Source organism: Chelonia mydas, chromosome 1 (genome assembly GCF_015237465.2).
Source record: "Chelonia mydas isolate rCheMyd1 chromosome 1, rCheMyd1.pri.v2, whole genome shotgun sequence".
In the NCBI taxonomy this organism is placed as follows: Eukaryota; Metazoa; Chordata; order Testudines; family Cheloniidae; genus Chelonia; species Chelonia mydas.
Window position 1 is genome coordinate 312,293,623 of NC_057849.1, and position 288,358 is coordinate 312,581,980.

At 42.1% G+C, this 288,358-nt stretch overlaps 4 protein-coding genes and 1 long non-coding RNA gene across 31 annotated transcripts; 3 read left to right on the top strand and 2 right to left on the bottom strand.

The window, feature by feature from the left end:
- Window positions 1-984: 984 nt before the first annotated feature.
- On the bottom strand, window positions 985-16,130 carry CRELD2 (cysteine rich with EGF like domains 2). Of its 4 annotated transcripts, XR_006292132.1 has the most exons (11): window positions 15,789-16,111; window positions 14,871-14,953; window positions 13,661-13,771; window positions 11,708-11,799; window positions 10,224-10,400; window positions 8,780-8,878; window positions 6,547-6,630; window positions 5,350-5,445; window positions 5,053-5,125; window positions 4,311-4,462; window positions 3,883-4,023 (listed from the first exon to the last, which is right to left on the bottom strand). XR_006292132.1 is itself a non-coding variant. In XM_037889061.2 (10 exons), the coding sequence occupies exons 1-10, from the start codon at window positions 15,936-15,938 to the stop codon at window positions 1,526-1,528; spliced, it is 1,092 nt and encodes a 363-aa protein (XP_037744989.1). In that variant the 5' UTR covers window positions 15,939-16,130; the 3' UTR covers window positions 985-1,525. The 4 variants fall into 4 exon arrangements, 3 of the variants coding, with proteins under 3 accessions (XP_037744989.1, XP_043406830.1, XP_043406824.1); XM_037889061.2 differs by lacking the exons at window positions 4,311-4,462; window positions 5,053-5,125 and adding an exon at window positions 985-1,584 and having other exon boundaries at window positions 15,789-16,130; XM_043550895.1 differs by lacking the exons at window positions 3,883-4,023; window positions 4,311-4,462; window positions 5,053-5,125 and adding an exon at window positions 4,543-4,718.
- A 148-nt stretch (window positions 16,131-16,278) lies between these two features.
- ALG12 (ALG12 alpha-1,6-mannosyltransferase) lies at window positions 16,279-41,445 on the top strand. 8 transcript variants are annotated; one of them, XM_037889057.1, is made up of 11 exons: window positions 16,279-16,489; window positions 23,084-23,154; window positions 28,532-28,737; window positions 28,918-29,050; window positions 30,003-30,176; window positions 31,559-31,753; window positions 32,911-33,014; window positions 34,667-34,890; window positions 36,387-36,556; window positions 36,759-36,834; window positions 40,659-41,445. In XM_037889057.1, exons 3-11 carry the CDS (start codon window positions 28,567-28,569, stop codon window positions 40,888-40,890), a joined length of 1,479 nt encoding a protein of 492 aa, XP_037744985.1. In that variant the 5' UTR covers window positions 16,279-16,489; window positions 23,084-23,154; window positions 28,532-28,566; the 3' UTR covers window positions 40,891-41,445. The 8 variants fall into 8 exon arrangements, with proteins under 8 accessions (XP_037744985.1, XP_043406813.1, XP_037744983.1 ...); XM_043550878.1 differs by lacking the exon at window positions 32,911-33,014 and having other exon boundaries at window positions 34,824-34,890; XM_037889055.2 differs by lacking the exon at window positions 23,084-23,154 and having other exon boundaries at window positions 16,280-16,489.
- Window positions 41,446-45,259: 3,814 nt separating this feature from the next.
- ZBED4 (zinc finger BED-type containing 4) lies at window positions 45,260-73,978 on the bottom strand. Of its 2 annotated transcripts, none has more exons than XM_037889050.2 (3): window positions 73,841-73,978; window positions 67,370-67,446; window positions 45,260-51,138 (listed from the first exon to the last, which is right to left on the bottom strand). In XM_037889050.2, exon 3 carries the CDS (start codon window positions 50,740-50,742, stop codon window positions 47,224-47,226), a length of 3,519 nt encoding a protein of 1,172 aa, XP_037744978.1. In that variant the 5' UTR covers window positions 50,743-51,138; window positions 67,370-67,446; window positions 73,841-73,978; the 3' UTR covers window positions 45,260-47,223. The 2 variants fall into 2 exon arrangements, with proteins under 2 accessions (XP_037744978.1, XP_037744979.1); XM_037889051.2 differs by having other exon boundaries at window positions 67,370-67,442; window positions 73,841-73,977.
- A 51,374-nt stretch (window positions 73,979-125,352) lies between these two features.
- On the top strand, window positions 125,353-236,038 carry BRD1 (bromodomain containing 1). Of its 16 annotated transcripts, XM_043550906.1 has the most exons (15): window positions 125,483-125,815; window positions 130,322-130,393; window positions 131,041-132,421; window positions 155,893-155,931; window positions 156,845-157,001; window positions 172,756-172,887; window positions 174,405-174,533; window positions 175,452-175,764; window positions 176,771-177,031; window positions 188,259-188,747; window positions 214,802-214,937; window positions 217,006-217,133; window positions 227,110-227,219; window positions 228,769-228,923; window positions 234,135-236,038. In XM_043550906.1, exons 3-15 carry the CDS (start codon window positions 131,055-131,057, stop codon window positions 234,316-234,318), a joined length of 3,600 nt encoding a protein of 1,199 aa, XP_043406841.1. In that variant the 5' UTR covers window positions 125,483-125,815; window positions 130,322-130,393; window positions 131,041-131,054; the 3' UTR covers window positions 234,319-236,038. The 16 variants fall into 16 exon arrangements, with proteins under 16 accessions (XP_037744991.1, XP_037744994.1, XP_037744993.1 ...); XM_043550920.1 differs by lacking the exon at window positions 130,322-130,393 and having other exon boundaries at window positions 125,482-125,815; window positions 188,643-188,747; XM_043550903.1 differs by lacking the exon at window positions 130,322-130,393 and having other exon boundaries at window positions 125,484-125,815.
- LOC122466536 lies at window positions 188,755-202,966 on the top strand. Its single transcript, XR_006292146.1, has 2 exons — window positions 188,755-189,582; window positions 189,657-202,966. It is a non-coding gene; the product is annotated as an uncharacterized LOC122466536 (long non-coding RNA).
- Window positions 236,039-288,358: the final 52,320 nt, after the last annotated feature.

Genomic DNA, 288,358 nt, shown 5'->3' on the forward strand with positions numbered 1-288,358 from the left:
CCTTGCTTCTCAGACTGACCTAAACATGACCTTGCTTCTCAGATTGCGTGAGAGTATAGCTCCTAAGGTTATCTTCCTTGGTCATTGCTCTAATCATTCTTCTTGCTTTTGTCCAATTTATCAAGTTTTGCAAGGTGGCAGTTTCTGGGGCATGTTGCAAACATAAGGTGAGCTCAAAATCTAAGTCTAGTTTATGGTCCAGTTCTACCTTTACTTTTTCCAATCAATTTTTCCCCACTGCTCCCTCCTAAGAATGCAACTTATTTTATTTTGTCAAGAGGAAGAGACAGTCATTGACGCTTTTCTAGGACTCAGGGGAAAAGGGGTTCTGATACTCTAGAAATCCAGTAGTTGAACTGTTTTTTCCCCCCCCAAGAGCAGTCAAGGGTATGTACTACCTCATTTAAAAAACTTCACTGAAGTGTAACCTCCCCTCTCCCCAACCAAAATGTAAAGTAACATGAGTTTACTTTTCAACACTTGAGCTACTAAGTGCTGAGTGTTCGCATATAAACTCATACCACTATTTTTGAAGATGCTAGCACTGTCAAGCTCATTGTTAAAGATAGTTTTTACATCAATTGGCACATGGAAAAGGTCAGATACTTACATACTAAAACTGTACCTGGTACAATTCACTAAAGACAAGAGTGCCACAGGAAGAATTAATACAAATAGTAATATTAGTTTCAATATGACCCATTGCTTTGTCATTGGCAAGATACTAATATACTGTGCCTTGGGTAGATACAACACCTAGTATAATGCAAACATTTAAATGTAACCGCTTTATTTAGGAAAAATTTGAACTCATCTAGTTTTGTAGATAACTTTCTGAAGAAACATGCCACTAAGTTTGCTCAGATAGTGAGAGCACTTTTCTCCTATTACTGAAAGCAGAGATTCCTTTGCAGTTTCATCTACTTTCCCCTGTAACTTACATTTAAGGCAGAGCGTGGAGATAGTCTGCAACTTGAGACACACACCAGTCAAAATAAATCTTTATTGAATGCAATATTAGGCATTCAGCTTTCATTTAAGACAAGAGTTTTCCAAAAAGACTCCCTTTTACAGTTTCTAAAAGCCAAATTCTACTATAGAAAAAATATTCACGTCAGAAGTCCCCAGATGGTCAGTCCATTTTGTTTGAATTATGAAGTTCAGGATAAACTTAAGCCCCTCAAAAAGGATTATCAGTCCTAACAGATGCTAGAATGAGAAATAGGCAGTTTGCTTAAGAATAAACTGTTTTTAAATCAAATATACCAATTCAAACAAATTCTATACTTCATCCATCTAGAGTGAGGTTCGTAGTTTGAGGGTTTTATTAAACCTGTATAAAAGTGGCATTTATTTAAGTGAATGAAGAAATGCAGCTGGGAGGGCAATTAATCACTATCAGTTTCCAAAATAATCATACTGGCAACCTGCATATTCAACACCATTTCCACAGTACATCAGGTAAACAGCACTTTAGTCCAATAATTTAAAGTGTAGATATTAATGTCTTCCTTTGGAATGCAGATCATAAATCCTCATGTCCAGCAGATGGAGGTGCAGTTGCCAATGTCTCTACTTCTTCTCCTGTAAAAAGTGTCTCAGTTAGAATAAAGCCTCTAATTATATTTTAGAATAAGTACCACCATATTTGTCACCTTTTGACTCTGGGAACTTACTGTGTTAAGAGAAACTACTCAAGAGTATCCATCAAGAAAGAACCAGCAACATGTGTCAAGTCATACTGAGGAGATGCCTGCTTGCATTAGTCTCCTGTCTTAGCTTTATAAATTGGTTCCAGTCTACAGAGCCTGTGCTTACTTGAGCCAGTGTTTCTATATCATAAGTTCCAGAGGACTTAATTAGAATACACTTATAGCAGAAGCAATCACAATACCAGCAGCAAAAAGAAAAGGAGTATTTGTGGCACCTTAGAGACTAACAAATTTATTTGAGCATAAGCTTTCGTGAGCTATAGCTCACGCTGTATGCATCCGATGAAGTGAGCTGTAGCTCCCGAAAGCTTATGCTCAAATAAATTGGTTAGTCTCTAAGGTGCCACAAGTCCTCCTGTTCTTTTTGCAGATACAGACTAACTCGGCTGCTACTCTAATACCAGCAGCATAGCTTTTTCCATTTTAAGCCTTTGTTTTCACTGTATTATAATTTTGACTTAAGTTTAAGAACAAACAATTTAGGCATTTTGATAACAAGGAGAGACACCCTCTTCCAATTAAAATAAAAGACTCTTAACGTACCTATATCCCAAACAGCTGTAGGAGACTAACACTTAGCAGGGAAATAAGGAGAAGTGCCTTTTGAACATTCTGGTGACATTCAGAGTTATAACCCCATTAATTCACATTCTGAACATGCAATACATCTCTATTCTGTGTTAGACTCAAAATGCCTGATCCAAAGCCCACTAAAGTAAATGGGAATATTTATACTGATTTTAGTGGGCTGTGGGTTGGACCCATAGAACACAGCTAAGGAAGACTGCACACGTGTGGCTAACTTAGCTATTTAGTGAAAATTATACTGAAGGCAAGCATAGCTCAATCCTTCATGACCTTAGGAAGGGTGAAGGAGGGCTTCAGCACAGTATGGCTCACCTGGACTAACGGATTAAAAATCAAAAGGGACCATCACCACCTACTGTGACTGTCAGCTCCCCCATATCACTGGTCATAGATTTCCAACCAGTAATGCAGGCATCAAGCTCAATAACTCGGTCAGATTAAAGCATCTTTTCAATGGCTCTCAACCTTTCCAGACTACTGTACCCCTTTCAGGAGTCTGATTTCTTGCGTACCCCAAGTTTCACCTCAATTAAAAACTACTTGCTTATAAAAATCAGACAAAAAATACAAAAAAGTGCCACAGCACACTATTACTGAAAAATTACTTACTGTCTCATTTTTACCATATTATAAATAAATCAATTGGAAGAAAATATTGTACTTATATTTCAGTGTATCATATATACAGCAGTATAAATGACTCGTATGAAATTTCAATTTGTACCGATTTCACTAGTGCTTTTTATGTAGCCTGTGGTAAAACTAGACAAAAATATCGAGATGAGTTGATGTACCCACTAGAAGACCTCTGTGTACCCCCAGGGGTACAGGTAACCCTTGTTGAGAACCACTATTTCAAGTGACAGAAAATCTGTCACATCCATTAGTGATCTGTTACAATGGTTAATTTCCCTGACCTAAAAATGCGCATCCTATTTCAAATTTGCATTTTCTAGCTTCAACTTCCAACCACTGGATCTATTTATGCCTTTGTCTGCCAAAATAAAGAGCTCTCAGATATCAGAGATCTTCTCCTTGTGTAGGTATTTCCAGACTCTGATTAAGTTCCCCCAGAGCCTTCTCTTTGAACTTCATGGCTTGATCTCCTTAAGTCTCTCATTATAAGGTGTTTTCTCCAGACCACAAATTCTTGTAGCTCTTTTCTGAATCCCCTCCAGTTTAACAATAAGATAGACCCTGGTTTGGATTTTTTTGACCCCTTACACAAGAGGGGCTCTCTCCCAAGGGGAGGACAAAAATAAAAAGCAGTAGAAGGAAAGATACTATCAAATAGAAAGCGGACCAGTAGGACAATAAGATTAAATACTGATACTTCCTATCTGGGAATGCCTTCTCTACCCACAAACAATTTAATATTAAAGACAGTAAAACAGGAGGCCCAGATTAAGGGCTGATGGATGTGTATTACATGCACCCACAGATGAGAAAATGGAAGTGACTGGATACTCTCAGAACAAATATAATGTCAAAGCTGTAGAGTATTCACACCTTGTAAGCCTGATATGTTAGGCATGCTGTACTAAAGTACATTTAGTTTCAGGGCCTTTTTTAAGTCACTCACCTGCTTTTACAGTCTGAACACAAATACCATCTTTTTCTTCAAAGCTTTCTGAACAGACACACGTGTAACTGCCTGGGGTATTAATACAGTCTTCATTTTCTCTTACACACACTTTTTCAGCAAGGTTACACTCATCAATATCTAAAAAAAAAAGTTAACTGCTTTAAAACAAACAACTGTTTAATTTATAGTGAAAACTGCTAGCACCCAGTTCTACGAAAGTGTCCAACAATCAGATACATAGGGGGTTTGCAAAGAACTTTCAAGACACATTTAATTTCAAAAAGGGAAGACAAACATTGCTCTCTTCCTCTGTGGATGTCAAGGCACTTCTAGTATATTCATTTACTGCTCTCCTCAGCACTGAAGAAGGCAGAAATCCTGCCCATAGTTTTGAATTCTGTCTCAAGAATGAGCTTGATTCTGACCTGTCTTGATTCTGCTGACTTCAGACAGATGTCAAACTCATTGGGAGGCGTGTGCTGATTCCATGTTTGATTGTAGATCATGGGGTGGGATAAGTTCAGGACTTTGTACTCATCTCAATATACAGCAAATCTCACAGATGTCAGCGGAAGATTTGCACAGACATCAAGGGGAGATCAGAGGCTTTGCGTAGTAAACTATTTTTTCAGTACCATATGGTCACATTCAATAAGAAAATGCTCCTCTTTAGGCCATCGATACGTCTGCCTGTTTTAATCTTCCCTCCCCGTCTTCCCTTCACTGTTTTGCTCCTTCTTTGTATGTCCTCTGTTCTTCTCTCCAAATTTCCTTCTCCACAGCAACTCCCATTTCCACCCCTTGAGGGGTTCACTCCACCTCTTTTCCCAATGCTAAAGTAACAACCAATGAAATAATTAATATAGACACCGAAGTATCATCCTGGGGCTCCAGAGTTGCCACTCTGATGAGATTAACAGGAGAGAGAGTACCCGTCTGCTGCATTGTTTCAGGCTGCCTGCTAACTCTGGCAGACATGACAAACTACACTGTTCACATTTGCAAGTTTGCTTTTAATAAAAATTAAAGCTTAGAGTCTGCATAACATGAGCATGTATAGTAATTCAGGTCAGAAATCATGAGGCCATATGTTTGACTCTCCTGAATGAGTTATCTTGTCACTATATAGGATATACCAGGAAAAACTTTAAGTGTTAAACGCAATACCTTTTTCCCCTGTGTAGCAGTGTCTAGTCTTTTTAGGCCTTGCTGTAGATCAGTTTAGCCATATGCAGAGTGCCTGAATATTAGAAGGGATCTTTATTTTTACATAAAACCAGTGGACTGCTGAGCTTTTTATTTTATCAAACATTTTGAGCATTTACAAGAGCTGAAGCCCTAACAGACTAACATTTAAAGAGAGACACTCAGCAATAAACCATCTTGTATTCCAGCTTTTGGAACATATGTTGATCCAGCAAGTGCACTACAGTACATTAAGAGTAACTCAAAAATCCAGCTAACCTGTACACTTTTCATCTTCTATTGTGTATCCAGACAAGCAGTTTTTACATTTGCCAGAACCTTCTCCTGTGCAGCCTACACAGCTAGCATCGCATGCTAAAACAAAAACACCATTAATGAATACTGGAATGCAGATGAGATGTAAACAGAAAAGATTGTATCTTGAACTTAAGCTCACAAACTTTACATAAGAGGGGGAAAAATGTGAAAGAAATTATAGTTCCCAAAATACTAACTTGTTCACATGTTCAACATGGAACCACCTATAGGCCTCTCCCCATCTCCCCCTAGTCAGGACTGGGCACTATTATAAGGATGTTTAACTGAACAATAGGACAGCCCCTGATGAGCTCCAAATTAGTTTCTTCACTGTTGTGCATTTAATTTTGTAATCTTTACTTTGGATTTTGGGGAGGAGGGTAATTCAGCTTCCTTGATTTGAAAACGAAACAAAGAACATGAAAAGAAACTGCCTGTGCTGGTTAATATTAACATTTAAACATTCCTTGTGGGCAGTGGAGGGTACCCATTATTAAGCTGAATAGTTTCTACTATTTAGCCAGACAGTTTTCTGCAGTGAGGGTTTAACATGGCAACAATACATTAGTTTACATTGTGAGGACTTTGTGAAATGGAAAAAAATATATATATATTTAGTTTTCTTCAAGTATTCCAGAAAAGTCCACTTTAAGTTGAAACCAAGCACAGAAAGTTTGGTCAATAAAGAAAGTTTCAGAAAGCTAAGAGCAAGGAAAAGCTGAAAATAATTAATGGTATTCTAGGTGTAACTATACCATCATTTAGTGCTGCAAATAGTATAAGAGGCTTTAAGTGTTTTATAAACAAAGTTGATTTATAATGGTGACATACACAAGGTTGTAAAAAAATTGCAGTATGCGTCATTACTAATACATTCAGATTCTGAACACCAGCAACAAACTTCAGGACACTCTACAGATGATGTCAATTATACAAACATCCCTCAAATGAAATATGAAAAAAGGAAGAGGGCACAAACAGCAAATTCTCTTATTCTAACTTTTGGTTAGGACAGAAAAAAATTATAGTTAAATTAAAAAAGGGTATTTTTGAAGCAACAGTATTAGTCACGCTTGTCTAGCGGAAGAAAGTAACAGAATTTGTTCCATTCTATATAGATCAAATATTATTCTAAATGTTAAGGTATTGAAAGGAAACCTTTGCATATAAAAGATCCATTTGTGTTTAGACAGTACTGATCATCTTTGCAAGGAGAAGCTTCTACAGCACATTCATCCACATCTGAAACATAAGAAATGACACAGGTTATCTACAACTGTGGAATGTGGTTAAGTTAGCATAATGTTTAAGTGTTAATCTTCAACATCCTGTAAGAACTACTTTATACAGGTCATGATCCAAGTCCTCTGAAGTCAATAGAAAGACTCCCATCCGATAGGTTTGCATCAGGCCCACAATGTCCTGAAAGCAGAAAGTAGTCAGTGCCCAGTATTAATTTGCCCAACTTGAAAAAAGTATATTTGACACTCAAATACTAATGAAGTTTCATAGTACATAGTAAAGTTTCAAAGCTGTATTAAGTCAATGCGTTCAGTAGTAAACTTTTGAAAGGAGAACCATAATATTTTGTTCAGAGTTACAAACATTAAGTTTTGAACAACCTCCATTCCTGAGGTTCTACTGTATGTAACTTGCAATATTCAGACTTGCAATATTCAGACAGTCACTTCTACCTCACTCGAACACTTCTGCTTTTGCTGCTCCCATGTTACTAAGCCAGCAAAGTGCTCTAGGTGTTGTTAAAGATACAAGATTGAAGAGGAAAGTACAACACAGGATTGGAAAAGAAATTAAGTTTGATTAACAAGCCATGTTGAACATTAATGCCACTTTAGGAAGCCAAGTACACGCTCATTTTGGTTGTAAATTCAAGGAAAGGGTGCAAATCCACTCAACTAAAAATCAGACAGAGTAAGGCTACTTGGGTCATCCTTGCTGCCCACTTCTTCCTGCTGCTGCTTACACCATAACTATTATTTCCTTGATGTAACTTGTACAGATTCTTTTCCTACAGTGTTCTACACTTACCTACACAACTATAGGCAATAGCTGTAATTCTGTTGATTGTATACTAGTTTTCATGCCAGTGACTTCTAAAGGGGCCATGTCTACACAAGTTTTCTTTGTTTTTTTGTCCAAAGGCTTGTGGTAATTGTATCTGATCCACTTACTACTGCTAAACCTTGGTACTGATAAAGTGTAAATATGTAGATTTAATTCTGTAGTACTGAGAATTAAGAGACCATCCAGAATGTCTTGATACCACCTACTTCGGGCAGCTACAAGTAGTACTGAAAGACTTGCTCTATACCAGTGGATCGCAAAAAAATTTTTGCGGACCACTTGAAAATTTCTGAGGGTCTCGGTGGACCACTTAATGATCTTTCCAATTGTCATTTGTACTGTTAGCTAACTATTGTAAAGCAATTTGGATAAAAGCGCTATTAAAAATAAAAAAACAATTTTTTTGTTCTATAAATAAAAGCACACTCATATTTTTAATATCAGTAGTCTTACCTTTTTAATGCAACGGATGTGCCCTCTCTCCCCTGCCATGGCAGCTCCTGAGCTGTGGCTGGGAAGGAGAGGGTCTTTCCCCGGCAGCCACAGCCCTGGAGCTGGGGAAAGTCACCTCTTTCTCTGGCTGCCACAGCCTTCACATCCCAAATTCCCCCCCTCCCCCACACACCTCTTCTCACCCCACTTCCCCCTCCCACCTACCCTCTATTCCCCCCCCAGGGCGACCACCTTACCTTACATGTGCGTCTTTTCCAGGGTCCAGGCACCTAAGTAGCGAAGCCACGCCTGCGTGGCTCCACTAATTAGGTGGGTGGCCCTTCATTCTCTCATGTCCGGCCACCCAGGTGCACACCTTAGAGGGAACTATCTGTGGACCTGCATAACTTTTCTATAAGTTCTCTTAGGCAATCCCACAATACATAGTATGATGCCATTCAAGGTATTCCTAAAGCACTAATTAAAAATATTTAGTATTCAAATGTACCCACGTTTATCAGCAACGCGATATTTGATATATCTGCATTTGTGGTTCAGTGGATTACAGATGCAAGCTTTCAGTTCAGATTACTTGGTATATCTCAGACTGAACATTTGTTATGCTGTTGAAAAGCATTTTATTGAGAAAAAGGAAGATATCCTTCCGGTATTGCCATGCATTATGTTACAAGTCAGGAATCAAGAGACCACCATAAATCACAGAACACATTGAGCTAGTTTTCAGAAGGATACCATAAATGCTCTTATAGTGGAATGGTTTCAGATTGATGTGGTCTAAGCTTATTGATGTTCACTTCAACTATTTTTTAAAATGTGTTTAACTTTGTGTTAGCATGGACAAGACCTTGCTTACCCACACAGGTTTCTTCCTCATTTTTGATCCAGCCCTCTTTACAATCTTTGCAGTCTTTGTCAGTTGAGCCAGTGCAAGTTTTACAAGCATCATGGCAAGCTAGAAAAAGATTTTGAGCGGTTAGAGCTACATTAACTTATGCTTTAAACAAATTAGATTTTCTTTCAAACTGTAAGTCTTCAGGCAACCAAATACTAGGATTGACCAGAAATTACCTGATCACATTAACGTATAAATATGATTCTTTATAAAAAAACTCAGATTTATTCTGATCATATATATTATTTTAGTTTTAACCACACACACTACCAAAATCTGACCACCTACAGAGTAGAAGAGAGCAAGCATTTTAACTAGCAACACTATACAACTAGCTGGGTTTTTTGTTTTTGTATTTTGCATAAGTATAATGAAGAGGTGGGACAGAATGTAGTTACCCACATTAGAACTTAGTAAGTACAGAGAGGTTGGCACCCTTGTGTTGAGAGGAGAGCCATGAGATTATTTGATCATTAGAAGTGGTTAGAACCAAATTTCACCTCATCAGAAATATAGCAACTCCTGCAACCCTTTGTTCACTAGCACAGTGTTGGGGCACTAGTTTAGTACTAACCCAGAGCAGTGCTACCTACTGAATCAGCAAACTTCACTTTTTTTAGCACATAATATTGCTTTAGGTTCCAACAACCTGAGATGGTACTGGCCTCAAAAGGCTTGGTGAAACATGCTATGCATCCAGCATTAGGATTTGATACTACTGGATAACATTTCTTTAGATCATAATATGAAGCAAGTCAGATGGAAAAAAAGTGCTTAATAACTGCGTTATAACACTGCCAAATTGTGCTACTAATAGTTCAGTTAATGTTAAGTAACATTTTTAGTTAAATCCTACAATCATGTTTTTTAAGCTACTAAATTAGTCTGCTCTGTACTGAATTGCAAAATTAGACTGTGAGGTTTTTTATGTTTTAGATGGAACTTGAAAGTATTTTTAGCCAAAATCCATTTAAGTGACCAGGACAGGCTATTACACAGGCTATAATATAGACCATTATATGGTAACCTACGGTCAAAATTTCATAGGATATTTGCTACATATTTTAATGTATTATCTTCTGCCATTAAAATCAATAGTTACATTTAATAATTGAATTCTGCTACAAAGTTACTTAAAGATTATTGTCAGAAGAGATTAACAAAAAACAAAGACCGTTCAGAAGAACGATTTGCCAGATCCTCCACCACCATGGAACATGTGCATGACTGATACGTCTCACTGTTAAGACACAGTAATTTAACCATTCTGATATTTTCCCCCCTCTCATTTCTTGTCAGCTCATATCCTCTACTTGCACGATTTTCTAAGATATTTTATTTAATATATTAGAATTCTTAACTACTAACAAAGGGTTATACAAAGATGAAAGCAAATGCTAGTTACCTGCACAAACTGAATGTGTATCATTTTTCAGGATGCTGTAATAACCATCAGCGCAGTCTAGACAAAACTCTCCTGTGTACTCCCTGTTACAACTGCATGATCCATCCCCACCTCTAGTGCCATCTCCATCACAGTGACCATTTCCATGACAAGGCCTTTCTGATCCACCACGACATGCTACAAAGAGAGTTAAAACATTATAACTTAGAACTTTTCATTACTATGGGGTAAAAAAACCTTGACATTCTAAACAGGAATATTTTCTATCTTCTTCCAGACCTACCCATCTCCTTCCACCCATTCCCAAATTAGCCAATAAAAAGTGAGGGGGGAATTTATTTTTCACACTAGAAGATCACATCATGTGCAGAACCTCCTCATAAGTTGTGGTCTACTCTTGAAACCAAAAAAAAGTCCCATGACAGGGTCTTACTTGTGTACGTCAGTATACAAGTCAATGCCAATAATCAATGTCTCAGGGACATCTGACATTAAAATAATGTGTTTCAGATAAAGACTGGTTTTCATAAATATTTTGGAGTTATCTGGAGTTTACCTGTTGTGCTGAATTTCTTTTTAGATCATTTCTTGAAAAATAGATGTAAGAAAATAGATTTGCTGAAAAAAGGTAGCAAAGAGGCTTAGATTGAGGAATGACCCTACCCTTTGCTCACTTGCACATACACATCCAAATGTTCTAACTCCAACCAGCGCCAGTATGAAATAGCTATGTCTGTGCTATCTGCTTACTGGAGTTTTGACTAAGTTAATTCCACGTCTTAAATGAATGTGTGTTTCAGGAAGACAAATTTCATGTACTTTGGAATTCATTTAGTTAGGCTTCATCTATTTAGCAATTAACAAAAAGATAGTCGGATTGCGAGGAGTGATCAGATTGAAACTGCAGACAGGTATTAATGGCGCTACTTATAGGAGAGGTCAATTTTTGATCTAATCCACTCCTCTTCCCACCCACTTCTCCTACTCTTTTCCCAGAATCACCTAGCAACTGTGCTTCCTCTGCTGCTGCTCCTAAACCTCTCCAGCTGCCTCCCTCCCATTTCTCCTATCTCCATTCCACCTGATCCTCAACTGTGGATTTGCCTGTGTCTTCCCCAGCAGCCTCCAGGATACTTCGCTGTCTCTGGCCTCTCAACTGCTGTTCCATCTTCAGCTACACTAGCTACTGCCATATGTGCACACGCTTCCTGCTACTTACTATACTACTATTGTATATAGATCACCATGGTATCTGGACACTAACCCTCATTGTTATGATTCTGCCTGCTCAGCCCCACTTCAAGATACCACTTCCCTCTCACCTCTTTTGATCTGGACCCCCATTAAGTCAGATGGAGTCTCCAGCAAAGTTCTATTTTTACAAAGCGGTTCAGGATAGACAAGCATTAGACGACTGGATAAAACAGAGCCAGCATACTCATGGGTTTAAAATGACTGTAATATTTTTTAATTTAAAGAAATACCAAGGCAGTCTGGTCCATATGTTCCAGCAGGGCAGCAAACTTCAGTAGTTTCTATACAAAACCATTTAAACAAGTCAGGATACTTCTTCTTTCTGTAGAATAGACATTAAATTTCTTAAAAGGAGTAAAGATTCCTGTATCTAGCACATCACACAACTCAACAAAACTCTACTGTTTGAAATATACATGTTTAAAACAATTCTCAAGAGTAGTGCATGGGCAAACGTCTCACCTTGGCTGACACTATTATAAAAAAAGTGAAGGGTAGTTTTGGAGGACAGAACAAAAATAAATCAAAACATATGGATTAAATAATTTTAAAATGTATCACAATTTTTTTCTGTCAACAATGGAAAGAGCTATCTTAATTCAGTGACGCCTTCCAGAAAGAGCTATCTTAATAGGATTCCTAAATGGGAAGATTTCAGAGTAGCAGCCGTGTTAGTCTATATTCTGCATCCGATGAAGGGAGCTGTAGCTCACGAAAGCTTATGCTCTAATAAATTGGTTAGTCTCTAAGGTGCCACAAGTACTCCTTTTCTAAATGGAAAGAGGTATCTTAATTCAGTGACGCCTTAATTCTGGAAGCCTTCCAGAATCTGATGGTATTCCAAAACCAAATTACTTTAAACCTTTTCTGTTTATTACACACCTTTCATTATTTAAAGAGTTTTTGTAGCTCTCATTTCATATCCCGACTTTAAAAAATACAGGGAAAGGTAAACAGTGAGGCAACAGTCCAACCAGCTAATTTTTTTCTTAAGGTATGGAATATAGCATAAACCTGGGCAACCTGCGGCACATCAGGGTAAGCTGATTGTGGGCCACGAGACATTTTGCCAATATTGACCTTCTGCAGGCACAGCCCCCTGCAGCTCCCAGTGGCTGCGGTGCACCGTTCCCAGCCAATGGGAGCTGCAGGAAGTGGCAGGCTGTAGGGACGTGCTGGAGTACATGATGAAGTAATACAAGCATAATTGGCCCTACTAATCCCAGGTTAATTTGGCAGAACTGGCAGTTAGAGGGGCTACTTTTTTACCTGTAAACTGAGAAAATATCTGGAATTATGGAAGAGATATGGAATCCTACAAAGCCATCCTCACTGAGTATGATCTTTATTTATTTATATTACAGTAGTACGTAGAAGTCTTAACCATTGATCAGGATGGGAACAGTAACAAACCGTGGGATTGCACCAAAGGCTATTAGAAAAATGCTACAAATTCACAAGGGATCAAATCCCTGGACTCACATTAGCATCAACCTTCTATACAGTGAGTTAGTAAGCCAGGAAAACAACCAAAAAGAGGCAGTATGTACACACTGCCTGTGTCTTTAAGGTAATGTTCATATAGGACAAACAACAAGAAACTCCACAGGCTCATAGATCTAGCAATTGATCCATACAAAGGTAAATAGAACAATATGCCATTTATTGTGAATAATCTTTCAAAATTTAAGAAGAGCTAGGTCTTTTTGCTCAAGGTACTTGAACAGAGATCTCAAGATACTTTTAATAAGAAAAAAGGTTTGCCAGGGTGTCTTAGCTAAATGTCTACCTTTCCTCATTGCTGTACTGCATGCCAACTGGGTACTACCGTTCAGTCCAGAGATTGCTGCATTTCATAATACTTTGTGTATAGAGGTAATAAAGTGCTTTTAGAGCCTTTGGAATGAGAGGTGCAGTATAAATATAAAATAACCTCAGAATAATTTCATAGCTACACTATGCACTTTCTCCACAGTTTACCCTGATTCCATAATCCTAATTGATCAATGACCACACAGAGAAAGAAACAGTAGCTTCTTACTGAGTTATTGTAGCGTGAAGGGGGAAAAAAAAAGTGAGGCTGAGCTGTTCTTATTGATCAAACAGAGGATTTGGTAAAGATGGACGGTCCTCTTAGATATTTATCCACAAATAAAGACCTCACTAGAGATTTTGTTACCTACAGTTTGAACCACCAGTTCTCTATATGTTCTTCATGCTCTTCTACCATGTTGTTGCATTCAAAGTTACTGCTGTCACACAGGTTCTCTATGATCTCTACAAGACGGATTTCGCTAGAAGGGAAAAAGTTACAAGTTTAAAATTAATTTAAGAATGGTATGTGATCACTGAGTATCTAGACTCCAACCTCTTAATTTTTATTACATGATCACTTTGTGGTGTGATATGGGCCACTTCCCAAATATAGCAACAAAACAACTCTTGCAGAAGCATTAAGAGTTAGCTAATATTGCATCATCAACTAAGCAGCCAGCACCAGTGAAGAACAAAATCACAAGAACCACTAATTTTACCAGTTATATTTATAGATGATAGTGGGTTGCAAAGGAAAAAAGAAATAATTTTCAACCACAATATTTTTAAAAATTATCAGATACTTATATTTATCAGTAAAATCAGATACGGGCAAGCAATATAAATCCACAGCTTTGGTAGTTACTCAAATCTAGAAGTTTCACGCTAGCATCTTATTACTCAGAGACCAAAATTCAATACTGAATTTGCAGATTGGGAGAAGAATGCAATTCAAACTGGCAGGTTTTTTTATCCTGCATATGCAAGAAATGGGAAGGTAAAGCATAAACTGTTCTAGCATTGAAACAGGGAGAAAGTCTGGACCTTTGGATTGCTGTCTCTCAAAGTTGGTCCAATAAACGGTATTACCTCACCCTCTTTATCTCTCCAGTATCCGGGGACCAACACTGCTAAAACACCACCACATTCTACAATAGTGCAGGCATTTAGGGACCGATTATTTAACAAACTCTAATGCAACAAATATGACCACATCTTGGGATTAAGATCAAGCCTATGATAGCTCTGACAGAGAAAAAAAACAAACAAACTACTCAATAAATGGCTAAATAACCTCACAAGATTTTCAACAGCGTGAGATAATGGAGCCTAGTTTTTGGTAAAAATCAGATAGAGGGTTAAAACACTGGACTGTAGTCTTCACCAAAAACTGCTAATATCCCTGGAAGTATCAAATTGGTTGTATTTGATCAGAAATCATTAAGAACACATAGCTTTATTTTATTATTCTACAAAAAATACGTTCAATATTTATGCTTTTGTACAGACTGCTATAACATTATGGCAGATGAGAAGCATGGCTTGGTCATGAAGTAAAAGTTCATAGATATACTGTACCTGGATTCATACTTGGATAGTGTTTTCTCTTCCCAAGCAGTGTTCCCACCACCAAAATTCTTTTTTGCTGTATCCGCCAATCCCTACAGAAAACAAAATACTTTTTAAAAATAAGTTTTATTGAAATAATTATCCATGTAGACCTTTACTATTAAAAAGGTAATCACATTTTAAGTGTAATGGGGAAAAAAGCAATATTTATAACTTTCACAACATGCAAAGTTGTGATAGGTGCCTAACAAACAAGATTTTGAAGCTTACCATCAAATGTTATATGAGACAATGCGATGAAAGGCAATGGGGGCAGGGAGGGGGGTTAGAAGAGAGATGGAAAAAAAAAAAGATAAGTTACAATAGTACCTGGTGCCTAGATTGTCATTTGCATAATAAGGTTCTGGAATAGTCTTTATTAAGATTGGTTTCCTGGCTGCCCTATGGGAATGTGAGTGAAGTCCCAGCCTCACTGAAGTCACTGGAAGTTTTGCCATGGAGTTCAATGGGGCCGGAATTTTACCCCAATACTCGGATGAACGTTCCCACAGGTAGCGTCTCACACACACACGCATCCGTAGAACAGAAGAGCCAAGGTGACAACAAAGAGCCGGAGCAGAGTCGCTCCCGCAGCCGGCGCATCAAACCGGGCGGAGAATGAACCACTGCCCGATGTGCTGAAGTCTCAAACCCCATTAGCTCAGCAGCCCCAAGAAGAGATGCGAAGGGAGCCTCTCGCCCCAGCACAGCGTGAGGCACGGACCGCCCCTGCCCCGCCAGCAGCCCCGGACCCCTGGAGCGAGGCTCCGCTCTAGGAGGGCGCACCAGGCTGGGCGCCTGCCCCGCTCTCGGGGCCCCGGACGCCTGGGTTCCATCTCCGTGGGCCCCCGTGTCCCTGTGACGCGCGGCTCCCCCGGCCGCGCCCACCTGGTTGAAGCGGTCCGCGATGCCCCGGCAGGTGGCGCAGGCCTGGCGGGGCCGCGGCCCGGCGCCCCGGGCGGGGGGCAGCAGCAGGGCAGCGCACAGCACCAGCGCCGCGGCCACCGGCGCACAGCCGCGAGGCGGGCCGTGTTTCATGGCGCGGGGTCAGGGGGAAGCGGGCCACAGCCGCCCCTCGCTCAGGAGCCGGCCACCGGCGGCGCCCCACAAGCTACCCTCACAAGCCGCGAACCGAGCCGAGCCACGCCGGCCGGCCGGGCCCAGCCGCTGCCCCCATTCGGATTTCCGCGTCAGCCCCACGCATACTCCAACCCCCGGCGCCCATTGGAGCAGACAGCGAGCCCGTGGGAACGTGGCCCAATCAGAGCTCGCCACGCTCGGGGCCAATGAGAACGGACGTGTAGGCCCGGGGCGGAGATGGGCAGGAAGCCGCAGGAGAAAGAGCAAGGGGCGGGGCCGGCTGCACGCTCAGCGGCCATTTTGAGTCCGGGCAGCCGGGAGCCAGGCAGCGACCTCGTACCTGGCGCCCATTTCTGTTAGAAGCTGCGCGTCCAGGGGCCCGTATGCCTGCAGTGGGTGCTTTGCCCGAATCCAACATGGTCGCCTGGAGCCTCTTGTACGGTCAGGTGATCTGAGGCGGTCACCTGCGCCCTGTGGGAGGCGGCCACGTGGCTGACGGGCTGTAGCTGGTGAGTTCAGGCGGCTGCGGAGGCAGGTTGGCTCCTGGCTGCTAGGGGTGGAGTGTGAGGGGCGGCTGGCCAGCCTGCAACCCCTTCCACACCTCAGTCTTCTCCCCCGGGGGCGCCCCGTCGCGCGGGACGCCCGCGCCTCCAGGGGAGGCGGGAGGGGACTCAGGGAGGATGAGGGGGATTCGTTTGACTTGTCCTATCCACGCGTGACCGGCCCTCGCGTGACCGTGTGGCAGGCACGTCGCTGTGGGACACTGCGCGAGCCCCGCCGACTCCCCTACCCACAGCGCTGTGCAGTGGACTGAGCGGAGCTGCCCGGCTCGCGAGGCGCCCACGGGGACAGCTGGGGCTGCCCAGTGGAAGCAGGGTGAGGTTTTCACTAATGCGTGGAAGAGGCCAGGGCTCCCGTACGACAGCACTGGTTGCTGGAGGAATGCACACACCGGAATAATAATGTGCAGGGAGGGGGGCCCATCTGGACATGTCTCACTCCTGCCAGCTGGGAGAGCGACTGAACTGGGTCATTGAGGAAGCTGGGCGGAGAGTGTAGGGAATCTAAGCTAAAGGCAGGGCTGGTGCAAGGATATTTTGCGCCCTAGGTGAAACTGCCACCTTTGCCCCCCCCCCCCCCCCGGCTTCCCACCACCGCACATTGGTTCATTGAGGGGCAAATCCCAATGAGCCTTTACAGACCCTAGGGGCCAGCCGTGCCCAGGGGCTGCTCCCCAGACCAGGTTTCTCCCTCCTCACTCCCTGAACTCCCCATCCCCTGCATAGCCCCCCCACGAGCCCTCCCCACCCCACCCCGGCGGCCCCAGCCCCGAGTCCACTCACTGGCTTTGCCGGGCTTGGGCTGCTGCAGCAGCTCGGCAGGGAGGAGCCGCCTTCCGGAGGCACTGGAGAGCCAGAGCATCCCGCTTGTGGCGGCGGCGAGCCCTAGCGATGGAGGAGCCGGCGCAGCCAGTGGTGAGCTGGAGCCGGTTCGCTGCAACCAGTTGTTAAATTTAGAAGCCCTTTTAGAACTGGTTGTTCTGTGAGGGAGGGCGTCTAAATTTAACAACTGGCCAAAAGTGGCGCCTTAGGCTCCAACTCCATGGGTGCTCCAGGGCTGGAGCACCCAAGGGGAAAATTTGGTGGGTGCAGAGCACCCACTGGCAGCTCCCCGCCCCCAGCCCCATTTTACCTCCGCTCCACCTCCTCCCCTGAACGCACCGCCCTATTCTGGTTCTTCCCTAGGCTTTCCGCGAATTAGCTGTTTGCATGGGAAGCTGGGGCGGGCTGAGAAGCAAGTGGCGGTTTCGCACTCAGGCCCAGGGAGGCGGAGGTGAGCTGGGGCGGGGGGAACGGACATGAGGAGGGCCGCCCACGCCGCAGCAGGTAACCCGGGGAGCGCTGAGGGAACCACTCCCCGCCCCAGCTCATCTCCGCCACCCTGGCTCTGAGCGTGAAGCCGCCACTTGCTTCTCAGCCCTCCCAGGCTTGCTGCTGAACAGCTGATTCACAGGAAGCCAGGGGCGGAGGGGGAGAAACAGAGTGGGGCGGCGCGTTCAGGGGAGGAGGTGGAGCGGAGGTGAGGTGAGGTTAGCTGGGGCCGGGTGTGGGGTGGGGAGCTGCCAGTGGGTGCTCTGCACCCACCAAATTTTCCCAATGAGTGCTTCAGCCCCAGAGCACCCACGGAGTCGGCGCCTAAGGCGCCACTTTTGATGTGATCAGTGGGGGGAGTGGCCGCTCCCCCTGCTTCCCCCCTAGCTAGGCTACCCTGCCCCAAGAGCCAGAGGGACCTGCCGGATGCTTCCTGGGAGCTGCCCCAGGTAAGCACCGCCGGAACTCCCTACCTCGCCCACCGGCAGGTCCCTCTGGCTCTTAGGGGTGGAGTGGGCATCCGCTTCGGTGGCCCACGAGACCCTCCTGCCCGGTTCTGGGGGCAGTCAGGGGAGGGGGGTGGATGGGATAGGGGTCCCGGAAGGCGGGGGTGGGCAACGACCCCCTCATGGGGTGAGGAGGGAACCGATTGTTAAGATTTTGGCAGCTCATCACTGGACGCGGCACGGGGGTGCAGCAGCCCTGCAAAGGCGGCGGCGCAGCTGCCCCCCCGCTCCTCCTGCCCAGGCTGCGGCCCGGCACCCCACTCCTCCGGGGGGCTCCTGCAGGCTGCAGCGGATGCATGAGGGCACCAGCCCCCATGCACCCCCGGTTCCCCTCTCACCTAGGGTTACCATATTTCAACAACCAAAAAAGAGGACGGGGGGGAGAGCCCTGCCCTAGCCCCACCCCCATCCACTCCCTCCCACTTCCTACCCCCTGACTACCCCCCTCAGAACCGCCAACACCCCTCCACTTCTCCTTGTCCCCTGACTGCCCCCTCCTGGGATCCCTGCCCCTAACTGCTCCCCAGAACCCCACCCCCTACCTAAGCCTCCCTGTTCCTTGTCCCCTGACTGCCCCCTCCTGATACCCCCGCCCACCCTAACTGCCCCCCCTAGGACTCTACCCCCTACCTGTCCCCTGACTGCCCCAACCCTTATCCACAGCCCCGTACCCAGACAGACCCCTGGAACTCCCATGCCACATCCAACCACTTCCCGCCCCCTGACATGCCCCCAGAACTCCCGACCCATCTAACCCCCCCCTACTCCCTGTCTCCTGTCTGCTCCGAGCCCCTCTCCCCCCCCCCCCCGAACTCCCGACTCATCCAACCTTCCCCCTGCTCCCTGACTGCCCCCCGGCTGGGACTCCCCTTACCATGCCCATGCCGGTCAGACACTGGCTCCACGTGGAGGCAGAACACGCTGCCGCGCGCACAGCCCCTCCCCCACAGAGTGCTGAGGCGGTGGGAGGGGCAGTGGCTCACACTCCCGGGCGCCACAGAGCCCGAGTGTGGTGACGGGGGATGCCCAGGGGCTACCACCCGTAAGCATCTGCTATAGCCTGCAGGTGCCCCCTGAGGAAGAGGGGGTGCTGGGCCGCAGCCTGGGCAGGAGGGGTGGGGGACGCGGATACTCCCCGCTAGTGGCGCCACCGCGTTTGCAGGGCTGCTGCCCCCCTGCGGCGCGCCGGCTCCTCCATGGCTGGGGTTCGCAGCCCCCACAAGCCAACGCTCTGGCTCTCCAGTGCCTCCGGAAGGCAGCTCCTCCCTGCTGAGCCAGGGCACCGCTTTTTGGCACCCCTAACCATTTGGCACCCTAGGCAACTGCCTAGTTCGCCTAGTGGTTGCACCAGCCCTGGCTACAGGCCATGCGTTTAAAATTAAACCAGGGTAAAAATTTGACAAAAGTTTGTCTTTTGACAACGTAGGTATAAATATTCACGTCACGCATCTCACAGCGTTAAACTATAAACAGTATATTTGTAATCATATCTCTGAAGCCATTCATTCTGTCAGATACCCTTCCTTTAAAGGAAAACTGCACTGATTGGCTCTAACACCTTCTGGAAGGCATTCCCAAAAGGTTATGAAATGACATAATAATCGTGGATTGTGTTAACATTTATTAGAAATAACAAAATATTTCAGGATATTTTTTAGGGCTGTCAAGCGATTAAAAAAATTAATCATGCAATGAATCATGCTGTTAAACAATAACATGATACCGTTTATTTAAATTTTTTGATGTTTCCTACATTTAAAATAAATTGATTTCTATTACAACACAGAATGCAAAATGTACAGTCTCACTTTATATTTATTTTGGTTGCAAATATTTGCAGTGTAAAAAACAAAAGAAATAGTATTTTTCAGTTCACCTAATACAAGTACTGTAGTGCAGTCTCTTTATCGGGAAAGTTGAACTTACAAATGTCGAATTATGTACAAAATATAAACTGCATTAAAAAACAAAACAATGTAAAACTTTAGAGCCTACAAGTCCACTCAGTCCTAATTCTTTTTCAGCCAATTGCTCAGACAAACAAGTCTGGTTACAATTTGCAGGAGATAATGCTGCCCGCTTCTTGTTTACGTCACCTGACAGTGAGAATAGGTGTTCTCATGGCACTGTTGTAGCTGGTGTCACAAGATATTTACGTGGCAGCTGCAAATGAAGATTCATATGTCCCTTCATGCTTCAACCACCGTTCCAGAGGACATGCGTCCATGCTGATGTCGGGTTCTGCTCGATAATTATCCAAAGCAGAGTGGACCAACGCATGTTAATTTTCATCATCTGAGTCAGATGCTGAAGGACATAAATCCACACCGTGTAGAAGTCAAGCACAGGAGTTTATTACTTACAGCACTGATGGAGTGTCACCTTGCTTATTAGGCTCAGAGACACTGTCAATCAATTGATTACAATGGAATAAATGGATTTTCCATGGGCAGGGGAAAGTGACAGGGTAGGCAGTCCCACACCCCCAGATAGGTCTAGCAGCAAGACATAATAGCACAGTAACCAATGGTCAAAGGTTACATAATGGTCTGCCCATGGTCTTAAATTGACAAATTAACATTTAACATTTAATTAGTACTTTAATAAATGTATTAGTATAAAATATATATATTGAATTCTGATTTGGGGTCTGTAGGAATGAAGTAGCTTCTTTGATTGTCCAACGGATACATATCCAAGGGTAAAAGCAAAGAAACAGTGAAAGTATGTGGCAATAAAGATTGTCTTTCAAGTTGTTCATTTGTGTTTTAAGGCAGGCATTGGTCCCTGGGAAAGGGAGATGGGAGGAGGCCATATCTTATACTGAAATGCTTGAACCTTTCATAAACTCAAGGTTGGATGTGTGGGAAGAACATCTTTCTACAGAAGAAACTAACACAACAGAAACAGGGCTTTGTTCTATTTGCAACTTTGAATAAGGCACAATTATTGCCCCCAACCTCTGGCGTTTTGCTGACCAGGCATATCTTAGCAAAAGCGAAGTTATCTTTGGTTATTCTACTTTCTCTTAGCTAATCGCTATTTGCTAGGCCTCTGACCTCTTGACCAAACTCTGGACTTTGGGCCTGTACACAAATCCATATACCAGGTTATTACATCAGCAAAGGATTTTAACCCTTCAGTCCCTCCTTTTGACCCTAGGGGTTCCCTAACCCGCCAGGTCAAATATACCAATTTTAATTTACCCAGTCTATTTCGGAGTCGCTGGTAAAGCACCAATACCATCAGGAATGTCAGGTTAGACACTCCCCACATAACTTGACAAAATAGCACCCAGATCCATCCCCAGGGGACCTTATTACCTGAAAGCAAGCTCCACAACTCGTCCCTCTCAGACTTTGGATTGCACTTCATATTCTTAAACCTTGGGTTGAGTCCTGTAGCTATTTTTAGAAATCTCACATTGATACCTTCTTTGCATTTTGTCAAATCTACTGATAAAGTGTTCTAAAAAAGAACATGCTGAGTCATCATCTGAGACTGCTATAACATGAAATATATGGCAGAATGCGGGTAAAACAGAACAGGAGTCATACAATTCTCCCCCAAGGAGTTCAGTCACATATTTAATTGACACATCATTTTTTTAATGAGCATCATCGGCATGGAAGCATGTCCTCTGGAATGGTGGCAGAAGCATGAAGGGGCATATGAACGGTTAGCATAGCTGGCATATAAATATCTTGCAACGCTGGCTACAAAAGTGCCATGCGAATGGCTGTTCTCACTTTCATGTGAGATTGTTAATAAAAAGCCAGCAACAGTATCTCCTGTAAATGTAAACAAGCTTGTTTGTCTTAGCGACTGGCTGAACAAGAAGTAGGACTGAGTGGACTTGTAGGCTCTAAAGTTATACATTGTTTTGTTTTTGAGTGAAGTTATGTAACAAAAAAACCTGCATTTGTAAGTTACACTTTCACGATAAGGAGATTGCACTACAGTACTTGTATGAGGTGAATTGAAAAATACTATTTCTTTTATCATTTTTTACAGTGCAAATATTTGTAATAAAAGATAATATAAAGTGAGAACTGTACACCTTGTATTCTGTGTTGTAATAGAAATCAATATATTTAAAAATATTTAATAAATTTCAATTGGTATTCTGTTGTTTAACAGTGCAGTTAATCGTGATTAAATTTTTGAGTTAATCGCGTGAGTTAACTGCGATTAATCAACAGCCCTAATATTTTGATAACCTGGTTACCACCATTGTCTATAGAAATCTTAACAAGTTTTCTCCTCAGATTTGCAGTCCAGAATTACAGCCTTCTTCCTTTGATTGCCCCGAACTCAAGAGATGTTAAAACCTAGAAAGACTACTATGATGTGTACTACATCACCTCACTTTGTAATGAAGCCATCCCCTCCCTGAAGGAAAAAAAAAAGCCTGGTATAGGCCTTCTAAGTTTAAAAATACTTTTAAGGCCACCTTCAAAACACATTGTCAAAGCAGCTGACACAGCTCAAGGAATTAAGGATTTGCCTTATTGTGGCAAATCCCAAAGGGATGTACCTTCCTTGCAGCCTCCTAATTCTGAACGCACTTAGAGTCAAATAAAAAAAAAAGAAAATCTTTTTGTTAAAATTTTAATGTTGCAAAACCAAGCACTCAAAAGTTAAGATTGTATAGGCAATCCTAACTCAGGTCACTGATGGGTATGCAGTCTTTAATTACATGATCACTGTCTATTTTTTTCTACAGGACCTCTGCTCCCATCCAGTGCATTGTGGACAGTGCTTTGAGTAGAAATCAAGGTTACGTAGTGAATGAAGGTCTGTAGGACCACTGACTCATTTGTTTTAGAAGTTGGAAGGCTTGTAGTGAATAAGGCAGGAGACTGCAGGAAGAGAAAGGATGGTCTCGTGGTTAAGGCAGTTGAACGGAACCCTGGATAATTTGATTCTCTCCCTGCCTCTGCCACAGAGCTCCTATGTGATGCCAGGCAGGTCACTTAAAGCAAACTTTTCAAAGGTAGTCACTAATTGTGTGTTCCTCATTGTTTTTGGTGTCCTGTGGGGAAAAAAAAGTAGTGTATGATCAGTAATTAAAGGCTGTATTATAATGCACATGCATCCGGGGGGGAGGGGGCAAATTTAGGATTCATAAGCAACCTTAATACTGGCATTTCCTAACTTTTAAGTGCTTAAGTTTGCAACTTTTGACACAACTATGGTAAAAGAATGTAAATTTCTTAAGTTTTAAACAAACCTTACCTTAGTTCCTCCTGTGCCTATGACACATCAGGCTGTCCAGTTCCTCCATTCATTACAGTCACTCACTAGCTGTGGTACTTCTCAAGTGATGCCAGCGCATTCAGTATCCTCTGTTACTGTCTTCTGCCAGTTCTTCCTTGGTCTTCCTTGCTTTCTCTTTCCTCCCTCGGGTACTCTTGGTTAGCTTGTCTCCTGTCTTTCAGAGCTGTGTCTGTCTGGTTCTTCCTGAGATGTCTTTCACTATTCTATAGAGCTACTTGAAATCTCCCCTCTGTGCTGCTATTGCTGCCTTATAGTCTTCTCCTGAACCCAGGCAATTCTATCTTGTCTGCATCTGTTCTTTAAATTTTTTAATTTTTTTTTTATCCTTTTCTCTGTATCTTGCATCCACCTCTAAGAGTTCTGCCTGTGTCTTGCACTGTTCCTTTTTGGCCTTCAGAGCTTTTAGCTCATCAGTTGCTTCCCATGTTCCAGGTGTAATCCAGCCATCTTTCTTCTGCCCCCTTCGCTGGCCTGCTACTTTCTCTGTTGTCTCAACTACCATCTTCTTCCAGTTTGGCCATGTGTCTTCCAGACTTTCATCAGTCTGGTCCTGAAACAGTAGAACAGTTAAGTGCAATCTGGAAATTGATCTTTGTTTTTTTGTCCTGGAACTTCTTTATTGCTATAACATTCTTGTTTCCATTTTTGTGGGGTTTTTGAGTCTAAGTTGTAATGTGGCCATTCAAAGATAATGATCTGAGCCAACATCTGCTTCTCTGCTGACTTTGACATCCCTCCAGGAAGATGCCCATCTCTTAGATATACACACATGGTCTGTCTGTTTGATAGTTGCATTCTCTGATGATCTGAGTGTGAGCTTTTGAATCCTCTTCTGCTGGAAGAGATTTTTATCGTTTTTGTGCCACAGAGATTCAAGAGCCATTCACCATTATCAGTTTGGATGCCTGCCGCTGCTGTGCCCATTATTTCTTTCCATCCAGTACAGGTGTTGCTGATTTGTGCATTGAAGTTGCCTGTCATTAGCTTGATGTCATGAATAGGCATGTCATCCGATACTTGGTGCAGCTTGCAGATGGTGGGAGACCCTGGTGATGCCCAGTTATCTATGCTGCGTGGCTTATACACAGGTTCCAGTTTCCTAATCCTTGCAAAGGGGGACCCTACCCTTTGTGGGCTTTCTTAAATTTCTTCTGATGGGGGATCAAAATGAAAATTAAATGTCTCAGCAGTACACCCGAGAATATCTTCTTCACTGACCCAACTCACAGGGAAAAAGGCAGACAATACCATCTTATTGCAGGACAGTCTGTTTAGCAGTTTTTGACAAGTCCGTCTGGCTGGGCTACTGAAATCAGGATCACTCTGTCAGGCTTACCCTGAGAGTTCACTGTACTCCCCTTAGAACTGGGGGTGGATATCTCCAGGATGGGAGTTCCCCTTGTGTCTTCAGGAATTGCTCCAGCAGTTTTCTGTTCAGGATGATCTTACCTCCATAGCTGCTTGCAGTTTTCTCCTTTTTATTGGCCTCCTCCTTATCATTCAGGATTGACAGGGGTGGCGTGGGAGGGTTAATCCTGCACATAGGGTGTGCCTTCCTTATCAGTGTGGGGCAGAGGTGGGAAAACTATGGCCCGCAGGCCACATCCGGCCTACGGGACTGTCCTGCCTGGCCCCTGAGCTCCTGGCATGGGAGGCTCGTCCCCGGCCCCTCCCCCACTGTTCCCCTCCCCCGCAGCCTCAGCTCACTGCGCCGCCACCGGTGCAATGCTCTGGGCGACGGGGCTGTGAGCTCCTGGGGCAGCGCAGCTGTAGAGCCCAGCCTGACCCAGTGCTTTGTGCTGCCTGGCGTGGCTGCCTGTCTTGGTGCAGCCGCGCCACCAGCCGGCGGTGCTCCAGGCAACGCGGTAAGGGGGCAGGGAGCAGGGGGGTTGGATAGAGGGCAGGAGAGTTCGGGGGGTGGTCAGAGATGTGGTCAGGGATGTGGATAGGGGTCGGTGCAGTCAGAGGGCAGGGAACAGGGGGGTTGAATGAGGGCAGGGGTCCCAGGGGGCAGTCAGGAAGGAGAGGAGGGGTTGGATGGGGTGGCGGGGGGCAGTCAGGGGACAGGGAGCAGGGGTGGGGGATGGGGCAGGAGTCCCGGGGGGGGGGGAGTCTGGAAGGAGAGTGGGGGTTGGATGGGGCGGCAGAGGGCAGTTAGGGGCGGGGGGGGTCTAGGGGCGATCAGGGAGAAGGGGTGGTTGGATGGGTCAGGCGGGTTCTGGGGGGGGGGCAGTCAGGAAGGAGCCGGGGGGTTGGATGGGGCACGGGGGCAGTTGGGGCAGGAGTCTGGGGGCTGTCAGGGAGAAGGGGTGGTTGGATGGGGCAGGGGTCCCTGGGGGGCAGTCAGGAAGGGGCGGGGGTTGGATGGGGCGGCAGGGGGCAGTTAGGGGTGGGGGGTCTGGGGGCGTTAAGGGGACAGAGAGCAGGGGGGGCCGTCAGAGAGCAGGGGTCCCTGGGGGGCCATCAGGGAACAGAGTGGGTTGGATGGGGCAGGAGTCCTGGGAGGGCCGTCAGGGGGCGAGAAGCATAGGATAGGGGGCGGGGGCCGGGCCATACCTGGCTGTTCGGGGAGGCACAGCCTCCCCTAACTGGCCCACCGTACAATTTCAGAAACCCAATGAGGCCCTCAGGCCAAAAAGTTTGCCCGTCCCTGGTGTGGGGTCTATACAGCCCACCACACACCTGCTCATAGAATGGGTCCTTTTCACTGCCACCTGCTGTGTTTGTTGGTGCATACTTCGATTGTTGTACATTTGCTATGTTTTATTTATAGTCTAGCTTTTGTTAATCTGTTGTTCACTGGCTCACAAACCAGAGGGTCTTCACTGTGATGTTATTCAGCATAATTTATACACCTCTTTTGTGCATTCATCTTCCTGAATATAACATTGTAGCTCCAAACACTATCTTGCCACTCCCTGCCCATCTTGTCTCACTGACACTGTGTTCACATGGTACCTTTTCATTTCTTGTGTGACCTGTGCCAACTTTCCTGTACTATATAAAGTATATACATGCCTATTCAGGTTACAGATTTGGTTATCAGGATTCAATATCTTGAGATCTCAGCTTTCTTTTGGCTTTCACTGATAACTCTCATACGTGGGTTTTGACCTCCATCTCTACTTACTCAAATTTCTGTTGGACTGAATTGTTTCAGTTGCATTAAGGTTTTACCGAATGGGTAGCAAACCTAACTGCAGAACCCTCCTTTTTTACCCAGGCTTCAGACTGGCATTGTTGCTAATATGTGGCAGTGCCAAAAGTTACAAACCAAGAAAAATGGAAAAAAATTCCTTTTTGTAAAACCAAACTGACGTCTGGATGTATTATCAACGGTGTTGGAACCTTTAGTTTTCCAGTACAGACCTCTGGGGGTAACACAGTAATTGGTAGTAGGTTGTCATTCTCTCCATGGGCCAAACAGTAGAGGTAGATGAGACACATACTTTGCCAGTGGGTTTCACAGGTATTTGCTGACAGCAGGGGAATGGTGAGACTCAAGAATCCTGGGATCAACTCTAGGTTCTCAAGGTGTACATATTCTAGTAGTTACAGACCATTATACCTCTGATCCCTTCTATTTCTGCCCTTCGTTCTGTCTGGTCCCTGTCCCAGTCTTCCTTTTGGCTCCTGTGTTGGTCTCCCCTCTGCTCTTCACCCTTCTACATTCCAGTTAAGTTACCTCCTTCTCTATACTGCCTGGGTGCTATCGGGGTGGGAGGGGGGCATTGAGAGCACATAATAGAGAGACTCCTTGCTCACAGTTCCAGTGTATGGCACCACAGTGGCCCATGGCAAGCAGGGGGAGCAATTACAAAGAAAGTTGTGCTCAGCACTCACATTCCGAGTGTCATCACCAACGGTGTAGTCCTAAACTGCCGTGTCTCCGCACCAGCCTGATCCTTTAACCCCGCCTCATGCTGCTCTAACTCTGCCCCCACTCTGTAAGGGGTGGTGCACTGAGCCAGAACACCATGCTGGTGCATTCCAGCTCCACTACGCCACTGTTCCTGAGTTGCGCTGTGGGGATGGAACATATGCAGCCTAGCCAGCACGTAGGATGTGTTTGGGGGGAGGAACATGATGTCTGCCGACAGAATTTGCAGAGAATTTAACTACCACCCTCTAACATCTCCCTACTGAGCATGGGTGAATTATGATTTTTAGAGCTGCATAACTTGGGTAAATTTGGGTGGATTTTCATGAGAACAGCAAAAGGCACATTCCTGGCACCAGGATGAGCTTCAGTTGTAAGAATTTTTTAAACATGGGGAAAATATATTGTTTTGCCCAAAGTTTGTTCTTGTAAACATCTGGACTGTTTTTACTGAAACTGCCTCAGAAATCAGTTTGTCTCTGTCACCAACAGAAGTTGGTCCAATAAAAGATATGACCTCACCCACCTTGTCTCTCTAATATCCTTGGACCGACATGGCTACAGCAACACTGCATACAATTATTAAAGTCAGGCTATTTCACACCACAGGGAGGGGCAAGTTACAAAGATATGGGACCCGCACAGAAAACACTGTGCCACTAGCTCCTTCTCTTTTATGTTTGTGGTGGCAGTATGCTATGTGGAGAGATGTTGTCTTTTACGGTAAAGCATAAGACATTAAGACTTTATAGAGTAAAGACAAAACCTTAAACTTCAGGCAGTCAGTGCAAATCATGGAACACTGGCTGAGTATGCTCTTGGCAAGATACTTCACTTTGTTAGTATATATGAAAACCTGATTGATTACTTGATCTGTTAGTCATGCAGTAGGCTACATGTACAGTAGCATTGTCTTTCCCTTCATATTTTATTGAAATGCATTAGTCTCTCCTTTTCCCTTTGTAGGCACATTGTCATGATGTTAATATAATTTCATTTTTTCCCCTCTGTCAGTTTTGATCTCTGATAATAGACGATATGTGGATTTCATGTCCAGCATGGCTGAGAAGAGGAGCTCAAGTGGACAATCACTCCTGCTGTTGCTGATCATTGCTGTGGCCTTTGCATATTTAACTGTCTGTCCATTTACAAAAGTGGAGGAGAGCTTCAACCTCCAAGCCATCCATGACATTGTGTACCACAGACTGGACTTGGAGAAGGTGAATAGGAAAGAGGACATTATTATTTATGGTCTGTCCAAGATAACCCATCTCTCTCTTGACCAGCACAAATGCAACATGAAGCATAAGAGCATTATTTGTCTAGTTCTGCTACATTCATCTGTTCTTAGACATTATTTCTAGCTTGCCTGTCATACTGAGCCTTTCTTTTCTTTGCAGTACGACCATCATGAGTTTCCTGGAGTTGTCCCAAGAACGTTTCTTGGACCAGTCTTTATTGCTGCGCTTTCCAGCCCAGCTATATTCGTGCTGTCTAGGTTGCAAATGTCCAAGTTTTACTCACAACTGATAGGTATGAACTTTAAATCAGGTCTGAAAGGAGATCTTGAATAGTGATGTATTCTGCAGTACTGGTCTGTAACACTGTTCTAAGGTATAGTGTTTTGGATCAATGCTGGAGAATATGGTAGTATGTTTATTTTACAAGTGAACTTGCAAGACTTGAGTTATTTAACTTAATGCTAACTTAAAAGTTCCACCATCCTTTTTTTACCAGGTAACCAACACAAAGAAAGTTATACTAAAGTAACAGAGTTCTAACAGAAAACTGAGGGGATGGTGGAAGGGAATTCAGAATTCACATCCAAGTTTTTATGGACACAATGTGTTCTATTTAGACATACTAGTATCTACCAGTAGTCTGGTGGGTCTGTCCAACTGCTTGGGGACAAAACAGTCAGCCACACATACACACACACACACCCTGGGGGCTGGGGACCAGGGAAGTGTTTGTCTCTCCTGGCTCTCCTTCTCTGACAGAGCTGGCTCCTCACTTATATCTTCCTGCTGGGAATCAGCGCCAATCATTGGCTGCTTCTTAGCTGGATTTGGTCATTCTCAGCACCTGTCTTCTGGGCTTCTCCTTTGGCCAGGGCTTGCTGCTCCTTGGCTCCGCAGGCCCTTAAAGGGGCAGACCACCCTGCTACACCACCCCACGTAACATCATTCAGAGAACTCAGCCCCTGCGATACTGAGTCACAACCAAACAAGGATGGATTGCACTGAAAACACTACCTTGGCTACTTTATTCTTTTAAGTCTGATCTAAAATATTGTATTGTAACATAATTTGCCTGTTTCTTTATACACTCCTTACCCCATCTTTTAAATATTGCACTACTTAATATTTTCTTCGTATTTGTGCAATAGTAATTTAATATTTCTTAACATTCCTCTTTGTTGTTGCCTACATCAATAAGCAACCTGACATTGCTTTCTTATCTTAATTTTTTTTCTTCACAAAAGTCCGAGGAAGTCTGGGGCTTAGTGTGATTTATGCACTATGGAAGTTAAAGAAAGAAGTCAGAAAGCAGTTTGGATCAACTGTATCGACGATCTTCTGTCTAATAACTGTTACTCAGTTTCATCTAATGTTTTATTGCACTCGAACACTTCCCAATATGTTTGCACTTCCTGTTGGTAAGCATTTATTTTGAGGATGTCATATACATTTTGAAATTATTTCTAACGTTATTGATAGTGAGTGCACATGGACAAATAAATGTAGTCAGACCAAGTTAATGTATATATGCTTGATGACTGGACTGTGTGGCAAGGAGTCTGGAGAACTGTGGTTCTATGTTTTATATCATACGTGTTAAAATAATTCGCTAAACTGAAGTTGTATTTAAGCTGAATATATAGGGAGTTTACCTAGTAGTGACTTTGATTAAGTAGAGATTTGACTACATTTATTTTATTTCTAAAACACGTGGCCATTGCACAGCCTCTGGACATTCTTGCGATTTAAAAATCTGTAGTAAAGGTAAAGCTAGTCTGTGCAGGAGACAGAGCTACCTCAGAGGACAGTCTGAGACTATGCAATGAACTCCCTTCCGAAATAAGGACCATCAGAAACCTCACCACCTCCCTCTCTAAGTGCAATATGCTCTTCTTTGACCTGATCTAAATGCATCTGAAAAATAAAAAATCCCCCAAACCAGAAGATTCCACTGCACATACAGTTCTCCCCCTGGAGAGAGGATGGGAGAAACAACCAGTCACATGTGGCAGATATTACTTGTGTCCCTTAATGCACTACTGGAAGGTACTCAGATGAGGGCAGTATAAGAACCTATATAGAACAGAATAAAAACACATTGAATCATCAAGTGACTGTTGCACAGCGATAACCTTTTCAAAGCACTGTACAAGGTATTGAGACTACTAAAATACTTTTCTACTATTACTCTTTCATATAAGCAATTGCTGTAATTTCCACATGGATGCTTTGTGATCGCAACTGGTGCTCAATATGATCTTTGTTAGGATGTGGCCTACACTATGAAAAAAAGTAGAGAACCAATAGTATATAGAGATGTGACACATGTGCAACTAGCCACCCAAATGTGTTCATATTTCCTTGTTCTTAGGAGACGCAGGGTACATTTTCTTGATGCTTGGATCTGAGTGCCATTAGCATTAATGCAAGGTACACACAGGTCATGAGAATAACAAGCACACTGGCTGTCACAGAATAAATTATAATAGTAATAACCATACCACTTAGATTCAGAAAAGCTTTCAGTACCCTGTCACAAGTAGAGTTGTTCATGTCACTCATTAAATATACTCCCGGGGGAGGGATTCCAGACTCTTTCCTTTGTGATACACCCGTTCCTAGTTAGCTAGTGCATCAAACTAGAGTACTTTACAAAGGGCCCTATTCTGCATACCTTTCTCTGGCAAAGCTTTGCTGCAGTAGGAATACTGAATAGGGCCCAAAATAGAGGAGATACTTGAATTAAAAAAACCTTAAAGATGTCCGGTGGTTAATACAGTGTCTTTATATCTTTTTACAGTTCTCTTGGCACTTACATCTTGGATACAGCAAAAGCACGGACCATTTATTTGGTTCTCAGCACTGGCAATTATTGTCTTCAGATCAGAGCTCTGTATCTTCTTGGGCCTCATGCTTCTGGTGACATTATTAAGTAAAAGAATCTCCATTTTAAAGATGCTTTCCCATGCTGTTGCTGCTGGCGTTGTTTGGTTGGGTAAATGCTCCTTTTTTTCATTGAATTTAATATCTACTATTTCCTCTTTTTCTAAGGTCTTCTTTTATTTAAAAATATGCCTGCAGTAAAACTTACTGAATAAAAAGTGAAAATTAAGAGTAAATTTCCTCTGTTTTCACCACAAGAAAGCTAATGTATTCATTAAATTGGTGAAATTTTACTCTGGGAGAAATGCAGGATATTTAGCAAAAACCTTAGGACCATATCGTCTTCTACACAGAAGGAACTTGTGTGGGGGCTAGAAAATGCTGCATGTTTCAACTTGCAACGTTTCCTAGAGTGCACTATTATGGTAAGATGAGATGGAGTTTCCCACTCACAACGTTCAGGGGGGTTGGCCATCATTACCATCAAATGGCCTGAGATCTGCCACCGTGAGTAGTGAACTCAGACCAGGAATGAGATGTAATGTGATGTGACACAAGATGATATTGAGGAAGATGGAAGGAGGGAGGTTTACACAAATCAGGTTCTAGGGATACTTGAATTGCCTGGTACATGCTATGTTCCCATCTTTTATTATTTCATTTCTTTAACTTTAATAGATTAGGTGTTGGTCACTGCAGACAAACTGTGAAATCTCCTGGGTCTCAAGCCATCTGTGGAGGCCTGGAGCATATGTAGACCCACTGAGCCTCCTCATGGACAACACGACTCCCTTAAAAAGCATGCTCTCAGAGTCTGCCTGATGGTGGTTGCATCAATACATTTGCTTTTTAGGGGCGGGGGGAGGGTGTTAAAGCATTGAGAGGAGAAGCAGTGGAAGATAATTCTGAGCACATCAGCATTCACTTACTCCGGCACTGTGAGGTGGAGGATGCTAACAGAGAGAAGCCACTCCCTGCTTCACATCCTTCCTGATCAACAGTCCAGACTATTGTTCACACTGGACATAGAGGAAGACCACAGTATGAGTCTCTCTCTAATTGTGCCTGTGATTTCTACAATGAAATGCAAACTGTGCAATCACCTGTCACATTTCTATGTCAGCACGAGACCCAGAGCCTGATCTGGCTCCCATTGGTTTAACTGGCATTAGATCAGGCTCATAGGGTGTCCCAGTCTATGTTCATCTCTTAGGCAAATGTTCAGCTTGGATGAGCTCCTCAGTCTTAGATATTTTTTTTTTCTTCTAGGACTAACAGTTGCTGTGGACTCCGTATTTTGGAGGCAGCTTCTATGGCCGGAGGGGAAAGTCCTTTGGTATAATACAGTTTTAAATAAAAGTTCAAACTGGGGAGTATCCTTTAAATATATATAGGAAAATAAAGACATGGCCTTATGTCAGCTAAGCCAAATATTTGTACTGATTTATTCATGGGACTCAGCTGTGACATGATTGAAATGTTTGGCATCAATGACAGAATTCAGTTGAAATTTACCTTGTGGGGTCCAGTTCCAAGACATACCTCTCTCCTGTCTTCCTCTTGGTGCCTGCTCCTGCCCCCATTAAAGTCAAAGGAAGCTTTTCCATTGACTTCCAGGGGCACAGGATCAAGCTCCTTGTGCAATCCTGCATTGTCCTTCAGTCTCTTCACTGCCTTATCGTTCACTCTTCTCTCCCTCTTGGTTGTGAATTCCACTGTCCTCCCTGTCACCAGGGCCTTGGTGCTGCATCTACACTGGCAAAAACAGAATTCATCGTTCCCCATTAGTGCAGTGGTGGCAACAGCGGTTGCAGCTGTAATACAGGCAGTGGCTAAGAGTAGGGTTAGATGATCCAGTTGCAAAAATGTCTGAATCCCATCTACGCTGTAGCTTCTGCTGCTGGTGGCACCAGTGGAACAACCCGGATATATATATATTTTAAGGGTACAACTTTTCCTATGTAGTCACAGCCTTGGTGCTATATTCAACTCACCACCACCCCTGGCAGTTATTCCTTTACAAAACCTCTACAATTTGCCCTTTCCTTTTTGTATTTACTGCTAAGGGCCCGATTTCAAAATCACCCCTTGACTCCTCCTCTCTTACCTCATTGCCTCTAACCTTGAAAAGAGAAGAGGGCTTTTCATGAGAGTGCATTTTATCTCTCTGTCCCCTTGAATCCAGCTCCCTTTTTCGGCAACAGTTTGACTTGCTACCCACTTCTTAATTCTCTTTGTCTTTCTGTTTAACATTCCCAGCATAGTGTTTGCAATAGGAAGAGAGTGGGAAAAGACCAGTGGGTCACCGACTGCAATTGCAAGGGCAGTTGACCACAAAGGGTGAGGGAGAAGGGAAGCTGTAAAGTCCAGGAAACTTTAAAAAAAAGAAAAAAGATGTTTTCAAATTACCAAATTAATGTTTTTCCCAGTACCCTTCCTTTCTTCTTTTATTTTTCTTATAATCCTTAAAAAAAGACTTTAAATTCAGGATCCCTGTTGTAATTGCATTTAGCTGTGTATTTGTAGACAGTGGTTCATTAATATATGCCTATATGCTGCTTTATAGGTTTTTGTACCATGTTCATTGTCTTGGTACCTGAATGCTTGAGGGGAATGAAGGCCCATAGCATTTCCAAGGATATATTAATGGACCACTGAAACATGCCTTCATTTGCTTATTTCTTTACATGGAAGCTGGTAAAAAAAAAAAAAATCAAGTTCCTCAAAATTCTGGGAAAAAACGTTTCTACAAAATTTTTCATTACCCTTTTTTTTCCTATTTTTCAACCAGCTCTGTAGATGACTGCAAAACTTAAGTGAAGAAAACAAAATTTTCAGAAATGACTAAACTGTCTTATTTAGAAGTTCAGTATATGAGTAATTTGGAACAATGTGATAGCTGTAAACTAAATAAATTTATTGCATACTTAAAAAAGTTTTGCAGAACATCTGAAAGGATAAAGTTACTTTAACCCAAATATTTGCTGATAACAATAACATCCTTAACTCCCTTTTCATCTTAAAGACTTCTCCCTTCTTGTGGTATTTCTATTCAGCCCTGCCTCGTGCTTTGGGATGCAGCATTATATTTGTGCCTCTAGGTGCAGCAGACAAAAGGACTCGGGTATTAATTCTGCCAACGCTGGGTTTTATTTTTTTGTATTCTTTTCTCCCACATAAAGAGCTGCGGTTTATCATATACACTTTCCCCGTCTTCAACATAGTGGCTGCCAAAGGTTGCACACGAATGTAAGTTCAGAGTAATGCTTCTTGAAAAGATTATTCTCAGTTCAAACTTGTTAGTAGCTTACAAGATGCTGGTCAGTTCTTTTATCACTTAGAGGAGAAAGAGAGATTAAATGTAATGTGCTAGCCAAAGGAGGGCACGTACGCAGGTGGTGATTGGGCCAGATTCTGTACCTGAACTGCTGTGGCCAGCAGTGGCAGCACAGGTTGGAAGTTGGCTGCCCTATACTAGCTCAGCACAAAGCTCTGAAGGTTCTCCATAGCAAGAGTCACAGTGGAGTGCACGAGGATTGGACTATGGGGCATGGGCCACTCTTTTATGAGCATGCTTCTTCTAACCTAGCAATGCCCCAGGAACATGTTATTTGGGCACCCAGCAGGAGTAAGGTGGGGGGCAGGGCTGTGCTTTGGGTTGCTTGCTGCCAGCCAGAAAATGGAAGTAGTTTAGCACAATGGTTCTCAACCTGCTGTCTGTGGACCCCTGGGGGTCTGTGGACTATATTTAAGGGGTCCGCAAAAGACTTGGACTGAAAACTGATGGAACAGAATTCAACTATATATACAGGCAATAGATCTCTCCTCCATTCAAAATTTCCAAAGGGTTCTGCACCTCCATTCGAAAATTTGTAGGGGTCCGCAAATGAAAAAAGTTTGAGAGCCACTGGTTTAGCACTCTCTTTGCAATACATATGTGCACCTGTTTGGGAAAGCTTTGTTACAGTTCCAGAATTTGGCCCATAGTCCTAGCCTTGTAACCAGATAGTTAAAAGATTATTTATTAAATAAGTCATCAGTTAAGGCCAGAACTGTTACAACACTATAAATAAAGTGGGATCGCTATTGTCTGACTATCATTAAAATGATTTATTAGAAATCTTATTGTATATGCTGTATAAATACAGGTTTTTGTTCTCCTTGATGAATGTGTGACTCCAATTAATGAAAGTTATAAGTAGATATCTGCAGCAAGTTGTACCCCAGCGTAGTGGTATAATTCAGTTAATTTCACCCACAAGAGAAAGGGGCACACTCCAGTGAATAGTTGTACTGTTTATTACTTTACTCAGGAAACTCCTTAGTGCTAATTAATTAGGTACATTTAACTATAATGTTTATCTTAAAGAACTGAATTTAGTTGTTTAGATAAACAAATTAAAGTGAAATTCCAAAGTGCTTTTGAGAATTGTATGTTTATTTCTATAGCTAAAGGTTAAAAACACGGAAGTGTTAAAAGTGTTATGTTATGAATATTTTATTATTTGTTGTAATTGTAACTATTAATTTGTCATTCAAAATAATTCCTTTAGAATTGAGGGAAAGAAATACAGTGTTTATAATTTTTTAGTTAATATAATAGAACGTGCAATCATCCTCACTCTTGCTTTTGTCCAGCAGTGAAACCTTTTATTGTTAAAATGTTCTGCCCCAGTAACTACTTACAGAATGTAAAGGCAAGATCAACAGCGAATTTTCATTCTGGTTTTTTTACCTCTTAACAGTTTGCATAACTACAAAAAATCCTGGCTATATAAACTCGGATCGCTGTTGGTTATGACACATCTCCTAATTAATGCTGCTTATTCAGGAACATCATTATATATTTCACATTTCAACTACCCTGGAGGAGTTGCAATACAGAAATTACATGAGTTGGTGCCTTCAACAGCAGGTATGTAAAGTTGGTTCGAATGTTAAGTAGTGTTCATCTAACTTCCGTTTTGAGGATTCTTTGCTGTACATTTCTCATAAATACATTAGATATTGTTTATTTTGGAATATTTACACGTATCTTTATGGTTACGTAGCTTATTCGTCACTTACAGGTGTACTGTAGTTAGAAGCATTTTGAAATAGTATTGTTTTTGTTTTAGATGTCTCTGTCCATATTGATGTGGCTGCTGCACAGACTGGAGTTTCTCGATTTTTGGAAGTCAACTCGAATTGGAGGTATGCCATGAGCAAGGAGTTTTTGTCAAGACAGTAAACATTGTTTTTCCTTCTTGTGTGCATGCATGCTGGCAAACCGGATGGACACTGATTCTTACACAGTGTGTGTATTAAGTCATGATCAGGGGCAATCCAAATCTTCAGGGAATTTTAGTGAAGTCTGTAAGAATTCTCTACCAAACATGGAACGTCTGTGAAGCTTTTTGTTTTCTGTTTTTCTTGGCCCATTTATTGTTTAAGTACACCTTAATTTATACTTAAACAATTTAATTTAAATTTAAAGTCACAAGAGATAATTTAAAGAGATAATTTAAAGACACAAGAGGGAAAATCAAAAAATCTCTTAGCTTATTAAACTCAACTACCTTTGGTGTGACTGGATAAAAATGTGTCCTGGATAACCCTCAAAATCCATCTTTACTTCACTGGATCTTTCAAAACACGTTGTAGTAGTCCATCACTTTTCAACTGATGACAGTAGAGTGTAAATAACCTTTTATCCTAATTTTTAAGAACAGTGGCAAATACCTTAAATTGAAAAAATGTGACAAAATGTTCCGGTATTTGCATGTTCAAATATAGCCTTAGTTATGTGGAATATCCCTTCCATCATATAGAGCAGGGATCGGCAACCTTTGGCACGCAGCCCGTAGGGAAATCCGCTGGCAGGCCAGGACGCTTTGTTTACCTGCAGCGTCCGCAGGTTCCGCTGATCGCAGCTCCCACTGGCCGCGGTTCACCGTTCCAGGCTAATGGGGGCTGCGGGAGTTGTAATTTAGTTCTTGAGGTGATCTGAGAACTCATGGTTTTTGGAGTCAGGGAGGAGGGAAAATGAGAAGGAAGAACCAATTAGCTTTTGTCAGGAGTGCAGAAGTTAGCCAGTTTGGCACCACTTATTGTTGCTACTTTTTCTCAATCTAATTACAATACTGAATATGTTAGTGGGAACGTTTCCTCACAACTGTTCAACTCTAATGTCGGACTGCTCTTCACATGTTGGAATCTGGAGGAAGCTCTAAATCATGAACTGTCAGAAATAATTGTACAATGTCGTCCCCCCCCCCATGTGGTAAGACAGATATGGTAGCTAGAGTGCCCCAATTCCTGTTTATTCAGCAAGCTACTTTACTGAACGTACTTTGGACTATTTTACATTTTCTGTATATGATGCCTAATTTTGATGGCTTTTAACCAGTTTTTGCTTCCCACTGGTGGTGCAGCATAGAATGTGAGGCCGTAATGTGATGGAAAAAAGAAAGTAATAGCATTTTGTCACTCTGACAGATGTTCCGTGGTCTTGCAGCCTGATATGGAGGGGCAGTTTGTCACTCACTGTTATCTTTGCTCATCTGAAAGGTGCCTCAAGGAAAGGCTGATTCATCATAAGGATCAACATAAGAGAGGTCAGGGATAAACAGCAGCTGACGATCATACACACAGGCACCAGGTTCTCATCACACAGCACAATAATGCAAAGAATCAGGGTAGTACCAGACCTTCCCTCTGGCATGAGGAAGCAAGAGCCCTGCAGATGGGTAGAAAATAATTTGCTGTCTTCACAGACTGTACACATAAAGGGATAATCAGATTTATGGATGGAGTGGCTAAGCAGACTGATGATTCATCAGGATAACTGCAGTGTATAACTAGAAGTGTTTTGAAGTGGCATGCCCAGATATTCTATTTGCCCCAAGACAAATGCAGGAATTCCATTATCTGCCTTCAAAGAGCGACTGAAAGAAACTTTATGTAGATTCTAAAACTGGATGGGTCTATAATCTTGTTTGCCTTTCCTCCATTAGCATGAACTCTTTGAAACAGGATGAAAGGTGCTGTATGAGCATAAGGTATTATTTTAAAATACTGTAATAATATTCAGGAAAGCTTGCATCCTAATGATAGCTCCTTTACTAGCCCAGAGGGAGACTATGGGATTGGAACTGGCAAGGCTGTTGGCCAGATGTCATGTTCTCTCCACCAGCCTGACCAGATGTGCCATCTCAAATGGCAGCTGGATCTGATAGTCCTTAACCTGCTTAGTCCCGAAACGGTGGTTTCTTAGGAGAGACGATAAATATGTAGTTTGCATACATTAGTGTACCATTACACAGTATATTTACAGGCTTCTTGGGATTCTGCGGAATGTGCTTCATGCTGTGGCACCATCTTTGAACTTAGTGTTCTTAATGGGATTTTGCTGGAATGAAGGTTCTGTTTCTATTAACTTTTGTTATCCTTGCCCCTCTTGACTTCTCCATCACTGTGAGTTGCATCTCAGAGGTGAATACTGAGGGACAAGCAGTTGCTAGAGGACAAATGTATTTCCTGTCAGTTTTTCTCATCAGCTCAATGTTCATTAATTTGATTCAGCCTCAGCAAAGATGAAGCTGTTTATTTCATGTCAAAACTAACTTAGATTGATCAGAGCTGAGTTTTAGTGTTAAAGAGTTTTGGAAGCTTTCGTTCTGGAATTAAGGCCCTTCCTTTTGCTGGCAACTTTAGAGTAACCTTCGGATCCCACCAGGGAAGAAATTGCTTAGATGTGAAGGATTGGTGGACATACAAGTTGACACGTAAGGAAGTTTCTTCATTCCTTCTTCCTTGCACCATGGTTGCAAGGTATAGAAGTGGGAACTCTAATTACAGAAGGGAAGCAAATTGATAACTTAAACATAACTTTAGAAATTAGCTAAAAGGATTTATCTTTATGAATCATTTATGTACAATGGAAATATACACATATAATGTGAAAATATAAATATTTCTTATCTTCCCACTACGTGGAACCTAATGCAACATGGTACACAGTCTCATGAAGGCTATGATTTAACCTGACTCATTTACTTAAGAAAATAGCATTCCCTTAGAGCTATTATATTTTCATGGGCATGCTATGTTTCTATCTGTCCCCCTTTAATGTATTTATCTTCCCAATAGCCCTATGCAGTTGGGCTGTCATCTCTGTTTTACAGATGGGGAACTAAGGGACGAAGCAACAAGTGCCAGATGGCCAAAGGTATTTAGGTGTCTAAAGATGCAGATAGGCAGTATGTAGGCACCTAACTCCTGTTGATTTCACTGAGAGTTAGGTATCTAAATGTCTTTGAAGATCTGGACCCTAGTGTAATTTACAGAAGTATCTTGGCAGGTTAGGCATTTTGCATGCATAGGCATTTCTATAAACCATGCCAAGTACCGATCTGCATCTTCAGGCACCTAAATACCTTTGAAACTCTGGTCCCACGGTCACACAGGAAGCCTGTGGCAGAGCAGGGAATGGAACCCAGGGACTCCCAAGTTCTACACTAGAGCCCTAACCAGTAGGAAATCCTTCTTGTTTTATTGGCGGGGGGAGAAGAGATGATGACTCAGCACCATCATGATGTTGGACCCCCACTGCAACTGCCTGCCAGCAATGGGGGACTGCCCCTTCTGCAGCCTAATAAGTCAAACCCACATAATCAGATCCTAATGAAAGCCAGTCCACTCCCCCTCCCCTGCAAATCACAGGCCTCACAGTAAATCTTTTCTCCACAGCTTTCAAATAGAGGGGCAGAGAGGAAATATGCTATGAGCAGCTCACAGATCTCTATGGACTACCAAAGTAGCAGCAGGAAGAGTTGCTAATGCAATGTTTGACTTCCTTTGAACATTAGCACTTGTTTCTGTGGCTCACATAATGAAGTATATGATGAGAATTAGACTGAGAATCTTTTTATTCCTTTTATGTTGTTTTTGATAGTACATGTCTGTGCAGGATAACTAGCAGAAGTTTAGTATGTTCTGAAAAGAATGCAAATAAATCCACTGCATACTCCTTACAGGTATGACAAAAGGGAAGATGTTAAACCTGGGGACCAGATGATGATGTCTTATACACACATTCTAATGGAAATGGATCCCATCCAAGTATCTCATTACAAGATGACCCATCGGCCACTTGCACATATATCAGGCATCAACAGAATTGGGTTGAACCTTACCACACTACCTCCTTTTACTTTAAGCTTAAAAACAAAATTAATACTGTTGGAAAAGCTTACTCGCTCTTCTTGACCATAAGGAAGTTTTCTGACATAACTTCACTGATGACTTGATAATCTCCAAAATAATTGCAATTTGCCTAACAATGCAGTTCAGCAGCTATGGAAAAAATACAATCTTTGTACTGATTAACTTATTTACGTATACAGCTGTTTCTTACATAAATTACAGAAAGCTTTCCAATGTTATGTAAATCCAATCCACATCATGATTGAACCGTATATTGTATGTATCTTCTTTGAAACATTTTCAAGGTCAGCATTATTAAATAATTTGATTTTTTTTGGCCTGTTTACCAATGCAATATATACATGTTTTTAAATGCCTGGTATGAAAAATATAATGGAGCAGGTGTATGCTATTCTGTGGTATTTAATCCTTGGGCATTACAGATGTACTGCTTGATGGTTCTACTGTATAAATTGTGATTTTTTTTCCCACTAAATTGCTATGTGAAACTTTAATAATCTCATTTTGTATCATAGCAAAGCCACATTCATTGTAGCTTTGTCACTATATATAATTGTGCTTTGTAAGCTGTTAAATAATTAAAGTTACAAGAACCCATTTGAAGAACAGTTGTACTTTTTGGCAAGCACCACCCTGAGACAGAGTTGGGAATTAGAAGAGGGTTCATCACATTTTTATACTGAACATGGAGAAAGGACAACTTAAATTTCAGACAAAAATATTTAGGCTTTTGTTCAATAATCCTTCCTCCACAACCAAACTATCTTGACACGTAACATAGACATGTACCTATAAAAACATTCATTTCTATAAATTTCAGGGAATTAAGTTGTCCTGGAAGACTTTGCAAAGGGATATGGCTAGAGCATATTTAGGAGACAAATGTACTGTATAGTATAGGTTTGGTGATATGTCCTTGTGTTTAGAGATCATACTTTGAGACTGATTCACTCAGCTTTCACGCAGTTTAGACTTTAAGCTATATAAGCTTTCACACAGATACATGATCAAAATAAGCACTGGGAATCCACCCGTAGGAATCCACCACCTCTCACCAGTAATTCCTGCTAAGTAAACTTGCACAGTCTACTCAAATAAACAAGGGATTTGGTGTATCAATTTAAATTGTGACATCTTGTTTTCTTAACCATACTAGATCTGGTGTAGTGAGAGGTCCAGCAGCATATGAAAATTCAATGCCAGTGACAAGTATAAATGTGATGGAGTTTAGCAATCGAATATGTAAGTCTTCCTTATTGTCTGAAAATTCAAGACGTAAAATATTTTACTGAGCAAAAAGTTTCCCCACTGAAAAAGAAGCAGTTGCTCACCTTCCCATTCATGGAATTGCATGTTTACAACTCTAGGATTTTGTTTTCTTTTGAAGCCCCCAGTAAGATTCAGTGCTCATGCATGGGAGGAACTGATAATATTGGGTGGAGCCTGCTCCATTGTGGCAGTTGAGGCTTTCTCACGCAGTACTCTTGCAAGGCAGATTCTGCAAAACCTGTTAAACCAGTCTTTGGCCTCCCTTGAAATTGCCATTGGTGAAGTGCCATCTATTTGATTTTCCCTTTGGGAAAAAAAACTTATCCAATTCCCTCCAAAGCCATCCTAAACATCAAATAGCATAAGAGGTATTGAAAAGAGTAAGCGTGCAAGCATGTAAGTTTACAAAACACAAAGGAAGTTTTGAGTGAGTTCATTTTTCCAGATCTCAAAAGTTCAGATTTTTTTTGGTTTTAAAAGTTTTGCAACACAGCTTCAAAGGCACCAGCATTTAGAAGAAAATCACCTGTTTTCTGGTGTATTGATAAACAAAATAATCTAATTCCTAGTTTGCAAAAAACTTTCTCTTGATTTCAGTATATTGTCCCTCCCCCCACCAAAAAAAAAAAAGTTTTAATGAAGTAAAGATTAAGGGTGCAGTACCACAACATGCCACTGAAACAAATAATTACCCTAACTACCACTGTAGAGAAGCAACTATATATTTTCAGACTAAAGTAGAAAGTATTGCACCATTTATTTACTTGGGCTTAAGTCTTTGGTCCTTTGGATAGCTTTAAGTGAGACGTCAGTAAATAGGTGGTGCACTCGGCCATTGCTGTCTTGATTTATGAACTAATTTTCCAACTTTTGTGAATGGCTACGTATGGGGTTTGGTTTATTTGTTTTTTGGTTGGCTTGTTTTGATAAAAACTTTTAAGAAGCCCTCTGACATAGGCTTAAGTTTAGAAACATACTCAGAGGAGAAATAGCACCATTGTGTTGCTTTCTTGATGTATGAATCAGCCATACATTTATAGGCACAAACCTTGTGGGTTTTTTGCAAATATTTTTTTTTTACACTGAAAGTTGTCTTTCAAAAGTTAACTGTGATGGTTAGTTTCTGTAAAATCTGAACTTTTAGGTATCATTGTTAATTAATACATAATGCTTCCAGAACATTTTAACTTCTAAAGAACGCCAGACCATGTCTTCTTTCAAAATATTCTCTCTGTTCACGAAAGAACATAAACCCCATGCAGTGAAATCTTGCCAGAGATGATCGTTTGGAAAAATATACACCTAGCTTACCCATCAATGCTGCAACCTTATATTCATTGTCTTTTTTTGTGAATGAAATTTCCATTTTTTTAAACTATCAGATTGGCCTCAGGAGAGGATGCCTCTGCTGCAGAGCCAGGAGGCCTGTACAAGAGAATCCTCACTGTTAGCTACCTTTACCCTACTTTCCCCCCAAATTTAGGAGTGCTCTTCACAGCACACACTTATAAACACTAGAAGACGACCACCCCCACATGCTTTTACTTGTAGTTCTGAATGCTTAGATTCCCTCTACACAAATGAGTTTAATTCTTCAAACTGCAATAAGAAAACAAAACCACAAACCAGCATGATATCAATATAAGCAAGACTGTTTGACCGCAGCTTTCACTGTTAGTGGATTACACAACTGGTCGCAGCTTTGTCTTTAATGCAGTTTGCCACTGTGACTGGTTGAAAGGGCGGGGGGAGGCAGGAATAAAAGCATCATTAATGAGAATCCTAACCTTAGACGTTACACTAAGTTGTTTTTTCTAAGGAATATAGTAGTTTTGCCCTGAGATTTGTTTCCCCCCCTCTACAGTGGTAGGTGCTGATCCTTTTAATGTACAAGAGAATCTTTTATTATAAGTGGAGCTACCAGCTCCAATCCTTTTAATGTGGCACCAGTGTGTAATAGTTGAATTGCATTACATTTGTTAATATAAAATTACAATGAAGTGATCAAATCTGAGTACCCTAAATTTTAATTTCAAATCTTTTATTGTAAGTGGAGCTGGTAGCACTGCTTGACATGTTCCATTATACAGTGGTTTTCTGTTGCTTATTACTTTGCCAAACTTTAACCAGTTGGGCTGAAATTTTCATGTTGGGTTTCTGCCTCAGGCTGAACTTTATTTTGGAAAGTTTTTTCAGTCACTTCCAAGAAAAAGACTAAGGAAAAATACGTTTTACCTATGCTAAAAAATTCTGGCAGTCTTTTTTGCTTCACAGTAAGGACTTGAAATTTGGTAGGAGCTCGATTTCACAGCAGGGATTTTTGCCATCCCTTTGAAAATCCACCCAAATTTGGTCAAGTTATGTCTTTGAAAAGTTACTGGTCAGATAGGCTCAGACTTGTAAGTGTTTAGCAGCTAAAATCTTTGAAGATTCTGTCCACTCCGAGCATACTCAAGCCTTTCACAGCTTCTAGTGCTGACCAGACTGCGCATGCATCATTCTCAGAGTGACTGAGCATGCTTCAGCCCAGGGGTATAACAGCTCAGCAGGACTTTTTCCCAGCCTGAGTGAAGTTGCAGACTAGAACTGAGCAGAGACCCAGTCTTTTGCATGTTCTCACTGACCCACTGTGCTGATGCCCAGGCAATGTAGAGAAGGAAGCCACCTGGACTTAAATGCAGAAGGCACAAGAACCAGACCCAGATGGGAAAGCACTGGGTTAGAACAAATTCTGGTCTCAGGCCAAGTACAATTCCCATATATTTCAGTGGTGTTATTGTGCATATAGTTGAGAACAGAATTTAGTTTTAATTGTTCCATTAACAGCCTATTTTCAAAATGTTTTGGGAAGTGTCATGTAGTAACTATTAAGCCACTGGGAGAACATCTCAGCAACCTTTACTCAGGTCAAGTAGGCATACTGAAATCAATGGAAGTACTTGCAGTAAGACGCTACTCAACATAAGGGCTACAGAAGATAGCCTTTGAAATCCAGAGAGCTAAATATACCAATTAATCTCCCTTCCATATAATGGTCTGTGCTAAAATATATGTTTCTGTATGTATTTTAATCAGTTTCATTCTCACATTAAACAGTTTTTCTACTTCCATCTGAAACGAAAAAGGCAGTGTTCAATAGCACTAGAAATTGCAAATAAAATGTTTAATTTCAGAAACTGAGTTCACCATTTATAAATACACTAAAACATAGTAAATGCAAAATTAGATTAGCATAGGTACAGTATTTTAACAAAACTACAATTTTTCTAAAAGGTCATAGGCAAATGCATGACTTGCTTCCCAAAAGTATTTAATCAAACTGAAATGGGAAGATGACTCTTTAGTAGTTGAGAGAAAAACATGGAAAACATTGTTTACAATTTAAATGCTGGCTATTTTTACTCTATTTTTGAAGTTTAGAGGGTTCTACAATAACTCATTTGTAGGGTCCTGCGAAATTCACAGCTATTAAAAATGCGTCATGGACCGTGAAATCTGGTCTTGTGTGCTTTTTACCCTATACTATATAGATTTCACAGGGGAGACCAGTGTTTCTCAAATTGGGAGTCCTGACCAAAAAGAGAGAGTTGCAGGGGGATCACAAGGTTATTTTAGGTGGGTCATGATATTGCCACCCTTACTTCTGCACTGCCTTCAGAGCTGGGTACCTGGAGAGCTGCAGCTGCCAACTGAGGGCTCAGCTCTGCAGGCAGCAGTGTAGAAGGGCGACAATAGATACCATATCATGGCATCCTTAGTTCTACAGTGCTGCTGGTGGCGGCTCTGTCTTCAGAGATGGGCTCCCAGTCAACAGCCACCGGTCTACAGCTGCCCAGCTCTGAAGGCGGAGCAACCAGCAGCAGCGCAGAAGGGTAGCAGTACTGGAACCTCCCCACCCCCACTCCACAATAAACTTGCAACCCCTGCACAACTCCTTTTTGGGTCAGGCCCCCTACAATTACAACACTGTGAAATTTCAGATTTAAATAGCTGAAATCATGAAATTTATGATTTTTAAAATCTTATAATAGACCATGAATTTGGTAGGGACCCACTCATTTGCATGATGGACACCAAACAATTATGGATCAACCCTACTACATAAAATTCTAAGCAGTGCACCGTATCCATAAGGCTATTCTTCAGAATCAGAGTTTGTTATTTTTGTACTAAGAACTTTAAGACAATCTGTTATAGCCGGCTGTAATCATGTCAGGAACCAGGGTTCAATTTTTACACCAGGGAACCCTTATAACTGTGATGCACTAAAGATTAAAAAAAGGCTTTAGAACATCAGATCTTTCATTGTAAATTTCTTGCCTTTTCATGCACTGCATTAAACAACAAGCATTCATTCACAAACTTTGATAAAAACTTCCAAAAAGAGCTTATATAAATACTCAGAATATTTCTGTAATTCAGTAACAATGTAAAACCTGAATAGGAGAACAGCACATGGCAAGTTTTATTACAGATTACTGTATAACTGATGTTCCATAATACCTCTAAATTTAGTTACATTTTCAAAGAGTAATTCAATAGTTTCCTGTCATAGTAAACATCTTCCATAATAATTCTTCATAACCCTTTAAGTACTTTAGGGCTTGCAATTAAAAACTGCTAGGTAAAAAGATGGCTTGAACTCCACCTTTTATGTACAGCTTTCTTTTGACAGCTACAAAAGCTATTTTGCTGCAATTAAAGCAATGTTTAACTAAAATACAGTACCTGGTTTATGGGTTTTACATAATTGAATAAAAAACTACAGAATAGAACTGTTTACATCTTTTTTGCCATTCTATTAAAACAAATGACCGCGCTTTAAGTTCATTTACAATTATGGATTAAAACCTACATAATTATGTATAATTTGACAAGACAGGCTATTTCTAGTGTGAACTTTTAAAAAACATATATACAATATCTGGCCTGAAGAACTATGAATAAGGCACATGTAGACATTTTAATGAAAGCTGACAAAACTAAAATTTTGAATTACAGTCACTGATTAGATGTCATACATGGCCCCTACTGGAGCAATTTAACAATCCAAATATTTAATATCCAGTGAGCAACGATAGTTTTAGTCTAATTTGTTCATTAGTTTCAATACTGGAAGTATATTAAGGGAAGATTCACTTTCAGAAAGATAAGTTTTTCAAAGTGTTCAATCATTAGCCTTGACTGACTAAAGCTGCTGTTTTCATTGGATGTATTGAACAATCTCTCTGAAGGAACAATACTTGGTGGACAACCCAAGAATCTGACAGCCAATTTTGACAATACTGGCCAAGATGACTTCTTAAAGTCCCAGTAAGTTAGTGGGTCACAGTTATGCTCAAGCACTTCTTCCTCCAAGTATGAGAGCACCATATCCTCTGGTAACTTTGCCTTCTCTTTTAGATCTTTTGATTTTTTCATGTCAGCCATAAGTGACCAAAGATTATCCTCCCCACAGGAGTTTGTAGATGGTGAACCTATATCGCACCCATTAGAAACAGGTTTATCATCTGAGGTAGAACTCAATATTTCCAGCTCCCTGATTAAGTCCAGTTTATACTGTTCAGCCTCCTCCTCTGTAAATAAGGATGTTTTGTAGCGGGGGTCTAAAAGTGTAGCAAAAATGTACCTTGGATCATGAAGTGTGCTAGACAATCTACTCGCCATAGCTTCTTTCAAGGATTTTAACATGGTGTCAATCCCCATTGTTTCCTCAAACAACATCTCTATTTTTCTGTTAAGTATGTGAATCATTGGAATCACCTGGCTTAAAGTGGACATGTGTGTACTCATCTCTCTACTCGCAACTTCAAATGGTTTCAGAGCATGACACACAGATTGCATAACTACCCACTGATCACAACTTATCAGCTCCCTAAAGCTGCACTCTATTGACATTTCATCAATTGCTCTTTTCTGTTCAATTAAGCGTTCAAGCATATGGAATGATGTATTCCATTTGGATGGAACATCTTGAATAAGTTGATGCTGGGGCAACTCATATTCTTTTTGTAACTCAGCTAATTTCTCCTTTGCTTTTGCTGACCGATGAACACGTTCACAAATCTTTCTTGCAATACTAAGCAAATTCTGAACCATTCTCTGACTTTTAATAGCCTCATTTACTATGAGATTAACAGTGTGACCAAAACACTGCACACTCGAATGATCACTTTCATTTAAAGTTTTTCCAATACTCTGATTATCAGTAACAGTAATCCCAATCTGAAGGCCAATGGAAGTTATCCAGGCTTCCCACCAATATTCTAACTGCTTTTGAATACTGATGCCATTGTAGTCACAATCAATCTGTGACACATTTAAAAGTGCTGTACAATGGTAATCTTCACACTGGGGTCTAAATGAGGACTCAAATGTTACCCAGTGAGCAGTAAGAGTTAGATATTCTCGTGTTTGATTGCTCATCCATATTCCTGATGTAAAATGTATTACTCCGCTTTCAGCTTTTTTCAGATGTGAAATAATTATTTGTTTCACGTTATCATACATTTCTGGAATTGCTGTCCTAGAAAAATATGATGGTGAAGGTAAGGAATACTGAGGTTGCAAGTATTCAAGCAGCCTGTTAAAGCCAATGTTGTCTACAAAAGAATATGGCTGAAGGTCAAGTGCAATCATTTCAGCTACTAGACTTGTAATTTTTTTGGCAACTGGGTGAGAATCACAAAACTTGTCATTGGTTTCATCAAAGGTTGAAGATCCTAATAATTCTGTGCTCAGTGGCTTGTGATTATCCGTAGAAGAGGACAACACTGTCTCTGAAACATCAGTTTTCAGCACATTGTTATGAAACCGCTGCAAATGTCTTAGAAGGCAACTTGTACCTAAATTTATTGGCTTTTTCCCCCTGCTTATTGTACGTCCACAGTGCATACATATTACTTTAGTTGAATCTGCAGAACAAATTGAAAAGTGATTCCACAGTTTTGAGGTCTTCTTGCTATTGACAGGAAATATAATCGGATTACCATTTGTAACCATTGTGGGTAAGTCAGTCAATTTTGAAGAGGAACATTCTGCGGAAGCCAAAGTAGCATAAGGAGAATTTGCCAAACTTGCATCTATAAAACTCTTCTGGTTCCCAATCACCTCAGGGTGGCGTCTATATAGATGTCTCATCAAGCAGTTTGTGCCTACATCTCCTTTTTTCCCACAACTTATCATACAACTACAGTATCTACATATAGCTTTTAGACTGTCCACTGGAGACAGTGAAAAATGGTGCCAAACTTCCGATTTAAGCCTTTTCATAATCCTTTTATTCTGCTGAAACACAGAGCTATGTTCAAATATCAATGGACTTAATCCCTCACACTGCTTCTCAGGAGAAGACACTAAGGAGGCTTCACCTATATCGTCAGATGACAACATCGATGAGTCTTCCACCAGAGCATCTCCAGAAGGGAGAGTAGAATGGATCTCCTCTGCCATTCTGTCTGGAGAGGAAGAAGCAGACATTGATTCTTTAAGCAGTTTTCCTGGAGAGGACGACACAGAATTCAGATCACCGTCAGAAGGCAGTAAAGAAGGCAATAAAGTTGGAGGAGCAGAGTACAAGGGTGGTATGCTTGTACCACCGCCATTCTCCTGCAAAACGATGGAACGATGGGCTCTCCACATGTGCCTTATTAAGCAACTAGTTCCAAGATCTTTTCCATTCTTTCCTCTACTGAATTCATTCATGCAGTGGATGCAAACTGCTTTAGAATTATCTAAAGGAGACAAATAAAAGTGTTTCCAGACAGCAGATCTTCTTCTGGAACCTGATGTACTCTTTGGAATTGGAACAGTTTTCTCAGCTACATTCTCCACAGTTTCATCATATTGATTGTTGGGTAGGGGTGGAGATGACCCGGCCATGATTTCTTCTTTGATGCACTTTTCAGAAACTGAAAGGTCTGATATTTCTTCAGAAGAGACTATAGAAACAGATTCCTCAATTACTCGATCTGGAGATGGTATCTTAGAAGCAATTTTCTTGACCAGTTTTATAGGCGATAACACAGCACTTAAATCTCCAACATCTGCAGACTGAGCAGGTAGTAACAATGAAGGCGAAGAAAGAGAAGCTAGACCCGGCATACTTCCATTTTCTTGAATAAGTACAGTAGGATGAGCTCTCCTCACATGCCTCATGAGACAACTTGTACTTAGGTCCTTTTCATTTTTACCCCTGCTAAATTCTTTCATACAGTACATACATATTGCTTTAGTGCTGTCTCGAGGGGATATAAAAAAATGATTCCAAGCAGGGGATTTTTTCCGGGAGCTTATGTTTCTGCTAGAAAGGAGGCTTTGTGTCACAGCTTCCATTGCTACATCATAAAGAGTACTACTGTACTGAGAAAACAGAGATCCATAATCATCTTCATTTTCTGTAGATAAATATTTGCCAGGATTGTTATTAATGAAATGTTTTTCTTTGTCTTCTTGTTCATCGCTACTGTCCGTATGTTTGAAATCTTCATGTTCATTTTTTATATCCATTCTTTCCAAAGTACAATTATTCATGCCATCATCTTCTTGCTCTACTTTTAAATTGTTGATTTTATCTAACACAAAATTACTGTCCATTTTTGGGGAATATGCCTTATTTTTTTCCATGGGTGACAAATTATTCTTGCTGAGTCTTCATGTATTAACAAATAAATAAAAGTAAAGATGATTTAAAAAATTTAATTTAAAATGATATATCCTGCGTAATGCACAAACAAAAATGTATCAGTATGACCCTTGGGTTTTGTATTCTATATTTTTGTTGTGCAGATTTAAATATCATTAGTCACAAAAAACGTGCTGAAAAATTACAGCTCTAATTTGTAAAATCTCAATTTCTTTCCGGGACCAGGAGATCTCAGGTCACAAATTAATTTCTCAAAGACAGCTACTGTTAAATACTTCATGTTGTAGACATAAGCCTATGAACTGAACATTTGTTTTCTTCATCCAGGAAGCCATTCTGTTCATGTTGATTAGGTAATTATGATCCTTTCACGCCATCTAGAAATAAAAAGAAAACCATGTTAAACAGTTCAGATTATAATACATGAAAAATTAAGATATACTTCTAGAAACAGTGGGCTTATTTAATGTGATTTCCCCCCCCTTAAAAAAACCTAACAGTTTAGTATTTGTCAAAAAGGACTATTTCACACTCACTCTCACGAGCACACAGGTGGAAACTAGTTATTTTAGCTTTGAGTTTTGCACTTAGGGATTTTAATTTTGCTGTGTTTCATATTTCAGTGATTGAATTCAATCTCCAAATTTGTTATAATTCTTCATAGAACAACTGAATGTTCCATATAATATGTTTAGAAACATTAGGTTTTGATGAGGAAATACTTATCCTTTGAAATGCATCCAGCTTTCTTGAACCTTTCTTTGGGTTCCTCTAGCTGAACAACCACAGTCCTCACAAACTCAAAAATTCACTCCATCACTCCCCATATCTTGTATGCAAGTCACTTTTGAATTTTTTTTTTTTAATTAAATGCAGTAACTGTTTAGTCAAGATAATTGAACTACACCACAAAAACCAATGAAGCTGCTTGACTCTGTCAGCAACTTCCTTCTCTGATACAACAGGAGGCAGCTGCTTTTCTAGCAGAACTGCAGGTTTCCATATTGATACCTTGGATTTCAATTCTGTCACCGTGCCCCTTCTTACTAATAAGGGCTAAGACAAAGTAACAAGAGGGTCACAGAAGGGGAAGCTGAAGTTGTAGTGGGCCACAGCTTGAAATTCTGCTACGAAAGCAGCGGTTGCCTCGGACTTAACTGCCTGTGGTTCATCAGAGCACTTCTGGTCTGACATCTGAGAGAGTTTGTCAGTCTGGGACTCAGGTGCTGGGTTTACCAAACATGGTTAAGGTGAGGGAAGAATAGAGATTGGCAGCAAGGCTGGAGAGCAGAGCTCCTGGCTGACTCCTAGTAAACGTCACTGATTAAACTGATCAGCATTTCAATGCTAGAGAACGACCAATGACAAAACCTGACACTTAACACTACAAAATGCACTCTTGTCTGTGTGAGTGACATTTTTAGGGGCTAAAATTCACCCAGTGTGGGGGAGAAACGCAACAGAATGCACAGATTTTAGGCAGGCTTGGACATATGTTTGTAAAAATTTCCTTGCTAATTCTCCCTGCCTACGTTTCACATATACAGGTGGCTTCTCTGTAGACTCTGCAATGCGGTGGATACAAAGATTATCCGGACACAAGGCAGGGTAACAAATCTACATGGCACATGTAGTGACACAGGAAAAGGTTTGTGGTACCAAGCAGCTTTGACAGAGCTGTCAACTTTCCCAGTTAATCTGATTTTTGGCCTCTGTTGTAGGCAATCTTGGGAGGACACCAAAAGCTGCAGCCTTCATATGACTTTCAGACCTGCAGGGAAAAGGCCCTTTGTTTAGTTAGCTTCAGCATTTTCCTACCTTCTAGGGAAGGACAGCCTATCATAGCTGCTGCAAGAGGTAGAGCTCCCTCCTGGGAGAAGCAGGAAGAGTCTATAATCATTTTCACATGTAGAAAGGGGGCAGCAGAAAGAGCACAGCAGCTCTGCTCCCTCCCCTCCTGTGCAAAGTGACAGTTGCCTCTTCTCCTTCCACCCAAGAAAGGAAAGAAGAGGACCTCTGCTCATCACCAGGCTTGGAAGGTGGAGCCCTGTTGATGCTGCAGAAGGGGGCAGATGTGGGCTGTGTGTGGGGCAGAAGACAATCAAGAAAATTAACTGACATTTTTGGTTTTGGAGAGAAGACCGAAGCCCTACACAACAATATCAGGCAGCATTTAATACAGATTTGTGTAATGTGACCTTATTTGGAACTTTTTGGCTCCCGCTGCAGAAGCTCTCACTCAGTCACCTCACTCACTACAAACTTGTGAAAGTTGGTAACACATGATCTCACACAGAGAGAGTGGGCAAGGAGTCCTCAAAGAGGAAATCAAAGAAAATGGGGGAGGGAGGAGCGGGGGAGGAGAAGAAAAGATAATATCTTTGTCAGATGGTGAGTGCATGCGAATTAGCTAATACATATCCCTTAAATATGCACATGTGCGTAAACACAGGAATTCTGGGGCTAGAGACTAGTTCCCAATTTGAGAAACCTTTAACAGCCTTTTTTCAGGAATTCTTCAACCCTCATCTTCTAATAATCAGATCCCTTTAAGGTGACAAGATGAGCATTTAAAAATTGGAGCACTCAAAACCATTAGTCAATCACTTTTGAAGTTCTGTCATTAGTATTTAAGTGGTTTATCATCCATATATATATGATCCTTCCCCCTATTCAATTCTACATAGGATTTCAATCAGTTCAATTTTTCAAAAAAAACGTACAGTGGTATACAATGAAATCTAAACCTGCTTATAACCACTCTGCAGGATTTATGCACGCTTGCACACTGGACATAGAAACTCTACTCCAGCTTAAGAGCTACTTCTAGAAGTACAGGATATTCAAGGAAAAGGTTTTTGCTTCATATAAGAGACACGCATAAAGAGATACCTCACAGCACATATTTAATGCAAACTGTATAAACACTATGGCTTTTCCAAAGATAACTATGTCTGCTAATCCTTATGAAAACTAATTTCAAGTTTTAGAAACCGTTTACTTATGGCCACCTCTCACAAAGCATGAAGTGTATGCTGGGTGAAATATGGAGATTGATAATATATGGGGAGGAGGTAAAGAGGGATAGTTAAATGTATTTTTGTACAGTTGAATGCTTCTGGCTTTTGAAGAAAACTGCTATGTTCTCTTAAGGGTTTTTCCTCCTGAAGTGAGCAAATGCTTCCTTCTAATGAAACTCCACATTAATTTTCTCCTGGAAATAGCACAGTTACTATGGTGTGTAACTGGAAACAACTTTAAAAGAGTTTGAAATGTCTGTCATTGATTCGGAATTAAATGATTCAGAAAATTCAGCCTCAGTCACAATGAGCACATCATCATTTGGTATCTTAAGAAAAAACATTTGATGTAATTTTAAATGTAAATATCTTGCCTACTTCAGTACACACTGTTTTGTCATATTTGTTAAAATGCAAGTTTACAAATAGCTACTGTAAAATACTCCAAGCAAAATTCTGAAGTGCATAACATTTTCAAACTCCAACTGAAAGTCATTTGTGCCTTTGAAAATCTCCTCTAGTTTATATACACAAACAATGAAATACAGATAATTAAGGAAGGTAATAATGGCAATGAAGGTCCAAATATTTTGATAGGAGAAAACAGAAATAAAGAAAAACCACCTGTTCAAATCTACTACTATGATCAAGGCCAAAAAGAAGCATTTCTGAAAAAACAAATATCTATATGTGTTGAGTAACATATAGCAAAACAGGGTCAAAGAATACTTTCACATATGTAGATAACTTGTTTCTGAAAACAGATAAGGTATCCAGAGGTTGAGAAAAATTTGGATTTCATACTAGTAGGTTACTGTTAATTGTGGACCTAAATATTCCTGGGAATCCTTCAGCAAGTGATCATTTATAACAAGTGTTTTAAAAGGTGCTTGAGTTATAAAAAAAGTTCATATATAAAACTAGCAACATATATGGTTGCTTTAAGGCAGTGGTTCTCAATCAAGGATACGCGGAGGTCTTCCTGGGGGAGGGGTACATCAACTCATCTAGATATTTGCCTAGTTTTACAACAAGCAAGCAGTAAAATTCAGATAGAAATAAGAAAGAAAATATTGTTCAATACTTGGGGAAAAGTTAAACAAAATCTGTAAATATGATTGAGAGAATAAAGACAATTAAAGAAAAGAGAGCAGACATAGGGTTTTCCATGGAAAACCCTAACAGGAAAACTGGAAATGCTGTCAAATTTACTAGCTTGTCCACAGATTTAGAAAACATGGAAAAACCCAGCAGTGGCTAGTGGAGATACTAGACCTCATTGGTGTTCTCCAATTCTAACAAAGAAACTCAGGGCTCTGAGTGGCTTACATTCTCAACTGATGTCATATTTCAGACTTTAAAATAAATTATGGACTATTACTTAGCGCACACTTCTCTAGCTCTTTATATTTTCCAAGTGTTGTACAAACATTAAGTAAAATTTAGGAAATTAAATATGATTAGAGATCTGTAGGACTGGGATTAGGACTACAGTGCTAGATTTTGGTAGTGAGGAAAGAGATGAAAGACTATCTGGTAAATTAGTAATCAATAAGAAACAACAGACATCAAGCTTAACTGATATCAGTCTTAAAAGAACTAAAGCTGTTTATTTTTTAAATTAATGAACTTGTTTGAAGAAAAGAAAATACAGAACAAGACTCAAAGTTTATGAAAGGAGATGACGACCTAGGAAATTATTATTCTGATGTTTATCTGGTACTGAAGTGAAAAAGGTCAATATTAAAATAATAAAAAAATATTAATATGCAACCACTAAGAATAACATGGTGAATGATAAGCAACACAAGTTGATAAAAAAACAATTATTCCAGATAAACCTGTTAGCCGCCCTTTGACAAAGTTACACGTTCACTGAACAAAGAGATTGGGAATGCAGTGGAATTAATTTATCTACACAGACTTTATATCAAAAGCTTTCAATCCAGCCCTGCCTGGAAAGGAAAATACAAAAGTTGGAAAGTTACTATAAGATTATATTAAAAGATAGTGACTAGGGCTCCATTCCTGGAATCAGACCTATGTGGGCAGAGATTTACACTCTCAGAGTCCTACTGAAGTTAACAGGAGCTCTGCATAGGCACAGATATCTACCAGAGTGGATCAAATTGCAGGATTAGTACTTTAGTTCCTTTTAGAGACCTAAAAGAATAGATCCTGTGCTGAGCCTCACAGAATGACCGGGGGGGGGGGGGGAATAGATCCTGTGCTGAGCCTCACAGAATGACCGGGGGGGGGGGGGAGGGGGGGTTTGGGAAGCCGGCTAAAGAGGGTCTAGGTATCAGAGGGGTAGCCGTGTTAGTCTGTATCCACAAAAACGAGGAGTCCGGTGGCACCTTAAAGGCTAACAGAGTCCTTAAAGAGGGTCTGTGACTAAGTCACTTTTGTACCATCTGTATTTTCGGTCAGCTGAGGGAAGAATAAGAAATATATGGTTTACTGGGGCTGCCCATAGGCTGTCTCCTAGCCTGCAGCAGCCAAGAATTTGTGTAGCACCATGGAGACAGCCCATTTCTAGCCCCAATAACTATACCAGGAGTTGCAAGTGGAGATGTACAGGGCTACACAAAGTGATCATGTGATTCTTGAGCTGGGGGAGTTCTCCCTGTAGCTGACTGCATCATGTTTACACCCGCTATATACCATTTGAACAGTTTACAATGGTTGGGGGCCAGACATATATGCAATCTTTGTTAATCCTCCAGGAGATGAGTAAAGTACATACTGATACAGTCTGTAAATTATGACAGGTTTCAGAGTAACAGCCGTGTTAGTCTGTATTCGCAAAAAGAAAAGGAGTACTTGTGGCACCTTAGAGACTAACCAATTTATTTGAGCATGAGCTTTCGTGAGCTACAGCTCACTTCATTGGATGCATACTGTGGAAACTGCAGAAGACATTATATACACAGAGACCATGAAACAATACCTCCTCCCACCCCACTCTCCTGCTGGTAATAGCTTATCTAAAGTGATCATCAAGTTGGGCCATTTCCAGCACAAATCCAGGATTTCTCACCCTCTGCCCCCCCACACCAGGTGAGAAATCCTGGATTTGTGCTGGAAATGGCCCAACTTGATGATCACTTTAGATAAGCTATTACCAGCAGGAGAGTGGGGTGGGAGGAGGTATTGTTTCATGGTCTCTGTGTATATAATGTCTTCTGCAGTTTCCACAGTATGCATCCGATGAAGTGAGCTGTAGCTCACGAAAGCTCAGTCTGTAAATTATATCAACGTAGAAGTGGCACCTGAGAATAATTATAAAAAGATCTGAATATTTTAGAGAAATTTTAATAGGATAAGAATTTAGAGAAGTGTAAATTAATAAGTGGGATAAATTACCACCACCACAAAAACAAAATAAGAGTAATATCTAGAACAGTCATCAGAAGAGTAACGAAGAAAAGGATTCGGTAGAAAAAAAGGGACAAATTCACTTTTAAGAGACTCCTGATTACTAATACTGAAAAATACCTAACTGTAAACATTGAAAGATTTATAAACATTGTTTTACTTGTGTTTATGCTCTTAAAATTTCCTTTTAAACCTGATTCACTTTTAACAGTGACAAATTGGAACAACAAGAACAATCTTGTCACTAAGCACTGACCTAGGACTCTGGATATCTGGATTAAATTCCCAGTGCTGCCACAGAATCTTGTGGAAATCTTAAAACAGAGATATGTTTCTCCCACACTTTGTCTATTTAGATTATGTAATCTCTTTAGGGCAAGGACTGTCTTATAATAAGTTTCTACAGTGCATAACACATCGAGGTCCTGTTTTTGGAGTGGGTCTCTAGGCACTACTGAAATACTTATTGGCATAAAAAATTATGTTTGGTAATTTAAAAATATTCTAGATTTGGCACTCGAAAAACAATTTATTTTAGGAAGGACTATGATAGTGAAATATTCTACTCTCTACATTGGAATACACACAAAATCATTGCTAGCTGTTTGAATTACAACAGAGAAGAAAAAGAGCATCCATTTCTGCCCTCAAACTGCTGAGAATCAGTATCAATGAAGTTACACAGGTTTTATACCAGTGTAAGTGAGCAGAAACATGCCCAGAATCTTGTGCGATGTCTCTACCAGGATAGGGGACAGAATGTTGGAATCAGCTGATTCGTGGAGATTCTGTGACAGTTGGACACCGGCTGTTGGGAAAAGGCCGGGCATCATCTGAAGTACAGGGATAGCAGCTGATTCTCCCCACCCCAGCCACTTCCCTGGGAAGGCAGGAAACCAGAACAGCCAGGAACGAGAGTACAGTACAGACCAGGGTAAAGCACGAGAAGGAAAGTGAAAATGAACGGTGGAAAATGATGAAAAATAATAAGAAACCCGCAGACAGAGCAGAGTGGGAGGACTGAGGAACCCAGCTACAAAGGTATGTGAGCTCTTACTTGTTCTCTCACTTTCCGTGGAGGGCTCTGATTTATCAGAGACAATTCATCTCTCCCCACATAACTAAAATATCTAGGTGCCTGGTCCGAGACTGAGACCAAGTCAATAATTAATTTTGGTCAGGGATAACAGGTGTGAAGATGTGAGTATGCAGCCACAAGTATCACTATCTGGGTTATTTAGTCCTAGTAACAAATGCAGGGGGTTGACTTTTCCAGCTGTATCACTAGTGATAGAAACTATGCTACAATGTGAAAATCAGCAATACAATTACCTACAGTATAAAATCACAAAATAATTTTACTGTGTGTAAACAAGAGCCATTTTGTTTATATTAAAAATTAGAGTAGGACTGTTGATTTCAAGTTACACTTTTGTTCTTTAACAGTCTCTTGGGTACCCAGCCTCCTTCCCCCATCACAAAAAATAATGTAGTAAGATGACACCAATAGAAAGCTCAGAAGTGACTGTTTCAATTAAAAGGACACAGTCAAGCTGAAATATAGCCAGCCTTAAAAAATACATCAAAAGTGGATTCAAGTCAATGTGATCCAACCCCAATTTCCCCTGACTAATTTGTGATTTTACAATTGCCTTCTCCCTTCTTAAACTTGCTGCTGCAGTCTTCATCAGGTCCATAGAGGCCACTGCCGGGTGCTCTTTATGTCACTGGAAAGGGTGCAGGGCATGAACCAACCCTCCACGCCCCAGGATCCCAGCACTTCTCACTTGCATAGGTATTAGGCCCCTCACAGAGGCACACCCCAACTCCTGATTCTTCCTAGTTCTGGCCAAGCATTCTGGGTTCAAATTTGGAATCAGCAGCAACTCTGCTACCTTATTACTTGTAATACACTTCCTGAAACGTGAAAAAGAGCCCCCTTTAGAACACAGAGAAGATGTGCTAGTGTACAAGGCAAGAAGTGAAACAGACCAGCAATTAAATAATGAAAAGACTATACAAATCACTGTCAAGAACCGAAGGAAAAAAAATTCCTGACCAAAAGAAATTTCAGATACAAGTATGATTCCTACATTGATAAAGTCCCTTTAAAAACTTTACTCAAAGACATTTTGTAATTTAAACATGTAATTTAAAATAAAAGCACTTCTAAGGAATGTGGTCTTATTTTAAATTTAAAGAATTGATCAAGTCCTTATCTGCATAATAATAGAGCCTGTTTACTCTCACTAGCCCTCCACTCACTATGTAGCATCTTCATAACATGGAGATTTTGTTCCTCAAATATTACACATGTTCTAGCTATGTGTATGAAACTAGGAAGAGAAACAATAGAAAGATTATATTGTGCCCACATGGGTAGTATGTTTGGTGAAAGTTTAGCTCTAAAGCCCATATTCAGGCGCCCAATTCTCAAAACTGCAAAGCATCCAAAGTTCCCAATTACCTCCATAATGGATGTTGGTTGTTCAGCATTTTTGAAAATCAAGAGGGTGCCTAAATAATGAACAAGAAGCCAAACTTTAGGCTATTTTTGAAAATGTTGGCATTCATTCTCTGTTTTTCATAAGTCACTCGAAAATTATTGAACATTTATATTCCTGTAGCACCTACATGCCTCAACCAAGCTGGAGCTCCACTGTGCTAGGCACTAAACAAATATAAACAAGCCCTACCCCAAGGATTGCAATCTAAAAGTAATTCTTGCTTTGCATGTTTTGAGGGTAAGCACTATTCATTTTCCAAGTTCTAACCCAGCAATACAGTTAATTTTAGTCTGGCAGACAACACCCTAATACAAAAATCATAAAATATATATTAACTTTAAATTACAGTTGCTCTGCTAAATTTAAAAAAAAAAAAAAAAAAAAAACAAAAAACCAAACTTTCCAATTCCAAAAATCTAATGGACCCCAAAAAGAAAATTATTACAAGCAAACACAATATCAAGTGTTAACTCTGACTTAAATTTCTTTGCCATTTGACAAAGTAATATTGTAATAACTTCTTGGAATTGTGTGTAGTAACTATGGGTAAGATTTGCAGAAATTCTCAAGGCTGGCCTAACTCTGCTTCCACTGAATTCAATGGGAGATTGTCTCAGAGACATTTTGATGGTTTGATTATTTAGACACACACATTTTCCATGTCAGGTTATACAATTTTATTAACATTATTAGAAGACCTAGGACAATGTTACTATGAAAAGTCATTTGTTGAATATTAGGGTTTCTTTTTCAACAGAAAAACTGCTATTTAGGTTTCATTTGTTCATAGGATTTTTTAGCACTGGACATCAAAGCTGCTGTTAAATTCTAGTGCTAATAAGCTCTTGGGGGATCAGCAACAAAAGGACTGGAATAGGAGAACAATATGGTGGAGAATGAAAAGGTGAGAGTGATAGCAAGGTAAAAAGGGATCAGAGATATCAGGGAAAGAGAAAAACAGATGAGAAAAAAAGAATTTAAGACAAAAGAAACATGTATCCCACTACAAACTGCATTTTGTTGGTTGAGAATGCCAGGTCAACTTTTAAAAAGCCACCCGAAACTCAGAGCACACCTCCTTTCTGATCTTGTTTCTCCCTCAAACCATCCCTTCACACAGCATAAACACTGCGCCTCAGACAACCCTCCCCGCAAACAGAGCCACTCATTAGCCACACTGCAAAGCCCTGCTCTTTCCCTACCTCATGACACCCAGTCTGCTCTGTTCCCCTACTGTACCTGCGCTACGGAAAGACCTAAATGTGTCAATGATCTGGTATGCACAGTGGACATAGAAAGTGCAGCTGAGAAATGAAGAGGCATTCGCGGCAGGGCGGAGGGGGAGGGAGTGGGTGTGTGCGCGCGTGCGTGTGGGGGACATGTCTCCCTTAATCCTGCTCCAATCTATATCTAGGAAAAAGAACATTCATAAGTTTTCAATGTAAGAATAATCATTTTGCTGAAACAAGGAATAAAATGACAAGTCATTCAAGAGGATGCCAAATAGTCAGTACTGGTGGAGGCATAAGGTGAGAGAGACTTGCTGGGCAGCTGGTGTGTTGTGTCTAGTCAGTTTCACTGTTTCTCTTCCTGAAAATATCCTTATAAATATTAACAGAGTAGTAGAAACACACAGATTTTAAAGGATTTTTAAAAATTTAGAATACATCATTTAAAGGGTGCTCTAACCAAAACTGGATTTTTATTTATTTTAAGTTAGTCAATTTTTTAAAATTCAAGTTGAAAGACCAACTATGAAACTGCTAGGACACTTTCACTATGTGTCAGTTTTCTTTCATACTAATGAGAATCAGCACCCAGGAAGGTCTGTTTTAATCCCAAGGGCTGCCCAGAACAGTTGATCTCTACACATAATTCCCACGGACATCAATATGAGCTGGACTTCGATGGACTGAATACCATTAAGTGTTTTAAGACAGATTTATTTACAGCCTGTGGAGATTTTTCATTATTTTATTGCAGTAGTACCTCAGAGTTACGAACACCAGAGTTACAAACTGACCAGTCAACCACACACCTCATTTGGAACCTGTAATACACAATCAGGCAGCAGCAGAGACCCGACCCCCCCAAAAAAGCAAATACAGTACAGTACTGTGTTAAATGTGAACTACTAAAAATAAAGGAACAGTTTAAGAAAAGATTTGACAAGGTAAAGAAACTGCTTATTTCATTTAAATTAAGATGGCTAAAAGCAGCACTTTTCTTCAGCATAGTAAAATTTCAAAGCTGTATTAAGTCAATGTTCAGTTGTAAACTTTTGAGAGAACCACCACAGCATCTTGTTCAGAGTTACAAACAATCTCCATTCCTGAGGTGTTCCTAACTCTGAGGTTCTGCTGTATGTTACATTTATATAGAGACAAGGTACTATATTTACACTAAGCCTGTGTTTGCTGGAACTGGAAGCCTGATTATTCATATGGAGGTGAATTAATAAAATAGATACATGTGTTGAGGCAGAGGGTCCCTGAAAAAGCAATATGTACATTCTGTGAGGCAATGAGTACGAAATCAAAATCTTCCATATTTATTTTGCTGCTAAGTTTGACTATTCTTTTACAGTTCATTCTGTTAAGAGCTCTGAATAGTTTTATATAGCTACCAAAAGTTACCATAAATTACAAATGATTCTTCAAACAAACCTCCAGTTCATCTCTATTCTAGGCTTTCCTCCTAATTCCAATATTTCCAAACCCCTGGGTTTTCTCTGTTAACAGGGTTTAACAGAGCTTGTCTTTTCCTGGGTTCATCTTAACATGTTTCTCTGATTCTTTTCTGCTGCAACTAACAATGGGCCAGGACAAAAGTGCTAGCTTGGAAACTTTTTATAAGTCTTTTATATATATAAAAAACAAAAACAAAAAAAAAAAACCACACACCTTTAGAAATGCTTTACCTTGCCTATCATGGGAACAACTGTGACCAGATCACCCAATGAAGTTTAAACTTGAGGACCCAAAAAAAGTATTATGTGCTTATAAGCCTAAGTAAACTGTACATTCACCACAGGCATCCGAGCCTTCCACTGCGTCATAAGGCCCATACCCCATTTTAGAACAGTAAGTTCCATCTCTAACTTAATAATGAGCCCACTCCTAGACCCCATTATGATAGTTTTACAGAGGCTTTTTCTGCCCACTTGTCAGCAGTCAGCCAGCTCTTCAGCATACAACTACTCTAGGCTCCATGCCAGGAGTCGATGATCCTAGTCTCTGTTGCATGCACATTTTGCTTGCCTTCTGCTGCTTAGGCAAGACTGCAGCAGAAAGAGGCAGTTGTTACCAGCAAGGGAAAAGGTGGTAGTTCCCACCATGGCAGCATTTGGTACAAGAAGGAATTCTGACACAGACACTCGTCTCCTCCCTGGCACACCAAAAGCCCAGTCTCCTCCTCCCTAAGGAGCTGGTCATAAAAGATAACTGTGCTATTGATGCAGGCATGGGTAAATACAATTTTGCTCAAAAAGGTGAAATTTAATTTAGGACAGGAATTTAATTTATATGAAAAAATGAATTTTAATAATATTTTGCATACTCAAAGTGCTTCACAAACTTTAATCCATGCAACACTCCCTGTAACAGAGAAGTATTATCAAAGTATCATCTGTGGCTCAATGGTTAAGGTTGCATCGAGGGTGGTTTGTGTTTTTTTTTTTTTTTTTAAATTTAAAAGTAGTTTAAATCGCTTCACAGAGCATGAAAATTAGTGTTTTCCCTAAGCAAAATGATACCATTTATTCTTTATATCACTTACAGGTCTAATTTCCTAGAAAACTGGAAGTAAATCCTTTTAACAAAGCTAATGTTTTTGGGGTGTGAGGAAGAGGAACTGAACAAAATAAATGGAACAAAGGAGAGGAGCAGAGATGAGAGGAAAGGCACTTTGTTCCCTCCCTCTGCCCCCCACACCCCCAACAGCAAAGAGACTCCTAAAGCTGTGGCTAACATAGCATTTGGCTCCTTGAAAGCTGCCCTTTTATCCCTACTTCCTCAGTGCACGTACAAGGTATTAGCCCACCTGCCGAACTTTTTCCTTCTACTTTCTACTTAACTGTGAGAACACATGCAACAGCCACTAGCGTATTCTCATTCCCCCCTCCTTGGGCTGTCTGTAGCTTTCTAAAGAGTGAAGGAGTGCAGGGGGAGAGAGAACAAAAGTAATCAAGATAGAAAGAAAAGAAAAAAGAAAAAGTGGTCAGAAAAAATGTAGATGACTATACCTATACCAGTGCATGATGGGAGAGACCAGAGGGTGTGCTAATCCCCTAATTAATCATCAGGAGGGCTCCAACAAGATTAGGAGAGCCACTAGTTTAGGAGGTGTTCTAAAAATTAGAAGTGACATTTTCAAAATTTCAGGGCATGTGTCTGACATTGCTAGATCCCTCTAACTTGCAACTAGACTTGCTTTAACAATTCATACTAAGCAAATACACAAACAAAATCTAGTGAATAAGCTAGATGTTTTAATTTTTTTTAGTTGTTTCTATTTAGACTAAAGGCTAATGAATAAAACGTATCTAAAATTTTACACTATGAGATTTCAAACTTTAGACATCAGCCCTTTTGAGAGACAAAAGAATGTACTTGCCAGCAGAACTAAAAGGTCTGCAGAAGCAGGATCTCTGCTCCTATGAATCTTGCAGTTCCATACTGCAGGCAACCTGCCAAATAGCACATCTTCTCAGTTGCACAGGAGGTAAGCTTCACTGACACACCCAACCGAAGGTCTGCAGAAACTCTAAAGGGTATATTTACACAGCAGTTTAACACTCATGGCTGGCCCAAGTCAGCTGACTTGGGCTCATGGGGCTTGGGCTGCTGGGCTGTAAAACTGCTGTGTAGACATTTGGGCTCTGGGTCCCACAGCAATTTTATTGCCCCGCAGGCTAAGCCCAGATAGCCCAAGTAGCTGACCCAGGCCAGCCGCAGCCATGCCTATGGGTCTTTTATTCCTCAGTAGACATACCCTAAGGGTATGTATACATTGCAACATAAGCACAGGGTTAGTAGAACTTTAGTTAGCAGACCCTGGGTGTATTAACCTAGGACTTGAGGGTCTACACTCATTTGTAACCCCAGGCTAGGAACTACTGAACCCTGTGTCCCAACCTGGTGGTCCAGCATCTACACTGTATTATGTGTGCCCAAGTCCAACCATGCATATCCCAGACTTCCTAGCTCCCCTCCATAATGCGGTTGCTCTAGCCCTTTGAGTATAGTGCAGTATGGAAAAACCTGACTGTTCACCAAACTTGACTGTCCAGAGGACAAAACACATTGGCCCATCGGATTCTTTTGATGGTCTCCCAGAACACAAGTCCAGTGGGGTTCCATCTACACTGCAAACCAATATTGAATCCCGAGTCCCAGCTTGACTCAGGTTAGAACTCCTAAACCCCGTGGGATCCTGGTGCCTTGGATCTGGACCCTGGGTTAGCATAATGTATGTGTAGATGTAAGGAGGGTTAGGGCTTGAGCCTAAATTCAAACCCTGGGCTTACACTGCAGTGTAGACATATCCTAAGCTACACTCATGCTGCTCTTGTGCACAATGGGATCAGAGCCACTCTATGCAATCCCAAGCACCAGCACACAATGATCTGTGCACAATACGCTTTGTGCTGAGGTCTATTTTGGTAGTTACACATTATATGTATGAAAATTTAGCAACTTCATATTTACTCTTAGTATACTATACAATATTTCTTAATACCTAGACAAATGACTTTTATTGCGAGTTGATACAGTAAATTTAACCCCATATGAAAACAATTATAGCCAAACAAAGACATAAGAAACTGATTGTTTAAACATTTACACAGAGATTCTATTTTTTTTTTTATATTTCATACTCCCAAAAACATGTTAAATTTCACCTTACACACTCCCATAAAAACCTTAATTCTAACTAACAGGACACATTCAGCTCTAATATAGGCATATATTCTATTTTATAGTGCCCCAAAGCATGCTGCATGTTACACATAAGCCCTATCCCAAAGTGCTTACAATCTAAAGTTAAGACACAATGAATGAGCAGGACAAAGAATGGGGAGTGAAACGTATGAATTGTAAAGGAAATGAAATATTTATATAAATGTTCATACTACTTAATATCTAGAGTTAACTGCTTATAAGATTACATTATCTACTGCAGCAACCTTAGCTTGCAGTCAATAGTTATTTTGACTAGGATTATCCTCAAGAATTATTTCTTGAATTACAGCTGAGACATGATGCCCATTTACAATAGAGTTAAAGTGGATACTTTCATATTTCCAATTAATGCTTTTAACCTTGAGAGCTGCATTAGAAAATTGCTTTAGGTACATCTATAAAAAGCTGCAGTATTTGACATCATATAAGGAAATGTGAAGTAGGTACTAAAAACTCACTCTGATGTGCACATTACATTTCAGTTTTAATACCTGCAACAAATATATATTTTAATAATATTTAAAATTACATATTACCATGTTCTGGAGAAAGCAATATTGTCTATTTTCATAGAGTTGAATAGAAAGGCCACTACAGAGAAACTGCTCTTTTTTATCCCTATTCCTATAATTCTGTCTTAGACAGCCTTAACTGGCTATGTCTACTCTACCATGGTAAGTTGACCTATGCTACTCAACTCCAGCTACATGAACAACATAGCTGTAGTCAACATATCTTCGGTTGAGTTACCGCAGGGTCTATACTGCAGGGGGTCAACAGGAAACACTCTCCTGTTGACTTACCTTACTCTTCTCATCGGGGCAGAGTACAGGGGTCGACTGGAGAGCGATCTGCTGTCGATTTGGCGGGTCTTCACTAGATCCGCTAAATCAACTGCCGGTGGATTGATCTCAGAGTGTCGATCCCGGCTGTAGTGTAGACACAGCCTATGCTCTAAATAAGGAAAAGATCCCAACGCAGAACTAGTACACAACAGGACCTCTCAGGCTTACTACAGACATATGACCTAGAAGAATTGTCATCTTACATTCTCTTCGAACTTTTGGTAAATTTTGAGAAAATATTTGAAGCTATTATAGTGTTTAAGTGAGCCTATCAATGTTTCCAGACTCAATGTTTTACCTACCGTAAATATTTCATTCATCTGTTGTCATTGTCCATATGATCCAATGAATGCATCCATTTTAAAAATTAAGTTAAATTGGATTTATGAAAGAAAAAACACATTCTGAAACCCTACACAAGAATAAATAGTGTTTATTGTCAAGCTACATTAATATATTATGAACAGCTCTTCCCCACTTTATTCATGCTCTATGGGTTTTTAAAAAAATTTTAAACGGGCAATAAAGCGTATCCTGCTCTTCTGATGACCTGTGCTTGCTGATCAGAGGGAAACCTTAGGCCTAGCACTTGTCTTTTCACAGAATAAGGATCTAAAAACCCTTAGCTATTTTGGCAAGTAAGGGTATTGATTTCAAAAGTAACTAAGGGATTTAGGAGCACAAATGAGACACTTGCTTCTAAATTCTATAAGCACTTATGCAATTCCCCCCCACACTCACACTAAATTATTAATTGCTGCACAAATTAAGTCACTGTCATGATCACGGATTCAAGTCCCTTCTTCAACAGCTGGTGTTGCTCTAAATTAAGGGGGAAAAGGTACAAACTGGAAAAAGAAGAGAGCTGTCCAACAGTTTATTGACAGAGACTTACATATCTGCTCCACTGTGTTCCATTGGCTTCATTTCAGGTTCAGTATACGCTATGCAAATTGATGCTGAGGAGTCTACCTGAGAGAGGGAAAAAAGCATTTGTTATTTTAAACATAAGAAATTTTCAGTGTTGTCAACTATCACGATTTTGTCCCAAGTCTTGCAGTATTTTGAGTTTGGATTCTTTTGCTTTAAGTCCCAGGTCCTGGGGTCATAACCACATGAGACTCAGCTTTCAATTGATAAATTTCCAGCCTCAGATGTGGACAAAAGCTGGAAAATCTGAATTCTATGAATCTTGTAAGACAAACAACATGCCTGACATTATAATTTTTAGAAAATTAATGGTTTTAACCCAAACTCATTTTTGGAACCTGACACTATTATTGGGTGCTTGGGGTTGGCAATACTGATTTCTCCCTGAAAATGAAGTCAATGCATGCCACACACTTCTCCCCACACACGGGACTTGCATCACATTGGAAACAGTTCACTCAAAAGAGCCTATCAATTTATTACATTGCAGACAGAAGATCTGACAGCAAGTTATTCCTTCCCTCCATAAACTGAATATGCTGCTTCACCAGTGCTCCTAGCCCAACAGAATCTTGTATTAATCAACATGTAATACAGCACATGATCACCATACATTGAATCTCTCATATAGAACATGTTATATACACTCTATTTGTTCCACCAAAACCAGGTATTTTGAATTAACAAGTAGGTATCAGAGAATAATCACAGGGGGCCAGAAATCACTCCCTCCAAACAGAAAATACACAGGAGGGACTGAGAGTCTGGAGGAGGAAAATGCTAACATTCACTTTATATATTTTTTAAAGAACTGACTCTCCTGGTGAGAGGAGCTGGGCTGGAAGCCTACAGATTTTAAAGGCTGTGCCCCTCTAGTCCCACATATCTTGAGCCAGCAACAGGAGCTATCCTGTAGGGTCATCTACTGCTCCACAGCCTCCCCTACATCTGAAAGTACAACTCAAGCAGAATATATGATACCACTGACAGATATCCCCTAAGGCTGCTCAGGAACTCCAAACTGTATCATCTCTTGCATTCATATTTCCATGTAGAAATCCTTGGATTCTGCAGTGGAGGGGAAACAGTTTGGCACCTTCCCTCCCCTCCTCCACTTCATGGTTCTCCAGAATCCACATGGGGTAAGGAGCAGTCAGTAAAGTGTGTGTGCTGGTGCAGAGGGGAAGAGATGGGGGACATGTGGGCTAATTCAGCCCCACAGAATTACATTAATCAGAACTACTCTGCAAAAATAGAGAGTTATGTCTTTAATTTATAATAAACTCCAACACCAACATATTGAGAAACTGAGCAGGGGAGGGACTAGGTGACTTGCCCAAGGTAATGGAGGGAATCAGTATGAAATATTGAAATTGAAAGTTGAGAGAGTTAAGCCCCCTATGGGCACATTCCCATTCTCTATCCCATGGTATCTCACCATCTACAGGGCAGTTACTAGTATATGAAATATTCACAATAAAAAACAAAGCTATCTGAAATTGAGTTACATTGTGTTACAAATTCAAAAAAGAGAATACTTGAGAATTATCACTGAGACACAAACCTTAAAATGTAAAATTATGTCCATTTTCCAGTGAAAAGAAGCCAATAATCAAGCACAGACTTGATCTGTTGCCTATGAAAAGACATTATTTATGCAAACATGGCTTTTGTATTAATAAGTCAAAATCTGTGCTTTCACTGCAATTCAACCCAGCAAATAAAATGAAATTTTAGGGGGCTGAAATTATACACAAAGGAATTTTGCACAGCTCTAGTAAAAGCAGACATATTTCACTGTCTGGAAAAGCTATAGTTTCTTTTGACAAAATGCAATGAGCTTCTAGTCAGCTATAAAAATGAGTAACTCTACAAGTTTGAACAGAATAATCAATCCTTGTTCAGCCCTGCAACACTACTTAAAATTATTACTGGGAAAAAAAAATGTTATCATACAATTTTACAAGAATGCATTGTTTCCTAGTTTAATAAAAACTATAGTAATATTGTAACATTTATTGTGCCAACTTCCACTAGAAACTATTACATTATGAATCCCAGAAAGATCAACACATTTTAAAAACACCATGGTTTTAAGTTTTCAAGAGTTCAGGACAAATTATTATTTTTTTTTAAATTAAATATGGTACAAATAAAAAAGAAGAATGCCAAGATTATGTTATCCTATTCCGCTTATGTCACTTTAATGTGGCATGGCCACAACATAATAAATTGTCCAATACTGTAGTAGTGCATTACAAGGATACTATCACATAGTTTAAGTCAAAAGTTTATCTAACTTTTAATTAGTTGTAACCTGGTGGCACCTTTATGTTCTAATTTATTTTGAAACCTCCAACTTTAAAACCCACATAAATAGCTTTTTGAGTCATCAAAATCAGCATGCACGCCACCTGTTAGTTAGTTCAGCAGCTGAAATTAACACATTCTCACAATTGTGCACATTTCTACTGACAATAAGATGCTGGTGCAAATGCAGGAACAAAGAGCCACAGTGGCACAGAAAGCAGGGCAATTTTGCCAAACAGAAAAGGACACATTTGTTATGGAAAATGTATTTCCAAACGTCTACAAAAGTAAACAGTTAAGACAGATGAGTTTTAAACATATAAAGCAGTTTTCACTAGTCTATGTCAGTACTAACAATATTCTTGAAATCTCTCTACTTAAAGAAATATTGATACTACAAAGTTATTCGGCTCAGTGCCTGAATTATTATTATAATCTATTCTGGTTTTTATCTCTTACCCATCACCGAGGTATCTGACCTACTGGGTGAAGTTCTATAGTTTGTGATATGCAGATCAGACTTAATGATCATAATAATCCCCTTCGTCTAAAAAGATCTAATATTTATAGTTCTTTGGTTGCCTTAATTATCATGTGAATACAATTAATTAAGTAAAGAAAGTCTACTTTATTTCCCTTCAATGTACTCTGCAGTGGCAACCCAAAAACAAAGTGTGTTTCTTTTGGGATATTGAAAATTTCTAATTATGAAAGAAAACTTCAAAACCAAATTTTCCCCTACATGGAAATTATCTGGTCTGGGGATGGAAACGATGAGTTTTTCCCCCGACCTTTGTAGACTTACCCTGGCATTTTTGTGTTAACTGTGATGAGGGGCATGAAGCAGTATGGTGTTCAGGGAGAGACAACAGAACATTTACAGAGAGCTCATGTCCCTCAGTCCCAACCCCTCCTTACCCAGAAACAGATTCCCAAAGGTAGTCTTCAGTTAGGTCATGGAAAAATGAGAGAGATTAACACATGCCTGCTGAGGGACTGTGGCAAGAGGATCAGCTATTTCCCAACAATCTAAGCATTTTTATGGGTTTTTATGTAGTATCTAGTTAAGAAAATCTGGTTGGAGGATCCCATGCATTACAACATCAAACCACCCTTAGAGACTTTTTTTTTTTTTTTTTAAATAAAGTGGGCTTCTCAGATTCTCTCATTCTCTACAGGCGACCCTGACATTTTATTTTTTGTTTTAATTTTATAAATACGAGCAGTGTGAACTCTGGTCTTTTCTGGTTTTCCTAGAGGACTGTATGCTTCAGATATACATTAATATTTATATTTCAGTATTGCCTACAGAGCCTAATCATGGTCCAGGACCTCATTCTGCTAGGTACCGTACAGACAAGTAACAAGAATACAGTTCCTACCCATATAGCTTGCAATCTTGATTTGTGACAAGATTGAACAGGTGGATGTGGAAAAAAAAAAAAAAACAGGTCTGGAGAAGGTGGGAGAACAAGGTAACGGTAAAACAAGTGGGTTTTTCAAAGTAGACAGTCATCTCAGTTCACAGTATAAAATTTTTTATATATTTAGCTCTCACACTAATTGAAGATGTTGAGTCTAACAAAATCTTCCTTTATCCAAAGTGTCAGCAATTGAAGTTAAACAGGTGTTTTTAATAACAGTAAATTTTAAACAAGTTTTCCCCTCTGAACTGCTCAGCTTACAGTCTTTTGTGAGGCCAAAATGTCATATATTCTCCATTCAATTTAGGTTTTGCTTACATTATGCAATTTACACAGAAAAACTCCCACTGTTCCCAACATCTATTTGGCTACAGGGGTGTTAGCAATATTGGAAACCCTAATGTAGATAGTTCTCAGACTCTAATACTATGTCAATTAGACTTGCTCCCTCCGAGGTAGCCATGAACAGTCTTCCAATCCAGACAGGACTCCTATCTCTAACTTAAAATCAATTGGGTGGGTGGGGGAGTGAGGAGAAGAATGTCTTTCAGGACTTCTTTATCCATCATAATGAAGCAACAAATAAAAAGATATATAGGCTCTATTCTTCCTCTGCATCCACCTTTAAAGTTCTACATTTCCGTTATAACATCCCTCCCCTCCCCCAACCCTTGCAATATTTGAAAGAAATGGTGATTTTCATGGCTATAGGTATGACTTTTGGGGTGGGAAAGAGGGAGCTGACAGAGATTCTCCAGGTATCAGAGGTGTTGCTGTGTTAATCTGTATCCACAAAAACAACGAGGAGTCCAGTGACACCTTAAAGACTAACAGATTTATTTGGGCATAAGCTTTTGTGGGTAAAAAACCCACTTCTTCAGATGCAGATTTCCCCCCCGCACACACCCTTCAAATTACAGGTCACTGTTAAAGAAAAAGTAAGGGACTGTGTCCCCTTTTCCTTTTTTTAAAACAATGCATAAGGGAAGCCTAAAAAGTTTGTTTTAATGGGGGCTGAAATGATATCTTCATTAAAGATTCGGTAAACATATCCCTTCAGTTAAGGCATGACGGGTAAAGACCTTTGAGAACCCCAAGAAGTCCCCTAGCAAAACAAGGAAAGACCAGATTTGACATTCCTGTTATTTCTAATGTATAAATAATAGGGGGGGGGGAAGGGGGGAAGAAAGAAGGAGAAAAAAAAAAATCAGGCCTTTTTATGCATCATAATCCAGCAAGAAATGCGCACTCTTAACTTTTAAAAAAACACTTACAGGTTATCATTAGTGTCAACAGGACCCTTTCATAATTTAACTTGCATACCTTTAATCTTTTCACAATTTTAGGTCATCTAGTGCAGATGCATGCTATATTTTTCAAAATATCTCACATCTATTAAAATGGAACTGGTGTGCAATAAGGAAGTTTGCTACTCTATTACAATGTGCTATTTTAAAAAAGTAATAAACATCCAAAACATGTAAATATTGAAGTATTTTAAAGATGTTGTTAAAAAATGGAAAGTTAATATTAAAAACTGCATTGGAATAGATGGCAGTCAAATTCTGCAGACTTTACTGACACGTCTCTCTTTAAACCAAGGGCAGTTCTGTCTGAATACCAACTGAGGACTGGGGTCCCTCAAAGGAGGGAGGAGTAGAGATGGTATCCATATTATTGCTGATGCTAGCCATGGAGGTTCTTTCCTCTAAAATCCAGTGTCCACATCAAAAACAATTATTTAGATCTGGTGTCTAGAGTCTCGTTTGTAAATTGTATGTTTGTGTATGAGAGTCCAGACGTACTTTCCATCTCAGCTTGTGCGCACACACATGGGGGCGGGGTGTGTCTTGTTGAGCACACACTTTCCATCTCAGCGAGCACGTTACACACATTTACACCTAGATGCAGTACGCCGGGCAGGGAGTTCCCCATTACTCGTTAAGCCCACACCCCAGCATGCGTTACGAAGCTGGACACAGCAATCACAGCTCTGCAGACCGCAATGCCTGCCTAGCGGGGTCCTGGGCTATTCTTATTCACTCTTAGCCATCTTAGATCGGGTTCACACCGGCCACATGGTCACTTCTTCCTCCCACCCCCAAGTGCAGGGCCCGGTTCCTCCCGCGGCCTCTGGGCGGGCAGGGCGCAGAGTGGTTCGGGCTGGCCTGGCGCTGTACGGGGCGGACAGCGACGGACGGAGACAATGCAAGTCGCGCGCTGCCATGCATGCGAAGCGGGCCCCGGGCCTCCAGAGAGGGCTCGCCGGGAGCCCTCCACCCAGCCTGCCGGATACCGCGGAGGGAGCACAGCAGCTCCCCGGGCAGGTCAGACCCGCGCCCCCCACACCGGGGTTGGGGAGAGCCCCGCCCAAGGGAGCGGTACCGGGCACCCCCCACCCCAACGGAGCCCCCTCCCAGGACCTCGGAGACAATGGAGCGAGCGAGCACCAGGGGCCTAGTCCACCGCTTCCTGTGCCTCGCCACCGCACGCCCCTTGCCCGGCCTGGCGGCGCTGCCCTGTGGGCGCTCCTGACCGGAACAGGGCGGCGGGGAGCCCCGGGAGCCAGCGGCTCGGGCACCCGGGAACTGGCGCCGCTGAGGCAGAGCCAGCCAGTGGTGGGGGCAGTAGGAGCCCCGGGAGCGGGAGAACCGGATCGCCCCGCTCTAGCCCCCGCCCTACGCCACAGCGCGACCACTCACCTCGCCGGTCAGCCGCCGCGGAAGCGGGAGGCCACCAGTTACCGCCGCCTGGCCGGGCCCGAAGGAGTTAAAGGGAAGGGTCAGGCAGGACCGTCCCATTCATTAGTCGGGCGCTTTGTCTCCAGCTGCCGCCGCCGCCGCGACGCTGATCGGCTCCCCCGGCTCGGCCGCCACAGCGCACACCGCGCAGGCGCCACGGGCGGGGGCGGGGCCGGGGCACGCAGCGGAACGAAACTCAACGGCACGACGTACGGCGCGTAACGTGTCGTCGTACAGGCAAAGCGATGCAAAATGGCCGTTTCTGGAGTCTCTGGGTCTGGCTCCAGCGTGAGCGCGCATGGGACGTGTGGGGCGCTGAACGGTTACTAGGCTCTGCGCAGAGCCGCGCCCTCTTCCTTAGCAGAGGAGGGCGGTGAGTGAGAATAGGTCCCTGGCTGGCAGCGGCTGGCACCGACCGCACGGCGGCCCCGTCTCTACGGGGTTTCCTGGGCTTCGGTGGGCGCCTGACGGAGCTGGCCTGGGCGGGGCTCCCGTTGACTGCGCTGACTCTCCCCGCCTCATGCAAGTGTGGAGGTTGCTAAAGGGCGACACCCGCCCGGAGCACCGCTCTAGCGTCGGGGATGGGGAACTTCGCTGGGCCCGGGGTCTCATCCGCAGACGGCATCTGGCATAGGGAGCGCTCACAGGTGTCTTCTCACAAGAGGTTTAAATCCGGCCCCGAGCACGGCTCTGCCGCTCTGCACAGCTCCATCCATAGGCTAGGGTCTAATCTGCGGTATGTTCATCACTTACTCTAGCCAAAGCCCTGTGTTCATGGTCAGATCCCAAGTAGCGCGCTCTCCCACCACAAACAGAGCTTCACCATATATATTCATCCCCCAAATATGCATATTATCCAACGTAGTTATGGTTTCACTATTCATTTACAGATATGATCACACTACACTTTTCACTTACATTGAATATGATCTAATCATGTGTTTTCGGATGTAATCCACAGTGTGCCAAAAATAAGAATTATGCTCACCATGTTTTGGGGGTAAAATACCTAATAAATCTAGCTCTAATTTGGGAGAGTTCTTTGTTCAGACTAGTAGTCTTAACTGTGATACATTTGCTCACTTCACCAAGCATTTGGGGATCTCCAGAACACACATCTTCAGCTGGCACTAAGAATGCTTTCCTATGCATTTTTACAATACATCACTTTCCCATTCTGGGTAGGCCCTCACTATGTGTTTGGGGTCTAATCCAAAATACATCTGGCAGCTGTCCTGGAGAGAGCTTTACAAAGTTTTGATGTCTAATCATGAACCTGTCATTGCTCTCTGGAATTCAATTTTGATGTACACCTCTCATGTCAGGGTAGTAAACATGTTTTGATAGGTCACCTATTTTAATGCAATCGGTCTACTTCCAAAGGGCTCTAAATTGCTGTCCTGACAGGCCAATCTGTGACAATTTGGTAGGCTTTTATATTGATCTCTTGATCTTGGTCTTTGAAGAGGCAGCTATAGACTTCCCCCTTTTCTTAACTTTGGGCTCACAGATCACCATGGGTAGAAAAAAACCCATGTCCAGTATGGTGTTATTGTTAAATAATAATTTAAAAAATGATACTGTATCTGTGTAGATGACAAAAGTTTCTGCCTCAACCCTAGTGCTAAATCTCAATAAACAGATTTATTTCAAGAAGTGGAAAGCCTAGTTAATTCAAGCTGACTTTCTGTGCATGTATTTACACTCAAATTTGTCTCTGGCTGATGTAACCACTCCATTACGGCAACTCAGTAAAATCACCTCCCCAAACAGTGTGGAACTATGGTCGACCGTCTGAGATTGACACAATGCAGCTATAGGCGCTGCATGACCTATGTTGATCCAGACAGTCCTCCACAGCATCTGTCCCACTCCATGACAGTGACCGCTCTGGTCACAACTGTAAACTCCACTGCTGAGGGTCACAGAGACTGAAAGCCAACTTCTGCTTAAAGCCTTCCATGTGTTTTTGCAATTCCTTTTTTTGATTGTACATCTTGACAGCTCATCTAGCAGTGTTCTCTTGTTGTGTGCAACTGACCATGTCAGCTCCACATACTAGACATGCTCCTGCCAGGAGTACACAAGAGGTATTCACTCACTTAGGCCTGTGGGGAGAAGAGGCTGTGCGAACACAGTTATGGACTAGCCATAGAACTGTGGACATCTACAAACAGATTGCATGCACTCAACACCATAGGTGCCGACTCTGTGGATGCTCCGGGGCTGGAGCACCCATGGGGAAAAATTGGTGGGTGCTCTGCACTCACCAGCAGCCAAGCTCCCTGCCCCAGCTCGCCTCTGCCTCCTCCCCTGAGCTTGCCATGTCCCCCCTTTTCCTCCCAGTGCTTGCCACAACAAAACAGCTGTTTCACAGCATAACAAGCTGTGGGAGGGAGAGGGGAGGAGGCAGGGCCGGGGTGGGGATTTAGGGAAGAAGTCCAATAGGAGCAGGGAGTTGGAGCGGGGACTTTGGGGAATGGGTTGGAATGGGGGCGGGGCAGGGTAGAGTCAGGGTGGGGGGGGGAGGGGGTTGAGCACCCACTGGTGCCAGGAGAAGTTGGCACCTATGCTCAACACCTGATGCTTTGTGATAATGGAATAGAGACAATGGCTGTGCTCTGGAGCCACGTGCGGCTCTTCAGAAGTTAATATGTGGCTCCTTGTATAGGCACCAATTCCGGGCGCTGGAGCTACAGGCGCCAACTTTCCAATGTGCTCACAGCTCAACCCTGGCTCTGCCACAGGCCGTACACCCACTCCACCCCTTCCCACCCCCTACCCTGAGCCTGCCAAGCCCTCACTCCTCCCTCTCCCCCTCCCCGCCAGAGCCTCCTGCACACCAGGAAACAGCTGATTGGAAGGTGCGGGGAGTGAGGGGGAGGCACTGATCGGCTGGGCTGCCAGTGGGCGGGAGGCACTGGGGGCCAGGCGGGGGGGGGCGATGACATGGTCTATGTCCCAAAACATTGGACAGTTTTATTACATGGTGGTTACTTTAAGCATGTGAGAGAAGACTGGTGTGTGTGTGTCTCTTGTCTTTGCTCTACCCCTACTCCCGGCAACTATCTCCTGCAACATATAACACCCTCCCCGCCACCAATTCCAGGTCACCTACCCCTTTCCGTTCCATTAAGACATTACATCTTCAGAAGCCAGGTGTGCACAAAAAAGTTTGTAGAAACTGTGAACTTTAAGAAAAGCTGTTTTTTCTGGGAGGTTTTATCTCAGGAACCTCTCGCTCAAATGATCCCAAATTTATATCAGCAATCCTATTAGACAGAAAATTTCAAGACAATACAACTAAGCATGCAGATTTCAGAACACTTAGAAAACTCAACCTTTAATCAGAAAAGTCTTCTCAATCTTAGGGCATGTTTACACTGGCAGAGTCACAGCGCCGGGAGTTACAGCGCCACTCAGACAGCACTGAAGGGAAACGGCTGTTGTGTGTTCACACCATAAGCTGCCTGCACACTAGTGTGTTCACACTTGTGGCACTTGAAGCGGTATTCGGAGCGGTGCACTCTGGGCAGTTATCCCACAGAGCACCTCTTTCTCTTCTGCTGCTAAGAGTTGTGGGAAGGTGGAGGGGGTTGCGGGGCATCCTGAGTCCTGTCCCAGTGCCCTGTGATACATTGCTTCACATCCCAGCAATCCCTGTGCTTCCGTCCGCATGTGGCGCCATCTTTCAACGGTGTGTGTATTGCGTGCCCTGCCTCTTCAGGCTGCAGGAATGGATCCCGAACTGTTGACCAGTATGCTGCTCCTTCTGACCAACACATCACGAGTGGCAGTGGAGTTATTCCTTAGTCTATAAAGGCAAGAGGAGAGCAACATGGATTTCGCCACGCATAGTAGCTACAACACGAGATTGCTTGTTGCGTTCACAGAGGTGCTGACCACAGTGGAACTCCGCTTTTGGGCTCGGGAATCAAGCACTAAGTGGTGGGATCACATCGTAATGCACGTCTGGGATGACGAGCAGTGGCTGAAGAACTTTCGGATGAGGAAAGTCAAATTCATGGGACTGTGTGATGAGCTTGCCCCAGCCCTGCAGCTCAAGGACACAAAAATGAGAGCTGCTGTGCCATTGGAGAAGCACGTGACGATTGCACTGTGGAAGCTGGCTACGACAGACTGCTACTGATGGGTTGCAAACCAGTTCGGAGTGGGAAAGTCAGCTGTTACACTCGTGTTGACGGAAGTCTGCAGGGCCATTAATTGCATCCTGCTCCGAAAGACTGTGACTCTGGGCAACATGCGTGACATTGTGGATGGCTTTGCACAAATGGGCTTCCCTAACTGCGGAGGGGCAATGGATGCCACACATATTCCAATTCTGGGAGCAGACCACCTAGCCACTGAGTACATTAATCGCAAAGGGTATTTCTCAGTGGTTCTCCAGGCACTTGTGGATCACCAGGGACATTTCATGAACATTAACGCTGGTCCAGAAAGGTGCATGACGCACGCATCTTTCGGAACACTGTCCTGTTCAGGAAGCTGCAAGCAGGGACTTTCTTCCTGGATCAGAAGATCACCGTAGGGGAAGTCGAAATGTCCATTGTGATCCTGGGAGACCCTGCCTACCCCTTAATGCCATGGCTTATGAAGCCACACACGAGCCACCTTGACAGCAGCAAGGAGTGATTCAACAACAGGCTGAACAAATGCAGAATGATTGTTGAGTGTGCTTTTGGCCATTTAAAAGTCCGCTGGCATTGCCTCTATGGGAAGCTGGACCTGGCCAATGACAATATTCCTATGCTTATAGCCGTGTGCTGTATGCTCCATAATATTTGTGAAGGGAAGGGTGAAAGCTTCACTCAGGGCTGGACCACAGAGGCTTGTTAGAGAGCTTATTCCTTCACTCTCCCACGTCCCTGGTCCTTCTCGCATGAACAGAGAGCAACAATACCCGAAGTCCGAAGGTGCAAACAATTCGATGTTTATTGGGGTGAACTTCCAGCAAGCTTAAATCCAAGTTCCTTTTTCCTTATTTTCGAATCCCCACTTACTTCCTGTTTGCCCCTAATTTATATAGTAATATTCTTAGCTATACCTCAACCAATCATTCTACTGAAATTTAACTAACCAATCCTAGCATATTGTAACATGATTAGCTAGCCAATTATATCCCACCACCTTAATTAGTTTACACCCAGCAAAATTAATTATACAGCAGACAGAAACAATCACAGAACCAGACAGAGACCATGCAAATAAACAATAGCAAAGTGGGAACTATAATGACAAAACAATATAGAAGTGAGAATTTCACAACTACATCTATAAAGACATAAGGGTTTTCCAGCTGTGTCTATTGATAAGTGAGTTCTTACCAGACACAAAACTATCAACCTAAATTTCCTTTTACATCTTCTAGGCTCTTCCATTTCTCTGGAGGTGATAGATCAGATCACCTTCCTAACAGCCCCATATTGATTAGTTTGGAATGTGAGGATGTGACCGTATGCTTCCCAGCTTATGGCTGCCTCTGCTGCTTAGCCAAAGGCATTGGCCTAAGAACAGGGCCTCAGACTGTCACAGTGAGAGAAGGCCCTGACACAGATTCTTTCTTGTATAGCTAAATGATAAACATAAACCTACATTCTTAGAGTATAGGCCTTTACAGACAGGCCTGAATATCTATATCCTAACAAGGCTCAGCGCCTGGAGGCTGAATTTGAACAGCCAGAGACCAGGGCTATTAGAGGGGCGCAGCGCGGGACCATAAGCATCAGGGATGCTTTGAGGCAGCAATTTGAAGCTGAAAGACACTCATATTTGTTACTATGCTCCGGAGTGCAGTGCTTGGAATGCTAGGTGGTGATACGTGCAGACAATGCAGTATGTGGGTTTAACATAATTGTATGTTGCTTTGTAGGGCTCTTTTTGCTTTCAATTAATAGAATAAAGATTGCTTTCAAACCAACACAATTCTTTTACTAAAAAAAAAAATAGCAGGAGGAGAGAGTCAAACCAAAAAAAACCCATCAGCAGTGAGGGGAATAGGGGAAGGGAAGGTCCCAGGAGGAGGAGATCCCGGGATGCCTAAAGATTTGTGTACATCCAGGGATCACATCCAACCTTCTCCTTTGGAGTACAATGCAGTGGGTACTGTGCTTCAGCAGGGCCAAACTGCAGAGGGATGGGTGTTGAGTGCAGTGGGTATTGGGAGTCCACAGTGCTGGACTGTAAGGGGGTAGGAGTGGAATGCAGCGTGTATAGGCTGGAGCCAGGAGGCTGATAAGAGTGTGTTGGCGGTGTCAGGGGAGAGCATGGGAAAGAGTTTTGCCACAGCGGCAGGGGAGGGCGGGCGTGGAGCTGCGCGCTCTGAAGAGCTAGTATTGCCTGGAGCGTGTCAGCTTGGCAATAGCCTTTAAGAACCGCTCCGTGGCTTCATACTGGACTGTTGCATTCTCCTTTCCGTCCCTCTTCTTGCTATCCCACCGCTCCTTCAATTCCTGTTTCTTGATGGCAGAGTGCATCACATCATCAGGCAGAAAGTCCTACTTAGTTCTTCTTGGCCAATTTCTAATTCTGTGAAGCCATTCAGCCGTCGATAACAAATGGGGAGGCTGGGCTCCCAAGGTCATCTCTGTGAAGTTTAAACACAACATTTTACAGAAGTAGTATTGTTTGCAACACAGAGAACACTGATTCAGTGATTTAAAACACAGCCATTACTCTCCCACCTGTCACTAACTGGCTGACCCCAAGCAAGCACACAGGAGCCACAAGACCCCCAGAATGGTGAGTAGCCCCAGGGGAAGGGTAAATCACTCTTCCCGCACCGTGTTGTACGGGAAATGGGCCAGCACTTTAGGAGGGGCCAGATAATCGTTACTGTCCCCACACTTTCCATAGGATATGATCATTATGGAAGACATCTCGCTGCTGAGGGTCAGCAGGGAATCAAGGGAGGGTCTTCTCCAAGACTGTGGCTTCTGCCCTGGCCCCTGTGTGGCTTGCCTGGGTGTAGCAATGGTCTTCAACCCCCTGTGACGGCACAGTAGCCCGGGAAAGTTACTGTTAATGGGGCAAGAAACAAAGCAGCTCTACCGAAGAACCTGCAGCAGCGAATTGCCCAGTATTTCCACGAGAGTTTCCTGGAGACCTCTGAGGGAGATTCCTGTGAAGTGAGGGAGTCAACCAAAACTGTTCCGCTGCTCAGTCTAGGCATGTGGTGGGAGACAAGCCTGCTTTCTGCAACTCTTCTTCATCCAACAACTCGCTTCAGCAATTCCACTTACCAGGAACCTCCTCTCCAGTTTGTGCTTCGCCAACATCTGATAGTTGTGACTGGCTAGCCTCCTCCGGGGTAGAAAAGAGATCCTGGCTGCATGCATCTCTGACCTCCAAGTCATCCTCTGCCATCCTCTGCCCCCTCCACATCCTCCTCCAAGATTTTCTCCTCCTGGCTCGATCCACTTTCAACTGGCACACGAGCCACCAAAGTATCCACAGTGGCCTTCGCAATGGAGGTGGGGTTGCCATCGAGTTTTGCATCCAGCTCTTCGTAGAATCGGCAGCTTGTGGGTGCAGCACCAGAGCAGCGGTTTTCCTCCTGCACCTTATGGTAGGTGTTCCACAGCTCCTTCACTTTGACCCTGCACTGCAATGTGTCCCAGTCATGGCCGCTTTCTGTCATGCATCATGAAATCTGTCCATAGGAATCATAATTCCTACGGCTGGAGCACAGCTGGGACTGGATAGCCTTCTCTCCCCAAATTCTGATGAGGTCCAGCAGCTCGGCATTGATCCAAGCAGGGGATCTTCTGGTGTGTGGAGCAGACATGATCACCTGGAAAGATGCGCTGAGACCACTGCACGCGTCACCGAGCAAACAGCACGGGGACTTTCAAAATTCCAAAGGAATTTATAGGGTGGGGATGACGGTTGGTCACCTGAGGGCAGGGCAGTAGAGTTGAAACTGATGACCAGAGAGGTGAAACAGGCACTGTGGGACACCTCCCGGAGGCCAATCACAGTGCTGTAATCAACCATGGTGTCTACACTGGCACCAAAGTGCTGTAGCCCTGGCAATGAAAGCTGTACGCCTCTCGTTGGGGTGGTTTTTGTACAGCTCTACAACTTCACAGTTTCTGCACACTAAGTGGCTTGGCACTGTGTACACCTCAGGAGTTATAGTGCAGAAAGCTGCTTTACTGCACAGAAACTTGCCAGTGTAGACAGGGCCTCAACTGTAGCAGAATTGGTGCCCTGCTGTAATACTGTATGAAATTAATCAGCAACCGCTTTGCTATATCCAGATGCCCAGCACAGGATAAACCTGAAAGGACAGGAGGTTCTGAGGAGTGTGAAATGACCCATTCATCTCAATGTGATGGTCTCAAATGAATGAGAACACCCCATGGAGATGAACAGAGCCCAGAACAATAGCTGTGAACTATATGAATTACTCCATCCCCATGGATGTTCCCATTCCGCCCCCCGCTTCTGAATTTTCTGCTGTACTCAACTGATATTTCCCCAAATTTAAAATTATTTTGACAGAAACAGATTGTAGCAACATGCCAACACCCACCTGATTTCTGATCAAGGTGGGATATGAATTTACAGTGCCTCAATGTTGCTGAAATTCAGTGGATGTCCCTTTGAGCCACACAGCTTGTGTGAGTCATGGATGACTAGCAAAGCTCTTGGGCAATCTATCTATACACGTGCAGTATAATCTGTTTGGCACTTGAGTGTTAGGCAAGGTAGGCATGCAGCTATTGAGAGTGCCAAACTTGTTTGAATAGTGTTTTCAATGTTGCTCCCCCAAAGATTTAATCGGTGCAATACACTAGTTGGGGTAAATGTCCAGCTATTCACATCATGGCCTTGTCTTCACGTACAAAGCTACAGCGGTGCAGCTGCGCTGCAGTAGTGCTTTAGTGAAGATGCTACTACGCAGATGGGACAGCGTCTCCAGTAGGCCTAGTTAATCCATCTCCCTGAGAGTTAGTAGCTATATTGGTGGGAGAAGGTCTCTCGTCAACATAACGCTGTCTACATGGGAGGTTAGGTTGGTATAACTACATCGCTCAAGGGTGTGGTATAAAATGACAGTTGAGGCAGTTTTGGAACTGTTTGTGCTGTAAATCCAAGATTGGTTTGACTTTGTTCTCCCTCCTGTGGTGATAAAGGTAACTCATTTGGATTAAATGTTTAAAAGGCAACCTAAGATTTTTTTAGGATAGAGGCACACTGGCCCATGTGTACGCTTGAATCCCTGGTTTCATCCGTATGTCTGTGCAAAAGAATCTGTCAACCTTAAGAAAAGTATTGGGGTGGGGGCTGTATCTCTGGAACCCCTTGTGGATCACCCTATCTGGAACCCGCATGATGAGCTACCCAATTTCAAGGCAATCCAAGTAACCGTGTGGATTTTAGAGCACTTAGAAAAGTCAACCTTTAAACAGAAAGCTGTTCTCAAACTTAGCTATAGTAGAGCTGGTACTATAGTAAGACTGTAAATCCATTCTGTGTTCTTCTATTGTGCATGCCAGCTTTCCAGTGCATCTCTGCGTTCTCTTTACTGTTTGTTTACTGTCCCTACCCAAACTGCGGAAATCCTTCTAAAGATCAATGAAACGGGATATCACTTTAAATTATCTGCTACTTAACGGGAGAGAGAATAAGCACATAGCTGCATCTCTCAGTGGGTGAAATGGCTAGAACTTTTTTCCTAGCTAATAGGAATATATAAAAAGCCTGAGAGGAAAGCTGGGACCTAGAGCTTGAGCAAGACTAGCATTCAACTGGAGGAGAAAAAATGTCATCTCACACACAAATCAACACAAAAATTTCATAAGACAAAGCAAAGAAAAAAGAAACAGCAATCTGTTGGCAGGTAGTGGAAGACAAAAGAGTTAACTACAAGGTGGAGAATAGGCTCCAGGTGGCAAGGTGTTAGTGATGCAGATCAAGAAAGGTGATTCTTTACAAGAAACCACAACACTTGTAACTGCAACCAAGACTTGGTAATAGTCTTAAAAACCTATTTCACTGCAAAAACTTCAATGAAACAAGTGAGTAAAGAGACAAAGGCCCAGATCTACAAAGGGGCGTAGGCACTTAGAAAATCACAGGAACAAAACTGTGATCCACAAAGCCTGAATTAGGTAGGTTCCTATACTATGGGAAGATATAGGTACCTTAGAATGGAATCCACCCAGCAAACACCCTAGGTGAGGAGCCACCACCTAAGCTAGCCAGTGAGATATCTTGACCAGAAGGGTGTGTGCTAAGCACCACATTTCTCTCAGAATTCGGCACCTAAGTCTAGGCTGCAGAGAGGTGTCTGTCCCTGCCTGTGATTCACAAAAGGTGGCGGGGGGGGGGGGGGGGGGAGGAGGGAGAAGATAGGCAATTCAGCTGTCTTAGCATGTGCAGGGGCTGATCCAGTAGGCGAGCTCAGAGGCCTCCCATCAGATCAGAGCTCTCAGGTGAGTTCACACAAAACAGCTGAGTGCAAGGAGGTGTGAGATGGAGGCCTGTTATAACCTACTGGTTAGAGTACATACCTGGGTTGTGGGAGACCCAAGTTCAAATCACCCCCTCTACACTAGAAAATATTTGCTATGTCTTAACTGAGAGCTCTAACCACTAGGCTAAGGCATCATTCTAACTTTCTGTGACCTAGTTATTCAATTATGTTATTAAAACAATTCAATGGGAAAGATTAAGGGAGCCCCACATCAAAAATCCTATAGCCTAGTGGTTAGGGCACACTGCTGAATTGTAGCAGATTCCTGTTCAAATCCCTTTTCATCAAGTACAGGGGACTTGAACCAGTGGTCTTCCAACATCCTGACTACTGCGCTAAAAGTTGTGAGGGAGGTGGTTGTTCTCCTCCTCCTCCCTTCATCAGCTATTGTGTGAACTTACTTGAGGGACACAATCTGGTTGGCAGCCTTTTGAGCACACCTACCAAATCGGGCCCTGCACACAACTTCAGGTGGTTGAATGCCTATCTTCCTCAGTTGGCATAGGTGCCGATTCCATGGGTGCTCCAGGGCTGTAGCCCTTTAGTGAAGATAATACCTATGCCAACAGCACTATGTTCCCGAGTGGTTAGTTTGGTTTAACAGTGTTACTCAGTGATTTTTCACACCCCGAGCATCTTTCTACTGACCTAATTCCTACTGTAGACAAAGCCTAAGATTCACCTTGTTACCTCTCTCTATCAATAGGGAGTCTTTCATGTGGTAGCTGGATGTCAGCTCCTAGATACCACCCAGACTTCAGCTACTCAAGCCTGGGTTTATGCCATTCCTAATTTCACCTTGCAGATTAATAGTAGGTGTACTTCAATCCCTGAGTCCCTTTGAATCATACTCCTGTGATTTCAGTGGAGTATCCGTGCGCCTTGATTATGGCAAAGACTGAGAGAAACTTAATGCAGCTCTTTGGGAAACCATTTGACTTCCAAGCAGTATTTAGACAAGCTATTTTAAGATGTGGGACTTGGAAAAAATATGTTTTGAAAATTCTAAAGAGTTTTTTGTTTTGTTTTTTGCCTCTTATCTTAACAATGCTTTGCTTCAAATGGGGTTTATTAAAAACTTATTGGCAAGATTTAGTACACAGAACTCGTTCTTATATTGAGAAAGTCTTGGATTAAGTTGTGTGGTCTGTGTTATGAACATAAGAACAGCCATATTGGGTCAGACCAAAGATCCATCGAGCCAAGTATCCTGTCTTCCGAAAGTGGCCAATGCCAGGTGTCCCAGAGGGAATGAACAGACCAGGTAATCATCAAGTGATCCATCCCCTGTCACTCATTCCCAGCTTCTGGCATACAGAGGCCAGGGACACCATCCCTTTCCATCCTGACTAATAGCCATTGATAAACCTATCCTCCATAAATGTATCTAGTTCTTTTTTGAATCCTGTTATAGTCCTGGCCTTTACAACATTCTCTGGCAAAGAGTTCCACAGGTTGACTGTGTGCTGTGTGAAGAAATACTTCCTTTTGTTTGTTTTAAACCTGCTGCCTATTAATTTCATTTGGTGACCCCTAGTTCTTGTGTTATGAGGAGTAAATAACACTTCCTTATTTACTTTCTCCATACCAGTCATGATTTTATAGACCTTTGTCATATTCCCCCTTAGTCGTCTCTTTTCCAAGCTGAAAAGTCCCAGTTTTATTAATCTCTCCTCATATGGAAGCCATTCTGTACCCCTAATCATTTTTGTTGCCCTTTTCTGAACCTTTTCCAATTTCAATATATATTTTTGAGATGGGGTGACCACATCTGCATGAAGTATTCAAGATGTGGGCATACCATGGATTTATATAGAGGCAATATGATATTTTCTCTCTTATTATCTATCCCTTTCTTAATGACTCCCAACATTCTGTTCGCTTTTTTGACTGCCGCTGCACATTGAGTGGATGTTTACAGAGAACTATCCACAATGAATCCAAGATCTCTTTCTTGAGTGGCAACAGCTAATTTAGACTCCATCATTTTATATGTATAGTTGGGATTATGTTTTCCAATGTGCATTACTTTGCATTTATCAACATTGAATTTCATCTGCCATTTTGTTGCCCAGTCATCCAGTTTTGAGAGATCCTTTTGTAGCTCTTCCCTGTCTACCTGGAACTTAACTATCTTGAGTAATTTTGTATCATTTGCAAATTTTGCCACGTCGCTGGTTACCTTTTTCCAGATTATTTATGAATATGTTGAATAAGGCCTTGTCTACACAACGAAATTAGGTCGAATTTATAGAAGTCGATTTTGTAGAAAGCATTTTATACAGTCGATTTTGTGTGTGTCCCCATAAAAATGCTCTAAGTGCATAGAGTCGGCAGAGTGTGTCCACAGTATCGAGGCAACCGTCGACTTCCAGAGTGTTGCCCTATGGGTAGCTATCCCACAGATCCCGCAGTCTCCGCTGCCCATTTGAATTCTGGGTAGAAATCCCAATGCCTGATGGGGCTAAAACATTGACGCGGGTGGTTCTGGGTACATATCATCAGGCCCCCCTTCCCTCTCTTCCTCCGTGAAATCAACAGCAGACAATTGTTTTGCGTCTTTTTTTCTGGGTTACCCCTGCAGACGCCATACCATGGCAAGCATGGAGCCCGGTCAGCTAACCGTCACCGTATGTCTCTCCTGGGTGCTGGCAGACGCGGTACTGCATTGCTACACAGCAGCAGCTTATTGCCTTTTGGCAGCAGACAGTGCAATATGACTGGTAGCCGTTGTTGACGTAGTCCAGGGTGCTCTTTTAACCGACCTCGATGAAGTCAGGGGCGCCTGGGCAAACATGGGAGTGGCTCAGACAGGTCATTTCCCTTTTAAGTTTCGTCTCATGGCGATTCAGTCCTACCGGCAGTGCACTGTCTTTTAATCAGCAGTCAGTAGAAGACGATGGCCAGCAGTCATACTGCACCATCTTCTGCCGAGCACCCAGGAGATGACAATGGCTAGTGGTCGTACTGCACAGTCTGCTGCCAGCAAGACGTATAAAGATAGATGAAGTGGATCAAAACAAGAAATAGACCAGATTTGTTTTGTATTCATTTTCTCCTCCCTCCCTCTGTGAAATCAATGGCCTGCTAAACCCAGTTTTGAGTTCTATCCTTGATGTTTTGAGTTCTATCCTTGAGGGGGCCATTCTGTTTCTCGCAAAGCCACCCCCTTTGTTGATTTTGATTCCCTGTAAGCCAACTCTATAAGCCATGTTGTCAGTCACCCCTCCCTCTGTCAGAGCAATGGCAAACAATCTTTTCACGCCCTTTTCACTGGATTGCCCGAGCAGGAGCAGACGCCATAGCACAGAAAGCATGGAGCCTGTTCAGCTCACTGCAGCAGTTAGGACCATTGTAAACACCTCGCACATTATTGTGCAGTGTATGCGGAACCAGCACCTGAAAAACCAGGCGAGGAGGCAACGGCAGCGCGATGATGAGGACATGAACGCACTTTTATCTCAAACCGCGTTCCCCCACAATTTGGAGATCATGGTGTTAATGGGGCAGGCTCATGCCGTGGAATGCCTATTCTGGGCCCAGGAAACAAGCACAGACTGGTGGGACCACATAGTGTTGCACGTCTGGGATGACTCCCAGTGGCTCCAAAACTTTCGCATGCATAAGGGCACTTTCATGGAACTTTGTGACTTGCTTTCCCCTGCCCTGAAGTGCAAGAATACCAAGATGAGAGCAGTCCTCACAGTTCACAAGCAAGTGGCAATAGCCCTGTGGAAGCTTGCAACTTACACAGGGGAGAGGGATAGCTCAGTGGTTTGAGCATTGGCCTGCTAAACCCAGGGTTGTGAGTTCAATCCTTGAGGGGGCCATTTAGGGATCTGGGACAAAAATGGGAGATTGGTCCTGCTTTGAGCAGGGGTTGGACTAGATGACCTGCTGAGGTCCCTTCCAACCCTGATATTCTATCATTCTATGAACTCCAGACAGCTACCGGTCAGTTGGTAATCAATTTGGAGTGGGCAAATCTACTGTGGGGGTTGCTGTGATGCAAATAGCCAGTGCAATCATTGAGCTGCTGCTATCAAAGGTAGTGACTCTGGGAAATGTGCAGGTCATACTAGATGGCTTTGCTGCAATGGGATTCCCTAACTGTGGTGGGGCCATAGACGGAACGCATATCCCTATCTTGGGACCGGACCACCAGGGCAACCTGTACATAAACCACAAGGGGTACTTTTCAATGGTGCTGCAAGCACTAGTGGATCACAAGGGACATTTCACAACATCAACGTGGGATGGCCGGGAAAGGTTCATGACGCTCGCGTCTTCAGGAACTCTGGTCTGTTTAAATGGCTGCAGGAAGGGATTTACTTCCCAAACCAGAAAATAACTGTTGGGGATGTTGAAATGCCTATAGTTATCCTTGGGGACCCAGCCTATCCCTTAATGACATGGCTCATGAAGCCGTACACAGGAACCCTGGACAGTAGTAAGGAGCTGTTCAACTATAGGCTGAGCAAGTGCAGAATGGTGGTAGAGTGTGCATTTGGACGTTTAAAGGGTCGCTGGTGCAGTTTACTGACTCGCTCAGACCTCAGCGAAACCAATATTCCCATTGTTATTGCTGCTTGCTGTGTGCTCCACAATCTCTCTGAGAGTAAGGGGGAGACGTTTATGGCGGGGTGGGAGGTTGAGGCAAATCGCCTGGCCACTGAATACGCGCAGCCAGACAACTGGGCTGTTAGAAGAGCACAGCAGGAAGCGCTGCGCATCAGAGAAGCTTTGAAAACCAGTTTCATGACTGGCCAGGGTACTGTGTGACACTTCTGTTTGTTTCTTCTTGATGAAAACCCGCCCCCTTGGTTGCCTCTAAATTCTCTGTAAGCCACCCGCCCTCCCCACTTTGATCACAGCTTGCTTGCAAAGGAAATAAAGTCACTATCATTTAAAAAACATGTATTCTTTATTAATTGATTATAAAAATAGGGAGATAACTCACAAGGTAGCCCGGGTGGGGTGTGGGAGGAGGGTAGGAGGGAAGGAAAAGATCACTTTAAAACTTGTTGAATGCCAGCCTTCTGTTGCTTGGGCTGTCCACTGGCGTGGAGTGGTTGGGTGCCCGGAGCCTCCCACCCCGTGTTCTTGGGCGTCTGGGTGAGGAGGCTATGGAAGTTGGGGAGGACGGAGGGTGGTTAAGCAGGGGCTGCAGCACTAGTCTGTGATCCTGCTGCCATTCATGAACCTCCACCAGATGCCAGAGCATGTCCGTTTGATCCCGCAGTAGCCCCAGCATTGCCTCATGCCTCCTCTGATCTTTCTACTGCCACCTCTCCTCACGTTCATCGGCCACTGTCCTGTACTCTGCTATTGTGTCCCTCCACGCAGCTCTGTCAGTGCCAGACGACTGCATGAGCTCAGAGAACATGTCATCACACGTGCGTTTTTTTCGCCGCCTTATCTGAGATAGCCTTTGGGATGGAGGAGGGAGGCTTGAAACATTTGCAGCTGCTTGAGGAAAAAAAGGGAGTGATGTATTTAAAAAGATACATTTTACAGAATAATGGCTATTCTCGTTCACGGTGAACAACACTATTCACATTACATAGCACATGTAATTTTGGTATAAGGTCGCATTTTGCATCTTATATTGAGTGCCTGTGGCTTTGGTGTTAGAGATCACACACACAGGGCTGGGCAACAGAATTCAGCTTGCAGGCGGCCATGGTAAGCCATAGTCTTTTGGCTTCTGCAACCTTCATAAAAGCAATCCCCTCCTTTCCCATACCAAGCAAAGCCCGTTGAGTTGGCCATGTTTTCCTGTTAACGTGCAGCAACAGAAACCAAACTAACCCCCTCCCCCGCATCCAATTCTCTGGGATGATCGCTTTCCCCCTCCCCCCACCGCCTGGCTGGTATCAGGGAAGATCCCTGCTAGCCAAACACGAACAGCTCAGCGTCAATGCCCTCTCCTCACCCCCCCGCGTGACTAACTGTGGGGAGGATTTCTTTTCAGCCACAGGCAAACAGCCCAGTAGGAACGGGCACCTCTGAATGTCCCCTTAATTAAATTCCCCTCTTTCAACCAGGTTATCATGAATGATATCACTCTCCTGAGGATAACACAGAGAGGTAAAGAATGGATGTTGCTTGAATGCCAGCAAACACCGGGACCATACGCTGCCAGGCTTTGTCATGCAATGATACCAGATTACTTGCTATTAGCATGGCGTTGTAAAGCGTCCTACCATGGAGGACGGAATAAGGCTGCTGTCCCCAAAAACCTTCTGCAAATGCTTTTAGAGTACCTCCAGGAGAGCTTCATGGAGATGTCCCTGGAGGATTTCCGCTCCATCCCCAGACACGTTAACAGACTTTTCCAGTAGCAGTACTGGCCACGAATGCATCCCAAGTCCTCAGGGCTACTTAATCGTTAAAAAACACTTGCTTTTATAACATGTATTATATTTTAAAAGGTACATTCACCAGAGGTCCCTTCTCCGGCTTCGTTGGGTTAGAAGGGTATTTCACTCAGGGTGATAAAAAGATCCTGGCTGTCGGGAAGAACGGTGTGCTGTGTGCTCTCCCCGAGCTTGTTCTCCTCCTCATCATCTGCCCCATCTGCAAAATCCTCAGCCATGGTGGAGAGTACCCCATCATCAGAGTCCACTGACAGGGGTGGGGTAGTGGTGGCGGCCCCCCCTAGAATTGCATGCAACTCAGCGTAGAAGCGACATGTCTGGGGCTCTGTCCCGGAGTGTCCGTTTGATTCTTTGGTTTTCTGGTACACTTGTTTGAGCTCCTTAAGTTTCACGCAGCACTGTGTTGCGTCCCTGATGTAGCCTCTGTCCCTCATAGCCTCTGAGATTTTTTGAAATATTTTGGCATTTCGTCTTTTGGAATGTAGTTCTGATAGCACGGATTCCTCTCCCCATACAGCGATCAGATCCAGTACCTCCCGTTTGGTCCATGCTGGAGCTCTTTTTCAATTCTGGGACTGCATGGTCACCTGTGCTGATGAGCTCGCCTGGCCAAACAGAAAATGAGATTCAAAAGTTCCCCGGGATTTTCCTGTACACCTGGCCAGTGCATACGAGTTCAGAGTGATGTCCAGAGTGATGTCCAGAGCAGTCACAATGGTGCACTGTGGGATAGCTCCCGGAGGCCAATACCTTCGAATTGCGTCCACACTAACCCTAATTCGAAATGGCGATGTCGATTTCAACGCTAATCCCCTCCTTGGGGAGGAGTACAGAAATCGGTTTTAAGAGCTCTTTATGCCGAAAAAATGGCTTCATTGTGTGGACGGGTACAGGGTTAATTCGGATTTAACGCTGCTAAATCCGACATAAACTCATAGTGTAGACCAGGCCCAAGACTATTCCCAGTACAGACCCCTGGGAACACCACTATTTACCTCTCCATTCTGAAAACGGACCATTTATTCCTATCCTTTGTTTCCTATCTTTAACCAGTTACCAATCCATGAAAGGACCTTCCCTCTTAGCCCATGACAGCTTACTTTGCTTAAGAAGCTTTGGTGAGGGACATTGTCAAAGGCTTTCTGAAAATCTAAGTATACTATGTTACTGGACCCCCCTTGTCCACATGCTTGTTGACCCCCTCAAAGAATTCTAGCAGATTGGTGAGGCATGATTTCCCTTTACAAAAAACATGTTGACTTTTCCCCAACAAATTATGTTCATCTATGTGTCTGACAATTTTGTTCTTTACTGAAGTTTCAACCAGTTTGCTTGGTACTGAAGTCAGGCTTACTGGCCTGTAATTGCCAGGATCACCTCTGGAGCCCTTCTTAAAAATTGGCGTCACATTAGCTATCCTCCAGTCATTTGGTACAGAAGCTAATTTAAATGATAGGTTACTGACTACAAAAGTAGTTCTGCAATTTCAATTTGAGTTCCTTCAGAACTCTTGGGTGAATACCATCTGGTTCTGGTGATTTATTACTGTTTAGTTTATCAATTTGTTCCAAAACCTTCTCTAATGACACCTCAATCTGGGACAGTTCCTCAGATTTGTTACCTAAAAAGAATGGATCAGATTTGGGAATCTCCCTCACATCCTGAGCTGTGAAGACCAATGCAAAGAATTCATTTAGTTTCTCCACAATGGCCTTATCATCCTTGAGTGCTCCTTTAGCATCTCGATCGTCCAGTGGCTGCACTGGTTGTTTAGCAGGCTTCCTGCTTCTGATGTATTTTAAATTTTTTTTGCTATTACTTTTTGAATCTTTGGCTAGCTGTTCTTCAAATTCTTTTTTGCCTTCCTAATTATATTTTTACACTTCATTTGCCAGAGTTTATGCTCCTTTCTATTTTCCTCACTAGGATTTAACTTCCACTTTTTAAAGGATGCCTTTTTGCCCTCACTGCTTCTTTTACTTTGTTGTTTAGCCACGGTGGCTCTTTTTTGGTTCTCTTACTATGTTTTTTAATTTGGGGTATACATTTAAGTTGAGCCTCTATTTTGGTGTCTTTAAAAAGTTTCCACGCAGCTTGCAGATATTTCACTTTTGGCACTGTACCCTTTAATTTTGGTTTATCGAACCTTCTCATTTTTGTGAAGTTCCCCTTTCTGAAATTAAATGCTACAGTGTTGGGCTGCTGTGGTGTTTTTCCTGCCACAGGGATATTACATTTAATTATATTATGGTCACTATTATCAAGCGGTCCAGCTATATTCACCTCTTGGATCAGATCCTGTGCTCCACTTAGGACTAAATCAATTAGTTGCCTCTCCTCTTGTGCGTTCCAGGACTAGCTGCTCCAAGAAGCAGTCATTTAAGAGTCAAGAAACTTTATCTCTGCATCCCGTCCTGAGGTGACATGTACCCATCAATATGGGGATAGCTGAAATCCCCCATTATTACTGATTTTTTTTTATTTTAAAAGCCTCTCTAATCTTCCTGAGCATTTCACAGTCACTATCACCATCCTGGTCAGGTGGGTGGTAATATATCGCTACTGCTATATTCTTATTATTAGAGCCTGGAATTTCTATCCATCGAGATTATGTGGTACAGTTTGGTTCATTTAAGATTTTTACTTCATTTAATTCTACGCTTTCTTTCACATATAGTGCCACTCCCGCACCAGCACAACCTGGTCTGTCCTTCCGATATATTTTGTACCCCAGTATTTCTGTGTCCCATTGATTATCCTCATTCCAACAAGTTTCTGTGATGCCTATTATATGAATATCCTCATTTAATACAAGGCATTCTAGTTCACCCATCGTATTATTTAGACTTCTAGCGTTGGTATATAAGCACTTTAAAAACTTGTCAGTTTTTAGCTGTCTGCCATTACGTGATGTAAATGAATGGGATTTTTTTTCATTTGACTCTTTTTCATCAGATCCTACCTGTATTTTATCATCTTCCATCCTCTCCTCCTTATAGGACATAGAGAATCTCCATTAACAGATCCTCCTCAAGGGTTGCTCTGTCCGAACCACATGCTCCTCCGCACCTGTCAGCTTTCCCCCAACCCTTTTAGTTTAAAAACTGCTCTACAACCTTTTTAATGTTAAGTGCCAGCAATCTGGTTCCATTTTGATTTAGGTGGAACCCATCCTTCCTGTATAGGCTCCCCCTTTCCCACAAGTTCCCCCAGTTCCTAATAAATCTAAACCCCTCCTCCCTGCACCATCATCTCATCCACACATTGAGACCTTGCAGTTCTGCCTGTCTACCTGGCCCTGCATGTGCAACTGGAAGCATTTCAGAGAATGCTACCACAAAGGTCCTGGACTTCAATCTCTTTCCTAGCAACTTAAATTTGGCCTCCAGGACCTCTCTCCTTCCCTATGTCATTGGTACCTACATGTACCACAACCACTGGCTCCTCCCCAGCACTACATAGACTCTATATAGATGTCTTGAGAGATCTGCAACCTTCGCACCAAGCGGGCAAGTCACCATGTGGCTTTCCTGGTCATTGCAAACCGAGCTATCTATGTTTCTAATGATCGAATCACCCTAATACCTGTCTCTTCCTAAAAACTGGAGTTCCCTCCTCTGGAGAGGTATCCTCCATGCGAGAGGATACACACCATCATCTGGAAGGAGGCTTCCAACTATGGGATTGTTTCCATATGCTCCAGTTGGATGTTCCTCTTCTCTGAGACTTTTCTTCTCCTCAACATCACAGAGGCTGTCAGACCGGGGGTGGGACGATCTACTGTGTCCCGGAAAGTCTCATCTATGTACCTCTTTCTTTCCCTTAGCTCCTCCAGTTCAGCTACCCTGGTTTCCAAAGTCTGTACACGGTCTCTGAGAGCCAGGAGCTCCTTGTACCGAATGCACACATACACCACCTGCCCATAGGGCAAATAATCATACATGCTGCATTGGGTGCAATAAACTGGGTCGCCCCCACTCTGTTGCTGGACTTGTGCCTGCATTATCTTTTTACTCCTGAAGTTGGTTCTTTTGTTGAAGTTTGGTTTTTATCAGGGGCTGTTTTTGGCTTTAAGTTTAAAGAATGTATCTAGCCCTCCTCTGTAAGCTCCCTTGCAAAACTCCCGTTAGCTGCTCCTGTTCACTAGCTCCTCTGGTTGCTTAGGAGCGGGCTTTTTAAAGCCCTGGTCTTCCTGAGCAGCCCCGCCCCCCGGGTAAGGTTGATGGGTGCTAAAGGACTTAGGGATCAAAGCCTTGTTAAGAAGCTCTCAGCCTTGCCTAGTGGGCCACTGGGCTCAGGAGTCACACGGTCAGCGCACAGTCCCCCAAACAAACAGACCACATGGTAAATTTCAGTCAAGCAACAAGCACACCACAAACTCAAACACACACGCTACGGACAACAAACTTACCCCAAGGGTCACATAAATCACTCCTCCTTCACCTGGAGAACTCCCTCACAAAACTCCCCTGTTAGCCACTCCTGCTCGCTAGAGAGTCATTCGAGATGATCATAATGGTCTCTCCTGGCTTTAAAATTCTGTTAATCATTCTGAGCAGTTCCACTCACCACCTCTGGTATGAGGGCATGGTATTGCACAGGTTTTTACCTCTAGCACCCTTATTGAGCACCTCTTTAGCCCTGCAATAGCCTGTTCCTCTCCACAATTTGCCATTCAGCCAAATCACATCTAGTCCAGATGCACTTCCAGGGTAAGACAAGTGCAAACACAAGTTCACACAAACAAAATGTTCTTTTACTCCTCTTCTATAACCTTGTTCCTTCTGAGCTATGTTTAAATCTTTCTCTGGCTCTTAGATAGAACCCCGACTCGCAGGCTCCTGCTCTGGAATCCCATCACCATCTCAGCCCCTCTTCCAGTGGATACTTGAGGACTTTCCACAGCAGCCCAAATTGCATCTTTTAGTTCCTCCTGTAAACTTCTTCTTCATGTGTTTTATGGTGAAGCAAACTCATTTGCTAAGTCTATGGCTGCCAAACATTGGACACCACATAGATAATTCAAGAATTAAAGTCTTTCATCTTTCCCAGTATTCCTAAAGAAGCACTCTACTGCTTTTTGGTAGGAGCCCATTTTCCTGGTGCTCTAACTCAGTGTTGCAGTGAAAATTTTGATACTTTAAAGCCTCTATGTTTTTCATATTAATTCCTCCTTTCAGTGGTATACTCCTTGCACTCCCACAGCAGATGCTCAACTGTTTCCTGCACCTCACACATCCCACATAATCCAACTTTGTTTGTTTATTAGTAACAAATTACTATTTAAGTCACAACGTACAGTTAAAATTCTAAATAGCCACTTCGTAGTCTCAGGGCCTTGGAGTGTATCAGCATTTTCAATTCTTGGTCGTATATCATGGATTTTTTTCCTTTTCTTTTGCCCATATTTCCTGCCATTCCTCTCTGAACTCATTTTTAATTAGATTTCTAAACACCAGTTTACTTAAAGGGTTCTCTGAATCAGCTTGCTTGTGTTTGACAGAACTTTTTGCCACTTTATCTACCAGCTCATTACTCACTACCTCCCTCCAGTAAACTTAATCTTCTCAGTCCTTGTATGAGGCCCACCTGATGCCAGTTAGTCCTGCCTCCTCTGCCTTAGATACAGTTCATTATGGCACGGGTGGGCTGATTGAACAGGATTGGCCAGCCCCAGGCTCTCAAAGGGGCAGGCCCAGCATCTTACAATCATATCTGAGAAGCCATTCAGTGGTGAATTTAGGATGATCAGAATGACCCTACTGAAGTAAGCTGTGCTGGAGGTTAGATGATTTCATGAACTTTAAATGGGCCTATTAGTTTCCCGTGGACCAAATTTCTTAAAAGTGATTCTTCACCTGAGACAGCTTCTGCAGAACACTTATAAGTTGCAGAACTGTCCTGTTTCTCCTCGGGAGACAAGGTATATGAGACATCTTTTATTGGACCAACTTCTGTTGGTGAGAGAGACAAGCTTTTTAACCACATAGATCTCTTCTGAGTGACTCTGTTGCTTTCACGGAGGGAGGGAGGGGCAACTGACTACATGTACCCAAAAACACCCTAGACAATGTTTTTGCCCCATCAGTCATTGGGAGCTTAACCCAGAATTCCAGTGGGCAGCAGAGACTGCGGGAACTGTGGGATAGCTACCCACAGTGAACCGCTCCGGAAGTCGATGCTAGCCACGGTACTGAGGACACACTCTGCTGACTTAATGCGCTTAGTGGGGACATACACAATTGACTGTATAAAATCGATTTCTAAAAATCGACTTCTATACAATCGACCTAATTTCGTAGTTAGACATACCCTTGGATATTTGCTAGTAGCAGAGGAGAAATGGTAAGAGTCAGGAATCTTGGGTTGCATTCTAGGCTCTGGAAAGTAGTGGGCACAGACTGTTCTGCCCATTTCCTCACAAACTTAACTCCTTCCGTTCCATCCCCTCCAATTTGTCCTTGTTTCGCTGCTCTCTACCCTACCCCAGATTCCTGTCCCAGTCCCATTCTCCTTGCCCACCCAGTCCCAGTCTCTACTCCTCAAGCTTCTCACCCTAGTCTCAGTCTCCTTGCTAAGCCAGTCTAGTCTTCCTCTCTAGGCTCGCTGTCCCTATCACCCTCCTTCACTTCCAGTCTTTCCCTATCCCTACACCCAGGCCCAGCTCTCCTTTCCGAGCCAGTCCCCTTGCCCAACCAGCCCCAGTTCTCTTGCTCCCAGTTCCTCATTTGATCTGTCTTCCCTCATCCCACCCCACCCCAAATTAGCTTCCTGTTGAAGATTCCCTCCCTGGGCTCCTCATCCAATCTCAGTCTTTCCCCCAGCTCCTTAACCCAGTCTCCCTACTTCCTGATCTATTCCCAGTCTCTTTGCCCAATCAGTCTCAGTTCTCCCCTGTTCCTAATCTCAGTCTCCTTGTCCAGACTGTCCCAGACTTCCCCTCTCCCACAGATCCTTGTCCGATCTCAGTATTGCCCCTCAACTAACTGGCTCAAAAGGGGTTCTCCTTCTTCAGAGGGGAAAGACCAGAAAAAGGAGAGGGATAAACAAATTCCAGGGGACAACAAATGAAAAAACAAGAATGGGAGTGAGAGTCATAGCTTTACAATCAGGGTTCCAGAAGGGGACACTGAGCCGAGAACCTAGCGCGCACTGCTCCTTGAAAGAGTCCAAGTCTGCTACCGCTGCTGCTCCACGGAAGATCTCTCAGAAAATGATTATGAAGAAGATCCTTGCAGACCAGCAGCGCGAAGGGGAAGAATGGTCCCTCCTCGAAGGATTCCCCCCATTCCCCCACAGATGCTGCTTCAGAAAGATCCTGCATACTGAGACCGGCCTGTCGGGACATTACAACCAGAAGGAACGACCGGCCCCCGCTTTCCAGCAGCACCAGCTGCCATGGGACAGCCCCTCTGCTCTCCAGCTACTGCCAAGGGACAGCCCCCCAACCTGCTCTCCAGCAACCGTCGAGGGACACCCCCCCCCCCCGCTCTCCAGCAGCACCAGCCGCTGACAGACAGGCCCACCGCGCTCCAGCAGCCACTGACGGACAGCCCCCCTGCTCTCCAGCTGTAAGATGCTCCGAGGCGACCACCTTCTACCCCCGCAGCTGCCCAGGACCCTGATACTGGTGGTGCTCTCGCTGCTCTTCACACCATCCGGGTAGGAATCTTCACAGACAGGACCAGCATCTCTCCAGAGACCACCCAGAGGGTTATCAGCAGCTTGCAAGATGCCTGCCCAGCCTCAGAAACCACCCAGAGGGACCTCAGGACCTTGCCAGACACCTGCCCAGCTGGACCTCTCGACCCCACCCACCCACACCAGGGAGAACCAGCCAACAATACCACTGATGATGCTGGAAACCCCCTGCTGTAAGATAATGAGAACACCATCTACCTGCAGTATCCTCTCGCTGCAGATGTTCTCATCTGCCCCATCTGCTCCCCGCCCCGAAGCTTCCATCTCCTCGGTGGCATCACCAGGAACCTGAAGAGATGTCACAGCAAGCAGGTCGCCTTCAGCTGTGCCCTCTGCAGGCTGCCCTTCGAGACGCAGAAGCAATGCAAGACACACCAAGTTGCCTGCAAGAAATGCCTCAAGGGAACAATACAGTCTCCTGCCCCGGCTCCCAGCCTCCTGCTGCACGCTGGCCGCTGCTCCTGAGCCTCAACAAAGAAAGCTGAGCTCGCAAGCTGCCGTCAAGAAACCTGCCTCCGTCACCAGGCCAGTGGAACCGGGTGATGCGATTGGGAAGGTACCTGCTGCATCGGGGAACATCACCCAAGTCCTCACCAGCAAGAGGCCCATCTCACCCTCGCATATCGCCAAGAAGATCTCCATGCTGAGACGACTCAGTGCTGCCTCACGACCTGTCCAGCATGTCCCCGTCTCCAGAAGGATCAGCGTCCCACCACGCATAGCTGCTCGAGATCCTGCCGCTGGAAGGGCCAGCACCGCCCCTCGGACTGCCCTGTGAACTCCAACCGCTGGAGGAGCCAGCGCCACGCCTCAGACCTACAAACTCCCGCCATCACTGGAGGAACTAGCCCCACTGCCACACCAAAGCACGAGGCCTTCATCGCCAGATGGACTAGCACGGCCCTCAAGTCCATCCTGTGGGACACTGCCTACGGGAGATCTCACTCTCCAGCAGCAACCGCGCAGGCAGCAGCCACTCATAGAAGGACCAGCAGTGTCCCAGAAACCCCCGAGCCGGACCGCATCTCTCTGATGATCAGCAACGCCACCATCCCGCCAGAGATTCTACCCCAGCACCCAACCAAAGAGAATCCTGACCCATGAGAGAGACGGCAGGCCGGCCACACAGCAGGCTTAAAGCCTGCACCAGACGAGGTCGAGTACCTTGAGGACCAGCGGCCGATGGTGAGGGCTGCCACACTGTGGCAGACCGCCTGGACCGAGGAGCTACAAGCGATAGCTTACTTTGACGACTTCGACCTCCTCATAGACAGGGTCACTCGAGTGCTGTCTGCGGAAATTGCTTCCAGGAGGAGTTCGAACCAGGAGAACGCCTCACCTGCGCACAGAACGCCTGCTCCAAACCACAACACTGCCCCCAGGGGAGCCAGAAGCAGAAACGCCAGTCGCCGCTACGATCCAGTAGCGGCTTCCAGGATCCAAAAGCTGTACCGGGCAAACCACTCCAAGGCCATGAGGAAGATCCTAGATGGGCCCTCGTCCTACTGCACGATCCCGTCTGAGCGTCTCTACAGCTACATCAATGATGTATTCAATCACATAGTGACCAGAGTGCCTCCGCCCCCTGCCCCGTGTCATCGATGTAGGTGTCCTGGAGACTGACTTTATGCCCAAGAAAGTGATGGCCAGACTCTCAAAAACAAAAAACACAGCTCCTGGGAAAGATGGCGTCCCCTACAGCCTCCTGAAAAAGCGAGACCCCGGCTGCCTGGTCCTCGCCACGCTCTTCAACCAGTGCAAGCAGTTCTGCCGGACTCCCAGCTCCTGGAAGAAGGCCGTGATGGTGCTGGTGTACAAGAAGGGCGAGCGGGACGACGCTACCACCACATCTTTGCCAAACTCCAGGAGTTCGAGATGCCAGAGAACTTCCTTCGTGTGATCCGAGAGCTCTACGAGGGATGCAGCACCACCATCTGCTTGGCTGAAGGGGAGACCGCTGAGATCCTGATCCGGAGCGGAGTAAAGCAGGGCTGTCCCCTCAGCCCCATCATCTTTAACCTCGCCATGGAGCCATTGCTGCGAGCGATCTCCAATGGCACAGATGGCTTCAACCTCCACGGTGAGAGGGTGAGCGTCCTGGCTTACGCAGACAACCTGGTCCTGACCACGGACGACCGAGAAAGCCTTCAAGGTATGCTAGACACCATAAGTCAAGCTGCCGACTGGATGGGGCTGGGCTTTAATGCAAAGAAGTGCGCAACTCTCCACACTGATGGCAGCAAAAGGGACTTGGTGAAGGTGACGGGGTTCCAGATCCAGGGCAAGCCCATCATCCCCCGGCAGAGGGGCAGGTGTATTAGCACTTTGGCACGCCAACGGGTTTCCATGTCTGGCAGACACCCAAGGACACCATCCAGGAGATCTTACAGGATGCCACCAAGATCGTCACCTCCCTGCTGGCACCATGGCAGAAGATAAATGCCCTGAACACCTTCCTGATCCCCTGCATCTCGTTTGTCCAAAGGGGATCCTCTGTTGTGAAGGTGCCCTTCAACAAGGCAGACAAGACTGTCCTTCAGCTAGTGAAGAAGCAGCTGTTCCTTCCCCAGAGATCCAGCAATGAGCTGGTCTACATCGCCCACAGGCATGGCAGCGCCAACATCCCTCGCATGGGCGACCTGTTCGACGTTGCAGTGATCACCCATGCCTTCCGCCTTCTGACGTGTCCCGATGCCATGGTAAGGAACATCGTGATGAATGCCCTGCATGGCGTAATAAAGAAGCGGAGCCCCCTCCAACCAAGACATCGCCACCTTCCTGAGTGACACCCTGGATGGCGAATTCGGATGGGACAGGGGCAACATTGCTTCACTGTGTTCCTGCACTTGCAATGCCACACGTCACCTGGGGAAGTGTGTCAGCTGCCGCTGGGAGTGGTGCGAGGAGCACCAGGAGCTGGGAGTCCTGGTGCTGCAGATCAGGTCCGACGACAACACCATCGTCACCTCGAGCGCCGGGGCATGCTGGAGAGGACCCTGAAGACTGCCATGCAATCGCTGTACATGGAAACCCTGAAGGGTAAACCGGACCAGGATAAAGCCTTTGAGTTGACCAGCAAGTGGGATGCCAGCAACCACTTCCTCACCTGTTTCACCGACTGCCCAGCTCAACAGCATCCCGCTCAACGGAGCTGTCAGCCACAGAAACTGAGACAAGCGTTGCAGGAAGTGTGGCTACTCCAATGAGAACCTGCCCCACGTCCTGCGAAGCTGCAAGCCCCACTCCAGAGCCTGGCAACTGCGCCACAACGCCATCCAGAACCGCCTGGTGAAAACCATTGCACCGTGCCTGGGGGAGGTCGCTGTGAACTGCGCCATCCCCAGTTCCAAAAGCCAGCTGTGACCTGATGTCATCATCACTGATGAGGCCCAGAAAAAGATTATCCTCGTCAACGTCACAGTCTTCTTTGAGAACAGGACCCAGGCCTTTCGCGAAGCCCAAGCTCGTAAGATGGAAAAGTACACTCTCCTTGCTGACACTCTGAGAGCGAAGGGCTACGAGGTGCAACTGGACGCCCTGATCATTGGAGCCCTGGGCGCCTGGGACCCCTGCAACGAGCGTGTGCTGCGGACCTGCGGGATCGGTCGACGCTATGCATGGCTCATGCGATGCCTCATGGTCTCAGACACCATCCAATGGTCCAGGGACATCTACACCGAACACATCACAGGCCACCAACAGTACCAGGAGGTGTGAGCCAGAGCGACATCGTGCATCGACAATGAGAAAGGGACTGAGAGACTTTGTCTGTTGGACCATATGAACTAGAACCATAAACTCATTGAACGTTAAATCTCACCAAATGAGGGTCAATCCATCCTCATCATCATATCCACTCATTATACTCCACACCTGAACATAGCCATTATATGAACAACATACCCTCATATCTCAATGTCTGTACTTTGAGCTTTTAACCTTTTACCCCCAATTGGAGATATTGCAGATTATGTATTCCTTCCGCCATCCGATCTTAAACTGAACTTCGCACCCCTTGATAATCTGTATATTATTCCCTCATAACCAGAAACTTCTATGCTTAAACTCTGTACCATTCACTTTTTTTTAAACATCATCTTAATAAAATTTTAGACTTGCCCAGAGTTTCACAGCTAAATAGATAGTTTAGCACAGTGGTTCTTAACCTGGGGTGCACACATCCCTTAGGGGTGCGAGACATGCCAGATTTTTTAAGAAGGTAAATCATTGAAAACACAAATTAAGCACAGGAACGTAAGTACAACTACTTTGTTTAATGAAACCTATGTGTTTATTAACATTATACATTTTTAACGATTACTGTAATATACAAACAAAAAATATATCTAGGTTTAAAGAACTGACCTACTTCAACGATTTTTGATAAGGGGTGCGAGAACGTATTTTGAGAACCAAAGGGGTGCAGGCTGCAGTAAAGGTTAAGAACCACTGGTTTAGCATAACTAGTTAGCACATAATCTAAGGGACCATTCAAGGAGAAGTGGCCTGTTAACACCCCTGTTGTCATAGGACCAGGAGGAGGGTTGGTGGGTTACAGATCATTGTAATAAGCTATGAATCCATGATTTTGAGTGTCTAGCAAAATCATGAGCTGCTAGGTGCTAAGCACTTCTGAAAATCAGAAAAATTATATTTTTCACAATATGGCCATGATCTTAAGGGTTCATAATATAGCTGTGATTTGGATGCCAAATCTCCTTATCATAGTCATGAAAAGCAGTGGAATACCTTAGGAATGGCTATGAGGCAACTGGAGTGCAAGGACAGTCCAATAGGTAGTACTGTCCACATTTAATTTGTGTTATTCAGTAGGAGGGACAGGTATAGGTACAGAGGTCTGTTGTTTTAATACAGCAGTCATTTTGTCCTTAGGTATTCACTACTTATTTCCATTTGAAATTGTCTGCCCACCTTATTCCTGGTGGGGTCAGCTGGTCCTGGTGCCCAAGGTGTCTGGAATCAGAGAATTAGAGGACTGGAAGGGACCGCGACAGGTCATCTAGTCCAGTCCCCTGCACCCATGGCAGAACTAGGGGTATGTCTACACTGGCACAGTTACAGCGCCGGCAGGTACAGCACCGCTCAGAGAGTGCTGAAAGGAAACTGCTGTTGTGCGTTCACACTGTCAGCTGCCTGCGCAATAGCATGTTCACACTTGCGGCACTTGCAGCGGTAGTTGAAGTGCTGCACTCTGGGCAGCTATCTCACAGAGCATCTCTTCCTCTTCTGCTGCTAAGAGTTGTGGGAAGGTGGAGGGATCCCAGCAATCCCTGTGCTTCCATTCACATTTGGCACCATCTTTCAATGGTTTGTAAACTGTGCGTACTCTGCTCTGCCTCTTTGGTCTGCAGGAATGGATCCCACACTGTTGACCAATATGCTGCTCGTTCTCACTAACACGTCATGAGTGGCAGTGGAGTTATTCCTTAAACTGCAAAGGCAAGAGCAGTTTGACATTGATCTCACCACGCGTAGTAGCTACAACCCAAGATTGCTTGTGGCATTCACAGAGGTGCTGACCACAGTGGAACGCTGCTTCTGGGCTCAGGAAACAAGCACTGAGTGGTGGGATCACATCGTGATGCACGTCTGGGATGACGAGCAGTGGCTGCAGAACTTTCGGATGAGGAAAGCCACATTCATGGGCATGTGTGATGAGCTCGCCCCAGCTCTGTGGCACAAGGACATGAAAATGGGAGCTGCCCTGCCGTTGGAGAAGCACGTGGGGATTGCACTGTGGAAACTAGCTACTCCATACTGCTACCAATTGGTCGCTAACAAGTTCAGAGTGGGAAAGTCAACCGTTGGACTCATGTTGATGGAAGTGTGCAGGGCCATTAATCACATCCTGCTCTGAAAGACTGTGACTCTGGGCAACGTGTGTGACATTGTGGATGGCTTTGCACAAATGGGCTTCCCTAACTTCAGAGGGACGATAGATGGTATGCATATTCCAATTCTGGCACCAGACCACCTAGCCACTGAGTACATTAATCGGAAGGGGTATATCTCAATGGTTCTCCAGGTGCTTGTGAATCACCGTGGGCATTTCACAGACATTAACTCAGGCTGGTCCGGAAAGGTGCATGACCCACACATATTTCGGAACACTGGCCTGTTCAGGAAGCTGCAAGCAGGGACTTTCTCCTGGACCAGTTTTCAGAGTAACAGCCGTGTTAGTCTGTATTCGCAAAAAGAAAAGGAGTACTTGTGGCACCTTAGAGACTAACCAATTTATTTGAGCATAAGCTTTCCTGAGCTACAGCTCACTTCATCGGATGCATACTGTGGAAAGTATAGAAGATCTTTTTATACACACAAAGCATGAAATAGGTCGGAATATGAACAAGAGGCTGCTCGGCAGCTCTCCAACACCACTTTCTACAAGCCATTACCCTCTGATCCCACTGAGAGTTACAAAAAGAAACTACAGCATTTGCTCAAGAAACTCCCTGAAAAAGCACAAGATCAAATCCGCACAGATACACCCCTGGAACCCCGACCTGGGATATTCTGTCTACTACCCAAGATCCATAAACCTGGAAATCCTGGGCGCCCCATCGTCTCAGGCATTGGCACCCTGACAGCAGGATTGTCTGGTTATGTAGACTCCCTCCTCAGGCCCTACACTCCCAGCACTCCCAGCTACCTTCGAGACACCACTGACTTCCTGAGGAAACTACAATCCATCGATGATCTTCCTGATAACACCATCCTGGCCACTATGGATGTAGAAGCCCTCTACACCAACATTCCACACAAAGATGGACTACAAGCGGTCAAGAATACTATCCCCGATAATGTCACGGCTAACCTGGTGGCTGAACTTTGTGACTTTGTCCTTACCCATAACTATTTTACATTTGGGGACAATGTATACCTTCAAATCAGTGGCACTGCTACGGGTACCCGCATGGCCCCACAGTATGCCAACATTTTTATGGCTGACTTAGAACAACGCTTCCTCAGCTCTCGTCCCCTAACGCCCCTACTCTACTTGCACTATATTGATGACATCTTCATCATCTGGACCCATGGAAAAGAAGTCCTTGAGGAATTCCACCATGATTTCAACTATTTCCATCCTACCATCAACCTCAGCCTGGTCCAGTCCACGCAAGAGATCCACTTCCTGGACACTACAGTGCTAATAAACGATGGTCACATAAACACCACCCTATACCAGAAACCTACTGACCGCTATTCCTACCTATATGCCTCCAGCTTTCACCCTGACCACACCACATGATCCATTGTCTACAGCCAAGCTCTGCGATACAACCGCATTTGCTCCAACCCCTCAGACAGAGACAAACACCTACAAGATCTCTATCAAGCATTCTTACAACTGCAATACCCACCTGCAGAAGTGAAGAAACAGATTGATAGAGCCAGAAGAGTTCCCAGAAGTCACCTACTACAGGACAGGCCTAACAAAGAAAATAACAGAACGCCACTAGCCGTCACCTTCAGCCCCCAACTAAAACCCCTCCAACACATTATTAAGGATCTACAACCTATCCTGAAGGATGACCCAACACTCTCACATATCTTGGGAGACCGGCCAGTCCTTGCCTACAGACAGCCCCCCAACCTGAAGCAAATACTCACCAGCAACCACATACCACACAACAGAACCACTAACCCAGGAACCTATCCTTGCAACAAAGCCCGTTGCCAACTGTGCCCACATATCTATTCAGGGGACACCATCACAGGGCCTAATAACATCAGCCACACTATCAGAGGCTCATTCACCTGCACATCCACCAATGTGATATATGCCATCATGTGCCAGCAATGCCCCTCTGCCATGTACATTGGTCAAACTGGACAGTCTCTACGTAAAAGAATAAATGGACACAAATCAGATGTCAAGAATTATAACATTCATAAACCAGTCGGAGAACACTTCAATCTCTCTGGTCACGTGATTACAGACATGAAAGTTGCAATATTACAACAAAAAAATTTCAAATCCAGACTCCAGCGAGAGACTGTTGAATTGGAATTCATTTGCAAATTGGATACAATTAACTTAGGCTTGAATAGAGACTGGGAGTGGCTAAGCCATTATGCAAGGTAACCTATTTCCCCTTGTTTTTTCCTACCCCCTCCCCCCCTCCTCAGACATTCTTGTTAAACCCTGGATTTGTGCTGGAAATGGCCCGCCTTGATTATCATACACATTGTAAGGAGAGTGATCACTTTAGATAAGCTATTACCAACAGGAGAGTGGGGTGGGGGGAGAGCAAACCTTTTGTAGTGGTACACACCCATTTTTTCATGCTTTGTGTGTATAAAAAGATCTTCTATGCTTTCCACAGTATGCATCCGATGAAGTGAGCTGTAGCTCACGAAAGCTTATGCTCAAATAAATTGGTTAGTCTCTAAGGTGCCACAAGTACTCCTTTTCTCCTGGACCAGAAGATCACCGCAGGGGAAGTCGAAATGCCCATTGTGATTCTGGGAGACCCTGCTTACCTTTAATGCCGTGGCTTATGAAGCCATACACGGGGCACTTGACAACAGCAAGGAGCTGTTCAACAACAGGCTGAGTAAGTGCAGAATGACTGTTGAGTGTGCTTATGGCTGTTTAAAGGCCCGCTGGCGCTGCCTCTATGGGAGACTGGACCTGGCGGATGACAATATTCCTATGCTTATAGCTGCATGCTCTATGCTCCATAATATTTGTGAAGGGAAGGGTGAAACTTCACTTAGGGCTGCACTGCTGAGGCTCAGCTCCTGGAGGCTGAATCTGAACAGCCAGAGACCACGGCTATAAGAGGGGTGCAGCGTGGGGCCATAAGGATCAGGGATGCCTTGAGGTAGCAATTTGAAGCTGAAAGCCTCTGATATTTGTTGCTATGCTCAGGAGTGCAGTGTTTGTAATGCTAGGAGGTGATTGTGATTGGTGCAGATGATGCACTATGAAGGTTTAATAAAATTGCCTGTTGTTTTGCAGGGCTTGGTTTGCTTTTGTAACCCTTCTGCCTGTCAGAGTTGGCAGCAACAAGGGCCGGGTTCAGTGTCTAGGGGTTCCATTCCAATAACACAATGAAAAACCGGCTCGAGCCCCCCCCAGTGACCTGGGACAAATATATACCACCGCCGCTGGGCGCCTCCAAGAGGCAATACTTCCCCTCTCGCAAGCACATAGTCTGAGTGTAGCAAAAAGCATTTTAATAACAGAGAGAAACAATGTGGCATTATATTGGGGAAACACCACCAACAGGATTCAAAACACAACCCATGAGCAAAACCCACCCCAAGCAAATTGGGGCATATCCTTTCCCTTTTGTTCTTGAGTCCAGCAACCCAAAATCACCCAAAGCCCAAAAGTCCAACGACCCAAAAGTCTCTGTCTCCTGCCTCCAGGCAGTGGAGCTCATCCTGACTCTGCTTACACTTTCAATTAATGGAATGAAGATTGCTTTCAAACCAACACAATTCTTTTATTAAAAAACAACAACCAGAGGAGACTGACAAAAAAAAACAAACACATCAGCACTGAGGAGGATCCCAAGGGATCAAGGGAAGGTCCCAAGAGGAGGTGGGGGTTGGGACAGATAAAAATTTGTGTATGTCCAGGTTTCATATCCAACCTTCTCCTTTGGAGTACAGTACAGTGGGTACTGTACTTCAGCAGGGCTAAACTGCAGAGGGACGGGTCTTGAGTGCAATGGGTAGTGGGAGTCCGCAGTGCTGGACTGTGGTGGGGGAGGAGTGGAGGTACAGGTACAGACTGGAGCCAAGAGGCTGATAAGAGTGTGTTGGCGGTGTGTGGGGGACGCATGGGAAAGAGTTTTGTCACAGCGGCTGCAGGGGAGGGCGGGCGCAGAGCTACTCGGTTTGCAGCACTAGGGGTGCCTGGAGCGTGTCAGTTTGGCGCTCCATAACATTTAAAAGCCGCTCCATGGCTTCATTCTGGCACGCCACGTTCTCCTTTCGGTCCCTCCTCTTGCTGTCCCGCCACTCCTTCAATTCTTATTTTTTGACCATGGAGTGCATCATGACATCACACAGAAAGTCCTCCTTAGTTCTTCGTGGCCGCCTTCTAATTCTGCACAGCCATTCAGCCGGCCAAAACAAAGAGAGAGGCTGGGCTCCCTAGGTCATATCTGTGAAGCCAAACTGCAACATTTTACAGAAGCAGTATTGTTTGCAAAACAGAGACCACTGATTCAGTGATTTAAAATACACCCACTATTCACATATCTGTCACTAACTGACTGACTTCAGGCAAGCACACATGAGCCACAAGACCCTTAAAATGCTGAGTAACCACAGGGATAGGGGAAATCAATGTTCCAGGACTGTACTGTACACTGGGCACATGGCTCTTGTGGTGGCCTTCTAATCATTACTGTCCTCACATTTTCCACAGGCTGTGTTCATATGAAAGATATCTTGCTGCTGAGGGTGAGCAGGGAATCAAGGGAGGGTCTTCTCCAAGACTCTGGCTTCTGCCCTGACCCTTATGCGGCTCGCCTGTGTGCAGTAAGTTACCCTTAATGGGGCAGGGAAGAAAGCAGCTCTGCCAAAGAACCCACGGCAGCGGATAGCCCAGTATCTTCGTGAGAGTTTCGTGGAGATCTCTGAGGTAGGTTGCCGTGAAGCGAGGGAGTCAATCAACACACTGTTCCGCCACTCGGACTAGGCATGTGGTGGTATGCGCATCATACAGACACAAACCTGCTTTCTACAATCCTCCTGTGCCCAATAACTCGCTTCAGCAATTCCCAAAATCAAAGCCACTTACCAGGGGCCTCATCTCCTGTTTGCACTTTGCCAAGCTCCGACAGCAGTGACTGGCTAGCCTCCTCTGGGGTAGAGAAGAGCTCCTGGCTGCATGCATCTCTGACTTCCAAGTCGTCTTCTGGGTCGCCCTCCACCTCCACATCCTCGTCCAAGATTTCCTACTCCTAGCTTGGTCCACTCTCTACTGGCACGTGAGCCACCAAAGTATCCACAGTGACCTTCACAATGGAGGTGGGGTCACTACCGAGTATGACCAGAGAGACGAGAACAGGCATTGTGGGACACCTCCTGGCAGTATTGTCAATTGCAACACTGAAATCCACCAGGGTGTCTACACTGGCACTGTGGTGCTGTGGCCCCCGCGCAGAAAGCTCCATGCTTTTTTGAGCATTTGGGTGGCTTTTTTTACAGCTCTGCAACTGCACAGTTTCTGTGCACTATATGGCTTGGCAGTGTGTACACCTCAGGAGTTACAATGCAGAAAGCTGCTTTATTGCGCAGAAACTTGCCAATGTAGACAAGGCCTAAGTACTATCTAGACCATCCCTGACAGGTGTTTGTCTAACCGGCTCTTAAAAATCTCCAATGGTGGAGATTCCACAGCCTCCCTAGGCAATTTATTCCAGTGCTTAAGAACCCTGACAGTTAGGAAGTTTTTCCTAATGTCCAACCTAAACCTCCCTTGTTGCAATTTAAGCCCATTGCTTCTTGTCCTATTCTCAGAGGTTCAGAAGAACAATTTTTCTCCCTCCTCCTTGTAACAACCTTTTATGTACTTGAAAACCGTTATGTCCCCCCTGAGTGTTCTCTTTTCCAGACTAAACAAACCCATTTTTTTCAATCTTCCCTCATAGGTCATGTTTTGTAGACCTTTAATCATTTGTATTGCTCTTCTCTGGACTTTCTCCAATTTGTCCACATATTTCCTGAAATGTGGTGTCCAGAACTGGACACAATACTCCAGCTGAGGCCTAATCAGTGCGGAGTAGAGCAGAAGGATTACTTCTCATGTCTTGCTTACAACACTCCTGCTAATACATCCCAGAATGATGTTTGCTTTTTTTGCAACAGTGTTACACTGTTGACTCATATTTAGCTTGTGGTCCACTATGACCCACAGATCCCTTTCTGCAGTACTCCTTCCTAGGCAGTCATTTCCTATTTTCTATGTGTGCAACTGATTGTTCCTTCCTAAGTGGAGTACTTATTGAATTTCATCCTATTTACTTCAGACCATTTTTCCAGTTTGTCCAGATCATTTTGAATTATAATCCTATCCTCCGAAGCACTTGCAACCCTTCCCAGCTTGGTATCATCCACAAACTTTATAAGTGTACTCTCTATGCCATTATCTAAATCATTGATGAAGATACTGAACAGAACCGGCCCAGAACTGATCCCTGCGGGACCCCACACATTTTGTTCTTCCAGCATGACTGTGAACCATTGATAACTGCTCTCTGGGAATGGTTTTCCAACCAGTTATGCACCTTATAGTAGCTCCATCCAGGTTGTATTTCCCTAGTTTGTTTATGAGAAGGTCATGTGAGACAGTATCAAAAGCTTTACTATAGTCAAAATATACGTCTACTGCTTCCCCTACCCACAAGGCTTGTTAGCCTGTCAGTGAAAGCTATCAGGTTGGTTTGACACGATTTGTTCTTGACAAATCCATGCTGACTGTTACTGATCACCTTATTATCTTCTAGATGTTTGTAAATTGATTCCTTTATTATTTTCTCCATTATCTTGCTGGGTACAGAAGTTAAGCTGACTGATCTGTAATTCCCCGAGTTGTTCTTATTTCCCTTTTTATAGATTGGAAAAGGGCAAATATAGTGCCAGTCTTCTGGAATCTCTCCCGTCTTCCGTGACTTTTTAAAGATAATCGCTAATGGCTCAGATATCTCCTCAGTCAACTCCTTGAGTATTCTAGGATGCATTTCATCAGGCCCTAGTGACTTGAAGACAACTAACTTGTCTAAGTAATTTTTAACTTGTTCTTTCCCTATTTTACCCTCTTCTGATCCTACCTCATTTTCACTGGCATTCACTATGTTAGACGTCCAATCACCACCAACCTTCTTGGGGAAAACAGAAACAAAGAAGTAATTAATGTATTTGTAGAATGTTTTCTTGTTACCCTTTATGTCTCTAGCTAATTTGATCTTGTTTTGTGCCTGGGCCTTTTAGATTTTGTTCCTACCTACGTGTGTTATTTGTTATATTCATCCTTTGTAATTTGATCTAGTTTCCACTTTTTGTAGGACTTTTTTGAGTTTCAGATATTGAAGATCTCCTGATTAAGCCAGGGTGGTCTCTTGCCCTACTTCCTATCTTTCCTATCTTGCAGTGGGCTGGTTTGCTCTTTTGTCCTTAATAATGTTTCTTTGAAAACCTGCCAACAGTCTTCAATTGTTTCCCCCCCTTAGACTTGCTTCCTATGGGATCCTACCTACCAACTTCCTGAGTTGCTAAAGTCTGCCTTCTTGAAATTCATTATCTTTATTTTGCTGTTCTCTCTCCTATCAATCCTTAAAATCGTGAATCCCCTCAGTTCTTACGTTTCTCAGGGGCTTCTTAGGGAACCCAGGCCCACCCACTCCATTGGGTTCCAGTTCAGGGTCCTTAAACTAGACAGGCAGAATCAGGACTCAATGACTCCAGCTGTGTCCTGGGCTCCTTCCTACTTTATCCGGTTTCTGTAGGCTTTTCAGCCTTTTGGGCTAGTCCTCCCTTGTCAGGGTTCTATCTCTGAACAGCTTCTCAGCAGCTTGCCAGCAGGAGTTCTCTTCTCCAGCCTGCTTGCTCCTCTGGGAGCCACTCCATTCCTCTTCTTCCCAGTCCTTTTATCTTTACAGCCACTGTGAGGCTGCCAATCAGCATTGGCTAGCAGTATGTTCATAAAGCCCTTGGTTTCTGGGCCAACATGGGGTATATACACCTCATGTCATTTGGCATGACCAGGAATAGATCTTCCATGTTGTTTCTTTTCTTGGACCAGCGGCTTGTGAGCCTTTCCACTGCTGCCAACCCAGTCTGTGAAACAGCCCTACTGTAGGACATCTGTGGCACAATTATGGCCCCTGAAAGAAAAAAAGAGTGAATAACCCTATCAGTCGTCCACCAATCTCTTGAAATGCTAGGGAATGCAATAATGAACTTAATTTTTGTTCTGTTTTTTATTTTGTCACCTTCTTGTAGGTCACTTTCTTATTAGACCAGAGATGGTAATGACATATTATTAGAATTCATACACCCAATGTTTAATGCAGGCAGAGCTTGCAGCAATGCCTAGAGTTAAGATTGCCTAACACTTTTTATTGTAAGACTCTACTTTCAGTTGCTTACATCTTTGTCAGAATTTACCAGCGTCAACTGAAATTTTTCATGCTGTTTGTCTGCTTTAGGCTTAATTTTCTGGATATTAAGTATAAATGGTTCCTATCTTTAAAATGGTTCCTATCTTTACCTCCATGTTTTGGGGCATGCATCTGAAATTTGGTGGGTGAAGGGTGTGATGTTATACCCCATATTCTTCATGGAAATATGGTTCTGATATTAATATGGTATAACTAGGATGTATTTTATGCAAGATGGCTCATGTAAGGTATCACTGGAAAGATTATGATTTACTGAATGTGTTTATCCAATTCGTATGATATTTTTGAAACTGGAGCTGGGAATATTGACCATCACTCTGTATTTCAGATGTGTCATGTTGGATGAGGCCAAATAATGTTAGTGGCTTATTGAGGAAATGCACACAAACATAAGGATTACCCCAGAAACTGTGTGCAATAGATAGCTCTACACAACAGGAATTGTTTGACCCAGGTCAGATAGCTCTACACAATGGGAACTGTTTGACTCAGGTCACAGCAAAAAAGCTTTCTCCAGCAAGTGGGGAGAAGATATAAAAGAGTGACAATGACCTCACTCTCCCTACAACAACACACCTGAAATCACCTGAGGAACAAAGACTGAACTATGGGAAGTGATGGTCCCAGGCTGGAAGGATTTTTAGCCTGGGAAAGCCAAGGCAACTTGTGCCTTAAGAATCTGCCAGCCAGTTTATCACTCAGGGTGAGAATTTGCTCATTTGTATCCTACCTAAGCTCAGTTTGTGGGTTTTGTTTATATACTAAGGTAATCTGCTTTGTTCAGTTTGCTATCCCTTTAACAACTTAAAATCTATCTTTTGTAGTTAAACTTATTTTGTTTATCATTAAACCCAGTTTATGTAATTTCTAACTGGGCGGCCTGGGGAAAAGTTGAGCACATCTCTCTTCATACTGAGGAAGAGGGTGGATTTTTATGAGCTTACGCTGTGCAGATTTTGCTATACAGTGCAAGACAGTATTATTTTGGGTTTATCTCCCAAAAGGGGTGTGCACATGAGTGCTGGGGGAGTCCTCTCACACAGAGCTGACTTCAGCAGGGTGTGGCTGTACCTGTGTGTGTGCTACAAGAGGCCGAAGAGCCTAATTCAGCAAAGCGTGGAGAGGGAACCCAGGCTGGTTGAGCGAGAGGCGCTCAGTGAAATCCCAGTACATCAGGTGGCACCCCAGAAGGGGGGGTCCAACCCGTCACAGAGGGATGTCATCATAGGCACTTTTTGCTGTCCCTGTGAAACTCAACCCAAATGTGACAGAATTTAAGCCTCCGAAAATTGACATTTGAACATGCTTTGTGGAGGTTTGTTAGAGTCTGGGCATGTACATTCTCCAAATAGTCCATCTCCACTGAGCATGCTCCCAGTGTGCAACGGCTGGTAGGACTGTTCCTGCAATTGCTCCCCCTGAGTGCTGAGCCTGCTGTGTTGTTCTGAGTGCCAGTTCCTGACTAGGAGACTCTTCTGCTGTCAATGCTGCCCCTTGTGGTACACAGGCATCCTAGAGGAGAAGGAAGCATGTTCAACTGAGTACATGGAGGTGAAGAGCAGTCAGGGAGGAAGATACAGACAGGCTGTGGGAGAGAGAAGCATAGGGTAACAGGGACAGGACAATGACAAACTGGAGAAATAGGAGCAGAGGTGGACAGGGACAAGCGGTGTGTTGTACTAGTTGGGAATTTTTTGACCCATATTCAAGAATGTTTAATTCAAACTAGAACAGCACAGAGAAAGTCTATGAGACTGATCAAAGGAATAGAGAGTGTGCCTTGTAAGAGAGAGAATATAAATACATCTGGAAGGTAAACACCAGGGAGAGTGAAGAGCTATTTAAGCTAAGGACAATGTTGGGACAAGAACAAATAAGTATAAACTGGCCATGAACAAATTTAGGCTGGAAATTAGAAGGTATCTAACCAGAAGAGGAATGAGGTTCTGGAACTACTCCCGCAACTCCTGTTGGGAGACTGACACCTTAATTAGTTTTAAGAGAAAGCTTGACAAATTTATGAGTTGGATTGTATAATGGAGTTGTAAAGGTATGGAGCAGGGCGTGGCCATCTTGGGAGTCCCTTCTGATTTATTAAGTCTTATATTCCTAAAATATCATGCTTCAGGGCCTTAGCCTGTCATCTATAGGGGCCAGGAAGGGAATCTTCCCCCCACCCCGATATTCTGGGTGGTTTCTTTGATTTTTGTCTACTTCCTCTGAAACATCAGAGATGGCACAGCAGGAGATGGGCTGATGGATGGGTTGGGCTAGTCCTCTGTATCTGTGCTGTGAGATTTCTCAGATGCTTGGCTGGCTGGTTTTTGCTTTCATGTTCAGGGGCTAACTAGTTGTGATATTTGGGGCTGGGAAAGAATTTTTCCTCAGGTCAGAGTGGCAGTGACCTGCAGGGTTTCCTCTGTGCATGGGGAAGTGGTCACTTGCCAGGATCATCTAGGTATATTTAATCAAGTCCCTGTTATTGCATAGGCCTCAGAAGCAGTGCACCTCAGTTCCTTCTAGTCCCTGCCTGTGGCACACAATCGTTCAATCTCATGAGAGCTGTAGTGTTCTGGTCTAATTTTGGTTGTTGGGATCTCTGTGGGGGCAGTAATCTGTGATATACTCAAGGTCAGACTAATTGTGGTGATTCCTTCTGGCCCTAAACTCCAATTCTGTGACAAAGCCTGCTAAATTATCCCACACTGGTATATTTTACAACAATAAAAATGCATATCTGCTGTAGGGGGTCCCTTGCGTCACATATTTTTTTTCCTGAACTGCTTAGCTCCCGTCTCCAGATCCTATGGCTTCTTGCTCCGTAATAGATGCTGGGATTCCAGAAATGCGTTTGCCATCTCCTGACCTGGATCCTTATCCAGCTGGTCAAGTTTCACAAAGCCAGCATTCTCCTACATACACTCCTCACTAAGTATGGTTCCTTTTTACTTTCCAGAAGGACCTTGAGTTGGGTAGAGAGGCAAGCTCTAAGGATTACATAGTTTCATAGAATTTAAGGCTAGAAGGGACCATTAGATCATCTAGTCTAATGTATGTATTACAGGCCATTGAATTTCACCCAGACACCCCTATACTGAGTCTAAAGTCGTTTGATAGACCAATTGTCATAACCATAAGGGTAGCCTAAAATTCTTCCTTACCTGTAAAGCGTTAAGAAGCTCAGATAACCTGGTTGGCACCTGACCAGAAGGACCAATGGGGAAAGAAGATAACTTTCAAATCTTGGGGTGGGGGAAGGCTTTGTTTGGGGCTCTCTCTGTGTGTTCTCCCTGGAGACAAAGGGAGAGGCCAAGCATGTAATCCAGCTCCCACTGAAATGATACATCTAATATTACAGAAATAGTAAGTAATAGCAAGGAAATGTGTTAGAGTATCTTTGTGTTTTAACTTGTGAATTGTCCCTGTGCTAAGAGGGAGGTTTATCCCTGTTTTTTGTAACTTTAAAGTTTTGCCTGGAGGGGAAATCCTCTGTGTTTTGAATCTTTTTGTTACCCTGTAAAGGCATCTTCCATCCTGATTTTACAGAGGTGATTCTTTTATCATTTTTTAAAACAAATTCTTCTTTTAAGAACCTGATTGATTTTTCATTGTTCTTAAGATCCAAAGGTGGGTCTGTGTACACTTGTACCAATAGGTTAGGATATTATTCTCAAGCCTCCACAGGAAAGGGGGTATAAGGGCTTGGGGGGATATTTTGGGGGAATAGGAACTCCAAGTGGTCCTTTCCCTGATTCTTTGTTAAATTACTTGGTGGTGGCAGCATACCATCCAAGGGCAAAGAATTTCTGCCTTGGGGAAGTTTTAAACGAAGCTGGTAGAAATAAGCTTAGGGGGTCTTTCATGCGGGTCCCCACATCTGTACCCTAGAGTGCAGAGTTGGGAGGGAACCCTGACACCAATGCATTTCAGTCCTCATGAGACTAAACTGTGTGCCATAGGCAGATAACAGGACAGATCGCAGTGCCACCAATGCCTGGGGCCTCTGCAAGGGCAGGGAACTGATTAGGTGAGATATGCCCAGCAGGCCAACCACATCCAATGCTGCTGAGAAAGACAGAAGACATTATATACACAGAGACCATGAAACAATACCTCCTCCCACCCCACTCTCCTGCTGGTAATAGCTTATCTAAAGTGATCATCAAGTTGGGCCATTTCCAGCACAAATCCAGGTTTTCTCACCCTCCGCCCCTCCACACACAAACTCACTCTCTTGCTGGTAATAGCCCATCCAAAGTGACCACTCTCTTCACAATGTGTATGATAATCAAGGTGGGCCATTTCCTGCACAAATCCAGGTTCTCTCACCCCCTCACCCCCCTCCAAAAACCACACACACAAACTCACTCTCCTGCTGGTAATAGCCTATCCAAAGTGACCACTCTCCTTACAACATGCATGAAAATCAAGGTGGGCCATTTCCAGCACAAATACAGGTTCTCACCCCCCCCCCTTTTTTTTCCCCCCCAAAAAACACACACACACAAACACACTCTCCTGCTGAGAATAGCTTATCCAAAGTGACCACTCTCCCTACAATGTGCATGATGATCAAGGTGGGCCATTTCCAGCACAAATCCAGGTTTTCTCACCCCGCCACCCCGATACACACACAAACTCACTCTCCTGCTGGTAATAGCTCATCCAAAGTGACCACTCTCCCTGCAATGTGCATGATAATCAAGGTGGGCCATTTCCAGCACAAATCCAGGTTTTCTCACCCCCCCACCCCCAACACACACACAAACTCACTCTCCTGCTGGCAATAGCTTTTAACCAGAACGTCTGGGTAGGGGGGGTAGGAAAAAACAAGGGGAAATAGGCTACCTTGCATAATGACTTAGCCACTCCCAGTCTCTATTTAAGCCTAAATTAATAGTATCCAATTTGCAAATGAATTCCAATTCAGCAGTTTCTCGCTGGAGTCTGGATTTGAAGTTTTTTTGTTGTAAGATAGCGACCTTCATGTCTCTGATTGCGTGACCAGAGAGATTGAAGTGTTCTCCGACTGGTTTATGAATGTTATAATTCTTGACATCTGATTTGTGTCCATTTATTCTTTTACGTAGAGACTGTCCAGTTTGACCAATGTACATGGCAGAGGGGCATTGCTGGCACATGATGGCATATATCACATTGGTGGATGTGCAGGTGAATGAGCCTCTGATAGTGTGGCTGATGTTATTAGGCCCTGTGATGGTGTCCCCTGAGTAGATATGTGGGCACAGTTGGCAACGGGCTTTGTTGCAAGGATAGGTTCCTGGGTTAGTGGTTCTGTTGTGTGGTATGTGGTTGTTGGTGAGTATTCTCTTCAGGTTGGGGGGCTGTCTGTAGGCAAGGACTGGCCTGTCTCCCAGTCTTTGTGAGAGTGTTGGGTCATCCTTCAGGATAGGTTTTAGATCCTTAATAATGCGTTGGAGGGGTTTTAGTTGGGGGCTGAAGGTGACGGCTAGTGGCGTTCTGTTATTTTCTTTGTTAGGCCTGTCCTGTAGTAGGTGACTTCTGGGAACTCTTCTGGCTCTATCAATCTGTTTCTTCACTTCTGCAGGTGGGTATTGTAGTTGTAAGAATGCTTGATATAGATCTTGTAGGTGTTTGTCTCTGTCTGAGGGGTTGGAGCAAATGCGGTTGTATCGCAGAGCTTGGCTGTAGACGATGGGTCGTGTGGCGTGGTCAGGGTGAAAGCTGGAGGCATGTAGGTAGGAATAGCGGTCAGTAGGTTTCCGGTATAGGGTGGTGTTTATGTGACCATTGTTTATTAGCACTGTAGTGTCCAGGAAGTGGATCTCTTGTGTGGACCTGGACCAGGTTGATGGTGGGATGGAAATTGTTGAAATCATGGTGGAATTCCTCAAGGGCTTCTTTTCCATGTGTCCAGATGATGAAGATGTCATCAATATAGCGCAAGTAGAGTAGGGGCGTTAGGGGACGAGAGCTGAGGAAGCGTTGTTCTAAATCAGCCATAAAAATGTTGGCATACTGTGGGGCCATGTGGGTACCCATAGCAGTGCCGCTGATCTGAAGGTATACATTGTCCCCAAATGTAAAATAGTTATGGGTAAGGACAAAGTCACAAAGTTCAGCCACCAGGTTAGCCGTGACATTATCGGAGATAGTGTTCTTGACGGCCTGTAGTCCATCTTTGTGTGGAATGTTGGTGTAGAGCGCTTCTACATCCATAGTGGCCAGGATGGTGTTATCAGGAAGATCACCGATGGATTGTAGTTTCCTCAGGAAGTCAGTGGTGTCTCGAAGGTAGCTGGGAGTGCTGGTAGCGTAGGGCCTGAGAAGGGAGTCTACATAGCCAGACAATCCTGCTGTCAGGGTGCCAATGCCTGAGATGATGGGGCGCCCAGGATTTCCAGGTTTATGGATCTTGGGTAGTAGATAGAATATCCCAGGTCGGGGTTCCAGGGGTGTGTCTGTGCGGATTTGATCTTGTGCTTTTTCAGGAAGTTTCTTGAGCAAATGCTGTAGTTGCTTTTGGTAACTCTCAGTGGGATCATAGGGTAACGGCTTGTAGAAAGTGGTGTTGGAGAGCTGCCGAGAAGCCTCTTGTTCATATTCTGACCTATTCATGATGACAACAGCACCTCCTTTGTCAGCCTTTTTGATTATGATGTCAGAGTTTTTCTGAGGCTGTGGATGGCATTGTGTTCCGCACGGCTGAGGTTATGGGGCAAGTGATGCTGCTTTTCCACAATTTCAGCCCGTGCACGTCGGCGGAAGCACTCTATGTAGAAGTCCAGTCTGCTGTTTTGACCTTCAGGAGGAGTCCACCTAGAATCCTTCTTTTTTGTAATGTTGGTAGGGAGGCCTCTGTGGATTAGTATGTTGTTCAGAGGTATTTTGGAAATATTCCTTGAGTCGGAGACGTCGAAAATAGGATTCTAGGTCACCACAGAACTGTATCATGTTCGTGGGGATGGAGGGGCAGAAGGAGAGGCCCCAAGATAGGACAGCTGCTTCTGCTGGGCTGAGAGTATAGTTGGAGTATAGTTATATTATATATATATACTATATAGTATAGTATAGAGTATAGTTACATTCATAAACCAGTCGGAGAACACATCAATCTCTCTGGTCACGCAATCAGAGACATGAAGGTCGCTATCTTACAACAAAAAAACTTCAAATCCAGACTCCAGCGAGAAACTGCTGAATTGGAATTCATTTGCAAATTGGATACTATTAATTTAGGCTTAAATAGAGACTGGGAGTGGCTAAGTCATTATGCAAGGTAGCCTATTTCCCCTTGTTTTTCCCTACCCGCCCCCCCAGACGTTCTGGTTAAAAGCTATTGCCAGCAGGAGAGTGAGTTTGTGTATGTGTTGGGGTGGGGGCGGGGGGTGAGAAAACCTGGATTTGTGCTGGAAATGGCGCACCTTGATTATCATGCACATTGTAAGGAGAGTGGTCACTTTGGATAAGCTATTACCAGCAGGAGAGTGAGTTTGTGTGTGTGTGTTTTTTTTGGGGGGGGGGAAAGGGGGGGGGGTGAGAACCTGTATTTGTGCTGGAAATGGCCCACCTTGATTTTCATGCACGTTGTAAGGAGAGTGGTCACTTTGGATAGGCTATTACCAGCAGGAGAGTGAGTTTGTGTGTGTGGTTTTTGGAGGGGGATGAGGGGATGAGAGAACCTGGATTTGTGCAGGAAATGGCCCACCTTGATTATCATACACATTGTGAAGAAAGTGGTCACTTTGGATGGGCTATTACCAGCAAGAGAGTGAGTTTGTGTGTGGGGGGGCGGAGGGTGAGAAAACCTGGATTTGTGCTGGAAATGGCCCAACTTGATGATCACTTTAGATAAGCTATTACCAGCAGGAGGGTGGCGTGAGAGGAGGTATTGTTTCATGGTCTCTGTGTATATAATGTCTTCTGCAGTTTCCACAGTATGCATCCGATGAAGTGAGCTGTAGCTCACGAAAGCTTATGCTCAAATAAATTGGTTAGTCTCTAAGGTGCCACAAGTACTCCTTTTCTTTTTGTGAATACAGACTAACACGGTTGTTACTCTGAAACCTGAGAAAGACAAACAAACAAAAAAACTAGGTCCCGTCTAATTAGTGTGACCATATTTCCCAAAGGAAAAATGGGACACCCCCAGCCACTCACCCAAGCCTCCTCCTCTCCCCCAGGCACGAGGCTGTTGCCCAGTTGCTGGGACCCTGCTGGCCCCCACATGCTGGAACACTGCCTTCCCCTCCCCAGCCCTGTCTCCTCCTCTATGTGGGGCTGGCATCTCCACTGATCCCCAACACGTTTCTCCGCACCACACCCCACTTTTTTTTGACAAAAGTGGGCATTTGTCCTGTTTGTTCTTGCCAACTGATAAAGTCAGCAAGAGCAAACAGGACAAATGCCCACTTTTTCCAAAAAAGTCGTGATGGCCGGGACAGATCTTAAAAAAGGGGCTGTCCCAGCTAAAATGAGACATATGGTCACCCTACTTCTAATCTGACATGGAGGAATATTCCTTCCTGACCCCAAATCTGGCAGTCATTTTGTCTCTGAGCATATCAGCAAGACACACCAGCCACAGACACACCACTATAGGACACTGGCCCACCCTGTCTGGTGTCTTTTCTTCATTTGTGGCCTAATTCTGATGCTTCAGAGAAAGGTAAAGAAAATAGAATACATCTAGGCAATTGTGCATTGGGGAAAACATTTATTCCTGATTCCTGCAGGTGATGACCAACTGAAGGTTTGAAGCATTGCAGAGTTGCAAGTGTTATGAGTATGTTAAGGGCAATGCAGCAATCCTGTTTCTTCATGACCCATGAAGGAAAGGGATGAACAGGAATACTCAGGCACAGAGTCCAAGGGCAGAAAGGAACACAACCACTACGTAGCCCGACCCCCTGCATATACAGGCTGTAGAATTTCTCCCAGAAGCTGGATTAAAGCATATCTTAAAAAAAAAAAAATCTAATCTCACTTCAAAGACTCCAAAGAATTGTGAATCTGTCACCTCTCCTTGTAAACTGTTGCAATGTTTAATTACCTTCACAGTTAGGAAATTGTGTCCTATCTCAAGGTTGAATGTGGCTGACTTTAACTTCCAGCTGTTGGATCTTGTTATGCCTTTGCCAGCAAGCTTGAGAAGTCCCCCACTATCAGATCTCTTTTCTATGTGTAAGTACCTACACACAGTGATAAAATTACCTTTCAACCTTCTCTTTGATAAACTGAATAAATTGAGCTCCTTAAGCCTCACCTTGTAAGACTTGTTTTCCTGGCCCTGGATCATTTTTGTGATTTTTCCCTCTGAAATCTCTTCAGTATTTCCACATTCTTCTTGAAGTGTGGACACCAGAACTGGACACAGTAATCACAGTCTTACTAGTGTTGGTACAGAGGTGAGATTGCTTCCCTACTTCTACTTGATATCCCCCTTTTTATACATCGAAGGATTGCATTAGTCCTTTTTTGCCACAACGTTGCACTGAGAGTTCATGTGGAAGTGATTATTTATGATGACCCCTAAATCCTTCTCCGGGTCACTGCTTTGCAAGACAGAATCTCTCATCCTGTAAGTATAACATGCATTCTTAGTTCCCGGATGTATTATCTTGCACTATAAAATGTACTTTAAAATGTATTTTGTTGGATTGTGACCATTTAATCAGGAGATTCAGATCACTCTGTAACAGTAACCTGTTCTCATTATTTACTACTCCACCAATCTTTGTGTCATCTGCAAACTTTATCAGCAAAAATTTTATGTTATCATATAGGTTGTTGAAAAAACATCAAACAGTGTTGGACCAAGAACTGCTTGTTAGTATTTCCCCATTAACAACTACATTTTGAGATTTGCCATTGAGCCAGTTTTAACCCATCCAGTGTGTACCCTACCATTTTGTAAAATGGCTTGTTGTCTGCCCCAAATTGGGCTTTTATTATGCCAGGCCTCATGATATAGGAACTTCAGTTCCTTTACTGTCTCTTGACACTACTTGGCACTTCTAACAATGCCCATTTCAGCCAGTTTTTTGGATACCTAGTCAGGTAATGTGTATGATTTGAGTTCAGCTGCCCCTGGATCTCTTCTCTCCAGATGGTTACCAGCATCTCCACGGCAACCTCAAACCAGCTGGCAGCAGGCTTGTAAGACGATTCCTCTGGGACTAGTTGACAATATGATCACATTTGGGTAACAGAAATGGGAAATGGATTTTCTTTGTGAAAATAGTGCATACAAGAACTCTACAGCACGTGCAGTAGTTTTTATGGAAGTAAAGGGCTTTGAGGCAACTTGACCTTGACAGAATGGAGTGCAGAAATCAGAACTGAAAGGCCACCTCAGCAGTGATTGGTGCACTGTGGGACAGTAATGGAAGTTTATAATGTTGGAATTATTACGCCAGTGGTATCTGTCCATTCTGACAAATTACCAGCGGATACTGGCATGGTAGAAGACAACATGGCAGATGGTCTTGTGGCTAAAGCACCTGCCTGGGACTTGGGATCCAGATTCAGTTTCTTGCACTGCCACAGATTTCCAAGTTACAAACTGTCTGTGCCTCAGTTCCCTGTCTGTAAATTAAGTATGGTAACACATACTTCCCTGCTTCACAGGGATAGATTTACTGTGGAACGGCTTCCGTATGAGGAGAGATTAATAAGATAGGGACTTTTCAGCTTGGAAAAGAGACAGCTAAGGGGAGATATGATTGAGGTCTATAAAATCATGACTGATGTAGAGAAGTAGATAAGGAAGTGTTGTTTACTACTTCTCATAACACAAGAACTAGGGGCCACCAAATGAAATTAATAGGCAGCAGGTTTAAAACAAATAAAAGAAAGTATTTCTTCACACAATGCACAGTCAACTTGTGGAACTCCTTGCCAGAGGATGTTGTGAAGGCCAAGACCATAACAGGTTCAAAAAAGAACTGGATAAATTCATGGAGGTTAGGTCCATCAATGGCTATTAGCCAGCATGGGCAGGAATGGTGTCCCTGGCCTCTGTTTGCCAGAAGCTGGGAATGAGCAACAGGGTGGATCACTTGATGATTACCTGCTCTGTTCATTTCCTCTGGGGCACCTGGCACTGGCCACTGTCAGAAGACAGGATACTGGGCTAGATGGACCTTTGGTCTGACCCATTAGGGCCATTCTTATGTTTGGACAAATCCATTGTTTGCGAGGCATTCAGATATTATGGTGATAGGTGCCATCTACCTAAACAGACTTTCTTTGAACAAAGATAACCTAACATTTGGTGTAACATTTGTGAACCATTGAAGCACTTTTATGTGTGGATGTGAGGTGTGTTGCAGTGGTGCTATGAGACCAACCAGCAGTTAACATGCCTCATTGCTCTCATGTAGACAACGCCTAAGTGTATATTTTACCAGCTCTTCTGTATAATTTCTCGTTTCTACACACATACTTTTTAATGTGATACTCAGGTACTTAATGCCTGTTTCCCAAGGAATAACTTTGTGGTTGAGAAAAGCCTGTGGGCCTCCTTCTCGCCCTGGAGCTAAAGAGGGCCAGGGCCACAGTTCTCTGCAGTCAGACCTCACTCAGGCAAAGCTGTGTGTCTCTCTTGCATGGTGGCTGTGCCAGTGTTGCCAACTTTCGAGATTTTTAATCACAACTTTAGTAATTCTGGGATGTTATTTTATCTGTCTCATGAAAACATGATGAAAGGTGCCAACTCACAATTTTTCCCTTATTCAGAATTGCCACCATCCCCTATTACTGTCAATGCAATTTCCCTCCAGGCCATCTGCATGTGGAAGTGAGGCCGCCCTTAATAAAGTTGGTTGCCAACTCACACTGTTTTCAATAAGACTGAAGCCAGGCCCACAGGGAAAAAAGCTGCCACTCTATGGTCCCAATGGCTAGACAGGACACAGGGACTCTGAGGAGCAGCAGAGACACTGAAAAGTAGATGGGGAGAATAAGGGGGAGCAGGAGGCACATTTAGGATTTTCAGGGCTGCAGGATGTTGTGGGAGGCTGCGGGGGGGGGGGGGGGCAGAAGACAGTGACGGGGGTGGGAGATGGAGGGGATAGAATAGCAGGTTCCCCAGCCTGGGGGTCAGTGGTGGGGGAGTCACCTCCAAGTAGCCAGGGGAAGAAGTGCTGACATCTCCCATGAACTGATTCTGATCCGGGAGTCACAGGATTTTGGTACCGGCATGAGGAGCTGTTCTGATGACGCTTCTCAGTAAATCTTCCATCCCACAACTTTCAGGGCTGGACATGTGGGCAGAGCTATGTGCGAAAGCCTCGGGACCACAGCCACAGACCTGCCTTAACATGTGTATGGCCCTGGAGCCCAGAGAGGATACTGGGATAGGAGGCAGCAGTGCAGGGGAGAGTCACAAACTGCTGCTGCTGGAACCCAGGTACAGGAGTCCAGCCCAGCGGGAGGCAGAGAAGCATAGCTGCGAGGTCAAGGCAATAATAGGAAATGGATAGTAAGGCCCTATATCTAGGGGAACAGAAGGGAAGTTGAGGCTCCCCCTGAGCAGCCAGGAAGAGGTGTGCATTTTTTGTGGATTAAAGGTTGGCTTTTGTACCTGAAATTTTCTCCCACCTACAGGGACAGAAGGGAGTAGGAAAGGGTGACCCCCCCAATTCTATTTTAGGCCAATCGTGCTTTTGGGGCGCCGACGCATGACTTTGGCTCCGAGGTTGGCAGAGCCGCGTGCCTGCCCGTGTCCGTGAGAGCCGCCTCCCCGGCGGCGCGCCGCGCCTCTGCACCATGGGGCAGGCCCCCTCCCCCTTGCAACACAGGGCTGGGAGGGCCCCTCCCCCACGGCGGCGGGGCGGTGCCTGGGACTGGCGCTCTCACGTCCCGTCCCCCGCTCCCCCCGCCGGCGCAGCGCTGTGGTGAAGCCGCATTGTTTGTGCTGAGGGGGGAGGGGAGGTTCTCAGCCCGAGGACGGAGCGCCGAGCCCGCAGCCGGACTGCGACCAGCGCCGCGCCTCCCGAATGCGCCGCGCGCGGCCCGAGCAGGAGCCCCGCACCCGCCGCCGGCAGCCCGAAGGCAGCCCGGCACCGCCAGCGCCCGCTTGGCCGCTCGGGGCTGCTGGGAGCGGCATCGGTGGGGCCGCCCCCGCCATTAGACCGGCCGCAGCGTCGACCCGGAGACGAGGAGCAGGAGGGTCTGTCAGCCGCGCTCCGGCGGCTCCCACAGCGTGAGTGCGGCCGGGCGGGAGAGCGGGGCCGGCGGCTTGCGGCCGGAGCCGGGCCCAGCGAGAGGGGCTTGGCGGCGGGAGCGGGCGGAGGCTGCCCGGCACAGCGGGCGGGGGAGGGCGCAGCGCAAGCTGTTTTGTTGGACGCCATGTTTGTGGGCCGAGTATTGTCAGGGTGGGGGGTGGGGCGAGGCTTGGGAAGGGCTGGAGCTGACGGGCCTGGGCAGGAACTATTCGCGCGGGGGTGACGGGCGCGGGTAGGAACCATTCGCGCGCGTGGGGGGGTGTGTGGCTAGAGCGGTGAAGGGCGTGGGTAGGAAGTGTTCGTTGCTGGAACAGGGTGTGGGAGGGATAAGGGGCGTGGGCAGGAACCATCCATTGCGTGGGGGAGGGGGGGGAGAGAAGGCAGAGGGAGCTTGGGGAGGAAACCCTTCTGGAAGGGACTAAGTGAGAGTGCCCTTTGGGAGGGCGGCAGGGTAGAGAAGGAGCTAGTGGGGTGAATGATGCCGGTTACCTCCTTGCTGGGTTCCGGGAGACCCAGGAAATGTTAGGCTTGGTAATATCAGGTGGGCTAGAGCCTAGGCCTGAAATGGGTATTTTCATTGATGGGATCAAATGAATTCTCCAGGGTTCAGTCACTGTCTTTTTTCTGTGTATCAATATGGCTAGACTTGAGAGGGTGATCCTACTCTGAAGGCTGAGGCTGCTGGTATCCTATCTCCACGTGTATGCTGGAAATGTTTCTGCTTGCTCTCCCTTATGGTCTGGTACTAATGTACTGTTTGTAACATCCTTGGTAGTTTCATTGTGTCCATCTCTTTGCGGTGCTCCACAGAAGGATGCTTGTTGAGAACCATGAATGGAATGGGGGATTTCTCTTCCATAAAGGAGTCAAGGACCAAACACAAAGAAATGAGGGAGAAGGAGAGTAGTGAGTGCAGGGTTCACTGCAGGCTTGCAAAACGAATTGGTAGCCTTTACAAAGATCTGTACAAGTGCTGCACCATAGGTTTAATCTGCTCTCCCCTCACCTGTCCCCTTAGCAAGCAGTGCTTCAGCCCCATAACTTTCATTGCACAAAAACAGCTGCATTTTTTTTTTGGTCATGATAGAGGAAACTATCATGACCAAAACAAAAGCTCTGTGGAGCTAAAAAAAACAATAGCTCTGTGGAGAGCATTTCTTCCATCTTCTGCAGGCTTTGTCATGCTTTAAAAGGAGGAAAGAAGTGACCCAAACTGAGTTGTGTAATGCATTAGGAATTCTTCCTGTTTTATGGTAAGGTTAGCAACCCTTATTATTATGCTTTAGGGTCCAGGTTATTTTTTACTCACCCAAACTAGGTATCTGCAAAATGAGGACAGATAATTTCAATACTACTTCCACATGTAGTGTGCTCCCTCCCACACATTTTTACTGTTTTCCCTTTAAGTGTAAAATGTTAAATTGCCATCCATTTCCAGATTGGAAACTAATCTAAATGTAAGAGAAAGTGCTTAAGTATGTAAATGATAATTGTCCTAATCTCATTATTGGGAGGTGCCTTTTTTCATCACTTTGTGGTAGACATCTTCCTTTATTTAGGATTTATGACATTTGCGGTACACCTGGGAGGCAAGCTGCTTGATACTGAGCATACTGAGATACTCTTGTTCATCAACTGGTTGCCACTGTGTTTGAGAAATTGCTTTTTGGCCTGGAAACTAATACACATTATTGTGTTTTTTCCAATATTAGAATATATGAAAGAACAATGACTAGGATATGGACAAATGGCAGTGTCTTCTATTGCCGTGGTTCTCAACCAGGGATCCGGGGCCCCCTAGGGAGCCATAAGCAGGTTTTAGGGGGTCTGCCAGAATAAACCAGAGAGCAAGGCTGACTCACTGGGGACCAGGGAAGAAAGCTGAAGTCCAAGCCCCGCCGCCCAGGGTTGAAGCTAAAGCCTGAGCAACTTAGATTCACAGAGCTGCCTGTGGAGTTGGGCCCTGAGCCATTGCCCTGCTTTCCTACCCCCTAATGCCAGCTCTGGCTTTTAACCTACTGAATATGGAGAAAAACAGTTGTTGTGGCACAGGTGGGCTGGGGAATTTTTATAGCACGTGGGGGGGGGGGGGGAGAGGGAGGGCTCAGAAAGAAAAAGTTTGAGAACCCATGTTGTATAGTCAGTCATAATAGCCACTGTCCATCCCTCTTTTCCAGTTTGAGGTAATAGGCAGTTATCTCCATGATCAATGTCATTGGTGTTTGTAGCTCTGGTTATGGTGTATATAAAAATAGGTGGGTTTATATAAAAATACTCCAAATATTCATATGTTGGATTATTAAAATTGAATTAAAAATCTATTTACTCTTTACTTATTAATGATAAATAGCATATCTTAGAAAATGAAACTAAATTGGTCAATTTCAATGTCAGGTTCTCTTGCACTAACAAACTGATAAATGACTTTACAGCATTATAAGGGTACAAAGAAATATACATTTTTATTGAAATTTAGAGGGGCCATTTTATATTCCCTGCCCCAGAATTTGTGAGATTATGGGAACTAAATTTAGAGTTAAATTAAATTGTCACTCTTTATATCTAGTTGTTAGGCCTACTATAGCGAATATTAATGGATTCATCTGTTCTGTGGTTGGAAACTGACACGTTCAATGAATTGTTGCTTTACAAACTAATAATAACAGTACCTAACTTTAATATAGTGCTTTTCATCAGTATATATCAGAGCACTTCACAATCTTTTAATATATTTATCCTCACAAGCACCTCTATTAAGTTTCATGGAAATTCACAAAAGGAGAAAAATCTATGTAGATATTTTTTTGATCATTGCCAAGAACAGTGGAAATCCAGATGTTGCCCTGTAATGACTGTGCACTGGATGTTGCTTTTTAGGATTTGTGTTAGAATCATATTTTTAATACAATTGTGTTTGATTTTAACACAAAATTTGTTAAATAACACACTGTTACATCTACAAAACCACAAAAGCTAGTTCAGGCTGATCCTTTTGTTGTTGTTGTTTGGTAAATGAGGCCTTTTTGGGGGGGGGGGGGGGTGAAGATATTGGAACGGATGTGATCTGATATTGCCTGCTTGATACATTCCATCTTGCCTTTGTACTGCAAATCATCAGGTATGTGATTTTTGTGCATATAACTTCTGAAGGTGAGGAAAGCAGTGCATTTTAGGTTTGCCTTTGAATTTATTGGTTGTAGTAAATTTTGTTTCAACTTTTTATGAAGAAAATAGAAGTATCATGGAGCTGGTGGGCAGAGAATCGATGTATATTTGCCCCAATGTTTTGGTAGGCATACTATCACTGACTGAAATATTTATTCTGCAAACTTTACTCACGCCATCGTGTGTAATTCCTGACTTGATGGGGCTTGTATGGTCTAGCTAGCAGGTCAGATACATGGCCATGTATCTGAAGAAATCAATTCCAGGGGGAGCAAGAGTTCGCTGTTGGTAAGATTGAGACTTGCTTACTGTCTAACAGCTGGTTTTCAGAGTGCTCTAAAGATAAATTAATATAAAGTAATTACCATAACTTTCAGATGCCAGGTTGAGTTTGCAGGGCTGATGGAGAAAATTATCTTTCATTTGGTCAGCTGATCAGACCTGTGCTGAAAAAGATACAAAAATGGAAGCCAACAGTTTTATTTTTAGTAATCTTTCAGATTACCAACCGTGTATGGACCAGTCTGGTCAGGATGCTTAGTTTTCCATTTTTACAATCTTATTGTCACAGCTTCCTTTATGATACAGATGCAGTACTTTATTCCAGTAGAACTTGAAGCTAAAGATGAATGTTTCTTTTCCTAGGTCACTGGTTCAAATCTAGCCCAAGCTGGCTGTGTATAATTTTGAAGTTAATGGAATTTTAGGAACCCTACTACAAGTCAGAAAATGCTGATTTACTCTTGAGAATCAATTGCTGAAAATAGCATTGGAGGTTTCTTTTAGATCAAATGTTCATTTTAAAAGTGATTTTGTTTTCTTCTCTAATTGGCAGCCCCAAAAACCCAGTCTGGGAGCTAAAATTAAAGTAGTTCTCAATTTGCATCTCCCCTAGTGGTAAAAGATTGGTATTAAACCTTAATTCATAGTTGTCTCAGTGATACGTGGACCGTAACGGAATATGCTCTTCCACAGCAATATGGGCTATACAGAACTGAATAAAATGTATGATGGTGGTAATAATTTTAGTGACAAAGATTATGTTGATTATCTGATAGCACACCTGTGAAAATATGTATAAGACCATTCCCTATCTCTAAAAGTTTACAATATAAATAGTGAGACACATGAGGAAATAACATAAACCATACATCTTTGAGGTTTACTTTAGGTAAGTGTAAACATACTGACTAAGCAGATATAATTCTGAATACATAAAGAGGTCAGATTTGTTAAAGCAAGTGCAATTTTTACATAGTTATTTTTCAGATCATAAATGCCTTTTGTGCAAAACTATATCTGGAATATTTCTTCTTCAGGCTGCTGCTGAATAAGCTTTTAACAGTGAAACCAGGATTTTGCATACAGGCCTTTATTTCTGGAAAACAATGGTAATTTTCCATTACAATGACTACAACAGACCCTCGCTAGAATGCGGGATCCATGCGCGGTACCGTGTTAATGCGGGGGCCGCGTTATCATGGATCCCAATTTAAATATTTAAATTTGGGATTCATTCCTGCGACTGCGCTATATGCGAATCCGCGCTCTAGTGAGGGTCCGCTGTACTTCTGTTACCTTATGGCACAAGTTTAATCCTTTGGTGGGTGGGCCTTGGCAACAATTTCTCTGTGCCAATGTTGAATTGCTATTCAATTGCAATCAATTGGATTGGCTTCCTGTAGCTTTACAGAACTATAGGTTCTGTAAATTCATTATACTCTTATTAATTTGTCTCTACGGGACTTTTTTAATGTAGGAAATGAGTGTAATTAATTCCAGTAATCTATCAACACATTTGGATTTGGAGTAATGCTAAATGTGCTACTCACTGGTGTGTCTTCGGAAGTTAGGGGTAGCCAGATTTAAGTTTGTTTCAAGTACAAACATTGCATAAATTTAAGACTTGCATGTCCATGGGTAGTACAAAGCTTAAACTAGCTTCTGTTGTTTTTTTTTTAACTGTATTAATTTTTATACTTTAGCAAGAGAGATAAATATTTAAAATGCAACATAATAACTCTGATTATAATTTTAGGTAAACATTACCAAATGAGGAGAAAAGGAAGATGCCATCGAGTATCTGCAGCAAGGCATTCTTCTTCCCCGTGCAGTATTAAACACTCACCTACACGAGAAACTTTGACATATGCTCAAGCTCAAAGGATGGTTGAAATAGAAATTGAAGGTCGCCTGCACAGGATTAGTATTTTTGATCCATTAGAGATTATATTAGAAGATGATCTCACAGCACAAGAAATGAGTGAATGCAACAGCAATAAAGAAAATAGTGAGAGACCACCAGTTTGTCTGAGAGCTAAGCGGCATAAAAATAACAAAGTGAAAAAGAAAAATGAAGCTCTTCCAAGTGCACATGGTACACCTGCTACAACAAGTCCTCTTCCAGAACCAAAAGTACGTGTTGTTGAGTACAGTCCACTTTCTGCCCCTCGGAGACCTCCAATTTATTATAAATTCATTGAAAAGTCAGCAGAAGAACTTGACAACGAAGTGGAGTATGACATGGATGAAGAAGATTATGCATGGTTAGAAATAATAAATGAAAAGCGAAAAAGTGATGGAGTATCAGTTGTGTCACAGAATATGTTTGAATTCCTTATGGATAGGTTTGAAAAAGAGTCTTATTGTGAGAACCAAAAACAGGGTGACCATCAGTCTTTAATTGACGAAGATGCAGTATGTTGTATATGCATGGATGGTGAATGTCAGAACAGCAATGTAATCCTATTTTGTGATATGTGTAATTTAGCAGTGCATCAGGAGTGCTATGGGGTGCCATATATACCTGAGGGTCAGTGGCTCTGCAGACGCTGTCTGCAGTCCCATTCCCGGCCTGTAGACTGTGTGCTGTGCCCAAATAAGGGAGGTGCCTTTAAAAAGACTGATGATGACCGCTGGGGACATGTTGTGTGTGCTTTGTGGATTCCAGAAGTTGGATTTGCCAATACGGTTTTTATTGAGCCAATTGATGGTGTCAGAAACATTCCCCCAGCCAGATGGAAGTTAACATGCTACCTCTGTAAACAGAAAGGCGTTGGTGCCTGCATCCAGTGCCACAAAGCAAACTGTTACACAGCATTCCATGTGACATGTGCTCAAAAGGCTGGTTTGTATATGAAAATGGAACCTGTGAAAGAATTAACTGGCAGTGGAACAACATTCTCTGTAAAAAAGACTGCCTACTGTGATGTACATACTCCACCAGGTTGTATACGGCGACCTCTAAATATTTATGGAGAAGCTGATGTGAAAAATGGTGTGTGTAGAAAAGAGGGATCAGTCAGAACTGCAAGGTCTACATCAAAAGTCAGAAAAAAGGCAAAAAAGGCCAAGAAATCAGTGGTTGAACCCTGTACAGCTATGCCAACAGTATCTGCTCCTTATATTCCCCCTCAGAGGTAAGCAAACAATCATACAGCAAAATGTAGACAAAAATTTCTGTATGTACTTTTGAATATACATTTGTCATAGGTTCTATAGATAAAGAATTAATGAAAGTTTGAAAAACTGCATAAGGTACTTATACAACAAAGGAAAAAAACTGGAAAATAAATAGGTGTCCCTAACATGTAAATTGTGCATGTTGTATTACTTTTGCCACTTGTAGTTAAAAAGCGCACACAAATATTTTCACATAGATATTGGAGGATAGTCCTCCCCCCATCCTACTTTCATTGTTAGAGCCAGCAATCATTTTTCTTCCACTCTGTAAATTCTGTGTATGTCCTTATAGTTTACTCACTTAAGCCTCAATTCAGAATAGTAAAAATATCACATGCTTAATTGCACCTCATTTCAGGAAAGCTCTTAAACACATCTTTAAGGTTAAGCTGAGATTTACTTGCTTTCCGGAATGTACCTGACTTTCCATTCTCAGCGGGGCTTTTTAAAGGGACATCAACATGAAAATCACTTTTGCATATGACAGCATTTGTATCCAGTCAACTTCATTGGTTTTTTGATAGTCAGTTGTTCTTACTGTCCTGTGCATTTAGCACCATATCATTCTCTGCTGTACTTTGAACAGAGCTTGAAGTTATGTTCTTCCCTAAGCCCGCAGTGAAAAGAGGACAGTGCAGAGGAGGAGGGTGAATATAAGCATGTTTTGTGGTCCAACTGCTGTTCCATGCTGGAAAGACCCTTAATATCAGCAGGGAACGGGGGGAAAAAAAGCAACATAAAACATTTTTAATACAGGAATTAATCAAAATACTCTCTACATGCTGATTAAAGAATACTTTATCAGAAATTGTAATTTTTTGACATTAGTAAATTGAATAAACATTCAAGTTGAGAGTTTCCCTCAAAATTTCATCTTAGACCACCAATACTAGTGGCTCCTGTTGAGTTGGACATCCTGTGCTCACTCAATTTTAGTATACTGTAGAATGTTTTCCAAGTAGTATAAGAAGCACTCTGAGGCAGTTCTTTGGCTAATGGGTTAGATCAGTGGTGGGCAGCCTGCGGCTCGCAAGGGTAACCTGACTGCGAGTGGCATGACATTTTGCGGACATTGACTGTCTGCAGGCCTGCTGCTTCCCACAGCTCCCATTGGCCAGGAACGGCAAACTGCGGCCACTGAGCTGTGGGGGGCCGTGCCTGCAGACCGTCAACGTCAGCAAAATGTCTCATGGCCTGCAATCAGATTACCCTGATGCGGCCCCCAGGTTGCCCACCACTGGGTTAGATTCTTGCGTGGCTGTTGCTACACCTTCTGTTTGATGTTGCACAGTGCAGCTATATTCTTCAAGGCTGGCAAGAATTACAGTTTGATGCTGTGCAGATTTCTTCTTGAAATTAACCAGGAAGTCATTAAAGCACTGTGCTACAGTTTAATAATGCATCTGAAATGAATTATTAGGCATGGGACCAAAAGCTCTGTGCCGTCAACACATTGACACTAATACATGTACATGAGAACATAAAAATAGCCATACTGGGTCAAACCATTGGTCCATCTAGCTCAGTAACCAGTCTTTCAACAGTGGCTGGTGCCAAATGCTTCAGAGGGAGGGAACAGAACAGGGAAATTTATCAAGTGATCTGGCTTCTAACAGTGAGATTTTAGGACACCCAGAGCACGGATGGACCTATCCTCCATGAATTTATCGAATTATTTTTTGAACCCAATAATAGTTTTGGTCTTCAGTTAACTTTCATTGGGTGACTCCTGATTCTTGTGTTATGTGAAGGAATAAATAACACTGCCTTATTCACTTTTTCAACACCATTCATGATTTTATAGACCTCTAGCATACCTCTCCTCAGTCTTCTCCTTTTCCTAAACTGAACCGTCCCAATCTTTTTAATCTCTCCTCGTATGGAAGCTGTTCCACACCCCTAACAGTCTTTGTTGCCCTTCTCTGTATTTTTTTCAGTTCTAATATATATATATTTTTTTTTTCGAGTTAGGGTGACCAGAACTGTATACAATATTCCTGGTATGTGTGTACCATGGATTTATATAGTGGCATTATGTTTTCTGGTTTACTATCTATCCCTTTCCAAATGGTTCCTAACATAGTTAGCTTTTTTGACTGCCACTGCACATTGCGAGAATGTTTTCAGAGAACTTTACAGAGTGACTCCCAAGATCTTTCTCTTGATTGGCAACAGCTAATGTAGACCCCATCATTTTGTATGTATAGCTGGGATTATGTTTTCCAACGTGCCGTACTTTGCATTTATCTACATTTATCTTCACCTTCAACTTTCTTTCCCAGTCACTCAGTTTTGTGAGATTCCTTTGTATCTCTTCACAGTCTGCTTTCCAAATCATTTATGAATATGTTGAATGGCACTGGTCCCAGTACAGATTCTTGGGGTAACTCCACTATTTTCCTCCCGCCAGTCTGAAAGCTGGCCATTTATTCTTACCCTTTGTTTTCTATCTTGAAACCAGTTCTGATCCATGAGAGGCCCTTCCGTCTTATACCATGCCTGCTTAGTTTTCTTAAGAGCCTTTGGGGAGGGACCTAGTCAAAAGCTTTCTGAACGTCCAAGTACACTATATCCACTGGATAATCCTTATCCATGTTTGTTGACTTCCTGAAAGAATTATAATAGATTAGTGAAGCATGATTTCCCTTTACGAAATCTGTTGATTCTCCACAATGTATTGTGTTCATCTGTGTGTCTGACAATTCTGTTCTTTGTTACAGTTTCAGTCAGTTGCCTGGTATTGAAGTTAGGCCTGTTGGCCTGTAATTGCCAGGAGTGTCTCTGGAGCCTGTTTTAAAAATCGGTGTCACATTAGTTATCTACCAGTTATCTAGTACCAATGTTGATTTAAGTGCTATGTTACATACCACAGGAAGCAGTTCTGCAATTTCATATTCGAGTTCCTTCAGAACTCTTGGGTGAATATCCTCTGGTTCTGGTGACAACTTATTATTTAATTTATGAATTTTTCCTCTATTGACATCTCAATCTGGGACAGTTTCTCAGATTTGTCACCTAAAAATAATGGCTAAGGTATCTACCTCACGTCCTTTACAGGGAAGATAGATGCAAAGAATTCATTTAGCTTTTCTGCAGTAGCCTTGTCTTCCTGGAGTGCTCCTTTAACATCTGGATCTTCCCAAGGCCCCACTGATTATTTGGCAGGCTTCCTTCTTTTGATGTACTTTAAATTTTTTGCTGTGTCTTGAAGTACAATTGTATAGTTAAAACTAAAACTGAATAGTTCTTTTAAAAATGTTTCCATTATTTAAAAAAAACAAAAACAAAAACCTGGGTGGGATAAAATTTCTGTGATCCTAATCTTGCTCTTTTTCATTTTAAACTTTGTTATATTGTAAGTTCCTGCAGGAACTTAAACCTTTATCTTGTACAGTTTTTTGTATATATGTATAAAATATATGTAAACACACTGAAAATTATGTAGTGTACTGGTTTTAGTGCCTGCAGGAGTTTGTTATATGCAGAAGTGTAAATACAAACTAAAATGGACCAAAACTAGTATCAAAGCTATTTTCACCTGTTAAAATTATGTGTGTGTGTTACCAATACTTTAAACAAGGACTGCTGGTGTACTGGCAGTCTAATTTAGAACTTGTGTGAGTTAATGAGAGACTGATAATTTCCAAAAAGCTAACACTGTGAGAGATTTCCTTTGCGTGGGGGGAGGAGAGCAAAGTTGCAAGACTGTAACTTGGCTTCATTTATCTATTTTCAAATTTAGGAGGACTTAGAACAGCTTAATTAAATGAAGAGAGCACTGAAACTTATTTTTTTCGGATTCCATTCACTTACGTTAATTGAGTTTTAATACCTCTTAAATGTGGAGACATACTGATTATGATGTCAGAGACTTGGGACAGAAGGTTTGTCAGAGAGGCATACTGACTTCAGTTTTGCTGAACAATTGGGACTTTACCTAGTTGATACTCGAAAACACAACATATAGTAGGGGACAGGAAAAAAATATGGCACATAATTTAGGGAAAGAGATTTTTTTCTGATGTGCCTCTCTCTTCATACTGATTTCATTTCCAGCATTGTTATAGCACCAGTATTCTCTTTTTAGGATTAAGCAAGACAAATGCTTCGTAAGATACTTGTGGCAGGGACCATATGTTTGTGTTCATAATGTTTACTACAACAGGGCCCTGATCCGGATTGGGCCTTTGAGCTCTACCTAATACTACAAATAAATTATACCATTTGATGTATAATGTACATATAATGTATGGTTAGAACTGGTCAAATTATTCTTTACAAATAATGGTTGTTGAGAATGTAGCCCCCTTCTGTTCTGATTTCTGTTAATATGTACGCTGAATAGCTTGGACGAACAGCTTTCAGTCTCTCTGGGTTGGTAGCAGACTTCAGTTAGATTGTACTCCGTTCATTATTCATGGTTTGTGATTGATTAAATGAAATTATTTCTGCTTCTTGATGAGATAATTAATATTTTAAAACAGGGTAATAGCAAGTAACAAATACTGTTGTTCACATCAAAAATAGGTATTCATACATTAAGTCTAGCTCCAAAAATGTTTGCAAGCAATTCTGTTTGCTTGAATGTTCACAGATAACAAGGGGAACAGGAATTAAACAGGTTGAATTAAATTGCAGTTCAGAATTTAAATGTTCAAACAGTGTTGAACCAGTTCTACCTTTTTTTCAGTTCTTCTTTTTTTTTTTTTTTTTTTAATTAATTCTCACTAAAATGAGGCCATCACGTATGTGTAGAGGAGAGGGAGGGAAGGAGCGGGGGCATTATGGTCAGAATGACCCAATTTTAATATTTGATATCGTATGAAAAATCAGGGATAGAAATAAGTTCTCTACATTGTTGGGAAAACTGCTTCCATTCCCAGATTCCACAGATATTCCAGCATTTGTTTCCAGCCTTGCTCTGAAGCAGTTGGACATGTAATGTTCACTGGTTTCTCAGACCAGAAATTATATTTTTGGCAGTGGGCCAGGGTTTAAAAGTGTAGTTAAAAAATAACAGTTTTAAAAAATGGTTTAAAGGCAAGTTCTTTAAAATAAATTGTTTGGCTTTGAAAATTGCCTCAGAGTCCAAAGTTGAAAGGTGTATATTTTCCTAAACTAATCTGTGAATCAAACAAAAGAGTTTGTTTTTGATTTGTTTGATTTTGCCTTTACTGAAGAGAAAATTGATTTTACTGTAGCCCAAAAACTTCATGGTCTAATCTCCTTTTCCTGAAGGATAAATACTATGAGAATTAATATGTGGGCAGTTTTTAAGTACAATTCCACAAAATGATAGTAAATGCTATGGTTGATGCTACTTGCAGTCTTCATGGAAGCTAACCCCTTTTCTAATACTATTTTTAAGCTGTATCTCTCTTGGGGATGAAACTTGCCATGCCCTTTCTACAGAGTGAGGAAAATTTAAGCCATTTAAGTTATAAAAGAAGGAAAGCATAAACTCAAATTTTAAAAATAATTAATTGGCTTATATTTAGAGCTGTTGAACAGTGACGTAAAAGTTGATGGGGGAACTACATGTGCCCAGCACCTCTGAAAATCAGGCCATTTAATGTATATATTTTTTTAATCTCCTGCTGAGTAAAACCTCAGAATTGGTTGAATAAAGAAACTGTCTATTTGGCATGTAGCTAGACCTTCATTTGAGTGTTTCTTAATCAACCTTAGATGAAAAACACATTAAAAGTAAAGTGAGTGGAAAAACATCTTCTGAACATGTTCAGCGAGCATCTCTGAAACTTTAGCAAAACTTAATGAGCCCCTGCTTCCATATGACATTCATTTAGGTATGAATGAGAACTGCACCATCTCCTTAATCTGGAGTGCCTCAGTGAGAGAAGCTATATCTAAACAATATGTATGTGTGATATTGACATACACCCACAGTAAAATTATCCCCAAAAGCCCCTGCCATAACACTAATGAAAACGGTAGGTGTGAAATTTGCAGTCCTTGTCATTTCAGGATATCTGTGCAATTATGTTGTATTCCAGTTTTCTGTACATTAAGCTTGTCTAAGAAAAAAATCCCAGGTAAAGCTTTCAGAATCGTTTAAGGGAGTTAAGGTCAGATTTTCATACAGGTTTTTGCAGCAGTTTAACTAGGTTCGTTTAAAAGCAGATTCAAGTTATACCAGTGCAGCTGTCCCATGTAGATAAGCCCATAGGCTCCTATGTCCTTTTGGCATTTTTCAAAAATGTTACCCGTTTTCTTTCCTGCTTAGGAAAAATACATCTCTCCCAGTGCAAATTAACATTACTGCCCTATTAAACTACTCCTTGAGAAAACTCTCCGGCAAAATGAGCCCACTTCTACTCCTGTTGATGTAAGTGGTAATGGATAGGAACTTTCCCCCCTTCAGTCTTCTCTAACATTGTCAACCAGACTGCTCATGCTGTATGTGTTCAATTATTTATTAAGTCGGCTACTTCTCCCACACTGAAAATATATATGAATTACTTACAACAGGACTCTGTTATTTCCTTTTGTTTTGTTTTTTTTAAATGTTGTAACTTTAATGTTGCATTAAGTTTTGCCTCTGTTTATTATAAGGGAGCATCCCCTAGATCTAGATTACCTAAAACTTTTGATTATAAAAGATTGACATCTTCTTTGAGAAGTTCTCACACCTGCATTGTTGCTTTTGACATTGAACAGGGGGATATCCCTTAGGCTACAGAAGTGCCTTGTCTTTCTTCCATGAAAGCTTTGGCTGAGATAGAAACTGAAAATTATCACTTACCTTCTGTTGCTTGCGTTCCTCAGCAAAACTTTGGCAGTGTACTAAAATAACTAAATATGATCTGAGGCAGCGCTGACAATGTTGCTGCACACGCTATAGTGGAAACACTTGAAAGATGCTAGAGCATCTGTAATGGTGATGTTGCCCCACTGGGACTCAGCATGTGGCCCCAGTTGACACCATCTGGGACAAGAGGGTGTTGTGGCGGGGAAGGAGGGGTGGGGGGCTGGGTTCCTCTCATCAACCCCCCAGATATAGCACAATGCCGGAGTGGTCCATCCTCCCTATGGAATAACAGGCTTCCGCTGGCAGCTAATGTTGGCTCTGTAGCTCACGTGGTAGCAGTCTGTGATGTAGTGTCAAGGTTCATGGTTCAAACTCTACATGATATCTAAGCTGTTACAGTTGTACATAATGGAATTTGTTTTTACCCTTTTCCTTTAAAACAATAATTCTAGGAAATTACACACAAAGATTGCAATGTAAAGCACTCAAAAGTTAGGAAATGGCAGATTTACAGTTGTTGGTGCAACCTTCATTCTTCTCCTCGTGTATGCATTGATACAGTGTTTAATTTCATTTTCTCATACTTTTATTTTCCCGGCATGACCCCTGCCTCATTCAGCGCACATGATAGATGGACAAGGGGCTGAATTATGGCTGCCTGTGCAAACTAAATTTAGCATTTCCTAATTTTCTAGTTCTTGACTTTGCAACCTAAATAACATTTGTTTAGTGTTGGTTTTTTGTTTTTATACATATAGACATGATACAGACTTGGTTTGTATGTTTGAGCCAAAAGAAGCATGTCAAGTTTGATCACTATGTAAAATGAGGCAGATAGCACAATTTATATTGTTTGGGGGAGGGAAAATCTTGTGTGAGAACTAACTGAAGTTTGATACCAACTGTAAGGAGTGTGGCTCAGGAATATTTTTACATAATAGTAAGGAGATCAAAAATACTGTAGAAAGATTTAAAATTCTTCAGTACTTTGGAGATGCACTGTGACATGTAACCCACTAGGTTACCATAACATTCATTCAAGAATTGTCCTTCACCCTTGAGTGAGGCAGATAAATTAAAAGACTTAACTTTTTCTGTCATCTTCAGTTCCAGATTAGAACTGGGTAAAAGTTTTTGTCAGTTTCACCAGACATGATTGTTTCAGTTAAAGAAATAAAAAATAAAAAAACCAAACAAAATCAAATTTTTCATTTAGACATTTTTGAAAGAAAACTTTTTTTTTTTGGTTTGAAATGACTTTTTGTTTGAAAATAGTCTTTAATTTTATTATAAACCCACAAGTGTTTAAAAATGGTCAGTCTAAACATAATCTTTGATGTTGCCGAAATGAAACATTTTGTTTGACCCAAAACATTTTTTTTAATTGCCCACGAACAAAAAAAAATCCATTTTGTCCAGCTCCACTCCAGATACTGGAGAGTACGTATGTAGTCTTGGAAGCTGAGAAAATAATCTGAAATGTAAGGTTGTTTTGGTGACTGGAAGCTGAAGAGAATACAAACAATACTTTCAAATAACAGTGTAATAGACAGGAATGATCTAGCTTTTTGTGTGTGTCAAATTGTGTTCAGGAGGTAGCCCACTTCTATCTTATGCTACTACCTTTAAAAGATATTTAATGTAATTATTTTTATGAAAAATTGGTCTGCAGGATGGAACCAATGGAGAAGGAACAGTAAAGCTCCTAAGACTCTTAAATAATTATACCTGATATCTTGGAGGATAAACTTTCTCTATATAACATAGATTTTTTTTTTCTTCCACATTTATCTTTGTTTTGGTGATGATGGCTTATTTCAACACATAGTAGAAATTCAAATTCTGCCACCATATGCTTCAGTGCACAATATGCCTGCCACTCCATTTCTCTTGAATAAATAATGGGGGCCACCATTCCTGAACAAGTATTTATATCCAAATAATGAAATGCTTGACTGAGTATATGGATTTGGTTAAAAAAAAACTTTGACCATGCTTGTGACTTGGGATGTCATAGAGCATGGATTAGAAAATATTTTAACAAAAGATGCTTGGAATATGAACTTGCTGAAGTATATAATTGGTTAAAGAGGCTACATTTTAAAAGGGTCCCCTCAAAATGATGTCTCTTACAGGCATACTCAACACGTATAATAGTTTATTCAAACCTTGAGGTTTTGTTTTGGCATAATAGTGATAATATTATGCAGTGGAGATATCAGGAAAGTGGCAACATCAAAATGTTTATTTTTATTTTTATTATCACTCCTGGTGATGGTACCACAAAAAATCTGAAGATAAATATTTGAGTGTTTTAGTTGATAACTGTATAAATCTGAATCAGAGGATAAGTGGCTAATGTACAATATTGTTTTGTTTGAATTTATAAAAGAGTAAGAGGTGTGTATTTCACACTATCTGCACCTCCTGACAATGACAAAATACATCCACATAATTAACATTGGGAGGAAAAAACAGCAGCCTCACAAAATGCCATAACTACCAAATAGCTGTAAAACACTTGTCATGTCTGGATAAAAAATAATTAATTGGATGATAAGATTACTGAAAGAAATTTAGAGGCCCTGAAGGAAGTAGGAAATTGGTCACTAGGGAAGACTGATTGTCCTGTAAGTTTCATTAAGTTGATAACCTCTCTGGTGGATATGTAAGACTATTTGTTGAAGTCACTGTCCCCTTCACTGAATAAAAATTGAAGAAATCATTTTACTTGAACCAGGAAAAGAGCTACTGAATTGTGACAGTCACACTTCTCATTGATAATTTGGACAAACTTTGGCAAAGAAGCTTCAAATCTCTCTTTCCAAGCTGACCAACCTGGGTGTGTAGATGGATTTTAAATTAGGTTTAATAAACACTATTGTATTTTAACAAGCAACCCTCCCGCTCCCTGTTTTTCCCATAACAGCTTTTCTGCTATTTGTAAAAAAGGCTTCTGATAAAGTTGTTGGGGGATACTTACGTGCTATGTTGTTACTGAAAACCTCCTTACACGTAACTCACATGTCCCAAATTATTAATTGGTTTATCTTAACCTTCTGTATAAAAATCTAATCAATTGGGTAAAAAGTCTAACTTCATCGGTTAATTATAAATTGTGCATAGAGACATGCCATAGGTATGTCCTACCTTTTTCTTTTCCTGAGTTACTTTGTTTGTTTCATATGTACAGTGCAAGCCAATTTGAAATGGAGGCTAACTGGAGAATAGTTGATATTTCTATAACCTAAGTGGAGACAAATGTTAGTATTTTTGCAGGCAATCTCTAGTGCATCTTCCAAAGAGATTCAGGTCCTGATAATTGCATACATGGGTGTGACTGATGTTCCTTGTTTTCAGTTAACATAGATAAGTCCAAAGTTCTTGCCCTGAACCAACATGGTAACTAAAACAGAACTTTAGTTTTTTAAAGGCAAAAAATCTGAAATATTTTGAGATTCACTTATCTACCAATTGCATATATTAACTAAAATTTTTCCTGCTGACAGATAAAAAGGCAATGAGAAGTGGTTGGTTCTTCCTCTTTAATTATAGAAGAAATTTGATTTCAACGTACATTGCCAAAAATACTGTTTACTGCTCATTTTATTTATTTCACAAGAAGGTTACAGAACTGCAAAAAGCAGGGAAAGACCACGGTTCAGTACTCTTCTAGAGGGAAAAGAGGCACGCAATTCTTCAAGGGAAAACAAACAAAAAAAATACCCTTGAGGTATAGAAGTAGGACTTCAAATTTTCTATAGAATCGGTTAAAAGGAAAGTTGCATAATCTAAATCAGTAGGAAATAAATTCATACACTAAGTTTGCAAGTTCTAAATATTGTATGACTCCATGAATTATAATTAAGATAAGCCACATGAAGGCTTAGGAAATAGAAAATGGGAAGGTAGGAAGAATTAACATATATGATGTTATATTTCTGCTTTTTATTTTTAAGCGTATAATTTTTGATCAGTATTTCATTCCTCATTGCCATGTGTAGTCCTCTGAGGTAAGTGCTGTGGTGATGGACACGTAAGAAAAACTCTTAAAATTTATTAGATCTTTAAAGAGTAAATACCTCTTAAAAAATATTTTCAGTGCGATTTTTTTAAACAGCTACCCTACAAGGTAGTATTTAAAGATACTAGAAACAAAACAATTCCTGCTTGGGATTGTCAAAGGAACCTGAAGGAATTTGGTTCCCAAATACCATTCGATTTCAAAAGGATTTGTATGCCTGACTCCTTTGAAGATCACATCCTCTATCACTATACAGGAGTAGTTATATTAACCTTGTAAAACTCATGAAACTAACCAGCCAAGGCACCGAAACCCCCCCAAAACAAAAACAACCCCCCCTGCTCACATGTTACATTAATAAATGTTTATATTTTACTTGCCCCATCCAAAAAAAAAAAAATTACTCATATGGGTGACTGGACAGGTAGAGTTCTTGCAAGAACTCTAGAAAATGGAGACCTGGTTTTACATTCCATAGTGAGAGTGAGAAGTGAAGGTAAAGGACTTTATATTGACTTTACTAAAAGCAAAGTGAAGTAATTGTCATTTAAGTACTAATATAAAATGTAAAATAAAAACTTTGTTTTATTGCTTTTTATCATAATGAGAGCCTAGGGAAGGATGTGTGAGCTTCATGAAGAACCTTAATGGGAAGAAAAAAACAGGTACTAAAGGGCTCTCTAATCTTGTGGAGAAAGTTGTAACAAGAACCAATGGCTACAAATTAAAGCAAGACAAACTCAAAGTAGAAATAGAGCATAATTTTTAACAGTGAGGATGATTAACCATTGGAACAAACTACCATCAGAATGGGTGGATTCTCCATCTCAAAGTCTTCATATGAAGACTGGTGCCTTTCTGTAAAATATGATTTAATCATGATATGTCATGGCTTGTTATATATGAGATCCAACAGGATTATCTAATGGTCCCTTCTGGTCTTAAAAAAACTATGAATCCTCAAGGGCCTGAACCAATGGCCATTGAAGTCAATGGGACTTCAGTTGGTGCTGGATGAGGCCCCCATTTTTTTTCAAGGAAAACTGTGGATCTTTAGACCCAAATCCTGCAAAAAGTGATGCATATATTTAACTTTATATTTTGACAGGTTTCAGGGTAGCAGCCATGTTAGTCTGTATTCGATGAAGTGAGCTGTAGCTCATGAAAGCTTATGCTCTAATAAATTTGTTAGTCTCTAAGGTGCCACAAGTACTCCTATTCTTTTTATATTTTGAATATTTCCTGGTCAGGAATTTTCTTCAATGTCCTTTTCTTAAAAACAATCTGTGGGAAATCTGTGGGAAAATTTCAGTTTTGCTGGAAAATATAAATGATGGCACCCTTGCCTGATTAGAAGGCTGTGGTCAGAGCAAAAGTGAAATTGACAAGAGCCATCCAGGCAGGCAGCTGAGGAGCAGCTTCAGCTAGGCTGACGGGAGATGGGGAGGCTGTGCTTCCCAAATCTTAGGCAGCTGGGGAGTTGGAAGAACTCAGCATCCAGCTGAGTCTACTTTGAGGGTTCTTGTCAATTTAACTTTCTGCCTGTAAGGAGAAAGTGAAATTGACCAGAGCCTTCCAGGTGAGTAGCTGGCCACCAGAAAAATTGTTTTGGTTCTCACAAAACAGAATTTTTCAGAATTTGTCCTGCAAAAAAACTGTTGAGGTGCTTACAATTCATCTTGAATTGGGACACAATTTTCTGTGGGGCAGAAATTCCATTTTCCAGCAAGCTCTACTTCAATTAACTTCATTGGGGCTACTGGAAGTGTATAAAGTTATGTGCATGTTTCATTGTCGGATCAGAGCCTTATTTCTTTCTGTGAGTTGCTGTGTATTCTGTTAAGTGTAGTTTTAAAAGCACCAAGAATCTCCTGGGATTCTTTTTGAAGATCACCTTATTTCCTTTTAAAATACTAAAGTAATTGATCTCAAACACTAGATAATCAGAAATTCAAATGTAATTAAACTTCCCCATGATTTAATTTAACTTCCTATAGTTATATTCTTAACCTTTAATAGTGAAAATTATTGAAAATGTCATACTTTCATATCCTTTCTTTCCATTATGTAAGAAGCATATTAAAATAAAATTTCCTCTCTATATAGAAATTTTTATTGTTTGGGAAATAAGGAAGTTGGAATAGAATGGATGCAAATTTGACTCCTTTTGTGTGTGTGTGTACACTAGCATCAGTGATGAGTCAGTAGAAAGTCAGCAATGTACTGTTTTAGTTAGTGACTATATTTCATTTAGGCATTTAGTTTTGCTTGTTTTTTGTGGATCTCTTAACAGAACAGCAAGGGAGGGAATAACAAACAAGATTGTAAAGTCATAAAAATTGGCAGGAATGAAGGAAACTCAGGGATAGGAATAGTACCTGAAATTTTAGTTATAGTTCATATTTCAAAACTGATTAGATTTCCGGTTGTTAAGTGTCCTTTTCAGTCATATAACTGGTTGTCTGGGCATTTGATCCTTTATGATATCTATATACAAGAATAGGAAGTGACCACCACATAAGTTCAGTTAATATAATTATACTGGAAAAATACACGTTTGCATTTTTGTGGGAAGAATCTCGTTTTAGGTGGTCTGCATTTTGAAAGCCTAGTAAATGTGTAATGTAGGCAAGTGCTACAGAAACTTTCTTGCATAGTTCTAATAACTGAGTCCTTAATCCTGAACTGCCATACTCTTGCTATTTGGTATTAGTCTCTTAATTAGATACCGTCAGTAAGCTACCAATTAAAGTGAATTGTGTGGCATTATGTTAAAAAGATCCACATTAATTTGCACAGGTAGCATATTTCTTTTACCACTGCCTAATGTGAATTTTGATTTCCATATATTTCTTCTAGTCATCACTTAAGAGAGAAAGTTTGTTTTTATACCCGAAACTCCCATTATTTAGACACCCTCTTTACTTCTGGTGTCCCTACAAGAAACAGTCTCTGGTTATATTCAGTAACATTTATCAGAAGTTTTAAAGATTTCCCTACCACCCCGGGAGACTGCAGAAGACTCGTAACAGGTTATATTTGATTCTGTTAAAATAAATAAAACAATTCTGCTGAGCAACAAAGAAACTACTGTAATCGCTTGAATAATGGATCTGATGCATCAGCCTCCTTTTATAAAATGCTTGTGTGGATTTTTTTTTTTCTTTTGGTATATAAAAAGTTATGAAGATGGACCAGTCTTTCTGAGGAAGTGGAGGCTGTAATAGATCTTTCTCTTTCTTGCTTATTTGTGTCATATGCACTGTTATGCAAATATTTTCTGTTTGTTTTGTTTCTGCTTGAGAACTTCATAAGCTAGTGTTTATTCACTGTGGATTTAATTATGCAAATGGCCAAAATGGGCAAGTGCCATTGAAGCCAAATAGAAGTTTTGGGTGCACAGTATGTCACAGGTTTGGGCCCTACATATTTTAATATTTATCTGGTTCTTTTAGGTTAGTGGTTCTCAAACTGTGGAGCAATTGCTGTAGTAGAAGAGAACTGGCTGGTCTTATAGTGCTGGCTTTCCTTATTTCAAGCTGCTACATCACATCTAAAGGGCAACTAAAAATATGTTATGTTTTCATGTAACTAATTACTGTAGCTGCCATAGTGGTGGTATATAATTGAAACTGAGAGAGGAACTGGCCGACATAATAATGGGGGAGGTGTTCTGTGAGATTGCTGTTGGGAGGCCAAGCATTCCATGAAAACATATTTGAATAAAGAGATTATCCACATTAGAAAAAAACCTGTCCTTTTGCTACATCTACCTAAGCCACACTCTTTCAAAGACTTGAAAATAATCAGTCAGAATCCTTTTCTGGATGCAATTGTTTTCAAGCCAAAATTCACTTATAGCTTAACTTCCCGGTTTGGGCTCTGTCATGCAGATGCAATATATGTGCAGCTCCCATTTGACAACCATTAGGTAAATCCCCAACTGAAAAATTATGAGTAAGGACTTCAGTATATCCCAGTTCCACAGTTACAGTAACATCACAATACTTCGGCTGCAAGCAGAACTGTAAGGCTGTGAAACAAGTATAACAGTTGTGAAAGTGTTTAAACATCTTTGTGGTTTTGGAGTGGAGCCCAGGAAAGGGGAAACAAGCAGGGGGCCTGTCAGGGGAAATTAAAAGGTAGCAGTCAGACAAAATAGCTTTAGAAAATAGCCAGTGTGAGGATGGTAGCACGTGCATTTGTGCTATTGGTTTCTATCTAGAACAACAACTTGGAAGCTCAAAGTCTGGTCCTATTAGACAGGACCAATTATACATGGAGGGCTAATGGAACGGAGCTACTTTCCTTTTACAGCTCTCTAAGAAGTAAACAATACAGAAAGGCTTTAAGAATACTGCATTTTGAAGTTTGTTTTTAATCTATAATATACACATTCAGTTCCTCAGGGATGGGATGCCCCATAGTAACGTTAACAAATTTGGCACCCTTGTCAGCAGTCTCAGAAGAGAGGTCAGCAATTGCACAAACGTGGAGACTGACCTGCCTTTCCTGCAGCGATTCTTCCAGATCAGAGCAAAAATTTACATTTATCCTTCACTTTTAATGCCTGCATGAGCACTCTTCCATTAATCTCCTACCCCAACATTTCTGTGAGGCCTGGTCTACACTTGAAACTGTCCTAGTATAGTAATGTTGGTTACAGCTATGGTGTTTCTTCTCTTCCCCCTCCCTCCCCCCCACAACATTTTTATTAGGATTGTCGATTAATCGTAGTTAACTCGCGATTGACTCAAAAAAAGTAACTGTGATTAAAAAAATAATCATGATTAATCACGCTGTTAATAGAATAGAAATATTTTTGGATGTTTAACAGTGTGATTAATTTTTTTAATCACTTGACAGCCCTAATTTTTATATCAGTAAAAGTCCTAGTGTGTACACAGTTATACTGGCGAAAAAGTGCTTTTGCTGATATAGCTGGGAACTGATGCAAGGCTATACCAATTAAAGCACTCTTTTGCTGGTATAAGCTGCATTTACACCAGGAGGGTTTACTGGTATAGCAAACTCCCAGCTTTCCGATGGTGTATACACTGTTTGCTTCTGAAAGAGCTTTAGATTATTACTAGAATTATAATATCTGTGTATAAAAATATTTGTGGGGGGAGTGAATCCCTGAAACTTATTTAAGAAGATTATTTATTAAAAATGGCAGTTTAGAAGCTGCAAGAGGTTTGAAATGTTAGCAGTAGTCCTAACCGAGATGGATCAGTGGCAGAAATTTCCCTGTCCAGGAATGGCACTTAAGTATGAGTTTGTGTTTATGTCCACTGAAATCAGTGGGGTGTACACATGTGCATAACTGCTTTGCTGAATAGGGCTGCACATGGTTAAGTGCTTTCTTGAATCATGGTCTGTATGCAGTTTATCATGTTGCTGTAATTTGTCACACTTACGCACTAGTGGCATCCACAGGATAAAACTAAATTTGTCTTGCAACTATATTCTGATATGCAGGTCAAGGACAATATCTTGGAAGGGTTCCAGACATTATTCTATACTACCATTGGGGTTTTGGAGCCACTAGAGTTGAAGATAAGTCTTGGTTTGTTCCCACAAAGACAACTGTAGTACACACACATCTCAACTTATTACCTTGAACATGATCAAGATTATTCTGCCTAGGATAATGTGTATCTGCAGCTCCCACTAGCTACACCTCTACCCCGATATAACACAACCTGCTAGAACACGAATTCGGATATAACGTGGTAAAGCAGTGCTCTGGAGGGTGGGGCTACGCGTTCTCACGGATCAGCGCATCAGCGTGTCTGGCTCTGACACGCTGCTCTGAGCAGCGTGTTAAGGGTGCCGGGCTGGGGCTGAGGGGTTGGATAAGGGGTAGAGGGTCTCAGGGGTAGAGGGTGGGGCTACGCGTTCTCATGTAAGGGAGCTGGGGGGGTTGGATGGTTCGGAGGTTCTGGGGGCTTGGCAGTCAGGGAGCAGGGGGCATTGGATAGGGCGTGGGAGTCCTGGGGGGCCTGTCACGGGGCAGGGGAGTGGATAGGGGGCAGGGCAGTCGGGACAGGGGGAATGGGGTGGGGTAGGGTGGGGTCCTGGGGGTGATTAGGGATGGGGGGGGGTCTCTGGAGGGGGCGGTCAGGGGACAAGGAGCAAGGAGGCTTAGATAGAGGTGGGGTCTTGGGGGGGTGGTTAGGGGTGGGGAGGTGTCTGGAGCGGGTAGTCAGGAGACAAAGAGCAGGTGGGGTTGGATGGGTCGGGTTCTGAGGGGTCAGTCAGGCGGCAGGAAGTGACTATTAATAACGGAAATGCTCTAGGCCAAAGCAAGTTCGATATAATGCGGTTTCACCTATAACGCGGTAAGATCTTTTGGCTCCCGAGGACCACATTATATCGGGGTAGAGGTGTATTATAATTGTTGCAAGTATCCGGCACTTCTGGAAATTCTGTCCTTAGTCTCTTCACGAACTATTGTACATAAATATTTTGTGGATGCAGCTATTCCTGAATGCACACAAGACTTTCATAAACCTGCTATCCTAAAAGGAGGGCCTGATTCACAATGGACAGTTGGTCCACTGTGTTTTCTGTGAACAAGTAGAGAAGATTTGGATCACAATTCCCATGGTGGAAGTCTTGAGAGTTTAGAATTGAGAAGAGTTCCACAAGGCATTCCAAATGGCCACATAGCTAATCAGGTTCTCTCTCTTTCTCTTTTTTTTTTTTCCCCTCTCCTTCCTGTCAAAGACAGGCTATACTTTGCTGGTAATGGAAACAAGAACTGAGGGTTCATGGTCCATAGCTGTTCTGAGCAGGAACATGATGGAAATAAATGATTGAAACATCTGAATGGCCTATGATTTGTTTGCATAAGCCATTGAGAAGATCCTGTGCTGGCAAATTACTCCTTTTTACTCACTGTGAAGGGAAGCTAGTGTATACTGCTTTCTGTTACCTTTGATAGCAAATGTCCTGGCTAAGATTGGGGGACACAAATGCTCCAAGAATCCAGTAGTCCCCTGTTGGATTAACAAATACAATTCTTAAACCTGATAAGGATTTTGTGGTTTAGTCTCACCACATCTGATCACACAAGAATCTCAAGCTGTGGTTACTTGGGTGTCTTCAAGTTGGTGTAGTTTTGACCCAGATTTTTGACTCAGTTGAATAGGTTTTTCTGTCTCCATGAGAACTATGTCAAAGCAGTTATTTGACTGTATCTTTTACTGTGTTGCTTATCAGCTTAGTATGGTCTTAAAGCCTATTCCATATCAAAAAAGTCTGATAAGGCAGCCAGCCTCTGATTTTCCCTCAGGGTCGTCCGTCCTTTCCCGTCCCCCTGGGCCACACTTCCCCCTCTATCGAGGAGATTTGTAAAGCAGCCGGATTTCTACATGCTTGCTTAACAGTATTGCTTTTATTTAAAGTAACATTTTCAAGCGCATCTAAATTACGTATAATTAGTCATTAAATGTCACTGGGACTTAGGACCCTAAATCGCTTTAGCACTTTTGAAAATTTTACCCTTAGCTTCCAGATAATCTGGCTTGTTTGTCAGAGATACAGGACCTCTTTCTAGGCCCAAGATTTTGTAACTTTAGCTTTTAGTTTTGGAATTTTCTTTCTTTCTTTTTTTTTTTTTTTTTTTTTTTTTTTTAAGAACTGTCTCATTCTTTATATTAACAAAAAACCAAAATATATGCCGGTATCTTATACCTCTACTAAAAAAAGTAATTTTTGATAGTCATGTACAAAATCAAACAAACACCTTTTCTGCAGTTGCTATTGCTTGTTGCAATATTTTGTTTTATTCAAACATCCTTAGAGTGTTTTACTCTCGATGGATGTACATTTGTTATAATATCTTACCAAAGAGAAAGTTAACATGTTTCCATTCACTGTTACACTCCTTCCCACAGAGATGAGGTTTCTGTAACCCTTTATTATTTTACCTCCCACTCAGAAGGGAACTGTGGTTAGAGCCTTGTAAAGCGTTTGCGTTCCGTTGCAAGGACTGAAATAAAACAGCACTTGTTTGCATGAATAGCTTTAGAATTTTGTGCGTTCCCATCTCATTTGCATGCAATAGTAGGCCTAAAAAGTTGGGGATCTATTTTTATTATCTTCAGAAAACAGTGGTTACAGATAGATTAATAATCTTCAGCGCGTCAAAAGTGGTCTAGACTTGGATAGAGGTCTGACACTGAGAAATTAACTCACTTGCTAAACTGGTTACCACTGGCAGTGGGTGAAACTACTTCTTTGAGTAGGGTCACTGTGTGCTCCACTTTGGGTACATATGACCCTCTCAAGCCCCTGATTGGAGATTTTTCTATTAGCAGTGTCTGTTTGACCCACACATGTGCTCTACCCAACCTTCTGCTGCAGTCCAAGGGTGTATAGGGCTGCATAGGTGTATAGGGCTGCATTTGTTCCTTCTCTACCACCTTGGCCTGAGACAGAGCTCTAAAGGGATCCAACTCTTTGTCCCCCCTTCTCTCTCCCTTTTTTTTTTTTTTTTTTTTTTTTTTTTTTAAGATTATTTGGCTTGGGTTAGTAGGCCTGGCTTGCCAGGTTTCAAATGCTGCCTCTCTTGTTAGGAGGTTCTCCCGATCAACAACAGCCACTCTGAGTGCATCAGTTGCTTGGAGGAATTCCATATCTCCCAAAGGTGTAACTTTGTCCTGGCTCTAAAATCTAGAGCTTGGAGGAATTGGGAGACCAAACTGAAGCTGCTGCTGATGGAGCATTCCCTTTGACCATTCCAGGTCAGGTCAGGATACCCCCATGTATGTCTGTCTCCGAACGGGTTCAATGACCCTCCAACTTCAACTGAGAAGGGAAAGATCCTTGTCCCCATCAGGGATGGTGGGATTAGTCCTGGGTACCATCTCCTCTCCTAGATGGGTCTTCCCAGTTTCCATATTGAGTTCCTTGCGCAGTATATTAGCAGCAGTTTGCCAGACCTCCGGCTTCACTACATCAGGAAACTAGGGTCACACAGTCTTCTCCAGCAAACCCCCAACACAAGGAGACCTTTGAGGAACAGGAAGCTAGGGCGGACAAAGAGTCTACTCCTTCCTATTTTGTCTTCGTTGCCGGACGAGACAGTCACACTTCTGCCACCTTTGATGGCCGATGATTTCCGTCAATTACAGGACCTTGCAAAGAGGGTTACAGACACCATTCAGATACCACTGGAGGAGGTTAAAGACTCACATCACAAGCTCCTGGACATTTTGCAGTCAGTGACACCTACCCAGATTGTGTTGCCTATTAATGAAGTGCTCCTGGATCCAGCAAAGACTGTTTGGCAAACTCCTGCCACCGTACTACCAACTTGTAAACTGGCATATAAGAAATATTATGTCGTCCGATGGGGACTCCGAATTTTTGTTTTCCCACACCCAAACTAATTCCCTGGTGGTGGATGCTGCAGAGAGGCACGGTAGACATTATTACTCCAGGTCTGCTCCTTATGCCAAGGACCAGAAAAGGTAAAACCTTCATGATGGGAGGCTTCTTCATCCAGGACCTTCAAATTTCAGATCGCAAACTATTAGGCAACAATGGCCAAGTATGACTACATGAATTACAGCAAATTTGCATCCTTTATTGTACATCTTTGACAGGAGCATAGAAAACAATTCCAGGTCATCATTAAGTAGAATTTTTAGCCAAAATCTCTGTCCAAGTATCCTTGGGTGCCGTGGGACACTGCTGCTAGATCCATCTCTATAGCAGTTGTCATAGAAATGTAGAACTGGAAGGGACCTTGATAGGTCATCTAGTCCCATCTCCTGCACTGAGGCAAGACTGAGTATTATCTATTCTAGACCGTCCCTGACAGGTGTTTTGGCTAACCTGTTTTTAAAAACCTCTAATGACAGAGATGCCACAACCTCCCTAGATAATTTGTTGCAATGCTTAGCTACTCTTACAGTTAGGAAGCTTTCCTAATGTCTAACCTAAATCTCCCTTGCTGAAATGTAAGGCCATTACTACTTCTCTTGTCCTTGGTAGTTAAGGAGAACAATTTATCATCCTCATCTTTATAACAACCATTTACATATTGAAGTCCCCACTCAGTCTTCTCCAGACTAAACAAACCAGTTTTTTTGAATCTTTCCTCATAAGTCATGTTTTCCAATAATTTTTGTTCTCCTTTGGACTTTCTCCAGTTTGTCTATATCTTTCCTGAAGTGTGATATCCAGAACTGGACACAGTACTCAAGTTGAGGCCTTATCAGTGCTGAGTAGAGTGGAAGAATTACTACTTGTCTTGCACTCATGTGCAGGGTGTCGTGGCTCCAGTTGTCGAGATTCCTGAGAGTCTCAGAATGTGATTGAGGACCTCCCATTTGACGATCAGAAGCTTTGCTTGGGAGCTATGGATGGGTCCATGCACAAACTGAAGGACTCCAGGGCCACGTTGAGGTCTCTGGATATATACACCCCTACAAACGAGGAGATTTAGCAGGTCTCAGACTGCCCAGAGATTGCACTCAAGTCAGTACTTTTGTTTTCACAGAGCCGCTGAACCTGCTAGAAAAAGACAGATTCCAGAGGAAAAGAACTTCCTATCCTCCTTCACTAGTACCCAGTCATTATCAAAACAATAATTTTGACAGATTGGTTGAGGGCTCGACTTCTTCATCACCTCTAGTTTGCAAGCTGCAACCATTTGCCGCCTCCCCCACTTCAGGAGACTATCCTTCCCATTTCCAATAGGCCTGGCAGCATAATACAACAGGTCATGGATGTTATAACATTGGGCTACACCGTCCATTTCACATCCCTCCACATCCATCCCCCTTCTCCATCCTTCTTCAGGAACCCTTCTCACCAGACTATATTAAGTCAAGAAGTACACTCCCTCCTTTGTTTAGGAGCAATAGAACCAGTCCCATCCCCTCGGGGGAAAGGGTTTTACTCCCTTTTATCATGCCAAAGAAGGCTCGAGAGTGGAGACCGATCTTAAATCTAAGATGACTGAACAAATTTGTAAAGTCTGAAAAGTTCCAGATGGTGGTTCTGGCACACATCAGATACCTGTGCTTCACCATGGGCTGGGATCATTTTCATTATTGAGTAGTCGTGATCTGGTATAGTGTGCTATTATCCTTTGGGGAGGCAAAACACCAGCTTCATTGTAGCAAGCAGTAACACAACAGAGGTCCATCTCAGCAGTCCCTTGAAGAGATTGTGGACCCCTTTGATCTTCCTACGTTGGTGACAAAGAGACTAGGTGGTTTCAAAATTGTTTGGTCCTGTCCAGATCTCTCTCCAGTCCCAAGGGTGTTCATGAAGGGTTTGGCAGGATTGGCTGCTTACCTTTGTAAGAAGCAATTTTAGTTTTCCCATATCTCTACAACTGGTTACATAAGGGCCAATTTTATGAAGCCATACTAACTTACACCCAGACAGGTCTCTCCCTCTTCCAGGAGTTGGGTCTCCAACTAAACGTAAAGAAGTCCAAGTTAGTCCCGGTACAGAGAATACAATTCCTTCGGACATATTTGGATTTGTTGGCAGCCAGGGACTTCCTTCTCACAGACAGATTAACAACTTTGAATCTGGTTTGGACAATTCAGGGAAGCCCTAGTACTGTAGTAAGGAATGGCTTGCAGCTCCTGGGTCATGTGGCAGCTTGCACCTTCACGACCAAGCATGCAGGATTACACCTAGGCTACTTCCAAGGCTGGTTCATGAAGTCCTATTCCTCAACCAGAGTTAAGTTAGACAAACAGGTCACAGTTCCCTGCCAGGTGAGGAACTCCCTGGATTGGTGGAAAGATCAGCACAAAGTCTGTGCAGGTGTCCTTTTCATCTGCCCAGTTTCAACAATAATTGTGACAATGGACACATCACTGTTAGGTTGGGAGCATCCTGTTCGATTCATCTACCTGTATTTTTTCCCTAAACCACATAAATCTCAGCAGGGGACTTTTCTTCATATGTTAGATGTACAGTGGGCATTCGCCTTTTATCTGGATAGGACCAAACAATTTTGGAAATCACCTAGACTCTGTCTCCAATGCAGAAAGTTGAGAGAGGTCCACAATCTCTTCAGAGGACTGTTGAGATGGATCTCTGGGTGAATTACTGCTTTCTGCAATGCAGCTGGTGTTTTGCCTCTGCAAATGATTATAGGACACTACCGGATCACAAGCAACTTTCACAGTGTTACTCAGAAACATTCCAGTGTCTGAGATATACAGCACTGCTACATGGGCTTCAGTGCATATGTTTTCTAAACTCTGTGCGTTGGTCCATCAGATCTGGTGTGGAACTTGGTTCTGTTGTATGATCTTCAGTCCTGGACTTGATTCTGAATTTTCTTCCTTCATGTGAGGATGCTGTTGGGGAGTCACCTGAAGTGGAACACCCGCAGGGACGCTACTCATAGAAGAAGAAAAGGTTTCTCACCTTGTGCAGTAACTGTGGTTCTTTGAGGTATGTGCCCCTGTCGGTGCTCCACTACTCACCCTCCTTTCCCTCTGCTTTGGACTGTTCTTGCTGGATGTTTGGCTAGAGAAGGAACTGAGGGTGGTTCGCCCACACAGCCCTAGATACCCTTGTGGCACAGGATTGTCTAGAGCGCATGTGCGGGCCAAACAGACACTGCTAATGGAAAATCTCTGATCAAGGGCTCAAGAGGCACATGCGTACCTGAAGTGGAGCAGAAGGTGAGTAACCTGTTCTTTTACATTTATAAACTTTTTTGTAAGTACATGACACAGATTATCCACTAAGAAATGAATAACTTTTTTAGTTTGACTACTGAACTGAACGAAATAGATCATGTTCTCTTTTAAGAATCTTTTAAAATATTTGTTTTTTTTACCTTTAGGAAGTGTCCCATAATTGCTATTTGATGACCCAGTCTTGCAACTCCTGTTTACATACGTTCCATTGAGGCTGTGTGCGCACAACTATGGCATCAGTGTTCTGATGTTTTAATTTTCATATTGCTTTTTTCTTCGGAAAAGTCTCTCTTCTAGGCACTTAAGAAAAAACAAATCTAGAGGAGGGTTTTTTTGACATATTTTAATATCTAAGGTGCATTTTAAATTTTTAGAAAAAGCTAAAAATCCATCTTCTTTTTTAAAAAATAAACTAAATGTAAAATAGTAAGTAATGAACGCACAAAACATTCATCGGAAAATTTGTATAAGGCTTTATGACCCTGAAAATTAATTACAGGGGTTTAGGATTAAGTGTCAACATTTAAAAAAAAAAAAAAAAAAAATTCTACTGCTGAGATTTTACTGTCAAATCTAATCTAAGAGCATTTTTTATGCCTGGGTTAGTAACTCATGAAAATTTAAACATCTTCATATATTAGCATCATAATTTGTAGTTTGATAGAAACTAAAATGTTGAGTAGTTGCTGTTAAAGGTTTTATTTTAGCAATCAGATAAAATTGCACCAAGAGCAACATAGTCCAAAGAGATTTTATAATAAATGTTAGTACAATATTGTTGTAGTACACAAAATATCTTGATAGAAATGAAAATTTTGATATTTAATTTCCATAACCAAAAACATGTTTGATGCTTTGCTGCAAAAATTAAACTTTCAGTTTTTCCACGTTTTAGATTAAATAAAATTATGAATCAGGTGGCCATTCAACGGAAGAAGCAGTTTGTTGAAAGAGTACACAGTTACTGGTTACTTAAAAGACTGTCTAGGAATGGTGTTCCTCTGTTGAGAAGGCTGCAGTCCAGTTTACAGTCACAAAGAAACATACAACAGGTACGTAGCACACTTTTTACTCAAAACACAGATTTCAAGTCTTTTAATTTAATTTCATTTTGTAAAGAAAACACAAGAAAAATTTGAGGAAACTAGCTTTGAATAAAATTTGATTTTCCTTTAAATTATCATCTGATGGATAATGTCCTCTGAATTTTAATTTAAGATCATTTAGTCTTGACAAATATTTTTTTAGGCCTCATTAGATGTACAAAAATATTTTTTGTATTTATCTTGGGTATGTTGTAGCAGGGAAATACTGTTCGCCAAATTCTTCGTACATCATCTATAATAATATTCAGGTTATTGTATCCCACTCATTATTGGGGTCTGAGTGTTTTACACCTATGGTACACTAATAAAGACCCCAAAATGCATTTTTTATTTTAAGATCCATTGGAAACACATGAAGCAAATTCAGTGGTTGTCAAATGGAAAAGAAAATAAGGAAAGCTTTTGGAGGTATATTTTACAAACGGGGGAAGGCAGGGTTATCTAGTGATTAGAGCAGTGGACTGGCATTCAGGAGACAATTCAGATTCATTCTCCAGCTCTGCTACTGCACTGCTGGGTGGCCTTGGCCAAGTCACTTCCCCTCATTGTACCTCAGTTCCTAATTCGTAATTGGGGATAATGATACTGATGTTCTCTGTAAAGTGATTTGAGATGTATGGGGATGAAAAATGCTATGTAAAATCAAGATATTATAAACATGACCTGAAACTTTTTTTAAATCCCAAAGGCTTTCTCCTGCTCCTGGTGTTTGGTGGCAGCAGAATTAAGCCATAAACTGTCCAGGGTGAAATTCCCCCCGATGCAGAGAACCCAGCAGAGATCTATGTACCATTTCAGTCCTCCTAAAACCATTTTATGATGCCTTAAGTGGGACTAAAATTATACAAAGGCCTTGTACTGGCTTTTTGCACATTGCACCCTAGCAAAATCACATTTAGGTTGACTTAAAATTATAAATATATTTAGAAAATGAAGTACATGAAAAACAAAAGAAAAAATTATTACCCTTTGCCATCCAATTTCAGGGTCTTAATCAGGAGTAGGAAGCAACTTGTTTGTTTCAGGGGTTTGTGAGGTCGTCATCTCCTGTGCAAATAACACATAACCCTGACCTTGGGTCTTGACGTGCTTAAAAATGTGTCTAATTTTAAGTCATTAGTAGATTCTATAAATGAGTTAACGCCCCAGTCCTGCAATCTGAATCATGAGGGCAGAGCCTTCCCCCTCTCTGATTCAGGATGGTTCACGCAGTGCAGATTTCAGCCTGCATGGATAAAAATGCAGGAGTTTTTTGGTCTTTTTTAAAAAGAGCTGAGAATATATGTGACTGTTTCTTTCAGTTTGTGCTCTTACTTAAAAGTGAGCCCCATAATTAGTTATAAAGTAGTCTTTACTTTTAAAGCTGTGCTCTTTTCATGAAGAACTCTTTATTCGAAGAGTTTCGTGTAATTTTATATTGTCATTTAAATTATGATTATATAAAAAAACTATTAAAGTGAAAATTTCCCTCAGTGCATCAAGAACACTGTTTATACTGTACTATTATTTGCTAATATAGCACTCGCTGGTAGCCTGTCCTTGGGGGGATCATGATCATTGTTGCTTTGTCACTTCCTTTGTTCTTCTCTTTGTCCCTTTCTCCCCTTCTCACATTTCTTCTCTCTTTTTCTTTTATGAAAACCCCATTGATGCAGATTGTGACATCCATAGTAGTTATTTTATAGAGGTAACATAGCTGATTGATAAGACTGACAAATTCTCTGCTGGAATTGACATTGGATATAAATCAGCCAGTCATTTATCTTTCTCCTCTCTTCTTCTTTCCCCATTCTGGTGGTGTAGAATTTTTTTAATGTGTAATTTTTTAAATTTTTAAATTTTTTAAATATCTTAGATTTTGAATTTTTGATGTTCTACACAACTAGGTACTGATCCTGCACCACTGAAGTCAATGGGTGAAGGATCAAGCTCCTATAGAAGACTATTTGGGTCAGAAATTTAATAGCTCATTGCACTATAAAACAGATAAACTGTACAACTATAAAAGTCTTGTGTAATCTTCTAGTTTTAAATACTAGAAATTCCAGCTTAGAAGACATAATGTTACACATTAATGAAGTATTTGCAACTAAAAAAAATCCCCCATTTTAAAATGACTTCAGTGGGAGCTATGTGTGTGCCCAGCATGTCTAAAAATCAGGACAATTGCCTAAGTATGGACGTAAGGCTTTTTAGGCTTCTGTTTCTGAAAAAATTGGCTCCATTAATTGGTGGATGGGAAAGAAAACACAAAATAATTCTGCTTTTGGGATGATGTCTCGAATCATACATTTTAAAACTTCGTAATATTTAACAGTGAATAATTTAAATTAATTGGCAAGTACTACATAGTACTCCTGAGGGAATTCTGCACCATTGAGCAATGCAGAATTTGTGTAGAATTAATGTTCTGCACAGAATTTCACTTTTCCTGGCAGAATTGGTACTGCAGAGCTGCTGGCCATCACTAGGGGCCACTGGACCCATCAGAGTCTGACTCTCCAGCTCGCAAATACAGGACACTGCTGGGGAGATGGAGAGGGGGAGATGGAGGTTTCCAGGCAGCTGCAGTTCCCAGCATGTCCTGAAGGAAGAATGTGGTGTGCAGGAAACTCTGTACAACCCTGGCACCCAGCATCAGGCTGTTTCTCTCTCTGGATCCCTGGGCTCTGGGCAGTAGAGGCTGTGGGTAGCTGGGCTTTGGGGGTAGAGGGTGTCTGGGCTGGGAGGGGCACCCCACAGCTGGGTTCTGGGGAGGGAGGGATGTGGGTGTCTGGGCTGTGGGGTGCCCCGCAGCAGGCTCTGGGGGAGAGGGTGTGTGTGTGTGTGTGTGTGTGTGTGTGTGTGTGTATATGTGTCTGAGGCTGGAGTGGCAGAGTTTTGCCCCAAGATGTGCCCAGCTGGCAAGTGTGACACACCCATTCTGAGACACCCAATGAAAACATAACAGAGAAAGAGGAACTGGGTTGTCATAAGGGTTTCTTTAACTTACTCCTGGAGGAATCTTTTTTGTTGTCTGTATAGTTACAGACATACTTACTGACAGGCATTTTGAAATAATTTACCAAAATAATTGAAACTGGTGTGATTATATTGTGTTGTTTTGACAAATAAAATATGCAGAACTTTGCAGAATTTTAAAATATTATGCGCAGACTTTTTAATCTTTTGTCACAGAATTCCCCCAGGAGTAACATAATGGAATTTTAATGGCAGAATGAAAGCCCTCTATATTGGCACTCCAGTTGTATCAACAACTATAGTTTAGATTGTTGAAGTGTTTTCATTTTAAACCCCTCTTCTGACTCACTTTCAAAAACTTTTGCTTGCTAAACTGAAATTCCGCAGAACTGAGAAATTCTGTGCCTTTCTCCAAAGGTGAGTGTGTAGTTGGTTGGTTTATGTTTTGTTTTTTGAGCTTAATGAAAACATGGTTCAGCCATTCTTGACTAAGAATTCTGTGTGGGGGGGGGGGGGGGGGAGAACATATCCACTTTACAAAAAATGGGTGTATTGGAACAGCTTGATGAAAATGTAACAGTGAACTCCGGATGCTTATGTTCAAAATTTTAAAGTCAAATATTAGAAAATATTGGCGTGATTTAATATAATGGATTAATCTTAATGAGTCACTTCTCTTTTAAAATGTGCTCAAATATTAGGTCAGTCAACAGATTGCTACAGCCTAAAGAGATTTAACTGAAATAAAGATGTATACTAAACATACGTTTTTAAAACTTGATTTGTAACCCTTGAACAGCGACCCTTTAGCTTGCCTGTCTGGCAGTATTAAACACTTTTTGCTACAACTGCTTTTTTACTTTTAAGTTGTGCAGGTTGTACTTTAAATATTTAACAAGCAACTTCAGATACCACAATGTATGTATCCTTTTAAGCATCTAAATGCCAATACATACTGCTCTTTATAATAATTTGGTATTAAAAAAAATTGTAAATAGATTTGGTGTTTCCTGCATTGTTATGAGTTGTTTTTATAGTTTAGGATTAACCAATAAAGATAAAATCTCAGTGTAATAAAATTTCAGAATAGGATTTTTTAAGATTTAATCTGAAAATAAATTCCACAAACAAGAACCCTAATTAGAAACTGAGATTGGTTGTACGTAAGCTGTTTCAACTGAAGAGGCCATTGGTCCATTTTAGTTAATGCCCAACAAATGAGAGTGAGAACTTTTTACACTTTCTTTTCATTTCACCTTGGGGAGTAGCTGCCCCATACAAACAGATTGTGAAATATATTTGGTAGATGATGAGCCTCCAATTGTTTTGAAATGAAATAGAAAGATTGAAGTTTTATTTGTTCCTTATTTCTTCAGACTCAAAAGTAACTCCTTCAAAAGAGGGTTATAATATTTTCAAGTGTCAGTTTTATTTATGCACCTGTAAGGTTGGAGGAGAAATTACAAACATTTTAAAGTTGTTTAAAATGATTTTCCTAGATTGAAAGTACCTGGTATAAAAGAGGACTAATAATAGAAACCTGAATATAATGTTCTTTTTCAAATAGTGTCCCTGTGGATGCCCAGCTTCAGCTGTGCCTGTGCCTTTGATTAGAGATTTTTGGTAGCAGTACCTGTATGGCCTAGTCATATATCCCACACCTTTCTGGGCACTGTGCTGAGGCTATATGGGTCTGTAGAAGGCAAACCACTCTGTCCCTTCTCATCTACCTTTTGGCCCAAGACAGAGTCTATGGGCTTGTTCGCTAATATTTAGCTTTTTCTCAATCTCTTATTGTTACTTACCTTAGTGTTATGGTTGTTGGAACAATTGTTACCCTTGTTTTTTCTAACCCCTCCCAAAAAAACAAAAAACCCAGCAACCCACCACTCACAACTTTATATTCATAGAGATAGTTATATAGATTTCCCCTTCTAAGGGTTACCTTGTCATTCGTTTTGCTCTGGAATGTTGGGCTCCCTGAGATTCAAGAGATGTCTCCCCTGTCGTCAGGCTATTTCAATAAGTAACAGACACTCCCAGTGCCTCCGCTGTCTGGGTAATATTCATTTCCTCAGGAAGTGCAAGATCTGCACTTCCTTCAAGTGTAGATCCCGAAAATATAGAGAAATAAAGTTTAAACTCCTAATCATGGAGCAAGCTTTATGTCCAGCTTTGGATCCAGGAGCAGGGGACCCCCTGTGCATAGACTGCCCAGTACAGCTAGTGCTGTGTCCACATGGACATCTTGGTCACTGGACACTGGTAGAGAGGTAGGTGGTACTGCAACACTGAGTACGTCTACAGGACCAAAGTCCTCATCTACATCTGCCTCTAAGCCGAAAGAGGTAAGGAGTAAATGGCCAAGAAGGCCGCGGAAACTTCAGGTCCCAAGGGGAGTTCCATGCAGGCTCCGCGTGAGGCCAGCACAGCAAAGGCATAGAGGAGTCAGTACTCTAAGACAGATTCAGTACTGAGTTTGGATACCAGTACCCAGAGCGGCAAAGACAAGACAGAAAAGATCAAGCCCATCCCTGAACAATACTTGGAAATGAGAACAAGAAAATCAGTGGTATCAAAGACTGCTCACCTACCTATGGTACTAAGCGTTCCATACAAGCAGCATTAGTATTGAAGCTGTTCTCCACAGGTTCCCACTTGGTCCAGTCTTTGATACCATCAGTAATGCAAAGGATTTAGGTACCTAAGGTTCTAATAATGTCTTCTGAGCCAGTCCCCCCCTCTGTTATCAAGTGCTTGGGGTTTGTCAATATCATGACTCTCTTGGTCACTGACTCCTTTATCACCTAGGGCACCACACTCCCCCTCATCTCTTCTTCAAGCCAAACAGCTGCCCCCCCCCCCTTTAGAATATGCGCGAAAGGACTCATCACACTCTCAAATTTTGGTACAGGTTCCCCTGCCTATTCTAGAACAAATCACTTTCCTTTCTATACTGATGTACGAGGACAGACCTCAGATGACACCCACATGGCAGGAACACAGATGGCTGCCTCCACCTATACCTTTTGGGCCCCGGAGTGCCGTTGTTGGGGTCCGTGGGCATTGTGTCACCAACAGTTTACATCGAGGTCCTCGCAACACCAGAGGGAACAGAGAAGAGCCCATTCTCCGTAATCCCCTTTGCACCACCTATCACAGAGGAACAGACTTGTGAGGAGCAAGAAGCAAGGGCCAATAAGGAGGTTGCACCTCTTACTAATATTTCTTCCTCATCTCCTGATGAAACTCTATAACTCCACCATCTTCTGACAGATGAGTTCAGGCATTTTCTTAAACTGATGAAGTAGATTGCTGACATGCTGCAGATTCCCTTAGAGGAGGTTTAGGAGTCCCACCATAAACTCCTAGATATTTTACACACTTGAAAGTCTTTCAAGATTGCCCTTACAGTCAATGAAGCTCTTGTGGAGCCCATTAAGATGGTTCGGTAAATCTCTGCTATTGCACTGCCTACCTGCCAGAGAATAGTTACAAAGTATTATGTTCCAGCTAGGAAATCGGAGTTTCTATTTTCTCGCCCAACTCAGAATTCCATTGTCATGCACACCATTAATGAATGAGGCAGACAATATAACTCAAAGGACCACAGGAGACTCAATCTTTTTGGTCAAATCCTATGCTTCAGCCATACTTCAGTGCAGGATAGCAAAACATCAGGCACTCGTGGCCAAATACGACTATATTTAAATGGTGATAAATTCAGTTCTTTTATTGAGCAGCTGCTGGAAGAACATCAGGACCAGTTTAAGTCCATTCTATAGGAAGGTCAGTTCCTGACTAAGAGATCGCTCCAGGCCTCCTTGGATGCAGCAGATACTGCAGCATGGTCTATTTCCACTGCAGTAGTCATGAGAAGAGCATCTTGGCTACATCTGTTGGGCTTTCCAAGATAGGTTTAGAGTACTGTCAATGATATCTCCTTTGGCAGTCACAACCTTGTGAACTTGACAGATACATCTCTGCACACTTTAAAGGACTTGAGAGCCATATTGCAATCCCTAGGGATTTACACTCTTGTCAATAAAAGGAGATTTGGTAGGTCTCAGATGCAGGGCATGCTCTTTGTGCTAGATATCCTTCTGAATCCCCTGGTGAAGAATCAAAGATACTCAAAAAAACAAACAAACCCTCCTTCAGCTACAGATACATCTTCTCAGCCATCCGTGTCCCGCACATGACAGTTTTGATGACTTGGTCGAGAATCTCAACCACCCAAACCAACAAGGTCTTATAGCTGCAACATCTTATCCTCCTTTTGGATGTTGCCTCTCCCATTTTCAGGACGCATGGGAGCATATATCATCGTACAAATGGGTTTTGGAAATAACATCTGGTTACACTATCCATTTCAAATCTCCTACCCATTCTCCCTCCCTGTTCCTCTTCAGGGACCCCCTCATGATCATTTGCTAGAACAAGAAGTGACATCTCTTGTACATATGGGAACAATGGAACCAGTTCCTGTGCAGGGTAAGGGGATTCTATTAAAGTACTTCCTGGTTCCCAAAAAGAATGGAGGGTGGAGGCCAATTTTAGACATTAGATCTTAAATATGTAAAGCAACAAAAAATCAGGGTGGTGATCCTTGCAGCAATGAATCCTTTAGTAGAAGTAGGAGACTGATTTGTGATTCTCTACCTACAAGACACACATTTTCATGTCGCTATTCACCTTTCATACAAGAAGCTTCTTCATTTTCTAATAAACAGAGAACATTACCAGTGCATGGTGTTCCCCTTTGATCTATCTTCAGCACTGAGTGTATTTTCAAAGAGTCTGGCAGTTGTAGTTGCTAACCTATGTCGTTTGGGTATAATGGTTTTCCTGTCCCTAAAGGATTGGTTCATCAGGGGCAGGTTGTATCAGGAAACGTTGATATCAGTAAAGATCACGTGTTCCCCGTTTCACAGCCTGGGCCTCCAAATCAATCTCAAAAAGTCCATTTTGACTCCAGTACAGCATCCAGATTTCATAGGCACGTCCCTGGATGCAGTGACAGGCAAAGCATAGCTACTGTCCAGCACATTTCTTGCCTTAGCGAATTTCATCTGAAAGATTCAGGGAAGTCCTCAAGCAACACTAAGAGATTGTCTTCACCTGCTAGGACATGTCCAATTTGCGTCTTTTTAGTGCAGCATGCTAGATTACACCTCCAAGGTCTACAGGGATGACTGAATGGTTCGCAAACCAAGTACACAGTCTTGGCAGATTACTCTCTGTTCCGCAGTGGGTTCTACAAGCACTCAACTGGTGGAAGGCCTGGAACAGAACTGCACAGGTGTTCCATTCTTTTGGATTCCCCCTACATTAGATGCTTCACTTTTGGGGTGGGGGCACATCTGAGACCTCACAATGTACAGGGACAATGGTCATTACAAGAGCAGTTTCTCCCCATCAGTCTCTGGAATTGAGAGCCCTCAAAAATGCTTGCCTACACTTCTTTAGCACTAATCAAGTCAAAGTCAGTAAAGATAAATGATTGACAATGTGGCATGCATATCAACCATCACCATCTCTGTGCCAAAGCGATAAAACCCTGAAATTGGTGTATAGCCAGCCCCGTAGTCATCTCAGCTTCTTACCTCTTAGGTATTCAGAACACCATAGCAGATGACTTCAGCAGACATTTTCCTCTAAATTATGAATGGGAACTGAACTCCAGATTCTTCCACAAGGTGTTCTTAGCCTGGGGGTTGATCTGTTTGCCATGGCTGCTGGCACAAAATGCATCAGGTATTGCTCTGGGGGGAGGAGGCCCCAATTTACAGTGGACTCGTTCCTCATCTCATGGACGAAAGGACTTCTTTGTGTGCATCTACCTACACTGTTACTGTTAAAGGTTCTCAGTAAGAAACTAAGATCAATCCAGAGTGACACTGATTGCACCAGTACGGCCAAGACCGGTCTGGTATCCATATATGATCAGACTAATCTCTCACCCTTCAAGGAGGCTTCTGATCAGTCCTCACCTACTGACTCAGGATGCTGGCTGAGCATTTCACCCCAGCCTGCAGATTCTGAGGCTCCAAGCATGGGTCCTCAAAGGTTCTGTGCAATAGAGAGATCCTGTTTGTCAGAGGTACAACATGTTTTATTAAATAGTAGAAAAGAATCTATAAGAAATACTTATCTCCAGGAAAGGAAATATTATCTTTGGTGTAACAGTATTCACAGTTAGCTGACTTGCTCTCCTCTTCACAGGGTATTGGATTACCTGCTGGAACTGAAAGCATCAGGACTTTCTTTGAATTCCATTAGGGTTCACTTAGCAGTAACAACTTTTCACACACCTGTAGGTTTTTTTTTCACTCTTAGCTCACCTAACTATTGCAAAATTCCTAAGAGATTTATTGAATCTCCCCATAAATCACAGATCCTATTCCAAGCAAGGACTTGAACCTAGTTCTTAATTATACCATGAAACACCCTTTTAAGCCACTAGCTATGTGTTCCTTATTAGATTTATCAATGAAGACAGTCTTCCTGGTAGCAATCACTTCTGTCCCAAGGGTGGGAGAACTGGGGGACCTTAATGGCAGACCTCGTTTAGGGTATTCACCAGATAGAAAGTGTCACTACAGGCATATCCAAGTTTTTTACCTAAGGTGTCCTCAGAATTTTATATTAATCAAACCATTCACCTCCCAGTTTTTTTTTTCCAAAACTGTGCCAGGACTGTTCAAGAAACCATATTCCAGTAGATGTCAGGAGGGGCATTAGCCTTCTACCTAGATACAACCAAACTATTAAAAAGATCTCCGAGAATATTTGTGTCCATTGTTATACAGAAACACAGATTCAGTAATTTTAAAATATAGGTTATCAAAATGGATTTCTGATTATATTAAAATTTGTTGTGACAGAACTCATGTTCAGCCCCCTTCAAGAGTGACAGCACATTCTGCAAGAGCACTACCAACATCTATAGCCTAACTTAAGGATGTTGCAGTTGCAGACAGCGGTAGAGCGGCAACATGGTCGTCTGTTCAGACTTATTTTAATCATTATGTTTTGGTACCTGTGGCAAAATCAGATGCTGCTGTAGGTGGTGCAGTTTTTTCTTCTGAATTGGACTCTGGTCCAAACCTTCCACCTCCTTATGCGGATACTGCTTGGGAGTCACTTGAAGTGCTCTACTACCCACCCTTCTCTCCCTCCTATCATTTATTTTTAATTGAACAATTCGATGTCCAACAATCAGCAGAAGATTTCATGATTCCTTACCTCTCTTTTGTGATCCATGAAGCATCATCACATTTTGATGTGGCAGTGACTTTTTGAGGCAGTTAATTACAGTGATAAATTACTTTTTTAAATTTAAAGTTTTACACTCCATACATTTAAACTCTATTTTTTGAATTCACTAGAAGATACCACAGAAATGTCAACATGCTGTAGAAATCAGGGGACCCTGCTGAAGAATTTAATACAGTGTGGCGCACAGTATATAAAGTCCAGATTAATAGCAGGAAATCAGCAAAAATTTAAAATATTTATAAACTTCTAATCAAAAGTAGAAGTAGTGATATAATTTAATTCAGTTCAATGCAAAAAATATGCATAACATGATATGGCTGTGAACTTAGTTGGAAAAGTTAAGAAATTTAAAATTTTTGCTTCCTAGGAGAACTGGATTGTGCAGACTCTTTTGGTGTTGAAACAAATGCAGTTACATCGGTTTGGAAAAGAAAAGCACAGGAGAGGTTGCTGATGTCAAAGACTGTTGCTCAGTTGAGGCACATTCAAGTGTGCAGTCTGGCAATTGTTTACCAGTAATTGCACTGGTAAATTTATTTTAATGTTTATATTATAGGTGGTGCTGTTAATGACACTTATATTTGTATTTCACTGACGTTGATTATGAGTTCCTGTTTTCAATTTCATATTCGCCCTGCTACACTTCAGTTGTGAGAGCTTAAATGTTCCATGCACATTCTCTGCTTCCTTCCAGTTTTTTTAGAACTGGATTGATTAAATCTATTTAAGTCCAGTGATCTGTTGATGGGAGATAAGTGTGTATGTGTGTGTGAATACATGCTGGTTCCCAGAGAAACAGAGTTATGCTGATTTAAGTTCTGGGTGTGGACCAGAACTCAGAAAAAATGGTTGTCGTTTCTGAGAATGAAGTTAAGAAAAAAATGGGTAGCTTTTCTAGTTTAAAAATTTTTTTCCTACTATTTTTTGAAGAATTTGTGTGCCTCCAAAGTTTGCAGTTGGAACTTCACAAAGGGATGGTTCCAGCATAAGAGAGCTCTCTCTTTTGCTGTCCCAGTCAAAAATCTGACCACATTTGGCCATGTTGTAAGCCTCTGAAAATCACCATTTGCACGTGTTCATCAGAGCTTGTTGGATTGAAGGAGATGTATCTATTTTAACCATTGGAAGAAGGTGTGCTGGATACAAGGAGAAAACCCTGAACTCTTCTACTGACTGGTGTTAACTGTGTACACTCCACAATGTTTAAACATTGTGGAGTGTACACAGAAGAGCCACAAGAATGATTAAAGAATTAGAAAACATGATTTATGATGATAGACTAAAGGACCTTAATCTGATTAGCTGGATAAAGAGAAGGTTAAGGTGTGACTTGACTATAGTGTGAAAGTAGCTATGTGAGGAACACACATTTAATCTAGCAGAGAAAGGTATAACATTATCTAAGGGCTAGAAGTTGATGCTAGACAAATTCAGACTGGAAATAAGATATGAATTTTTAACTGTGTGCATAATTAGCCAGTGGAACAATTTCCCATGTGTCGTGGTAGATTCTCCATCACAGGAAATTTAATTCAGATTGGATCTTTTTCTAAAAGATACGCTCTAGTAATTATTTTGGGGTAGTTCTATGGCTTGTGTTATACAGGAGGTCAGACTAGATGATCACAGTAGTCGCTTCTGGCCTTGCAATCTATGAAACTTTATTATAGAACCTAACCTTAGAACCTTGTTTTAACACCAGCAAGTATCACTTCCTCCATTTTACGGATGTGGGGTGTAACTGAGAAGTTACACAAGGTCATGCCTGACTGAGCTGGGAGTAGAACTCAGGGGTCATATTCTGTTAGATGTCACAGGAAGCACAATAGAGAAGGTTTAACTCCGTGAGGGCAAATGTTGCCTTAAGCTACCTGTGTTTCTTCAACAACCTGGGCTGCATTGGGGGCTGGTGTGGCACCTGCTGTAAGTTAGTTCAGCCCTGAAGGAGGCTTTCAGTTATGGTGACATTGCTCCTAATGATCCCAAACAGCTAGGTAAAAGGTCCATGGGATTCATTAAGGTTTAAATCCCAGTGATGAACTTCCTGAGGACAAACTCTGTCATCTACTGTTAGGCCCACTGTCCCTTCCTGGACAGTAGAAATACTCCTTGGCCTTTAACACTTTTCAAGACCATGAGGATATTAATCAATTTTTCCTGTTCTAAAAATGATTTTTAGAATTGGTAATTATTTTGACCCAGCAGGTTGGGGAAGTAGAGATTTTTGCAGAGAATGGAATAATTGGTTTTCAGTCAGAATAAGATGATTCAAAGGAGAATCACATCCTTTCTTCCTAAATTTCTCTTTCCTTTCATGTCAGGCAGGACATCTTTCTGTTTTTGCCACAGAAAAGAGATTTTTGGAAAAAAGGAACTCTGGAGATCCATATTTAAGGATGTTGACAGAACAAAAAAATTACGCATATCAGAAAACTTTTTTGTTAAACACTAAAATGAGACCTGAAGGGTATCTCAAATCGCCTTACTCTTCTCCGAGGGTGTAAGTAAATACATATCTAAGACCTAGTCTACATTGATTACATTAAGTTGATGTAAGTTACGTCGCTCAGGGGTGTAAAAAATCACCCTCGTCAGCGACACAGCTTACATCAACTGAACGCGGTGTCAACACTGCACTATCTCCCGCTGCTTTAGCTTCCGCCTCTCCGAGAGCTGGACTACTAAAGTCGACGGGAGAGTGCTCTGCCATCAACTCTACCATGTCTTCATCAGACCCGCTAAATCAATGCCATTGCATCTATCTCAGCGCCGATTTAGGGATTTAGCGTGCCCGTGTAGACAAGCCCGAAGAAGCCTATGCATCTTTGAGGCTTCTTCCTGTCTAGCTGCCATGAGGCCACTTTGTATTAAAGATAAGGTTTCTCTGTTCATCAAGAGAAGGGAGCCTCTACAACACACAAGGCAGTTACCCATTTCTGAGTCTTTTGCAAGCACTCAAGGTTTATTTGAGATTCAGATGATGGACCTTTTGGGAACACTAAGAACTAGTGCTAGTACAGTAGCACTGCTAGTAGAGAGATGCTCTTTTTAAAAATTTAGAAATAAAAATTCTCGTTAGTGGGTCTCCTACCTGACCATCAGAGTTCCTATTGGAATAAAGAGGTTGGCTCAAAATTCTCACGTTCAAACTTTATGAAGTTAGTGCCATTTTTCCTTTCTGCTTATATTTGAGTCTGATTCTGTTCTGTCCCTCTTTGCAATTTAGAAAGAGGAACAAACCATTGTTTTCAGATTGGCCTGATGAGAGAAAAAACAGCTGATAGATGAGAATTCTTAACTTTAGCAGAGGAATCAGAGAGATTTACATGTCTTGAAATTGTAATTGTAAGCATTTTGATAAATAAACTATATGGCTGTCCTGTTTTACCATAACTTCTGTAAAACAATACATTATTGTGCTGAGATGTTTGTTTTTTTAAAAAAAATCACAAACTCGCAGACCCATTGGCTCTTGCCACCTCCTTTTTGTCTTCAAGTGACATAACTTAAAAATGACACTAAAGTCTGAAAAAAATCATCTACCCTTGCTACAAAGAACCTATATTAATATTACTAAAATTGAAAGATTATTTCAGTTTGTGCATTTGACAGCTTTTGTGTTTAGCTGTGTTGTATTTTCACGGTTCTCCCAAGCATTTCCCTTGTTTTTATAGATATATATTTCAAATTTAATGAATCCCTGATTTTATTGTTTTTTATTATTTCTATTCTGGAAGCACCTAAAGTGTCCAACTGTGTTTGTAGCCCATTTTGTTAGGCACTGCTAATCATCTAATAGAAGACAGTTCCAGGCAAGTTGACAAAATTTTCAATTAGCTCCAAAATATCTTTGTAAAATCTGATATTCTGTATTCTGTAAGTAGATCATTCTGTTTCCTGATTAAGGTCTAATTTCAGGACTTTCCAGGTGACTTGCTTTTCCTTTTTGAATACCCTGAATAATCTCTTCCTCTTCTTTTGTAACTGTTTCTTCCATACAGCGTTATCAATATTTTTCCTTCATATTTGTTCAAATATAGCTAAATACTTCATATATTACACAATTAGTCTTTCTAGAGATACTTAGGAGACCTATGTTCACGGGTTCGTAAAGCCCATCAATTTGTTTTAATCTGGTTTAATCTTATTATCTATTTGAACTGATTATTTTCTACATATCCTTATCATATATTTTGTTAATTGATCTTCTGTTGAAATTGTTCTTTTGCCTCCTGCAGCTGAAACTTTCAGGGTTCTAATCCATTGAATCTATAGTCAGAATTGGTTTCTAACTTTATCCCTCTTCCAAGTCTAATATTTTCCCTCCCTTGCTACCCACTGCTGGAGAGTGTGTGGGAGGGTTGCTTTTTGTTTCCAATTCTTCAAAGTCACAGCATTCCTGGTGCCCAGTCACCACTACTCCTTAGCTTACAAAAAGGGGTCAGTTGAGATGACAAGAACTGCTTCTTTTACCAGGACTGCTTCTTGCAATGCTTCTAAATCCTGCTGGTCCAGGAGTTTTGGACCCAGATTCATATACTTTTTGGTATCTCAGCCACCATTTGTTTTCTAAAGTAAATTCATTTTTGTCTTAAAAGTAACCAGATGGGGCCACCCTCCACTCCAGCACTTCCTTAGACCCACAAACATGCAGGGGAGACTCTGAGTACACTAGGACTCAGGTGGGGCCGCCTCTGCCTCCCATGTGGGTGGGGGATGGTGACTACAGAGAGGAACCAGCCAGAGACTCCTGCTGGTGGGGGCAGAAGCAGCGGAAGTAGGGACCTTTGTTCCTTTGGACATTGGGATAACTTTCTACAATTTTGACTGGACTTTCTCTGTCATATGCTGATTGGCTGTTTTGCTTCAACCCTCCCCCTCAATCTCTTCACCTCAGCTTCACACCATACCTACCCCCTTCTTCTCCTATGCCCAGTCTTTCTCACCCCGCCTTTCCTTCCCTTTTCTTTCTGTTGAGTTTATCCCCTCCTAACCAACAACCGCCCCCAACTCCCCCATTTATGGAACTAAAACGTTTGTTGTTGGCACATTGTTCATTCTGCTTGTGTATTCTACCCTCTTTGCCCTCCTTTCTACCTTCTCTGTTTAGATTATAAGATCTTCAGGGCAGGGACTGTCTACTACTCTTCGTTTGCACAGTGTGGCCCTGTATTTAGTTGGTCCTTGAGCACTATCATAAAAACATTTATTTAGAATAATAATAAATAGTGTGAAACCGAAAGCAGTCAAACCTTACTCCCAGGTAAGGAATTTAGAAGTAGTAAGGAAATACACTGGCTTGTAAGGGAGTGGCGGGGGTTGTACCATAAATTGTTTTGAATGCAATATTTGAATTGCCAAAAATAGAGAATGATTTGCTGTTTTTAGAAATAAGTAAAAAATAATTGGCATTTCCTATTATGTTCCAACTTTAGAAACTATGGTTATTTTCTTACAGAGAGAAGATGATGAAGAAATGCAAGCCCTAAAGGAGAAGTTAAAGTACTGGCAAAGGCTGCGCCATGATCTGGAGAGAGCACGTTTGTTGATTGAACTTATACGTAAACGTGAAAAATTAAAAAGAGAACAGGTAAATGGATAACTTCAATTTGGTGAAACTTTGTTGAAGGAAAAGGAAGATTGCTGATGAATTTTTTTTTTTTAAAGGAAAAAGACTCTACTGTCTGTCTCATTGATTTTAAACAATAAACAACAAAATCACGCATAGTATAAAGAATTTACACTGAATTTAGGCCATTATGTTGGGCAGTCCGTTACTAAGTAAATTAAAATAGCACCTTTCTATGCATCAGATCTGAAGTAGAGTGTGTGTGTTGCATTTATTCACTTCTGTGTGAAAAATAATTGGTATTTTTAATTCCTATTAATCCTGTAGAGACAACACAGAGGGCAAAGAAGCACAGTGGGAGTAAGGGCCAGTCGTTTACACTTGTATAAACATAATGAAGGCAGTGGCTTTGCCCTAGTGTAAAGGAATGCATAATTTGGCCTGCAGAATCTTCATACTGGTGGTGGTAGGTGAGAAGGAAAGAACCCAGCATGACTCTCAGAGCCAAAATTGAGTTTGCAGTGCTGGCACTTACAAAAACCACAATTTAGTTGTAAATGGGGCACATGAGCTCTGGAATCACTCACATATTAAATATGAAACCCCAGGATGACATTTTTCCAAAATTACTTTTCAGAATGTAATTGCGCTTTCATTATGAGTTAATATAGTCCATTGGTAATAGTCTTGACTACATACTGAAGTTTAATGCCTTAATATATTAAAAGATAACAAAGTCCTATAAATCCCCTTATCAGTCAATTGATGTCTAAAAGGATATCTTTCATATCGAAAGTATCGCTGATATTGAAATCAAGATTATTCAGCAAATTGTTGTTTTTAATGTTGAATACTAGAGGTATGTTCTTAAAATATTCTGAAACCACTTTTTATAGAGGATTATTTAAAACTTTCTTTACAGTTATTAAAACAATATATGATTATCCCTATAGGAGGATCAAACCTTTGAAGTAATTGGTGATTTTGATCTTTATAAACAGCTTTTATTTTTTCTGGAAGTTTAAGTAGAACAGACCTTAGGTGTAGAATTGTAATATTTTTACTTTTGGATATCAGTGCTATAAACTCATTTGGCATAGCTTGCATGTGGCACCATGTTTGAGTTTTGCACTGGTTTAAAAAAATGTATTTTTCTTTTTATTGGTTGCTCCGATGAAGTGAGCTGTAGCTCACGAAAGCTTATGCTCAAATACATTTGTTAATCTCTATGATGTCCTCCTTTTCTTATTTTTTTGTATATTTGGTCTTGTTCTGTAAAGCCGCTTTTTTTGTAGCCTGTTTTCTTTAGAACTGTTAAATAATTTTTGAAAAATTACTAAATTTAATCTGCACTAGCATTATAATCATTCTCAGATTGAAAACGCATTCAGATAACTGATAAAGTCCCTCCTTGGAAGTGAAGCTGCAAATTCACTTGAATTAGACGCTTTTGAGAGAGAGAAGAAAAGTAATTTGTAGTCACTTCTTCTAGTTGAAAATAACTTACTATTTGGTGTTTTTTGTATTTCATTATTCAGATCAAGGTTGAGCAGGTCGCCATGGAGCTCCAGTTGACTCCATTCACTGTACTGTTGCGATCAGTTCTGGACCAGCTGCAGGAAAAGGATTCTGCTCGAATATTTACTCAGCCAGTAAACCTTAAGGAGGTGCCTTTCCAATTAATCTTTTCATCATAGTTCATAGCATGATAGCTGAATTTAATTTTTTTTTATTCAGTTATACTGCAGGATTGGAAATATTTGAAGTAAATTTATTTTACAATATGCAGGTTTGAAAATAAGTTCAAGTTAAACCCCAGTAGAAGTAGACTGGGAACATGAAAATAGTTCAGTGAGAATTTATGGCTTGGTTTTCCTGTTCTTAAAATATTAAATAATTCTGTAGTATTTAGACATAGACCTATATTATAGGAAGACATTTGAAACTCGTTTTGCAGTCTAAAATTTAATTTGTTTAAACATGGATGTAAACATGTCGTGGTCATGTTACTTGGTGAAGGACGTTGGAAAGGTGTCTTCATTTTTATTTCTGTTTTTCAAATAATCCTAGAAACTACATCTTAAATTATTCTGGAGATGGAAGGTCAAAATTTCCCAAAGGAAAACCAAGTTCATATACCAAAGTTGCATACAATAAAAATACTACTATTTAATCCCTCCACAATCAGAAAAATACGCTGTTTGATATACATTAATAGCGTGTCTTAAGTTTCATTGTCAGTCACAAGGTTCATGCTCCACTTTTAGAAGTCCACTAACTGATCTGAACAGGCTACCAATATATAAATAAACATGTGGCAGTAAGAGTACTAAGGCCATGATCCTACAGAGATTTATGCCCATGCTAATCTTTACTTTGTGTAATCTCATAATGGGAAAAGTTAAGCATGTGTATAAAACTTTACTGGGTCAGGGCTTCAGATTAGAAACTGGATTCTCTGGTTTCTTTATTTCACAAAATATACTTAAAATTTTAAAAATCTAGATTAGTTCATACAGTACAATTATTTTATTGTTATATCAGCTGCAAGTTTACACATCTTCTGTTTTCATATTTATTCGTAGGTTCCAGACTATTTGGATCATATAAAACATCCCATGGATTTATCTACTATGAGAAAACGGTTAGATTCCCAAGGCTATAAAAACCTTAACGAGTTTGAAGAAGATTTTAATCTTATTATAGATAACTGTATGAAATACAATGCGAAGGATACGATATTCTATAGAGCTGCAGTGCGATTAAGAGATCAAGGAGGTGTTGTTCTGAGACAAGCTAGGCGAGATGCTGAGGGGATCGGTTATAATAATGAAACTGGAATGCATTTACCTGAACAGCCTAAACTAGAATCACCCCAGCCTTTCTCCTGGGAAGATGGTAAGAAACTTTCTAAATTACTGTAGCGATCAATTTTCAAGAAATATAATCAAAGCATTAGCTGCATTTTTAAAGTTTAATTTTTAAAATAATTTTTAAAACTGGTACTTTTTTACTGCAGTCAGACTATGTAGTTCTTACACATGTTCAAGTCATACCTGTTTAGTTTACCAACAAAAAGATTTTTTTTACTATTTTGTAGCACTGTAAATACATCATACCTTTGAAAGATTAAACTTTGAAAAATTAAACTGTATTCTCAGTTCTGTCCCATCCATAATCAAGAAAAAACTTTTCAGTTGAATTCTGATTCCAGAACATTTAGGCCCAGATTTAACAAGGTTCTTAAGCATGTGCTTAACTTCAGTGCATGAGTCCTCCCATTGAAATATACAAGTTACTTATGTATGGGCATACTTGAGTAGTTAAGTGGGACTGTTTACATGCTTAAATGTATGTAAACGCTTAAGTAGCTTGCTGAATCAGAAGTATTTTTGTTTAGTGGTGTTACATGAATCAGGATGCAAACAAACTCAATAATCAGGTTGCGCTTGTAATACGAGCAATCCCAAAAAGTCTTATTTTGACTTGTACACTGAGAAAATAGTAAACGTAAGTCTATGAAAAGAGAAGAAATAACTATAGTGGGGAGGAATTAATAGTATTTGGTAGAACTATGGGTCAGGCGTCACTATACATCCTTTCTATTAGTATACCTCAGTCCTGACCTATAGAGTCCCTGCTATTCCGGTTCTGGATGTCTGAAGCAAAAAATGCTAACTAACAAGAGTTGTAGCAAATGGCATAGCAGGAATTTACACTGGCACCTTTTCACTAGTGATAGTGAGACTATAAAACTTGCTTCAACTTGTGGCCAAAGTCCAATTTTATTTTTATATTTTTAATTCCAAAACATGAAACTTAGCAAATATTTTTTCTCCTAGTAGTTTTTGTAAAAAAAATTCTTATTAACAGATATCTTAAATTACACATGTTTTGACTTCAGTGGATAGGTTACTGAATCCAGCTAACAGAGTGCATATGTCCTTGGAAGAACAGCTGAGAGAGTTGTTAGAAAAACTTGATCTCACCTGTGCAATGAAATCCAGTGGGTCAAGGAGCAAACGAGCAAAGCTGTTAAAGAAAGAAATCAGCATTATTCGCAACAAACTAAGTCAACAACACAGCCAGCCTCCCCAAATAGAATCAGGTATTGGAAGTTTTGAAGAGGAAAGTGCAGCATTAGAACAAGAAGGTGAAGAAGAAGGTAAGATTTTAATTGGTGTTTACATAATTAAACACTTTCAATTAGATATCCTACATTTGTCATGTAAATTACCACAGTAGAAAGTAATATTCTATTATGATCTGATTTCAGGACAGGTTTAATACACTGCAAATGAACTATACTGTTACCTTTAGTATGCATAAAATCTATTCTCTGGTTACTTTCCCCTTGCTCCTGCGAGAAATAGATTTTTTTTTTAAAGAAAATACAACAAGAGGTAGCAAAATTAAACTTTTTAAAAAGTACTACTTTATACTGAAAGTTATGGGGCTCCGTATTTTTGAAAGTCGTGTTATTCATACTTAAGTGGCTGCACATGGATTAAAGACCCTAACTTCAGGCACTCAATACTGAAAATTTTGGCCACTAAACACATCCTTTTGTAGTTCTTCCTTCTGACCTCTGCACTGTAGGCTCGTTTTTGTTTAATTTATTGATGATGGAATTTGCCAGAAATGAAGTAGAAGGTTGCAGAATATGAATATAATAAACAGTAGGAAAGAAGGGTTGGGGGTAAAGTAGGGTTGACCGGAACGCCCAGTCGAAAAGGGACCCTGGTGGTTCCGGTCAGCACTGTTGACTGGGCCGCTGAAAGTCTGGTCAGCGGGGCTCAGGCAGGCTTCCTGCCCTGGCTCTGTGCAGCTCCTGGAAGCAGCCGGCATGTCTGGCTCCTAGGTGCAGGGGTGGCTACAGGGGTTCTGCGTGCTGCCCCCACCCCGAGCACCGCCTCCACAGCTACCATTGGCACAGGCAGCACGCAGAACCCACTGGTCTTTCCACCTAGGAATTGGACATGCCAGCCGTGTCCGGGAGCCACCTGAGGTAAGTGCTGCCCATCCAGAGCTCGCACCCCAATCCCCTGCCCCAGGTTGGAACCTCTCCCACACCTTAACTTCCTCCCAGAGCCCTCACCCCCGTCCTGCACCCGAACAGCCTGCCACAGCCCTAAACCCCATCCTGCACCCCAAGCTGAAGCCCTCACCCCTTCCCGCACCCCAACCCCCTGCCGCAGCCCGATGAAAGTGAGTGAGGGTGGGGGGATGGAGTGAGCTGGGGGGGGTCCTCAGAGGAAGGGGTGGTGCAGGGGACAGGGCAAGGGTGTTTTGGTTTTGTGGGATTAGAAAGTGGGGGAGGGGACGGGGGAGATTATGGTAGTCAGAATAAGATCATGTTTCAGAGTAGCAGCTGTGTTAGTCTGTATTCGCAAAAAGAAAAGGAGTACTTGTGGCACCTTAGAGATCATGTGTTTACATAGACTAGCTATTGTACAACTTGAGGCTTGCAAGTCGTTTGAAAGCTAGTATTTAAAAAAAAAAAATCAAATATCCTGAACTGCTCCATCACTTAGCCATCTTTGGAATTGCATGTTTGAGTCTCTTAGCTTGATAAAAATGTTTTTCAAAATATATAAACTGTTGCAATATGGAGGCACAGTGTTAGAAAAATGTAACTACAACTGCAGTTGGCCTTCTCATCTAATTCTGTGATTTCTGAGTACTCTTAGAATAGCTATTTTAATAATTTTTGAGCGAATCTGATTCCTTAAATTATCTCCCTAATCTTGTTAAAACTGAAAACATTTATTTCTGAACTTTCTTACTGACAGATAATTAAAACAGTAAAAAAAAAAAAAAAAAAAAAAAATCAGATTGATTTAAATACATTTGAATCTTAAAATAGTCAAAAGATGTGTTTATAAATAAAATGCATAGTGGTTAGACATACACTTATTACATATACCTGAAATAAATGTAATTTTAAAAAACGTGTTAACATAATTATTCAGAAGTGATGTAGTAGGTCAAAAGTACAGTTAAAAATTCATATACCTTTAAGGATTGTAAATAGCTTAAATTTAAACTCTGGAATAGAAATGAGTTAGAAAAGAATTAGAAACATATTGCAAAACAGATATGAGAGATGCAGGCAAATAGATCCTGATAGTTGTTTTTAAAAATAAATAAATAAATAAAAAACACAGCAGGTATGACCAGGGAAGAGGAATTTTTACATTGTTAGTCTCTCAAAGTGCTATGGATTATCCAGTATGTTTATAATTCCATTTTGGATTTCTGACCACACAAAAAAGATCTCTATTCTTGAGAGTTATAATATTTGCAGAGTACCTCAGTAAAATTACAGCTTTGTGATATGTGGTTAAATCTTCCCTTTTGCTAGTTGCTTCCATTGGTAGTTAGATATTGTGTCTGTCTCTCATATATCACATTTTTCTTGCAAATAATTTGGATTTTATAAAGAGGAACAATATAAAACATTCTTATCAAATCGGTGCTTAATAAGAAAGTTTACATTTATTTTTAAAGATACCATTTGAACAGGATTCTTATTTTGGGATCCTGTCCTGAGTAATGACAGGTTTCAGAGTAACAGCCGTGTTAGTCTGTATTCGCAAAAAGAAAAGGAGTACTTGTGGCACCTTAAAGACTAACCAATTTATTTGAGCATAAGCTTTCGTGAGCTACAGCTCACTTCATCGGATCTCTAAGGTGCCACAAGTACTCCTTTCCTTTTTGTCCCTGAGTAAGTTCACAAGAGAAGCACCAGATTCCACCTTGTTATGATTTGAATGCAACTGAGGGTATGTTTACACTACGAAATTAGATCGATATTCAAGAAGTCGATTTTTAGAAATCTGTTTTATACAGTAGATTGTGCATGTCCACTCTAAGCGGATTAAGTCAGTGGAGTGCATCTTCACTACCATGGCTAGCATCGACTTACGGAGCGATGCACTGTGGATAGCTATCCCACAGTTCCCGCGTTCTCCTCTGCCCATTGGAATTCTGGGTTAAGCTCCCAGTGCCTGATGGGGCAAAAACATTGTCACGGGTGGTTTTGGGTATGTGTCGTCAGTCGCGCGCCCGCCCGCCCCCCCTCCCCGTGAAAGCAACGGCAGACAATCTTTCTGCGCCGTTTTTCCACGCAGACGCCATATCACAGCAAGTGTGCAGCCCGCTCAGCTCAACTCACTCACACCGCCGCTGTTGTGTCCTGGGTGCTGCTGGCAGCAGACGGTGCACTAGGACTGCTAACCGTCGTCTGCCACCGGTTCTGCTGCAACTCTGCTCTGCTGCTATTGTCTCAATAGAGAATTTCTCCATGTTGTCTGTCGTGGGCTCCCCAGTACATGTTCTTCCTTGGGAAATGTGTGTGGTGCTAATAGTCATCCTCCACTGCTTCTGCTGCAACTCCACTCTCCTGCTCCCATGAATCCACCTTGCAGGTCCTCTCGTCGTTCTCTATAAATATCTATTCTCGTGGCATCCATCATCAGCCACCGCTTCCGCTGCAACTCTGCTCTCCTGCAGACGCCATACCACGGCAAGCATGGAGCCCGCTCAGCTCACCGCAGCAATTATGAGCATTGTAAACGCCTCGCACATTATCCTGCAGTATGTGCAGAACCAGAACCTGCAAAAGCGGGAGAAGAGGCGACGGCAGCGTGGTGATGAGAGTGATGAGGACATGGACACAGACGTCTCTCAAAGCACAGGCCCCAGCAATTTGGACATCCTGGTGGCAACGGGGCAGGCTCATGCCATGGAACGCCGATTCTGGGCCCGGAAAAAAAGCACAGACTGGTGGAACCGCATAGTGTTTCAGGTCTGGGGTGATTCCCAGTGGCTGTAAAACTTTCGCATGCGTAAGGGCACTTTCATGGAACTTTGTGACTTGCTTTCCCCTGTCGTGAAGCGCAAGAATACCAAGATGAGAACAGCCCTCACAGCTCACAAGTGAGTGGCGATAGCCCTCTGGAAGCTTGCAACGCCAGACAGCTACCGGTCAGTCGGGAATCAGTTTGGAGTGGGCAAATCTACTGTGGGGGCTGCTGTGATGCAAGTAGCCAATGCAATCACTGAGCTGCTGCTATCAAGGGTAGTGACTCTGAAATGTACAGGTCATAGTGGATGGCTTTGCTGCAATGGGATTCCCTAACTGTGGTGGGGTGATAGACGGAACGCATATCCCTATCTTGGGACCGGACCACCTTGGCAGCTAGTACATAAACCGCAAGGGGTACTTTTCAATGGTGCTGCAAGCACTGGTGGATCACAAGGGACTTTTCACCAACATCAACGTGGGATGGCCGGGAAAGGTACGTGATGCTTGCATCTTCAGGAACTCTGGTATGTATGAACAGCTGCAGCAAGGGATTCACTTTCCAGACCAGAAAATAACCGTTGGGGATGTTGAAATGCCTATAGTTCTCCTTGGGGACCCAGGCTACCCCTTAATGCCATGGCTCATGAAACCATACGCAGGCACCCTGGACAGTAGTCAGGAGCTGTTCAACTATAGGCTGAGCAAGTGCAGAATGGTGGTAGAATGTGCATTTGGACAATTAAAAGCGCGCTGGTGCAGTTTACTGACTCGGTTAGACCTCAGTGAAACCAATATTCTCATTGTGGAGCACACAGCAAGCAGCAATAACAATCTCTGTGAGAGTAAGGGGGAGACATTTATGGTGGGGTGGAAGGTTGAGGCAAATCGTCTGGCTGCTGATTATGTGCAGCCAGACACCAGGGCGATTAGAATAGTACAGCAGGGCGCGGTGCGCATCAGAGAAGCTTTGAAAACCAGTTTCATGACTGGCCAGGCTATGGTATGAGAGTTCTGTTTGTTTCTCCTTGATGAAAACCCGCCCCCTTGGTTCACTCTACTTCCTTGTAAGCCAACCGCCCTCCCCCCTTCGATCACTGCTTGCAGAGGCAATAAAGTAATTGTTGTTTCAAAATCATGCATTATTTATTAATTCATCACACATATAGGGGGATAACTGCCAAGGTAGCCTCGGAGGGGTGGGGGAAGAGGAAAGCACCAGGTGGGGTGGTGGATGACAGGAGGAGGGAAGGACAAGGCCACACTGCACTTCAAAACTTGAATGCCAGCCTTCTGTTGCTTGGGCAGTCCTCTGGGATGGTGTGGTTGGGTGCCTGGAGCACACTCCTTCCCCCTCCTCCCCCCCCCCCGCCCCCTGTGTTCTTGGGTGTCTGAGTGAGGAGGCTGTGGAACTTCGGGAGGAGGGTGAGCGGTTACATGGGCTGCAGCAGAGGTCTGTGGTCCTGCTACTTTTCCTGCAGCTCCACCAGACACCAGAGCATGTCAGTTTGATCCCCCAGTAGCCTCAGCATTGCATCCTGCCTCCTGTCATCGCGCTGCCTCCACCTCTCATCGCGCTCATCTCTTCTGTCTGCTTTCCTGAACTCTGACATTGTCTGTCTCCACGCATTCTGCTGAGTTATTTCAGTGTGGGAGGATTGGATGAGCTGAGAACATTTCACCGCGAGTGCTTTTTTTTCCACCTTCTTATCTGCATTAGCCTCTTGAACGGAGATGATGGGGGGCGTGTTGAAACATTTGCAGATGCAGGAGGGAAAAAAGGGAGAGGAGTATTTAAAAAGACACATTTTAGAGAAGAATGGGTAGACTCTTTCACAATGAACCAAGCTGTTAACATTACATAGCACATGTGCAAGGTCGCATTTTGCCTCTTATATTGAGGGCCTGCCGGTTTGATGTGAGAGATCCCACACGCAGGGCCAGGCAACAGAATTCGGCTTGCAGGCAGCCACGGTAAGCCACAGTCTTTCGGCTTCTTCAACCTTCATAACTTGGGAATGGTTTCAAATCTCAGTGCCCTCCTTTCCCATACCAAGCACCCTTTGAGTTGACCATTTAAAAGGAGGGGCTGCGGTTTTTGGGTTAAAGTGGAGCACAAATCCAACTAACCCCCCTTCCTCCCCCCCAATTCTGTGGGATGATCACTCTCCTGAGGATAACACAGAGAGATAAAGAACGGATGTTGCTTGAATGCCAGCGAACACCGGGACCATACGCTGCCATGCTTTCTTATGCAATGATTCCAGACTTCGTGCTACTGGCCTGCCGTGGTAAAGTGTCCTACCATGGAGGATGGAATAAGGCTGCCCTCCCCAGAAACCTTTTGCAAAGGCTTTGGGAGTACCTTAAGGAGAGCTTCATGGAGATGTCCCTGGAGGATTTCCGCCCCATCCCCAGACACATTAACAGACTTTTCCAGTAGCTGTACTGGCTGCGAGTGCATCCCAAGTCTTCAGGGCAAATTAATCATTAAACACGCTTGCTTTTAAACAGTGTATTATATTTACAAAGGTACACTCACCGGAGGTGCCTTCTCCGGCTTCATGGTCCAGGAGCCCCCCTTGGGAGGGTTGGGAGGGTATTGGTTCCAGGGTGATGAACAGTTCCTGGCTGTCGGGGAGAACGGTTTCTCTGCTTGCCTGCTGTGCGCTATCCTTCTCCTCATCGTCTTCCTCGTCCCCCAAATCCTCATCCCTGTTGCATGAGACTCCCCTCTTCAGGTGTCCACGGACAGGGGTGGGGTAGTGGTAGGCCGCCGCCCCCCCCCCCCCCCCCCCCCCGAATTGCATGCAGCTCATCATAGAAGCGGTATGTCTGGGGCTCTGACCCAGAGCGACCATTTGCCTCTTTGTCTTTTTGGTAGGCTTGCCTGAGCTCCTTAATTTTCTGCTGCGGGTCCCTGTTGTAGCCTCTGTCAATCATGCCCTTGGAGATTTTTGCAAATATTTTGGCATTTTGTCTTTTGGAACGGAGTTCTGAGAGCACGGATTCGTCTCCCCATACAGCGATCAGATCCAGTACCTCCCGTTTGGTCCATGCTGGAGCTCTTTTGCGATTCTGGGACGGTGTGGTCACCTGTGCTGATGAGCTCGCCACGGTGGCCAAACAGGAAATGAAATTCAAAAGTTCCTGGGGCTTTTCCTGTGTACCCGGCTAGTGCATCTGAGTTGAGAGTGCTGTCCAGAGCGGTCACAATGGAGCACTCTGGGATAGCTCCCGGAGGCCAATACCGTCGAATTGCGTCCACGCTACCCCAGATTCGACCCGGCAATGTCGATTTCAGTGCTAATCCCCTCGTTGGGGAGTACAGAAATTGATTTTAAGAGTTCTTTAAGTCAACAAAAATGGCTTCGTCGTGTGGACAGGTGCAGGGTTAAATCGATCTAATGCTGCTAAATTCGACCTAAACTCGTAGTGTAGACCAGGGCTGAGATTTTAACATTTTAGGTGTTTCATTACTAATGCATAGATTGTGAACTAGTCAGAGGAAAGGTGGTCCTTTTTGAGTGTATAGAAAGCACTTACCACACTGCTGTAAACAAGCAGGGAGAACTGGAGGTCCTGGTGATGTCAAGGAATTATGACGTGATTGGAATAACAGATTTGGTGGGATAACTCACATGACTGGAGTACTGTCATGGATGGTTATAAACTGTTCAGGAAGGACAGGCAGGGCAGAAAAGGTGGGGGAGTAGCACTGTATGTAAGGGAGCAGTATGACTGCTTAGAGCTCCGGTACGAAACTGCAGAAAAACCTGAGTGTCTCTGGATTAAGTTTAGAAGTGTGAGCAACAAGAGTGATATAGTGGTAGGAGTCTGCTATAGACCACCGGACCAGGGGGATGAGGTGGATGAGGCTTTCTTCCGGCAACTCGCAGAAGCTACTAGATCGCACGCCCTGGTTCTCATGGGTGACTTTAATTTTCCTGATATCTGCTGGGAGAGCAATACAGCGGTGCATAGACAATCCAGGAAGTTTTTGGAAAGCGTAGGGGACAATTTCCTGGTGCAAGTGCTAGAGGAGCCAGCTGGGGGGGAGCTTTTCTTGACCTGCTGCTCACAAACCGGGAAGAATTAGTGGGGGAAGCAAAAGTGGACGGGAATCTGGGAGGCAGTGACCATGAGTTGGTTGAGTTCAGGATCCTGACGCAGGGAAGAAAGGTAAGCAGCAGGATACGGACCCTGGACTTCAGGAAAGCAGACTTCGACTCCCTCAGGGAGCGGATGGGTAGGATCCTCTGGGGGACTAACATGAAGGGGAAAGGAGTCCAGGAGAGCTGGCTGTACTTCTCAACAGGGATTCTTTGGTTGCAGGGACAAACCATCCCAATGAGTCGAAAGAATAATAAATATGGCAGGCAACCAGCTTGGCTTCACAGTGAAATCCTAGCGGATCTTAAACATAAAAAAGAAGCTTACAAGAAGTGGAAGGTTGGACAAATGACCAGGGAAGAGTATTAAAATATTGCTCGGGCATGCAGGAGTGAAATCAGGAAGGCCAAATCACCCTTGGAGTTGCAGCTAGTGAGAGATGTCAAGAGTAACAAGAAGGGTTTCTTCAGGTCTGTTAGCAACAAGAAGAAAGTCAAGGAAAGTCTGGGCCCCTTACTGAACGAGGGAGGCAACCTAGTGACAGAGGATGTGGAAAAAGCTAAGGTACTCAATGCTTTTTTTGCCTCTGTCTTCACGAACAAGGTCAGCTCCCAGACTACTGCACTGGGCAGCACAGCATGGGGAGGAGGTGACCAGCCCTCTGTGGAGAAAGAAGTGGTTTGGGACTATTTAGAAAAGCTGGATGAACACAAGTCCATGGGGCCAGATGCACTGCATCCGAGAGTGCTAAAGGAATTGGCGGATGTGATTGCAGAGCCATTGGCCATTATCTTTGAAAACTCGTGGCGAACGGGGGAAGTCCCAGATGACTGGAAAAAGGCTAATATAGTGCCAATCTTTAAAAAAGGGAAGAAGGAGGATCCTGGGAACTACAGGCCAGTCAGCCTCACCTCAGTCCCCGGAAAAATCATGGAGCAAGTCCTCAAAGAATCAATCCTGAAGCACTTACATGAGAGGAAAGTGATCAGGAACAGTCAGCATGGATTCACTAAGGGAAGGTCATGCCTGACTAATCTAATCGCCTTCTATGATGAGATTACTGGTTCTGTGGATGAAGGGAAAGCAGTGGATGTATTGTTTCTTGACTTTAGCAAAGCTTTTGACACGGTCTCCCACAGTATTCTTGTCAGCAAGTTAAGGAAGTATGGGCTGGATGAATGCACTATAAGGTGGGTAGAAAGTTGGCTAGATTGTCGGGCTCAACGGGTAGCGATCAATGGCTCCATGTCTAGTTGGCAGCTGGTGTCAAGTGGAGTGCCCCAAGGGTCGGTCCTGGGGCCGGTTTTGTTCAATATCTTCATAAATGATCTGGAGGATGGTGTGGATTGCACTCTCAGCAAATTTGCGGATGATACTAAACTAGGAGGAGTGGTAGATACGCTGGAGGGCAGGGATAGGATACAGAGGGACCTAGGCAAATTGGAGGATTGGGCCAAAAGAAATCTGATGAAGTTCAATAAGGATAAGTGCAGGGTCCTGCACTTAGGACGGAAGAACCCAATGCACAGCTACAGACTAGGGACCGAATGGCTAGGCCGCAGTTTTGCGGAAAAGGACCTAAGGGTGACAGTGGACGAGAAGCTGGATATGAGTCAGCAGTATGCCCTTGTTGCCAAGAAGGCCAATGGCATTTTGGGATGTATAAGTAGGGGCATAGCGAGCAGATCGAGGTATGTGATCGTTCCCTTCTATTCGACATTGGTGAGGCCTCATCTGGAGTACTGTGTCCAGTTTTGGGCCCCACACTACAAGAAGGATGTGGATAAATTGGAGAGAGTCCAGTGAAGGGCAACAAAAATGATTAGGGGTCTGGAACACATGACTTATGAGGAGAGGCTGAGGGAGCTGGGATTGTTTAGTCTGCAGAAGAGAAGAATGAGGGAGGATTTGATAGCTGCTTTCAACTACCTGAGAGGTGGTTCCAGAGAGGATGGTTCTAGACTATTCTCAGTGGTAGAAGAGGACAGGACAAGGAGTAATGGTCTCAAGTTGCAGTGGGGGAGGTTTAGATTGGATATTAGGAAAAACTTTTTCACCAGGAGGGTGGTGAAACACTGGAATGCGTTACCTAGGGAGGTGGTAGAATCTCCTTCCTTGGAAGTTTTTAAAGTCTGGCTTGACAGAGCCCTGGCTGGGATGATTTAATTGGGGATTGGTCCAGCTTTGAGCAGGGGGTTGGACTAGATGACCTCCTGAGGTCCCTTCCAACTCTGATATTCTATGATTCTATGTAGATAAAAAATGACAAACTAATGAATTATCATTTAAGTCAATAGAATTCCAGACTTTCTGGCTGGTTTATGTGCAGTATACGTATGTAAACTTAAATCTGCATGAGATTAGTTAAATATGTTTGATCCTTTTTGTGTTCTACACAAACGATTATTTTTGTGGTGCAACAAGTTACATTTGATTGCATAAATGCTCACTTGTAAAGATATAGCCTTTTCATTTTGTTAGTGTAGCAATATATCTGTAGAGAAAGCAGGTAGACGTCTCAACATGGGCTTTTTTTTTTTTAAAGGGGTATAGGAAAGATGAATAATTTGTACACTTATCTGTTGCAAACTGTGGGTTGGGTAATTTTTGCTTGTTTTATTGAGTTCTGTAGAGCAGAATTTTTTCTTCTGTCATTTGTGTTTAAAGAGCATTTTCTAGTGCTAGTTTTATCTAAATATCCACAATGTGTGTCTTGCCATTCTACACCATGAAATTGAAAGAAAAGAAAAACAAAACAGAAGTCAGAATTGACATTTGGGTTGGATAGGGGGAAAGAAAAATTGGTAGAGGGGTGGTTTTTCTGATTTCTCCTGTAATGGCTGCAAAGATGTCTTTGCCAAGCATTTGTCAGTAACTATACGTTTTAAAATTTAAAACTGGTACCCATAACTGTAAAGCAGCTTTGCAGAACTTTCCAATTTGTGAATTCGGTAATAGTTTATAGCCCACTATTACGGTTAATTTTGATAGGTTAAGCTATAAATGCAATTTTTAAAAATGGCTTTATCTGCTTTAAAAATGCTTTTCTTATTTAAATTAACTTAAACAGGTAAGATGAATATTTAAATTAGGAAAATGTATTTTATTCAGACTTTAATGTTAATGGTGAAGTACTTGCATTACCAGATAAAAATCATCTGCTACTCTACTTTTCTGTAAAAAGTTCTTGTACCTAAGATTTTAAATACCATTGCATGTAAGGTAAAAATACCTGCCCAGGTTTAAATTTTTAACACTAAATGTAAACACCTATTTTGTTAGAATCCCAGTATAAAGCTAGGCACTACTAACTAGGATAGGTTGTTGCTAGCCAAACGTTTATGTATTTAAAATGTTATGGTTTGTTTCCAAACAACAATTATTTGATGAGCTGAACATTTATAGTGAGTGTTATAATAGATTTTATAACTACCAGTTTTCAAAAATCACACTCTATTTATAATTTTTTCAGGAGATAAATCTCCCCCTAAACTTGAACCATCAGATGCATTACCTCTTCCTTCAAACTTGGAGACTAATTCAGAACCACCAACCCTCAAACCAGTAGAACTCAATCCAGAGCAGAGTAAGCTTTACAAAAGAGTAAAATTTGATAATGAATTATATAGCACTTCCATTCAGAAAGAAATAAATGGACACACTCCAGAACACTTACTTGACAGTAATCTCAATGAGTCGACTGTTTCTGCTGTAGCTGAGTCATCAACTGATGTAAACAGACGTACATCCATTCTCTTCTGCAAATCAAAAAGTATAAGCCCCCCAAAGTCTGCAAAGAACACTGAAACCCAGCCAACTTCTCCACAGCTAGGGACCAAAACCTTTTTGTCTGTAGTCCTTCCAAGGTTGGAGACTCTTCTGCAGCCAAGGAAAAGATCAAGAAGTGCATGTGGAGATTCTGAGGTTGATGATGAGTCCCCTGTAAAGCGCTTGGATACAGGTAAATATTACAAAACTTACATATTGGTGGGCAGAAATATTGGAAGATAATACAGATGATACAACAGACATTTTAATATACATTTACTTAAATAATTGTTTAATTGTTTAAATTATTTCAACACTTCAGCATTTTTTCCTCACAGTTGAACCAAGTGCAGTTATGATTTAGGAAAGTTATTGGTTTGTTGCTGACAGTCCTTTATTATTGAGATTGCTTCTCAAATTTTTATTGCTGTAGTACAGATCGCTCTCTTTCTCTCAAAAAAAAAAATTTTTTTTTTTGTTATGCTTGCTTCGTGTTATCTTTCCCTTGCATCCACTAGGGGAGACAAACAACTCACTTCCTCTGAAAAGACCACTGGTGAATCTACATTACATTTCTTTATAGGACATAAACATGAATCCCGCCCCATCAGCAGCCATCATTATACTCTCTCTGACTTTTTATTTTGTATTTATCCCATGCCTTTTTACTTTGTATTAATTTTCCATCTAACGCCTTTCCTTTCTATGAAGCAAAAGTGATATGACTATAAGTTTAGAATGTGTGAGTGATAGCTATACAGAATGTTGTATCTGGAGTGTTAAAATCTTAAGGCATTGTTGGCTTTTCTTTAGAAAATTCCTATTTTTAAGTGAAGATTTTTAAAAAGTAAAGCCATGCATAAGAAAATTGTAGGTGTCAAATATTTGAGCTAAAGGATCCAACTGTAAGATTACCATGGCTAGATGTCACCTGAACTAGTTTTTTCAGAAATTTTATGAGGAACTTATTCTGTCCTGTGAAATGAAGTTGTGTAAGTTAATTATTCTTCTTGATAGTGTTTTTCTCAGTTATATTTGTAGTAGATACTTTGACTAGAACAAATGTATGGGGAGGTGGGGGAAGGATAAAGTAAGAAACTAGTAATATGTACTTTCCTTAGGTTAGTCTTTAAAATTCTTGTTTTTTTATATCCTCTGCCATTTGTCATGTTGATATATAGATTTTTATGTTTGAAACGTATGCATGATGTTAGTTCTGACTCCACTGAAACAAAATTGGATCTGCATAAAAAACTCATGCTGTGAAAGTATAATTTTAAAAAGTTTCTATTTACTGTTGAGTCGAAGGAGGGAGGGCGGTTGGCTAGCAGGGAAGTGGAGTGAACCATTGGGGTGGGTTTTCATCAAGGAGAAACAAACGGAACTGTCACACCACCGTAGCCAGAAAATATATGGGGAGGAAATTACAAGTAACACTTGGTGCAATTTTTAAATGATTTTTTCCTGTAAAAATGCTTTTTCAGACATACTTGGAAACAACACTGACATCTGATTAGAAAGATTAATGTATTTTACATAAATACTGTGATACTAGATTGATGTTTTGAATTCGGACAATGGATTAATCTGCACTGAAAGTCTATGGGGCTTCTTTCGCTACATGTTTACTCTCACCAATTGTTAATAGAAGTGCATAATGTATAATATGTACACAATATAGCATTGCTATATATTCTATATCCTAGATACAGAATGTACAGATTATCTATAGGCCCACTTACAAAATTAATCCAAACATTTAAATTACATTTACAAAAGTTTATTGTATACATTATTTAAAAAATCAAGAAATACAAACTGCAGTGTTTAGTTCTTACACTTACGTGATAATTTTACCAGTTATATTTTATGTAACAGTTGAAAAACAAAGCTTGTCTGAAATCCTAATTATTGTAAAATTCAGTTGTGACTTCCTGCTTAGATGCAAGGATTAACATCTTTGCTCCATTCGAGGCAATGCCAGAACTCTTTGTGACTTCAGTGAGGCCAGAATTTCACCCCAGATATTTTGAGTTTCAGAACTGTTTTACAGAGTTTTTTTAAAAAATCTATTTGAGTGAGACAGTCTCGCACTTTATTTTGAGTATCTTTATGGAATTAAGTAAATTGACTGGGGATAACATCTTTTACTTGCAGTCAGTCTCACAGTTCAGAAATGTTAGCTATATTACTCTAACCACATTAACAACTGATTGAGTAGTTAAAATAAAACCCTAAAGATGAAGAGAAATGCCTTCTTTAAAATAAAATTCCATTTAATAGAACTGTGCATTTTAAATCTATAAATATTTTTGTTGCTTAATCTCAAAGTACAAATATTTAAGATGCATTTTTATTTTTTATTTAGTTCATTTAGATGAATATATAGGTTTAGGTCCATATAAATCTAGACTTAATTAGCAAGTTTTTCACTTAATCTTGAACATTGTTCAGGGGCTCAGTCATGCAGCTGTTAAACACACACAACTCCTGTGGATTTAGCTCTCTCCTAAAGTCCTGATCCTGCAGCCCTTATTGATTCAGAACTCCTACTGAAATAGCTCCTTGTTTTCCATTTTGTGCTTATTTTACAATCTCCACTGCTGTTCTCTAAACAAAGTTTTTCTTTCCTGAATTGCCATCTTTTTGACAAAGTTCTTCATTAAAGTTTTCATACCTGTTTATCTCTTTCACATTAACTCGGATAAGTGATCAGTTTGTTGGAATTGGCTGCTGCCGTGGACCATGATCCTTTAGAGAGGTCCAGTGCACAGACCCTTCCTTGTATCTTTGTGAAATCCAAATCTAGTTGAAATTGATTTTCTTTGCAGGTTCAGTGTCTTAAACTACTACAGAGTAGCATGTTAGTGTTCAATCAAAATGAAATGAAATTAAAAATACAGAAAATGCAGGAGTATGACATTTCTGTTTTCAGATTGATATTTTACTAAATTATTATTTCATGTTGATAGTCAAAATGTTCATGTTCAAAAGACTTTGTTTTTTTTATTCAGATGTACCTTTTGAAAATCATGAAGTCATAGACAAGTTCTGCTTAAAGGCGTTGCTTCTATGATTACATTCCTCGTGTTTCTCCTAGTACAGATCAACATTCGTAGTAATTGGAAGATAAACCAGTATAATAATTTTTCAGTTTCATTAGTATGAGTATTAAATGTAATCTTTTTGTATTATAGGAATATAATGAGCAATTTAACAAAAGCTGTATATTTTCTGTATTATATATCACATGTTCAAGGCTGCGGTAGTCTCTGGAAGGAAAGTGAAGTGATCGAATGGTGGTCCCAAGTTTTTTGCTGTCAGCATCTCATCTCCCCCATTACTCTTACTTAAGTCTGTGCGCTGCCAGCTCTTGTTCTTCAAAGTCACTTCTTATCTGTCCACATAAGATGTTGGCACTTCTTCCCACACTATTCCACTATGCCTTGTATTTTGCCCTATGCCCCTTACACTGTGCAGACTCCTTCTTGAAATCTTACTTTTTCATGTAGTTTCTTGAGCAATAGAAAAATCATAGCCATATTTAGGTACTCTTCCCTTCCTCTTTTCCTCTTGCCAGATAATGAGTTCTTTCTGTATTTTTAATTCATGAATTTATGGTCATTAGAATAAGCTCTCTAAAGCGAGGTCATTGTCTTTACTAGTCAGTGTTAAGAGACAGGACTGCTGGTCTGTTTGGTATGACAGTTTCTGTGTGTTATGATTTTCTAATAAAATAGAAATAAATTAATGTAAAATAAGTAATGTTTTGGGGAATAGATGGTAATATACGAAACATCAAAATTTTATCTTTTGAGAGGTCTAAAACCAGTCAGTTTTAGTGATACCATTCTTTACTTCTGCTTCTGATCTCTTATCTCCCAGAGAGATCTTAATCCCTCCTGTCCTTCAAAAAATAGCTTAATTCTCCATACATAAAACTTCTAAGATGGCATTAAGGTTGAAAGTAGATAGCATTGACTTGGTTGTTGAAGCCTTGCCAAGAAGGCTGGTATTATCAAACGAACATTAGAAGATGGTAGAAAAAAATTACAAGAATTGTGTAGGACTCCTTTGTGGAGGAGAGTGAGAGGGAAAGCTTTTTAAAAAGCTAGAAAATCATAAGTTAGTTTTAACTTGTACAGAAATTTTTAAAAATTGGCTTGTTCCCTTTTTGATGCGTTGTGACATATTGAGAGAAGTTGAAAGGTATATAAAAAACCACTTGCTTGTTCTTGGAGTGCTTGCTCATGTCGTTTCCATTCTAGGTGTGTGCGCACCCATGTGCGCGGTCGTCGGAGATTTTCGCCTTAGCGGTAACCATAGGGCCAGCTGTGGCGTCCCCTTGAGTGTTGCGCCCAGGCGCTGGTATATCAGGCACCATTGGCCCTATCCCCTCTCAGTTCCTTCTTACTGCCCATGGTGGTTAGTTGGTGCGCTTTTCCTTGCTTAGCAAGGGCTATCAGTTTTTTTTCTCCTTTGGACTTCATTCCTTAAGGCCTTGTATGTAATTAATTCTTCAGTAGTTAGTGTTAAGTACCTGTTAAGTGTCTAGTTTTTAGTAGTTAGAGTCCCAGAGGGGACTTTGCCCCTTGTGGGCATGCTCCGGTCTCTGGGGTTCAAGCCCTACACAGAGCTTGAACAGGCCTATGCCTATTAGTGACTCCCACGGCACTGTCTCAAGTGCTTAGGGGAGGCGCACATAAGAGAAGTGCCGTATCTGCAGAAACTTTTGGCCCAGCATGCAGAAAGAGCGGGACATTCGACCTCAGGTTTTTCTGATGGAGTCCGCCCTCCATCCGGCCTCTGAGCTGTCTTGGCATCAGTGCGACGTGCACCCCCGGCACCGAGCTCCATTCAGCACGGTTCTGGCTGCCTCCACTGCCATGGCTGTGGCAGTCTCATCCAGGGTCTGCTAGAAGAAGGGACAGAGACACTGGGTTTAGTCATCGCCTCCATTCTGCCTCCCACTCACTTGCTCAGCCTGGCCTAGCGAATTGTCCGGAGGGCAGAAGTGCTCATTTTGATGGTGCTCAAGAGCGACGCCCCAGCCAATTCCCCAGATCCACCGTTCCTTTTCCTCAACCACCTTCACCCCTACCGTTCGGCCTGGTCGTGGGTCACCTCGGACCTCTGGATACTGCACATAGTATCTCAGGGCTAAACCCTGCAATTTTCGGCCACCACTCCCTCCCACAGCCCCTTTTCCCTGTCCCTCTTCAGGGATCTTTCTCACGAGCAACTCCTTATGTGGCTGGGGGCAGTAGAGGAGGACACGAAAGGGAAAGTGTTCTACTCCTAGTACTTCTTAATCCTGAAAGCAAAAGGAGTCCTCAGACCCATCCTGGACCTGTGTTGCCTCACAAGTCTCTCAAGAAGTTGACGTTTCCCTGGGTTCCATCATCTCCTCCAGGAGATTAGTACACCGCTCTCAATTTACCGGATGCTTATTTCCATATTCCTGGGTCACAGACATTTTTTTCAGCTTCATAGTGAGCAGGCACGATTTTCAGTTCATGGTGCTGCCCTTTGACTTATCTTCGGCCCCAGTGGTGTTCTCAAAAGGCCTGGCTCCAGTGGCGGCTTAAATGAGACATTGAGGGGTCCAGATTTTCCTGTATCTTGATGACTGGCTTATCTAGGGTCTCAGGAGCAGGTGCAGAGGAGCCTCAATCTGGTGAGTTCGACTTGTCACGATTTGGGCTTGCTAATAACCATTAAAAAGTCTGCATTAATGTGAGTCCAGCACATAGAATTCATAAGGAAGATCCTCGACTCCATGCGAGCCAGGGCCTTCCTTCCGGAAGTGTGTTTTCAGACCATGTCGTACTTGATCTCCCATTTAAAGAACCACCTGTTCATTGTGGCCCACACCTGCCTATGTCTGATGGGCCAAGTGGTCGCCCATGCTGGCTCCATTTATGACCTCTGCAAGCATGGCTGGCCTCGGTCTATATCCCCAGCAGACCCAGGTTGGACCAGGAGGTCAGGGTGCCGAACCATGTCCTGTTGTCCTTGCAATGGTGATTGGATCCCAAGTCGGTGCTGCAGGGAGTTCCCTTCACAGCTCTGTCTCCGTTGCTTGAACCTGGTCTCCCGACTATTTGGATCTGGGCTGGGAGGCCCACCTGGACGAGCTAAGCACCCACAGCCACTGGCTGTGGGACAATCTCGCCCTCCATATCAACATCAGGGAGCTCAGGGTGGTTCACCTCGACTGCCAGGCTTTCTTGCCCCACCTGAAACGCAAGGTGGTACAGGTCCTGACGGACAATGGCACCACGATGTATTATATCAACAGACAGGGCGTTGCCAAGTCCTCGGCCCTTTGTCAAGAGGTGCTCAGCTTTTGGGACTTTTGTGTGCAGCATGCCATTCATCTGGTCGCCAGCCACCTGCCAGGCACCAGGAACATCTTGTCAGATCACCTCAGCAGGACCTTCTCATCTTGCCACAAATGGTCACTCCATCCAGAGATGGTCAACATAATCTTCTAGAGGTGATGGACTCCCCCAGGACCTGTTCGCATCCAGGCAGAACAGAAAGTGTCACGTGTTAAGTTCGATTTGGGGTCTGGACAGAGGTTCCCTTTTGGACGCCTTTTTTATTCCATGGTTGGGAGCACTGATGTATTCCTTCCCACCAGTGCCACAGGGTCCTTGTGAAGGTGAAGCAGGACAGAGTGACGGTTATCCTGGTAGCTCCTGCATGGCCCGTCAGCACTGGTTCGGCACGTTGCTGAGCCTTTTGGCAGCCACGCCTCTTCCGCTGTCTCTTTGGCTGTATCTGCTGTCCCAGAACCATGGCACTCCTCTGCATCCAAACCTTGCAGTGCTGCACTTGACAGCTTGGCTACTGCATGGCTAAGCACGGACGAGTGGGCATGCTCGACCTGTGTCCAACAGGTCTTGCTGGGTAGCAGAAATCCTCCACCAGGGCAACCTACCTGGCTAAATGGAAAAGGTTCGAGTGCTGGGCCTCGGAGCGACGCATCTTAGGGCCGAGTAGGCTTCGCTGCAGGACATATTGGATTATCTGCTGCATCTCAAACGCTAGGGGTTGTCCATCTCTTTGATCAAGGTCCACCTGTCCACCATTTTGGCGTTGTGTCCTCCATTCCAGGGCAAGTCTCTCTTCGCCCAGCCTATGACAGCATGTTTTTTGAAGGGTCTGGAATGCCTCTATCCACACATCCGGGATCCTCCCCTCTCCCCCTGCCTCGGGATCTGAATTTTGTGCTGTGAAGGCTTGTCAGACCTCCCTTTGAGCGTGTGGCTTCCTGCTTCCTCCTGCTTCTCTCCTTGAAGGTTTTGTTCCTGGTTGCCATAACGGATGTCTGAGATCAGGGAGCTCATCTCGGAGCTGTCTTATATGATCTTCTAGAAGAACACGGTCCAGCTGCGCCCGCTTACGGTGTTTCTGCCCAGGGTCATTTCTCAGTTTCATACTGGTCAGGACATATAGTTACTGGTCTTCTGTCCGAAGCCCCATGCAGCTGATGAGGAACGCAGGCTTCACACCCTGGACGTCAGGAGGGCGTTGGCATTTTACATAGATAGAATGAAGCAGTTCCGTAAGTCAACGTAGTTGTTGTTCATTGTTGTGACAGACAGGATGAAAGGTCGTCCGGTGTCTGCTCAGAGAATCTCACCCTGGATTACAGCCCGCATCCGTTACTGCTAAGAGCTGGCAAAGGTGTCCCTGATGGCGATCCAAGAGATCTGTTGAGCCGCTCTCTGGTTGTCCGTCCACATGTTGGCATCACATTACACGCTGACCCAGCAAGCTCAAGACAACGCTGGCTTTGGCCGAGCTGTGCTGAAAGATGCAAGGCTTTGAACTCTGAACCCACCTCCATTGATACTGCTTGTGAGTCACCTACAATGGAATTGACATGAGCCAGTACTCGAAGAAGAAAAAACGGTTACCTACCTTTCGTAACTGTTGTTCTTTGAGATGTGTTGCTCATGTCCATTCCATTGCCCGCCCTCCTGCCTTTCTGTCGGAGTTGTCGGCAAGAAGGAATTGAGAGGGCGTAGGGCCTGTGGCCCCTGACATGCCAGCGCATGGGCGTGACACTCAGGGGGGCACAACGGGCGGCCCTTTGGATACCGCTCAGGTAAAAATCTCCAATGACCGCACATGTGGGCGCACACACACCTAGAATGGAATGGACTTGAGCAACACATCTCGAAGAACAACAGTTACAAGAGGTGGTGTGTTTGTTTTTTTACCTTAGCCGATATTTCTAAGTCAAATTTTGTCTTCCCCTGGTTTTGCTGGAGAACTGCTTGGGAAGTAGGTGTATATGAGGTGTGTGGTGTGAACTGTCACACCTTACTTAATTGGAGGGACAAGGATGTGGAATATTTAACAAAGATGTCATTTGTCCCAGGTGTTCATTAGGAAGAAGTATTGGTAAAAACAAGGTTTTTATCACTGTCTAAAAATTCTTTAACCCTCTTAGTGGCTGTTTTCAGTCTCATGTGATGTCATAATTCCCTTAGTTTTCCAGTCATTTTAGGCTTGGTCTACACTAGCAATTTGTGTTTGCTATAACTGCGTTGCTGAGCAGTGCAGTTATGCTAACCTAACTCCTGGTGCAGACTCTTGTTGACATAGCTACTGATTCTCAGGGAGGTGGATTACCTACGCTAATGGGAGAAGCCCTCCTGTTGCCATAGGTAGCATCTTCACTGAAGCGCTATAGTGGTGCATCGGTGCAGCTGCGCCGCTCTGGCCTTTTAAGTGTAGATAAGCCCAGAGTCTTTCTTTGTAGGTAGGGCCTCAGTTACTAGTGTAAAAATGAAACAAAAAAAACTGTTTGTGTCAGAAGTTTTCCAGCTCTTTTACATGTTTTTTTTTAAAAAAAGGGGGGGGGGAGGAAATAAACCCCATCTTATTTTTCTTTTGCCCTTCACCGGTCTACAGCTGCCCAGCTCTGAAGGCAGAACCACCACCAGCAGCAGCACAGAAGTGACAGGTTGCAGTACTGCAACCCCTCACCCCACAATCTTCTGACCCCCCCACAACTCCTTTTTGGGTCAGAACCCCTGCAGTTACAACACTGTGAAATTTCAGATTTAAATAGCTGAAATCATGAATTTAACGATTTTTAAGGTTCTGTAACCTTGAAATTGACCGAAATGGATCATCAATTTGGTAGGGCCCTACTTATTGGTGTAAACAAACACTTCAGTCTTGGGCCATGAAATTTATAACACATAACATGGTAAAAAGACATGCATATAAAAAACAAATTTTAAAGCTAATGCTCTGTGTTGATATTGATGAAATTTGACCCCCAGCCTGTCCAGTGTAGCGACATCTTCATTTTTATTCAGCTTCATCTGTGGATTTTTAATTTTTTTTTTTTAAGTATGGTGTTTTTTTTCCCCTAAAGCAGAGAGAGGTTGTCTTGTCTTGTTGGTGTGTTTGTTTGACTTGGGGCTGGTTTAAAATGCAAAAAATTTTGTTCATTTCCAAGCACAAAACACGTTGGTTCAAATGCTGATCTTAGATATGCAACATAAAGCTCCCTATGCCTCAGGTAAGAAATGAAGTTGCACATGCATATCTAAGGTCATATGTTGATTCCCTTTTGGTAAATTTTGAAGCCCTAAGTTATGCACAGCTAACTGGAGGAATCAATTGATTTAACATGCCAAGATAGCTTAATGTGTAATGATGTGTCCCTGTGTCCAAATTTGGAAAAGAAAAGTTTATCAGATAACAGTAAAAATACTGACTGTTAAAACTGCTGACGCACTTCTTGGATCCTTTTACCTTGTATTAAAAATAAATACTCTGAAATTTAATTTCTTTCTTTTCTCTAAAGATGGCCATTGTTGTGAAATAAAAGAGCTTCTTTTAGAAAGTCTGCTATGAAATTCAGCCATTTAAATCCTTAGGGAAGTTGGTTGAAAACAAAAATTCCTGTTCCACAGGAAATTCTGAAATTAAAAAAAAAATATTTCAAAATTAAACAAAAAACTAAATTTCAGGCAGAATGGGAATTTCAAATTTTCATTTTAAAAACAGTCAAAATGACATTTAGTTTTGACTTTTTCTAAAAGTTTCCAAGGCTCCCTGAGCTGTATACAGTCCTAGCAGACCCTGAGGTGGGGAGCCTAGGAGCCAAGCAACTTGGAAATCCTGAGAGCCCCTGCTCTGGGCCAGTCCACCTCCTGAGATGACGGGGAGCTAGAGATCCTGGTATTCCAAAGAGCTTGGGAGACTGGTCTGCCAAGGAACAAGGCAAGCAAACTGGCAGGAAGTCAGGCGGGTTTCTAATAGAAATGTTTATTTTGATGAATTTGTATTTTCCAACAGAAAAGCATTCCTTCTGAAATTTTCCAGCCAGCTCTGGTGGTTAGTTATTGCTAAAACCAAAACATTTCTATTAGTTTTTTTTTCTTTTTTGGCAGTGGGGTGGTGTGCATGTGCGTGCATTTTGAATTTAAAAGTTGCTTGGTTCCCCTGTGCAAAAGAGACCGATTTGCAAGAAAATAAAAACAACATAACACAGACATATGTTCAATAATTTCATGTTTGCTTTGTCCTCTAATGCCTTTTTGAAGTTTAGATGAAGAATTCTAGTACACCCAATAATTTATCAAAATTTGTATATCAAAATGGATTTAGTTAAAACAGTGAAAATTTATAGTACTTCGTGTATATGGGAGAAAAAAAGTTAAAATAAACCTTTTATGTCATACAATGTGTTCAGTGGCATTTATGAGAAGTTATGCTCCTGTGATATTTATTTCATTTTTAAAGATTCTTAGTAATAGGTAGTATTTTTATCTTTTAATTAAAAATTACATTTTTTTAATTTAAATTAGTAAAGTAAAAAGATTAAAGCAGCATAAATGAGGGGAATGCTGTGTACCAGTACGCAAATGTGTAGCTAGTTTTCTGTTTTGTTTGAAAGCTTGTGAAATATGTGCATGAAATACTTAAACATAAATAAGTATACAGCTTAACATTTCAAAAATTGTTCTCGTTATAGTTCTTAAACTTCTTTACCTTTTTTGAAAATATTTTCTAAGGTAGATTATTTTTCAAGACTTGTTAATTATTGACCCTCTGAAAATTTACTAGAGTTGAGTTATATTTCCTTAAATCCATGTAACTTAAATAATTTTGTAATGGTAAGAAATGTTTCATGTTTCTTGATGCTACAGGTTGTGGTGATCCTCTAGGTTTAGTTTTATGGTGAGTAGTAAAATACTATGGGCATCTAGGTGAATTCAGCAGTACTGCTGAATTGCTATTTATTATTTTGTGGTGCACATGGAATATAAAGAGTGAATTGAGAATTGCCCTGTTCATGTAAAGGTATAGAAGCCAATGAATTGTGGAGGTGAATATAACACTCATGAAATGGGGGTATGCTGTCGCATCTTGATCCCAAATAACTGCATTTTCAAGACCTGTTATAAATATTTCACTTTAAATTCACAAATTGGTATACTTATCTGCAATTTCATACTCTTCAGTGCCTACGTCAAATGTATAAAGTACCAGTGATAACCAAAATCACAGTTGTTTGGCTTGTTTAAACTAAAGAATAATTATAGAATATATTTATTTGCATAAAGGTTTGATTTTTTTTTAAGGGGGGGCATGTGTGTGTTTTTAACATAGGCTCCAATCCTACAAATTGAGTGGCGCTACCCATATGCATAAAGTTACTCATTCACATATTTGCAGGATCAGGGCCTGTATATGTGTGTGTTTGTGAGTAAATAATATGGAGTGGTAGAAATAAATTCTTCCACATGTGGGGTGTATCAAATATATAAATTATATTCAGGAAATCTATGTGTACACCTCACACACACACGTGGGAATGATATATTTGTATTTATCTGGTATCAGTGGTCCTCTCACTTGTATTCTGCCCCTTAGTAGCAGTCCTGGTGGAGATGAATTAACATACCAAACTTCTGAATAGCTTCTGAACTGCTGTTTTTTATGAACAGACTGCTCAAATGTTTTTCGCCTCCATTCCCCATCTTGAAATATGAATTTCTGTCATTGAAAGACTATATTGTCTCTGGACCAGTGAAAGGTTTACAGCTTAATTATACAATCACAGGTGGAGATATCTATGAGGTAAATTGTGGGGCCATGTATCACACACCTCTAATTACCTGGTATTTGCTCTGCCTGTGAATCCTTCTCCTCCCAAACTTAATTCTAATATTCCAAACTTTGGATCAGCTACTGCTTTATTTAAAAAAAACAAACAAACCAGATTCAACCAATGTCCTTGTATTTTCTCCCTTTACCCATCACAAAGTAAAATCACAATCTGAGATGGAGGAGGGGGGTTATTCAATCCTAAAGCAGTAACAGGTTATATTTCCCTATTTTTTTTACCCTGCAGGGCTAGAAATTTAGTTTTATAGCAGTGTGAAGGGAGAATTCTCTGTGTTCGATTGGGAGGTGCACCATTTTGCTTCTAACGAATCAAGATACCTTTTAAGCAACGACATTTTTATGTGTAGAAAAGTTTAGGTCATTTTTGGAGATGTTTTTAAATTCATTATTTATATTTTTCCCTCCCATCATTTGTATAGTAACTAGGCATTGGCTTGAAGGAAGAGGGATACAAGATATAATCCAAATACATTTCACAAAATATCTAAAATATTTGTAAAATGTTTCCCCTGTAATATATGTGGACTGCAGAATACATGGTGATATGATACAAAGACTTTATGCAACACTTACTGTAGGTGTCTTTTATGGTGTCATTAAGGAATAATGTGAACTTTCTAAAATTATTACAACCAAATGCAAGCACACAGCTGAGGGCCAATCCCAGGCCTGAAACAAACTTTCTTTTTCCCTCATGGCATTGAGCATATTACTGAGCGATGAACTGTAATACGTAAATAAATGAGCTTCTCATTTTTAAAAGAAATATTTATTGCCTTAATGTAAAAAGGCCATGATTTTTTTTTTTAACTTGAAAGTGGGAGAAGGATTTGGCGGGGCGGGGGGTTGTTATTACAGATTCATGCATCTAACCTGAAGGACTTGATGATGATGAAAGATAAATGAAATCACGCGGAACTGAAAGCAGAGCAAAAAGGAAGGACTTTTTAGTCAGTTTGTTCAAACAAACAAAAAACCCACTTATGTTTTTTATACCCGATGAACATTTCAGAGAATGAATATTAAGAATGCAAAACCCCTATTCTTTCAGGTGCGATAGCTTACAATAAACATCTCTTGAGACCCGTAAGGAGTTCTCCAGCATAATTAGGGAAGACCAACATTTCCAGTCTTATTTCTAATATATAAAAACAAGCAGAAAAACTTTTTAATTTTTATTTTTAAAGCGTCACCCTTCATTTACAATAATATAAACAAAAATAATATGGCTGAGGGTTTTCTTTTTAATAAATCCTCTCCAGTCACCTTTCACCTGTCTACCCCACTATTACACACTGCAGATGAGTTAGTTTTCTGATAAATAAGCAGTAAAATAACTTGGTTTCCGTGCTACCACAGCTGCAATCATCTTTAATGCTTGAATTAGAGCCTTGTTGGTATGAATGTGGCTGTGCTCATAGTATGCTGTCTGTGCGGGGGCCACAACTTTGACTTCCCGGTATGATCCAAAATAACTCATATCAGTTGATCTTCAGGGTACACTGTGAGGCCTTTCTCTTTACGTACGCTTTCGGGGAGATGGATCAGTGAAGTCAATATGGTGTTTATGGGAGTAGGCAGAGTATAGTTTAGATTTTATTTTCTCTAATAGGCTCTTTTATTTTTATTAATAGGGAAACTTCTGTGTATCTTTTATGTCAATGTGCTTTTAGTTCCCCAGTGGTATCGAGCCCCTGATAAGTGCTGCTTCTTTTTATTAGTAATACATTAAATAAAGAAAAGAATATAGTATTATTCCAAAACAGAAAAAAAAACTTTAAAACTCTAGTTATTTGTAAGAGAAGTATTTTTGAAGAAGTGAAGAATATTTGAAATTGGCTTTGAGAAGGGAAGTTAGAATAACCAAAAAGGACTATCAATTGCATACACCAACAAAAATGTGTGTTGGGTTTTTTTAATCAAAGTGTTAGAAATATTTAACTGAAACTCGGTAAGTCAACCCATGTGCTTTAACTGTATATGCTGAGAGGATAAATTTCCATAATATTTGATAAAAATGCAGCTTTTATACTGTACATGGCTTGCTTCAGATGTCCATTTAAATTTTGGGAGCACAGAATGTGTTTTGTGCATTACCCTATACCTCAAAGATCAAATACTTATATATACAAATACACATATATGCATTTTTGATGTGTGGTGTATAATAGTTGGGTATCTGTACAAACTGAAGTAAATGTAAAATGGACAGATATACACATTAAAAGTTTCTATTTTTCTGTTCTTGGTGTATTTTTTTTTCTTGCAAATTTTATACAGAAGATCTGTATAATTTTTTTAATAGTTTTTGCCCTATTTAAATAATTAGAATTAATTGAAGTGTGTGTTCTATTGCAAAGCCATAACTAAAGCTCTGTGAACTCTAGAGACATTTTCATACTACCAGCATTAGCAACATTGGGAGCCCCAGAATAGACATGTTGCCAGCTGCTGCTGGGGTTTTTAGTAGTTTTTAACCATGCTTAAAGCAGATATGATCAACATGGTTAAACTCTGGTTGCGACCTGTCTGTGGCAATAATTGGTCAGTCTGAATCATTGTTAGCAAACATGATCCACTTTTAGAAAATGTTCCTATTATATACAGGGTCTAGCAGTCTTCTGCTTTCAGACTTTATCAGAAGTTGTGGATCAGGCAATCTGCAAGGCTCTCTTTTTTTTGCTTTGTCATCTTTTCAACATTTTATTTATTTACTGTTTTTTCATAAGTGGTGATTATTAATCCTTATTTGGAATAAATTTTGAACATTTTTGGCTTTCTTTCTTTTTGCCACAATGAGCTGCTTCTAGCAAGAAGAGTGGCAGCCATTCTCCTGCCACAGCACATCCATCCTCACAAATTGTAGTTCTAAGATTGATATGTCTTTTTATGTCCTTATTAGGTGATATTCTTCAGATAAGTGTGTAGAAGTAGCTATAAGAGAGTGGCTAGATGAGCTCATCCTGATATCTTTTGGACTAGCTTGACTTTTATTTTAGGGCTCTAGAAAAGGAGAAGGGGAAGAAAGGAACTTTATTGTTCTTTTGAGAGGTTCTGGAGAGAGGTATTGAGAGCTGTCATTTTCATGGGCCCTCTTTGACCTGTCCGTCTCCCTGATTTTGTCAAGCTCTTAGCCTTGCATTCCCCCATAGAGACTTGTTATGTGTCCAAAAATATTTTCATTCTCTTACTGGGAAGGAAGTGTTAAAAGTCTGTTGTGGAACATGGTGATGAAAAGGAAAAGCATATCCTCGAAACTTCCAAATTACTACAGAAGCTTCTCCTTGGACAAGGATTAATTTCAGTCTGACAGTCAAACACCAGACAAGATTTCTCAGATGGCTGTTGAAAATTGTGGAATAGGAACAAGGGAAACTGTTGCCAAGCAGATCTTAAATAATTCTTCCACAAACACCAATACAGAAAACCGCACTTTTCAGGGCCTTTTTGTTTTGTTTCCCAGATGGATCAGAGGATCGTCGGCTCTTGTTGACATTTTAAAAATACCTAAATAAGATTTGGAGACCTGGGTTCTGGTTTTTGGTGCCAGTATTGATTCTGTGTGTCTCTGGAAAAATTACTGGAGCTCAAATCCAGTGCTTGAAAGTTCAGCACTCAAAATCATATTTAGATGTAGATGAAAATACTAGTTTATGAAAGTGCACTTCATGGGGTTGTCCGTTTCCCCACCAACATTGCCAGTAGATTTGTATGCGAGACATCTGTTGAATGTGGATGCAATGGTAAATACTGGAATTACCTAGACTTGCAATACAAAGGGTATCAATATACAGCCCTCTTTCCTTCAACTTATTAACCCATAGGCTCTTTACAAAATATTGTACGTTGTTGTCGTCTCCCTGTTGTCAAAGTAATTCCATTTATACCTGTATTGTGTATCACATTCTCATCACAGCTGGATCACAAAGGAAGGCTGTTGCAAGGAGTCATACTTCTCAGAGAGAAATCCACAGGCCAGTGATAAATCAGCAGAAAGTCATCCTTATCGCATCTGAGAGAATTGCTCACTTCATGGTGATTCTGGATGCGCTTTTAGGCTGAGCAGTTCTGTCCAATACCACGTTCATGTAAATGGTTCATAGTGTGAGTTAAAGTAAGAAAATGTAGAAAATCCTTCTTGCAGTTTCTGCATTCAGTGATCTCTGCAGGCTTAAGTGGTTCCTTGCACAAAGTTATATGTGTGGCCGTATCAAAGACCATTTTATGGTAAAACTCTGTTTTAGAAGGACCGTATGCAAAGGATGATAAAAGATTCTATGCTCTGGCAAATGAAGTACAGTGTGGTGTTTGCTTTTGTATTATCCAAAGGAAATTATCACAGCTGACTCTAGCCTTAAATGTGGGACAGAGCGAAGACACTGAACATCCAGGCAGGAGTCATGGAATCTGCAGAAAGTAATAGAGTATAAACTTTTTTGAACATAAGGCGGAGCATACATTCTTTCCAGAGCCAACTACAAAGCTGTCATTAAGCAGTCACCATCTTCTATCTAAAACTAACAGGAAGCATCTGCATCTACTTCATTCCAGTGGGCAGAGGTATATGTAGTCTCAGTTTAAGCAATGCATGTTAAACAGAAGCACAGGCAGACTGGCTTACTTTCTTACTTTTTGTTGGACGAACAGAATTTACATCAAGAAATCTTTTACTTGGAACAGATGGGTTACCCCAAAATTTAGACCTGCCATGACCACAGCTAAGAGAATAGATAAGGGAACTGAGACCAAGGTTGAAACAAAAATAGTTATGTCACAGATCTGCTCTTCTTTGTCTTGCCATTGATTCTGCTCTTAAACAGTGTGTTAAAAGGACACCATCAACTTAAAATCTATTTTCAAAATATAAGTTGAAAGTAGTTTCAGGTAGTACACCTGCCCATGAATTCCCCAGACACAATCATGTTTGTTTTATTAAAAAATTATTCTTCTCTCCCATGTAACTGTGAGAAACATCTGCATGAACAAAAGACAAAATTAACTACACAGAGGAAACTACACAAGATGCTCTTAATGCACAAAGTAAATGTGCTGGAAAAATGTATTTATCAGTGATAGGAACGTCAGATATTACATGTAACAATAGTAGGAAAAATATTTGCAGACAGAAGCATTAATTTTAAAAAGATCTTTTATCAGAGAACAAAATAGAATGGTCAAGGATCCATCTGGTAGTCCCAAACTGGTCTTGCAGGCTGTGCTGTCCCAAATTGGGACAATTTTCAGTGCCAGAACCAGTATAGCTGCCAGTCAGGCACAGCTTCCCATCATACTAGCTTTAGGAAGGATAAACCTCTAAGAGAATATAGAGGCAGGAGTTAACATCCTGCTGTTAAGAAGAAAGGGTCTATGCCCCAAATTGGATAAAATACATGTATTTATGCAAAGAAAAGGATTTTTGGCCCAGGGAGATTAACATCCTGCAGATTCTTCAGTTCTTACAGGGAAGCTTCTAATTAGGTCTGAGTGTCAATTCATTAGAAGTACAAGTGATAACATTGAGCATTGTTGTTCAGTCTGATTTTTTTAACACAACGTTATCCATTCGTCCATGCACTAGGTGCTGATTAATTTCTGGGCAAACAAGGAATGTTGGAGTATTTTCTATGGGGACCCCCCCCCCCCCCCCCCCCCCGTTGCAATCCTCTTCAGCAAAATATTGGATCTGGGGTTACTATTCACAGAAAATCAGTACTGTGCTTTTCACTAAGACAAGATTGCTGTGTGAACGGTTTCAAATACATACACTTTCAAAAGTTGCAAAGAACTGTCCTCTTCAATTTTTGCTCAGATTGCTACCTGAAAAAGAAACTATGCTGGTTGCACACCTTAGGTTCATCTGCAAGCCATACAAGACACAACTAGCTATTTCAAGGAACTGGAGTTTACTAAACCACTCCAGCCTTTTAATCTGAAGAAATCTAAACTGCAGCTATCTGACTACCATTCCCACCTTTGCCATACACTGGACGCTGGATTTGCTGTCATCTTGTGATTGTCTTCAAGTGTGAGGTTTTCCACGTTGCAAAAATTAAAAGCTTTGCAAATGTATATAGTTTTATATATCGTGGGTTTTTTTTTTCCTCCCAGGAACTGGGATTTTCTTAGTGATTTACTAGTAATACAGAATTGCTGGGCATGTCTTCATAAGGGAGTAAAATTTTACTTGCCTGTTAATTAGTTTTCCTCTAGGTACAATGTCCAGCAATCAGACTTTCCCTTTTATGATGAACTTCTGTTTTCCACAAAGGAAAATAGATATTTGCGTTCTAGTTGGAAATGTTATGTTTTTAAATTAATTAAAACTACAATTCCAGAAGAACCATTCATTAGGGGAAAGTGAGGATGTGGGCAAAGCAGGTCCTATTGGACAGCTCTGAGACTGCTAGGCTCATCTAACCTAATGAAGAATTCTGAGCACTTGATATAAGAAGATATTAACAGGTAAGTACTATTTTTCCAGCTAACAGTTCCCATTAAAATGTGAGTATTCTGCATCAGTGCCTCAAAATGGGAATATATTATGTTGGTTCTAGTCTGCAAAAACATACAGGTATGTATAAATATACAGTTTACATGTTGTTTTTTATAAAAATGTGAAAAATTTAGAATGGAAATTATCAAGGGTACAACTTAGTTTTTCTCCAGTTCTTTTTGCAGAAACCCTTACTTAATATTTGTATCTTCTTATAATTCAGAAATACGTATCCCCATTCTGGTGTTAAATCTTCTTACTGTTTACTTTCACTGCATCTTGGCATAGATTATCCTAAATATTAACAGCCCCCTAGGTGAGTCTTTTCTTGTATCTGAGCCACATCTCACTGTAAAATACAAAGTAAAAGCCTGAAATCTGTGTATGTAGATATGTTACATTTGTATTTATTGTTGCTTGTCATAGGCCATGCAAACTTGAGCTGACTTAAGTGAACTCATATAAAGTTTTTAAACTCCTCTGAGCTATGTGTGCTTTTCATGGTTTATACTGTTTTGTCCCTGACATCACAAGTAGTTTCTTTACTGTTGGAGCAGCCTCATGGAAAACCCTTTTAAAACATTCTGTATTTCAGACCATTCTGCTTGCATATTCTACATTTTCTGTTTCTCTTCCACCACTTTTTTTCTGGAATGTTTTTGAAAGTTTTCCGTAGGTGTTGTCTCCTAACTATATATATATATTTTTAATTTTTTGTTTTTTGTTTGAACATAATCCTGTCCTGTGGAAGATTCAATCTGAACAGTTGATTAGTTTTCATCTAGAAGTGTGCAGCTCAAAACATACTGTTTTTACAGAACAATCATGGTGAGCTAGGGACTTTTCTGACAATTCCAGCGTTACTGTAGATACAATTGGATATAGGATGAAATTTTTAAGCATTCTTTCTAAGAAATATACCTAAAATAAGCACTTTTATGATCATTCAAGTTAATGTTTGCTGAGTGTATTGACTAAATTTCCACTATGTGAAAATTTTCCATTTAGAAACTGAAAGGATTCTGTTGTACAGTATGTAGGCTACCAATATCCTTACATCATGAGCTCATTCTGAGCGTTCTCTGCTTTCTTTGAACCGTAGTCAAAATTATGGGCAAAAATTGAAAATTCATTTCTTAAGCATTGTCTCTTCATCCCAGCTCTTGGGTACCCTCTTCAAGATTACAGTAACTTGCTCTGATTTATCTGCCACCTCTGTTTGAGTTTCTCTGGACTCTGACATGCTCTGAGATTCACCAGTGTGCTCTGAACTTGAGGGGTTTATTTTAGCTATCTGCAGTGCACTCCAAGATTTACTGATGCAAATACATTTTCTCAAACTCACCCTGAGACTAATTTGATGAGAACTTTATGGATGTCTTCCCAGGCTGTTGATGCAGTTTGAAAGTAACTGGTTGTTTTCAGTAACTGGAGATATTCAGATATTTGTAGACTTGGTTAGACTATTCCTTTATGTATATAGGTATATGCATAGGCAGTGTAAAACCTCTTAAAATAGGGTCATCTGTCTTCTTATTCTCATTGGAAGGAATTTAGAAAATATCAAAACCATGTTCTTGATGAGTATCACACTCGCAAAGATTGTTTTCTGTGCTATCAATTTCTTATGTAAGTAATTTTCTTTTTCAACAATGAGCAACTGAATCTGAGTGAAGCCTCTGTTTTAGTCTTGCCTCTTGTGAAGCTTATGTTAAGTATTAGTACATGGAACATTTGTATAGTTTTCACTGTCTCTGGACACTGTGCTGCAAGGATGGCTTATTTATTTAAAAGCTTTTTTTCCTTTCAGTGAGACTTAATGGCTTTTTCACTGTCTTCCAGGTTCTCATATTAACTAATATCATGCTGGGTATTTATCTCTTTGGAGCCTAATTATTTTATATTATCCTCAACACGGAATGGAATTCAATTAAATGATCATTTTGGAACGCAGAAAGACAATTACATTTCAAGTAATTATTTTGGATCATGTTGGAGACACCAGCCATCCTTAAAACAAAAACAAAAAACATGAACACTGTTGGAGGAAGTCTTTGACATATATGAACCTATGCTCTTCATTCAATATATTTCCCCATCTCCGTAAGTTATAAAGTTGTACATGTTACAATATATGTGACACAAATTGGTCGCAGTATTTTTTTACCAATCCCCAGAGTCCTTACTCAGAGAACATGCTCTCTGAGGGATGATTGGTTAAGAATGTTCCATCTTTGCCCTCCTACCTTCCCTTCCCACCAATCGAATCTTCCTTTGAGATTGGAAATAATGCATACAAAAAAATCCCATACCTACTTTTGGTGCGTTTATATAATTCTATAAAATATGCATTATTAGAAGAAGTGTCTGGCTAAGAGAGGTTCTGACTGTCTGGGTATCCAGTATAAGTGCACAGATCAGGACTTGGTAACCAGTCATTTCTAAAGTGTATGAAACTATTTTTATATAAACAGTGATGCACTGTAAGAGGCATACAGATGTACCCAGGTATAACAACACACCTTATCCTGTACTAATGCTTACATATCCATCAAGCTGTGCATAATAAGGTTTGACTTGCATTGGAATTAAATTGGTTACGTGAATTCTGCTGGTTGCTTGTTCTTTCAGTGTCAACTGAATCTCAGAATGAGATTGCAGCCTTAAATGCACAACCTTATATGTTTTTGGTAGTATTTTGTATATTCTTAACATATATTGCCCTTCAAACTTTTGTATTTTTCCTTTCCTTGTCCCTGCCTTTGCTCTGTCATCTCTGCATTTTACCTCCTCCTGCTTCACTGAATATGTTTAGATGTACACAGGATTCTACGTTGTTTGAAGTGTTATATTTTTAATTGCAGTATTCGTAATTATAATAGCTGAAAATTTGCTTCCCCAAATGATCAACGTTGGAGAAACCCAGAAGTAACTAGTGGATTCAATTTGCATTATTTATTTCTAGCTTAAAACTGTTCTGTAGTTTTGTAAATTTTTAAAATGTATTTTGAAGTACCCATGTCATTGATGATTACTCTGTGATTCAAATGGAAGCTAATGTTGCTTATAAATTGTACAGTCTCTAGAAAGGTCTCTTATGTATTAAGAGTGGGAGCAGTAGTGACCCCTTACACTTAAAATTGCTAACAGTTTGCACTTGTTTAAAACTTTCTGCAAATTTCACCGATCAGGCTGAAAAGGTTTGTACTTGGTCTTTGCCTAAAAACGTTTGTGGAGGGGAGTTTTTGTTTTTGTTGTTTTCTGTTTTGTGAAAGTCAGAATACAAAGAAATTGTATAGACTGTTTTGAATAATTCTATAGCTGACGTAACTGGGGGTTGAAAGTTGAAGTAGTCGATGGAAATAGCTGCCACCGAGGTGTGACTTTTCCCTGTTGCATAGAAAACTAGTTTTAATGTGAACAAGTTGTGGGCTTTTGAAAATTGAGTACATAGCATACACAGCTGATTTAATAGACTTTCTACAGACTTGTAAAGTGCAAAGGAGGGCAAAAGTAAGATTCCCCCAAAGTCTTGTCTTTAGTGGATCTTGCTATGAAGATATTTTGCTGAACTTGTAAGATTCAAATGTATTGAGAGAAGATTCCTGCGTACTTTACAGGAGGGAGCCTTGTCCTGATGTATTTTGTAACTGCCTGATATTTGCAGGAGATTGGGAGTCTGTCTACGCTGCAATAAAAGATCCACAACACTCCTGCAGCTGGCCCCGGCCAGCTAACCCTGGCTTGGGCTGTTAGGTTAAAATTGCAATGTAGATGCTCGGGCTTAGGGTGGAGGCCAGGCTCTGGGACCCAATTCCCTTGCAGGATATCAAAGCCCAGGCTCCAGCCTGAGCCAGAACGTCTACACTGCAGTTTTTAGCTCCTCAACCTGAGCCCTTCAAATAACCTGAGTTCCGAGATTCAGTGCCACGCATTTTTTTTTATTGCAGTATAGACATACCCTGCATGTCCTCCTGTTCTTGGGACAGGGAGCTTCATGGGTGTCTAGCCAAGCAGTTCCAGTTAATATAATTTAAATGTGGTGTTACTGCTATGTTTACTTCTTTTTTTATAAGTCAACGATGCTTTGGAGTACTTAGAAAATTATGGTGATGAAATTTTATCATCCAGTTATGAAGTCACAATACAGATTTGCAACTAGATAACAGAACAATCTTTCCATTTTAGTTTCAAAGATTTAATGAGACAGTCTCTATTTAAAATGCCCTTTTTTTTTTTTTTTTTTTTTTTTTTTTTACTTTTAAAAAGTAGAAGTTGTGGAGCTTTGTCATTTAGGATTTGGTATTCATTTAGTGGGATTACTGTGAACAGCTTCTGAAGATGAAATACGTTAAATTTGAACTTTCCTCAAAAAGATAAAGAGAAATAGCTAAACGTTTCGTGATTAGTGCTATTGCACTTTCTAAAGTTTCCCTTTATTTGACTCTTTTAGATCATATTGTACTACTAAGCCCCAAGTAGGCTTTTAACCTTGTCCTGGGGGCGGATTCTAACTGTCTGTCTCATAATGCAGCTCTAATTAGACTTTAGCTACCAGTCTTCTTTTATGGAACTTTCAGCCAGGAATTGAAGACTCGGGATGTAAAATCATAAAGTGATCTTAACACAGTAACGATTGTGATGTGTGTTGGGTTTGTTTTCTTTTTGTTAAAGACCCGCCCTGGACCCAGTTGGAAGTTTGCTAGATGTAATGTTAAAAATATTGCGTTGGTGAAGTCAAAAACAATGAAACCCACTCAAATTCTTTATCCTAGGAAGGCCCTGCAGATGAAAATGTACCGTTCCAACTACAGGTGGCACAGATCCCACATAGGCCAGACTTATTTAAGCCACATTATACAGTAGCATGTTATGCTACCCTAACCTTGCAAGGGTGCTTAAACAGATTTCCTCTTGCTTTCCTGTTCATTAAAGGGCTAGGTACTCTGATAAATTAAGTTGTGGAAACAGCTCTGATTTACCTCCTGACCCCACAGCACTGGGATTGATATGTGAGCCAACATCTGTTAGCTTCTTTAGTAGCTTAATCATTGTGTAATTTATATTTCTGGTTTGTGGCCACGATGCAAAACAAACAAATTGGCAAGACTTTATTTAAGAGTAGGTCTGTCTACATGCTGACAGCTATCCTACAATGAAAGGATAACCTGCGGAAACCTGTTATTAGTCTTTCTCAGTAAGGTTTCATGTCCTTTGTGTAAAACATTTCATATAGGCATCCTCTTAAATCACTCTTGCTTTGAAGGAATTTTCAGCAACATTAAGGTTAATCTCCTGGAACTACCTGCACTGACTGGCTGAGAATAAACGTGATAAAAATGAGCATGATAAAGGGCTGATTAATGATTTACAATTTAGGGCTTCATGACACTGATAAAATAATTACTTTATTTTCCTCTTCCTCCTCCTCATAGCATGTACATAGTTTTGTACTGAGGAACATTAAAAAATTGTATATTTTATTACTAGGACAGATCCAGTGGAGAATTGCAAAAGACACTAGAAGTTTCAGAATGGGAAGAATGATAGAAAAGGAAAAAGGAAAAAGTAATCTCTTCTTGTCATTTTTAATTTGTTCATCTTTTAAATATAAAGGTAGCAGACTATAACAGTCTGTTTTTTAAAGCATTGGATAGGTGCTTGTTTTTACATTGTCTATACAAATCTAAATACTTTGATACATAGAGGTTTCAAGAATTATGCTGAAAAGAGCTTCTGTGTGCAAACACCATAGGATAGGGTTGGATAGTATCAAATAAAATAGTGCGTTAATATAAAAAGATTTGATTAGTCAGTGACTTTGTGAGGGCTTGGGAAGTGGCATTTCTAGTTAGTAGTTAAATGAATTAGAATGTGGTAAAGTTGCAAGTAACTCTACATGTGATCAGCCTTTGTCTTTACTACTGTGCGGTATGTAATACTTTTTTTTGTACTTACTACTTTTTATAATTTTCCTGTCAATTTTGTTGCACTTCCAAAATACACAAGAATCTCCTAATGCAAATTAGAAAATTAAATAAGACAGAGGACTTGAGAAACGTCTTTAGCAACTTCTGCCTATGGAAATGAGGGTTCCGATATCCTTTATAGCATGTAGAATGGCTGTTTTTTACAGTTTCGATTTAAAAGTACAAAATGTCACAACTTTGCACATGTGATTTAAATAAAAAAATTTGAATGTACATCATATTGTATGTCAAGAAAATAAGTGTGTTCTCAGAAGTCCTACTTAAGAATAAAATTAGATAATTCTAGAGGATCTCAAGGCCCATAGCAGCTATCTGAACATGGATTCCTTTAGCTCACTGGTCCCTAAACTTTTTACATCACATTTCGCCGCCCTCCCCCCCTTTACCCCTGTCCACGACCTCTTCTCCCCCCGGAGCTGAGCACAGGAGCAGGGACACAGCTCTGGGAAGAGAGCCCACAGACAGGGGTAAGGGGGCTGAGGTTGGGGGCAGGAGGGGAGCCTCAGCCTGGGTCAAGAATGGAGCAAGGTGATCCTCCCTGAACTTCCCTAGGTGGGTGCGTCCCAGAGTTTGGGGACCTCTGCTTTAGCTTAATTTGCTCCATTTCTATTGATGTTCTTCCTGTGTCTGCTTTGACTCACATCTGTTTAAAATACAGAGTTTTTAAAGATGTATTTCTCATCGGATCCTATACAGATACACACTTTATTTAAGTAAAGAATGCTGTTTAAACACAGACAAATGAAGAGTCTTAAGAAATACAGACTGTATGAATAAGCAAATAGATGCAAGATCTATGGTGGCCCAGTTATAAAAGTCTCAGATTGGTAGCTTGAGCATTCTATGTGTTTTCTACTATGTTTTCCTCATCAGAAGCCTGAAACAAAACACAAACTATGGTGAAAAGACAGCAGACATCAGTTGAATTTACATAATTCATTTTGATACAGAAGTAGACGAAATATTCTCTTAATAGTCTTAAGTCTGGATTCTTGTTGAAATACATTATTCTGAAATAGGTTTTCAGGACCTGATTATAGTGGAAAGATTCCCATTGACTCAGTGGACATTGGATAGGGCCCTTAATTAATCACCACTGCTGGTTACTTTGAGCATTGAATGGCTATTTTCAGTACTTCTTGTCTTGCAATTTACAGATTTTAAGTACATTAAACTTTTATAAAGATGAGTTTTCTGTTGATATTTTCATTTTTAAGATTCTGCAAATTTTGTAACACTTTTTTTGTTCCTTGGTTCCAACCATGCACTCAAGATTAACTATCTAACGCAGTACTTATTGAAGTATGACACATTGGGAATATTTTTTGATGTGCCATTGTGCATATTTTGTAATATAATCTTTATCTTTTTCCTGTTACCTGTAATTAACTTCCTGTTTCTTAACATCTGGACTACACAAACTTTGCCTGATCTTTCATTTTTGAAAATGAAACATTTTATTTTTTCTTTTACTCACATCACAGTCACTTACCAGATGCGGAACAAAAATTATGTAAACATATGTATATAGACTTGTATAAAAACAAAATGCAGTTTAAAATTCGGTGTAATGTATACCACTCGTTTACATTACAGGCCTATCAAATGGTTTTGGAGATGGAAGTAAAGAGAGAGAGTTAGATGATGCTCCAGGAAGAAAAGTTGAACCTCGTCGCCGCTGTGCATCCGAATCTAGCATATCCTCCAGTAACAGCTTTTTATGTAATTCAAGGTAAAAATCGGACTTTTTTTTTTGCCCTTTTAAAATTTTTAAGTTTTAAATAAAGAACTATAATCATGCACCAGCAGACTAAAAAGTATGCCCTAAACTAGAGCAACAACACATACATGTCTGGTTTTTAAAAAAAATGTTTAAATTCTCATTTTTAGGTTTCAAAATTAACACAACATTGAGGTTCATATCTTTTGAAATCATTTCAGGCTTTCTGCAAAATCAGAACCCAGCACTGCCTCAGTTTACACGAAATTCATGTTTTGTAGGTTATCACAACCATTAGGGCTAGAAACTTTTTTTTTTCCCCTGTTAATGAAGGCATATATTCTGGAGTCCAATTTTGCAGCAGGGGGTGAATTACATAGCAAATTCCATGGCCACAGAACCAGGGAGTAATTCATGCAGTGATACAGTTCTTAATTGCATTTCTTGAATGGTTGTCCATATGAATCCACTCCCCAAAAAAGGAGGGAAGGTGAGAACGAATCTCTTGTTAAGGGTTCCTGAATAAGAAAAAAGAAATAAAAGGGCAATTGGGCTGCACCCGCATTTGTGCACTTATGTCCTAGAGCAAGAGGGTAGGGTGGGTGAACATGGGGCTTCACTTGAGTCTTGAAAGCTTGCTTGAAAGTTCCAGGCTTGTTCACCAATGGTGCGTATCTCCCGTGAATGTGACTTGATATGGCAGTCATCGGGAAGAACCAGAGTTGCTTTAATAAGTAACCATTTTTCTGCTGTGTACTCTTAAATTCACCGTCAATGTTGGACTGCTTAAGAGGATAGCATTAACATATTCATGCCACAAAATTTGATTTGCATAGCATAAGGAAAATTTCATATTGCATTCCTTGAGGATGAGTGATGTATTGTGAATGCAGTGCAAAATAATTTCTGGTCAAATTGCTTAAATCTTTTAAAGTGAAAATACAGGAGTGTGCAAAATTTATCCATGGGAAAATATCTATAGTTCAGTGATGTTTCTGAACATCACTTTTTGGGGAGGGTGGAGGAGAAGGAATTCTTATTCTTTAGTTAGATCTTTTGCTTATCAGTACAAGTTGAATCAATCAATTTGTACATGTTGTCCGGCTATACTGAAAGAAAAGACTTGATGTGGTTTTAATCAGGCTGCAACCTTATTATTAAATGTTGAGGACTACCTGGCAGATAAAAGAGTGTACAGTGCAGGTAACTCCATGATCACTCAATATGTACCTGGGAGGCTTCTGCCAGCCCCCTTCCATCCAGGTCCTCCAGCCAATCCATTGCTGAGACCTTACCACCTCCACCCCCCGGAATGAGGGTTAAGGTGGGCTATAAGGAAGAGGGGTTGGCTCCTGCCATGTCAGTCATAGGAGCCCCAAACCCCCTCCTCCCCTTTAACAAACACCTCCTTTTTAAGTCCTTTACCAACCCATTTATCTGGTCATTGTACTCAATAAGGAAGGGGTTCCTGCACTGGACACCCGCCCCACACTTACATAATGAGTTGCGGCATCAGAACCTAACTCCTGTCCCTACTCACCATAATAAAATTCTTCCTGAACCGCTGTGAGGAAGGTGAAAAACCCCCTACTCCACTTAGGCCAATCTGGTGGTAGGGAAAAATTTCTTCCCAGCCCCTCTAGAAAGGAGTGGCTAGTGCAATTCCCAAAGCAGGTCTTGACCAAACCTGGTATTTGCCACCTCCAAGAGACGGGAAGGTGGGTGCTGCTCCACCTGGTCTGTGGAAAAGGGTCTTCTCCCACTAGGCTTGCCCCTTTTCAACTCCCCAGCCTTTCCAATCCCTGGAGGATGAGTGCTCTTTTGCAGCAGCCTCTGAGCCACTCTCCCACCCTCTGCCCATAAAGCGCGATTTCCCATCTGCCAGCAAGCTGGACAACGGCCCTCCCCGCTTAAGGTGGGTGCGGTCATTCTGTGAAATGCAGTAGAATTTACTACTCACCTTCAGGTAACTGTAGTGACACATGACTACTATATCTTAAATTCCAAATTTGACAGAAGGGAGTGGAGGGAAGTGAGCATACTAGTTTTCCAGTAACATCTAATATTTATATCTCTGCAGTTTTAGCTTGCCAAAGTGTGGTAAAGGCAAACCAGCGCTTATACGAAGACACACCTTGGAAGACCGAAGTGAGTTGATATCATGTATTGAAAATGGAAACTACGCAAAAGCAGCAAGAATTGCAGCTGGTAACTATAATAATTGTATTCTTAAAGTACACTGTTAGGGGGCTTATTCCTTTACCCACTTATTTCCCTGGTCCTTCTCGTATGAACAGAGAGCAACAATACCCGAAGTCCAAAGGTGCAGACAATTCGATGTTTATTGGGGTGAACTTCCAGCAAGCATGATTCCAGTTTCCTTCCTTAGTGTCCTGCTTCACAGCTCTGGCACCACAGAGCCTTACCTGTGTCCCTGTTCCCATTTCTGCCCTTTGCAAAACATGATTCCAGTTTCCCCACCCCTATTCCCTGTTCCCATTTCCCCCACCCACTCACTCACTTCCTGATTGACTGCAGACTATATAGTAAAACTTGAGTTCTGCTTAGCTATACCTTAACCAATCATTTTACTGAAATTTAACTAGCCAATCCTAACATATTGTAACATGATTATTTAACCAATTATATCCCACCACCTTAATTAGTTTACACCCAGCAAAATTAATTATACAGCAGACAGAAACAATCACAGAAGCAGACAGATTATACAGACAAACAACAGGGAAATGGGGACTACAGTGATAGAACAACAAAGAAATGAGGATTTCACATCCCAGCTATTGATAAGTGAGTTCTTGCCAGACAGGATGCTATCAAACTAAGTTTCCTTTTACATCTTCTAGGCACTTCCCTTTCTCTGGAGGTGATAGGCATTATCAGGACAGGATTGTATTCCTAACAGCCCAATAGCACCTTATCTCAATGTGACTAGTTTGGAATGTGAGGATGTGACCATTCGCTTCCCAGCTTATGGCTGCCTCTGCTGCTTAGTCAAATATCTTAGCCTAACCACAGGGCCTTAGACTGTCATAGTAAGAGAAGGACCTTACACTGTCGGACAGTGATTTTGATTCTTTCTTTTATACCTCTATAACTAGCTAAGTGATAAGAATACACCTAAATTTTTAGAGTGTAGGCCTTTATAGACAGGCCTGAATATCTGTATCCTAACACACACTATTATAAGTGTGTATTTTGCCAAGCTGCTTAGGGCCAGATTTTGACATCTTTATTTGCATTATATAGTATCTCACTCAACAAGTAACCTGTTGATTTCACTGGCACTGTTCCTAAAGTTAGGGTGTAGGAATCTGACCAATAAAAACTTACTAATTTTGTTTTGGACTATTTAACTTTTAAATATGTTTTTAAAAGAAATTAGTCTCTTTGAAGTAAATAAGGCTACTCAAGTAATGCAAGCACAGTTTGGTTCAAAATCTTATCTACAATTGTATTCCATCATCAGGCATATTAAATATTCAGTGCATAATTAATTAATATTTGCATCTGTCTCTCTTTGATATGCTTATTTTTATATAAACTTGTGTCATGGTGAAAACCACATAAATAAGTGAAGTGAAAAGACAGAATTGTAGCACAAGCTGTAAGTAATGTTCCATTACTTTAATTATTTGATTGGGGGGCTTAATGGCATTTGCTATACTTGATGGCAGAATGGTATTTCACACATATTAGAGTTCTGCAGATTTATATGTTCAACAGATTCATGCAGAACAAAATAACTCAGTAGTCTGAGGAAATAATAGGTCTGGTGATGGCATAAACATCTAACAGGTATAATAGGTTGTGAAAAATGGATGGATAATTTTTTCTTCATCAGTTTCCTTATTTTTCGTGTTATTACATGGCTTATCCTTTCCTTTCTATCTCTTCCTCCCTCAACCCCAGAGCTTCTCTACTTCAACAGCTACTGGTGGGCAGTTCTACATTTAGTTTTTTCATTTTTGAGTTGTTTTTCACTTGCTCTCTTCCCTTCACACCCAGCTCTTAGTTGGGTGTTGCTTGCTCCTCCCACTGTCTCTGTTCTAATGTGCTGGTTAGCTGTGCTGAAATAACTCGGAGGCAAATGCCGTTTAATAGAGCCAGAATAAATACTGAATTGGTATTTATTGCTGCATTTTCTCTGACATGAGGTGATTTCAACATCCTTTACCAATCAGTGTCTTTGGTACCTTATGGAAGCTAGATAGAGAGGGAGATGTAGTGAAATGTCCAGTTTCCATCCAATGAATTACAACAAAAGTTAACTCTGAGGCCATGGTTTGACTACCCACTGTATGCTACAGTTCAGTACAAAAAAGTTATATTTTAACTTTCATTATGTAGGACCGAGGTTTTCAAAAGTGACCAGCGATTTTGGCATGTCTCATTTTTGGCCAGAACTGTGGTGCCTTCCCGGTCCTGATTTTTCAGAGGGATTTTTTTCAGTGCTAATCTTTTTCTGAAAATGGGACATGTTTAAGGCATCTCAAGTTGGACATCCAGTGTCACTTGTGCAAATGCTGACCTAAATGCACAAAATAGAAATAATGGCTCCCACAGAAACCTTAATGGAGGCAAAGTGCATTCATTGTATTTTTTTAAAAATAGCTTATGTTGTTTTAACAGCTTCAGAACTGCCTAGAGTATGTAGTGCATGGAGTAAAATGAACCTCAAGTGCTACCTCAAAACCCCCAGTACAGTATTTTGAAATGCTGAAATTCTAGTCTTTTTACATTGATCTATATGTGTAACTGTAATAAAAAGTGGCGTATTTCAGTTAACGCATACAACACGCACACAGATGATGGAAGTAGATTATGGACCCAATTAAAGTACATTCTGATTCTAGAGATTTTACCAAGTCTAGTAGTATCCCTCACCTTGAGTAAAGGGAATACCTTTGAAACGTTTACTCTTTCTAAAATCAAAATAAACTTTAAGTGTACCGTCTGCTTGAATGTAGAATACCAGTGCATTCCATTTATAAAAGAATCAATTGCATATAGTGATCAAAACCACTGGGACAAAATCATTCCTGTACTCCACTTGTAAGAATCAATGGCTTAGAGGAATCAAATCATCTGAAATGGATGTAATTCTTATAAAAGGAGTGCACTGTGTGTGTGTATATGTGTGTGTATATATATATTATGGAGGACACTTATCATGGCTATGTAGTTAAGGTTGTATTGAGTTTTGCAAATTTATTTATATATTACACACAAACTATTCTAGGAGCACATTATTAAGGTTGCCAAGTAAAGTTAGGAAGTGCCAGAATTGAGACTGCTTGTGCAACCTTAATTTGACCCATTTGTGTCTGCGTCTTTAATAACACGTTCACTTACTATTTTTTTTGACAGAACTCCTGCCTCATTCAATGGACAGGACAGATAGCACTCAATAAATGAGCAGCTATTCAATATTTTATATTTTCCTCATTATTCAGTGTGTGGCCTCATGCCTTATTCACTGCAGCATATTCAAACCCTGCTCTGAAGACAGAATTTCTCATTTCCTCAAGGGCTTTTCTATGTCACTCATCACAGTACTATGAGTTCTTCACAAACATTGAATAAATGTATTTTCAGACGTCTCTGAGGTGAGAGGATAGTGTCATCCACATTTTATAGATTAAGGGCACAGAAAGATTAAGGGCAAGTATCCACTAATTTTGGGTATCCAATTTGAGATGACTAGAAAACAGATTTTTCACAGTACTTAGTATTATTTAGCACTTTATATGCTAAAAGCACTGCTCTTACTTCAGTTGCAGCTGAGAGTGCTCATTACTTCTGCAAATCAGGCCCCAGGGTATCAAGTTAGGCACCCAGAAAATGAAAAGTTGGGTTGAAGTGACTTGCGCAGCATATCATAGGAACTCTGTAGCAGAGGCAAGGATGGAATCCCATTCTCTAGGGAAGCATTCGACTACCTTAACCATCCTTTCTCTTCTTTGCAGTTCTCTGCCTCATTCACTATATGCCTTTCCATTTGCAGAAAGAGGGAGACCTGGCACTCATCTGCATAGAGTGTGTCAAGTTGTAGCCCCTCTTCCAGCTCCTGTAGAACCTCTTACTGAGGTTCTGGCTGCACTTCTCCCTGCACCTCCTGATCCTGGGACACCTGTCCGTGGCCCCTCAACGTTGCAGGACCTCCTTATCAGACTTCTCCTGTTGCTGGCCAAGACATGTGTACATCATACCAGGAAGAGGAAGTTGGACAGTGGAATATTCTATTTCCTTTACCTTGTTCTGTCACTCCTCAAAGCAGAGTTCCTCTGGGTGGTGTCCACTGACTCCTCAGATGCCTTTGAGGAGCAGTGGGTGCTGTCAGAGGTGTTCTGCCCAGTATTCCCTTCCAGTTACCTGATCTTTGCCCTGTGACTTTCACTCCCATCCCTGTTTTTTCATTTGTTGTCCCCAGTATTCACTTGTAGCCCAGGTTTACTGCCCCTCTCTCCCCTCCTGGCTAAGATAAAGGGTCTTTAGCTGTTGGCAGGCTTAGGCCTATTGTTTTCCTGGAACCACAGTAGATGCACCACCTAACTTCTGCAACAAATGAGACAGCAGTCCTACATACAACAGCTTCCTTTGCTACACAAACCTGATTCATACTCGGAGCAGATCCATCCTGTGCACTGAATAAGGCAGAATAATGTGGAAAAAAATTGTTTGTGATCATGTTAATTAATGCCTATACCATGCATGCACACAAAAGGACTGAACTCAAGTTGCACAGGCAATCTTAATTCTTGGATTTCCAAGCTTTTGCCTGACTTTGCAGTCTTAATAATGTTCTGTTAACATTGTTTTATGTGTGTGTATATCCTAGGTTTTTAAAAAGCAAACTGAGAAATTCCATCATGTGACATATTGATATCATTGTTCATCAGCAGGATTGGAATCTTAAACTCCATCACCCAGACTGCTTCCACTTGAGCTAACAGAGTAACTGATTGCAGTAATGGGTTGTCTTCCTTTATGTGGACCCACACTAGAGGGGGATGGGAGACACTTTGCCAGTGGATTTCATAGTTATTTGGTGACAGCAGAGGAATGGTGAGACTCTCGGAATCTTGGGTTGCATTCCAGGCTCTGGAGGGCTGTCTACTCTAGTGAACACAGACTCTTTAGCCCAGTCTCACAAACTTGATCCCTTCTACCCCATCTCCTCCAACCTCTCCCAGTCCTCCTCCTGTCTCCCTTCCCCACTCACAGTTCCTTTTCCCAGTCCCTTTTTCTTTGCCTACCCAGTCCCAGGCTACACTTCTTTATCTTCTCATCCCAGTCCTCATCTGCTTGCTCAGCCAGTCCCAGTTCCCACTCTCCTATCCCAACTCCTTATCCCCGTCTCCTTGCTCAGACAGTCTAATCTCCCCCACTTCCTGGCTCTTCATCTGATTTATCTCTCCCTGCTCTCTCTGTCTCACCACCACACTGCCTTCCAGTCCTAGCCCTGGTCTACACTGGGGGGGTTGGGGGGGATCGATCTAAGTTACGCAACTTTAGCTACGTGAATAACGTAGCTGAAGTCAACGTACTTAGATCAACTTACCATGGTGTCTTCACCGCAGTGAGTCGACTGCTACCGCTCCCCCGGCGACCTGCCTGCGCCTCTCGCAGCGCTGAAGTACAGGAGTCGACGGGAGAGCGCTTGGGGGTTGATTTATCGCATCTAGGCTAGACGCGATAAATCGATCCCTGCTGGATCAATCGCTGCCCGCCGATCCGAAGGGTAGTAAAAACATATCCCTAGTCTTCCTCCCCAGGTTTCTCATCCAGTCTCAGTCTTCCCCACTTGGCTCCTTGTCCTTTCCTGCCAACACCCACCCTCAGATTCCTAGTCCCAGTCCCTCCCCATCCATTCCTCCCAATTCAACTTTTTGGCTCCTCTGCATTCGAATCATTCAGCTTCCTCCGCGCTGCCTGGGTGCCACGGGAAGTCACTGAGAGCACGGGAGAGTCGGGTCTCCACTAAGAACTGAGAGAGGTTCAAGCATGCTTAGTGAGTACTGACTCTAAGGAGATTTTTAGCTGCGTAAATTAAAGTCCCTACTGAGCATGGGCAAACTGTGGGTTTTTTCCCCAGAGGCTTGTAACTTGGCTAAATGTGGGTGGATTTTCACTGGGACGGCAAAAGGCACATCCCTGACATCAAGGCCACCTCCTGTCAAATTTAGAGTCCTTGCGCCACAGTAATAGAGCTTTTCAAAGACAAGGTCACCAAGAATATTTTAACATAAGCAAAACTATGTATTTTTCCCTAGCCTTTGTCTCAGAAATGGCTAAACCATTTTAACTGAAAGTTTCAAAAAAAAATTCAGCCTGAGGAAGATATGCGGCATGTAGAATTTCAGCCTAGTCGCTTAAAGCACAGCGGCAGTCCAAAAAAAAAACAACAAAAAAACAAAAACCAACAATGTTAAGAACCATTAGGAAAGGGATAGATCATGAGACAGAAAATATAATAATACCTCTATATAAATCCATGGTATGCCCACATGTTGAATACTGCATGCGGATCTGGTCGTCCCATCTCAAAAAAGTTGTTTGGGAATTGGGAAAGGTACAGAGAAGGGCAACAAAAATGATTAGGGGTATGGAGAGATTAAAAAGAGTGAGACTTTTCAGGTTGGAAAAGAGATGAGTAAGGCATACGATAGTGGTCTATTAAAATCTTGACTGTTATGGAGAAGTGATTAAGGAAATGCTGTTTACTCCTTCAAATAACACAAGAACTAGGGGTCACCCAATGAAATTAATATGCAGCAGATGTAAAACAAAAGGAGGTACTACTTCACACAACACAGTCAACTGTGGAACTCTTTCCCAGGGAATGTTGTGAAGGCCAAAACTATAACAGGGTTCAAAAAGGAAATAGATAAATTCATGGAGGATAGGTCCATCAATGGCTATTAGCCAGGATGGTTAGGGATCCAACACCATGTGAGTGTCCCTAGCCTCTTTGCCAGAAGCTGGGAGTGGATGGCGGGATGGGGTCACTTGATGATTACCTGTTCTGTTCATTCCCACTGAATCACCTGGCATTGGCCACTGTCGGAAGACAGGATACTGGGCTAGATGGACAATTGGTCTGACCCAGTATGGCTGTTCTTATGTTCTTAAGTTTGGCAAAGTTATAATGAACTGAAAATAGGGTCTAATAATGGGACGTGTCGAGCAACCTTAATAATCAGTGGTGCCACCAGCTCCACCTAGAACATGCAAATGGTTTGTGAATATATTGTATGTTATATTTTAAAATTAACCTCCAAATTCATTATTAATGAGTTGGTTTAAACTTTACAAAACTTGAATTCCTCATTTAGGACTGTGCAGATACCAAGTTTGAAGCTATAAATCAAAGCTGGTATCTGTCTCAACCATAGCTGTAGGACCCTTCAGACTCTCTTTTTTTTTTTCAGTTCACAGGAGTATTTTTATTTATATCTTTTGACAACAGATTTCAGATTTTCTAGCAGTGTAAGGTGCCATGACTATTAGCACAACAGGAATAAATGCAGTTCCTCTTCTAGACTGGGGTAATCAGAATTTTTTCTTGTGATAAGAGAAAATTACTGACTATGCATTTTTGTATAGCATCCCAGTCACCAAAGTAGGTAAGTGCTTATTAAAGGAAGTATTATCCATGAGATTTCACTGTTGGTCACATGTCTTGAGAATTCTCTCTGCGGGAGACTTGCCACATTCCACATGCATGCAACAAAAGCATATACACCTTCTTAGCTTTAAATCATTTCCTTTTGTTTTATGTTGACTTTGCAGCTGAGAGAAATGTAAGTTTCTTTACTGTTTTCCTTGTTAGCTTATTCTAAATAAAGATCCTGTACTGTTCTTCACATAAGTTTAAATACATCTAGCTCCTGTATCTGTAGTATTTTGGATTCTAATGAAGCTCAAGATGGAATTTAGAGACCAGAGCAACAGAGAATGTACCTAAATCAGTTTATCTGTCAATCATGCTGGAAATGATTGTTGACAGTTTGTTAGATTTGAGATCTTGCCAAAATTCTTCACTTGGAATTAGCACAGCTCTTTCCGTAATATTCTTGAATATCTCCTTTCCTTAACCAAGCTCTTAAAAGGGTAGTTTGATATCATCAGAACCCTAAGATGTATGTCTATCCTTATTGTTCCCTTGTCACTTATGTATTGAAGAATATTGTATGGTTTTGATAAAGAAAGTGTTAGATTGTATAAAATTTTCTTAATACTTCTTTTTCTCATGTCTCAAAAAAATCTACAGAAGTTACATGTGAAGAAAATAAATGAGAAGATTTTTTATTTTTCCCGAAGGCTGAACGGTTTAGTATTAAAAAGTAGAATTGTGCCATCAAGAATAAATCAGTATAATGCAATCCTGTTGATCAAAGGCCTGAACCAAAGCCCTTTTGAAGTCAGTGGTGAGACTCCCATTGAGTTCAGTGGGCTTTGGATCAGGCCTTTAAAACTGCTGGGAAAACTGTCTTGGGTTCTGCTTTTTTTGCTTACATTGATACTGTAATAAATCATATTTCACAGTTGTGCTCTTTGTGCTTTAAAACTTCTGACATCCTGGCCATAATGTGGTGATGAGTAGATGACAGGGAGATTTATCAGTAGAGCCAGTGTTTACAAATTTGAGTGCCAAAAGTTAGTTCCAAAAAATCAGGCCACTTATTTGAGTAAGTACTGAGTGTCTACACCTTTGAAAATGAAATATAATGGATTTAGATGCCCACGTTTGAAAATTTTGTTCAAGAAAACGATTACAACTTTTCTGTGCTAAAAGTATATATTATTCTCTGACTTTCTACAGCATCTCCTGGGTACTTTCTAGTACTCAGAAAATAAACCACAATCCTTAGGAATTTTACAACCTTTTTGATCTGTACTGGGTGGGAAACATGTTCTTCTTGTTGTTTTCACTAGAAGCATTACCCATTTCAAATCCGAAGAATGTATTTTTCCTTCACATGTAAAAAAAAAATTCTATTCAGTATGGCCCTATTACCTGAAAATTGAAAATTACTGTAATTTCTCATAATTTTTTTGGTGCTCTTGCCAGAGTTTCATCTGCTACAACCATCAGGGTCCCAACCATCCCTGGAGCTCTGAGCCTCTTAATTTCCTTCTAGTACTCTGAGCCCCATCCTACTTCCCCACAAAAGAGATATGTGGGTCCCTCACTCCCCATTCTCTGTTTCCACCCTCATCCCTGTAGATCTTTATGGGCCACATCTTCTCTCTGGTCTGTGACTGCCTTGTGTCCTGCAGTCAGTTTGTGTTTTCCTTCCTTCCAGTGGTGGTTACCAAGGAGGAGAAGGGGAACTGAGAGAACAGATGGAGGTAGCTTTATTCAGCCTCAGATGCTTACTGTGCTGCCTGACGTGGAGAAATAAGCACTGCAGCAACTTTATTCTGTCCTGTAGCATGTTCCGGGCTTTGGTGGTAGAGAAAGGAGTTTTGACAGCTGCCCCAGGGAAAGGCGAGACAGAAGGGATCAATGGAGGATGAAAAAAGCTGAGGAGAAGAACAGCGGAGAGGATCTACTCTTGAGTTTGATCTCTTGCAAATCAAAAGGCTGGTATGCCATGTAAATGGCAGAACAGTGGTCCTAAATTATCAAATCCCAACCATGCTTCTCATTGTTCCAACAGGGGTTGATTTATACCTGAGATTTGAAGATCCAATGTTGTAAATCACAATAGCCACTAACTTGTTGGGTGACACTGGGCTAGTAATTATGGCCAAGATTTTGAGAAGTAACTAGTGATTTTGGGTGCCCAATTTAAGACAAGCTAAAGATGTCTGATTATCAGAACATGCTGAGCACCCACCTTCTGAAAACATGGCCCTTTAAGACGGTGAGGCACCTATAAGCTAGTCACCTGTGAAAATCTTGGCCTTTATCCTTCTGCGTTTTAGTTAATCCATCTGTAACATACTAGCATACCTCACAGAAATGTTGTGGGTCTTATGATTTTAGTGTACTTTGATATCCTGAGATGAAAGATGCTGTGTGGGTGCAGAGTATTAGCAGTAATAATTATGGTGAGATAGGGGCTGATAAAATGGCCCATAGTGAAGAGTTGCAGAGGGGTAACCCAAGCTCTGAATCTTTACACTACTAATATTTAATTATGGTTTTTCTTAGAAGTTGGACATAGCAGTATGTGGATTTCAACTGATGCTGCAACATCTGTTCTTGAGCCTCTAAAAGTAGTGTGGGCCAAATGCAGTGGATATCCCTCCTATCCAGCACTGGTGAGTGTACAGCATACCACCAGTATTACACTGAAACTTTTTCACTATTTCCAAATGGACCCATAAAATCTAATGCAGAGTGGAGCAAAAGTGAATGTTCACTTTACCTTACGTATAATACTTTCCATGAAACTTCAGGACACAGAGTCCGTACAATGGTAGACAATGACACCATGGGCTAATAGTGAGCCACCATAAATGCATCCGATAGGATTCAGAATACCTGTTTTGTAAGCAAAATAGACCAACCAGCGTGTTTTGTACAAGAGAATATTGCATTGTTTATAAGAAGGCAAATTAGAATAAACATCAGGCTGACTTTTTATCAGTACAGGAACTGTATGCTATTGTCTGCTGCAAAACAAATGTAAGAAAAGTCTATTTCTGTAGCTCCTTTGGCTTATACACCTCCACCTCCTCCTCCTCCCCCCAGATATGCCAGAACTGGTATATGCTCGATTGAAACATGCGAAATTATGGAGCAGATAGGGGAAACTTTTCAGTCACATTCACGTTGCTTTGAGAATAACAATTAATTCCATTAAATTAACAACTTTAGACAGATAATACACAGAGAAAATACTATTTCTTCCAGTGAGTAGCCAGCCTCTGGCGTTCAGTATTATGAGAAATTGTTTAAATACTGTGGCTAGACTTTTAAAGTAGGGTAGATAATCTTAGGCTGTTAATAGTAGGCACATGCTAGAAAATGGTAACTAACTCTCCTGATTCCTTGTGTTTGCTGAGTATCTCCAGGGACCAGGAAGGAATTTCTCCCTCAACCTCCATGTTCAGCATTGCAGAATTAACTAGATGCATATTGTGTGGTTTTTTGCCTTCCCCCAAAGCATCAACCATTGATCATTACATAAAGGCAGAGTACTAGACTTGAAGACAGACAGACAGGCTGATCAGGCATCATAAACCAATAGCCAAGGTTTTCAAATGCAACTACTGATTTGAGTCAACTTTGTCTCAGTTTTAGGGTGCCCAACCTGAGACATCTTTAAAGTGGCCTAATTTTCAGAAATTGTCAAATCACCCACATTCTGAAAATCAGGCCTCCTTTTAAGTGTGTCAGTTGGACACCAAAGCTTGATGTATCAAAAATCACTAATTGCGTTTAAAAAATTGGCCTGTGTTTCTAAACTTATTTGTGAATTTGTCAATTGTATTTTAGTGTTCTGAATTTGTGATCTCTAAGGGCTTTTCTACATGGAGCATGGCACCAGTTAAGACATGATTTTAAACTGGTTTAATTAAAAGAGGTTTAAAATGCATTGTGGACACTCTTATTTTGCTTTAAACCAGGTTTATTTCAGTTTAACTTAAAACTGTTTAGGAACAGATTTAAGCTAAACCAAAATAAGATTGTTTAATTAAATCAGTACAAGTTTTTGTTGACAAGGCCTAAGTTTATACACATTGGCTGTTTGATTTGTATAGTATTTTCCCATTAAATACATTCATAATAAAAAAAAACCTTTAACTATTAGTGAACACAGATTTAAAAAAATTAGGAACTGTTCTTTTTTTTTCCATTTTGTAGATTATTGACCCTAAGATGCCTCGTGTTGCCGGTCATCACAATGGTGTTACAATACCAGTTCCACCTCTAGATGTATTGAAAATTGGAGAACAAATGCAGACCAAATCTGATGAGAGGCTTTTCTTAGTTTTGTTTTTTGACAATAAAAGAAGTTGGTACGTATAGTTATTTAATCAAATGTAAGAAACATATAGTTTAATGCACTGATTTATAATCCAAAGCAATAAGCCATATTTTAGTTTTAAAAGAAATTTGAAACACCATTCTCTCCACATATATAAACTGTAATGTGTATTTAACATTTAGCATTTCTGAATATGATGTTGGAACCAGACATCTTGCTAAAAGACTGCCAATTTGGAGGAACAGTATGATTATAAACTAGATATTATCATTCCTTAGTACAGGTTTGGTAGCAGAACAATCATTGTTTTGATATTGGCGTATTAAAATTCTCCCTTTGATTGCAAAACCTGTTTTAAAGGATGATAGTCTACATTTCTGTATATATCTATCTCTTCATCTGAAATATCTGACTTCTTCTTTGAGTGATGGTCCCTACTGTATTGCACTGAGGGTTACGTGCATGCGCCCAGAGCTTTTCAAAGTAGTATTGCTTGGTGGTCCAGTCAGGTGCCCTTGTATTTCCTCATAGTTTTGCCCGAGGCGATAAAGGGCAGGGTGGACTGGCCGCGTCTCTAGTTCCTTCTCGCTGCCGCATGGTCCAAGTTGGAGCTTCCGCTGACCTGTCGTTCTTAGTGACATATTTTCAATTTTTTTAAAATTTTTTTATTTATTTATTTAATTTATTTATTTATTTACAAAAAATGTTCTTATTTTTGTTCATAGTTAAGATTTTATTGTTTTTTGTTGTACTTTGGTAATTTCTATCAGTTTTTGTAACTGAGGAATTGGGACGCTTTTTCCTGCCAAACATTCCCAGCCCCCATGTCTGGGTACTGGATTATGCCAAAGATGCCAGGATTCCAAGTCTGTGTTTCCTGCCCATGCTCCTTTTTCATCGGCAATGAACACCAATGCTGTTTGGGGGAAGCCCACAATGCCTCCAGATAAAGTATCTTCCTCTCTTTCCCTGCCCATACATGGGAAGGCCAAGCTTTTCTCCTCAAGAAGCACCTCATGGAGGTAGCCATGGCCCCAAGTTGGATCCTGGCTGGGAAATCCCCCTTGTACATCGGCAGAGCCCTGCCCTGACCGTGGAGCCTCCTTCCAGATACTCTGGTACTGGTGTTACAGACCCCGTAATTCGTCAGTCCTGAGACAGGTGTCTTTACTGGTTCCGATCCCATCAGTAGACCACCTTCCATTGACTCCAGGGAGAAGTGGCCTTCACAAACTGTTATCCCTGGAAGGAGCGAGGTCTATGCATGTCCAGGCGCACTCATCAGTGCAGTGGGCTCCATCTCCTGCATTACATCTACCTCTTGCTGGCCATGCCTTTCTAACACATTCCATTCCAGGGGCTCCATCAGCACCGCCATTCATGCAAAAGTCCAACTCATCTGAATCCAAGAACCCAGATGTTCAGCACAGTCCACCACTTCCAGAGAAACATGACTACCAGAAGGTTCCAACGGCTCCATGACAGTTTCCTCCTTTGCCTTACCCAAGAAGCTGATTATCTGACTCCTTGAGTACAAGTACAAAAAGAGCAGTATCAACTGGATTGGTTATATTGGAGATCACGGCCCCAGTATTTGCCTTCAGAGCAGTCTCTTTCAGCTTGGGAGAACTCCCGTGTCACTGACCCATCCTTCACTCGGTAGACATTTGGAAATGGGGTAGATGATGCTCTAGTCAGCCCAGCTCTGATGGTACCAGCAGATCCAGAGAGATTCCCTTCCATATCATAGACATCTTCCTGCCCCTCAGATGACTATCATCATTTTCAAGAACTCCTTTGTAAAACAGAATGCTCTCGAGATCCCATTGGAAGAGGTGCGGGACAGTCAGCACCAGCTACTAGACATTCTGCATGCATCGGCACCAGAACAATGATGCCATTCTTCAACTGGCATGCAGCGGGTGGCATACCCCGGCCACATGTGCACTGACTGACTCTTAAGTGGGCCAACAAAAGATATTACGTCCCCCAAAGGTTCAGAAATTTTATTTTCACACCCTCCACCTAACTCCTGGGTAATACAGGCTGCGTTGGAGCGGACAAAACAGCAACACCACTAAGCGATGCTCTGGTCGCATCCCTTCCCCCCCGCAACTTCCTCCATGAACTGTGTTCTGTCCTCACCAGTTCTGGTTCCCCCTTCTCCGCATGTTGAAACAATCTTCACTTCTGCTCTAGATGTTTCTGGTAACTGCTGACACAACACTATGGCAGACTCGGGCATTCAGATCTATGGACGTTACACCTGACAGCATGGTTTTTGGATGGGCGCCTCCATTAGCATGATAATGTGAATTAGCAGTGCCAAACGTCCTTTCCAGTAGCTGAAAGGACTCCACGAGGCAATCCTGTCAAGCCAAATGGACATGGCCTTTCTCACTAAAATCTCCTTGTGGATGTTTAGCCACAAACTCAAGCTCAACATGGCTAAAACAGAGTTCTTAATCTTTCCTCCTCAGCCCTCCCTTATTACCTCCTTTCTAGAACACTGTGGACAATGCCACCATCCTGACTGTCACTCACGCCCCTAACCTGGACATCATCTTTGATTCGAACCTCTCTCTAGGGCCTTACACATGTTTGTGTCTAAATCTTGCAGCTTCTTTCTGCATTACATATCTAGGATACGGCTTTTCCTGTCCAGCCTGTCAGCTAAAACTCTTATCCAATCTGTCATCATCTTTCATATCGACTACTGTAACATCCTTTTATCTGGCCTTGGCAAATGCAGTTTTGTCCCACTGATAACCATTCAGAAAGTTTCTGCAAACATCGTTTTCCTAGCCTTTTTGCTTTGACCATGTCTCACTCTCTTTGCATTCCTCCACTGATTCCCCACTCTTTATCACATCAGATGTACGCTACTTGTCTTCACTTTCAAGGTACTTCATAGCCTGTCCCCACTCTTTCTCTATCAAGATGTTGACCCTTACCGTTGTTTGGTCCGTGATGCCAGCCTCCATTGCCCACTTGTTAAAATTTCGAACAAGCACCTTCATGCTTTCTCCCATGCTTTACCTCACGTTTGGGATGAGCTGTTCTTGAACATCTGCAAAATTCACTCATCATTCTCCTTCAGATCCTTTCTTAGAACTCTCATTTTCTGTGATGTCCACAATAATCTTGACAGTGGCTAGACTGCTGGTGTACTGAGACCACTGTCTGTCATGCTGACCAATATTGTCTTAATGTTACCTTGTACTCCCCCATCTGTGTCTTTCGTCTTATATTTAGATTGTAAATTCTTTGGGATAGGCACCATCTCTTTGTTCTGTTTGTGCAGCACTTAGCACAGTGGTGTCCTGGTCTATGACTAGGGCTGCTAGGCACCACAGCAATGCTAAGAAATGAATAAAATTTGGTAACAAAGTTTCTCCCTTAAAGACTGTCATTAAACATTTTATTCATATTCAGTTTTAAAAGGGCCCCCCATTGTACAAGTTTGAACAGTTTAACTCATCAGAAGCATAGCTTCTGCCATCTCTTAATATAAGAAGTGCAGATATTGAAATATTTTATTTCAAAAGAATTTCATTTTTACCTAGTGAGACTATCTTCCCAGTATCTAAAGCCTAAGAAAACTGAATTGAGTAAAATGAGCATCTCTTTTTAAAGATGAACTAAATGAATTTTTTTTTTTATTTTATGTAAACAGATCTCCTTGTACTTGTAAGACTGTAGTTCAGAGTTCTTTATTTTTGCAGCTGTTAATGCTATAACTAGTAGAGCTGGGTGAACAATTGACTTTCTCGGTTCATTGGCAGTTTTGAAAACTAAAATAAAAAATGCAATTGTGGTTTAACAGAATTTGAAAAAATTGGCAAATCAGAAAAATCTGTTTCGAGTGAATGAAACATTTTGTTTGATCAGAAACCTTTTGTTTCCTTGTGTGTGTTTAAATGGCTAGATTGACAAAATGAGATGATGGTGCCTGCCTAAGATTTAGCCCACCAGTTAGGGCACTGACGTGGGATGGACGTTTGAGTCTATATGGGTTCAGTTCTCCCCTCTGTCTGACAGGGTGAAGGGATTTGGACTTGGGTCTCCACACTGCAAGAGAGTGCCCTAGCCACTAGGCTGTGTGATATTCTGATGGTGGGTCTGTCAGTCTATTCTGTTGACACTGTTCCACTTTGTATAAATAATGGTTATTGGGCCAGAGAGAGAGAGAGTTAGAATGACTCTGTAGCCTGTTGGCTGGGCTACTCACTAGGGAGGCGGGAGACCAAAGTTCAAATCCCTGCTCCAATGAGTAATTCCTTTTAGTAATAGCAGTGTAACAGCTTGAACAGGAGAGACTGAGACACCCATATCAGAATACCCCATCGCCCAGTGGCTAGGTTGCTTGCCTGTGTGGTGGGATTCCCAAGTCCAAATCCCTTCTCCCTATCAGGCAGAGAGGGGAGCAGAACCTTGGTCTCCCACATCCCAGATCAGTGCCTATAAGGGAGGCACTATTACCTCAATTCCCTTCCTCCTTGGTCTGTTTGTGAAAGATGCCTCAGACCCCACACAAAAAATGTGGTCAGAACTATTTGGAAAGCTTGTGAATAGCATTGATTTTTTTAAAAACACCTGGCTCTCGTCACTACTACCTAATGGAGAAGAGTGAGCTTCACATTCTCTACCCTATGCACCGAATTGGTGGTATTAAAATGTTGTAGGGTAAATGCAGAATGCTGGACTGAGCAGAATTTCATTGACTATGGAACTCCTTATTGGATACCAAAACTAACACACGTTAGAGTGTGGTGTAACCAAACTTTTGCAGTAAACTTTGTGCAATGATGGAAATTGAAGAATTAATAGTTTTTAAAAAAATTCTAGAGGTAAAAGCAGCTGAATCTAGTAGTGACTGAAAACAATCCATTACTATCTAATCTAAGCCTGAGTTGTTTTAATACCTAGATATGATGTTGCATCAGACTGACTCCTATTAAAGTCAGTATTTGCCATCAATTACAATCCTATGGTGCCTGTTGGATTTGTAAGTCTTGTTTATTCAAGAGACTGATGCTACTTGTGTCTTAAACCCCACGTTAAAAACAGGTGTCCTATCTTTGGTAAGAATTTTGCTATTGGATTTTTTTTAAAGTGATGATAAATTGTTTTGACACACTGCATGAGAAGCATTACGTAAGAGCTAGTTTAGTCCTATGTAAGGACAATCCTGTTGATCTATGCTTTATTTAACCTAAGATTTATTTGATCCTATTTATAGGCAATGGCTTCCAAAATCCAAAATGGTTCCCCTGGGGATTGATGAGACCATAGACAAGTTAAAAATGATGGAAGGTCGAAACTCAAGCATTCGTAAAGCTGTGAGAATTGCTTTTGATCGTGCTATGACTCATCTAAGTAGAGTCCATGGAGAACCAGTCAGCGACTTCAGTGATATTGACTAACAAGGTGCTACCAAGGCAAGAAACACACCACACACAGACTTGAACTTTATTAATTAACCTCATTGTCTAAAAGAATGTATTGACAATACAACTCCTTAATCATTGATTCAGTGGCTGAGTTCTGCAAACTTCAAACACTTGAGCAGTTTCTCTAAATCACCATTGCCATATAGATTAATGATTTTATCATTGTGTTGTAGTTTGGAGGATTTTCCACTAAACCTGTTAAAATGTCTTGTTCATAGTGTTCATAAATTGTACATATATGTATATTCAACACTTAACTTATTCTGATTTTAGAGGTAGCTCTTTAATTCCCTTTTTTAATTTTGATGGGGAGAGAGTAGGTTTTCATTTCCATGTTTTTTACATATTAAAAAAAAAAAAATACATAAGCACCATCTTCCAGCTTAAGGTGCTTAGTGAATTTAAAGCCTAATATCAAAATAACATCAAAGATATGTTTGCCTAAATCATATATTATACAATATGGTGCTGCTTGTATCATTTTCCCTTGATCTGTAGCTTTTGAAAGACTTGTGAATGTTTAATTTTGTGTAAATCATTGCTCTTTGCACAAAGTACCACATATTTAAGATTGATGTAAATTTACAAGTACAAATGTGTATTTTAAGAAAGAAAATTACATTATTTTGGAGGGTACTTTGTGAGAAAGGCATCAAGAGTAAAATTATGCTATGTACATCACTTGCAAATCACCAAAAACGCTCCATTATTGCCCCAAATAACTTTTAGAGATTTTTTTCCCGTTTTTTCTTTGTTATAAACAAACTTGGCTTAAAGCCAGTGAGCACATTATTTTTTTTCAAAACCATCCCATCTATCTCCCATAGATTTTTTTTTCATATATGTGCCTCCCTGTTTTATTTATTGTAGAAAATGTATTAATTTCCTTTATAATGAAAAATAAATTTGACAAAGTATATTGATATGCATTTTTATACAGGCACATGAGGCGATAACTTGCTTTGGGAGAAAAATGTATTGAAAATTGTATAAAATGACTTGATGGCTTGTGTGTAATTTGATTTTTTGTAACCTGTATGCCTTTGTTTCCAATGAGGGGATTTATGTAACTTTTAATTTAGAACACTTTGGTAGCAATAGAAACTTTGGATACATTTTTGTATGGTACATGTGATGTATATAGAATTAGTACTTTATTTTTATTTTTAAGAAGTAAAGCATTATGTATGGGTGAGGGAAAAGAAAGAAGGGTGGGTTTCCAGAACTGCATTTTTTTATATTAAAAAAATAAAGTCAAGATATTGATTGTTGTAGCTACTTTATTCCTACGTTCACTGAAATACTGAATTTGTAACAATGAAAATGGCAAGGTATGTTTGCAATGTGATTTATAATGACTCCATTATTTATAAATGCACTGTGTTGAACTCTTTTGCAGTGATATCTTAAATACTGTACCAAGTTACATAATATGCAACACCAAATAATGCACATGAATGCACAAAGTATTTATGCCCAGCTTTTTTTATAATGGATTAGCAAATACAGCAAAACCAATACTTTTTAAATCTTTTTTTTAATTCATTGCATAGCATTCTACATTGTTAAATCTGCTTGAATCTTTATTTTAAAGGGACAGTCAATTACTTTTTAAATACTTTTTGATGTTTTTATTCTCTATGGTTTGTAATACCCCCTTAGAAACTTGAAATAAAATTTCTTTCTCAACTGATAATTTTGTCCTGCATTTGGCCCCTGTGGAATCTTGGTTTAGTGTCCATTCTCCCAGAGGTAAATTGGATTGTTAAGGAACTGCTACCATGTCATTAACTTAATCCCTTTCTGGCTGTTTCATAAAGAGGGAAAGTGTCATCTTGTGCGGGGGCCACTGCTGTCTATTCCAACTAGCCTCCTCTGAAGAGACTGGTGTTTGAGGCTGCATTATCCAAGACCAGTCTTATATGCTGAACTCTAGTACTTTCAAGGATTCCCTGGTTAAAAAGCAGTTTGGGCTTTGAAAAATTGGTCATGCATTTGCTGACTGCCTTCCCTAGTCATGGTAGAAAACATTGATGGGCATGCATCCAATTAGGATAACCTTTAAAGGTCTGTGATATGATACTGACAGTGCATCTGAAGTAGAAACTCAAAAGGTAAAGTTGGTTGATTGCCTCAGGGTTCCAGTGGGCTGGAGGACCTGTTGTGTAACCATATTCACCTCTTGGGGAGGGAGCAAAAAAATGGAGCCCAGTTTGACAAAGACCAGAAAAAATAAAGCCACACTTAAGTCCTTGAGTCTGCTGCTTAACCTTCAATATCGGTCTCATGCTAAAGTGAGAGCAAGGACCAGTTTTTCTGAAAATTCCAGTTGAAATGTTCCCAATACCCTCAAAGTTGGCATATCAAACTGAGAGACAGTTCTCAGCCTCATATCAATAAGTAGCAAAAACTAATGTTTTTTTTGTGGCTAAGTAAGAGAACCCTAGTGTCCCTCATACAAACCCTCCTGGTTCCTAAATAGTTATAAAACATAAAGCCCCCACAAAAGTGGTTAGGATTACAAAATGTGGCTTATTGAAAACTCCTCCAGATTCCCGCATCAAGTATGTTCTTAGTACTAGAAACAAATGAAGTTGGGAAAAACCAGCTCATCATTGCAAATAATTCAATTGAGCATGTTCTACTCTAACTGAAAAAACATTTACACCAATCTATTGCTTGATTTCAAAAAGACAACAAAAGCTTCCACCCATCATCATCTTAGAAATAAACTACCTGTTCAAGAATTGAAGATTGCGTCTGGAAACAATTCCATGTCTTCCAAAGGAAGGTGTATTTATGCATTCTTGGTTTTAGGACATAGAAGAACATTACTACTTATTCAAACTTTGGGCATCCCATTTATTTACAAGACCCTTTGTTGTCAGAGTGGTATATTTACATGAAGGGCTAGATGTGACAGGATCTGCGGGGTGCAGCCTGGGACTGTGGGACCGCTGTGCCCCCAAACTCTCTTCAACCTGGGCTTTCTCTCAAAATGCCTTGCTAGTGACCAGCTGCAAACCCCTCCAGGTGCTGTTATCAGTCAGCACACCCGCATGTGAAGACCCAACACCCAGCTAGATTGCATGAATGCTCCCAGAGCTACTCATGAATCTCACAGAGAAAGGCACCAGAGCCAGATCCCTCCCAGCCTTGCACCAAAGGAATATACTGTCTTGCACTGCTCAAGAACAGCAATGCAGATTTATTAATTGATTCACCACTTCATCAATGGAAAGTGGACATACACCAGCATTCGCAAAACCTGAGCAGATTTGCCACACACTTCATACAAACTCACTGGTAAAGATACAACAATAGAACAAAGTATTGACTACAAAAGATAGATTTTAAGTGATAGGCCAAAAGTCAGAGTTAGTTAGCAAAATAAAATATAAGCATGCAGTCTAAACTCTCAACTCTATTAGACTGGGCAACAACGAGACTAAGTAGTTTTTCTCACCCCACTGGATATTGCAGTCCTTAATATACAGGTTTTACCCTTGAAATCTGCGCCAGTCCCCTCAGTTGGAGTCTTCAGAGTGTCCTTGTTGCTTGCAGCGTAGGTGGGTGAAGGAGAAAGGCCCAGCCTGGGGCCACTGTGTCTGTTTTATACTCTCAGTCCATGTGCTTGGAAAACACAAGTCTAGGCACGTTTGGGTGCATTGCTGAGTCTCCAGGCAAGGTTAAGCAATTCCCCTGGTGCGGCCTCATGCAGGTGAGTCATTGCATTGTAGCTCCCTTGCTGGATAATGGTTGTTGATGGGTTGATTGACACCCCACCTGGATATTGGCTACTTTCCTTGCTGTTGCCTCTGGGGAGCTAATATCTGGCTGATTCCCCAACTTACAGCATGTTTTAGTGACCACCATACAACACAATTCTCATAACTTCATATGCATTAATGATACACATATATGGATAGAGAAATGACTTTCAGGAGATCATATCCATTCTCCTGATACCTCACACGGCATGCTTTGTATGTAAGATCACGATCACATATAAGTGAGGAATATGGGGTTACAGGGCACTCCCCCAAGGTGCAGAATGTCACACTAGATTTTTGTTTTTCTCATGTGGAACAAAGGGAACTTAAACCACCTGGAGATTTCTCTTCAGGAATTCCCCTTGTGTAGGGGGTATAAAGCTGGTGACATATGTTTAGCAGCATTGTCTGCTAGCACCTTCCTCTCCTATTCTCTCAGCTGAGCTCCACTGTGCCTAATTGTCCACTGCAAATCTCTGTTCCTCTACTGCCACAGCTGAGCAGCTGGGGATCAGTGAGCCACAGCTCACTCCTTACAGCTGCTACTCTCCACTACATCTGAATGTAGTTTGGCCATAATGGAGAATGGGAGCGAGCCAAAATTCATATCCATGTGTACCTTAAAATAGACAATTGGCTGATTAAGGACCATGTCTGGTTACTATCATAGTGCTATACTTCCTGGGATTCAGAATAAACTACCAAGTCATAGCTTATTCCTACAGACTACTTCATATATATCAGAGCCGTGCTTAGAGACAACTAAGGAAAGTCTCTTCTTTTCCCTTCTGAAATCACAGTGATGAGCGTGAGATACATATACACTCAAATAGAAAAATGGTACTTAGGGCAAGTCCATGACACAATGGCCTGAGCAGGAGGGAGCACTTTGGACCATGTTGTAGATATTGAGCCTGATGCCCTCCATCATCATGGTGGTCTTTTCACGCCTCCCTAAATGGTGCCCCTAGGAAATGCTGGCTTATACAGGGAGTCCTTGGACTTGCAACACAATTCATTCCTCAGAATTGTGTTGTAAGTCAAAATGTAAGTCAAAACCGCTTTCCCATAGGAATCAATGGTATGAAGTGGGGATTGGTTCCTGAACCAAGGCTTGAATACACTATTTTCACCACAGTAACCCAGTTTTTTGTACTAAATGAATTATAGATGAATAATGTTGCAACATCAATATATTTACTGTACACTATTTTGTAAACAGCATTCAAATAAACATATAAACTCACATATGCAGCTCAGAATGCTGGCAATTCAGGCTCAGAAAGCTCACTTCAAGCTTTTTGATTGGTTGAGCCCGGGGCCAGGAGCCAATCAAAAACAAGTGGCAACCCTACCCAGCAACAAGCTATCCTACTGCCACTAAACCACTCAGAAGCGACCCCTTACAGCTCCAGCCCAGTATAACACAACCAGGAAGTGATTTCAAGCAAACTTTATGCAAATCGAGCATCCTAAGGGCGAAACAGGCAGTCAATTGAAAAGCGTTGTAAGTGGTGTCCAACGTAAGCCTGAGGACTCCCTGTATGACATATGAATGATGGCTTCCTTCCAAGACTCACTGGCTTGGTGGCACATGAATGACCATGTTCAATCCCGAAAAGACTCAAAATTTTAGTTCCGATAGTAAACACAGAAACAGGGAGACCATATAAGGCAGGCGGAGGAGAAGTTCCTATTCAGGATGTTTTAGTCCTTTCAGGAGATTCATCTGCACATAAACATTCATAGGTTGTAAGGGCAGAAGGGATTTTGTGCTCATCTAGTCTGACCTGCATACTACAGGGCCATAGAAATTCCCTGAATTTATTCCTATTTGAATTAGAACACCTCTTTAAAAATTCCAACTTGGTTTCAAATGGCCCGTGATGGAGAATCCAACACAATCCTTGGTTAATTGTTCCATTCTGGAAAGGGCTGTCCTATATGTATTTTGGTCATTCAGAGAGATCTGGAATTCCAAAAGACTGTCCATGTTTGAAATAGAATCCCTAGACAGCTATGTTCTATGTCAATAACAAAAAAGGACAAGTTCTTGCTTTCTGTTCAGGGGACCTCTCACTATGTGGACCTGTACATTGCCTAGAGAAGTGGCTGGATCAGTCTGGTTTTACTTCCTGGGGAAGTAAACAGCAATGTGGCCTCAGGATTGGTCCTTAGCTGATTGACCAGTTTTTCTCAAGTACTCACAACTGATATCTCTTTTTACCATATCACTATCTCATCTCCCCCGCACACATCCCCCCAAAAATTAACAGCATTCTGCTTATGACAAAAAAACACAGTGGCAACTGATACTTGGCCACACACTGAGAAATGTTCATGAAATGGTATGCTCTCCATTTCACCTGATTATTCCGAATCAAGTTTAGGAGAGATGGAGATTTCATAATTCAAAGTCATGATAAGACACAGAGATGTAAACCTATGACTGTTTCTAGCCCACTTTAGGTTTACAGCCAGAACATTTGCATGGTAGCCAGATATTGTACATTTTAGAGCATAACCAGGACTAGGTATTGTGATGCAAAGCCAGGTTTGTCATATTGGTGATGCAAGGCCTGTTCAGGGTTAAGTCTCCCATCTCCATTTTGAGTTTTATGTATTTAAAGGATTCTTAATCATCTCAGAAAGAAATCTTAGTCCCTCTAAAATGATCTCTGACCATATATTAAAAGTAACCAAATTCTGCACCCAAGTAGGTAGATAGTGAGCAAAGCCCTTTAAAGCCATTTGCTTTAATTGCATGTGTCTGAGAATGGAATCTGCTCCACTGTGCTTTACTATTATTTAATTATTTGTAACTCATATTGCAGCAGAAGTCTTGTTTTTGAGACATTGTTAGTATTTTGCACTGGAACGTCCATAGAATGGGAATCTATCACTTCCCAGAAGAAGAAGAAAAAATCCTTGATTTCTGAAGAGAGATCATTTGCTTCTCGTTGTTTCCTCAGAGATAGGTTTTTATGGGCAAGTGTTGTGGGGTGGGAGGGTTCCACCGTGGTTTGTCATACTGGTGTTTCTCCTGATTGATTAAAAAGGAATTAAGAAGTGGTAGAATGACTCAGAACTCTCTGCTTTATTGTCACGGCTTGGGACTGAGAGCTAAATCAAAATTAAATTTGTCCTGTGTCTGAGGCAAAACAACTACAGATTGTAATTTACTGCAACTTTAGCGAAATGGTTACAGGTAGGTACAGTTTTTATTTTTGCCCCACAATATATTCACCATTCTCTGTCTCTGTTTTTATCACCAAAATCAATCTTTTATCCACTTTATTGTTTGTATTGTATAACGCTTTGCCGTTTTGTGGAAGTTTTCTTTTTTGTTGATTGTAGTTTTGTGTTTTTACACAAGAGGGAGCAATATACTTAGGTCATCTTCAGATTAAGAAATTAAATATTTGAATATTTTCTTTTTAAACTTTCACTGCTATGAACACATTCAGTTTCTGTGTTTACCTGCAGCGTTTAATCTCTTGAAATGTTTGTAATCTGTTTAAAGTAGCTCTTTAAGTGATTTCTTCAGCCAGCCATCAGTTTTGGAGAAATGGTTATGGTTAAATTTTCTGCTGACGTATTAATGCATGGATCTCTATTCCAGGTTCTTTTGTCTGCTTCCATCTCACATGGAGAGATGACTTTAAAGTTTTCATTCCTGTTAGCGTGCATGTTCCTATTACATTACATATCATTCTCTGTTTGCAGTGTTGTAGCCATGTTGGTCCAAGGATATTAGAGAGACAAGGTGGGTGAGGTAATAAGGGATTTATGGCTTATTACAACAGTCTGTAACCCACTAACCCCCCTTTTTTGTCTTATGACTGCAAAGGTTTTCACAAGCCACTTCACTTAGAATGGTCTCTTTACAATGTATGTTAACTACTTATGCTAAGCAATTTTTTCCGCTTTGGATTAGCTGTGACACTTCTTCCCAGACCCAAAGAAGAGCTCTGTGTTGCACAAAAGCTTGTCTCTTTGTCCAACAAAAGTCAGCCCATTAAAAGATATTACCTCACCCATATTACTCAAAGATATTACCTCTCTAATATAATTCTCTAGTTGCAAGTTCCTTTTTACACAGACTACTGAATTCATTTTATAATCTTACAAACAGAGAAATACACCAATTCATTGAAGCTCACTTGTGGCCTGATACATAGTGTGGGTCAAACACATAGCAGTTAGTGGCAGGAAGGTTCCAAGGTGTAGCATACAAGAGAAGTTTGCAAAGTTGGGTAGTGCTACCTACTTTTGAGATCAGAGAGGGGATGAGAGAATCATTCCTTCCTGCAGCTTGTCAGGTAAAAATCATCACAGAGGAAAGTAAGGAAGTTTGAGACAAATTTTAGTTTGAGTGCTACAATTAGTGCCACACGCCTGATATCATTTAAAGGGCTAGGTGATAATTTGTGAAATATTATTTTGTTTTATTGCCCAGTATATAAACAGCACAAACACAAATGTGTGAGGAATGTGAGAAGGGGACAGGGAAGAGCAGCTGTACCCATTGTACTCATCTCCTGCATATTATCCTAATGTTACTGTTTTATATAACCAAACATTCAGCTGCCACAGAGAAAGAATGGAATCAAGATACAGGGGCTGGAAGTGTCCCACATTACAGAAAAATGTTGAGATCCTCTGTTACTGTAAGTGTAAAAATGTAAAAATGACAAATGAGTGTCTGCATTTCTGCATAATTTTATATGAAATAATATTTTATTTCTGCATTTTGAGGCTAAGCAAAGTGGTGTAAAATGATTCTAATCAGCAGAACACTTTAAAGCCAACCCCACCATTAGAGGTTTCTAAGAACAGATTAAACAAACACCTGTCTGCAATGGTCTCGGTCAGGGATCGGCAACCTTTGGCATGCGGCCCATCAGGGTAATCTGTGGGCGGGCCGTGAGACATTTTGTTTACATTGACCATCCGCAGGCATGGCTCCCTGCAGCTCCCAGTGGCCGTGGTTCGCCGTTCCCGGCCAATGGGAGCTGCAGGAAGTGGCAGCCAGCATGTCCCTGTTGCCTGCCACTTCCCAGAACTCCCACTGGCCGGGAACAGCAAACTGCGGCCACTGGGAGGTGCGGAGGTCTGTGCCTGCAGATGGTCAATGTAAACAAAATGTCTCGCGGCCTGCCAGCAGTTTACCCAGATGGGCCGTGTGCCGAAGGTTGCTGACCCCTGGTCTAGGTTTGCTTAATCCTGCCTCAGCATGTGGAGGTGGATTAGCTGAACTCTTGAGGTCCCCTCCATCCCTACATTTGTATGATTCTTTACTATTTGAAGAGGACTATTACGGGAAATGTTTTAGGGGGCAGGTTCAGTCTCTGTTTATGAAAAACCAGTTTGTCTTCATTTCTATTCCCCATAATCCTGTATCTAAATTAATTTCTTACAATAATTTATCAGTACTTCTGTGAAAGATTTATTTCCCCTAAGGCCTCTCTGACAAGGTAGAAAAATAATACATTCAAATGAATGAATGTTTTGAAGTTGAAAAATGCTGTTTCGGAATAAAATCAAATTGCTAAAAGCAAGAAGCTTTTACAACTTTGTATAAACTTCGCATTTGATTAATTTATTTTATCTTTAGCCATTTGTATTCAGCCCCCTTTATTGTAAGTCCTTCCTCCTACCCTATCTAGCAAAAGCCTTTACTATCGCATTAGGATCCTACCAGTTAGGGAGCAAGATGCAAGATCTGTCAATCACCTGCATTCATTAAGCCTCAGTCCAGCCCCTTTCCTCGTTTGCTTCCTAAATGCTAGAAATATAGCACTGCAGTTTCCTCAGTCCTTCTGCCCCATTTACCCTTGTCCATTCTTCTTTCCTCCCTCCTTCTAGTAATAAAAGAAGGGAGAAGACAGAACAAGGGGGTGAGAGGAAAGGATACAGATCCTATAGGAACAGGGAAAGCTCAAAAAGGGCAATAGAGAGAGTTCTCATCTGTGTGTCTGCACCATTTCCTGGTACTAGCATTCTGGGTTCAAGTGGTAACTCCTCTCTGCTTCCCAGGAGTTCTCGCACTGAAAATCCAGTGTGCAGTGCAGGTGTTGTGTGCTCTACTGCAGAAGTTCTCAAATTGTGGTCCATGGACCACCAGTGGTCTGCGAGCTCCATTCAGGTGGTCCGCAGATAGTTCCCTCTAAGGTGCGCACCTGGGCAGCTGTACACAAGAGAATGAAGGTCCACCCACCTAATTAGTGGAGCCACGCACGCATGACTCCACTAATTAGGTGCCTGGCCCCTAAGAAGACGCATATGTAAGGTGAGGTGGTGGCCTTGGGGGGAGTAGGGGGTAGGTGGTAGGGGACAGTGGGGTGAGAAGAGGGGGTGGGAGGATGTTCAGGGCTGTGGCGGCCAGAGAAAGAGGCGACTTTCCCTAGCTCCAGGGCTGTGGCTGCTGGGGAGAGACCCTCTGCCCTCCCAGCCCCAACTCAGGGGCTGCTGCAGTGGGGGAGAGAGGGCACTTCCATCACATTAGAAAAGTAAGACTACTGATATTAAAATAGGAGCTGTGTGCTTTTATTTGTAGAACAAAAAAATGTTTATTAAGTTTTTTTTATATCCAAAGTGCTTTACAAAGTTACCTAATGGTACAAACAACATTTGGAAAGATCATTAAGTGGCCCGCCAAGACTGGAGTCTTCTCTGTAGGATCTTGATAGCCTTAGGGCTAGAAAACCTGAGACCTCGGTATACTAGTCTGGGGTTTTAGTTTTTAAGTGGGACTCTTCCCCCTCCTGTTTGGAGAAGGGAATAGAGAGAGGATGGGAAAGTCCTTAAATGAAAAGGAAAAATAAGTCACTTTATCCCTTCATCATCCTGCTTTTCGAACAAGCTCAGGCCAGGTGGATTTGCATTAGACTCCTTCCCTGAAGTGTGGATATACATATGTGCCCTTTTCCTACTATGACAGCCTCAGTTTCCACTCTGAAAAATGTTCACTGTCCCTGTTCTCCCCCAATCCATAGCATAGGCTGTATGCAATGCAGCAAATTAAAAAGGCATTGCATACTCAGATTCAATAAGTCATGATATCAAATAAATAAAACTTCAACTGAGTTAAGTAAGACAATCAAGCAATATTTAATGCAGTATAGGAAACATACCAAATCTGAGGTATGTTTAAGTAAGGCAGCCTATTTGAGTTCATTTCTGACTAACTCCCTAAAACACTCACTTTTAATATGCTGTTCAGAATGGAGAAAAATCTTTTCTTATGCTTGATCTAATTTTGAATCAATAAGGCAATGATAGTTGTAACTAATTGTGTCAATGTGTTGGTGCAACCGTGCCTCCTCTGGCCAGAGCAAGCATGGCAGCTGAACTCACTCAGCCTGGTGGGCTGTTAGTCTGTTGTTGGTGCCCAGGGGTCTAAAGACACTCTCCACTCATAAATCCATCAGGGAGCTGGTAGGGGAACCTAGGTCCTCCTATTCCACTTAGTACCAACTCAGGGAACCTCAAACTAGGTAAGCTAGATCAGGGTTCTTCATCTCCAGCTGTGCTCTGAACTCTTTCCTACCTCCCCCAAGATTTCTGGAGGCTCTTCAGCCTGCTGGTCTGTCTGTCTGTCTGTCTTTTTCCAGCATAGTATCCCTGAGTCACTCACTAATAGGTGTTCCCTCCTCCAGCCCTACTTACTCTTCTAGCAGCTACCCTACCCCTTCTGCTTTCCAGTCCTTTTATCCTCCCAGCTGCACTGAGGTTGCCAATCAGCCATGACCAGAAGTGCCTGTGTTAACCCTTTAGTTGCTGGGCTGGCATGGGGTACATACATTCCATGACACTAATTTATCACTACTAGGACCACCTGTGATCACAATTAGCTCTTAATGCTTAGATATTAATCCATACATTAATGTTTTGCCAATACATTGGTCATAGAACCCACCTGCTATACCACATGACAAAATGGATATGGAACAATTACTAATTTTATCAGTTACTGAGCATTTATGAACCTCCCTTCTCAATTACACCATTTTTCCCATTACAACATACATTTTTATATACTTTGTGTGTCCACAGCAAAGAGACAAAGAAAATGAGCTATTGACCATGGACTTCTTTTCATGGTATATGGTTTATATATTTGATAAGCTAAAGATTTTTGTTCAACCATCCACTATTTTATCAATTACAAAAGATATCTATAACCAAGTTGTGACAGAAATAATCTGTTAGAGTAACTCCTAATAAACTAAAAGCATCCTTCAATGACTATTATCTTATTAATTACAGAAAACACTTGCCCCATGTAGGTTACACGTCCTTTCCCTCTGCTTGGGCAGAGTCCTAATTGTCTATCACAGGGACAATGTCATAGAAAATAACACAGCTGGACTCCCCCTCCTGCCTGAGTAATTGTCTACACCTGAGGTATTCCAGAATGTTTGCCAAGGGCTGGGATATCCAACCATTACATTTTGATCATCCACCACCTGTGGAAGCTGCCTTTCAGTCAGGGTCTCCTAACCCAATGCCTCATTCAATTTGCCGATGTAGTCTCTCTATAGGAGCCTGGAATCTAAGCAGGAGCCAGCTGAGTGACTGCCACAGAGTTGAGAACAATTCTCTTCCGCTATACAACTCATGTACAGGGCTATCTTGTCTTGCTGGGGGAAAGGGAAGGGCATTGATGTTTTTCTCCTACTCTCTACAACCTGTACTCAGGTATTTACTGGGTGGGGTTTAAGATGAGCCTTAGGGTTATTTACCTGCAAGTACATGTTTGTCAATTTCTGATGTCATATGATCTTATCCCATACGTGGATATTGGATCTTATACCCATGCAAAGTGACTGTAACATTCTCTCCTTTTACAGCCATCTAAACTGGGGCCATGGAACTTTTCATGACTTCTGAATGTCCCTTGTGTGAACCTGTGATAAATGAAGGCGTTTGGGGGGGGGTACCTCCCTTTTATGGACACAAAGCCAGCCAGCAGCTATAAAATCCCTCTTAGTAGCTGTTCTCTAATTGTTCTACCTATAAAGCATTAAAAAGTCTTACTGCTATGCATAGGTAAAAGGAAGTGAGTGAGCACCTGGGCAAAAGAGCCAATGGGAAGGCTAGAACTTGTTAAAATTGAAACAAGACTCCCCTTTTGCTTGGCTGTTGTTCTTCTGGGGAGAATTGGACAGAACAGCAGCTGTGCTGTAAGAAGCTTGGGGCCAGGGATGAAAAATCCTTGGTATCATACCTAGAAACTATGCATTTGAAACCCCAGATATGTAAGTAGTTCAGGAAATGTCTTAAGAGGTTTGTGCGCATGTTTAATTAGCTGGTAGCAACAGCTGGTTTTCTTTTTTCCCCCTTTCTTTCTTTCTCAGCTCTTTCCCAGAGGGGAGGTGAAAGGGTTTGAGGGTACCCCACAGGAAGGAATTCCCAAGTGCGCCTTCCTGGGCTCTCAAAGGGGTTCTGCACTTGAGTGGTGGCAGCATCTGCCAACCCAAGATCAGAGAAAAGCTGTAACCTTGGGAGTTTAATACAAGCCTGGAGCGGCCAGTATTAATCTTTAGAATCCTTGCAGCCCTCACCTTGTGCACTCTAAGGGCCAGAGTGGAGAATTAGCCTTGATAGAATCTATGACAGATATTTTCCTGAAGCTGCTCACTTATACTGAAGCATTTTAATTGCTGTGACTCTGGCTAATAAACTTTGTCTATGCTAGAGAAATGTACTGGTCTAATAGCTATTCTGGCCCCTGAGAATGACTATGAAATACCTCCTATCCACCTATAAAAGTGCCATAATGGGCTCACATGTGTTCCAAGTATAGATGGTTGGGATTTTTTCAATTAACATTTTTTCATCAGAAAATGCTGATGTATTGAAACTAAAAGTTTTCATAGAAATGTACTGATCTCAACAAAAGTTTTAATCAGGAAAGTTTCTTTGGTCTTGACCAGAAATTTTATCCTGGACCTAAGAGACAGAAAGACCCACTCCTCCAGAATAGTCAGTAGCTCGGTGGCTAGGGCACTCAGTGGGGACATGGGAGACCTAGATTCAAATCCCTGCTCCAAATCATGTGGAGCAGAATTTGAATCAGAGTCTCTCACATCCCTGGTCAATGTCACATCCCTGTTCACCCCACACCAGCCCTGAAGGGGTTAAGGTGGCTCAGAAGGGGCTAACTAATAAGCACTAATTGAAGATGAGGCCCAGCTGGGAAGGGACAGGGTGAGCTTGTATAAAGCCAGGAAGTTGTGAGCAGAAGGTGGTTACAGACAGGTTCTGCAGTCACTCTGGCCACAAAAAGGTGGATAGGAGTAAACCCACCAGGGAGCAAAAGCCCTGGGGTCCTAGTTCTCGGAGAAGGGTTTACTCAGAGGATTTGTGGGGAAGAAAGCCTGTAGAAGATGGAGTAGGAAGAAGCGAAGAGAAAGATGAGTGGGGGTTGATACTGTGTAAATTTTGGCTGCTCATAATATGGGTCTTGGACTAGAAGCTGGAGTAGCAGGTGGGCTCAGGTTCCTCTACCAGACACTGGAAAAGGGGCAGGATTTGGGAATTAGACAACTGCCTGTGATGGCACAGGCAGATTATCTGGTGGGACTTGGCTGCCCTGAAATGGGAAGACTATCTAGTGACCTAGCTGGAGAGCTGAGTCACAGAGAGAGCACCCCAAGACCTGGAGAGCAAGAGGGACCATGCGGTGAGTGAGCAACGAAAGGGGCAAACCTAGACTGACTGAGAGCTGATCCCCAGACCTAGCAGTGAGCGAAACACGTTATAATGCCCTAACCACTAAGCTATTGGTTGTTCTGGCATCTGTGTGTGTCTCTTTTTCTCTTTCTCCTCCCCCCCCCACCCCACCCCTTGAAAAAATTTGGAAAGGTCTCATTTTCCTTCTGCATTGGAACAGCAACAAATGTTCAAACAGTTTCATGAAACAGAAATCTTGTTTTCTGGCCAGCCCTAGTTCTAAGCAATGCCTGGATTAGACTCACTTTCTGGAAGACTAAAATCAGTTTAGTCTGGAACTGGTTTAGTGCCAGTGTGAATTAAACTGTTTAATTAACATTAAATTGTTCAGACTGAAACAGTTCAGTCCATAGTTATTGTCTCACAGCATGGTAGTGGCCTTTCCAAGTCTGTCAGAATTTACTGTTTCTGGGAGATTTGAAGTACCCAGAGGGCATTGCAGATTAAATGATCTTGGACAGCACTCACGTGAATGTGGGGCAAAAGAACAAGGGTTCCTAAACCAGTTCAGTGTGACCATAGTGACTGAGCTATTTGTGCTTAAAACGGTTTAAACAATCCAGTCTCTCTTGATAAATGGTTCAATGCTGTAATGTAAACACAACATAAGAAGCACTGGGAGGCTGACAGGAAGTGATCTATCACAGTTCTGGGGTTAACTGCACCTCTGCTCCCTCAGCCTCTGGGTACCCCTTGAGGTCTGAGGCCTCTAGCAGTCACCTCTCTATGGGTGAGATCCCTCATTCCTCTCCCTCTGGAGTTTTAGGGTTGCAGTTCCCTTGCAATTCACTGTGCCTGTCCTAGCATGTCTGGCTTTAGTCCTCTGCCTGCAGTTCTGCTCTTTTCCAAGGGTTATGATAGTCTCTACCAGCAATCAACTGGTTTTCACAAAACACAGTATGCTTAGGAGGAAAGCATTCCAGAGAAAACATTTGATAAAACAATAGTCCATGTGCATGCTAAGCTTACCAGCTGTATCCCTGGTGGGTTTCCAGTCTTTCAAACCCTTCCAGCAGGGTTTTGCCCCGTTGATTGAAGCCTCATGTCAGTTCATTACTCAAGGGAGAGGCCTCAGAATCAGGCTGATGCATCATACTGTTTTTTTCTTTGTTCCCATGCTTCCTGAAACTGATAAAATGTCAGTCAATGCCCACTTTCCCCAAGGGGAAAAGCTTCACAGGCTGGGTATCTGCTTTGGGAAATCCCTTGTGTATTTCAGGCATGACCAACACATTCACAGAAGCACATGGACACTGGTGGCTTTGGTTACGGGTCATGTTTATTGTAGCAGAAGCTCAGCTACACCCTGCAAAAGCATAGCAGTACCACACTCGTTTCCCTCCCCCACATCCCGAGTAGTGAGCACTGAGATCCTTTTGCGTTTCCCCTTTTATTGTAATAATCAGCCTTCCCTCTCCCCAGGTCGGCAGTTCTCGTCTTGGTCTTTGCCCAATAATTGCCCTCTAATTTCCCTACTAAATTCCCTACCCATGTTTATGTTTACCCTCGCTCATGACCACCGTTGCCATATAAGGGGTTGTTGTTGAGCACCTGGCTGTCTCTGTCAGTGAATACCTAAAAGCTTGCAGTTTGGGGGTTTTCCATGTGTCTCTCTGCTGGCAACTCCCCACAATCTGCATAATTAGCATTGGGATTTTGTTAATTACACCCTCAGGGATGCCAGATTCTACAGGAAACTGAACAATGGGCCAGAAAGACCCATACAACTCTTACGAAAGTCTATGAATGCTCAATGAACTTGGCTACATTTACGCTGTCATGTACTATTTGTGGTGGTAGGGCTTTTACTAGTGGGTCAGATTCTTGTACCAAATATCGGGGGGGGGGGGGGGGGGGGGGAGAAAGGAAGGACAGAGACAGAGAGAACCCTTCCACGAGATGCTTTAATGTACTGCCATAAATATATATGCTGAATGCTCAGATAAGGTATTGGAGAGACAAGGGGACCAGTTTCTCTCTAATATCCTGGGTCCAACTGGCTGGACAGTATAGTAAAGTTTAATATTTCATTACACCATGGGTGGCAGTGTGTAGGGTATGTTTAATGCCACAGCGAAATGCCGGCTGTGTCTTTTCGGTACTGTGTAGCTACATGTGTGAATGAAAGGCTCTGGTGGGGGGAAGCTTCTGGCTCCTTTTCCTGCTGCTGGCGCCTTACCATGTGACAGGAAAGACCCCAGAAGAGGGGAGGTGGTGGGACACTACACTCCTAAAAATAGCAGAGTAGATGGGAGGTGGGAGGGGAGGTGCTGCTTGGGTGAATAGAGTACATACCCACAGTGTTCAGGCATGTCCTTTCCGGAGCAGTGCCTCGCTGTCTCTGCTACTGTTTATACCCATGCTGGGAGTGAAGTGGGATGTACCGGGGTGGCCAACCTGTGGCTCTTCAGAGGTTAATATGCGGCTCCTTGCATAGGCGCCAACTTTTGAATGTGCCACAGGGTGCTCACTGCTCAGCCCCAGCCCCACTCCACTTCTTCCCCTGAAGCCTCCGGCCCTTTCCCTGAGTCTGCTGTGCCCTTGCACCTCCTCACCCCACCCCGCCAGCCTCCTCCACACCACAAAACGGCTGATCGTGGTGGGTGGGAGTCGCAGGGATGGACGGTTAGGTGCTGGCAGTACTGCTGGCGGGTGGGAGACACTGGGGGCGGGGGCTGGGGAGCTGATGGGGGGGCTGCTAATGTGTTACTGTGGCTCTTTGGCAATGCACATTGGTAAATTCTGGCTCCTTTTCAAGCTCAGGCTGGCCACCCCTGGTATATACTCTAATGCCACTGAGGAGTGAGTAGTGTAGATGTACTGTGTGGGGGGTGGGGGTGGGGAATGGACTGAGTCTCACATTCTTTCTGAAAACAAACAAAAAACCCCGTTTCCCATTTCTCCACAATATTCACTTGATTTCCCCTGTCCCCCAACACCTCTTTGGATCTTACTCTACTCCAATATTACATTGGAAGTATGTGGTCATCATGGAGGAAGCTTGTCTGAAGAAAGGTGGTAGCCTGACACACGGGTGTAGGGTCGTCATTCAAGCATCTTCAGTGACTCCCCTTTCATGGGGATGAGAGCCAAAAAGTAAGTGCAAGGTCTAGAAGTTTAATAGATACCCAGTTGAAACTGGAGCTGCCTCTCTCCATTGGTGAAAAATAATTATTCATCATCTAAAAAGGTGATGACACAGTAAAGTGTGTTAAAAGATTGTTTCAACTGGGTCCCTCTTAAAAATAAATAAATAAAGGGTGACCATTTAAAATTGAGACTTTTCTCAATAGAAAAGCATGTCTCTTCTCTTTACTTTGTTTCTGATTAAACTTGCTTTTTCCCTGAATATGAGACAGGAAAATAACTGTTTGTGCCCAGGGGGAAATGAATCTAATAAGAGGATTTAAACGGAAAGAGTGAAACTCTAGACAAGTAGTACATGAGTTTAATTAGCAATCTAAATTTCATGCCTTTTCAATGACTTCTGTGTTGATAATTGTGAAACGGCACCATTCTTAATGTACATATTTTAGTATGAAACTGAAATTAAACAGTTAGTTTGCCGCACTTTCTTCAGACAGTGCTTATGGGGATAACATCCAGGGCACAGTTAGGGTACGAATGAAGCATGAAGATCAATTTCTCAGATCGGTTTCATCAAATAGTTTTTACTGAGACAATCTAATTAGCTGAATTCTTGTGTGTGCCATTCTACAGATGGCATTTCTTAAAGTGCATGATACCATACTTGTCAGCAGGTGTACCTTGGTGACAAATATGGGACTTGAATGTGTTCTCAGTTACATTAAAGAACAACCTATGTTTTTGAAGAAAATGTCACTCTTTGAAAGGGGATTTCAATGACACAGAAGAAAGATCATGGCACACTCTTGGGATGGGAGAAGAACTGTATGCATAACCTTTTGTTCTCTCCAAACTCTTAAATCAGATGGAACTCTTTCTCCCCTCATCCCCACCAGGAAAACCATTAAGTAGGCCTAATTTATAAGGCTAAGTCTCTTAAAAGAAACATTTAACAGTTTCTTTTGTTTTCGTCTGAGGAGATGTGCAATTCAGCTACTATAAAAATCTTTTTTTACTTATTTTTTTCTGCTTTCTCTCAATAGGTAGTGAAATATTTGAGTTCTATTGTTCTTCATAGACTAGAACAATGCGGACAATATCTCATTTACAGGCGTGGCCTCCTGGAAGCAGATTTCACATAAAATGGTGGTGGTTGTATCTGAGGAAAAGAAGCCATATTTTTAACACCTCAGAGAACTCATCAGAAAACAATACATCCAGGACATCCACCTCATCCCCATTGCACAGACTCTCAGATCTAACCTGGGTGGCTAATGTGCATTGGGAAGCACCCCTTCTCAAAAAGTTTGTTTCCATGGTTTGTTCTTTGAGTGGTTTTGCAGATGTCCACCTGTGGGGCAAATACTGACTCACGTAGCCTAATGGTGGAATCTTCTTTAAGCCTGTTGGAGCACTCACATGCCCCATTCTGGCCCACCCCTCAGGGTTCATCCTGGGGGGAAGGCTATGAAGAAAGGAAGCTGTGCTCTCTACTGCTTCAGTTCTATCCAATCACTGAGAGGGAAGTGAACGACTAAGATGGATCTTAGTGCTCATGCCTCTCAAGTGTCCCTCATCGTGCAAGACATCCTGAATCTGGCCCCAGTTTGTAAAGTGGTCCTGTGTTGCTACTGGGAAGTCCTGCTTCAGCACCCAGACACAACTACACCTGGCAGCAGTGGTGGATACCTCCTCCTCCTCCCCTGCTGTGTGTGTGATGCCTCTGTCCTACTGCTCCAGCAGCCACCAGGGACCAGGCCAGACTATGTGGGTGGGTAGTTTGGGAAGGCCCCATGGGGTGTCCTCCTCTGAAATGGTAGAGGAGAGTCTAGAGGGGAGGGGAGACCTGGGGGCTCACATGAGGGAGGGGAGGCTGGGGTCTCCCTGGGGGCAGGGGGAGTAGCTTACTAAAAAGCCTACCTCTTGTAGTAAACAGGAATCATTGTTTAGTTACACTAATTAATTTTAGTGTGTGTGTGTATTAAATATATAACAGTGTGATCAATAAAAAAAATTGTCACTCATTTCAAGGTTTGTTCCTAATTTTGATGGTTACTATCTCTCATTTCAGTATCCAGGGTTGAAAGGTATGTTAGTGCCTTATAGGATTAGTTTGCCAGCATTCGTTTTTAAACTTGTTTTAGTGTAGTTAGTGTTAACTATTTAACAGTAGACTATAAATTAGCATTTAGGTTTTAATAAGTTTCCATTTCATGACCGATGGAGGATCTGAAAAGAAGAAAGTAGGCTTCAAGAGGTGTGCTTCCTTCCCAGCAATCTTTCTGGTTTTGGATGACCATGTGGTGTGCCTTGGACAGATGTGTTCTTTGTCTAGGTGATCCAGCTGTCAGACTTCCCACCTAGAGCTCATAAGGAGAGACAAAAGTAGGCTACAGGCACGCTTGGTTAAGGAAGCTTTTTCTGCTATACCTTCAGGTTCTGGAAGATCTTTGGAACTTAAGGCAAAGATGCCTATATTGGCACCAACTTCATCTAGTAAAGCGAAGGTGCCCAAGAAGATGGTGGGATCTGCATCATCTTTGGGTCTGGATTTGGCCCCACATTCAGGAGCATTGGATCCATTTGTGAGGGCTGTCAAGGCATCCAAGGCCCCCTCTGCTCAGTCTGCAGCTAAGGATCCTATATTAAAGCCACTGACTCTGACTGTGTTGGTTCCAAAAAAGAAGATAAGGGAGAAAACTGCCACTGTTAGTAGTGCCAGATCCCATGAGTCAGATTTTTTGGTTCCTACTGATTTGGATCCGTCTTCCTCAATTGCGGTTGCAAAACCTACATTTCTGCATACAAGGAATGATTCCAGGACAGAGATTATGGATTTTAGACTTCACCCAGATCTGAGTATACGTAGAAGAGTGGCACTTCTGTCATTGCCAGCCCCAGCACCAATAGCAGATCTGAAAAGAACTTTTACAGAAGTTCACCACGCTAGTTCAGATAGTTCTTCAGAACTGAATGAAAGATTTGTTTGGGGGTGGGGGGAAAGAAGAAAGATATAAATCTGATACTTCAGATAAGAAGGGCAGGAATGAAGATGACCCCAGTGTTTCCCCAGACCGGTCTCTGCCTCTTCCTCCTAAGACTCCCATGGGATTCAGGCAGATTCTTCTTTCTTTTTTTTTTTTCTCTCCATCCTCTGGTGCCATGGTTTCTCTGGTTAGATCCATTGTGGATCCAAGGTTAGATTCAGAATTGGAAGAGGCTCAGGATAAGATCAGATGATCTGAGCCTTCTAGGTTTGTGGAAAACCTGCCCTAGATGTCTGTCTTGTGGTCAGTTCGTACCTGCTCACCCTATGGGTGTATTTCCCAACACTAGCTATTGGAAAGACTGGCAATCACGAACTCCCTGGTTTCATTGGGCTTTGTGTACAACATTCTTTGAAAATCCACATAATGAATGAATTAGTGAAGTTTCTGCTGGTAACTGGATCCAGTTACAATGGGCTCTTTGCTTCTCCCACTCTCGGCCTGGATCTGCCTGCAGATCAGACAATCATACCTGCCTCATCATCTGAGGAGGAAGAGAAGTTTGTCCCTCTCATGGAACAACAGGTGGACACAAAGATTTGAGATGGAATTGTCTCCTGATGGGAATGTGGGCATTGCTTCTGCTGCTTCTCCTTCAGAGACATCACATCAAATATTCAACATCTTAGGTGCTCCCTCAAGGAATAGGATTTCTGTACCTATATTAGATGTTTACAACCTACTAAAGCTATTTGGGCTGCTCCTGCTTCCTGCCAACACATTGCTAAGAAGGCAGATAACTTGTATGAGCTCCCATGTGAGGATTTTTTTTTTTTTTTGTATTTTGTATTTTCATACTCTCCTGACTCCCAATTTTTTTGTGGTTGCAGCTGCAAGTAGTGGATTTAGGAGTGGTCAAATTCATTATATACCTTCTGACAAAGATGGGAAGAAACTGGATGTCCCATTACCATTTTCATCTATGGGAAGAGAGCTATGTTTGTTCTAGACTTACCTGATAAGAGGAAATTTGCCACTTCTATACTGACTGAAGGTCAGAATGTGTCAAAATAAGCCCTCTGGGCATCCTTTGATGCTCTGATTCTGCAGCTAGGGCTTATCTGCCATCACTCTAAGACTGGTCTCCAAACAGTAGGGTGCACCCTGCTGGGGGGCATGGAGGAATGTTTGGGGGGATGGCATGGCCAGGCCAGGCCAGCCCCGATCTGGGCTGGGGAGGGAGCACCACTCAGTGCCTCTCTGCCTCCAGCTCCACTGTGGCCCAGCAACAGGTCCAGCCCCGGCCTTGGCCTCTGCCCCCAGCTCCTGGCCCTGACCTGAAGATCCATCCCAGACTGCAGCTCCAGCTGCAGCTCTGCTCCTGGCCACAGCCCCGACTGTGGGCCTGCTCCCAGCCCTGGCTCCCAGCTGTGACTGTGGGTCCACTCCTGACCAAGGCCCTAGCTATAGTGCTGGCCCCCTCCCAATTTGCAGCCTGGACCTTGGTTCCAACCGCAGCCAGCTCCTGGCCCTGGCTCCAGACCATGGCTCCCGGGAGGAGGGCAGGGATGTGGACCATGTAAGGGGAGGGGCACGGACAAAAATTTGGGGACCACTGCTCTAAGAAGATGTGTCCATTGAGATACTCTTCATTGGCCAATTGATACTAGGCTTAAGTCTGAGGATCTCCCTTTCAAGGGTGATGGTAGTCTTAGTAATGAGACTCTTCCAAAAATTTGTCTGAGACGACTTACTGCCCACTCACTTCAGTTATGCCTTCGTATGTAAAAGAGACCATCTACTCTTTCTTTCTGTTTGTCATCTGACACACACATTTATCCACATCCTCCTCATATTTTTCAGCCTCAAGACATCAGCAGCAACAGCAGCAGCCTACTGTTTGTGAGTCTCAAGAGAAGATGCAGACTCTTAGATCCAGGCCAAAATCAAAATCATCTACTGTGCCCTTGTCATCCGTGAGTACAAGACCTCAGATTTGACATACGGTCTGTAAGTTAGAGACCAGTTGGCATAATTCCTACCTTTTGTTTTGTTTGGAGACCTGCTAGTCCCGTTTGTCAGCAATTGGAGGCTTATGATACCAGACCAATGGATTCTAGAGATAATAGAAACATAGGTGTGTGATTCAGTTCAAAACAACATCTCCTTTCCATTCTCCCTACCCTCTCCTCTCTCAAAGTTGTTCTTCTGTTGAAAAGCAACTTCTGCACTCTGATGGAAGCTATAAAGGAAGTTTCAGAAGATCTATGGAGTCAAGAGTTTTATTCAAGATATTTCATAATGCAGAAAAAGGAGTCTGGTTTCTCTCCTATTTTGGATTTAAGAAAGTTAAACTTCTAAATGAATTTGTTCTGGAATGCTAACTCTAGCATCCATCATTCCCTCACTCTCAAACATGGATTGGCTTGCAACTCTTGATTTCAAGGATGCCTATTTCCATCTGACTGAGTCATCAGAAATAACTGTTTTGTGGTAGGACGGGAACTTGTATTGAAAATGTCCTCCCATTTGGCCATTCTACTGCTCCAAAAGTCTTTACAAAGTATCTTTTTGCAGTACATCTCAGAAAGCAAAATATTTTTGTTTACCCATATTTAGATGACTGACTGCTGAAGTAAGCATTGTGAGGTGCTGCTGAATCACATTCAATTTACAACTTCTCTTCTCACAGCTCTGGTAGTGCTTCTCAATGTCAAAAAAAAAAATCATACCTCTGTCTGACTCAGAGAATCCTTTTTATAGGATCTGTGCTGGATTTGGTAGTAGGAGTGGTTTTTCTCCCAGAGGAGAGATTTCTAAAGATGAGCCTCGATATCAGAGCTTCAGCATCATGTAATGGATAAGACAGTCTGTCTGGGCAAAAATCACGCTGGGGGAGAAAACTACTAGAGCCTCCCCTGGGACAGTGCTTGGGGTGTACTATAGACCGCTGGGATCCAATTTGGATATGGATCCAAATGTTTTTAATGAAGTAAATACTAATGGGAATTGTGTGATAGACTGGAGAACAAGTGCTAGTAATAATAGGGCTCAGATTTTCCTGGATGCGATAGCTGATGGATTCCTTCACCAAGTAGTTGCTGAACCAACAAGAGTGGATGCCATTTTAGATTTGGTTTTGGTGAGTAGTGAGGACTTCATAGAAGAAATGATTGTAAGGGACAACCTTGGTTCGAGCGATCATGAGCTAATTCAGTTCAAACTTAATGGAAGGATAAACAAAAATAGATCTGTGACTAGGGTTTTAGATTTCAAAAGAGCTAACTTTAATAAATTAAGGAAATTAGTTAGGGAAGTGGATTGAACTGAAGAATTTGTGGATCTAAAGGCAGAGGAGGCCTGGAATTACTTCAAGTCAAGGTTGCAGAAATTATCAGAAGCCTGCATCCTAAGAAAGGGGAAAAAATTCATATGCAGGAGTTGTAGACCAAGCTGGATGAGCAAGCATCTCAGAGGTAATTAAGAAAAAGCAGAAAGCCTACAAGGAGTGGAAGATGGGAGGGACTAGCAAGGAAAGCTACCTTATTGAGGCCAGAATATGCAGGAATAAAGTGAGAAAGGCCAAAAGCCATGTAGAATTAGACCTTGCAAAGGAAATTCAAACCAATAGTCAAGGTTCTATAGCCATATAAATAAGAAGAAAACAGAGAGAAGAAGTGGGACCACTAAACGCTGAGGATGGAGTGGAGGTTAAGGATAATCTAGACATAGCCCAATATCTAACATGCTTTGCCTCAGTCTTTAATGAGGATCTTAGGGATAATGGAAGGATGACATATGGGAATGAGGATATGGAGGTAGATATTACCACATCCTAGGTAGAAGCCAAACTCAAACATCTTAATGGGACTAAATCGGGGGGCCCAGATAATCTTCATCCAAGAATATTAAAGGAACTGGCACATGAAATCGCAAGCCCATTAGCAAGAATTTTTAATGAATCTGTAAACTCAGGGGTTGTACCGTATGACTGGAGAATTGCTAACATTAGTTCCTATTTTTAAGAAAGGGGAAAAAAGTGATCCGGGTAACTACAGGCCGGTAATTACCATCTGTAGTATGCAAGGTCTTGGAAAAATTTTTGAAGGAGAAAGTAGTTAAGGACATTGAGGTCAATGGTAATTGGGGCCATATACAACATGATTTTACAAAAGGTAGATCGTGCCAAACCAACCTGATCACCTTCTCAAAGAAGGTAACCAATTTCTTAGACAAAGGAAATGCAGTGGATCTAATTTACCTCGATTTCAGTAAGGCATTTGATACGGGTCCACATGAGGAATTATTAGCTCAATTGGAAAAGATGGGGATCAACATGAAAATTGAAAGGTGGATAAGGAACTGGTTAAAGGAGAGACTACAGCTGGTCACACTGAAAGGTGAACTGGAAGGAGGTTACTAGTGGAGTTCCTCAGGGATCGGTTTTGGGTCCAATCTTATTTAATCTTTTTATTACTGACCTTGGCACAAAAAGTGGGAATGTGCTAATAGTTTGTGGATGACACAAAGCTGGGAGGTATTGCCAATACAGAGAAGGACTGGGATATCATACAGGAAGATCTGGATGACCTTGTAAACTGGAGTAATTGTAATAGGATGAAATTTAATAGTGGAAAGTGCAAGGTCATGCATTTAGGGATTAATAACAAGATTTTTTGTTATAAACTGGGGACGCATCACTTGGAAGTAACAGAGGAGGAGAAGGACCTCAGAGTATTGGTTGATCACAGGATGACTAAGAGCCGCCAATGCGATAAGGCCGTGAAAAAAGCTAATGTGGTCTTGAGATGCATCAGGCGAGGTATTTCCAGTAGAGATAAGGAGGTGTTAGTACCGTTATACAAGGCACTGGTGAGACCTCATCTGGAATATTGTGTGCAGTTCTGGTTTCCCATGTTTAAGAAGGATGAACTCAAACTGGAATAGGTACAGAGAAGGCTACTAGGATGATCCAAGGAATGGAAAACCTGTCTTATGCATCCGATGAAGTGAGCTATAGTTCATGAAAGCTTATGCTCAAATAAATTGGTTAGTCTCTGAGGTGCCACAAGTCCTCCTTTTCTTTTTGTCCTATGAAAGGAGACTCAAAGAGCTTGGCTTGTTTAGCCTAACCAAAAGAAGGCTGCTGGGAGATATGATTGCTCTCTATAAATATATCAGAGGGATAAATACCAGGGAGGGAGAGGAATTATTTAAGCTCAGTACCAATGTGGACACAAGAACAAATGGATATAAACCGGCCATCAGGAAGTTTAGACTTGAAATTAGATGAAGGTTTCTAACCATCAGAGGAGTGAAGTTCTGGAACAGTCTTTCAAGGGGAGCAGTGGAGGCAAAAGACATACCTGGCTTCAAGACTAAGCTTTAAGTTTATGGAGGGGATGGTATGATGGGATAGCTTAATTTTGGCAATTAATTGACCTTTGACTATTTGCTGTAAATATGCCCAATGGCCTATGATGGGATGTTAGATGGGGTGGGATCTGGATTACTACAGAGAATTCTTTCCTGGGTGTCTGGCTGGTGAGTCTTGCCCATATGCTCAGGGTTTAGCTGATTTGCCATATTTGGGGTCAGGAAGGAATTTTCCTCCAGGGCAGATTGGCACAGGCCCTGGAGATTTTCCACCTTTCTCTGCAGCGTGGGGCACAGGTCACTTGCTGGAGGATTCTCTGCACCTTGAAGTCTTTAAACCACGATTTGAGGACTTCAATAGCTCAGACGTAAGTTAGGGGTTTGTTACAGGAGTGGGTGGGTGAGATTCTGTGACCTGCATTGTGCAGGAGGTCAGACTATCATAATTGTCCCTTCTGACCTTAAAGTCTATGATTCTATAATCCAGATGGCAGCCTTTTTTTTAGGGTTTATGGGCATCAGGGCAGTGACAACTTACGTTGTTCCTTATGTACATCTCTGAATGAGGCAGATGCAATGTTGTTTGGCTCAAGATTACTGGCCGAATTTGGACCATCTACACAAGTTAGTCCGCATGCCATACTACGTGATGCCTTGGTATGGTGGAGATAGTGGTCCAATGTTCTGAAACTGATTTTGATCAATCATCCCACACCATCAGTCAGAATAATCTCGATGCATCAAACAACATATGGGAAGCTCATCTGGACTCTGACAGTTTTGGGGTCTCTGGGTTTTCCAAGAAAATAAATTGCATGTAAATGTTGAGGGCAGTTTGCCTGGCTCTCAGATAATTTCTTCCTCACATAAAGTGGAGAGTAGTTCAGGTAGCGACAGATAATAAAATAGCTATGTATTATATCAACCGACAGGGAGGTGCTCATTCAGCTCTGTTGTGCATGGAGGCAATTTGTCTATGGGATTGGTATGCATAACATTTGGCAGGAGACAGCGATGTGTTGTTGGATCAGTTAAGTAGGGGCACTTCTTTAACCACCATTAATACATCTGAGGTCCCAGTGATGCAGAAAATCTATTGTTTGGGGTCAACCTGTCACAGACCTTGTTGAAACTGGTTGCAAACAGAAGTCTTTATCTTGATCTTTTTTTGATCAAGTGTAGGAAAAGACTATCAGTCCATCATGGATATTTTCCTAATGCATCGGGGAGAGCACATGGATATGTTTTCGAGAGTTGTATACGAGAGACTGAGGATTTTCTGGACAAAACTCAGGATAGGCTTCTAGGGGCACAAAGCTCTAAAGATATAGAGCAGGTTGCACAGAGGAGCCAAGAGGCCAGTGAAGAAGCTTGGCAACATGTGACCTCCAGAAGAGGTAAGCGGAATGTCCGGGTTCCAGTAACACAGACACAGGTAACTAACCGCTTTCATGTTCTCTCCACAGGTACCATTGCGGAGAGTGGACCAGATGATATGTCTGGGGGGAGAAAGCAGAAGGAGACTCCGCTGGTTGGAAGGCATGAGATGCGATGTCCTGAGGTTGGGGGTTCCACGACCACCACTCCCAAGAGGAGAAGGCGGGTGGTGGTGGTCGGGGACTCTCTCCTCCGGGGGACTGAGTCATCTATCTGCCGCCCTGACCGGGAAAACCGAGAAGTCTGCTGCTTGCCGGGGGCTAAGATTTGCGATGTGACGGAGAGACTGCCGAGACTCATCAAGCCCTCGGATCGCTACCCCTTCCTGCTTCTCCACGTGGGCACCAATGATACTGCCAAGAATGACCTTGAGCGGATCACTGCGGACTACGTGGCTCTGGGAAGAAGGATAAAGGAGTTGGAGGCGCAAGTGGTGTTCTCGTCCATCCTCCCCGTGGAAGGAAAAGGCCTGGGTAGGGACCGTCGAATCGTGGAAGTCAACGAATGGCTACGCAGGTGGTGTCGGAGAGAAGGCTTTGGATTCTTTGACCATGGGATGGTGTTCCATGAAGGAGGAGTGCTGGGCAGAGACGGGCTCCATCTTACGAAGAGAGGGAAGAGCATCTTTGCCAGCAGGCTGGCTAACCTAGTGAGGAGGGCTTTAAACTAGGTTCACCGGGGGAAGGAGACCAAAGCCCTGAGGTAAGTGGGAAAGCGGGATACCGGGAGGAAACACAGGCAGGAGTGTCTGTGAGGGGAGGGCTCCTGCCTCATACTGGGAATGAGGGGCGATCAACAGGTTATCTCAAGTGCTTATATACAAATGCACAAAGCCTTGGAAACAAGCAGGGAGAACTGGAGGTCCTGGTGATGTCAAGGAACTATGACGTGATTGGAATAACAGAGACTTGGAGGGATAACTCACATGACTGGAGTACAGTCATGGATGGTTATAAACTGTTCAGGAAGGACAGGCAGGGCAGAAAAGGTGGGGGAGTAGCACTGTATGTAAGGGAGCAGTATGACTGCTCAGAGCTCCGGTACGAAACTGGAAAAACCTGAGTGTCTCTGGATTAAGTTTAGAAGTGTGTGCAACAAGAGTGATGTAGTGGTGGGAGTCTGCTATAGACCACCGGACCAGGGGGATGAGGTGGATGAGGCTTTCTTCCGGCAACTCAAAGAAGCTACTAGATCGCATGCCCTGATTCTCATGGGTGACTTTAATTTCCCTGATATCTGCTGGGAGAGCAATACAGCGGTGCATAGACAATCCAGGAAGTTTTTGGAAAGCGTAGGGGACAATTTCCTGGTGCGAGTACTAGGGGAGCCAACTAGGGGGGGCGCTTTTCTTGACCTGCTGCTCACAAACCGGGTAGAATTAGTGGGGGAAGCAAAAGTGGATGGGAATCTGGGAGGCAGTGACCATGAGTTGGTTGAGTTCAGGATCCTGACGCAGGGAAGAAAGGTAAGCAGCAGGATACGGACCCTGGACTTCAGGAAAGCAGACTTTGACTCCCTCAGGGAACAGATGGCCAGGATCCCCTGGGGGACTAACATGAAGGGGAAGGGAGTCCAGGAGAGCTGGCTGTATTTCAAGGAATCCCTGTTGAGGTTACAGGGACAAACCATCCCGATGAGTCGAAAGAATAGTAAATATGGCAGGCGACCAGCTTGGCTTAATGGTGAAATCCTAGCGGATCTTAAACATAAAAAAGAAGCTTACAAGAAGTGGAAGGTTGGACATATGACCAGGGAAGAGTATAAAAATATTGCTCGGGCATGTAGGAAAGATATCAGGAGGGCCAAATCGCACCTGGAGCTGCAGCTAGCAAGAGATGTCAAGAGTAACAAGAAGGGTTTCTTCAGGTATGTTGGCAACAAGAAGAAAGCCAAGGAAAGTGTGGGCCCCTTACTGAATGAGGGAGGCAACCTAGTGACAGAGGATGTGGAAAAAGCTAATGTACTCAATGCTTTTTTTGCCTCTGTTTTCACTAGCAAGGTCAGCTCCCAGACTGCTGCGCTGGGCATCACAAAATGGGGAAGAGATGGCCAGCCCTCTGTGGAGATAGAGGTGGTTAGGGACTATTTAGAAAAGCTGGACGTGCACAAGTCCATGGGGCCGGACGAGTTGCATCCGAGAGTGCTGAAGGAATTGGCTGCTGTGATTGCAGAGCCCTTGGCCATTATCTTTGAAAACTCGTGGCGAACGGGGGAAGTCCCGGATGACTGGAAAAAGGCTAATGTAGTGCCAATCTTTAAAAAAGGGAAGAAGGAGGATCCTGGGAACTACAGGCCAGTCAGCCTCACCTCAGTCCCTGGAAAAATCATGGAGCAGGTCCTCAAAGAATCAATCCTGAAGCACTTACATGAGAGGAAAGTGATCAGGAACAGTCAGCATGGATTCACCAAGGGAAGGTCATGCCTGACTAATCTAATCGCCTTTTATGATGAGATTACTGGTTCTGTGGATGAAGGGAAAGCAGTGGATGTATTGTTTCTTGACTTTAGCAAAGCTTTTGACACGGTCTCCCGCAGTATTCTTGCCAGCAAGTTAAGGAAGTATGGGCTGGATAAATGCACTATAAGGTGGGTAGAAAGCTGGCTAGATTGTCGGGCTCAACGGGTAGTGATCAATGGCTCCATGTCTAGTTGGCAGCCGGTGTCAAGTGGAGTGCCCCAGGGGTCGGTCCTGGGGCCGGTTTTGTTCAATATCTTCATAAATGATCTGGAGGATGGTGTGGATTGCACTCTCAGCAAATTTGCGGATGATACTAAACTGGGAGGAGTGGTAGATACGCTGGAGGGGAGGGATAGGATACAGAAGGACCTAGACAAATTGGAGGTTTGGGCCAAAAGAAATCTGATGAGGTTCAATAAGGATAAGTGCAGGGTCCTGCACTTAGGATGGAAGAATCCAATGCACCGCTACAGACTAGGGACCGAATGGCTATGCAGCAGTTCTGCGGAAAAGGACCTAGGGGTGACAGTGGACGAGAAGCTGGATATGAGTCAGCAGTGTGCCCTTGTTGCCAAGAAGGCCAATGGCATTTTGGGATGTATAAGTAGGGGCATAGCGAGCAGATCGAGGGACGTGATCGTTCCCCTCTATTCGACACTGGTGAGGCCTCATCTGGAGTACTGTGTCCAGTTTTGGGCCCCACACTACAAGAAGGATGTGGATAAATTGGAGAGAGTCCAGCGAAGGGCAACAAAAATGATTAGGGGTCTAGAGCACATGACTTATGAGGAGAGGCTGAGGGAGCTGGGATTGTTTAGTCTGCAGAAGAGAAGAATGAGGGGGGATTTGATAGCTGCTTTCAACTACCTGAAAGGGGGTTCCAAAGAGGATGGCTCTAGACTGTTCTCAATGGTAGCAGATGACAGAACGAGGAGTAATGGTCTCAAGTTGCAATGGGGGAGGTTTAGATTGGATATTAGGAAAAACTTTTTCACTAAGAGGGTGGTGAAACACTGGAATGCGTTACCTAGGGAGGTGGTAGAATCTCCTTCCTTAGAGGTTTTTAAGGTCAGGCTTGACAAAGCCCTGGCTGGGATGATTTAACTGGGACTTGGTCCTGCTTCGAGCAGGGGGTTGGACTAGATGACCTTCTGGGGTCCCTTCCAACCCTGATATTCTATGATTCTATGTTCACTGGGCTATGAAAAATTGGCATGCAGTTACTGTGATATAGTATATGCATATACAAACAGACAGTGAGATGTATAATTAGCCATTTGAACACAGTTATACTAATTTCATACTAAACACACATGCTCATTTTGCTCTTGCAAAAGCATTTTTGAAAGTCTGATCCCAAGAATCTCTGTAGTCACACTTTGATATCTACTATTTTGTCCTTCAAATGATTAAAATATGGAATAATGCACTATAATGTACTAGATTTGTATTTTAGTGGGCAATGTTGCCCTTTAGTGGGTGGATCGCCAAGATAAAGGTTCTACTACTACTAGCAGCTATAAGAGATCTCTTTTGGCTCCCATGTCAGAGGCTAGTGTTTTTGAATCTGGAGAACCAGGATTCTACTCCTGGCTCCCTTTGCGTGCGTGTGATTTATACGTTTTTTTATGCTGTCTTCAGTACATAGCTTTGTTAAATTACTCCTAGCTAGTGAGTATAATTAAGTTTTTGTAATTCAGTGAAGAAATTTTTGATGATTAGGATTCAGTGCTTACATACCAAGATGTCAGAAATCTTAGAAACACCTGAGACACTTAGTGATAACTCTGACATAAGACCAAAGCTGATCTGGTCCATTCCTGTCCCTAGACCCTTGAAGGAGTTACAGCCTTCTGTTTTGCAAATTACCCATATAAAAACCTGCTTTTGTGGAAGTGAATACTGAAATCTTTTACCTAACACTGTCAACTGAGACCACTCACCCCCTTATTTTGCTCTGGGTTCTGGGGCATGGGTACTAGGTGCCTTTCAGGTCCCCAAAAATGCAACAAGCTCAGAGCACAGCTCAGTGTCCTTGATTTGCCTCTCCTCTTCTCCCCTCCCCTTTTCTGCCCTTTTTTGTCACTTTCTTTTTCTATTCAGTTTAAAAATACGCTAAAGCACAGAGTTCTTCATGCCCATGTTGTTGGAGAGTCAGCACTCTTGGGGGTTTGCCCCTTTTCTTTCTTGTTTTTCAGTAGTCTGAGTGGTAGCCTGTGAAATTCAATGCTGACAGTGCAAGGTGAGTGAAGTGTTTTGAACTAGTCAGACACCTTGTTTGAATCTAAACTAAATGTCATCACTCGGGGGAGAGATGTGGACAGATCAATGAAAGCTGCTGCTCAAAGTGCCGAAGTAGTGTGTGTTTGTGGGGTTTTTTTTTTTTGTTTTTAAATGGTATGATGGATAAATAATGGCCTAGAAAATGCTGCAATGCCCATGTATAAATCAATGGTTCGCCCTCACATGGAATATTGCATTGTGATCTGCTCCATTGTGTTTCAAAGGAAAAAAGATATAGTAAGAATAAAAGGGGTTCAGAGATGGGTGACAAAAATTAGAAGCACAGAGGAACTTCTGTCAAAGGAGGGATTGAAAAGACTGGCTTGCCAGAGGAGACACATGAGAGGACATCAGAGAGATTCTAAACCTTAACTATACTTCCTAGTTTTCTAAAATGTTGTAACCTTAAATATTCTTATAAGACACGTCCTGAGGAGCCAGTAAAATATGGCTGAGACCTTACCACCCGCTTTTAACTCCAGTAATGTGGGACGACCAAACTGCTAGGGCCCTACCAAATTCACAGCCATGAAAAAGGCGTCACGGGCCATGAAATCTGGTCTCTCCCTGTGAAATCTGGTCTTTTGTGTGCTTTGACCCAATACTATACAGATTTCATGGGGGAGAACAGCGTTTCTTAAATTTGGGGGGCCTGACCCAAAAGGGAGTTGCGGGGGTTACAAGGTTATTTTGGGGGGCATTGCGGTATTGCCACCCCTATGTCTGTGCTAATTTAAGATCAGGATGGCTGGAGAGCGGCGGCGGTTGGCTGGGCGCCCAGCTCTGGAGGCAGTGCCCTGCCAGCAGCAGCGCAGAAGTAAGGGTGGCAATACCATCCCATGCCACCCTTACTTCTGCACTGCGGCCTTCAGAGCTGGGTGGCCGGAGAGCAGTGGCTGCTGACTGAGGGCCCAGCTCTGCAGGCCGCAGCGCAGAACTGAGGGTGGCAATATCCTACTAGGCCACCCTTACTTCTGCGCTGCTGCTGGCAGCAGCTCTGCCTTCAGAGATGGGCTGCTGGCCAGCTGCCACCGTTCTCCAGCCACCCAGCTCTGCAGGCAGCACTGCCATCAGCAGCAGCATAGAAGCAAGGGTAGCAATAATGCACCCTCCCCCCAATAACCTTGTGACCCTCCCACAACTCCTTTTTGGGTCAACACCCCTACAAATACACCACCATGACATTTTAGACTTAAAGTAGCTGAAAGAATGAAATTTACGATTTTTAAAATCCTATGACTGTGAAATTGATCAAAATGGACTGTGAATTTGATCCGGTCCTACAAATTACTCATAAATGGAAAATCCATGAGTCAGCCCAAAGAAATGTCAATAAAACTGTTATACAGCATCATTATGTATTGTTTGTCATGTCATACAGAAAGAAACTATTTTAATCCTGTTATAGGTTGTTTTTTTTCTTTTTTTTTAAAACTGGGACTTTTTTTAACCTCTTCCTCTAAAGCCAGGTGTCTTTGTTAACACAACTATACAAAGCTCAGAGCCAAAAAACCTTCTTGAAATGATCTAAAATAACTGTTCTACATCTTAAAGTTACAAATAAAGTTTGATCTTTCTGGATGATTCAGGGCTAAAAGCGAATGAAGGGGCATATTAGTTAGCTGGGAATTTCCACTTGCTGCTGGAACAATGCTCCCATCTCTAACTCTGTGGGGTCCTGAGATACCTGCTTTTAAAGCTGATGTATTTTTATGTATAGAAAATCTTTTAGGAGACAGCAACTCAAGTATTGGACAATCTTGGCCCTTGGTCAGGGTCATTGTTTACTCCCTTCCCTGAACATTCCTCCAGCAGTTTCTTTTAAAAGCAAATTGGCAAGGGTATGAAGTACCTCAATGTCTTTGAAGTAGTAGAATAAATTCTGCCAGACGTGTTAGAGGGAAGAGAGTAGATGAGGAGGCCAAAGTTGCATAATAGTCATTTATCATATGGCTTTGCAATTTACTTCCTCGTTATCACCACCATACTGTGTATATAATTATAGTACCTAGCTCTTCACTAGTGCCTTTTATCAGTAGATCTGTTTTTACAAATGAAGTATAATCACCCCCATTTTACAGATAGGGAAACTGAGGCATAGGTGACCTGACTTGCCAAATTCATTCAGCAGTCTGGTGACCAAGCCAGGAATAGCGTCCAGGTCTCCCATGTCTTGTCTGGTGCTTATCTACTCGGCCACAGTGAGAGAGAGAGAGGAAGATGTGTTTTTTCGTATCCCATCTTATGCTTTGTTTTTATAACACTGCTTCTCTTGTTCAATTTAAAAACAGGGTTTGAAATAGAAAAATGACATTCTTCTAATAATAATAGTAGTAATGGCTGCTCCAACTTGGATTAACTCCAAAAAATTCTCCTTATTTCTTTACTACACCCACTTATAGCCCCCTGAGGAGCCTTAAAACTAATGAGATGGTAAAATGAATACAAATAATAAGAAATTGGCCCAAGTGGCCACCCCTCACTTTTCTTCCCTTTATAGCCTTGTGCCTGAGGGGATATATGGTAGTTTTAGCTCTTCACCACATAAGCAGAATTTCCTCTTCCTCAGCTGTTTCTCCTGCGTTGGAATGGTGGCTGCAAACTTGCCTATATAAATACCTTTGAGAATGCAAGCAAAGAGAAATGATCTAGCTGTCCTTCACAAATTGCTGTGTGTGGCAACATTGTCCTTGAAAGATATGTGAAGCAAAATAAACATTGGCAAAGAAAGTGAAAGCTTTTGATAACTGATTTGACATTTGATCATTGAAGCAATAGGGTTACAGGCAGCTGGGCTCATGGAATTTACCTGGGCAAAACATCTAGCTCAATGTGACGTTTCCTGTTGAGGAATGACTATGCTGGGTTTCTAATTTTCTGGATAATCCTGTCATTTAATGTATTTTAATTCTGCTCTGTAGGTAACCTTTTTTCCCCCTAAATCAAGCATTGTGCTAATTAAAATAAATAGTTCTAGAGGCAGATGAACAATTTTCCCCTGTTTTTTTTCTCCTTTTTAATATGGTCTTCATTTGTGAAATATAGCCTAGTCAACATATTCTTCAAGCCTTATTTACATCTAGAATGCATATATATATCATCAACAACCCCCTCCTAATCTATTAACGAGAATGATATTCTAACCAATATGGAGAAACCAGATCTTAATTCCACTCGTTTTGGTTAGCAGGAAATCTAGAAACACAACTTTTGAAATAGGGGGAGGGAAATGCAATCCAAAATGAACAATAAGTAAGAATTGTTAGGGACATCACAAAATCACTTTATCTATCTCAGATTATTTATGTGCTGTCAGTCTGAATTAATCCAAATAAAAATCTGCCAAATAAACCTGAATTTGATAACTGGACAGTAAAAGCTTATGACTAATCTCGATTACAATAAAGACCTAATTTCTAGGAAAGGATTCAGGGGCTTCGTAGACAATGAGGACAGACGGTTCTTGGTTTAAACACACAAAGAAAATAAATACGGTCCGAGACCAGAGCAGCAGCAGATAGTCACATGACGCTGCCTCTAGAACCTTGTATGTCAAAAATGCTAGTCATACTGATTTCTTATTACTGCAATTGTTCAAAGCATCTATCAAATCTTGCCAGCTTCATATGAGTTTATTTTCAGTAAAATAAACTCTTACCATTTTAACACCTCAGCAATAAAATATTCTGTCTTTCAAAGCACTGGCCTTGTGTTGTGTTTTAATGTATTGGAGTATTTTCATTAATCTTCGTTTGTGTGACACTATCTTTTGCTGGCAAGGTTACTAAAGCTGACAATGATGAATTCAATCAGTCTGAGAGCTATGTGTAGTTAATGAATTACATGAGTCTGTTTTATTACTTGTCTTTTTAAAATTAGCTGAAGCCTGAAGCTCATACTAACTGGTGTATTTTACTGTCTTTTTAATGTTAGCCATATGTGCATAGTTACCAACTAAAGAAAAGATGCTTGGCATCAGAAAACCATTGGGGGGGGGGGGGGGGAGAATCTCAAAGTTGAGCATGAGTAGCCTAGCTTTATTCTTAGCAGAGTTCACAAACTTTGCATAGATTAGTGAGTGGGTGGATTTTAGTTCTCTCAAGTAAATATAATCAATTCACCCTCATTCTGGGTGTTTTGAGTTCTTCCCTTTGGACTAGCAACCAGAGTGTTCACAAAAGCCTTCTCTGGTGGCAGCCCAGATGAGGCTCCAGGGCCTCAGATTTCCTGTACCTGGACGATTGGCTCTGGTTGGCAACAGTTTCTCAGACAGCTTCTTGCGGCCTTAAGTGTTTGCATAACCAGAGAAAAGTCCACCTTATCAACCACAAGGATGATAAACTTTACCAGAGGAACGTTGGACTCTGTTTCCGGGAGAGCTTTCCTTCTACAGACAAGATTTTTGGATAAGGAATAACCTGAATGCACTAATTACCCACAAATTATCATGCAGAGGTGCCTTTTGCTTTAGGCCATATGGCCATGTGCACATATGTGACACTGTTCCCCAGGCTTCATCTGTTATGTCTGCAAGCCTGGCTCCACTCAGTCTACTTACTGGACTAGGACCACTTTTTAACCCAAGAGTGACTGTCCCCACCAAAAAGAAAAGGAGTACTTGTGGCACCTTAGAGACTAACCAATTTATTTGAGCATAAGCTTTCGTGAGCTACAGCTCACTTCATCGGATGCATACTGTGGAAAGTGTAGAAGATCTTTCTATATACACACAAAGCATGAAAAAATACCTCCTCCCACCCCACTCTCCTGCTGGTAATAGCTTATCTAAAGTGATCACTCTCCTTACAATGTGTATGATAATCAAGGTGGGCCATTTCCAGCACAAATCCAGGGTTTAACAAGAATGTCTGGGGGGAGGGAGGTAGGAAAAAACAAGGGGAAATAGGTTACCTTGTCCCCACCAGTCATCACCTTCCTTTCCTGGTGGTCAAACCCAGAAAAGGTGAGGGTGGGGGTTCCCTTCCATCCTTCCATCCCCAATGTCACCATTGTGGTGGATTCACCCCTGTTAGGGTGGGGTGCGCACCTGAAAAACCACACTGCTCAGGGTACCTGGACCTCATGGAAGGTCAGACTGCACATCAACATCTTAACTGAGAGCAGTCCGCTTTGCGTGCAAGGCCTTTCTGCCACTCATATGCTCACTCCACATCTAACTGATGTCAGACGATATTGCCACTGTGGTTTACATAAACACAAAGGGTGGAGCCCTATGCCTGGAAGCAGTCAGGTTCTGGAACTGGTGCATATGGACTCCTTAGCAGACAACCTAATTAGATACTTCTCACAGACCATGAGTGGGAGAGCCATGACTCCATCTTCAGCAAAATATTCACACAATATGGTACACCTTAATGGGACCTCTTTGTATTCCAAACAGAAAATTTCCCCTGTGTTGCTCCAGAAGAGCCATGGGTCCCACGGTAATGCCCTTCTATTGTCCTGGACAAACGATCTCAGATATACCTTTCCTCCCACTTCATTTCTTATGATCTGTGGAAGCTGGGTAGGTTGCAACTAAACCCAACTGGCCCAGACAGTTTTGGTTCATGGCACTCCTGACAATATCTGCACAACCTCCAGTCAAGATCTGCCCCTTCCTGAACCTCCTTCATCAGGGCAGAATCAGACATCCCAATTTGGACGCTCTCCACCCAACAGCCTGGGTTTGGATGGGTGTTGGAAATAGAATGTTCCTGCTCCACTCCTGTTCAGCCTATTCTTACTCCCCAAAGTAGGAAAGATTTGATTAGAGCCTGATATCTGGCCAAATGCGGTCATACAGTAAATGGAGAATGTTGATTGTGGTATCTATTCTGAACATCTTAGATTATCTCCTGTCCCTGAAAGCCTCAGGTGTCTCCATTAGTTCATTGCAGACCCACCTTACAGTGATGAGAGTCTTTCTTCCTCCGGTAGACAGACCTATTTTCAGACACCCAGCTACAGTATGGTTTATGAAGGGCCTAATGTCCTTCCCATCACTGATCAAACCCACACCTCAATGGGATCTTAATCTTGTCCTGTCAACCCTCACCAGACCATCATTTGAACCCTTAGCGACATGCTCCTTGTCCCACCTGTCCATGAAGACTGCATTGCTGATGGCTATCACTTTTTGGCAGAAGGGTCAGTGAGCTAGGAGCTATCATAGCAGACCTTCCTTATACAGCTTTTCCTCCAGGAGAAGGTTTCCCTTTGTTTATATCCAAAATTTCTCCCCAAAATTGTTTATGGAATTCCACATCAATCAAAGTATCCACTTACCAGTCTCTTTTTCCAAAGCCCCATTCTTCTCACAAAGAGAAGAGACTTCAGTCACCCAGTGTCCAGCATGCCCTTGCATTCTACTTGCAGAGAACCAAGCCAGTCAAAGTCACCAAGACTTTATATTGCCATAGCCGAAAGATCACCTGGGCAAGTTATCCTCCTGAAGGATCTCTTAAGTGGGTTTTAGGATGCATCCTAGAGTGCTACAGTTTAGCACACATCCCTGAACCTGGAAGAGTCACAGCTCACTCCATGAGAGCACAACATGCCTCTGTGGCATCTCTGCAGGAGGTCCTGATATAAGACACTTGCAGAGCAGCCACCTGGAGTTCACTACACACTATGACAGGTTTCAGAGTAACAGCTGTGTTAGTCTGTATTCGCAAAAAGAAAAGGAGTACTTGTGGCACCTTAGAGACTAACCAATTTTGAAGTGAGCTGTAGCTCACCAAAGCTTATGCTCAAATAAATTGGTTAGTCTCTAAGGTGCCACAAGTACTCCTTTTCTTACTACACACTATGCATTAGTTCACGCCTCTGTGGCAGATGCAGCAGTGGGAGCTGCGGTACTGCAATCATTTTTGTTGGCCAGCTTCCTCACTCACCTCCGCTCTAAGCACTGCTTGTCAATCAGCCATTTCTGGAATACATGTAGGGACCAGCACTCTCAGAAGAAATGGGAGGTTACTTCCCTCTAACTGGAAGTTTGTTGAGATGTGTGATCCTGATCTGTATTCCACTGCCTGCCCTCCATCCCCTGAGCTTTGGCTCCTATTAGATTTGAGGTACAAAAAGAAACTGGAGAGCTGTTGACTTGCACTGGCTCTTATTTCCTCAGTCAGGAGCATGAGGAGACCTGGTGCCTCCAAAACTGTGGAAAGGGTGTGTTTTTTTTTTTTTTTTTTTTGTCATCACAGATGGCTTTTACGTCGTCAGTGACTGTCCACAATAATTGCTTTTGTGCCACTAAATCAAACAGCTTATCATAGCTACCTTCAGCGCCTCCCCCTGCCATCTATTTTGCATATAATTACACATCTTATGCGTATGAGTGACCTTGTCAAACACTTTAAGATTTCTATACTTCATTCCTGAGTCCTGTTGATGGATCTTAAACCTCTTCAATATATTTTCTTCAAATTTCTTACACACTACGGCATCACCCACCTCCATACCATTAAACACTTGTCTGGCTTTCCCAATCAATCTGGTTGAGATGATGGGCATCCAGTTATCTTCTGGAATCTTATAGATTCTGCACAGTCTCCCAAAGGTAGATAGGAGCGCCTCAAAGCAGTCAGTCTCTTGATAAATTGGACAGGCTTTCTTCTACTCCCTGCAGTTGAGAGGGGATGTACTCACAGTCTGAGGCTGCTCTTTTTGCTGCTCCAGGACTTTGAGCTGCGGTGCATAATTTATCTCCTCAGTTGTTTAGCTTCTCCATGTGTCTTTGGTGGGCTTCCTTCTCAATTTCAGCATTGGCTTTGCATCTTATTGGTAGGCTCTCTCCTTGGTTTCTTTCTTCTCCTTGCTCTGGAGCTCCACCATCCTGATTTCATGCTTGCATTCTTTCTCAGCTTTTGAATATTGTAGTCGGGCCACTTCCTCTGCAGTATCTGGGGCTGCAGGGTCCTTGGACACTTGGTCGTGGCTTATGAACAAAGCTCTCAGTTCCTGATCGGAGGCTTTCCTCTTAAAGGATAACCCCTTTTGCAAGCACAAATGCTCATGGTCTCTTGTCCCAAGACCCACATGACTGGTTAACTCGTTGTGGTGGATCTTTAACCCTTAAAACTCTATTAAATTTAAGCTTTTAATAGCATTGAGTTATGATCTATAAACCCAGTTGACCTGTGGCATGTGAATCCTGTCACAACAATGTCAAATTGTCATGCTGTTTGGCTGGCTCACAAATGAGTGCCTACTTGAGAACAGACTGTAAGAAAACAGGACAGACAGCCCAAACTGGTGGTAGTTATGTTCTATAATTAGATTTCACCAAGCCAGAGACAAATGAGAACTCCTGCACCACTATATCAGTGTTACCATGGAATCACAGACAGTCCCCTCAGATTCTCAAGTCAATCTTGCCACCCAGACAAACTACATTTTGTGGTAAAAGGTCACTTAACAAAAAAAAATCACACCATATTAGGTTGCTCCCAGTCCCACAAGACCAGTCACTTACCCCAGATCAATTGGTGCTCTTGATCTTATACCAAAGACAACAGTGGTAGCCAATTCTGTAGTAAACAAACTAAAGGTTTATTAGCTAAGGAAAGGAAATGGGAGTTAAGAGGTTAAAGCAGGTAAAATATATGCACAGGTGAGTCAGTTTGTAATTCCAAATAGTGGCAGTGATGTGATAAACTGCCAGTTTCCCCAAAGTCTTTTCAGGATACCCAGATTGTCTTTGGGGAGCTCTGCTTTGCGTCTGGTACACTTCCCTGTAAGAGTTCAAATAGTCAAGAAATGAAGGATCTTTCCCTGAATCCATACTTACAGCTTCGCCTCATAGAAAACAGGCTGAAAGGGTCACTACCCATTTGGGCTTTTCCTTTGATGGCAGAGAGTGAGGAATACATTTTGAGTCTTTGACCTTTTGATTGTCACACACACAATGACCACTTGCTTTGAAATTAGCTCTCTTCTGTTAGAGTTCTTCATGTGCATTCTACAAGGCTTCTTTCTCATCTGATGGGTTATAGTGACAGGGGTATACACAATGTAAATGTTTTTGTTTTTTGCATTATAACAGGATACAGATAAATGGAAAATAATGCAAGTAACATCCCATTAGGTTTCATGAAGTTTAAACACCAAAGACACTCTTATACATTTAACAATCACTTTGATCTATTCTAATACACAGTGAATTGGCATGGGGCTCTGGCATGAGCTGGCACCTGGTCTGCCAGTGTCACACCTGCAATTAACCTTATTCCTTTCTTCCTGCATCTAAATCTCTATTGCCTGACTCCCTTTCAGTTGTATGCATTGTAACTAGAATGGGTCATAAATTTGAATGGAAAATTTTGTTTTTTTTTCCTAGAAAAATTTCATGGAGAGAAAATTGTTTCCAAAATGTTCATTTTTTTTTCTTTGATGAAATTGGAAAATGGAAATGGAAAATTTGGATTTTTTTTCCCCATTGTGTGCGGTTTTCCCCTCAGCCCCTTTTCAATGAGAAAAAGAAGAAAGGGAGTAAAGACAAAAAAAGGGGTGAAAAAGCAGAAGCAAAAACAACCAAAAAATGAAATTTTGAGAGCAAATTCTTTTGAAACTGAAAATGTTCCTTGATTTTTTTTTTGTACAAGAAAAATTGTTCCTTATTGAAAGCTGCAGAATGAAAATACTTCAGTTTTCCTTGATCTATCTATCCCTCTGTCTTTGATCAATTCTAATTGTAACCAATAATGAAGTTTGGATTGCTCTTGCTATTGACTGGAGAGTGACCAGAGGAATGGGAGACAGATGGCACTTAGCTCATAGAGCTTGGGTTTTGCTCATTTTAAATTAGTATGGCACTAACAATGGCAAATAAAATATATTCCAAGGTACCTAAAGGTCCCAGTTGACCCAGTAGGTGCACATTCAGAGAGAGGCCCTGACTGGAATAGTTTGCAGTCTAAACAAACAGCACCAGAAAAGGGTGGGAGAAAGGAAGTATCATTATCTCTTTTACGGATAAGGAACTGAAGCAGAGACATGCCCAAGGTGACACAGTAAATCTGTGGCAGAATTAGGATTTGAATTTATCTACTGAGTCCCAGTGCTGTGCCCTAATCACAAAAACATCTTTTTTGTAAGTACTGATCTACTCAGTGCTCAATTATCTTAGTTTCTTATCTGCACATAAACCAGATTCTAATCTAATCTATTTTCCTGTGCTGCAGCTGTGAAACACAGTATTAAAAAACCCCCAACGACCCTTGAAAGACCGATGCTAACCTATCCTAATGTGGGCATTTATACTGCAAGGATGGGTCTTTCTGGCTGTTCCCCGAACTCCACTCAATTCAGATATCCCAACACTAGGTTGAAAGGGAAACAAACTACATTGTACATTCCTTCCTTTTGTGATTTTTGCAGAGAGCTAGCACATTGGGGGCACTACCAAAAGACACGATTACTGCTAACAGGTCAAGGTCTTAAAATTCAGCCTTATAGCGATTAAAGTGATGGGGTTTTACTGTTGTTGTTAAAATAGACTACTGTTGAGTGGGTAAGGAGAGGAACGATTTTATATTTATCCCCTACTTGAGATAGCTATAGATAGATTATATAATGTGTAAATTCATTTTGTACTGGAGAGTCCTAAGCAGGCTGTAAAAAAATGATATGCTGTTAAATTTAGCTCCCAAAGTGGGTGTTTAAAATAGTAAAAGAATGAAAAAAATTTGTTTTATCTTTCCCTGGGTTTTTGAAAAGTAGAAGCACTGAGCATTAATCAAATGATAGCATTAAATTAGCACAATGGTCTTTAAGGGATTTGAGCACTTCATTCTGATGGATGAGCTGCTCATTTAGTGCAAACATACAAAACCCTATGGAGAATTTCAATAGACTAAGTTTTCTTATGGAAAACTTTCCTCATTAACATCAGCTTGTTGTGGAAATCTAGAATAAGAGAAATGTAGGGCTTGAAGGGACCACAAAAGGTTAGCTAGTCCAGCCTCCAGCGCTGAATGGACCAACTAAACCTAGATTATCCCTGACAGGTGTTTTTTCCAATCTGTTTTTAAAAACCTCCAATAATGGGACTTCCACAACCTCCCTTGGAAGCCTGTTCTGGAGCTTAATTACCCATATAGTTAGAAAGTTTTTGCTCATATCTAACCTAAAATCAACACTGCTGCAGGTTAAGCCCATTACTACTTCTCCTATCTTTGGTGGACATGGAGAACAATTGATCACAGTCCTCTTTATAACAACCGCTGATGTATTTTGAAGACTATCCACTCCCCTTCAGTCGTCTTTTCTCAAAACTAAACATGTCCAGTTTTTTCTTCACCTGTCCTCATAGGCCAAGTTCTCTAAACTATATAATCTTTTTGCTCTCCTCTAAGCTCGTTGTGATTTGTCCACATCTTTCCTAAAGTGTGGCACCCAGAACTGGACACGCTGCTCCAACGGAGGCCTCACCAGTGTCCAGTCAAGCAGGGATAATTCCTGCCCATGTCTTGCATACTACACTCTTGCTAATGCACCACAAATGCCATTTGCCATTGCATCCCACTTTTTATCTCATTCAATTTATGATCCATTATAACACAATAGGCTTAGCTTGTTGTCACTGTTGTAAAGCACATCTTTACCCTTGGGGCTTCTTGGGCTCCCCGTTGTGGAACTCCAGAATTGCCCTGTTTAGCATCTTTGATGGTAGAGGGATGTGTTATCTCCAGACACTGTTGCTGTGATAGCGGCTACATCGCTTACCCAAGATCTCATTCGTGGATTGTGCCATCAGAAGCCATACACCAGAAGAAGAAAACCCAGATCCTTTTTCAGCAGTACTTCTGCCTATCCAGTTATTCCCCATTCTGTAGTTCTGCACTTGATTTTTGCGTCCTATGTGAAGTACTTTGCACTTGCCTTTCCTTGTTGTTTTCAGGCCAATTCTCCCATTTGTCAAGGTCATTTTGAATTCTAATCCTGTCCTCCAAAGTGCTTGCAACCTCTCAGTTTGAGGTCATCTGGATCTTTTATAAGCATACTCTCTACTTCGTTATCTAAATAACTATTAAAACATTAAATATTAAATCCTCTTTTTGTTCCCCTTTTCAAAGATAGGTCCTATGTTTGCCCTTCTCCATTCCTTTGGGACTTCACCCGTCCTCCATGAGTTAACAAAGGTAATTGCTATCACTTCCAAGATTGCTTCAGTTAATTCCTTAAGTACTGTAGGGTGAATTCACCAGGCCTTGCTGACTTGATTACATTTAACTTTTCTCTAAATATTTTTAAACCTGTTCTTTCCCTATTTTGCCTTGTGTTCCTTCCCCTGGTTGTTTATATTAATTGTGTTAAGTATCTGGTCATAATTTACCCTTTTAGTGAAGATTTAAGCAAAATAAGCATTAAATACCTCCGTTTTCTTGGTGTCCCTTGTTATGAGCTCTTCCATGCTAGGTAGAGGACCTAACTTTCTTTCATCCTTCTCTTGCTCTGTCTTTTATGTCCCTTGCTAGGTGTAACCCACTTTGTGCCTTAACTTTTCTGATTTTGTCCTTACATGCTTGTGCTATTGTTCCTTTCCCCTGAGATTTTCTTCCCGTAGAGCCTTCCCTGGCAGTTCTGAGTTTTTAAAAGTCATTGCTGTTCTCACTCCTTCCTTTCCTTAGAATCATGAACTCTCTCTCATTTCACAATCTCTCACCCAACTTGCCTTTAACTTTCAGATTTGCAACTAAGTCCTCCCTGTTAGTCAGAATCAAGTTTAATATGGCTGCTTCTGGTTCTTTCTTCCACTTTTTGAAACTAACTGTCCCCAGGCCATTCCAGGAACTTACTGGATATTTTGTATTTTGCCATATTACTTTTTCAACAGATGTCTGGGTAGTTGAAGTCCCTTATTACTGCCAGGTCTTGTGGTTTTGGATAGATCTTTTTGTTCTATAAATGCCTCATGCCCCTCCGCTTCCTGATTTGGTGGCCTATAGTAGACACTTAACATGACATTGGCCCTATTTTTTTCCCTTTATCTTCATCTAGATTTTTTTCGACTGGCCTGACTCTCACCTCCTTCTGTATCTCAGAACAAGTGTATATATTCCTGATGTAGTCTCAGTATCGCCCCCCCACCCCCCGCCTGTCCTTCCTGAAGCTGTACACATCTATACCAATATTCCAGTCATGAGATTTATCCCACCAAGTCTCTGCAATGTCACTTAAGTAATGATTTAGCTTATGTACTAATACTTCCGATTCTCCTTGTTTATCCCCCATACTTCTTGCATTTGTATATAGATATCTAATATGTAGAGCAGGTTTTCTCCACTGATTTCCCTCTTGTTGCTACTATGTCCCTATTTTAACTTTCCATTCCTGACCCCCAACATCCTGCCCTCTGTTAAGGTCACCTTTTTTATACCTACCTTTACACTTTTGTCACTTGCTCCCTTTGAACTTGGTTTAAATCCCTTCTAACTAGGTTGGTGAGTTGGTGCATGAAGATGCTCTTCCTATTCTTGGTCAGATAAACCCCATCTTTTCCCAGTAGTTGTCCTTCCTGGAACAGCATCCCATGGCTGAGGAAGCCAAAGCCCTCCCATTGACACAATCTGTGCAGCCATACATTCATCTCCAGGGTGTGTGTCCCTGCCTGGGCCCTTCCCCTCAACCAAGATGATGGACAAGAACACCACCTGTGCCCCGACTCCTCCCCGCTTGCTCCCAGAGCCCTGTAGTCACTACTGATTTGCTCTGGGCCATACCTGGCAGAATCATTAGTGCCCATGTGTCTGAGCAGCATGGGGTAGTGGTCAGAGGATGGATGAGCCTCAGCAACCTTTTCTGTAATGTCTTGGATGCAGGCTCCAGGCAGGCAGCAGAGCTCCTGGGACATAATGACAGGCCAGCAGATGGATGTCTCTGTCCCCCACAGAAGAGAGTCCCTGACTGTGAACAGTCTACACCACCACAATCTCTTCCTCATGAGTTTCCCACCCTTGGGGTAGGTGACTTCTCCTCCTCAGTTATCGTGGGTCTTCTCACCTCCTGTTGCTGATACAGGCTACTGGTTCTTGATCGTAATGGATGGGGGACTCGGTGGTGGTGAACTGACTACAGCACAAGGTGGCCGAACAGCCAGTTCTCCTTCCTTTTCTAGTACCACTGTAGTCACCTGTAGCTGGCTAGCATCCTCTACCCCAGACATCTCCAGGTGCATCCTGTCAATGAATTCCTCAAGCTACCTCCTCTTGCAGCTCTCTTACCTGCTTCCTGAGGGACTCCATCAACAGACACCTCTCGGCCCAGATGGTTTCTCCTGCCTGACTTTTATTTGCGGGGACATGCAGGCCATATTTCCACCAAGTCAAGACCAGGACCTGGGTAGAACCTCCAGGGTCAGGATGCCTGTCTGGCTGGGGCCCCCACAGGTGCAGGAAGAGCTAGCAGTGGTGCTGGTGAAGTGCCATTTTTCTCCCATTGCAGTTTCTTCCTTGTAGTTTCCTTCCCTACATCCCTGCCTTCTTCAGCTGGCTAACTCCCTTAGTCTCCCAGCTGTCTTCCTCTGACCAGCCATGTGTCTCACCAGCCACTGAGCACCTGTGTGCTTTTTAAAGCCTGGGGCCCATACATAGCAGGAATGGGTGGCTCAAACCCTCTCACTCAGCTGCCTATAATGATTGGCCTATTAAAAATAATTGCACTACACTTACTTCAAAGTGCCCTGCTAGAGCCCTTCGTATAGTAGAGTTATAAATGGGTTAAATCTCTTTTCACAATTGTAACTAATTTTATTGCTCAGGTAAAGCCTCAGTTAAGAACTGATTCTCCTCCAGTGTAATAAAATATGTATCTTTCAAATACAGAATTACACCAAAGCTAGGCTTTAGGATAAAATAGAAACAATATTCATGAATAGTTGTCACAAGGGGAAGTCTAAATGTACGCACCTGGTTGATTCTCCCCCGCCCCCCCAACCAAAAAAAAAAATGCTACCAGCTCCTATTTAAGTATCCCCAGCATAGGGAGAATGCTCCTCCCATTTCCAGCAATGTGAAGGAGGAGGATGACCAGCATGCATGGTGCTCCAATGATCTCTGGCTGTATTTCCACAGCTAATATAAATTAGAGCACTCATGAGGTTGCTCTAGTTTTATGCCACTTTTACCCTTGCCCCACTCCTGAAGATAAAGTCATCTCCTGACCTAGGTTAGATCTGGTCTGGACTTGTTCCCCCTCTTTCAGCTGCTCCCTTGTCACTCCCAATAATCCTCTAATGCAGGGATGGCTTCGGAGCCACTCCTGAGGCTCTTCAGAAGTTAATATGCAGCTCCTTGTATAGGCACCGACTCCGGGGCTGGCGCTACAGGTGCCAACTTTCCAATGTGCGGGGGGCTGCTCACTGCTCAACCCCTGGCTCTTCCACAGGCCCTGCCCCCACTCCACCCCTTCCCATCCCCTCCCTTGATCCTGCCATGCTCTCACTCCTCCCCCTGTCCCCAGAGCCTCCTGCATGCCACAAAACCGCTGATCAGGAGGTGCGGGGAGGGAGGGGGAAGGTGCTGATCGTGGCTGCTGGTGGGCGGGAGGCGCTGGGGCGTGGGGGCTGCCGATGTATTACTGTGACTCTTTGGCAATGTACACTGGTAAATTCTGGCTCCTTCTCATGCTCAGGTTGGCCACCCCTGCTCTAATGCCATTGGACTAGCAGGAAAAGGCATAGAACTAGCTACCAGAGGATTTGTCCCTGTCTCCCAAGTTTTAATTTCTTCCTCTTCCATAATTCTCCATGTTTTGCTTTCTGTCTCTTTCTTCAGTTCAGCTTGCAGGTTTCCTGAGTTTTCTTCCTCCTTCCTCCATCTAATGCCCCTCCTCTTTCTACATTTTGAGAGAAGGGAAAAGAGGAGGAAGTGATAGATTGGAGTGAAGTGTGGACAGGGCTGAGTATCACCGTCTAAACAAACGTTTGCCATTATTGAATGTGAGATCAAATAAAATTAGGGTGCATGTGAAGAAGACATTGGACCAACTTCTGCTCTGTTAGTCCATGCAACCTGTCTGAAATCAGTGGGTTGTAACTCATAGCTGAAATAGACCTATATTCTAAGTAGATTACAGCTGCATAAAAATTCAGTTGGAACAATAAGTTTAAAAGTGGCAGTTTAGTTGGAATTCTTGCTTTATTCTTTTTTCAAAATGAGAGAAATGTTTGAAGTAAATACAAAACTGACGCTGTGTAATTGAGTTGAAAACAATGTTACAATGTGAAGAATTTAAATACTTTAAATATACATAATTAGTGTAGAAGTAATTTACAATATTTATTACATTCAATAAACATGTCTGTATCCTGGAACAATATGTTGCTGTTTTTAAGGGGGCAGAACAAAGTAAAGAACTCCTTTTTGGATTTTAATTTAGGTATCAAAAGTGTGGCATATGTTTCAGATTGTAACCAATTGCCTTTGACTTTCATATAATCACCTTTTCCAGCCTAAGGCAGTTTAATTCATACAGTCCAGAAAAGAGAGATTGTTTGAGGTCTCCTTTGGAGCGAGTGCTGACTTGCTGCTCATGATTGAAGTTTTACAGACAGTATCAAGGACAGTAGGCTTTTGGCAGAGAATGTTGTTAACTTTGCAAGCATGAATTATGATAGATGGCTAGTTAAAGAGATCATGGGAAGATCCAAGAGCCCACCGACTTGTAAGCCTGACCTGGCTGTAGAACGGATGCTGGAAACATTTGTAAGGGATAAGGTTCTCTAGCATTAGACAATGTACACTTGTGGAAAGGTCAATTAGGCTCTTCTGCTCATCAAGTCATGCTATCTGATGCAGTTCACAGAACACATTAGTGACCTGGTGGATAAAGAGAAAACAGCACTCAAAAATGTCTGTAGATTTTAGAAAAGCTTTGACTTTCCCTTTTGCACGTTCCCCCTCCCTCCCCCCCCCCACCGCTTGCCCCACAAAAATACTGCTGTATGAAATCAATAAGCACAGCGTTTGGATTTGAACAGTGCAGTGTAATGGTTGATTATGGTGTTGTGAGAAATATTGGACTGGGCCCCAAGAGTGTGGGATGGATGCTCCTAGATAATGCGGAATGAGTAAATTGGTATGAGAGAGGTATGGAAATAGATTAAAATCTGGGCATTAGATGTTAAGAGTTTGCTATCTGTCAAATGTCACATGTTAATATTAATAATGGTAACTAATTATGGCATATTGTGACCTCTGCTCATCATACTGACCAGTAAGGTCTCATTTCCTTGTGCGCACCTGTGTCCTTGTTGTAGCCTCCTGTTCTCTTATATGTAAATTGTAAACTCTTTACAGAAGAGGCTGTCTCATTATGTTTTTGTACAGTGCGGTCTGATCCATGCTTGGGGCCTTAGTGTATATATAAATAACTATTAATAAATAGAAGGTCTTGGTAAAAAGAACCATTATTCAAGGAGAAAGGTAAAAATGACACACAGGTCTGTTACAGGAGTCTGCAGTCCCAATTTCTGAGATCAGATGACCCACCTCTGTGTGAGAGGAGACTAAGGCCCCAGCTGTAATTCAGGAGTAAAGGGATTACTGTAGTGTGAGAACAGGAATTTGGCTTTATAGTTTTGAAAGAAGGAAATTTGAGGGAATTACTCAGCGCAGGTATAGGAGTAGTGCATTCAAACTAATTAAAGTGATGAACTATAGATTGACTTCCAATTCTGTAGGATGATTAAAAAAATACTTGCTGCGCATATGGATTTTTGTTGATGCCTAAAAAATTACAATTAAAAAAAAATTCAGTGGACTTTTAAAAATGTTTTGTTGTAACCACTTCTTACGCCTCTCCAATCTTTAGGCTGTCTCCCTGGCCACACTGACTCAGCCAGTTTCTTTTGAAGCACCTTTTTGCGGGGATTACACAATCTCCTTCCTACGATCAAGGACTCAGATTGTAGCCTTCACTATTGACTTGGCTTCCTCTGAAGTAGGAATTCAGATTTCTTCTCTCTGGCGGACCCAGCAGCAATTGCGCCGCTAGCAATCAAATTCTCATTCAGGATAAATGTTCAATGAAACATAAGCTAGACTGAGCACTGTGTGTTGCAGTTTAATTACAGGGATATTTGTTAAGAAAGATGAAACATTGTACATGGTAGAAAGTGCTTTTGTTTGACTCAAAAGCTGTCTGAGTGTCCTTAGCCAACACTCCGACAGTTGAGCTCAGGCTTTCATGCTTATGAAAGGCTCAAGGAGGCATCCCTGTACCATGGCGCTTCTCATTTCTGCATTGGCTGCCAGTATCCTAGGGGTTATATGTTGCACACCTTCCCAAACCAGTCTGGATGCTGCCTCACCCTTTCCCCCTAGTGTGGGTTGATGCAAGAGCACCTGCTCTGGCTGTGTGGAGCACTGCACCTGAGTCCACTCTGGCAGGGCTGTTGACCAGTTCCTGGTGCCCAGGGGGTCTGAAACCCCCTCAGTTTTTAGTCTTTCAGGCCCGCCCACTCCACCGGGTTCCAGCTCAGGGCCCTTAAGCCAGACAGCCAGAATCAGAACTCAACTACTCCATCAATGCCCTGAGCTCCTTCCTACCTCCCCTGGTTTCTGTAACTTTTCAGCCTGTTGGGCCAGGTGCTCAGGGTGCTGTCTCTGAGCAGTTTTTCAGCAGCTTGGAGGCAAAAGTTTCCTTCTGCCTGCCTGCTTGCTCCTCTGGCAGTCCCACCCTTCTGCTCCCACCTCTCTCTCCTTTTTTTTTTTTTTCCCCCTCCCAGCTACTATGAGGCTGCCAATCAGCACTGGTCTTGCTGGGTCCGCATGGGGTATATACACTCAGCCTCCAAATGTATAATCAGTAAGCTATTCTCTCTGACTTCCTCCTTCCAATCGTTTCCTTCACTATAATGACACTTTAGAAATATGTCCTGAACATATTGACTATACTCCTAATCCTTTAAAATTCTTCCTATACTACAGGGGATCTCTCCTATTCTGTAGGTGAATTTCATTGAACTGAATAATGCAGAGTTCCCGTAAAACTGGAATGCTCAGTTCCTTCAGGATAAGAGGAATTTTAAAGGGCTAGGGTTGGAGACAGAACTGTGTTGGCAGCTTGCCTCCAAACCACCAGTACTAGGTATCTATGTATTACAACAAGGTTCAGAACTTGTAGTACCATATTACTACTCAGATATTCAGTTTATCTAGATTGTAAACTTTTTGGGGCCAGGACCATCTTTGTCTCTTGTATTTGTACAGTAAGCGAAGCACATTGGGACCCTGATCCATGACTAGGGATCCTAAGCGCTACAGCAGGGATCAGGAACCTTTGGCACGTGGCCCCTCAGGAAAATCAGCTGGCGGGCTGGGACAGTTTATTTACCTGCAGCGTCCGCAGGTTCAGCTGATCGCAGCCCCCACTGGCTGTGGTTCGCCGTTCCAGGCCAATGGGGGCTGCGGGAAGTGGCAGCCAGCACATCCCTCAGCCCACGCCACTTCGCGCAGGCCCCATTGGCCTGGAACGGCGAACCATGGCCAGTGGGGGCTCCGATCAGCTGAACCTGCGGACGCTACAGGTAAACAAACCGTCCCAGCCCACTAGCATATTTCCCGATGAGTCGTGTGCCAAAGGTTGCCGATCCCTGCGCTATAGCAATACCAATAATTTATTTTAATATAGCTATTGAGACATAGAACAAAGAAGTTAGGTTATTTTTTGAATAATTTTCTAAACTCTACTGAATTTAGCTAACCGAGCAACATGCATCAGAAATATGTGGAGCTTGTCCTCATATGCATACAATTAATACTTCTAGTTTCACAAAACAGCATGTCTTTCTAGTATATTTGTTCTGTTCTAATTGCAAGGAAGGAAAACGGCAGAATTAGATCAAACAAAATTCCAGCAAAGAAGAACATAAAAGTTATTTGAAGAAAAATCACACTCAAACACAGAGGTGGATTAAGGTTTTATGGGGCCCTGGGCCAGAGCAAGTGGGAGGCCCCTCCCCACCCCTTCCACTTAAGGCCCGACCCACAGCCCCTTCCCTTTCTGCCCCTTCCCTGAGGATTGGGGGGTTCTTCAGGGGTTTCCCCTGTCCTGTGACTTCTGCCAGGGATGGAGTTTGGGGGAGGGTGCTGGGGGGGGACTTCCCCTGTTCCATGGCTTCTGCCGGGGATGGGGTTGGGGGGGTTCGGGGGCTTTTCCTGTCCCACCCACCGGGCGGCAGAAGCTGGGGGCCCCCAGTTGGCCGGGGCCCCTGGGCGTGGACCCCATGGGCCCAGTGGCTAATCCGCCACTGCTCAAACAATAGTCCTCATACAAGAGATGCATTAGTGAAAATCAGTAATGTGTTACCCGTGGCTGTATATTTCCCATTCTGTTTTACATTAGCCTCACGTGCTAAACAGAATGTGCTTTCAGCATTCATATCTATTTACTGGCCAAAAAGAACAAAAAGGCACATTTTTCTTTAAAGTCAATAGTCGAAATCTCTTACTTCTGGAATTACCACATATGGTTCCCAGAGAGTGAGAGCCAAAACTTTCTAGGCTGGGTTCCTAAAGTTAATTGTCCTCCCTCAGTCATAACCAGGTGCCTATATACAAGTACCCCAACTGCTCAGAGGTGCTGAGCACCCACAGCTGCTGGTTACAGTGATGGTGGACTGCTCATGCACTATTTTTGTTGCAGAATTAGCGTAGTTGGTGGTGAACAGTGACTTTCATCTTAAATGACTCATATATGGACCACTTCTCTTGTGAATCTGAATATCTGATTGGCGTCTCAAGGCTACAGAAGCAGGTACTGCACAATTGATTCCCACTTCAAAGGGTGCAGAGCAAACATTAATTTCAGACATCTTAAGAATTTTTATGCAAAACCTAATCCTGTGCTAGATCTTTTTTTTGCATTTAAATTACATTTACTACTGAAATGCGAGCCAGGACTAGACGTTTACAACAGCTCAGGGAGGTCTGGAAAGAAGGGGGGATTAAAATCTGGAGAAAATATTTGTTTGTTAATAATAAAGAATGTTGTGTGTTAGAACCCAGGCATGATTCTCATTTATAATAAAAGCCCTTTAGATCACTCCCTAGCGGTTTGGAATGGGCCTCAAAGTGTATGTAAATCTTAAGTAATGATTTGGAGAGTTTCCTATTCCTTTCAGGAGACCTCTTGAATGAGCTCGCAGAGCTGCTGCTGCAGCAGGCTGGAGCGGGACAACACACTGTCAATTAGCATCGCACTGCTCATGCTGAGTATTTCAGAACATTTTGTATAGCCCTACAGCTGAAAAATAACCAAATGTTGCTCATTTTCATCCTTTTGTAGAGGAGTTTTGAACATAAGAATGGCCATACTGGGTCAGACCAAAGGTCCATCTGGCCCCGTATCTTGTCTTCCGACAGTGGCCAATGCCAGGTGCCCCAGAAGGAATTAACAACAGGTAATCATCAAGTGATCCATCCTCTGTCGCCCTTATGTATACATGTCATCTTGCTGTCTTTGCAAGTTTTTACCATTGCTGGTCTGAGTGATGACCATAGCCTTGGTCCTGCAACACGATCTACATGGGCAGACCCCTGCCTGGATGTGATTACAGGATTTTGACCCGTAGGGGTAAGACTTACAGAAGAAAATCTGAATCCCTATATAATTAAAATGCTTAAAGTAATGCTGAGTAAATTAGTCAGCAAATGCAGTGAAGCCTGTTTTGAATAATATCCCAGTTGGTTGCCTAGTAAATGCAAAGGTCTTTTACTAAAGGTCAAACAAATTTATCCCAGTGACCTAGGTGATACTTTAATGTGGCCAGTTCAGATGCTGGAGCAGGGTGGGCTTTCAAAGCAACTAAACTAAGCACATATTTTGGGAGAGGTGGTTTGCAGCATCAGCAATTCATCCTTTCC

Bases quoted from the DNA above. Each gene is read 5' to 3' on its own strand.
- CRELD2 (XM_037889061.2), bottom strand. From the start codon at position 15,938: ATGAAACACGGCCCGCCTCGCGGCTGTGCGCCGGTGGCCGCGGCGCTG. The intron at 6,631-8,779 runs GTAAGCAAGGTC...CTTATGTTTCAG, and splicing joins TGAGGAAGAAACCTGTGTGG to ATGTGGATGAATGTGCTGTA. The intron at 5,446-6,546 runs GTTTCCTTTCAA...TTTTTGTTTTAG, and splicing joins TGGATCTTTTATATGCAAAG to CATGCGATGCTAGCTGTGTA.
- ALG12 (XM_037889054.2), top strand. From the start codon at position 17,750: ATGGGAAGCTGGGGCGGGCTGAGAAGCAAGTGGCGGTTTCGCACTCAG. The intron at 29,051-30,002 runs GTATGAACTTTA...TCTTCACAAAAG, and splicing joins GTTTTACTCACAACTGATAG to TCCGAGGAAGTCTGGGGCTT. The intron at 31,754-32,910 runs GTAAATGCTCCT...TTTTTCTTCTAG, and splicing joins TGCTGGCGTTGTTTGGTTGG to GACTAACAGTTGCTGTGGAC.
- ZBED4 (XM_037889050.2), bottom strand. From the start codon at position 50,742: ATGGAAAAAAATAAGGCATATTCCCCAAAAATGGACAGTAATTTTGTG.
- BRD1 (XM_043550906.1), top strand. From the start codon at position 131,055: ATGAGGAGAAAAGGAAGATGCCATCGAGTATCTGCAGCAAGGCATTCT. The intron at 175,765-176,770 runs GTAAGAAACTTT...TTTTGACTTCAG, and splicing joins GCCTTTCTCCTGGGAAGATG to TGGATAGGTTACTGAATCCA. The intron at 188,748-214,801 runs GTAAATATTACA...TTTACATTACAG, and splicing joins TGTAAAGCGCTTGGATACAG to GCCTATCAAATGGTTTTGGA.